Source organism: Pseudoliparis swirei, chromosome 11, assembly GCF_029220125.1.
Source record: "Pseudoliparis swirei isolate HS2019 ecotype Mariana Trench chromosome 11, NWPU_hadal_v1, whole genome shotgun sequence".
In the NCBI taxonomy this organism is placed as follows: domain Eukaryota; kingdom Metazoa; phylum Chordata; class Actinopteri; order Perciformes; family Liparidae; genus Pseudoliparis; species Pseudoliparis swirei.
In genome coordinates, this window is record NC_079398.1 from 7,468,215 (window position 1) to 7,756,572 (window position 288,358).

Genomic DNA, 288,358 nt, shown 5'->3' on the forward strand with positions numbered 1-288,358 from the left:
TTGGACTGAGCTCTGGTCCAGATCCCTGCATGTCAGACTGACACAGCAACAACCCTGCCACCGGCCTAATCCCCCAAATCACCCCTCCACGGCGGGAGCGAAAGACTAGCAGGGATTGGAGGGGAGGATTGTACGGGGAAATCAAATGATGGGTCAGGCGGAGGAAGAGGGGAGGGAAGGAAACAAGTGATAGGGTGGGAAACGTGGGGAGGACGAGTGGATGGATAAGGACGACTGGAAAGAAATGAAGGTAGGATAAAAGATGGACGCGCGAGAGCCGAGCTGCTTGTGTAGAGAATGGAGGAAACCGGGGTGATGAAGGGGGAGCCGGGGGAGGCAAACACGAACGGAATAAAGAAAGGGAAGGGAAAACAAACGAGGGCCAAATTGGCTGAGATGAACGGAGGGAAGACAACGGCAGAAAGAGCGCAGAGATGGACAAGAGGGGGAGTCTGAGCGAGATATAGGGGGGAGGGCCACCGGGAGAGAATGGAAGAAAGAGAGAGAGAGAGAGAGAACGAGGGGAGCTTTGGGCCGGAGGTTCAGCTCCATCCACCAGCGGGTCTCGCTGCTACTAATGAGTGTGGCTGCTCTAGTGTGTGTATTGATGCAGTGAGGGTGGGGTGGGGGGTCGGGGGGATTAGTATGATTGAATACCCCCCTCCCTCTTTCATCTGCTATCTGCCAGGGTCAGTGAACATACAGAGCATTTCCAAACCCACCACAACATCCCCCACCCCCACCCCCCTCTCCATCTCTCCCTATCTTCCCCGCAAAACATGCACCGCCTCTGGGCACTTCTCACAGCGAGGCTGGCCTGGCTGCCAACATCCAAATAACTGGATGTTATGGCCTTAAGTCACCCCCCCACCCCCCATCTCTCTCTCTCTCTCTCTGTCCTTTTACCATCTCCTGTGGACAAGAAAACCCAACCAAGGACTCAGTGTTGTTGTTTTTTCTCACCAAACATGCTCCTCACTCCTGCTCACTGCCTCCGATAGACCTTCCCTCCGCCCTCCTGGAGACACTCCTCCTGCAACCAGGTCTGCCATTGATTGTTAAAGGGTAGGAAAGGGCGATCAATAAGGCTTTCCCGGTGTGCATGAAAACGATAGAGCCTATAGAGCGAAGTAGGAGGGTCAGAATTGGTCACGGGGCTCGAGAAGGTGCACGGTGGGCATTTATGTACATTGGCACAATGAAAATAGAGGGCAGAAGGAGAAGTGCTGTGGTGTAGAATAGTATCCAGACTGACTTTACACACACACACACACACACACACACACACACACATAGTCACACACAGACTCACTGCCCCTCCCACCCTCAACAAGGGCCCTCTTTAAAAATTCATTCAGTCAATAATGACCCTTCGCCCTCTCAGTCTCTCCTAGGAGCTAGCATAGCTGCCTCCTCCCACACCGCCTCTCTTTCCCCTTCCCTCCCTCTTTCTGAGCCACACACACACACACTCCTACACTCTCTCACAATCCCAGGCGCATACACACTCCTCCTCGCCCTCCTGGAATTAGAGCCAGGGAATCCACACTTGTTGGCGGCGCATTAGTTACGCTAGCGCGTGAGGCCACAGCGCTACACGTTGTTCACGCTTCCTGCCGCCGTCACATATATCTTGATTAACCCGGAGTGTTATTTTTCGAGTCAGACGGCTTTTGAAGTATTTTTTTCTTCGGGGCGACGGAAGCGAAGAGTCACCTTGTGACATTCACCAGTGGCTCAACAAATTAACAGAGCAATCTGGCGGCGAGTCTCGCGGAGATTAGCGTCACGCCATGTTGCCGGCTCTCCTCGAAGATGGTTCCCGTTGTTCTGATTACTTATAGGCCTACCGCTGGATCGTAAGACCAGATAGGAAAACATCCAATCGTACATTTGAGCAATATTGGAGAGGCACCAAAAAACTCGTACAACAATGTGAACATTAGCATATAAGATTAAAGCTATTAAAGCATAAATGGTTTCAATTCATGTGAACCTCAATAATGCAAATCAACTTTTTGCAAATGTTGACTTTGGAATGTGTTCTGTTTTGATTATATTCAATCGTATTTGTACCTATAAATAATGATCTCAGATACTGTGGAATAACACAAAGATTCTATACAACGATAACACATTTTTTTAGTAAATTTCTAAACTATTTGAGGAAATCTTAAAATGCTCTTTCATTTTCCCCGACACAAGGTTTCTAATACAGCCAGACAAAATGCGTATGGGAATGCTGACCTTACACACACTGCGTTTACTTTTGACTCCACCTGATCCTGTTCCCATTACAAACCATTACCACCCATTACCAAGGTTCGCCGCTCCAGAAGGAGGTCTCTGGTGGCGCCCTGTTCCCCACGCGCTCAGCAGGGCACCGCTCCTCCCCTCCATCCTTCCCTCCCTCCCTCCATCCATCATGAGTAGGCTGCTAAATGGAGGAGAGCACATGGCCTCTGACCCCTTTCAATGAGCCATGGGGTCTTCCTGCGCCGCGCCGCTCCTCTGATCCCAAGGGGAGCGATTTGGAGTGACCCGCTCGCATCAGTAATGTCCCACAGCATTCTGGGTGCATTAAGCCTCTGGACATTCCCTCCATGTAAACCTCTGCTTCTCTCTCTGCATCCATTCTAACTCTCAAATGACATGACCAGGTTGTAGAAAAAGCAAACTAGGTACCAGAGAAAAAGAAGAAAAAACATGCTAGGTGGAGAAAAAGTAAAAAAAGCATACTAGGTAACAATGAATCTAAACTTTTGGGTACCATTCAAATACCATTTATCCTTGTCCAGCAGCAAGGAGAAAATGTCGATCAAAATGCTTGGCATCAAAAAACTGAAAGCAGAAATGTATCAGGATTTTTTATTTTATTTAAAATCTATAACAATTAATTAACATGATATTCACTTTACGTTTAAACATACAAAGATTGTAATGATTTAAATCTATCATCTAGGATGTACGAACATCTATGTGATTTTTAATCAACATTGTTCTTACAAACAAACCTAATCACATCATCAGCGTTGTATCGTAGAGTCATTGGGACTTTTAGGTGACAGCCTTGTCCAGGTAGACCTGAGGCCTTTTCAAAGGGGAATCATTCTTCTGGCCTTACTGGTCACACCAGCTAGAGCCAGCTAGAGGATTTCTCTGCCGCCTCCACTTTGATGCTGATAGCTCTTGATATCCTTGCTGAGAGAATGATCTTGAACACCGCCTACAGCCCACATGCACTGACTGGCCTGCATCTGGTTCTGCACTCATGAGCGGGTGAAATGTGGAGTAATTTGTCAGCGGTCCCTCCAACAGAGCAGTTCTTGGGTCTTTTTTTCTTGGGCCACTCTGTCTCTCCTTGACAAGAAAGATGGTCTTTATTTTTCACTTTGTACGTAACCTGAAGGCCATCGTTGGTTCATCAACACAGTTGGAGGAATGAGCGGAGGGATATTCAGTTGGTTGCATTCTGCATCCTCACGTCTAGAGTCACTAAATCCGACACATGTGCTTGGCGGGTGCAATAGTTGCCACGTTCGCCATCGTAGTTTAACATGCTAGCATGCTACCTTTTGCTTATTAGCACTAAATATAAAGTGCAGCTGAGGCTGATGCAATTATTTTGCAGGTATTTGACCAAAGTATTGTAAAAAAATTAATCTTAACGCACTAGTACTAATCAATGCCGGTCATTCCACCCAGAAGTTCTTGAGATAGCAACGTCTGGATCGGAGCGGTGCACCGACCGACCAACAGGGCCAACCATTGAGCCATCGTGCTAGTAGGGCAAAAAAGAAAACCCAGCCTCTGAGCCTGAATGAAATTAGTCAAACCTTTATCCTGTCCACATAGTCATGTGATCTCACAAAAAAGATATGAAGATACGTCTTCTGGACATTCAAACCACTGGAATTCAAATAGAGGGTTCTCAAAAGAAAGTATTTGAATATTATAATATATTCTGAGGGTTCAGCAATAGTTACATTCATAATTGTGTATTTGGTTGCTAGTAACGTTATGTTTTCTTCAATATTGCAACGCATTTTAAAAAGAGCACAACTTTGAACACCTCTGTTTTGTCTTTCTGTTGGCCGATGTTGACGGTTACATATGTGTCTAACTCCACTGTCAGCAGACTGTACGATTCTCGTCCTTTAGCTCATCGGTCCATTACCCCTGAACCATCCATGCATCTGTCTACCCTCCCTTAAATACTTCACTCTACCCATCTACCACCTGTCCATCCCATCAACACGTCCTCCTCCTTCACCATTTGTCCTGCTACCCATCCATTCGCTTGTCTTCCTCCATCCATCATTGCATTTATTCCTCCCTCCATGCCTTCAGCACTTCCGCACTCCCCTTTCAATTATTACTTCCCTAGCTTCCTTTTTACATTCCTTCCCTTCCCACATCCTTTTCCCATCCCTCATATGATTCATTCATTCTGTTGGTACGTTACATTCTATGTTTAACTCATTCATCCAGAGTACTCAGATCTTGTACTGAAGTGAAAATACAAAAGTAAAAGTAGCACAATATACTAACCAAAATATATAGGTGATGCAATAATGTGTACATCACTTTAATAGTGAAGCTGGTAAATGTATGCTACTTATTTAAATGACATATATACTGCTAGATGTCATATCTCAAGTGATAGCTAATCATTATCCAACACATGTAGTGGAGTTACAATTACTTTTTATTTCCCTCTGAATTATTGTGGGGTAGAATTATCAAGAAATGTAAAAACCCAAGTAGAATCCAAGTACTTCAGAGACTAAATAAGTCTAAAATACGCTAAATAAGCAAAATACCAGGAATGTGGCTCCCAGGAACTATTACATAGTTGGCAAACTGTGGAATTACAATTTGATATCATTGGGTCCAAATCGACCTATTCCAAAAACATTATCTGCTGTTAACCTCGCGTTATCCTTTTGGTCGTCATTATAAGACCTGAATCATGCGTGTCCAAGCCATGTGCATCGCCTTTTAGTGTCCCCTGGAAACAGTTTCCATTATGTTGAGACATGTCACGTCAAAGTGATGTTTCCGCGTGTCGTCAGACTGGTGAAGATGCTCCTTTATTTTCTTGTGGTGCGTCTATTTGCATCAGTTTTCCTAATTTACAGCTCGTTGAGCCACCGCAGATTATTGAATTAGTGGGAGTAATTGGAAAATATGGCAAATATTAACACATCACTCCTACAAATCCACCTACAGATAAAACGGGCTTCTGTATTTCCCTGATGAACAACCGGACCCAACCAAACACAATTATTTACACACCATCAAGCTGCTCTAGCTTCAGCACCTGGACTCTCCTCTGATTCCCTTGATGTATAGAACAAGGAGAGAGACAAACAAAGAGCCTGTGTCCTCAGCCTGCAATCCAAACCACCATTGTAGTTTTCAAGACATATAATTACCGCCCATAATATAGCATGAGCACTCATACTCAAAATTATGATTGCACGGAGAAATTGTGATTATGTCCCGCTCCTGCAGCTAACCCTTTCTCTGCCGGGTTCATTACAACTACTTATAGCTCTCAGCGACGGCGTGACATCAGCCCTCGACTCGGGCCATTTGTACCTCGTTCCACAGGTGTCCATGTCAGTTCTTAATAAAGGCACCTCGGCAGCACCTCGCCGAGTGAGAATAGTGTCAGATGAATGTGGCAATCAGTGCTCGGTGGGTACGAAAGAGTCATAGAGGCTGATTGCGCGGTGGGAGCCGCAGAGCAGCGCTCCTCAGACTCTCTCCATGCGAGGAATAACAAGCTCCATCGCCCACAGTGTGAAACAACAGACTGCTAATTGGAATCAGCACGCCTCTGCCTGAGCTTATTCTAATATCTGCCGGATGCCGGGTTCAGGGCTATATGTAAGGGATGGGGGGTGCTGTTGCAGCTGTTGTCCACGTATGAAGCGAATCTCTTCAGCGGGCGCGTTTACTAATGAAGCTGAAACGCCCTGCATGAAAATTTCCAAGGAGGACCTATCTCACCAATTGTACGGCATTATGCATTGGACCTCACTTTGCTTCTACATCGCTACGTTACATAACTCACTGCAACGGTTTACACTGTAGGTCTATGGAAGCCTTTTCAACCCAACCCTGTCACCACGTCCAGCCTCGCCCCACCCCTGTTCCAGCAGACCTCTAGCTTGCTCACATAAATTTTTTTGGACATTGATTATGTTCCACAGCAATGTAATATCACCTGAAAAAACTAACAGTAGCATAACATGTAATATTGGGACATAGGCAGGGGTGCACATAACTTTTTCAGTGAGTTACTCAGGTGAGCACCGGGAGATGGTGTTTGGTGCTCACTCCATATGTAGCGTCAGTTTTTGTCCACCTATGGGGGAGGGGGGGGGGGGGGGGGGCGCGCAAGTGCCTTTTATTTTTCTCTCTCCCGATGTGCGCGCACACGCCGTCATTGGAGCTCTGCGGCGAGCGAGACGGAGAGCCGAGAAGTGTTAACGCGACACGTAGAGACAGAAATGACATGCTGCTGTGTAAAGACGATCAATATCAGATCGGTCAGTACACAAAGGCGCGAAGTAACACAAGTGGCATTACGCATTGTTGATTATCTTCGCACATGCGTACCTGCGTACCAGTTATGTGCACCCCTGGACATAGGGCATCGCTATAAAAAACAACAGAATAGTAATGACATCATTATGGCCCTCGTATAGATCCACATGCACACGTTTCCAAATTGATTTAGGATTTATTTATTTAAAATGGCAGCCGTATCTGTAAGCACCGGGACAAGATTTTGGTATTGTCATTCTTTGGGTTTCCCATTTGTAGTCCGAGTAGTATTGATCAAAGCTTCGGTTGAATGCAAGTCTCCATGACATCATCTATTGTTCTGTCCATCCTGGAGAAGGATCCTCCTCTGTTGCTCTCCTGAAGGTGTCTTCCCTTTTTTCCCCGTGAAAGGTTTTTTTCTATTTCTTGGTAGTTTCTCCTGATCCGGAGTGAGGTCAAAGGTCAAGGATGTCTATGTGTACAGACTGTAAAGCCCTCTGAGGCTAATTCATAATTTGTGATATCGGGCTATACAAAATAGACTGAATTGAATATATGGAAAACAAAAGAAAAACAGATTAGCACTTCAGTGGCACTTACTTTACTTACGTATTTTTGTAGTTTGGCTTTCTTGAAATTTCACTTTCTTGATTCTTGTTGTTCAGAGTTAGTACTCATGGTTGAATTAATTTATTGTAAGTCGCTGTGGATAAAATCATCAGCGAAATGACGTTATTGGTTTAAAGAATAGCTTCTAAACTGGCTACTTGAGAAACAATCTGGTTGCAACGCCGTCTCTCAAATCCAACTCCAATGTCACATCTCAAGTTGCTAACCGGACCGTAAACAATGTCTTTGCCTGGATCCAGAACTCCAGAAATACCGCTCCTTGCCTCCAGAGTGTTTGAGATGGGATGTGAATGTTGTGCTTCAACACATGATATTCCACAATTCCCTTCTGTCACACTACACTGCATTGCTGCTACGTTTGCACTGCACGTTAGCTAAGAACTTTCCTCGTTTCACATGCACAGCCAACGCCACTCAGCCACAGGATTCTTTTCACATCACAGAAGCAACACTCTCTCCTGTAGGTGTGTGTGTGTGGGGGGGGGGGATAAATAATGTAGAGCTGCATTAAGAAACAAAGGGATTGGGTGCCAGTTTGTAATACAGTACATCATATAACCAAATAAATCTGATGGCCAGCCAGCGGAGAGGGATACGTGAGAAGGTGCATGTCTAGCGTCTCGCTGCTACATGCAGAAGAGGGTGATGAAGTACCCGATTTGACAATGGTGGGCGTTTTCACTATCATCCATATCTCAATAGCTTAACAAGGGTTATCATGTGCTGCTGTGGTGAGAATTATTGAAGGGGTGGGGGTGGTGCTGTACAGTGTGTGTGTGTGATTTGTAATTTCATATCTGCATTTATGAGCGTGCTTGTGCTGTTTGTTTTTGCACATGCTCAAGTATTTGTGAAATGTTGTGTATTTGCATATGTGCATGTGTGTGTTAAGAATTGCGTTCCAGCTGCCAATGCAGAGGATAAAAGCAGTGTTTGCGTGTGTGTGTGTGTGTGTGTGTGTGTGTGTGTGTGTGTGTGTGTGTGTGTGTGTGTGTGTGTGTGTGTGTGTGTGTGTGTGTGTGTGTGTGTGTGTGTGTGTGTGTGTGTGTGTGTGTGGCGGCTGTACCTCAGTGGGGTAAGGGGGTCGTCCTGCAACCCCAAGGTCGTCGGTTCGATCCCGGCTCTCCCCATTAGTTGTTGCAAGTCGAAGTGTCCTTGAGCAAGGCACTGAACCCCCAGTTGCTTCCCGGGCGCATCACTGCAACCCACTGCTCCTTAATAACTAAGGATGGGTTAAATGCAGAGAACTAATTTCCCCTTGGGGATTAATAAAAGTATATATCTTATCTTATCTCATCTTCTCTATCTTTGTGAGGACCAATTTGAGTTTTAGGCCTTCAGAGTGAGGACGTTTTTGTGCGGCCCTCACTTTGGGACAGACCTTCAGTTTGGGGTCAGATCAGTCTTAATAAATGCAAATGCAGGCAGAAAGATTCACAAATACATTTCAATGCACACACAAATAAATTCCGATCTGTTTGTTTGATGATCGCTACACATTTTTTTGTGGCTTTTTGAGACTCCCCTGCCGTGGCTCAATTCGCGAATGCATTTTTTTTTAACATAGACCTATCTGTAGCCAATCAGATGTCGCCCTCATTTTCAAGCGTCATTCGCTCAATGCCCACCTTAGAGGGGGCGTGGCTTATGTCCTTGGCTTTACTCCGTGGAAACAGTTATTATTTCCGCCATGCACCACGAACGAAGGAACCACTATTTATGCTTTACACTTGTTGTGGACATTTCACAAACGTCGTAATATCTAAAGCCCTCGTGTTTGGGTTCATAACATTAATATCATATATATTTGTACATAACATCACTTGTAGGCTCACACAGCACCGACTGCCGCTTTCAGGGCTATGAGAGTATTAATTCAATTCAGTTTATTTTGTATAGCCCATTATCACAAATTACAAATTTGCCTCAGAGGGCTTTACAATCTGTACACATACGACAGTGGTTAGATTCACCAACGGCACAACGTCAGTGATGACGGGCGAAGCGTCTCAACGCCGATTGGCTTTCGCAACTCAGCGTCGGCCCAATTCCAACTTATGTGCATTTGCGGCAATACTTTTTTTACAAGATTAAACCGAAGTTTCATTGACACACCAGACGCAACTTTTAAAAGCGCAGCCGCTTCAAAAACGTGCGGGCAGAAACAGCGCAGTGCACCTGTGGAGCGCCTGCATTAGCAACCAGAGATTTTGGGTTCACGATATTTTTAAAAAAGAAAGGAAAGCGTAGGGCAAATACCACCATCTATTCCACGAAATGTGTCTAGATGACAAGCGCTTTCAGTTGCACTTCCGACTGAGCAGGAGTCAGTTGGAGTCGTGTTTAGATTTAGAAATATAAAGCTCTTCCTAATTAAATAGTCGAGAAAAGAGGAAGGAAAGCCTTCTGCCTTCAAGCCTTCTGCTTGATTCGATTGGCTGCCTTGGCCGAGTGTGACATTGATGAAGTTAAGAATATTTAAACTTTTATGCGCACCTTAAAAACACTCGAAAAAAATGTAAAAGGCGCGCCTGAAAGGCCATAGGAAATCAATGGTTTTGCTAGCGACGCTTTTTTGAGAGTCATGTCTGGTGTGATCGAGCCCTTACAACAACTTCCTGGTTGTTATGACTTACAACGGGGGGAGGGGGGAGTGGTGTACATTAATTGTGTATCCCTCAGCAAATTGCGCAACTGTAACTCTGGCAGCCTCGTGAGGAGGGGAGGGGGGAGATGCACTCATGTGATTGGTTAAAAAGGAGGGCTACAGAGAGGTCTATGTTGAAAAAAACACCTTTGCGAATTGAGCCACGGCAGGGGAGTCTCAAAAACCCACAAAAAAATGGAGGAAGGAAGACTCTCTTTACACGGCGGGTTATGCATAAGTGTCTCTATTACTCCCAGTGATTACGCTATCAGCTGATCTGGAGGGGCGTCCACTCTTAACCGACCAATTGAATGTGGCACGATGTCTCTAAGCCAATCAGATCATTGCTGTCAAACTTTAAAGGAGTGTTCGACTCTGCTGTCAGTTGTCGTTGCAGCGCGAACATGAAGGCGAGCCTCCTCCAACCTAGTCTCCTCCAGGCAGCAACTCCTTTCTTCACCACCACCACCACCACCACCAGGGTCTGGACCAGCATTACATTGTGTTACCGTTGTAATAAAGATTATTGTTGAATTCAGAATAAGTCTCTCATGATTAAAATGTGTAGCGATCCACAAAGAAATACATACAAATCCACATAGAAATGCAGAAATATATGTGATTTTTCTTTTACATATATATAAATCGTAATTTATTTAAGTGTGCATTGGAATGTATTTGTGAATCATTCTGTGTGCATTTGCAATTATTGAGACTGATATGACCCCGTACTTCAGAGGCCCGTCTGAGGGTTCAGACCTGGGTTTGAGGTTCAGAGTTCAGTTAGGGTTAAGGTTGGTAGTTGCTCGGGAATGCAATACGTTCGTGTGTGTCCTCATGAAGATAGAAGTACAAAGGTTTGTGAGTGTGCGTGTGTGTGTGTGTGGGGGGGTGCGTGTGTGTATGTGAGTGACTGTAGCCCCATAACAAGGTATTACAATCCTATTGATTCCTCATGAAAGCCCACCGGCTAAAAATACAGCCTGTTGCCACTGAGGAAGAAGAGACAGTACGCGTGTCATCCACCTGAGAAGTGAAGAGGTGAACTCTGCACGTGTTGGGCTGCACGCCTACACAGCTAAAGAGATTTCTTCTTCTCTTTTTTTTAAACACACACACACAACTGGCTCTGAGCACACATGTAGGCACAAGCCACACAGATGAAGCCTGGTCACAACACACACACACACACACGCACACACACTCACGCACACAGTCCACCCCTTTGTATGATGTGTGACGGAGCGCATGTATCCCCTTCGTGTTTTTTTTCTCTCCCCCCCCCCCTCCCTCCCCACCCCCACACCTTTTTAATTAAAGCATGCAGTAAGTGTGAAATTAACTCTCTCCTACACCAGGCCTGACAGCTCTGAGTGGGAGGAGGCAGAATCAGATGCCTTTGTCTCTGAACGTAATTAGGGAGATGGAGAGAAAGAGAGGGGAAGGAGGGAGAAGGAAAGAAAGACCAGCCGGTCCGCCACAATGAGAAAGCAGCAGCGAGACGGAGGAGATAAAAGAAAGACAGGGGGTAGAGAGGGATAAGGGCGGGGAGGATGATAGAGTGGAAAGAAAGTAAAATGGAAAGGGGGATGAAGGGAGTATGAGATTTTAGGCAGAGAAGATGTTGAGGAAAGAAAGAAAGAGAGAAAGAAGGAAGCATGTGGGCGAGTGCTGTAGTCTATACCACCTATGAAGAAAAAAACTGCTCATCCTCTCATCCTGGGGATAATTTGACGATCCGTTGCCGCACTGCCATGTTCTGCAGCGGAAGCATGAGAGAGAAAACCAGCACAGAGCAAGAGGAGGACAGGGAGGAAGAAGGCAGAGGAGCAGCGGGCTTGATAGATAGTACAATTTGGAAAAGGAGAGAGGCGGGGAGTCTTATGAGTTTAAGAATTGATGAAGACAAAACGGGCCCGGGTAGCACGGGTAATAACTCGCGGGGCCTCGCGCCCGCTCTTCATGGGCCGTGTCCCAGCTCGGCCCCGCCGCTGATGGACGGTTTCCACCACATGTCCTCCATCCGACGTGCAAGTCCCCTCTGCAGAAAATGAGATGAGAAAAAGGGAGGAGCCTATGGGTGCCGGGCTTAAAAGGGAGCGATGGCTGGCACACAGCGGAGAGGTAATCAGCTGATGCATTGTCAGCGCCGCTCCGTCTTCATGATTTGAGCTTTAACTCAGATGCTGTGGCTCCTGAACTTCCTCTCAATTGGTGTAATCTACTCCAAACACAGAGGGGTGGAGTGAGTGCGGCGGAGCAAGGAAGTATAATGGAAGTCAAGAATAGTGACGTTGTTTTAGTCAAATAATACATGGCAGAGATCCAGCGCAGCCATCAACAAGTCAAACCCGATGTCTCTGACCGAACTGTCCGTCTACTTGCATTGCTGCTGATATCCCAGTGGTGTAAATATAGGCGCTGAACAAAGAACGGGCAATTTATTCAGATTGACACCTTGGAAACACGTCTGTGTTCAACGAAGTATCAAAAGAAACTACTGTTAGTGCTATTTGATAGATGAACCCTCAAAAAGGCAAACACGTCTCCGTTTGTTGTAAAGTCAGGAGAAAATGATTACATAAACTATTCAACTGAATTACTAATTTCTTTGGGTAATATGTTTGTTGCTGATGTAAAATGTCATATTGTCTCTATTTGATCATGTGACGATACGAAGTGTGTCAGCTCGTCCTGAGAGCTCTCTCAATGACCGCTCGACTTTCCCAATACAAGTAAAGGTCCATTCACACCAAAAGCAAAGCGTGTGGCTGCGATAGACGCGCCATTTTTCCGGGCAGCGCGTTTGGGGCGTTTCAGGCGACGCCATGTGGGTGACACAAGAGGGCGGAGCTAAGTACAACTGAACACTGAATAAGACATTTCTAGACTACCAAGTCTGTTACTCTTAACTTTCAGGAACTGAAGAAAACACGGTGAAAGGGTAAAGAGTGAAGACAGAAAAACAACTCCCAGACCGGACAAGAGGACAGAACCAGAGATCGCCTCATTGGTTCTGCAGCATCAAGTTTGTAAAGGAGGTCACAACAACGACCTCCTTTAGCCGGTAAACGGGCTTCAAGAGTTCCAACCCCTCGAACATACATGTTCCCACAGACCGGCTACCGAACATGACATCCATGAAGACATGAGGAGGCACAGCTTGCTCCTTATTCAGTAATAAGGCCACGTCGCTCAGATACACCTAAAGCCTTCAACATCTCATTCAGAGTTCTTAGGGCACAGACGTGTTGACCTTGACGAGATCAACTCACAGACACAATCCTGAGAGCCACCATAGTACCATTCGGCACCGGGAGTTGGATGAGGTCAACCGTGGCCATTGTTGGCCTGGCAACGGCAGTGCTTGATATTCATGACATTAGTGCTTGCAGTTCCCTCACCCACACACCCACACACACAGTATTTTGATATTTGTTTGGGATTATGGAGGGCATTGTCCAGTAACCATTGTTTACTGAGCCCACTGGACTCCCAGTGCAGGATTTGGTTCAGGTGCTGTGAAAGACTACCTTCAGAAGATAAGGGTGCAGTAACATGATTATAATAATCTGGACAGCCGAGGGTCCCCCCTGGTATTTTGCTGTATTTTGCCAATCACGCCAAAGGTAGATTGTAGAAGTGGGAGGAATGGTTGTGACAAAGTGGCAGAGCGAGACACGGAGAGCGAGAGGGTGTCAACAGTAATTCCAAGTGGATATCTGGCCCCGGAGGGCATCCTGCCCTGCGGCTATGGAGGCTGAGACATAGAGAGATGCTCACACTGCTGTGTGAAAAGAGAGACTCTACCAACAAGCTCTCTTCAACACAGTAGTGTCCCATTATGCTGTCCATTTCATCGTAACACAGACATCGGTGTGTCTGATTGCCTTCTAAATAGCGGTCAACCTTGATGCATTCCTACCCCCGAATTCTACGACCCAAGTTTTATGAAAATCAGCCAGTAGTGTTTCTGTAATCCTGCTGAGAAACAGACAAACAAACCAACGATTCCCTGGAAAGCACACGGAACAATCAAAGCGTCGATCAGGGTCCTTACAATTATCTGTGGATGTGAAGCTCGTCATGGTTACACATCGTGTAGGAGTGGAACTTGTGACCTGGAGATGTCCACGCTTCAAAACCGTCACGTTTCAATGTAACAGTAACGCAAACATCCTTCAGTTTCAATTTATTTTGTCACAAATTACAAATGTGCCTCAGAGGGCTTTATAATCTGTACACATAGACATCCCTGTCCCAGAACCTCACATCGGATCAGGAAAAACTCCCAAACAACCCTTCAGGGGGGAAAAAGGGAAGAAACCTTCAGGAGAGCAACAGAGGAGGATCCCTCTCCAGGATGGACAGAAGCCATAGATGCCATGTGACCAGAAGGAAGCATTAAAGATCTTGTTGTGCATCCCTGCCAAAACATGTAGATAGCAGTTGATAAGACTTTACCCGTGACATTCACAGTGCTTAATAATGTTAGTTTACCTGTTTAGAATTGTCAGCATGTTTTCTTGGTTTGTTTTTTCCCGCCTCGTGTCTTACATCAGATAAATCACTGGAGAGGGTAACCTCGTAGAATCATTAAACACACTCTATTCAATTCAATTCAATTCAGTTTATTTGTATAGCCCAATTTCACAAATTACGAATTTGTCTCAAAGTGCTTTACAATCTGTACACATCAACATCCCTGTCCCAAAACCTCACATCGGATCAGGAAAAACTCCCAAATAACCCTTCAGGGGGAAAAAAGGAAGAAACCTTCAGGAGAGCAACGAGGAGGATCTTAGGATTGTATACCCCAAGTTTCACCACCTGCTGGCCCGGACTGGAACACACTATCAAACTTGGCAGCCCAAATGATATTTAGAATTGGCACAAATATTCTAACACGCTTATGTCTGCATGCAAGTGCTACTTTCGATGTAGCTCTCACTAAAGGTGAAACTACAAATACAGCGGCCCGTCGTACATGAATTGCTTCAGTGTATTTGGATGGGAATCATCTTGAATGTATGTAATTACAAGCACTTTAGCCACAACAAGTTTTTGGGTAAGAGTTAGTGTTAAAAAGACTTGGTCCCATTATTCCTGCTTCTGTCAATATTTTACACTAATGGGACCGCTGATAAACAAGAGTCATAATGTGTGTTATGATGGAATGGAGGAACAAAAGCATCTAAAGGAAAGAAAATGAAATATTAAGTAATTCACAATAACATTTTCGACCACCTTGTGGATCCGCTCTGGATGAGACCACTTAAAGTGTCCAGAGTGTGAAAACAGGACTGTCAAAGTATTGAGGGGGAAATTCAACTGGTGACTTGGCTGCACTCTCTGTCATTGATCCCGGTGTCTGTCTGTCCAACCCTCCAACTCTCTCTGTCATGTTTTCCACATCCCGGCTCTCGGCGTCAACACCCTGCAAACACTGCAGAGAGAGCGTCCAGTCCAGGCCGTCCATCAAAAAACGCCCGGGCGGCCCCGCCCCCTTTCCCCTCCATTAGCTGCACGCAAACCCCTTGGCGGCTCGGCGGGACCAGACAGCCCGCCTTGGCCCCTGGCTCCGGCTATCGATTGGTTCTTACGGTAATGGCCGTCTGTCTCCCTATTGTCTAATTGGCTAAGTGATGGGATTGATCCTGGGATTGTTCGCTAAGTTCATTTTGCTGCGGCCACGGTCGAGACCAGTGAGTGGACTGCATTGCATGTTCGGAGCTGCGCAAGACATTGCCCATAATGGCTCTGTAATTGATCAGCTGCAAGCGATGGTGGGTGGGGCTGGATGCATTAGTGCTGGAGGATGTTAAGAGAATGTTGATTAAGGCTCATTATGGCCATCATTACGTGATAATCGATCGAGGTGCACGTGTTTGTGTGTGGCCCGGAACAAACCTTTTATCGGACGTCTCGTCTGCAGAATCGCTGATCTCCAGTCAGTCTTTTCCCCCCATCAGTCAGCTTGTAATGAAAGATGCAGTCAAGAGAGCACCGGGTAATGATCCCAGATCAGCTCTCTTTTGCTGAGAGGATTGGAAAAAAAGAAAAAAAAGCAATATCCATTGCGGGGGAAAAACATCAAACCTCCTAAATGACTATCAATGTAAGTCATTCAATATCTTGCACACAGAGTGAATTTCATTCAACCACATGTTTCAATTCCATGGAGGAAAAATCTATTCATAGTCAAGTAAACGTGTGTATTCTCTTTTCAGTTACAAGCAGAACTTCAGAGCTCCTCCTTAACTTCCCCATAATCTATTTACACATATATTTAAGCAATACGGCAGTGTACATATGATATTTCATCAGCAGCCAAAACAACGAGCGCGGGCTGCCGGTGGCCCGCAGCCTCCGATGGCTGTCCCAGTAGTAATTACACGTACTTAATTCCATATCTGAGTCTCACCTTGCTACTCCCACACTCCTCTTATTGTTCCTCTCTGCGCTACACAGAGTGGGCAGGGAGGGAGAGCGAGCGAGGTAGACGGATGTAGAAGAGAGAGAGAGAGGCAGAGGGGTGGAAACAGACAGGCGTGCACGTGAATCTGCGGCGCTGCCAGCGTCAACGGCTAAACACGCGCAGTCATTGATTAACACAGGATTAACACCTCCGAGTGCAAACTGAGTGTACGCGCGTCGAGAATCAACACCCATCATCGCACATGTACACTTGCCGGGAGCTTGCTGCCACCACTATTTGTTATCTCCCTCCCATATGTGTACCTCAGGGCCCTCCCCAGTCTCTGTAATAGACTGTCTCGTTCAGTACCATCGAGTCTGTGTGCTTGAGGGATCGTGCATCTATGTGTGTGTGTGTGTGTGTGTGTGTGTGAGGAGGGTTGAGGGCCACCTTTTAAACCATTCCTGTCACTCTCCCGTAAAACAATTACATCTGAAATCCTAGCCCACGCCCAACCTACCGCAGTGGCCCGCAGTGACTGCGACAGACAGTGCCTCATACGTGTGTGTGTGTGTGTGTGTGTGTGTGTGTGTGTGTGTGTGTGAATATGTATGACGCCACGTAATACACCAGCTACTGTGTGTGTTTGTGCGCACACGGCCAGCACTCTCCGCCATTAGCTGTCTCCTCCATCGGCCTCGTTATGAGTCATGACTCGTCAACATGGTGTGAGACACCCTCTGAGCTTTATTCATATTCAGGTGAACGCCGCGTGTCTGCAGCGTGATCCCTCTCTGTCGGGAGTGCACAGATGTCAGCGACATCGGAAAAGAGTTTGACGCCCCCTGAACACAGCAACCCTGCTGGTCTCCAGAGCAGATGACATCCAACGAGCGTGCGTGCCCCCTTTTCCCATCAATCCCATTTAAAATGCCTGGAGGGTGAAGATTTCCACTAAAAAAGAGGGAGCGTAGTCTTCAGGGAACAATTTTGGCATTGTGCGTTTCTGCAAACGAAGGATACATTGACCATCAACCTTGTTGTAGTTCTGCATTTGGTCAGAGCAAGTGACTTAGTACAGAGCAAACAGCTTATAGTGATCAACAACTTCTACGGATCAATAAGCTTTAGTTAGATGCATTCATATTCAACTGCTGTTTAAATAATGAACTTAAATAATTCAATTCAATTCAGTTTATTTGTATAGCTCAATTTCACAAATTACTAATTTGTCTCTGAGTGCTTTACAATCTGTACACATAGACATCCCTGCCCCAAAACCTCACATCGGATCAGGAAAAACTCCCAAATAACCCTTCAGGGGAAAAAAAGGGAAGAACCCTTCAGGAGAGCAACAGAGGAGGATCCCTCTCCAGGATGGACAGATGCAATAGATGTAATGTGTACAGAAGGACAGATTTAGAGTTAAAATACATTCAATGAATATGACAGAGTGTATGAATAGTTCGTAGTAGGCATATTCCACGATGGAGACCTTCACGGTCCATCGGGCAGATGGCGGTAGAGAGGAGTGGGCGGAGTCTCAACAGGGCAGTGGCGTAGTTGGTAGCAGGAATTCCACGACCCAGACCTCGATGATCCATCAGCAGATAGGATCTATGCCGTCTCATAGGGTCCGATCACCCTATGAGACGTGAAGTCAAAAGGACTCCGGGGAGAAAGCAGAGTTAGTAACGTGTGATTGAGAGATGACAATTCATCCATAAGGAGAGAGAAAAGAGGAGATAGGTGCTCAGTGCATCCTAAAACGTCCCCCAGCAGCTATAAGCCTATAGCAGCATATCAAGGGGCTGGACCAGGTGAACCTGATTCAGCCCTAACTATAAGCTCTGTCAAAGAGGAAAGTCTTAAGTCTACTCTTAAACGAGGTGACTGTGTCTGCCTCCCGGACTGAAATTGGAAGCTGGTTCCATAAAAGAGGAGCTTGATAACTAAAGGCTCTGGCTCCCATTCTACTTTTTAAGACTCTAGGAACTACAAGTAGTCCCGCATTTAGTGAGCGTAGCTCTCTAGTGGGACAATATGGTACTACAAGCTCCTTAAGATATGATGGTGCATCACCAATCAAGGCTTTGTAGGTTAAGAGAAGAGTTTTAAAAGTGATTCTTGATTTTACGGGGAGCCAGTGCAGAGCAGCTGGTGCAGGAGTGATGTGATCTCCTTTCTTAGTTTTAGTGAGAACACGAGCTGCAGCATTCTGGATCAACTGGAGGGACCTAAGAGACTTATTAGAGCAGCCTGATAATAAGGAGTTGCAGTAATCCAGTCTCGAAGTAACGAACGCGTGAACCAATTTTTCTGCATCTTTTTGAGACAAGATGTGCCTGATTTTTTAAATATTACGTAGATGAAAGAATGAAGTCCTTGAGATTTGCTTTACGTGGGAGTTAAAGGTCAAGTCCCGATCAAAGATAACGCCGAGATTCTTTACAGTGGTGTTGGATGCTAGGGCAATGCCGTCTACAGAAACCACATCACCAGATAATTGATCTCTAAGGTGCTCAGGGCCGAGTAAAATTACTTCGGTTTTGTCTGAGTTTAACATCAAGAAGTTGCAGGTCATCCATGTTTTTATGTCTTTAAGACTGTCATGATCTGGAGTTTGTGTCTCGTTTTGTGTCTTGTTTTGAAGTCCTTGTGTCGTCTGTCTCCCTGTGATTGTCTGCCCTGGCCCTGATTGTTTCCTTCTGTGTGATTGCTGGCCCCGCCCTCATTGTGTTCACCTGTGTCTCGTTCCCCGTTGTCTAATCACCGCCGCCTGCCTGTGTATGTAAACCCTGTTCGTCTCATTCCCAGTGTGGCTTCGTACTGTTTGGTCCGCGTGTTTGTCGTCCTGTTAGTAGTTTGAAATTAAATATTGTTTTTTGCAGAATATGTCGGCATTTGGGTCCTCTCTCTCTGCGACATCCGTGACTTATCATAACAAAGACATGCTTGAATTTTACTGAGTTGGTTGCTCTCCTCTGGTTTTATCGATAGATATAGTTGAGTATCATCTGCATAACAATGAAAGTTTATGGAGTGTTTCCTGATAATATTGCCCAAAGGAAGCATGTATAAGGTAAATAAAATTGGTCCAAGCACAGAACCTTGTGGAACTCCGTGACTAACGTTGGTGGTTATCGAGGCTTCATCGTTTACAATGAACCAATATAATGGAAAAAACATGCTAAAATAAAAGTAGGGTCATACTAATTACAGTTTTTTGTTTTCTCAACCTGTTGTTGAAGCTGAACTACGTCAAGTGGACCGATAAAGCTTGGGCACTGTAAAGTTTTCTGAAACTGGGCACTTCGCAGATGGTGGAAAACAGGCTTCCGGACGCGCGTAGATTAAGTTATCAACATTTAATGGCAGGAAATGTACAACAAACATTCAAAGCGCTCTTCCTCGTGTTCCGGCTGCCGGCTCCTCCTGGGAGCACAGCCTCCTGCGTCCGTGCGTCGCAGCTTACCTGAGAAAGAGAAAGAATCTCTCCAACACACGCAGTCTCATACTCTTCCTGTTTCCGGTCAAACCGTCACTTCCGGTTCCAGTCGCTTTCACAATAAGAGTCCCGTCTTGTTATTGTCAGCATTAGTCACCTTCACAATAAAAGTCTCTTGTTATTGTAAGTCACTTCACGGAATTCAACCGGCTTCGTCAATCTATAATACTAACATACAGTCACTCTCATGCAATATACATTAATTCTTGCCATTTACATTTGCATAGAGTAAACATTACCCCTATGCTTCATAATACATTAATAACAATATCAATATTGTCCTTAATATTGTCTATTATAATATCTTTCTATATGTATTAATTTAAAACATAAGACCTCTGCAGATGTTATCAAAATAAACTATTACAACTTAACAATCCCTCCTTTTATACTTATCCAATAGTATAAACAACCAAGTAATAGCCCTTTTATTTTGACACTATGTAAACAAACATTGTACAACATTTTAATTATCACTCATTATCATTCAGCACCCCTGTGGAAGAAGATCACTCCCTCCTTTCATCTTCTCAAGGAAACTAAATAACACTAAGTGTCAGTGTGAATGTATTCATCACACAGGTAAAAATCTTGCTGTCCTGATGGTTCCGGTTGATATCTAAGTGTCTATCTGTGCAGGTGTCTGTGCGTCCCTGTGAATACATGCTCTGCAACTCCAGTTCCCCAGTTCCTCCAAGCAGATTGTCAATGATGGTTGCGATCGTCCCACTCAGCTGAGGGAGCATGAATCACTGCGTCCACAGACTGCAAGCAGTTAACTGTCTACCAGCAATTCACACTCACTAAATCTCAGCTGAGGACTTCTCAAGGATCTCGGCCTACATGCAGCTACCTGCATGCAGTGGTTCTCTGCAGTCATCCAAAAGGTCGATGTCTCTCTGGAACCTGTCTCATACCTCCCAGGCGTCCCAGCCCCTGGGGAGATATTATTCCTCATGGTTCTCACTGGCTGAGCCGTTGGTCCGTCGGTGGATTCGTATATCCACATGATGTCATCTGTCCCTCTTCCTCTGCGTCGTTCTGTCCTCTGCTCCGAATGGCATCGCAGGGGTCCTCAGGATGGCTCTCCGTCTGCTCCTCAGTCTCTCCGAGCCAGGTGATGATGGTGTCCGATGCTCCTGTGGGCAGCTCCTCATGGCAGGTCCTCACAGCAGGCAGTCAGCACACGATGGAGGTCGATGCTGGAGCGTCAGGTGTAGCTGTTGAAGAGAATGAGAAAACACAACACAACACAGCGGCCACTAGGCCGGATCTATACAGAATGTGACACTTGACTATGGAAAATTGTCTATATTTTAATTTCTATATTTAATAAGTATCTAATACTTTCTAGGCTTGAATTCGCAATCTTTAACTGAGTCGGAGGAACAGCTTCTCACCCCGTGTGGGAGGAATCATCTATTAAATGGCCATCCGTCGTCCAACAGTCTCAATTACTTATCCATTCCAATCTAACTTTATTTATCTTTTACTGGTTATGATAAATGTAATTGATCCTATCTATGGCCCTTGACTTGGGCATAGAAATATTCAAATCCTACTAGGATCTGATAGCAGTCAGGTATTCGTCCAGCACCCTCCTCTCTCGTGCTTGAACCCTAAAACAGCTTATGGGGAAAAACAAAACATTTGCACATCGAGGTGCCATTAATGACAGGAGACAGTGAGCAGTGAGAGTCGATGTTATCTGCACACATCTTCCTGTGTTGCAGTCCTAACTCTAGCTCTAATGTCTCAGTATAATACAAATATGAACATATTTACAAAAATGTGAAATGGTGTCACTGTGTGAGACCACTTACATCGAGGGCGCTCTGAGGTCCTTGCAATGACCCCAGAGCACCCCATTCGCCTGGACTTAGTCCACTGGCTCCTGGTGGGCTCCGGTAACCTGCTCAAAGAAAAACTTAACTGTGGTTAGTTCATTATTCAAACATTCTCCAAAGCCACGCCATGAACTCTGCTATCCCCTCCCTGGGCGATAGTCTGCTCCTGTGTGAATGTGAATGTGTTAAGTGTTTGGTTGCAAAGCTGTGCGCCAGTCAGACCTGATCACTCCTCGAACGCCACATCTCGGTACCAGTCACAACTGTCTCTGCATCTTCTGCTTTCAATCTCTGACTTGAGATCATCTTTTGCTGCCGTCATGGAGAATGTACTTGAGGTCAAAAATGTGTGAACGCCTTGTTCTGTGTTGACTTCGAGCTCGTGACACATTACAGGGATCCCAGTTGCCTTGTGCAACCTGCTCGCCCCTTGAGCTGTAGTACATCAGCTATCTCCTCTATCCCTCCTTTTTCTGAAACAACCTTTGATTCAGAAAACTCAAGGTGGATGCATGTTGCAGTCAACTTCTTGCTTGTTAAGGGGATCAGGTACTGATAGGCTTAATATATGTAAGGAAATGTAAATGTAGAGCACAGGAAAAATCCTACAAAATTTCAGATCAAAATCATTAAAAAAATCGTAACTCGATTTTTCGAAAGAAATTGAAAGAAAATTTATTCTACACTATGTGTCTAATGGTGGGTGCGGTGCAGTTGGGGAAAATGCAAATTAGGGTGAATACAGTGAAATTGAACAGCATACAAAATACAAAGACATTTTTTAAATGGGGGAAAATGTTAAATGGGAGAAGCTGTTAATTTAACCAATACTGTCAATTATGAATAAGCCGACCGCAGAAATCCAAAGACGCCAATCTGCGGAAAAGCAAATGATAAATCAATAACACAAGGCAAACGTCAATAATTGAAACTCAAAAATCGGCAATCTATCAGCAACTGATAAACCACGAACCACCCCACAAACAAGCAATAATGGAAAAATCAAACAATCCACTGTAATCCAAAAATGGCAATATTAATCAAAAACCAGAAACTCTCTATTCAACAGTTAATCCTTAGCACGCCTCGTCCACAAGCACTAGTAGGCGCCACCTCGAATGTGTAATGGCGTCCTAACTTATGTAAATGTCTTCCACCCCCCCCCCCCCCCCCCCCATGTGGTCGAACAAAGGACCAAATGTCACTTCCTCTCAGCTAACTCAAAATGGTGGATTTATAACAGGTCAAACATAAAACAACAAACAAAAACACGCTGTACCTCTTGCATCCAAGTGTATTCAATGAGTCCCCTTTTGTTAATCGGCTATAACCACCGATACTGGCAAACCTCACTGATTTATGTGGTCTAATGATCTTGTAACTGCGACGTTCAACATGACGTCCGCCAAGCTTACGTTATGTAATTTTAATCTTGTAAATAGCAACGTTCACGCACTAACTTAGGATATTATATTAGATATCTAGCGTGGTCTTAGTGAGACCCCGCGTCGTCTTCGTCCGATTATACTATGTGCGTCAAACTACCAAACTAATGTACAGTCACACCTATAGGCCACAATGGGGTGTAATGATCCTTGTCCACGAACTGCCACGCAACTTGTACACTTCCTGCTTGCAGTACTAACAACTCCTGCACATTAACTAGCCGCAAGTCTTGTCTACAAAAACGTGTTACTCACAAAACAAACGAACAACGAGGAGCGCATAATATGACAAAAACATGCACTAAATAACACGATAAATATACAACGCTGTTGAAACAGCGACACACCTGGTGTGGAGTACACACAGGCCACTCACCCATGCACGTGGCAACACAGCCTCACCAACAAGGCCTCACACACACAAGATAACATGTAGAAAGACGTGAAAAGAGTGGAAAAATCTCTACAATAACACAAGGAACAACAGGAAAGAGACTAGACGTGGAGAGAGTCTCTACAAGACAACATGAGGAACGGTAAAAGAAAACAGGAAAAAGAAATCACGTGAAAAGCGTGAGACAGACATACGAGGAACGCACAACAGAAAGACACAAACAAACACAATCGCGCTCACACTACTACACATCAGCGACACGAAGCGTGCGACCAACCACGCGGGCCAAACGTGGGAGACTGCACGCGTAAATGCCACAAAACGTGCAGAACATGCAAACGCGACTGGAACAAAACACAAACGCACACAGCGTCAAACGTTTGTTAAACTCCTCCCGCGGGCTTGTGCCCCGTCGTGTTCTGACGGCATAAATAGTTCGATTCCTTAGCGCGAGCTACTCACCGCAGGAACGCGTGGAGGTCCCGTAACTCTGGCGGGCCATCTCAGTTTCGCCTTCCGTGGTCGCCAATTGTAGAGTATTCTGAAACTGGGCACTGCGCAGATGGTGGAAAACAGGCTTCCGGACGCGCGTGGATTAAGTTATCAACATTTAATGGCAGGAAATGTACAACAAACATTCAAAGCGCTCTTCCTCGTGTTCCGGCTGCCGGCTGCCGGCTCCTCCTGGGAGCACAGCTTCCTGCGTCACAGCTTACCTGAGAAAGAGAAATAATCTCTCCAACACACGCAGTCTCATACTCTTCCTGTTTCCGGTCAAACCGTCACTTCCGGTTCCAGTCGCTTTCACAATAAGAGTCCCGTCTTGTTATTGTCAGCATTAGTCACCTTCACAATAAAAGTATCTTGTTATTGTAAGTCACTTCACGGAATTCAACCGGCTTCGTCAATCTATAATACTAACATACAGTCACTCTCATGCAATATACATTAATTCTTGCCATTTACATTTGCATAGAGTAAACATTACCCCTATGCTTCATAATACATTAATAACAATATCAATATTCTCCTTGATATTGTCTATTATAATATCTTTCTATCAAAATAAACTATTACAACTTAACAGCACGTAGCGCCGCCACAGAAAACTCAGCCGATCCTCAACCGGCACACGAACGGCGCTCGCCTCTCTCCATTTCACTCTCTGGATGAGCTACGAGCCCTGGCAAAAAGGGGCTCCTGCATGTGACACAGAACTGATCGAAAACCAGTAAGGACTCACCCCAGGCCGGGTCTTGATGAGGGAAAAGGCAAACAAATTGTTGAGAACCAGAAACTCTTGAAGCTGTCCTTTGCAATACTTTGTATATTTGTAATAAATAAAATTCTAATTAGACTGTAATTTGCATGAAAAATAAATGGAAACGGTTTTAGTCATAATAATTATCGGCTTATAGTAATCAACTTGATCTGGATAGACGTGATCACTCTAAAATGAGGTCTACGCTGTCGGTATATTGAGCAAACATTATTGAACATTACCTTTTTGTCGATACTAGTGAGTAGAACAAGCACACCCCTCTAGGCTGTGTGAGCGGGAAGGGGAGGGTAGTTTACCCAGAAGAATGTATGTTGCGTGTAAAATTAGACTAGACGTTGATTACATATTGTAGTCACGTAACTTGAGGAAGGACAGTCTTAGAAGTGCTGTAGTTACATTGTTCGACCATGTTGTGAAGCTACTTTATTACGCTAGGTGGCTACACTATTGTTCGGCTACGTTGTTATGCTGCATTCATACATTATTACATTCTTCTGTTACGTTACAGTGCTTTGTTCGTTACGCTACGTCGTTGCGCTACGTCGTTACCCTACGTCGTTACGCTACGTCGTTACCCTACGTCACTACGCTACATCGTTACCCTACGTCGTTACGCTAAATTGTTACCCTCACTGTTAAATTACCTGTACATTCTGGCAGGGGGACAGACAATGGAAATCAGCCTTGTGGCTGTAATTGGGTCATCACATTTAAATTTAAAGTGTTCATCAATGTACACTGTCCCTCTCAAACTAATAAAATAAAAACTAAAAGTAAACACCGCATTGTTACTTAAATTGCTACTCTCACTGTTACATTACACCGCATTGTTACTTACGTTGTTGCGCTCCAAGTTTACTTACATTGTTACGCTTACTGTTACGTTACACCGCCTTTGTACTTACATTGTTAAAGTAACATTATGCAACATTTGTACCTTAAAATAACAGCTTGAAAAAAATTGTGCCGCTACAATGACTTTTAATATGGCGATTTGCGCCTCCGCTATTGCCATCGGGGGTCTGTGGGGAAAGAACTCCACTATGTAGGATTCTGGGGCCGCCCGATCCGGGGCGGATGTACTTCGACCTGCTTTCTGGCAGTGATTACACAATGTCATATAGTGCCAGTCCACACTCGCAGCTACAGTATAAGGGCGAAGCAAGCGAAGTCTCTTGTAATGAATTACACGTTCCAATGTAAATGATGAATATGTAGCTTTTTGGTGTCGTCAACAATATTGTATTCGATCACACATACTCCACATTCAAACATTTAGAAAACAACGTATTGTAGCGACCCTGTGAAGTGGCTGTCAATCACAGTATGGCACCGTTGTTGTTGACGTTCGAGCTGCTAAACTGAGAGGAGCACGCTGTCTGTGTTGGTGGATGCCCAATAAAGTGAGGATTAATAACATCGTCCCGTCTCCGTGTCATCAGTGCCATAACGTCCGAAACGTTACAGTCTATTGGCTGAAAACGCGTTCGGTATTTCATCTAAACTAAATGTTGTCATTCTTTTGGTTATGTTAGCATTCATCTCCGATATCACAATGAATAAAACTATGCAGTCATATTTATGTAAATTTTTTGAATATTCTTAGCTTATCGGTTGACATCATTTCTTGGTTTCTGACTTTGTCTGGTCATCAATACAAGTGTATGCGAGGCTGCATCTATCGTAACTGGGTATTTACGACACTGAAGTAAACGTTAAATACCTCCAAAACTGAAGGGGGCGCTAAAAGGGAAAAACTCCATAATGGGGCTTTAAGCTATGTTTTATTTCCAAAACCTAAACATTGGTTTTACAATATTAATCACTTGGCTTTGTGCATTTCTGCAAGCATCATATGAGGCTGATACAAATTCTATGAAATCATTTTGTATTCAGAAATCCACATTTACAATATCCTGCGGTTTGCAGAAAGAATTCGAAACAACATTTTGGGGGTTGACGAAGTATGAGACGGTAAAGGAAAAAGATAAGAAATGAGTCATAGAGAGATAAGGAGGTGTTGATAGGATGGTGGGGGAAAGAGAGAAAAGCTCTAAAAAAGGAGACACTGATACACAGTGTTATGTCATCACAGAGGAAAAAAGGTTAATTCCTTTTAACGTGCTGCGTATGATCCCATAAGCTGCATGACGACGATGCTATCGCCAAAATACTGCGTACACCCTTAAGGCAACGTTGTTTATAGCCACACAATTACCCTCTCCAATGTACTCTCAAAGTAGCGGGGGCCTCCAACTGTCTCTGCTTGTAATGAGTCGCATATTGACAACATTCAATTCAATTCAGTTTATTTGTATAGCCCAATTTCACAAATTACAAATTTGTCTCGGAGTGCTTTACAATCTGTACACAGACATCCCTGCCCCAAAACCTCACATCGGACCAGGAAAAACTCCCAAATAACCCTTCAGGGGGAAAAAAAAGGGAAGAAACCTGGAGGAGAGCAACAGAGGAGGATCCCTCTCCAGGATGGACAGATGCAATAGATGTAATGTGTACAGAAGGACAGATTTAGAGTTAAAATACATTCAATGAATATGACAGAGTGTATGAATAGTTCATAGTAGGCATATTCCACGATGGAGACCTCCACGATCCATCAGGCAGATGGCGGTGGGGAGGAGGAGTGGGCGGAGTCTCAACAGTGGGCGGAGTCTCAACAGGACAGTGGCGTAGTCATGAGCAGGAATTCCACGACCCAGACGATCCATCAGGCAGATAGGATCTATGCCGTCTCATAGGGTCCGATGACCCCATGAGACGTGAAGTCAAAAGAACTCCGGGGAGAAAGCAGAGTTAGTAACATGTGATTGAGAGATGAACATTCATCCTTAAGGAGAGAAAAAAGAGGAGATAGGTACTCAGTGCATCCTAAAACGTCCCCCAGCAGCTATAAGCCTATAGCAGCATATCAAGGGGCTGGACCAGGGCAAACCTGATTCAGCCCTAACTATAAGCTCTGTCAAAGAGGAAGGTCTTAAGTCTACTCTTAAACGAGGTGACTGTGTCTGCCTCCCGGACTGAAATTGGAAGCTGGTTCCATAAAAGAGGAGCTTGATAACTAAAGGCTCTGGCTCCCATTCTACTTTTTAAGACTCTAGGAACTACAAGTAGTCCCGCATTTAGTGAGCGTAGCTCTCTAGTGGGGCAATATGGTACTACAAGCTCCTTAAGATATGATGGAGCATCACCAATCAAGGCTTTGTAGGTTAAGAGAAGAATTTTAAAAGTGATTCTTGATTTTACTGGGAGCCAGTGCAGAGCAGCTAGTGCAGGAGTGATGTGATCTCTTTTCTTAGTTTTAGTGAGAACACGAGCTGCAGCATTCTGGATCAACTGGAGGGACCTAAGAGATTTATTAGAGCAGCCTGATAATAAGGAGTTGCAGTAATCCAGTCTCGAAGTAATGAACGCGTGAACCAATTTTTCTGCATCTTTTTGAGACAAGATGTGCCTGATTTTTGAAATATTACGTAGATGAAAGAATGCAGTCCTTGAGATTTGCTTTACGTGGAAGTTAAAGGACAAGTCCCGATCAAAGATAACGCCAAGATTCTTTACAGTGGTGTTGGATGCCAGGGCAATGCCGTCTACAGAATCCACATCACCAGATAATTGATCTCTGAGGTGCTCAGGGCCGATTAAAATTACTTGGTTTTGTCTGAGTTTAACATCAAGAAGTTGCAGGTCATCCATGTTTTTATGTCTTTAAGACATGCTTGAATTTTACAGAGTTGGTTGCTCTCCTCTGGTTTTATCGATAGATATAGTTGAGTATCATCTGCATAACAATGAAAGTTTATGGAGTGTTTCCTGATAATATTGCCCAAAGGAAGCATGTATAAGGTAAATAAAATTGGTCCAAGCACGGAACCTTGTGGAACTCCGTGATTAACGTTGGTGGTTATCGAGGCATCATCGTTTACAAATACAAACTGAGATCGATCTGATGAATAGGATTTAAACCAAATTAGTGCCGTGCCTGAAATGCCAATCGACTGCTCCAGTCTCTGTAACAGGATGTCATGGTCAATGGTGTCGAATGCAGCACTAAGGTCTAACAAGACCAGGACAGAGAGGAGTCCTTTATCTGCTGCCATTAAGAGGTCATTTGTAATTTTCACCAGTGCCGTCTCGGTGCTGTGGTGTTTTCTAAATCCTGATTGAAATTTCTCAAATAAACTATTATGATGTAGAAAGTCGCACAACTGATTTGCGACCACTTTCTCAAGGATCTTGGAGAGGAAGGGGAGGTTAGAGATCGGTCTGTAGTTAGCCAACACCTCTGGATCCAGAGTGGGCTTCTTCAGGAGAGGTTTAATAACAGCCACCTTGAAGGAGTGTGGTACGTGGCCTGTTAGCAGAGACACATTGATAATATCTAATAGAGAGCCGCCAATTAAAGGCAACACGTCTTTAAGCAGCCTCGTCGGGATGGGGTCCAAGAGACAGGTAGACGTGTTCGAAGTAGAAACCGTTGAAGATAATTGGTCACGGTTGATGGGAGAAAAGCCATCCAAATATACACCAGGGCATACAGCGGTTTCCAAGGCCATTCCACTTGAGGACAGATTGGCACTGGTTATGGGCAAGAGAATATTAATCTTGTCCCTAATAGTTAAAATCTTTTCATTAAAGAAGTTCATAAAGTCATTACCACTAAGGTTTATAGGAATGCTCGAGACCACAGAGCTGTGACTCTCTGTCAGCCTGGCTACAGTGCTGAAGAGAAACCTGGGGTTGTTTTTATTTTTTTCTATTACTGATGAGTAATAGGCTGCTCTGGCATTACGGAGGGCCTTCTTATATGTTTTAAGACTATCTCGCCAAACTAAGCGGGATTCTTCGAGATTAGTTGAACGCCATATGCGTTCAAGCTTTCGTGACGTTTGCTTTAGTTTGCGGGTCTGAGGGTTATACCAGGGAGCAAACCTCCTCTTCCTCACTGTCTTCTTCTTCTTCAGAGGGGCTATCGAGTCCAGTGTCATTCTCAGAGAGCCTGTGGCACTGTCAACAAGATGATCAATCTGGGACGGACTAAAGTTAGACCAGGAGTCCTCTGTTATATTGAGACGTGGTATCGAATCAAATACAGAAGGAATCGCTTCTTTAAATTTAGCTACAGCACTGTCAGTTAGACATCTGGTGTAGAAACTTTTGACTAACGGAGTACACTCTGGTAGTATAAATTCAAAAGTTATGAGGTTGTGGTCTGACAGAAGAGGATTCTGTGGGAAGACGTTCAAATGCTCAATGTCAACGCCATAAGTAAGAACAAGATCAAGCGTGTGACCAAAGCTGTGAGTGGGTTTCTGTACTCTCTGACAGAAGCCAATCGAGTCCAACAAGGAGATGAATGCAGCACTAAGGCAATCATTATCAACATCCACATGGATATTAAAATCTCCAACAATAATAACTTTATCGGTTTTAAGAACCAAACTTGATATAAATTCTGAGAATTCAGATATAAACTCTGAATATGGACCTGGTGGCGGTACAGAATCACAAATCGAATTGGCTGTAGTGTTTTCCAGGTTGGATGTGAAAGACTAAGAACAAGGCTTTCAAATGAGGTGTAGTGTAATTTTGGTTGAGGATTAATTAATAGGCTCGATTCAAAGATGGCTGCTACTCCACCTCCTCGACCGGTGCCTCGAGGAATGTGAGTATTAATATGACTTGGAGGAGTCGATTCATTTAGGCAGACATATTCTTCATGGCTCAGCCAGGTTTCAGTTAGGCAACATAAATCAATGTGATTATCTGATATTAAATCATTTAGTAACACAGCTTTAGATGACAGAGATCGAATATTTAGGAGACCACATTTAATAGACCTATTTTGTTGCACTGCTGAAATAATGGTGTTAACTTGTATAAGGTTATTGTGTACGACTCCTCTTCTGCTTACTTTTAATTTATTTAATTGAAGTGGCCGTGGGACAGACACAGTCTCTACTCTAAAGTCATGGGTGGGTAACTGCTCGAATGGAAGAGCAGAGAAGGGTGTTAAACTACAACTCTGCTCCCAGTTCCTGATCTGAACCCTGGGTTGTCATAGATTAAGTCCGGTGATCAACTTGGTCATATTCGCAGAAATGAGACGCTCCGTCCAACGTGGGATGAATGCCGCCTCCTCATCAGATCAGGTTTTCCCCAGAAAGTCTTCCAGTTGTCTACGTAGCCCACATTATTCGCTGGGCACCACCTCGACAGCCAGCGGTTGAAAGACGACATTCGGCTATACAATTCGTCTGTCTGCAAATTTGGGAGAGGGCCAGAGAAAATTACGGTGTCCGACAACGTCTTGGCATAAGCACATTAATTTTAGTGATTTCCGACCGACGGGCTCGGGCGTCATTACCACCGGCGTGTATTACAATCTGACTGTATCTCCGCTTATCCTTAGCCAGCAGCTTCAAACAAGACTCCACGTCGCCCGCTCTGGCCCCCGGGAGGCACACGACTCTAATCCGTGGCTTCGCTATTTTCACGTTCCTGACTATAGAGCTCCCGATAACCAGGGTGTGTTCCTCAGCGGGTGTGTCGCTGAGCAGGGAAAACTGGTTGGAAACGTGAAGTGGTTGGTGCACAGCGGGCTTCTGTGTAGACTTACTACTCCTGCGAACAGTTACCCAACCATCCGGCTGCACGGTTACCGCCGGGGAACAGCTATCAGCTGACTGTAGCTCCGCGCCGACTACGGGAGAGGGCGGGCTAACTAGCATAGCTGTCTGAGCTTCGATAGCGCGGAGCCGTGCATCTAACCCACTTAGACCTGCCTCCAACCTAGCAAATAAACTACACTTGTTGCATGTATCGTTATCATTAAGGGAGGCAGGGGGATAACTATACATGAGACACACTGAGCAAGAGGGAGCGGGAGGGAGAGAAGAAGAAGTCATGCTCGCTGTTGAGCTGGCAACCAGAGCTTACCGGAAGAGTGAGATGATGCGTTCAGGAGCACTGCTGTGTGGGTCACTGCTGAGTTCAGCACATATGAGAGATCATGAGATCAGGACAATTAGGCCATTAAATTAAAAGCCCCACAGTGGCCATTGTTTAGGGTGCTATGAGTCTCGCGGTACCGCTTCCCCAGCATGGATTAAAAGGAAATCATAGCCAGAACATACATGATTTACTCAAATGATGAAGGTTAATGATGACCTGCAGTATCTCCTTGTGTGTGTGTGTGTGTGTGTGTGTGTGTGTGTGTGTGTGTGTGTGTGTGCGTGTGCGTGTGTGTGTGTGTGTATGTGTGTGGGGGCTTGGTAAGAATGGCCATGAATGTGTGTTAGCAATAGCCAGGACGCCAATTACAGACAGTAACAGGAGTAGCAGCAGTATCGGTCGGTCATTACTTTGATACGGACCATGGGCTGGTTCCTATGTATTTAATGGACACCAGGGTGTTTGGACCATTAGGCTACTTCTCCACAGCCATCTGGTCATCTGAAGAAACTCCTGTAACATGGGAACATAGCACATCATTATGGCCTTGAGCGTGTGTGTGTGTGTGTGTGTGTGTGTGTGTGTGTGTGTGTGTGTAGGTGTGTGTGTGTGCGTGTGTGTGAGTCTGTGTGCTTTGGGAAACGGAGGTTAGCGCCCGGTCGATGATAGAATCGGCAAATGGACGCCACCTTTTGCAAGACGAGGACAAGTCATTTTAGCAGCCTAATGGAATTTTAGAGAGTTGGAATACAGTGTATAGAGGAAGATATCATCTGCAATAAAAAGAACCCACGCACCGTGATGAATTCTGATATTTCTATTTATTCCCTCGGAGTGGAGGACGGAATTTATTTCCAGTTGGTGTTAACACAGAAGAGATTGCCAATACAAACCTCCGGCAAAGCCACTGGAAGACGGGATGTCTTTGCTTGCTATAAAAGCACGGAGCTGCCCAGGTTGCCAGGTATATAACACACTCGTTGACACATTTCAATGCTGTACAGTTTGCACTCCAGTGTGAAGGCCTGCCTCTCAGACAACTAATTTATGACCGCTTTTCACTACCAAGTCTGGCTTTTAATAAGCGAAGCTCAGCCATAAATAACCAGGAGATTCACTAAATCATTAGCCATTAGCCGCTTTGCGTGTGTCGCTCACAAAAGGCTTGCCAGGTGAGGTTTATGTGTGTTTATTGGCCCTGTGAATTTTTAAGGAGGGCTTCGGTGAGTGCAGTAGATCAATAGCTTTTCTTTATACAAAGTCCCGCACTAAATCATTTCACATTTGGAGTCTGGTTACAACTTACTGACAGCGTTGACGACGGAGGTTACGAGCAACAATATGGCTGCCAGAATAAAAGCCTTCCCTCGCGGCCCAAGTGCTATTATCAGGAGGGCATTAAACATCACTTTGATGCAATGAAAACATTTTTCACTGGTTTGGAGCTGCACAGGTGGAGAATTTGGCATTCCAAAGGGGAAGTAATCACATATGGGAGGAGCTGGTTATTGAACCTAGATACTTTTATACCAGACGGTGAAAATGGTCTGAACTTTCACCAAAAGCTTGCGGGCTTCATTTGCTGCTTGTGTTTCGACAACCAAAATAACATATGGTAAGTTTGGCTTCTTTAAATATATTCCTTAAAGTAAAGTATAAACAAAAGTGTGCTAACTTGCCACTATACCAAATCTAATACTCTCTGAATACCTTCCACAACGTTCCCACGCACTAAGAAATGTCAAACTATTTTGTTCCACTGCCTGAAATCTTTACTCCGTATCCGCAGCGTTGGCATTGTGTCAGAAAACACACCTGATTAAATAAGGAGATGAGTCGAGTTACAAACAGCAGCAGTAAACATGGGGCAAGTTATGCTAGTGTTAGCATTCGATGCTACGTCCACACTCAAGTAATTAAGTATTAACCTCCCCCCAAAGAAATGTTGCTAATTTATATTTATGGCCATGCACCTATACCAGCCCGGTCTACTAAAAAGGATGTTCCCAGACAACTAAGCTGCATTATCGATTGTCTTTTCAGGGAAATGTATTTTCTCCCAGGTTATGTCTGTTTTGGACATTTCCCAAATACGAGGTCGGGTTGGATGGATAGTTCAGATCAAGCTGTTCGTGTCTCATGTGAAACCAGAAGTCAATGTCCACTTACTTTGATTTAAATCTGTAAATCAAAGGTTGTAACAACTATGTATTTATTTTAAGCCAAAGAAAGAAAGAAAACTTTACAAAACAGTTGTTTGATAAAAAGCATAGCAAAGGAAGAAATCCAGCCCAAACGGGATGTTTCTAACGGGACGTTGCTAACGGGACATTGCTAACGGGAAGTTGCTAACAGGACCCCGCCACGTTGTCCTCTCAACAGACCTTTCATTAGAGAAAGAAAAGGAGTTTCCTTCCACTATATTTAATTCAGTGTGTTAAACCTGCAACCGTATTTCGGGAGAGAAAATGCGTTTTCCTTGCAATGTAATTGAGAACGCAGCGGGAATGCAATTCTGGAGGAGACACGGTTAACCATACGGTGCTACTGAAAATGGATTGATGACACACTTTGATGGATGACGCTAACCCAGGAACTAAAATAAACCCAACCAAGTCAGCGGTATTTTTTCAGTATCCCGTGTATCACTGTATGTGTGTACTTTTTTTTGCATGAACATGTTCGTGGGTTCTTTCTGATTCGGCAGATGAAATACAATTTCATGAAATTATTTATTTATGTATTCACACTGAATTGAGTCAGATATATCTTTGCTGTTGAATGCTTGATGAAAAAAAAGGCCCTTCCAGACACAGGGCATCCCATCAGCTGCATGGTGGCCAGAAACACATCTCCTTAGCCATACGGCACAAAGCCCTGCACAGCGCAGTGTAACTGCGCCACCACTTCAGGTGGCCGATCACAGGCTCGATTTCTGAAGAGGGCCATGGAAGCACACGTCCTTATCTCCCTCCTTAGCGGCAAGCTGCTTTAGACAGGCCTCTGAAGAGGGGAAACAGCCGGTTGAGAAGCTGCGCGTGCTAAATATTCAGCCCCAGATAACGAGGGGAGGAGAGGAGATCTCCCTTCCTGCCTCCCCTCCCTGTCGCCTCTTACCAACACGACGGTGGGCGATGCAGGGTTGGAGCAGAAGGGGTGCGCAATAAGCCAGAGAAACAAGACCATCGCCATCCGTTGCCTTATTGCTGCGGTTGCGGCACGACAACATGATTAGCATAGGAGACATGGAAAAATGGTTGAATGAGATTGTATTAGAATCGGTCTCCTTTGTGGCGGCATCTATCGCACAAACGTAAAAGATATTTATACACTGAACTCCTTAATGCAGCTCCACACAAGTACGTCTGACCTCCATTTGGGGTCAAAGTCCATGTTTGGTTTTTAAAACAATGCGTTTTATTTTAACTAACACAGAAAACCTCAGAAAACCTCAAATTGTCAGTATCAACCAGTTTTAAATAAGCCTTTGAATATGCAGTCAGGTCCCCAAATCCCCACGCTAGTTGGGCTGGTTGAAATATTCCCAGACCTGTAACCTTACTACCCAACTATATTTAAATTTAGTCCAATCATAAGGCATGAATGAAGACCTGGGTCTGTGAGTTTGAAGCTCACAAGCATGAATTCAGTTATTTATGTCATACATGGGATCTAGGAAAAAGTAGGCTCCCCTGAATCCTAGCTGAGTCTTTTTATTCATCTTTTTAATTGATATTTATTATCAATAAAACAACAGATTGAGAAACAAGCCTCAGACGCATTGAGCCACTTTAAGCCAGCACAATCCATGTGCATGTGGAGAAAAAGCTAAATAAGATCCATCCATCCATCCATTATCAATACCGCTTCATCCTCATTAGGGTCGCGGGTGCGCTGGAGCCGATCCCAGTTGACATAGGGCGAAGGCAGGGGACACCCTGGACAGGCCGCCAGTGATGAAATAAACAAATGATAATAATGTATCAACAATGGGAGGAAAGTCTTGGCCACATGTTCTGGGATTGTCCTGTACTTGTGCCGTTCTGGAAGGGTGTCTTTGACACTCTTTCAGCCGTAACTTCTACCAAAATCTGTCCCTCACCATTAGTTGCCCTGTCTGGTGTCCTACCTTCTGGGAACTCACTACCGTCTTACTTCTGTGAACTTGTGGCCTTTCTGTCACTCTTAGCGAGGCGTCTTATCCTGCTACATTGGAAGAACTCCCACCCCCCCTCCCACTCTCAATGGCTTAGAGATGCCCTTCGTTTCATGTCACTAGAAAAAATTAAGTACTCTTTACGAGGCACTTCCACTAAGTTCTGTAAGGTCTGGGAACCATTCTTAGAGCACGTCAGGTCTACCCAACTAGATATCGCCGCCATTGATTAATTCGCCCCAACAACGCACCAGTGCCCTGTTTTAACTAGCTTGATTAGTAGCACGCACGCAGCATGCAGCATTTTTCTTTTTTGTTTAAGTTGTTTTCAATACCTTTTTTGTTGTTTGTTTTTATTTATTGTTTATTTTTATGTGTATGTCTTTTGTTTCTGTTTATTTTAGTTATTGTTTATTTATTTTTTCTCATTTACAGTCTTTACACTGCTCAATTAATGCAAGTGGATATGTGTGTGTGAGTGGATGTATCTATAGATGTGAGAGAGTTGAAGGTCAGAGAAGATGGCCAAAATATTATCTGTCACTACAAGCATTTCACAGCCAGTTGTTGATGTTGGGTATTGGTTGCGTTTATAACTTTATTTTCTGTTTGTCTATCAAATTGCCGTGTTGTCTATTTGTTTTGGGAAAGGGAGGGGAGGGGGGGCTGTAATGTGTATCCTCACCATTTGACTGTGTGATATGTTATCCTTTCACTCCTTATTTGTGAGGTATATTGTACTTTAAGTCTTGTTTTGTAATTTCTACAAATAAATCATATAATAATAACAATGGGAGGAAATGAAAGTAATAAAGAAAATATATACATTTACAATTATTATTTCGAAATGCAGTAGGTATACTGTAAGTATAGTTAATACTGTCAAATGAAATAGATAAATAGGTAATTCTTGAGAAAAGAATTGAAAACATTGAAAGAAATTATACAGCAACTTCAATTTCTTTACATTTGTGGTATTACAAATTTGTAAATGGCATCTTATCAAACATAGACATGGGTTAGATGGATGTATATTCTCCACATCATATATAGGTACGCAGAAGTCAAAATCAGATGTGCTTTTTCTCCCCAGAAGTTATTCTTATCATTGAAAACATCTCACAACTGCATTTATTTAGGTTTCTCCTCAAAAACCTACATTTTACAAGATTACATTTGAACACGTAACGATAACTTCATAATTCACTTTTACCCGTCAATCAATTTTACTGAATAGAGCTGAAACGCATCATGATGGGATGAAGTCGCCCTTCGATAAGGTTGGCTTTGTTGTCTTGCCGAGCAGAACCCAGCGCCCGCTAACGCTAACTAGCTCCTCACCATGCTTTCACACTGGTACCAGCATCAGAACAACTGTAAGTACAATACAATGCAAAAGAATATGCATTTATTCAAACAGGAGGCTTGACCCAGCTGCAGGCAACTTTGACATGTTCTCCACGTAAAAAAACTAATCAGGAAAAAGAGATATTCACATCCTCCGATGATTGATGGAACCGTGTATCAATCTGGTTTGGTTGAAACAGCTGTTTATTGTTGCTCTGTGTAGGAACCTTGTTGTGAAACTCGCGGTTCCAGAAGTTGTGTGGGCTGGCAACTGTGTCAAAACTTGTCCGAGTCATCCATCATAGCTGGGGAGAGTACCCACCTCTGGGGGCCACAGCTGTTCGGGCAGTGACACCGGCGTGCCCGCCGCGGCCCCTACATCTGCTGCCGGGTCGCTGTCGACGGGGTCGTCTGTGGCTCTGTGGAGCACCACCGTGGCTCTGTCCGCGCGGCGGACGCACCGCGAGACACCGGGTCACAGGCCGAGACGTGATATTTTGGGTGGACATGAGTATAAGATTGAAGTTGATTTCACATCAGCCGGCTGCTCGACTTATGAGGAGGAAAAGGGAAAACAAATATGTAAACTGGTATTTATTAGATAGATTTTTCTTCTCGAGAGGAAGGTTTACTTTGTGGATGCTCATGTGGAGGAGGCTGAGGCAAACAGGATTATTCAGTTATAAAAGAATAAATTAAAAATGTCAAAAAGTTTATTTGCATATCAGAATAATTCAGCGAACATGAGTTCATAATGTGAGTACGCTCACCTTCCAGTTGAAGAAGGGCAGCTTGACACAAGGCAAAGGATCTGTTGCTGCATGCGACTCTTTACGCAGCATGAATCAAAGGGAACAAAAGCCTATAGATGAGGATTTAAAGTTAAAACAAAATGGGCCTCAAGCGAGAACCAACCTTATATTGGTTCTTAAGTGGTGAGTTCAAATGACTTATGAGAATTAGTGGCAACAATAATTTATTCTCCTATTTCAAGACCTGAGGTGATTCACAAGTGGTTCAGGCCTGTGGTGTGAGTCATGTATAGCATGTCATAGGCAGACCTTCTAAGGACTTCTATTACAGTGTAACTCTAACTCTAACAGCAGCCTCGAGGTCTGAATAGTCTCTGTTCAGAAGACTATTGTACAACTTGTCCTGTTTGGTCAGAGCCCCACGACGTCTGATACCGATACACCGAGGCCTCCTTTCACAAACCCATACGCTTTATTATTAGACGGTCAGAGCGTCTGACGTCCTATAAATAGCCGAAGAAGAAGGCGTTTTGGGCGATGGAAGGGTCAAACAAACACGGGACTCTCACCCAGGAGACCTTGTTCATGTCCCGTGTGTAAATCAACATTAGTGACTTATTTAACTGTTATTTGATGGAACAAACTTCTTAACCCGAAGTCCAAATAGTTTGTTACCGAAACACAATCAAGTAAACCTAAAAAACTATGTTTATTTATTTTTTAAACATCAGCAACACGTCAAAAACCAATATGTTAATATAATAATATAATGTGTATAATCCAGCCAATATGATGATATGATCATATCATATTATCATGATATTATCATATAATGTGATATTATTATATTATCATGATATAATAACATGTGAATAATCCAGCTACTATTAAATCATATTTACTTTTATTTCCCTTTTTGCATCATCTCTCTCAACCAATGCCTCACATACACACGAGTGTCATGAATTAGCCCCCCCCCCCCCTAACCATTAAAGACACCATTCTTACTTCTCTCATTGTACAGATCTGCATTGGAACAACGTTGACGAGCTTAATAATAGAACACTGTGACTACATTAGTGTCTACAGCAGGACGTCAGCCTGTTTCTGACTCTTGGGGGCCGTTTGTGAACCAATCCTGCCCACAAAAGCAGCACGGCAGGTGGTCTTCTGGAGCAATTTGGGGCCGTCGGTTATGTTAATGATCAGGTGGCATTCATGGGGTGGAAACAAGCAATTTACCACAAGTTCGTACGATTAACAGAGTTTGGCAAATTCTAACTCGGATCACTCAGAACTACTTAATGGCTTATTTTCTTTCAACCGCGTCTCACGGTCTTCAGGAGCAGGGAGAGCTCGCCCCGCTGTCGGGGAACACACTGTACATGTGCAGGGTGGAGGCAGGATGTCACCTTACAGAGGGTAACCTGTAGGTTAGGAAGGAAACTAAATGTTCGACCCAATGGGAGCAAAGGCAATGCCAACGCATCTGAGGCTGTGCAGCGAGGTGAAAACAGAAAGGCCTTAAAGAACAGCAGACGTCGTCCTCTCAAGTTAAATTAAAGTGATCTTTCGAAAGAGCACGTATGAGAGCTGGTTTTTTTTAACTCTTTCTATGACTCGGATTGAATTGCAGAGACTTGAACCTGAACGACAAACCCAAACTGGTTAAATAAAAGAGCGACATCGCACATTATCAGTCTTGTTTGTGTTGTCTCACAGAAATCTTCCGTTAATCGTGCGTCTATTCACAACCGTCAATACAAACCACTCGAAGAAGACTCGGGTGAATTCCAAAAAACTATAAAGACAAATAAAGAATGGAAGATGGTGAAGGCGGGGAAACCGAAACAAAGACGTGCCGAGACCGCGGCGGGAAGGAGGGAGTGACTTTATGGGGAGTTCAAGGCCCCCGCAAAGGACCCCGAAAGGCCGGTGGGAGGTTGCTCTTCTCCTCAGCCTCCCAACAAGTGTCTCCTCTCGCCCTCCCCTGCCGAGAAGTCGGCTTTCATGTTCTTTTTAAAGTCTCAGGTAATATTACCCTGGGCAACCTTGACAGAGCCCGGGGCAAAGGCAGCAGCACTTGGCTCTGCATTCTGCACGAGAGAGAGAGAGAGAGAGAGAGAGAGAGAGAGAGAGAGCGAGCACGCGGGAGAGTGCACGGGGCAGGTGTGCTTGCTGCGACGCATGCACGTCATTAACCGAGCACACGCCATCGAGCGCCGATGCTCCCTCTTCCTACCACCGACTGCGTGCACACACGCACGCACACACACACACACACACACGCACCCTTTGATTGTCTCCACGTCGTCGCTGTCATTAAGACTCATTAAGGGGGATGGTTTCATTGAAGGCGGTCGTGTTGAGGCATCCGCTGAATTATTCATATACGCCTGCCTCTCTCTCTATCTCTCTCTCTATCTCTCTCTCTCACACACACACATATACCGCACATCGTTGAAATTCAGGAAGCTGGAGCAGACTAGAGAGAGAGAGAGAGAGATGCAGCCTATATAGGTCACTTCCTCCTCTACCCGCATCACTCAGAAAGTGGAACTGGAAGGGCGGGAGGGAGGGAGACGGAGAACAGGGGCTTATTATAGCAGGCAGACACATACACGCATACACACACACACACACACACACACACACACACACCTACACACACACAGGGGTCCCGGCAGATAAAGGAACACACACCTCAGAGAGTAGATTGCCAAAGCTATGAATGAAGCTCAGAATTGGCTTTGCGAGAAGGTATTACTAATTTTCATTGTTGAGCGAGACCCAGAGAGGGAGTCACTGTTCTGGGGGGGGGGGCATCATGGTGTGTGTCTGCGCTTGCGAAGCTGTCTTTGTGAGGACCAGTTTGAGGGAGGAGTTTTTTTGGCGGGAATTTGAGAGTCCTCACTTGTTGGGGTCAGTTGTTTCGTTGTGATGGGTGCAGTCTGGTGAGGGGCTGACAATGAGTGGATATCCAGTATCGACAGATCACAAGGAATTGATCTGATGCCCACCATTTCCCCCCCCCCCCCTCCCCCACATGCTGAACATATGGCATATAGTGCAGGGAAATGGATACAGATTTACATTTAGTTTGATCATATATTCTATTAAAAATTCATGATATACAATCAGACTTTAATATGCTCCGTCACGTGGCTGCAACAGAGGAGAAAGCTAAGTGCTGTGGGTAAATGCACACTGGAGGCTAAAATTGTTAGACTATGTTAATTGAGGTTCATTACAAATTGGATCTTATGATAACATTTGTTATAAATGGGTTTGCTAAAATAAATTCAAAAACGGGACAAAGGCTGGTTCCTTCCGACATTCACCAACAACAAGCTTTAAACATCAGGATGACAATTTTAAAAAATAAATAATAATCTGCACTGCTAACAAGCACATTCTATTCAGTTCATTTTGTAGAGCCCAACATTACAAATTTGCCACAGAGGGCTTTGCAATCTGTACACATACGACATCCCTCACCTTTGACCTCACATCGGATCATGTGGTACATAAACACATTCAATGAGTATGACATAATGTATGAATAGTTCGTAGTAGATATGGTCCACGATCCAGACAATCCATGAGAAAGAGGGAGGTAGAGAGAGAGGGGGGGGGGCATCAGCAGGGCCATGGCAGGGGGCATCATCAGATGCAGACAGGACACAGCCAGAACCCTATGAGACGTGAAGTCATTCAGACTCCGGGGAGGAAGTAGAGTTCGTAATGTGTGATGGAGAGATGAACATTCATCCATAAGTAGAGAGAGAAGAGGAGATAGGTGCTCAGTGTATCCTAAACGTCCCCCAGCAGCCTATAAGCCTAGCAGCATATCAAGGGGCTGGACCAGGTGAACCCGATTCAGCCCTATAAGCTTCCTCTCCGGAGTCCTTGTGACTTCACGTCTCATAGGGTCCATTGGACCTGGTTGCGTCTGATGCCATGGCCCTGCTGATGCCCCGCCCACTCCTCCTCTCTACCTTCATCTGCCTGATGGATCATGGAGGTTTGGAAGTGGTCCATGCCGACTACCAACTATTCATACACTCTGTCATACTCATTGAATCTGTTGTTACTCTGTAATGATTCCTTCTGGTCACATGACATCCATTCTTCTGTCCATCCTGGAGAGGGGTCCTCCTCTGTTGCTCTCCTGAAGGGTTCTTCCCTTTTTTCCCCGTGAAGGTTTTTTTTCTATTCTTGTGTTTTTCCTGATCCGATGTGAGGTCCTGGGACAGGGATGTCGTATGTGTACAGATTGTAAAGCCCTCGGAGGCTAATTTGTGATATTGGCCTATACAAAATAAACTGAATTGAATTGATCAAAGATAATGCTGAGATTCTTTACAGTGGTGTTGGATGCCAGGGCAATACCATCTACAGAAACCACATCACCAGATAATTGATCTCTGAGGTGTTCAGGGCCGAGTAAAATATCTTCAGTTTTGTCTGAGTTTAACATCAAGAAGTTGCAGGTCATCCATGTTTTTATGTCTTTAAGCGGGCTTGAAGTTTAGCGAGCTAAAAACAATTTTAGTGGTCAAACAAGGGTCACAAACCATATTGGTCACCAACCAACCGATGGACCTTTCCTCATGTGGGGTACTGAGGCTTTACTTTAAACATCACCAAATAGGTTTGCGTCCCTGACGAGCTCCCATCGAACGCAAACTGGCTCAGGAAGGAGTCGCCCCTCAAGGCCCAGGTCAAAGGTCGTTCAGCACAGCCTCCGAGGTTCTGCTGGTAACCGCATACCAGCGTGCAGCACCGTGTGCTCCATACTCAGTTCGTACTGAATTCTGGCTACTATATTAAGAGCTGACTGGTTTCATTATTCGGCTCTTTAATTACTATATTTTTTTGTTTCCGTTTTTTGTGGAAGGAAACGGTGTGCAGGACGAGGCTCGTCTTTATTTGTGAGGCTGTTTCTCCGGCGCCTTAGTTGGGGATACAATGGCTACATTAGCGTTGTTTAGCTCTCTGCTCCATCAACGCCCTTATAGCCTTAAACGTTCCCCTTTTCTCGTGGCTTGTTGCAGCTCACTCGGTCACTTTGTATCTGGACCATGTTCCTTTTAGGTGGACACCCCCCCCCCCCAGACCCCTCTCGCTAGGGAACCCTTCTTAGTGCCCCTCGCGTTGCAAAGCTCCGCGAGGGGTGGGGCTTATCTCTGTAGCTTGTCTCTGTGAAAATCTTTATTATTTCCTTCATTCACCACAGAAGAACTAACCACTAGTTCCACTTTATACTTGTTGTGGAAATCCCACAAGCGTCTGAACATCTAAGGCCCTCGTGTATGGGTTCATATCATCTATATATATATATATATATATATACTGTATATACATAACATCACCCGTAGGCGCACACAGCTCGGTCAGTTTCACCGATGAAGTTAACTGTTACGTCTGAAGGACTTCCGCTTCCAGCGCTACGAGAGCGGAACATCTAATGCCATCATGTTTGGGTTCATAACCTTATATATATATATATATATATATATATATATATATATATATATATATATATCTACATACCATCACCGGTGCCTCTTCAAGGACCTGTCCTGTTTACGCGACAACTCTTACTGTCAATCAGGCTCTCCCATTGGCTACATGGGATTTCTCTGCGGGTTTAATAAGTGCTGCAGGTATCGCGCAGGGAAAATAACACGGCTTTAAGTCCAGCGCCCTGCCACGCCGCCGTGAATAGCGAGGCCTCTGCTGGCTAGTCCTGCTCAGTTGACAGGCAAATACAACACAGAGACAAGTGTGTGTGTGTGTGTGTGTGTGTGTGTGTGTAGCTCTGGGGGTGTGTGTTCTCTGACTCAGAGGGGCAATATCACATAGTGGTTCACTGCTTCTCCTTGTCACCTGGGTTCCTCTGTCCTCACCTGATGTCTTGTCAGTGACCAAATGTCAAGTGTGTGTGTGTGTGTGTGTGTGTGTGTGTGTGTGTGTGTGTGAGAGTGTGTGTGTGTGTGTGTGAGTGTGTGTGAGTGTGTGTGTGTGTGTGTGTGTGTGTGGCCAACTGGACAGAGGAGGAGACAGATCTGGGTCAGGCAGTTCCCACGAGGGTGTCCGAGCGCTCGGCGGCGGATGACATGTCTGATATGAACGAGTGAGCAAGGAGGCGAGGGAGGAAGAGTGAGAGAGTGAGTGTGCATCCAGACAGTGAAACAGCCAGGGGTCAGGGGACAGGGGAGGACAGAGGACACAGACACACACACACACACACACACACACACACATTGCCTTTCAGCTAATCCACTGTGACACACATGCAAGTGGCTGTGCGGCGGAGATGTCAAAGCAGACAGGGAACAGAACGCACTTTACTCGCGTGAGTTTACCATTTGTGATTTATTTGGCGCACATTTTGAGGGACTTAAGAGACTTATTAGAGCAGCCTGATAATAAGGAAATTTGGCGCGGTTCCATCAGCTGGTTTGTAGCCTCTGGTTCTAAAAAGTGAAGCCAATGTGATAGTCATCAGGTGGAGACTAATGGTGGCGAGGAGATGTCAGATTGTATAGAAGTCTATGAGAAAATGACTGCTTTTCTCTTGATTTATTATTCTCGCCACGTTTGGAGGCTCCAGCTGCTCTTATTTCCACAGGAAGAATTGAATTACATGAGAATGATTGTCCATTTGTACGCTCACGGCACAGTAGCTGCTGCCGAGCAGAACAACGCAGCGTACAAAAGACAACAGACAGTGTTAAGCCTTCTGCTGATGCGTTAGTCACTTTGTTTCTCACCTCAGTCACTAAGACCAAATATAGTTTTTCTATTTTAGGACCTGTGATTAAATTAGTATGTGTCAGTATGTTCCACAAGTTGTGATATATGGATGGTTTGTCAGCAAAAACTGAATAATTTAGTCTGAATTAGCTGTAAAGAAAAATTCCAAATGAGGTTTCACAAAGAACCTTTCAAACCAGGGTTCTTTAAAGAACCATTTCCTTAAATAGTTCTTCAAATAAACTATAAAGGTGTCTCAAAGAACCTTAACAAAATATTTTTTTAAGGCACCATTTTTGGTTTCACAAAGAACCTTTCGACCCAGGGTTCTAGAACCATTTCCTTAAATAGTTCTTCAAATAACCTGTAAATGTGTCTCAAAGAACCTTCAACAAATGGTTCTTTAAGGCATCATTACTGGTTCCACAACGAACCTTTCAAACCAGGGTTCTTTAAAGATTGATTTCCTTAAATAGTTCTTCAAATAACCTTTAAAGGTATTTCCACAGGAAGAATTGAATTACATGGGAATTATTGTGCATTTGTACGCTCACGGCACAGTAGCTGCTGCCGAGCAGAACACAGCGTACATAAGACAACAGACAGTGTTAAGCCTTCGGATGCGTTCACTAACGTCACTTTGTTTCTCACCTCAGTCACTAAGACCATATATAGTTTTTCTATTTTATGACCTGTGATTCAATTGGTATGTGTCCGTGTATGTTCCACAAGTTGTGATATATGGATGGTTTATGAAGCTGTAAGGTCGCTTATCAATCTGCAGCAAAAACAGAACAATTTAGTCTGAATTAGCTATAAAGAAAAATGCAAAAGGGATACAAGTTTTTGATATCGTCAGATCAGGCAAGTATGCTTAATGGTCCCTCACTGAGAGCTCTTTTCACCACATAATAAAGAATGTCACACCAGGTCAGAGGAATAATACCCAGTAATCAACTCGAACCACCACAAGTTTTGAAAATCCATCATTAATTCACGACGGGTGGAGCGTTCACGGAGCTCCGAGCTGAACGGCTCTGGCTAAATTGGTTTTAATGGATTTCATGGGGTGCAGTTCGTGGGCCTTTTGATTGACAAAGAGGTCTGAGAGTCCCCCCCCCCCGGTCCCGCTCTGTCCCCCGAGCTTTGCACCATTGATCAAACACATACAAACTGTCACTCTGCATTGCCCAGACGCTGGTGACGAACTCACCAGGCTCTTCAATCGCCAGTCAATCAAACTCACATCCAGGAGCCGGACTCACAAACTGGAGCGGGGGGGGATAACGTCGGATGCATCTTCATTTGGCTCAAGGCTTTTTTTGTGACACAAAAGACAGTACTGTAATTACTTTTAAAGAACATTCGCCTTTAATTACTTTTTCCTAATTTGATAGAATCTTAAAAAATAAGAGACCTTCAAAATACTTTGCTAAGTGACACGCACAAGCTGCTCCATCTGAATTCTACCGGCCAATGTCCATAATCAAAACACTCGCCTCCATCCAAAGTGCGAACTACGACCTGCGATGTCCTTCATCGGCAATTGGCTCTCAATCTCCATGGCGACGCGGCAAGGTCACGGGAGTGGATGTCCGCACCGGACGTGAGAAATGAGCACAATTACAGCTTTTGAGAGGTAATTATATGTGTGTTGCGGTGGCCATAAATAACCGCTGGATCCACCTTGTGTGCTTGTTTGGTAATTGGAGAACAATGAAGTGGGAGAAGCGCTCCCACCAAGTCCATTGTGGCGTCTTTCATCGCAGGAGAAAGGTGGACCGGTCGGCCTGACAGCCGAACGATGCCGATCGCCACCGGTACAGCTCAAGCCAACGAGTGTCTCCAATGACGTGGTGGAGACGTTGAGTGAGGGGGTTTAGATAAGGTGTAGGAATCCGTTAGGGCTAATTCATATACTACTACTACTAAAGATGGAAAGGTTTGGGCTTGGAAGGAAAGGATGGAAGCCAGGCAAGGAAAGGAGTTAAGGAAGGATGGAAAGGAGGCAAGGAAGGAAGGGAAGGAAGCCAGGCATGGAAAGAAAGGAAAGGAGGCATGGAAGGAAAGGAAGGAAGCCAGGCAAGGACGGACGTTAAGGAAGCATGGAAGGAAGGAAGCCAGGCAAGAAAGGAAGAAAGGAAAGGAAGGACCCCCCTTCCCCCACGTGCTCTTTCTGTGTGTCTCCAAATAATGATAACATCACATCTATATTAATATTTGTCCACTGATCTTTATGTATGACTAATTTCGAAAAAATTTATAGTCAAAATGGCTGAATTTGTCTATTTCCTGTTCAAACACATGAAACGAGAGTTGAGGCGACGAATCGAGCCGAGCCTCTGATTGCGCAATCCATCACAAACTGGGTTGATGCAATTGGCCCGTGCGGGTTGCCGTATCTCTGCATGTCGCCAATATAATGTTTGCAGATATGTTTATTTGCCCTGATAATCCATAGTCTGGCTAAGGTCTTTAACCATTACAGTTTGATGTTTGTAAGTGACATATTTAGTTTTGCTGATGGGAAATAAAACCGCAGTGAAAAGGCGCAGGGTGAGGCAGATAATCCTCTGCCGCCCTACAGGGGGCGCTCCTGAGCCAACGGGTACCTGTTGCTGCTTTTAAAACTAAAGGAAAAAAGGGAGGACTTTTACAACAAAGTAACAGAGGTTTTTGTGGCGAAGGACAGGCGCTATCTACAAATAAAGGTAAGACCACAAACAGTTTTCATTTCAATCTTATAAAAAAGAGATTGGACTCAGAAAAATACTATAGAATATTTAAAAACTAAATGTTGGCCTTGAATAACATATTCTTTGTTTTTCTGTTCATGCTTTTTGTTGAGCAATCTGTATTAAATTGATTAAAGTATCAGAATTAAAAGTTTTGAAAACAACTGAATCTTTCACTAAAGGTCAAAATTGAAATCTGTGTTTTTGTACACCTCTATACTCTCATTTATGCTGTATGAAATATAGAATTGTGACGACCAACACATGAAGGGTGCAGAGCAAATGCACGTTTGTTCTTAGCTTTACGTATCTGTAATATGTACCGTGTGCGTGTGTGCACGTGTGTGTTGTGTGAAGAATGCTGATGAGATATGAAATAACCAGGAGCCAATTGAATAAGCCACCCTTTGGGGTTTATATATTTGTAAATCTGACACTAAAGGAGTCAGTGCCTCACCAACCATGAACCTCATCGCACGTCACTGAAATATATATATATATAATATGCATGTATATAAACACCTCTCGGTAGTAACCACACAATCTAAATTTCACGCGGAATTTTCTAGTTTATATACTACAACTACTAAAGATTTAACGGGTTGGGCTACCCCGAGAGAACATATGCAAATCAATAAAGAGGTTTGATTTTTGTTTTTGAAGAAAAGAAAAATGACATATTGCAACGGGAGGGTTCCTTGAAAAGCACAGCCTAAATAAAGACCCCTCCTGTAATTCCCCCGATGGCTTAATAGTCTCCGCTCGCCCCCTTCCCAAAGCAGTTCATCTTCCGCACTCGCGATAGGATAGCGAATAAGTAGCTTACGGCACACAAGAGCTTTCCCCCGACTACAGGGTGGTTGGCGGCGCTAAGTAGCTATCCTCCTCCTCGCGCTCTCCGCGAGAACATCAAAAGTGACGGCGCCGTGTTTCGCGGGGGGCTTCCACCGCCATGGCGATCAGCGCCAGAGAGAGAGAGAGCGAGAGAGAGAGAGAGAGAGCACGCCGCGGATGCAAGGAGGTTAACGTTTAACACATTTCTTGGTGTGTTTTTTTGGCGCCTCGTGCAGTTAAATCCCTGCACATTTCAAATGGTTTGTTTCTTCTCCGTCCACCACCGGCTGCACAGCAGAGCTCATCCCTCCCTTGATACCTGTTTCCACTGCGGCGGGTGGAACGCCTTGGTCTTCCCGCCAAACACCTGACCACGTGTTCCTGAGCTGATCCTGAATCCCTTGCAGCTCAGGAGTCATATAGTTTGTGGTATTTTGGAAAACGTGTGCGGTATAAGAACAGATCAGCGTAAATTCGCTCATTTCAGGACCTTCCTCCAAACACACAAGACCTTGAACGCCTCCAGCCCCTTACCCGGACTTTAACCAGCCCGAGCCCAACCCATGAGGTTATATCCGAGTGGATATAAGTGTCTCATTCTTTCCCCAATGGGGCGTAATGTTAAACTAATTATTAATACAAAATATTGAATATTTCGCATCAAATTTGCAACTGTTTTTTGTAGATAAATAGCTAACCTGCTTTGTGCAGGGAGAGGACCGACGACCAGAATCCGTTGAACTGGAGCAGCATCTGTCATTCTGGCTGATGTAACTTTTTTAAATAGTCCAAGTTATTGAGTTTCCTTTTGGAAAAATGAATCAGCGAATTATCGCCCCTCTCGTAAACAGTTACGCAGTGTATCTGTCTGGGGCTTTTATTGTGAAAGGTAAGAGGAGAAGCCGTCAGTGAAGGTTGATTCCATGTTGTTGTCCACTATAGTGGGAGTTTGTCCACTCCACACAACGTGATTGGTTGATGCACTTATTTGAGGTGCGAAAGTTTAGAAAAATTTAAACTCACTACGAAGAAAATGTGTAGACGCAAACAACGTTTAAAAAATATAAATTGTGACGTAATTCAGAATTGGCAGCCTGGAAGAGCTTCTACAATAATACAATCCACAGCCTGCTATCGTTCTCTCCTTTAGGGAGACGTTTATTCACTGAACAAAAGCAAAGTACAAACACTCACCAGCGATTGAAATCACACGGGGAGCTCTCTCTCAACATGCAAGTTGAGCGCAAAAACACCCTCCCCCAACTTAAGGTTCAATCTTTATTCACAGATCTCGTCACAGGTACATATCTCACCCCCTGACCTCGTCTTGGCTCTAGTCTGTTATGAGAATTCACTCCTACCCCCGGGTGGGGGCTATCTGTTGGCCGTGCGCCCCCTCTTGGTATGTGTAAATACTGATAGCATGTGTGAATGTTGAATACTGTTCGGCGTGTAGCTAACCTTGAGCTCAGACACAATATCTCTCTCTCTGGCCCATTTCTAGCTGCAACGTGCCATCTCTTCTGATGTTTTGCCAGAACCTAGACATTACGGTCCCTTCAATAAATCAGATTAATATTTACAATATTGACTTGAGAATTAATCTAAAACCTAATTATAACTTCTTAACTCTCAAACAGGACTTTGGGAAGGTCCGTCAAAAACATGTCCCCTAGAAACACACCTACACACACACCTCCACACACACACACCTACACACCATCTTGGTCATGCCGTTCTCTTCCCTACCACGGGCACCTTGAGGGACCTCTGACGTCCCCCTCCGCCTGCTATCAGCCACTCTTTCCTTTCTTTGTCTTTCTCTCTTCTTCCTGTGGAGAGAAACGCGTGTTTGTGCATAATTTCATATTTCAAGGGGTCATATAAATTCCCCTCCATAAAAATGAGTCAACGTCTCCGTGGTAATAATCACCTGAAACCCACGCTCACACTCAAACACGCTCACCCCAGGTGGCTCCATATTGCATTGCCGACATGAATAAATAATTAAATGAAATCAAATTTTTGTTAAATATATATATTATTTTATTTCATTTTCTCAGCAGCTGAATTGAATTCCGCCTCCACCCGTTGAAGACGACACCCCGGGGTGACCCTCGGGTACGATTACCGCCGTTTCAGACGTTATGCAAACACTTTGGGGCTTTTTGGAGGCGTATACCTCCTGTGTCAGGAGATGGAGGACAGATACGATACAATACTGAAGAACCATTTAGGAAATGGTACCTTAAAGAACCATTTTGAAGATTCTTTGAAACACCTTTATAGTTTATTTGAAGAAGTATTTAAGGAAATGGTTCTTTAAAGAACCCTGGTTTGAAAGGTTCTTTGTGGTACCTCTAATGGTGCATTAAAGAACCATTTTGAAGGTTCTTTGAGAAACCTTTGGAGGTTATTTGAAGAAGTATTTAAGGAATTGGTTCTTTAAAGAAGCCTGGTTTGAAAGATTCTTTGTGGAACCAGAAATGGTTCTTCTATGGCATCACTCTGAAGAACCTTTTTCCGGTTCACCTTCAATCTTCTGTGTGTAGCATCAGACAACGGCGAGAACCAATCAATATAAACACTCCTACCCCCTGATCTGAGGTAATTCTGTTATTTTCCTTATACATTTAAATTGAGCCTAGAACTGAGAGGCAGATGCCTCCTTAGCTCATCCACATGGTAAAACACATATTCCAGTCATGCATAATAAATCCTCTTATTCCCCAGCCGCATAAATACTGCAGTCGGTTTCTCTCCGTATCACCGGGCGAGTCACGTGAGGCAGCCGGTAGCCACAACACCACCGTCACCTCTTGTTCCAGGTCAAGGGCTTTGTGACCTGAGGACACCTGGTCACATGACCTGCCGGGTGACAACGCGACGACGGTTACAGAGACGGCTCGGCTTCTTTCTGAAGTCCTTTCTGAATACAGAGGAATTATAGAAAAACCAAAGTGCCCAGATGAATAGTGTTCTTCAGACTCTAAATCAGCGGTCCCCGACCCTTTTTTGAGCCACGCACCGGTTTCATGTCAGACAATATTTTCACGGACCGGCCTTCACAGTCTGGCCGATAAACATGATGTAATAAATATGACGTAATAAAATTATACGACCGGCATAAAGTGCATGAAAATACAACTCACCATTACGCTGAATTAGTGAGCCCTGAGCTTCTTCTTTTTCAGTCACTTTTTCTGTGCGGCCGTGGACCGGTACCGAGCCGCGGACCGCGGACCGCTGCTCTAAATGGGATTGAAGTGATGATTGGTGAGAAACTTGTGTGTTGCCAACTCTTCTCCAATGAAAGCAGGAGCTCCAAAAGTCGTCGAGTAGGCGTCACTGTCTGCCCGTCCCTCCAAAGCCACGCCCCCAGAAGTATCGTCATGACGAACGTGGTTATTGCTCGTCCACGCAAGATGTGTGTAATGTCATGGTGACTCGCAACAATGAATTGTATTGATTGCTGTATTCAAAGAGAATTTCAAACAAATTGAACAAAAGAAGTTTTTGACCAACCCTAAAAAATAAACTGAAATAACTTTAAGCATGTCTCTGCTTTTGAAAGATTCGGTATCACTTGAGATGCAATGGAAGGCCAGTATTATTTACTCTTGGTTTATTACAGGTGCATTGACTTTAGACAAATCATGTCCAAATAAAGAAAGTAGAGATGTTCAAATATATGTCGTGCTACAAATGGGCCAACATTGGTAAAAAACTAAACTTAAGAACTTATTGTTTGCATTACAAATATTATGAATATGAGAAATGTTAAATAGAATATGCACATGTAGTGAGTTTATTGCTGTGAATAATGTTATTCATTCATCCTTCACTGTCCTTTCTATTATGTTTTGTGAAAGATTAAGTATTTGTATTCTTAAGTACTTATTATTAATTATAGACGACATTCAGTGCGTTTACATGATGGTATAATTCGAATCTTGCTTTAGTCGGACTATGTTATCTTTTGGGGGATCTGCTGTTATCCCAATATACATGGCAGTGAGTAATTCGAATCATTGGCCGAAAGCATGTCATATCCGATACGATAGGTGGCGCTGTTTTCATTACAACTAGTGGTGATACAGGCATTTCCGCTTGACCTCTTCACCACTACCAACAACAACAACAACACCAACATTTCGAGAAAGATGGCAAACAGAGAGCAAGGCGAAGCTACATCCCTCTACTATTCTTGCATGATGTTAATAGTGACATTATCGTCTCTTTCGACTTCCGGGTCACAACATAGGAGGGAGGGGGGAGGAGGGCGGCGGGATCTCAAGCATGCGCAAAGACGCGAAGTCCAGTTCCTAATCCAATTCACCGTTACATGCCGCGATAGTCGAATTATCAACCGGATCGGATCGAGTTATCCAGGGGTGTTAATCGGATCGTAGTCGGACCGCACATAGTCGAACAAAGGTGTTTACATGAAACGGATCATTCGATTTCAGTCCGACTAAGCCAGTTATTCGAATGCATGTAAACACGGTCATTGGTTCACACTTAAAGGTGCACTGTGTAGGATGTAGCGCCATCTAGTGGTCAGTTTGCAGATTGCAATCAACTGAATACCCCTCCACTCCAAGACGTTCAGTTCCCCTCTGTGGATAAGTGTCTCATTCTAAACTACAGAAAACACAAGGATTCTTTATTATAGATGATTATACACTAATGAAAACTAGGTTATTAATATTACATTCAATTATTAATACATGCCAACACATCCTTCAAATCCTATACACTGGCTCTTTAAGTGTGTATCTATTTCTGGGAGATCTATCACGTACAGAATGTGTATGTGGGTTACAATGTTCACAAGGCCGATGTGTTCTAGTTAGTCCAGCTGTAAAATGTTGGATTATGTAAATGACAGAAACAAAACATTCATTCCATATTTGCGGACACCAGAAAGTCCTAGATTCTGCTTTCTGAATAACCATCGTGTTGGCCGGGTACGCTGGGGCAATAACACGCCTCAAAATGTCCACATCGACAATCAATGCATGATACCGAGTGTAATTTGTCCCGGGTCGGCCTCTTCAGGAATACTAAAGAGGCGCCTTCATCGATTCACATGCAAATCCTCAGCTGGCATCAGCAGATGGGCGCACTGATTGGTCCCAGTCAGTCCAATCAGCTGCTGGATGCATCGGATGGTCAACAAATCCATCTGCTTGTATTGTCTTGTAATATCGTCTTTCTATTCAGAAACACGCAGATCGTGTTGGACCTCGCACGCAGGCTCGTCACCCTCCCACCTCTTCCTACACTTTGACGGCCAGAAGACGCCATGCCACGCCACGCCGCGTCTGTGCACGCCCGCGGCGAGCAGCGCCAGATTCAAGATGGCCGATATTGAGCGATTACCTTTTTCACCAGCCCTCTGTCTCCACCCTGATCCCTCCTCTCAATAATGGACTGCAGGGTAACGAGGGCGCTCTGTGTGTGTGTGTGTGTGTGTGTGTGTGTGTGCAGCTTCTGCGATTAGACAGCCGAATATACTCTGTATTCAGCCAAGGCGCCGCCTGCTCCAACTGGCATAGCTAATGAAGAGCCCGTGCCCCTCCCTTGGCACTAGTGTGTGTGTGTGTGTGTGTGTGTGTGTGTGTGCGTGCACAGTCAAGCTGCAATTAAAAGGCCTGTCAATGGTGTCTGCCATAACAGAGGCTCGGACTGTCACTATCGACCAGCCTCAGCACTCGCTGTACGGAGGGAGGGAGGGTGGGGGGGGGCAAGTGACACAAAGGAGGAGGAGAACAAGGAAGAAGAGAATGAGATGGCGGCGGTAGAGACAGTTCATCTGGTCACCGAGCTGCTCCACGCGATCTCTCAGGAGTTGGTCGGGACCGTAAACGGGTCATAAAGGAACGCTGGACTCATAATCGGGTCAGAATGGGTCATTCTGCTGCCCCCAGGGGGACCGGGGGTCTAATGATGTATACACTGATTACAATAATTTTAAAAAAATCCTCAGATTAAACAGTTCAATGCAGCCCTGTAATAAGCAGACAGGAAAAAACACTACAGATTTGAAATATTTCTCTAAATAATAATAATAATAATAATAACCGTAACCAGATACCTCCAGTCTTGTCACGCAGGTGAAAACAACATCAATAAATAGGATTCAGACAAAATATCGTCAGAGGACATTTATGCACAAGATGACATGATGAGGAAAATTATTTCTGAAGCGAGTATTCCACAACAGCACACCACGACAAATGTTTTCTTTTCTTTTCCTCCAGGAGTCATTTAAGGGGCAAAAGACGTTTATTGTTTCCAGTGGAACATACGAGCTACAGGTATATTTACATCTCTCACACACACTCTCTCTCACACACACACACGGCACACTTACTGTACCACGGTGTCATGGAATGTCTTTCTTTGTGTTGCAGCTGGGTTACTTCGGCTTCTCCCACTTGCTCACACAAAGACACACACACGTACACACACACACGCACACTCTCAGAGCAGGATGCGGTACTTGAGGGTACGGGGCACCCGGTTGATGACGAGGCGTCCGTCGTAGCTGACCGAGGCGAAGAGCCAGGGGTCGGCCGACGACCACTCGGCCGCGTACACGCTGTCCTCGTGCTCCTCGAAGGTCGACACCACGCTGTCCTGCAGCGGCTCCTGACCCCTGAAGCACACACACACACAGAGACATTGTTGATATGGAATATCTTTCTGCTTTCTTAGTGGCTCTTCAAACGTCTGATCCCAATTGACTGGTTGAATAAGCTTTTGTTATTACATTTTAAATAAATCATTTAAATGTGACCACACCATAGTGTGACACGCTATAATCTTGCGCGATCAAAACAAACGCACACAGACTATCTTATTTTACTGAGTGACGTTTTTTAGTCCTCTTGTGCATTTTTATCTTGTACATTGTCTATTTTTGTTGTTTGCTGCTATCAAACAATAAAAACCTATTCATTTGTTTATCTTGGTACAACTGTTACAATTTGAAAGTTGGTCGGAACTTAAAAATCGAAAGTCAAATCAAATTGTGTTTTTTGGGATATCATGCCAATTTGGCAGATTTAAAAACTGGGAGAACAACTTTTTTCATTGAATGAACATTTGATATTTAGCATTTTGTATTTATGAAAGAATATGTCAACAAAGTGACGTTCAGATTCACTTTTATTCCTAAAAAGAACCATCCTGATGATCCGCGAGGCATCCATTTAATTGAAGAATGACCTCACCCTAACCACCATTGTTTCCATTCGAGTTGACTAACACGCGCTTTTTCCTTCCTTCCTTCCTGCTGCCTTCGAGGACGCACTGCTGCCTTCCTCTGTGCATCCCCGCTGTCAGCTGTCACTCAGCAGAGAGGAGCACACACACCGGGGGGGTTTCATCACGCCTGTGCACATGTCTGGTTGAAATAATGCAGCCTTCCTTTAAAAAAAACATGGCTCAATAGCACTCCTGGTGGTCACATATTATATATGATGTCACACAGACACACACGCACATGCAACCTGTTTATACGGGATTCATCTATACACACACACACCGTCTGAGATTCTACCACGACTCCGACAATGTGACAATAAATAAGAATCTTTAGAATTATCATAGAGCATTATTGCCATCGCAAATTCCTCCCGAACACCAGTGCTGCAAGTAGTCCCGAGGGACGGCTGTGACATACATATTTGGATTTATTTTACACATTAACTGTTTCCCACAGACAGTAGCTGCTCCCCCCGGGCCGCAGCCTGAAATAAAAACAGTCCTAAGTGCTCCGCTCGTATAGATTCATCGGGGGAAGAACGGGAACAAGAGGGCACGTGTGGGAGCAGTTGACTGACGCTCTAATGCCGGGGTGACTTTTTAAGGATTATGTCATTGGACAGTTCACCTGCTAATGGAAAATATGGTGCGCTACAAATATGGCGACATTTGTGGGCGGCCTCCAGTGATAAATAGTGAGGGTTGTTTATCGGGTACATCTAGCTTCAATGAAGTCCGTCTCATACACAGTGATAAATCCCACCTTCATGAAGGTGATAATGATCCCTGGTTGTATTTTTTTGTCCAAACGTGTAAGATCTGCTGAATCCTCTAATCTCTTGAAATGAGCCCGGTTCCCCCTGGGCTTGGTGGACCCTGAACTCAAAGTGTGTCTACCGAAGCTGAAAAGTATTCTCCTGGTGTGCGGGAGGGTGAGAGAAAAAAAACACTAATATGAATCGTGTTCTTGTTTCTGCCACTTGAGATTGAATTAAATAATAAAATATCAAAGCGTGCACAAGTGAAGATTATGAAATAGTAATGTTTTTGTTTTACAGCCGTTTGGTGGAATGTTGCGTATTCTTGCCCTGTGTTCGTTTTTTGGTTTATTTTATATCCAGTGATAGTCTGGACCCAGAGTTAGAGATGACATGGTGACTATTTGTTAGGAGCATTAGGCTGATACTAAACATTGCACCTTAAAGAGAGGTGTTGTATTGAATTATACTGAGACGTGTGGCTCATATTGTGTCAAGATTGGTATAATTATATTTATGTCATTCATTCAACAGCGCCGCAAGATAAAACCTCCAAAATGTTGAAATTAAAGAACTTTGTGTAGGATTCAGAGGCATCTAGTGGCGAGAATGCACATTCAGAACAGCTGAACAACCACCTCCCTTTTCAGGTGTAGAAGAACCTCCCGGTGGATTTGAAAAATGAAAAAGAAATGAACGTGCAAAAAAAAAAAAACATTGATCAAACCGCAGTGAAGCGTTTATCTGTATCAAACAAGGAACTTTGGGAGCAGTTACACTCACGCTGTTCACATTTACATGCAATCTCCCTCCAATCCACCTCTGAGGTGGGATCAGGGTAATCCTGATTTTTAGGATCAAACTGATCCAGATTTCCCTCTGAAGTTTAGAAATAGTCAACAGCAGTTTATAATCGGGATTAAAGGCAGGATTGGATTCCCAAATCTGAATCTTCAGGATCAGATTTGCTTTGAAATACCATTTTTGGGGATCTGATCAGGATTTAATCCAATCCAGGAGGATTAATCCTGTGGGATCATTTTGAAGTACAGGCCCCTGAACACCAAACGAGGGAATATCTTTTGGAAGAATCCCGACCCATTATAACATACGTAATTTATCATTTTTTATTTTTTTTCACCCATCTGTGTGTTTACGTCCGCCTGGTGACGATTTATTGTATTGTCAAAGCAAAGAACAAAATCATACTGCTTTTGCTTGGCTATCTTTAAAATATTGAACCGCAAAGAGCAACCGTGTACATTCAGACAATAGAGTCCTATTATCTGTACTGTACATACGAGAGGGTCAATACATGTAGTGGAAGGGTTCAAACCGAAGCCGAGTGCTGGTGATTAGGAAGAAGGGGTGATAATTGTGGATGAGAGTTCGTCAGCGAGTGTAAGAGCTGCTAGTCACGGATAAGAGGGGGGAATTGGACCATAATGGATGGAGCACAGTGGCAGATTTCAAAACACACTGAATGGAAACCATTACGGATGATATCCCTGCAGAGTCTAAATGCCAGGGAGAAACACTCCAGAAGTGTTTTGACAGTAACATATTTGGACTGTTTTGACTCTCCACTTTCTATCTGTCAACGTATCTGAAAGGGTTCATCCAGTTTAATCTGCGGGATGACTAATATCAGAAGAGCTTTAGCATCATCATGTGTTTCCTCAGGCTCCTTGTGGCCGTCCAGGGACGTATAACTTAGAAATAAAAGCTAACAGATTTGATGTGGTGAAAGCCGACTGTCTGCGCCGGTTGTTGGAGGTACTTTACGCATGTAAAGAAGAGGCGTACGCTATATTTAGAATCCTTTCACCGCGGTACCTTGACTGTCGGACGGCCCTTTCTGGTGGTAGACTGAAGCCGTTATCTATAATTCAGAACCACGAGACTGCATTGACAAAACCGTCATTTTACCTCACAGGATTAGAGTTGAAGAGAACATCGGTATCGGCTTCGGTTCCCCGTCAGAACGAGCCGCCCGACGGCAACGTGAAGAGGTGGAAACACTCCACATGTTTTACATCCACAGCAGTACATGGCTGCTGTCTATTTCTCCAGATCTACTGTTGGTACTACAGTAGATTTGGAGAAGTACCTCATACACCAGAACCATCCCTTCAACACAGTGCTCGGACTCCACACGTTCATTATGGTACAGATTTAAACTAAAGAAGAAGAAAAATGCACAATCCACAAATCCATGGTAATGTGTGTGTGTGGGGGGAAATATTTGATTGATTTTTGTGCTTTGCAAAGTGAATGTACATTTCTATCCAGTGACGTGTGGTGAGGTTCATGGTTGGTGAGGCACTGACTCCTTTAGTGTCAGATTTATGAATATATAAACACAAAAGGGGCTTATTCAAATGGCTACTGGTTATTTCATGTCTCATCAGCATTCTCCACACAACACACACGGTACATATTACAGACACGTAAAGGTAAAAAAAAGTTTGAAGCAAACCTTTTAGCTCCGGCGTTGGTCTACCTGTGTTAATCACGTCCACTTTTGACTGAAAGTCCAGTTTTGAGACATTTTTAAGTTTAGATATATAATCCTCTTCCATTTTGGCGGTTTCTAGTCTGACGTAGCAAAATACAAAAACAAACGGACTCGACTCGCCTGGCGCCTCTGCGTAAAAGAAGCAGCAACAGGTACCCGTTGGCTCAGGAGCGCCCCCTGCAGGGCGGCAGAGGATTATCTGCCTCACCCTGCGCCTTTTCACTGCGGTTTTATTTCCTATCAGCAAACTAAATATGTCACTTACAAACATTAAACTGTAATGGTTAAAGACCTTAGCCAGACTGTGGAAAATCAGGGCAAATAAACATATCTGCAAACATTATATTGGCGACATGCAGAGATACGGCAACCCGCATGGGCCAATTGCATGTCTCAACCCAGTTTGTGATGGATTGCGCAATCAGAGGTGAGGATCGACTCGTCGCCTCAACTCTCGTTTTATCCTGTGTTTGAACAGGAAATAGGCAAATTCAGCGATTTTGACTATAAAATGTTCAAAATTAGTCATACATAAAGATCAGTGGACAAATATTAATATAAATTTGATGTTATCATTATTTATTTATTTTCTACTTTTTTTACTCATGATGACAGGTGAGGCTTTGCCTCACCTGCCTCCCCTGACTGCACGTCCCTGTTTCTACCATATTTATGAGGTTACATACATCATAATATGTGAAATTAAGTAAGAAATAATTGTAATTTAAAAAAATATATTTTTTTTCAAAGACTCCGGTCCATTATCTTGTCGGATGGTTTATACATGCTTATAAACATCAATAATCGTCAGAGGAGCTGATAATGTAGCGTTTAATTTCGATTAATTTCCCTCTCGTGTATTCAGTATCGCTGATGAGACACTTACCTGTGACCTCCTCAAGGGTCACTCTCATAACAGGCAAATGAGATACTAAAAACTTGAAACACTAATTATCACTCCTGGAAAACCATAACTGGTAGAAAAAATACATTTAAAAAAAGAGAGCTATTAATGTCAGCTTTTAGATAGTTGGAAGCATTTCTTTCTCCAACCCGCCCGAGCTACTCCCCTTACTTGTCCTCCTGGTTGTTGTCCTCCCCGTCGCTGAGCTCCTCGTCGTCGTCCACCAAGTGCCCGAATGGCTCCGAGGAGATGGACACCATATTGGAGAGGATGAGGCGGCAGTCGCTGCTGGCCGTCAACACCAGCTGGTCGTGGCTGTGGTTGTAGCGGACGCTCCACACCCTGGGATGGAGAGGAGAAAACACACACCAAAAGAGTCTATATTACCACAGTGCAGTGGTGTGTGTGTGTGTGTGTGTGTGTGTGTGTGTGTGTGTGTTGCAGTACATTCAATGCATTTAAGAGCCGTGTGTGGATCTTTTGTTCGGAAACAAAAGATCCACACACGGCTCTTAAATGCACGTGGAAACTGATATCACTATATGGTGAGTAAAACCACACAAACAGGAAGACCACACACACACACACACACAGAGGAACTGTCTGTCTCTCTATCTCTCTTTCACACAGTCGTGCCCACGCAAATCATGCAGAAAATGCAGCGTTCTCAGTGGGATTCACAGCAAATGATGCCTCTCTGGGTGTGGACTCAGACGCCAACAATTGAGGATTTCAGTCTATATTGGGGCTCAGTTCACGAGCTGATGAGCAGCATCATAAACTCCCTCATCCTGGTTTTATTTGTCGCTCTGATTCACTTTTTCAGTGCTCCACAACCTTCCTCTCTCCATGTGTGTGCCCCTCTTTCTATATCTCAACAGTGTCTGCCACTCTCTCTTTGTCATCCTCTCTCTCTCTGAGCCCCGGGCACAGCTAAGAGTGCAGTACCAGTTCCCTCACAGGGAAGGATTGAGGGATAACGGAGGCTGTTGACAGGAAATCAGCCTCGGCCACGCCGTTCCCCGTGCTCCCATAATCCGCTTCCCTGCTAAAAAATAGTCCCTAATACCCCCAGCAGCCCTGAGGCCATATCCTGGCTGCGCTCTGGGAAGAAGAAAAAAAGAGCGCCTGCAACACACGCACACACAGAGACATACACACACACACACAACCATACACACAGAGGGACACACACACACACAAACACTAAGGAGAAGTGTACACACAGGACGAATACACTCAGACGTATGCATTATAGAAATGCCTGAACACACTCAAATGCATGTAGCCACAGTCTCTCACACCGACACACACACACACACACAGACACACACACTTATCTCGTATCTGAAGAGATCCCATCTGCAGCTATCTACAGTTATGGATATGTTCGCTAAGTCTATCTTTCTTTTGGAGATAACACCCGCACTAGTGTGTGTGTGTGTGTGTGTGTGTGTGTGTGTGTGTGTGTACGTGCACACAGGCATACGCCTGTGCATACGCTTGTGTGTGTGTCTGTGTGTGTGCCTTTATCTATTGGTGTGCTGCAGCAGTAGCCCAGTTTGGCTTGCAGACACACTGATCATCTATTCAGCTCACAGGAGAGAGAGAGAGAGTGAGACAGAGAGAGAGAGAGAGAGAGAGAGAGAGAGACTCCCATGCAGCACACTGTGTTCAGCTCTTAGGATTAGGCTTCCTTCGACCCACACTGACTAAATGAGTAGCGGCCTATTTAATTAGTAATTAGTGTATTACTACCTTTTATTGCACCAGCAGTAGTTAGGGCATTTCATTAGTTAGGAGATAAAGCCATTAATAAAACCAGAAACCAATCAACAGTGAAGCAAAGCAGTTATCACCATGTTTATCATTATTGTTATTGGATTGTACTGAATGTGCCTGAATTACACTCCATGCTGTGTAAAAAGGCTCTTTTTAACCCATTACACAGATACAGTATAATTATTTTTAGACACAAGAAATACTCCCCCTCCCCCCTCAAGTCAAGTGTTATGTCATGATAATTTATTTTTTCCCCCGCCTATTTCTTATGAATTCTGATCATGTGATAAACAAATAGTTTGTTTCCAACACAGGTTTAGTTTAGTGAGCTGTGGGGAAATGTGGGAATGTGACGCACTATCGGGAAATATTTAAAGAGAGCGTGTCTCTTTAAATGAACAACTCTTTTTTTCTTTTCTTTTTCACTTCCATCATCAAATTAGACTTTTACTAACTCCTGGCCAACTCGGTATCCCACATTACATTTTCATTTTTTACCCCTCGGGGTATCTATCCATGCACATAGTTTAACTTTCATTTGCACAGATTTTGAGATCTGAATTAAGTGTATGCATGTTCAAGTCAATAAAAACCCTCAGTGTTGCTTGTGGCTGATTTAATTTAGAATATCATGATTTTCAAAAACATATTTTTTGTTATAATTGTTGAAATTCTTTTAACATCCCAACAGCATTCAATAAATCAAATACTGAGAAAAAAGAAGAAAAAGATCCGTAATCCGCAACTTTTACAAGAGTTGGTAACAGTGGGTTTCCCAATTGAATATATATATATATATTTTTGTTATCTAGTCTACTCTTGCTGTTTTTTTAAGGCTACCAACCCTAAATTTAACTAATCAGTCTAAATTTAAAGTACAGCGGCCACAATCTGCTGTTGTCAAAGAAGAGGTATGTTTAACAGAGCAAGTTAATGAGTATCAAGAGTTTATTGCATTATATTTCAGATTGATTTAAACTACCTGTGTTGAATCCCACTTGTTTTACATGGTCTTTAAACATGTGTTATTGTCCTTGAAGGGTCAATGTGAAAATAAAGTACATTTTCAATGACCAGAAAGAGTAAATGACCATTAGTGAACTAGTCGGAATTAAACCCAAAAGCTAAGTAAGAACATATGTTCATTATTTGGTGATGATTAAAAGATACCCTTATGTGGGACTTTTTAAATGTATAGTTAACTTCAAACTGAATATTGTTCTATTAAATAGGTCTACTAACTGCTTCTAGTTTAACAATGTCAAACTCGATTCACTCCACCCAAACATGGGAGGATGAGAGCAGGTTAGTGGGACACTTGAGAGCTGACAGTGGAGCTTGAACTCGGGTGCTCTGGTTCAAGGACAGTCCCCCCCCCGATCCACCCACCAGTGCGAGTGCTCCTCCAGGGTCTTGACGGGCTCATGGACGTTGCGGACGTCCCAGAACTTGACTTTGCAGTCGTCTCCGCAGCTGGCCAGGTAGTACTGGCGGTTGGGGTTGAAGTCCAGGTCACGCACCAGCTGGCCATGGGCATTCTCTATACAGTAGATCTGACTGGAGAGTGAGGGAGGAGAAGAGAGAGGCGATTAGAAAGAAAGGAGATGACAGGAGCCATGGAGGGGAAGATGGATGAAAGAATTAGGATGGAGGTATAGGAAGGAGAGGAAGCAGCCGGGGAAAGAAGTGATAAAAGAGAGGTATGGAAGAAAGGGAGGCAGTCAAAGAGAGAGAGACACAGTGGAGAGAGGAGGAGATATGACAGAACAACAAAAGGAGATCAGAGAGAGAAGATGATTCACAGGGTCCACACACGCCAGAACATTCCCAGGCTAAATCAAAACCTCCTCTGTGTCGGTCAGTAAAGGCCAGGCTCAATAAAAAAGCCGACACCAGCGGTGGTAAATTATAAAGGCAAGCCTCATAACCGCGCAGCCTTGACTTCCTGCTGGAGTGAAGTTAACAGAATGACATGACAGAGGAAGAGAGACGCTCACTTTCCATCCATCTGGCCGCCTCCTACACCTCGGCCACCTTTCATGTTCCATACATTTTCCTCGGCTCTTGTTATCTCCTCTCCTTAAATATAGACTGCTTCCTTTAAAATATTGTTTTTAGCTGCTTATTGCTCCGACAATTTTTATTTATGTCATTGCCATGATTTCCAAAGCCAAATTAGCTTAGTTTAGTTTATTAACTGGATCCCCATTAGCTGACACCTTAGTGGCCGCTAAGTCTTCCTGGGGTCCACAGAAAGGACAACAGGTTATACCTGCAAACATGCAAAACATGACGTGAAACAAACAGTTAAAATTAGTACAAACAGAAAAAAGAACAACAACTAAAGTGCAGTCAAAGACTATGATGTATATTGTGCAGTACATCAGTAATGTATACAAAGAAAGATCAGATGGCTACAAAAGGGAAGTAAAATGTCAAGCAGTTAATATCAAGAGGTTGATACCCCGAGGTGTGCCTTTAATTGTTTTCTCAATGACAATTCAGCTACAGTACTGGTCAAAACTTCTTGAGTAAAGGGTACAGACCAAAACCGAGCTAAAAAGTAAATAAGCAGCTGTTTGTACAGAGACCAATATCCCAGATTATTGGTGCTTTAGCGCCACTGTCAATTTTAGAAGTTGAACAAAACAGATGTTCACTGATAGCTGTTCTGCACTTAGTTCACACAGCGATGACCAATGATAGCTGCTAGAACCGCTAGCTCCTAGAACCGCTAGCTGCTAGAATCACTGGCTACTAGAAATACTAGCTTCTAGAAGACTGCTCAGACTTCACCGCTAGCTGCTAGCACCGCTAGCTGCTAGAGCCGCTAGCTTCGAGACGACTGCTCAGACTTCTCTGTGTTTGGAGCCGTGTGCAGACCACACCGGCTGTATGGGGTGCAGCTGCTGCAGTTACACATTAAATGGCAGAACGTTTGTGATCGATTGGCTGAATGGACACAAACAGTCTAAAGGTAGGTGATGTGTGTGTGTGAATGTAAAAGTTATCCATTCTCCGTTCTCTGAATCAACAACAATACATGTTTGTCCAACCTGCACGGTGTGGATGGGAAACTGCTGTAACCTGCCAGCTCAAGGTTATGAATCAACACACTTCCAATGCACCATGATGTCTTGCTCTGATCAGATTTCAAACACAATTTAATGAAACAAAAATTCAAATGATTCCACTTCATGGGCCTTGTCATTTTTTTTCATAGCTGAAGTTTATTGTTGTTAAGAGCATCATATGGTGAGTTCAGTTTCTTAAAAGCTGTTTATAAGTAATATTCATCGCAGTAATGGTGGCTTGTTTACTTACTTTACTGCCTTACAACCTGGATATGACAAAATAGGATTTTGGCTACTTTAGGATCGTAAAACACCAGAGAAAAAGTCAGATTTTGGCATAAGCTGGGCATCTATATGCGTAATAATACGGTACAGGTATATATATGAACGGTTCTGTAGCGCCTATAAATATGCAGACTGTGTAGCCTCCTGTTACTGTTTTCTAAATAAAAGAAGGATTCAGCAACTCAACTGGGTGTCAGAGAATTGAAACTAATTTGAATAAACTGGCAATTAATTAGATCTAGAGCTTTGCTTCCGCCATAAATGCAACACGAGACTGCAGAAAATCAGCACTTGTTTTTTCCGCCACCGCCGTTACCTCTCCAGGCTAGCCTAGCAAAGCTCGGCCTGGCATCGTGCTGCGCAGCAGAGTGGAAAGCCTCAGTGTTATGGCCCAGCTGGATGCCAACAGCAGCTAGCCAGCTAGCTAGTCACCCCCGCTGATCACGTTAGGCAATTAACATGCTAATTAAAAATCTCATTAAAATAAAGGAGGTATAAGAGAATGACCTCGGGCAGACCGCTGGGCTTCAATTAGGTCAAGACAATGCAGGGACTGTGTGTGTGTGTGTGTGCGTTTGTGTGTGTGTGTGTGTGTGTGTGTGTGTGTGTCGTCACTGCCACTGGACCGTGTCGTTTGATGTTGGCATATGGAGCTTGACAGTGTCAAATAACTTCCACTAAAAACTACTGAAAACACACATTTTCTTGCATGGAGCATAGCTTGAGCCTCCATGTTCTAAAATGACTTCTCCAACACTAATGAGTGCGCATAAATCTGTATCAGGTTTGCACTTATTAACATGTTTAAGCACTTTGGTTCCTGGCTCTAAGGCTTTTGTTCAACATGTCATCTGGATATGAGCAGGTTTCCAATCATGAACTGTGTCAATACTATTTATGCATTTAGTGCATGAAGAAATACAAAACATGTTGTGGTGCTGTCTTTGCAGAGTGATTCTAGAACCAACCAGGCAGGGTTTCCAGTTGTTCATCCTAACCATATTAAAACTAAGGTTGTAAATGTTAAAAAACCTCCAAAATGCCATCGACAGGACGACACATCCTAGCATTTACTACACTGTTAGCTAGACTCATACTAAACACGCTCTCCTGCCCAACAGTTGGTTAAAAGAGATCCTAAATCATATAAAACTCGAAAAGGTCAGATTTGCACTCAGAGATTCCTGTGAATCCTTTGAAGAGACCTTGAAGCCTTTTATTAACTATTTGAACACCGCTGCAATCCAACAGGAGAACTAGTGAACTAGGAGACGCCCCCCCTCATGGTTGTTTGTTCATTGTATTTGCAATCTTTGTATATAGTGACAGCGTATCACAGCTACACAACCTCCAAGCAACTGAAGATAATATTCTGTACACCCCAACTTCTTTGAGGTGGTATTACTTTTCATTCCTCTATGTGTTTGCAAAAACAATCAAAAAGATTTAAACGGAACAAAAAGAAAAGAAAAAAAGAAAAGAAAAAAAGGTAAAATAGATTGAACACAATGGATGAAGGTGTTCTATGTCATCCTTCCTGACCAGAGGCGGTGCTTAGCACTGGATATCTTCTGTCTCGTGCATACGCAGGTCGAGTATTAATAACAACAAAGTCACCTGTGACATCGGATGACTTCCCACCGGGTATAAGTTCCGGTATCATCAGTCCTTTTTCATCTTCTCGCAGCGCAGGCTAACGACGATACTACGTTAGCATCAGCTAAGGCTGAAATTGTACAGAAGTTTAACTGAAGCTCATCGCGGGGAGCCTTGTGACCAGTGGCGGTGCGTCCATAGAGGGCGCTAGGGCGCCGCCCCTCTTAAAATTTTGAGATGAAAAAAAAAAAGAAGAAGAACAAAATATAATATATCCTGTGAAAATACATTATATACCAAATCATTTAAATAGTAAATATACCGTGTTGACGCGCTAAATGTGTGTGGGAGACCGTAAGCCCCTGTCAACAACCACTTAAGTTAAATGTGACCAAAAATAACATATCGCCACTCATCTTCACGGAGAGAAGCCCCTCCCCATTTTCGGGGCGCCAGCCCAACGTGTGTGTGCGGCAGCGAGCAAACATTTCACGGTCGTTTCGGCAAGGACGGCTTCTCATTGGCGGATGAAACGTGAATCTTGGGGCGCAAAAATTTGCGCCCTGGCCAATGACATTGTTTCTTATGTCACGTGATTGGACTATTCGGCCAATCAGAGACCGGTATCGTTCCCTCAGCCCAGAGAGCTCCACGGAGCTACGGGAGCAGGTTGCTAACGGAGCTGGTCAGCTGGAGGCTCAGTGAGTAATGCGCTGTTTAGTTTCCCCTGTCTGTTGTTCCAAAGTCCTGGGACTGAAACTCTCTGGACTACAACGGGGTGAGGGATCTAAAGAGCTTCAGACAAAGTGTAAAGCACGAATCTTGCCGCAGTTATCTAGCTAACAGCATGAAGCTAACTAGCTAACAGCATGAAGCTAACCCTGTTTGAAGAGCAGAGCAGCAGAAGGAAACCGAATTGGCATCGAAAACACAACGAAGAAGTTCGGAAAAACAGACACATTCCCTCAAGAATAATATAAGCAGGCTCGTCACAGATATGATTGACTTTAACCAGAGAGTTATTGAGAAGTTTGCCAACTTTAAAGAGAGGAGGGCTACTTTGCGGCAGAGCAAGTAGGCAAGCTACACGCCCTGTCGGTCAATGAGTCATGTCTGAGGGGAACTCAGAGGGCTCGGGTGTCACACTGCGGCCTAAGGCAGTGGCTTCCCCCAAAGATGCTGGCACGCTCGGGTCTCAACCAGCCTGTCCAGCCTGCACAGTTTGACCACCATAACTAGTCAGTTAGGGTGGATCTAAGAAGGGCTATGCCATTGCAAAACAGTGCCTGTTCCACTAGATAGTGGAGGCCATTGCCTGTGCATAGGGAGTGAACGTCCGTGCTCTGCCATCCAGAGCAGGGGGTTGTTCTACCAACAGCGTTCCCACGTCACGGGCGACTCTGAGAGGTGTGCCCGTAGGAAATATAGGCGCATATATGTGCTGCAGCCTCAGGGGCATCGTCGACCATATTCACCAGAGGCTCCAGAGTGAACGTGGCCACCCTCCATCCATTGCAGGTGGTTCCTCGTCCAAATCCTCTGCTTGATTCATACGAGTTAGTTTCCTTGGGATTCCTTGTGACTGTTGATATAAGTCATCCAGTGCTAAGCACTGCCTCTGGCGGTCAGGAAGGATGAAATAGAACGCAAGTTACGTATTAAACTATGGTTCTATGAATCCTGGATGACCGCCAGAGTTCTTGGTCACTCGGAATCTCGTGAGTTTGCGAGAAGATTCCGTAGGACTGATCTCAGGATGACACCGGAACTTATACCCGGTGGCGGGTCATCCGTGGTCACAGATGACTTTGTTGTAATTCATAGAACCATAGTTACATACGTAACTTGCGTTTTTGTAGCACAATACACAATAGAAGGTATTGTCAAGCTTCATCTGAAATCATGTATCCACCATTTTAATATGAATTGGTAAACCAGCCACCAGTAAACCATCACTGGAGGGAGAGCTTAGAGGGGTGGTGGGCATCACTAACCTTTTTTTCCCCCTGAAGGGTTATTTGGGAGTTTTTCCTGATCCGATGCGAGGTTCTGGGGCAGGGATGTCTATGTGTACAGATTGTAAAGCACTCCGAGACAAATTTGTAATTTGTGAAATTGGGCTATACAAATAAACTGAATTGAATTGAATTAATCTAAAAAAACTAATTTTTGCATTTTTTATTCTTTAATTTCAAGGTTTGCATAAGGTCACTAATTCGGCATTATGGGAGTCACAGCATCACTTTTCTGGAGTACTTATTTATTCATTACATTGGTGGAACATGATTTTTGTGAAGACAGGACCCCTCGACTAGAATGACTCAGAGTTGACTTGGAACTTTTGGTGAACTCACCGAAAACAGAAATTCCATGTGGGATTTTGAGCCGGATCTTGCATGATTTATTTACCGCTCTCCCCCACCCCGCTCCCCCTTCTCTTGTGTGTGACTCCGAGGTAAAAGGCTTGACCCCGGGCTGCCGGGTGGCTGGTGTTCAGCGCGGCCCGCCGTGGAATGGGACGCGCCCGCCGCGTGAAAAAGGAAATGGAGCAGGAAATTGGGTTAGTTTTGCTCGATCCTTCTCTGGTGTCTCTGAGCAATCCCCCTCCAAGCATGCACGCACCCACACACATGCATGCACCCACACACACACACACAAGCCCCCCCTGACCCGGCTAATAGCGGAGAGAGACCTGGGACTTTTTCGAATGTATGCGAGTGTGTGTTTGTGTTTGTACGAGTACAGAGGATTAGAGTTGTGGCCGGCCTAAGCCACCAAACCCACTCAATCTCAAGCCATCCAGCCGGCTCGGCAGAGTGTGTGTGTGTGTGTGTTTGTGTGTGATGGAGGGGTTGATGAGGGGACAGGGGACGTATTACACACACTGTTAAGCGCACAAAGATACAAACATTAAACTGGGAAACATACAGCCTAAAATACTTTTATATGTGTAAATACGGAGTAAGATTTAGGTGTGTAAGAGGGACGCTGCAAAGATAAGACAGACAAGGACACATTTGGCCATCACACACACACACACACACACAGACACAAACACAGACACACACACATTCACACGCACCCTTCTGGCTTGGCCCGGGTGATAAATCTCTGCTGAGGGGATCGACTGGAACACAGACGTTCACAGTCGCACACGTGCACGCACACACAGACATACACACGCACACTGTTTCTGTTTCTATGACAACTGCTGTGGGGAGGGAGGGGGAGAAAAGAAAAATCGAAAGAGGAGAGCAATCATTTCATCGCTGATCAAAATTAAAGCCTGGCTTTGAGATGAAGCTGGCAGAGAAAGAAAGATGGGGGGAAAAGAGGCAGGTAAGGGGGAGGGAGGGAAGGGCTTAGGGAGGAGGAGAGAAGGGGGGGGTCTCTCCCTATGCACAAAAGTAAGGGATCATTATAATAAGCAGGCTCAACGATTGGGTAAGATCTTGATGCTTAGCATCAAGTGCTCACAAAAGCCGATGAAAAACAAATATAACAACTACGTATGAATGCTCTAATAAATATCGTTTCATCCCCTTCACATCGTTTTGTTGTGACTAAAGAATAAATTCAGTGCTGCACGGGTGGCGGATTTTCGCAGGCATACATTGGATTGCACTGGTTCCCACACAACAAAAAGCCAATCGGATATCTCCATTAAATTATAGATAATTGCAGAAAATAAGCTCTTTAGGAAACAAGCGTGTATGATTCTTAATGGTAATCTTTGCAAATAAACAACAGTTCTATGTTTTTGGATGACATGACTTTACATACTGACGTCTGGAGAGCCTTGGCGGACATTTAACTATAATAACACAACAGGTTGGAGTCCAGCCACGTGACCTTTTATGGCTGTTTATTGTTGTGTGTTGTGAGTGAGCTGGGCAGGTTTAGAATATCAGGGTAAGCCAATCAGAGGCAGAGGAGGGCGGGTTAGTCCTTCACCATCAAATGAAAAACATATTAAGTCCTACATGGATGAAGGTGTTTTTAGAGCACAATAGAAGGTATTGTCAACCTTCATCTAAAATCAACTATCCACCATTTTAATATGAATTGGTAAACCAGCCACCAGTAAACCATCACTGTAACCTGCATTTGAGGCGGGTGAAAACGGAGCGCTTAAAGGAGTGGTGGGCATAACTAATAATAATTTTGGCAAATTTTCATTCTTTAATTTCAAGGTTTGCATAAGGTCACGAATGCGGCATTATGGGAGTCGCAGCTTCACGTCTGGCTCGTGTCTGCTGGGGAGGAGGGCAAGCACGGGAAAAGGTCACGCTTGATCGAATTGACAGTCTCCAGGTTCAAAAGGTCACCCTTAAATCAACAGCGGCATATGGAACCGGCTATTCCAATTCTTAAAGAAGAACAGCTGACACCTTTTGGATATGGCTCTGCATTGGAATGTGATATACGATACTCCTAATGGGACAGACTTTTTTGTATAATGGCGGCGTATTTGAATATGTGAATAAAATATGATGGAAAGGGCTTTTTGAAACCTATCATTATGGCACGCCACCGCACCGCCACATCTGTCGAGCAGGTGGAGTGAAAAGGCTACTTTTTTTGTAGGGGGGGGGGGGGGGGCAGCGTGATCAGAAGTCTCACTCGCCTGCCCTGGTGACGGGTTTTGATGCTTCTAACCTGGACTGTGACAGAGGCAACAGCACCACGATCAATCATTCAACCTTCTTTTACATGCTCTCTCTCTCCTTCTTTTTTTTTACCCATATGGGCTCATTGTGCTCCCCCCCCCCCCACCCTCTCTCCCTCATACACACCACAGGGGGACGTGTAGAGCGTCCACGCTTCACTGCAGCACTGCACTGCTTTTCAGTATGCACCCTGCAGTGCATGGTATGGCCACAAGCGTGACAGCTATGACACAGCTGTCTGTGTGTGTGTGTGTGTGTGTGTGTGTGTGTGTGTGTGTGTGTGTGTGGCCCCTTCACTGTGGAACTGTCGATCCAGGAGGGAATTCAGGGTGAGACGCGGTAGAAAGACATGTCCAGTGACAGGCATGGCGCTCTCTCTCTTTCTCTCCCTCACTCACTCCAACACACACACATACATATACACACATGCACACGCACAGCTGTATGCCCAGTGGCTAGAACTCCAGGCCTGTTAGCTAGTCTAATATTATTCAAAGGCTCAAAGCAACCGAGTATGCCGAGTCAGACACACAGTTGGTTTCCCTAAAACTAACACAAGTTTATTTTTCATAATTTCTCTACAATTCTGACAGGCTTGTTACTGTTGCACTGTGTGCATTGGCGTTCCCATGCTTGGATTTACAGTGTACACTGTGACTGACACTCAGTGCATCTGACCGCCATGGTTCCTCAACAATTTCCCGATCTCAAACTCTTTCTTGTTGGCAGCAAAACCTTTTTGCGATGGGTTTTTGGTATCAGATGCTAGATATAAGATCTGGGAAGAGAATTTATTGTTTTATTGTTTTCTTCTACAACATAAAATAAGTCTATCAATACCACACTTAAAAAAGGGCTGTTTCTAAAAAAAAGTGGCTTAATGAGAGTACAAAATGTCATCACGGCGACCCTTCCGCCTTTACGACGTGGTACGTTTACAGCCTAACGTTAGCTTTTTACATCTAGAGATGGCATTCACGATTGAAAAACACTAATACAATCATAAAAGTTCTGTTCATTTGTGAAGTTTATCTCACTGAAGAGAATGTAGAAAAAGTATAAATGTTTGTTTATACTTTTTTATTTAAGGAGAATGTTTTCTTCCAATAATCTAAAAAGTTTGTTTATTCACCTATTGTTCATGACAAAAATGTTGTATTATCTCCACCAAGACATTATGTAATTGTGTGTGTGTGTGTGTGTATCTCTCTCTTCTGTCAATCCACTGCTTCTCTTCTATACTACAGGGCCCATGAGCCTAATATTTGTTGTGCTCATTTATGACTGTATGCTCAAAGGACCTCTTGTGGTTGAAATAATTCACACTTTGAAAACATTCTATTGACCGTTTCAGAGCGTCATTTACTGCTGACTCCACACTACTCTGAAGTAGCCGCAAGCAGTGTGCAAAATACGGGGGTTAGAGACCTCTTGATTGACAATCGAGAGGGATCTGTAAGATTAGACATTATTCATCACTTACTGTACAATTGTTACTAAAATTTATTTTTCAAGCTAACAAATGAAGTAGCATTTCAACAACTGCTTTGGTTTGGGCTCTTGTTTACGCTAAAGATTACAAATTGTTCCTCTCTTGATTTGCATTTAAAAGTAAGACATACTTATGTATGTATGTAATGTATGTGTGTAATGTATGTAATGTATGCATGAAAAACTATCGATTAGAAAATGTCACACTAAACCGAGCGTTGACTACAATGGAGCACGTCTTCTCATGTCGGTAGGAGGAGAATTCGTTAGCTGTCTACCGCAGTGTGTTTGGCTAACAGAGCTAACAGCTAATAGAGCCAAGAGAGCTAACATCTGACGGGTCTAATAAGTCTAACAGAGCTAATATCTGAAGGGGCTAATATGGCTAACAGAGCTAACATCTGAAGGGGCTAATATCGCTAACTGAGCTAACATCTGAAGGGGCTAATATCGCTAACAGAGCTAACAGCTGAAGGGGCTAATATCGCTAACAGAGCTAACAGCTAAAGATGCTAATATCGCTAACAGAGCTAACAGCTGAAGGGGCTAATATCGCTAACAGAGCTAACATCTGAAGGGGATAATATCGCTAACAGAGCTAACATCTGAAGGGGCTAATATCGCTAACAGAGCTAACAGCTAAAGATGCTAATATCGCTAACAGAGCTAACAGCTGAAGGGGCTAATACGGCTAACAGAGCTAACATCTGAAGGGGCTAATATGGCTAACAGCGCTAACATCTGACTGAACCAAAAACAGCAGGACTGACAGTTTCTGTTCAGAGGAAGCTTTCAATGTTCAAAATGAAGCGTGACACAGTGAACTCCAGTCTAGCTGCACGCACACAAACCTGAGTGCACCTTTCTAATTTGTATTTTGTCTCGATGCAAACCTAATTATTTGTCTTAACTGGAAGCTCTGATTTGTCATCACATCGATCTGCTGTGAAAGGAATCTGATTCATATTGAATCAATATCGTGGGATATCTTCCCATTTGTCACAGCCACCATATTCCTTCTACAATTGTCAACTTATTCCATTTATTTCTCATCAATGAAGCTCTCCCGAAATGCTGCCAAGCAGCTTCTGACGCCTTGTGGCATAAGTGAAATATGACCTTTTATAACAGAAAAAAAAAATCACAACGGCGGCCCCTGTACGACAGGGATTAGGTTTCTGAATAATGTACAAGCCAAAGTACAGTGACAAAGACAGACTGAGAGGAAGTGAAAATGTGTCGGGTTTTTTTCCATTAAACACCGCTTTCTGTCCCCAATATCGGAGCGGAGTATTGAATAATTTACATAATGCTGCATATTACATCAGTACAAACTAAAACAGGATCCATATATATATTTCATAAGCAGTGTTATCTTTGTAATATTATTTTATTTTTTAAGCACCGTCTCTGGGAGACGCGGGTGGGAGAGTGGGGCAGAAGACACCGTGCTACTCTCCAGGGTGTTTGATGACTAACTAAAGGCGGCTGCTACTGCTGGGCTGTTCTCCCTGTCCTTATTTCAGAGCAGGGCGGCCGTGATTGGGCTGGCAGACCGGGTGACGAGCCTCGGGAATGAAAGGGGGAGGAAGGGAGGAGAGGAGGAGAGAAGAGTGTGTTTTTTCTGTATGTGTGAGTGTGTGTGTGTGTGTGTGTGTGCGCGCAAGAGGGGACACCTCAGAGGTCGTCTGAGGAGGCAGTGGAGCGTGCAGAGAAGCTGCCATCACACAGCTGCCACACCAACTGGACACACGCACACACGTGTGTGCACACACGCACACACACACACAAACGCACAAGCAGGCCACATTTATGTGGAGGCATGAGCAGACAACACACAGACACACACACATTCGCGCAAAAGCAGAAAGGTACACACAGCAGAGAGCAAACAGGGGCGAGCACTCGTGGTCACTTGTCACATGGGAGTCACTCGCTCAACCGGGGGCGCGCAAGTTCACCTCTCATTCACACTTGCAAGCTTTCCACTCACAACCACTTCACACTTGCACATGTACATGAACACACACACACAAACACACACACAAACACACACGTGCCCTTGGTTGCTGCCGGTCTCTGTGTAAAACCTTGGGCTGAAGGAGTCAGGAAGGCCCAGGGATTCATTGGGGTACTGGCTTTAATGGATAAATGACAAGAACAAACAACAGACCTATATATTTATAGTCACAAGAAGCTATTACATTATTTTACATTTAGTTTTTTGGTCATCAAAGATACGCGTAAGCATGCTGGCTGCCGACGTGGCGTTTAGCCCCAGCCATCCAGACGAGTTAGCAAACTTTTACACAGTGAATTTTTAAAAATGTCGGCTTGTGGCGTGTTCGGTGGTCAGAATCGATCCTCCAACATTGGACACGAGTTCTACAGGATTCAGACGGGATCTGGAATGCTTCCGAGCGACATGTGTTTTTCGTTTAACGAGTGGCCGTGTTGAATGGGGACATTTCAGCTAAACTGCAGCTAACACTGGACTGGATCCCACAGTTTGTTGGTCAGAAATCGTCAGACTACGAGGGATTATTTAACCTCCTTGGATGGAATTTAAATTAACATTGGTGCCATTAGATATAGACTGTGTATGTGTATATATACATACTGTATACATATATATATATATACAGGACTGTCTCAGAAAATTAGAATATTGTGATGAAGTTCTTTATTTTCTGTAATGCAATTAAAAAAACAAAAATGTCATGCATTCTGGATTCATTACAAATCAACTGAAATATTGCAAGCCTTTTATTCTGATTTATTGCTGATTATGGCTTACAGCTTAAGAAAACTCAAATATCCTATCTCTAAATATTAGAATATCATGAAAAAGTATACTAGTAGGGTATTAAACAAATCACTTGAATTGTCTAATTAACTCGAAACACCTGCAAGGGTTTCCTGAGCCTTGACAAACACTCAGCTGTTATAAATCTTTTTTTTTACTTGGTCTGAGGAAATATTAACATTTTATGAGATAGGATTTGAGAGTTTTCTTAAGCTGTAAGCCATAATCAGCAATATTAAAAGAATAAAAGGCTTGCAATATTTCAGTTGATTTGTAATGAATCCAGAATGCATGACATAATTGCATTACAGAAAATAAAGAACTTTATCACAATATTCTAATTTTCTGAGACAGTCCTGTATGTGTGACATGGAAAATATATCCGTCTGTTATAATTTAGTTTTCTCTGTGATGGTGGGGGAGTCAGTAGTCAGTAGCAATGATAAAACCCTGCATATTCAACAAACACTATAAAAACAAAATACACATTTGATTTTTTTTTAAACCTCAAATTCATTAAATAATTAACATTTTCCTTTGAATTTTCAAATACAGACGTGGAACGACGATTGCTGGAAAACATGTAGCTCGATATGTCCAATGTCTAATCTCTTTTTGATCATTTGATAAGACAAAGTGTGTGTCTGTGTGTGTGTGTGTGTGTGCTTCATAACTAGGGTGCACCAGAGCCCGTCATAATAGGGTTCACTAGGTTAGCTCACCTGGGAGAGTGGGCTCTCGTGTACTAAGGCTGAGTCCGATATGCAAATAAAAAATAAATAAAAAAGGACTTCATTTTCAACACAAAGTTGACAAAGACACCAGCTGAATTTGAGGGAGGAATCTGAGTCCACTGTGGCATCAGCGATGGTAAGACTGCCCCCCTCCCCCTCTTTCCATTTTGTGCCCCCCGGCTAAATCAGCACTGTTGCATCTTTTCAAAATAGCACAGCGGGAGGAGGACGGACAAAATGGAGCGTGCGGGACCTCTCCAGTTTGTTGTGTGGCTGATGGGGCGCGATATCAATGATTCAAACCGTCCTGTGATCTTGTAACGGTATTCTTCCTCCTTCTCAATCCCCCGGCCCCACCCCTCTCTCCATCTTTCCGACGCGTTAGCGTGATCATTGCTGTGGATAACGAGGCGATTCCCATTCCTCCGAACGCACACACTCACTCATCACACACACACAAACACACACACACGTTGGAAGGTGGGCAGCCGATAACCTGCAGTTACAAGGTTAATGTGTGGTGGTACACATGCTCTGTGTCAAGCAGGAACATTAGTGTTTCGCCACGTCGCACTTTATCATGTGAGGAGGGGAAGCGCACACTCCATTAGAGTCACGGGCAAACACAACACATCACAGAAGAGACGAGAGGGAATGTGCACAGGTTCAAAATCGTGGCAATGTGCAGCATGGATTTATTTTTCTTTTCTCTTTGTCTACTTACATTCAGTGTTGACAGTGTTATTTGTGAATTAAAGTCAATGTGCTGCATATAGGTTGTTATCACGGAGCTCATGATGGGATTTAATTGCTTCACTGTGGGTCACGTGGAGCAATTACAGCGACAAGATACCTTCATTCTACGTTTTCTATTTTAGGGTTGGATACAGACACAAAAAAAACATATATATATATTAGTGCTGTGAAAAATAACGCGTTAACTCAGTTAATCCAATTACAGGTTTAACTAGTTTTTTTTTTTTTACGCATTTAACGCATGCGCAGAATGAGCTTCCAATCCGTCTGTTGTTGGTCGTCGGGACGAAAAAAAAGTCACTTGCAAAATGAGCTTCCAATACACCACTTCAATCTGAACTCTGTCCGCTCTCATGCAGACGGTCTGTTCATCGGTAATGATCCTTCCGCAGGTTCACCTACGGAAACCTTGTTACGACTTTTACTTCCTGTAGATCAGGGGTCTTAACACGTTGATCGCGACCTGCCAGTCGATCGCGGCGTAGTGTCGGTAGATCGCATGACATTAAAAAGATTGGCCCGCCCCCTGACATGTTCTCTATAGCACGTCTTTGTTCTTTTATTAAACTAAACGTCTGTTGTTGATCGTATCTCCACAGCAGCATGTCATCTCTGTCTCAACGCGTTGCGTTAACACTTATCGATCTCCGTCTGGCGCGCCACAGAGCTCCGTGCGCGCGCATCGGGACCGAGCAAAAAAAGTCACTTGTCAATCTGTCCACCTTTAGATTGTATCATGGTGGAGTTAATGGTTGACAAACAAGAGAAAAATGCTCTGTTTAACCCTCCTGTTACCTTTACATTTACTAACATATTTTACCCTCGGGTCAATTTGACCCCAGCAATTAAAACCTCCAGAAAATTATTAGAATTAATATTGTTTCCCAAGTTTAAGTGTGAGGTACTTTATGTTTGTTTGTTGACTACCTAAATAGCCCTTTAAATAAATAAAAAAGTTGATATTTCTGATATGTTTGACACAGTGAAAAACAGCCTGGGGTCAAATTGACCCCAAAGAACACCGACATTAAACATTGAATGGGGTCAAATTTACCCGAAAGGTAACAGGAGGGTTAAACATTCTGTTTAGGATGAAGATGTATTAATGTTCCATATGGAAGAAAACTGCTAAATAACTGCTGAGTTGCAGCACCATTGTATAGAAGAATGTATAAATGTATATATCCGTCTTTTGTCATAAATCTCTATGTTCTCACAAAATATACCGAGAATATCAGTAATATGTGATTAATCATGATTAATCCACAAAAACCTGTGATTAACCCGATTAAAAATTGTAATCGTTTCACAGCCCTAATATATATACACATACAGTGCATCCGGAAAGTATTCACAGCGCTTCACTTTTTCCACATTTTGTTATGTTACAGCCTTATTCCAAAATGGATTAAATTCATTATTTTCCTCAACATTCTACACACAAAAACCCATAATGACAAAGTGAAAACTATTTTTTGCACATTTCTGCAAATCTGTTAAAAATAAAAAACGAAAACATAACACGTACATAAGTATTCACAGCCTTTGCCATGACACTAAAAATTTAGCTCAGGTGCATCCTGTTTCCACTGATCATCCTTGAGATGTTTGATTGGAGTCCACCTGTGCTAAATTCAGTTGATTGGACATGATTGAGAAAGGCACACACCTGTCTATATAAGGTATCATAGTTGACAGTACATATCAGAGCATAAACCAAGCCGTGAAGTTCAAGGAATTATCTATAGACCTCCGAGACAGAATTGTATCGAGGCACAGATCTGGCGAAGGGTACAGAAAGATTTCTGCAGCATTGAAAGTCCCAATGAACACAGTGGCCTCCATCATCCGGAAATGGAAGAAGTTTGGAACCACCAGGACTCTTCCTAGAGTTGGCCGCCCAGCCAGACTGAGCGATCGGGGGAGAAGGGCCTTAGTTAGGGAGCTGACCAGGAACCCGATGGTCACTCTGACAGAGCTCCAGCGTTGTTCTATGAAGAGAGGAGAACCTTCCAGAAGGACAACCATCTCTGCAGCACTCCACAAATCAGGCCTGTTTGGTCGAGTGGCCAGACGGAAGCCACTCCTCAGTAAAAAGCACATGACAGCCCGCCTAGAGTTTGCAAAAAAGCACCTGAAGGACTCTCAGACCATGAGAAACTAAATTCTCTGGTCTGATGAAATAGAGATTGAACTCTTTGGCCTGAATGCCAAGCGTCATGTCTGGAGGAAACCAGGCACTGCTCCTCACCTGGCCAATACCATCCCTACAGTGAAGCATGGTGGTGGCAGCATCATGCTGTGGGGATGTTTTTCAGCGGGAGGAACAGGGAGACTAGTCAGGATTGAGGGAAAGATGAATGCAGCAATGTACAGAGACATCCTCGATGAAAAGATGCTCCAAAGCGCTCTGCACCTCAGACTGGGGCGACGGTTCATCTTCCAACAGGACAACGACCCGAAGCACACAGCCAAGATAACAAAGGAGTGGCTTCGGGACGACTCTGTGAATGTCCTTGAGTGGCCCAGCCAGAGCCCTGACTTGAACCCGATTGAACATCTCTGGAGATATCTGAAAATGGCTGTGCACCGACGCTCCCCATCCAACCTGATGGAACTTGAGAGGTTCTGCAAAGAAGAATGGGAGAAACTGCCCAGAAATAGGTGTGCCACGCTTGTGGAATCATACCCAAGAAGACTTGAGGCTGTAATTGCTGCCAAAGGTGCTTCAACAAAGTATTGAGCAAAGGCTGTGAATACTTATGTACATGTTATGTTTTCGTTCTTTCGTCACCCAGACAATTTCGTGTCTTCCATGAAAACTCACTTTTATTTATCAAATGAATTGAACATTTCATAGAACATATAGTCAAGACATTGACAAGGTTAGAAATAATGATTAATATTTGAAGTATTAATTTTGTTCTACAAACTTCAAGCTCAAAGGAAGGCCAGTTATAGCTTATATCACCAGCATAACTGTTTTCAGCTGTGCTAGCATAATTGCACGGGTTTTCTAATCAGACATGTTAGGACCTGTGTGTTTCCTGTTTTATGTTGAAGTCCCTGTCTCGTTTCCTGTTTCCCTGCTCTTCCCTCCCTGTGCGTGTCTGTTTCTTTCCTGATTGTTTCCAGCCACGCCCTGATTGTTTCCACCTGTGTCTCCACCTGTGTATTTAATCTGTGTCCTTCTGTTTGTCTGGTGTCGGATCGTCTTTTTTTGTTCCCGTGTGGTGTTCGTCCGTGTTCCTGCCCTGGAAATAAAGCTCTGTTTTCCAAGAAACTCCTGCTGCGTTTGGGTCCTCCACACCGCACCATAACACATTAGTCTTCTAAGGTGATTAGCAAACACAATGTACCATTAGAAAACTGGAGTGATCGTTGCTGTAAATGGGCCTCGATACACCTATGGAGATATTTCATGAGAAACCAGACACTTCCACCTTGAATATTAATTTACCACATTAACAATGTATAGAGTGTATTTTTGATTAATTTAATGTTATCTTTATTGAAAAAACAGTACTTTTCTTTGAAAAATACAGACATTTCTAAGTGACCCCAAACTTTTGAACGGTAGTGTATATATATATATATATATATATATATATACAGATATTCATATACATCCAAAAAACACTACAGACATACATCTAAAACTTGTATATCTTTAGCATTTCAGTGGGGCTTTAAACATGATGTGGACTCATCTGCAGTACGTTCATTCAGTCAAATGAAATGCATACTTCTGTGTCCCGCACTGAAATATCGTGTAATTCCGTGGAAACACCAGATGCAATGATTAAGCTCTGAGAGTTTAACTCGCACGACTTCCAACATGAGTCACTTCTATCAGATTTCAATGCTGGTGGTTGGAAAACATCCGGCTGTGTTTTTAACTTATACATGTATATACAAATAAAATTAAAAAGATATTAATATGTAGTGGCAAGGCTCACAGGAAACATACCTCGTGTTGCTATTTTTTTAAATGTCAATCCTCAATGTGACCAAAGCATTGCTTTGAAATTCTTCTTCCTGGCACTGGCTTATTAGCCATAGTTATTATTGAGTATTAACAACTCAAGTATCACTACTTCTTCACATTTCAAGAAAAGTGATCCATACGTTTAAATAGTACACTCCCCTTACATAACGGCCATTTAAAGTATCAACTTCAGGATTTGTATGAATGTCTCAGATTAGAAATATGAAAAGGTCAAACTAGACTTTGATTACTGTCATGAAACAAAGCGGAGGTGCACTCACCTCATGGTGCGAAGGTCCCAGCCTCGTATGGCCGTGTCATTCGCCGTGGCGAGCTGGTTGCAGTTGTGGTGGGGGCTCCACTTGCCCGAGGTGAACTTCAGTTGACCTTTGCCCTCCAGGGTGGCGCTGCTGGAGACCTGTGGAGGGCCGGGCAACACTTTCATTACCGTCTCGGAGTTTCATCCAGATGTGTCAGCACAATGGGGCTTTATTAGCAGTCATCTTGTCTGCAGGCCACAACTCAGGACTCCAGTCATCAAGACTCGGTGTCAATGTTGTTGGCACAGCGACTGCCGGCAAATTAACTTCTTAACTTCTTTGCAGTCATTGCGCAAGATGCATCTCCGGTCTCAGTTCTTTTTAGACGCGATACAAAATCAAAGCTGCATTAATCAATAGTTTTCTTGTTCACCAAGGTTTTCCCATGATGCAGTGCGCCTGTTGTGTGCTCCCCTCTTGGGCCGCGCATCACGTACTAATTTAGACGGCCATAAAAAGTTAAACATTCGCGACCTTTCAACCCGCAGTGGAACTTCTCCACGAGTTGACACTCGGCAGCCAATCAATGGAGGAAGAGCCCCCCCCCCCTCTTCAGTTCACCCTTGGCAGACCCCTGAGGGACTCCGTGTAACGGTGACTCTTCAGTTCACCCTTGGCAGACCCCTGAGGGACTCCGTGTAACGGTGACTCTTCAGTTCACCCTTGGCAGACCCCTGAGGGACTCCGTGTAACGGTGAGTCTTCTTGCAAAAATAATTTTTTTCACAGACGAGTTCTGGTTCTCCGATATTCGCCATTTCAGTTTAAAAAGACACATTTTGCGGTCACATCGCGCCAGCCGCGTTTTATTGTCTCAAAATCTGCTCGCCACCTGTAGTTTACATACAATCTCCATATTCTACCAATCCCTCTTCTCCTGCCCACGGCTCCAACATATGGGTTTGTACAATCTGTTCTCAATGCAGTGCCCAACAGCAGGACCGGACCTATACAACCAGAACCCCCCCCCCACCCACCCACACACACACACACACCCACACACACCCCCACGCAGCATGCACCTGCTGCTCAGTCAGCAGACCTCCTGACCCCTGGCTCTCCTTGGGCCCTGGCAGGGATCCATACGCCAGATCGCTCAGAGTTACTTATGGATCAACTGTCCAGTCCAAGATGAGCCCGCTGAGGATTCAAGACCTGCAGGGTGTCGAAAACCCAATCAATCTCGCTTAGTGTAGGCCGCTTCGTAAAGCGCTTACATTTATGGTAATTAATTTTAGACGGGGGGGGGGGGGGGACACCACACAACAGTTCACCGGCAACGATGTCCCCGGATCCAGAGTCTAGAGTGGTTTGGCCGAGAGGCAGCCGGGTTGGATCGACTGCTTCTCTTTTCGAGGCTTTTCAAAACAAAACAGCATGGTTCTCATTGGATATGTATAAAACCTGCTGTACATACAGGACTGTCTCAGAAAATTAGAATATTGTGATAAAGTTCTTATCTATATCTGAATTCTCAGAATTTATATCAAGTTTGGTTCTTAAAACCGATAAAGTTATTATTGTTGGAGATTTTAATATCCATGTGGATGTTGATAATGATTGCCTTAGTGCTGCATTCATCTCCTTGTTGGACTCGATTGGCTTCTGTCAGAGAGTACAGAAACCCACTCACAGCTTTGGCCACACGCTTGATCTTGTTCTTACTTATGGCGTTGACATTGAGCATTTGAACGTCTTCCCACAGAATCCTCTTCTGTCAGACCACAACCTCATAACTTTTGAATTTATACTACCGGAGTGTACTCCGTTAGTCAAAAGTTTCTACACCAGATGTCTAACTGACAGTGCTGTAGCTAAATTTAAAGAAGCGATTCCTTCTGTTTTTGATTCGATACCACGTCTCAATATAACAGAGGACTCCTGGTCTAACTTTAGTCCGTCCCAGATTGATCATCTTGTTGACAGTGCCACAGGCTCTCTGAGAATGACACTGGACTCGATAGCCCTCTGAAGAAGAAGACAGTGAGGAAGAGGAGGTTTGCTCCTGGTATAACCCTCAGACCCGCAAACTGAAGCAAGCGTCACAAAGCTTGAACGCATATGGCGTTCAACTAATCTCAAGAATCCCGCTTAGTTTGGCGAGATAGTCTTAAAACATATAAGAAGGCCCTCCGTAATGCCAGAGCAGCCTATTACTCATCAGTAATAGAAAAATAAAACAACCCCAGGTTTCTCTTCAGCACTGTAGCCAGGCTGACAGAGAGTCACAGCTCTGTGGAGCCGAGCATTCCTATAAACCTCAGTGGTAATGACTTTATGAACTTCTTTAATGAAAAGATTTTAACTATTAGGGACAAGATTAATATTCTCTTGCCCATAACCAGTGCCAATCTGTCCTCAAGTGGAATGGCCTTGGAAACCGCTGTATGCCCTGGTGTATATTTGGAGGCTTTTCTCCCATCAACCGTGACCAATTATCTTCAACGGTTTCTACTTGAACACGCCTCCCTGTCTCTTGGACCCCATCCCGACGAGGCTGCTTAAAGACGTTTTGCCTTTAATTGGCGGCTCTCTATTAGATATTATCAATGTGTCTCTGCTAACAGGCCACGTACCACACTCCTTCAAAGTGGCTGTTATTAAACCTCTCCTGAAGAAGCCCACTCTGGATCCAGAGGTGTTGGCTAACTACAGACCGATCTCTAACCTCCCTTCCTCTCCAAGATCCTTGAGAAAGTGGTCGCAAATCAGTTGTGCGACTTTCTACATCATAATAGTTTATTTGAGAAATTTCAATCAGGATTTAGAAAACACCACAGCACCGAGACAGCACTGGTGAAAATTACAAATGACCTCTTAATGGCAGCAGATAAAGGACTCCTCTCTGTCCTGGTCTTGTTAGACCTTAGTGCTGCATTCGACACCATTGACCATGACATCCTGTTACAGAGACTGGAGCAGTCGATTGGCATTTCAGGCACGGCACTAATTTGGTTTAAATCCTATTTATCAGATCGATCTCAGTTTGTATTTGTAAACGATGACGCCTCGATAACCACTAACGTTAATCACGGAGTTCCACAAGGTTCTGTGCTTGGACCAATTTTATTTACCTTATACATGCTTCCTTTGGGCAATATTATCAGGAAACACTCCATAAACTTTCATTGTTATGCAGATGATACTCAACTATATTTATCGATAAAACCAGAGGAGAGCAACCAACTCGGTAAAATTCAAGCATGTCTTAAAGACATAAAAACATGGATGACCTGCAATTTCTTGATGTTAAACTCAGACAAAACCGAAGTAATTTTAATCGGCCCTGAGCACCTCAGAGATCAATTATCTGGTGATGTGGATTCTGTAGACGGCATTGCCCTGGCATCCAACACCACTGTAAAGAATCTTGGCGTTATCTTTGATCGGGACTTGTCCTTTAACTCCCACGTAAAGCAAATCTCAAGGAAAAGGAAAAGGAGTGAAAAGAAATAAGCTTAAAAAAGGTGGCAGATGAAAATCGGACGAGGGGACAAGCACAGGGCTTCCTCTGTGGCCTTGATGTAAGCATTCAATGACGTTCCCATAGATCTTCACGGTTAAATCGGAGGCTTTTCTTTTTCCTCCTCATGTTTTTATGTCGGTTTAGGGATGCTGAGCATACCGATCATCACCACGTCGGACATGTTGCCACTCATTTGATTAAAAGGCAACGACGCAGCTAAATATATACATCTGCTTCATGAACGCACAAGAGGTCAGCCACCGAGTTACACTATCAGTGGTTAGCGTCTCCATCTTCAATCAGCGGGTGGACGATGTGTCCTTGAGCAAGACACTTAACCCTGACTAGCTCCCTGTAGCTGTGTCTACGGTGTATGAATGCAACATGTAAAGTGTCTTTGAGCACCTTAAAAAGCGCTATATAAATGCCGTTAGCTGTTTGCCATGTAACGACACGAGTAAATCTACTCAGCGATTGGACAACACGTTGCCGAGGATGTAGCAGCGTGGAGACAAGCCGGGTCTCAGCTTCTTTCTCAAGCTCCATTTCCCCTCCTCCACACATTCCACCGATTGGATGAAGAACGAAGCCAACCAGGAAGAACACTCTCCAAATCTCGTACTGATCGTCCCCGAAGTTCTTCAGAGAATTGTTCAGGTTGCCCGACTTCTCCACGACAGTACGACACCTCTGTAAACTCCGCGACCAGTCGGGAAGCCTGGAGTAGCGCCGCGGCGGTGCACCGGCAGAGCCGGAGCTCCGTGCATGCCGGGTTCCCAGCTTTATTAAAGCCCTAACCAAATCAGGGCCCCTAACAAGGCGGTGCACACAGCACTGGGGGACGTGTTGATTCAGGACGCAGGCGCCACTAATGCAGAGCCATCTGTCAAATCGCCACGCGCTTGTGCCTTCTCCAGACTCCGGAAGAGAGAGCATGTGTGTGTGTGGTGTCTGTGTGTGTCTGTGTGTGTGTGTGTGTGTCCAGGACACGGTGTGTGGCGGAGATGTTCCCGGCTCAATTCCGCCAGCGATTCTAATTGATGAGCCGCGTACACACACAAATCTCCCTTTAAACAATGCACACTGGTGAGTTTATGCACATGATCCTCTCTTATATATGCGTACACACTCACAACCACACTGATTTAGGCCTGGCCCTTTTGAGAGAGAGAGAGAGAGAGGTCCACACTGCAGCTGGACACGTCTTGAGATGAACACATCACCCTCTGACAGATAGAAGGAACGAAAGAGAAGAGAGTGGGATTAAAGGAGGGGAGGGAGGGAGCAAGGCAAGGGAGGGAGGGAAGGAGATTAGCATTCTCATCAGCACCAGAGGAATTTGTCTTGGCTGCCAAGCTCTTCCTCCTCTTTTTCATTCCCTTTCTCCTCATCAAGCCCGCTCTCTCCTTATCCATACGCCCCCCCTCCCCCTTCTCTCTCCCTTCTCCCTCCTAATCTCCATCTTTCAGTTGGGAGATTAGGAGAGAGACCTCTATCGCTCCCTCTTTCTCCGTCCTCTCCCTTTTCTCATTATGCTGCTCTCCCACCATTACGTTCCACCCTCTCTCCTTCTCCCACGGTGCAGGATTTAATTCGCTGTGCTGTCCGGTGCCGTTGTCGGAGGACAGAATCAGCAACCCCCCTCCCCACCAACAGCACCACCAGCACCACCCACCATGCCTCCACGGTCCTTCTCGACCTCACACACCGGGGTCACAGCGCAAGGGACAAACACAAGTATTGGCTTAATTTAGCATCGTTCCCCAAAGTGTCCACTAGGTAGCGCTGTTTGTCCTCCTGGGGGTTTTCTTAGTGTGTAGCAGCACCGCCCATATGTAGCCATGTTTTTTATCAAGGATTGGACGGCAGCCAGATGAGCAAAGACCCCCCACACACACACACACCCCACCCACCCTCATAAAATGCACTGAATTAGAACGATTGATGATTTGTTAAAAAAAATTATATCAATCAATCCTGACATAATTAAAACAATCAAATAATCAGCTAGAAGGTAAATTAGAGTATGGAGCAACACTAATTATACAAGAGGCACACACACACGCACACACACACAACATCATGAAATGAGTTCAGTTATAAAAACTGCTTATGTCAGGCATTTTCACGTTTCCTGTCAAACCTTTCTACTTCACAACATATTTAAGAGTTACTCGTTACTTTTCAGGAGAAGATTTTTAAAAATGTTTTTAAAATGTCAAAGTTGAGGCATGAATAAGCTATTCATTTACCCAGAAGTAGATATTGTATATAAAGTACCTAAAATTGCCTCCACGATGACGGTCTTACTCTTTTTTTAGTACACGGGATAGTGGTGCACTTCTGCCTCTCATGGTCCAAATTAGTATGTTAACAAACATCAACAAACAAAATAAAAAATCTCTCTTTGTTCATTGATGGAAGTAAAAAGTGACTTATCCTGGGAAAACTGTTTTTCCTTCGTTATATCGATTGAATCTTTTTTCAAGGAACCTACAAAGATTATTCTGGAAAAACCTTTATGGACATGTCCGTATGTCATAAACACCAGAGAGAGAAAAAAACAACTTAAATCACACTTCAGAAAAATTATTCACCAGAATGTATTGTTCCCCAAACTTTCCTCTCGGAGCTTCCGCCGACTCTCTGTGAATCTACATTTTATTTAAACATTGTTTTCAACCTAAAAGAACGGTCCTTCCTCCACATGATATTAATATTCTCTCATATTCTGAATGAAGCTGAACAGAAGGTGTCTGTGTTTGACCAATCAAACCACTCAGCCCCCCACCCCATCCCATCCCCCCCTTTTTTATGCATGAGCAAATATTGCACGGAAACTAAATTGAGTTATTCTGGTTAAAACGAAGTCGCTGAGCTCCTTTAAACGCTTCTTGGAACAGCACTAATAGCAGCATAATAATGACGTTCCATCATACGTGAATATATTACAGGCCATATATACATGTGGCCATGCAGGGCGGCTCTCCTGCTTATATGTAAAACACAATGTATGACACCGGTCAACTGTGAACAAAATGTATCCAGAAGACTATTATTACCATCAGTGTTGGAGAGACTTGACCAAACTAATATGGAAGTGGCCACATCTTATAAACCCAGATATGGTGTGTGTGTGTGTGTGTGTGTGTGTGTGTGTGTGTGTGTGTGTGTGTGTGTGTAACAGAATGAATAGTGGACACTCTGTTGTCGCAGAGAGGATGTGCGCGCCTGATAACACCAAGACGATATGGTGGTTATCAAATAATGAGTTAGCTATTGTGTGATAATGGTGTGCTTGCCTGTATATGTACTGTGGCTAACAGTGTGTGCGTGTGTGTGTGCTTGTGTCTTACCGTGGCCTGTGTGGAGCTCTCCTGCAGGTCCCAGAGTAGTGCATGGTTATCAGCCAATGAAATCACACGTTTGCCATCCCCCATGGGCTCCCACAGCACACTGTAAATACACACACACACACACACACACACACACACACACACACACACACACACACACACACACACACACACACACACACACACACACACACACACACACACACACACACACACACACACACACACACACACACAGATGTTGGTCAAACAAGCATTCAGGCTCATCCACACACGCTGCAGACTGAAGCGAATGAAACTAGTTTGTCTGATTTCACATGTTCATACGGCCCCTTGTGCAATGCCAGTTAAAAAGATTTGTATAAACTAGTGCTGTGAAAAATAACGCGTTAACTCAGTTAATAAAATTACAGGTTTAACTAGTTATTTATTTTTAACGCATTTAACGCATGCGCAGAATGAGCTTCCAATCCGTCTGTTGTTGGTCGTCTCTCCAGCAGCGTGTCATTCTGTCTCTAGTGTCGCGTTAACACGACTCCGATCTCCGTCTCGCGCGCTGCAGAGCTCGGATGCCGGCGTGCCCATCGGGCACGTCGGGACGAAAAAAAGTCACTTGCACGCATTGAGCGTGAGACTCACGCATTTCGGTCTTAACTCACGCACTCCCGCCACACATCGTATTTCTCACGCTGAAAAAAACTCTCGGCTCTTTAATGTTTTAATGCAGGGGTGTTCCATATGTCGATCGCGGTCGCCGCAGAGGGGGGGGGGGGGGTAGACGAAAATTACAGGGTGACAGGTGGAGATTTCCCCCTGTTATAATAGGAGGGGAAACACTGGAGTTGATAAGCGTGTCTTCTTATCTGATCAATACGCAACTGTGAGGTGCGCGAATGGACCGAGCGGCCAGCTGCTGATCACTCATTTAACGAACAGAAAATTTTTTGGGAGCACCGAAGACCCATTTTGACCCAGGAAAAACCCTGAATGTATATATGGGATTAATCATGATTAATCCACAGAAACCTGTGATTAACCTGATTAAAATTGTTATCGTTTCACAGCCCTAGTATAAACATGCAGGTATGAATGCATGAATCCTTCATTTCAGTGTTAACAAGGACAACATATTGCACATTATACAGGTTTGTATCAACAAATCTTAAGGTTGCTATTTCTTTCTTTTTGGAAATCAAATTCCATAAAGAAAGAACCAAACCATGAAATTGTTGGTCCGTCCCTAATAATACCTTCTGACTTCCAACGGCAGCCTAAAGTGTCTCATAACCTAACACATGGAGATGCATTTGCTTCCCCGAATCCACAGGTTGTGTCCCAGTGAGTGCTTCTGTCAGACGGTGGATGTGGGATTGAGTCAGAATAACCTCCAGCGTGTGTTTGTTGGTTAGTTAGTTAGAGCTGAATTCTCCAGGGCGCAACTCCTCTGGTTGTATAGAAGTCTATGCTTCATGTGTTAAAGCTGCATTCTCTGTAGCACAGACTTCTATACAACCAGAGGAGTCGCCCCCTGGTGGTCAGTACAGAGAATGCTCGTTTGGTCTTCTCGTTTGGCTCCCTCCGAAGGCGGTCGCATTTCCGCTCCCTCTCCTCCCCCTGACCTTCCCTGCTTGGCTCCTATCGTCATGTCTCGTCTTGTCCTATACTTGAGAGACTCTCTCCGCATCGCTCTTCGAACTAAAAACCATGCATTTGATCAACTGGTCTCTCAACGCAATTGACACCATCTTCTCGATGAGAAGCTCGGGTTCGGGGGAACCTGCCTGTCCTGCCGGGACGTTCGCAGATGGTTGCACGACGGACGCATGGGAGCAGTGGCGTGTCGTGTGCCTAGCGGCCCTTTCCGTGGAGGACGTTGAAGACATCTACCCATTCAGAACTATGATTACAGGATTTCTGCTGTTAGGATTTGGCGCTGCCCTGGTTTATCGGAAAATTGATGAAACGGTGACCGCTGTTAAAAGCCCCTTAAGGCTGCCCGAAATGATTGATGCGCTAGGCAGAGTTGTTGGCACTCAGACTGTGGCTTTAAACCGCCAGATTGATAACATCATGGAGAAGCTCATGGCTCTGCAAATGAAATTGGATCGATATGGAGACCTATTATAAAATGGGAGGAAATTGGCGAAATTGTCGTTGCGCAAATTGAATGCAGCTACTTGCAAGACCAAACAATCCCAATCTTATCTGCTTTCGGCTCCCTCAACCAGCACGGCCTTAGCCAAGGCCGTTACTGGAACAACAGGGGAGTCCCTGAAGATCGCTGAAGTAAGACTCTCTCTCATTCCCTTACCCCTCTCCACAGACACCTGTGGATTGTTGTTTTTGTCCGGGACCTTTTCAAGGCCGTCTCCATGGCAAAGACCATCTTGCGAACTGAGAACTGTCTGATTGTGGCTTTGGGGAAGACGACAACCCAGGCCACTCATACACGAACTTTCAACACACAGATATGCATTCACTACCCTCACCCCCCATCCCACGCCTTCGCCTGCTTCGTACCCCCAGTGTGACAGGACGGGGTCTGTGACTGGCGCCGTAATGGCTGCTGGACCGGCTGGCTGCTTGTCTGTGCTGGTTACCTTCTGCCCCCCAATGGCTGGGCTTAGATCACCCAGTCTTTGGCTTTTCGTTGCCTCTGTACCTGAACTCTAGCAATGACAATAAATTGAATCCAATCCAATCCAAATCACAAAGAGCATGATTCCAGCATGTTGAGGAATATTTTTTTCTTTTAGTTTCTAAAAATAGAAGTTTCATGTTATTATTTTTGCATGTACAAAGGAGATCACGACATGTCTCCATGATGGATACCTGGGTACAAAATGTAACAAATGCATTCATAGATAAACATGGACAGACTTTTAATGTGTGAAAATAATGGAATCCAATACCGGATCGAACTTGAGTCTGATCAAGTCAGTCCCAGACCAATATACAATATATAGTATGACAGTTATCAACAAGACCAACAGTCTACAGCCACCATAGCAGCTTGGGTGGTGAGCAAGTGGTCTTAAAGAGACAGGTGCTAAAACCAAGCATTTGAGACGGAGGCTGAATACAGATATATTTAGATGGACAGTTACATTAAAGTATGTAAACATGTTCTAGTAGAAACCCAAAATACAAGTACAAACCTGGAAAATGAGCATGTTGTTCCCCCTTTGAGACCGCTTATGTAAAAAAAACTCAATATTTCTCCATTGCCACATTTCCCCCAGTCCTTTTAATTTCTAATTTTGTGCGATTCTAAATACATTCTCATAGTTAGAAAACAATCCTTTTTACATTTAGGAAGCTTCTGTAACCCAGATTTACAGCGGGCGTCGGGGTACAGGAACTCCCATCAGGTTGTTGTTGTGCCCCGCCCACTCCTCCTCTCTACCTCCATCTGCCTAATGGATCATGGAGGTCTGGAAGTGGTCCATGCCTACTACCAACTATTCATACACTCTGTAATGATTCCTTCTGGTCAAATGCCATCTATGGCTTCTGTCCATCCTGGAGAGGGATCGTCCTCTGTTGCTCTCCTGAAGGGTTCTTCCCTTTTTTCCTGTGAAAGTTTTTTTTCTATTTCTTTGGGAGTTTTTCCTGATCCGATGTGAGGTTTTGGGACAGGGATGTCGTATGTGTACAGATTGTAAAGCCATCTGAGGCAAATTTGTAATTGGTGATATTGGGCTATATAAAATAAACTGAAGTAAAATTGTTTCCTCTTTTATGGAACCAGCTTCCACCTTCAGTCCTGGAGGCAGACACAGTCATCTTGTTTAAGAGTAGACTTTAGACTTTCCTCTCTTGATAGTCTAATGGTTACGGCTGAGTCAGGTTCACCTGGTCCAGCCCCTAAAGATGCTGCTACGTTTTAGGATACACTGAGCACCTATGTCCTCTTCTCTCTCTCTCTCCTTATGGATGAATTTACATCTTTCCATCACACATTACTAACTCTACTTCCTTCCCAGAGTCTTTATGACTTCACGTCTCATAGGGTCCATCGGACCTGGCTGGGTCTGATGCCTCCTGCCCTTCTGACATGGCCCTGCTGATATTGTGATAGTGGGCTATATATTGGGCTGTACAAAATAAACTGAATTCAATTGAATTTAATAGTTTTGTGTGTGCAGTTTGTCATGTAACGTGTTACACGTTTCTCAAAAAGAGTGTGATGGCGGCGCCTGGAGCATGTTTAACCTTTCGCTAACCATTATTTACTCGAGAATAACATACAACCGACTCCTGCACGTTTAGCACAGAGCACTTATTGGAGGATCCAGCCACCCAATTCTGTCCAGTGTTCAAACACAGCAGTGGGTACAGCCTCGCCTCAGTGCTGTGAAAGAAGTGGTAGCTCTTACTGCACACTTAGCTTTGCTCCCTGCATTCTACTTTCTGCAGAGTATTGATTCCTCGCCGCATGCCTCTTGGAGTTGTGATTCACCACTGCGCTCTGCTTAAAATATGTATTTTGCGCCCGAGCCACAGGGGACCGAACCAGACCCGACACACTGGAGCCTAAACTGTTGCTTTATACTTCCCTTGGCGTTGATTTGATCACTCACATTTTGTTCTCCCCAGTTTGGGTAGTCCTAACAGCGCTGCGATGTCGGCAGAAACACAACCCGAGTGAGAAAGCTGTGCTTTTAAGTCAGAGTCCTGTCGGCTTTAAAAGCAATATGTCAGTGCAGTCAGAGACCTGGCAATAAGCTAAACATAACCTCGGCCTGGGAAAGCTGCTATATGCTTGTTAAGGGGTTTGACTTGGAGAAGGGAAAAAAAGGGTCTAATCTGGGTTAAAGGATGTAAAATGTCACAGAGGTGCAGACGTGGTTTTGCTGAAGGTTTGGATGTCTGAGCCCCATCACTGTTGTAAAGCTGGTTTAAGAAACAACGGCATTTTTTTTAGGGGTTCGGTCCATTAGACGACTCTATTTGCTCAGACTCATTTGTCAACTCGAAGCAGCGGCAGCAGCAAAGGCCACAATGCGTCGGTGTTTGACTGAGAGCCTGTGTTCTAGGAGTGGAGAGTGTTCGCGGGAGATAAAAGAAAAAAAGACGGAGAAAGGGAGGGGAGTTTAAAGTCTGCTTTTGGATTCAATCCAAATTTCAAATACGCACAGTCCCATTAGAAAAAAGGTGGAACAGAGAGGGAGAGAGAGGGGTGGATATGGGCTGTAAATTCATTACTGCCCTCCTGTGGAGCAGGAAGTCATGGGCAACACACACACACACATCAGTCTTGCTGTGATCATTCCTCCTCTCCATACCAGCATATTTAGCAAACATGTTTTTAAGCTGCATTATCTCTACTGACCACCAGGGGGTGACTCCTCTGGTTGTATAGAAGTCAATGCTTCATGTGTTAAATCTGCATTATCTCTACTAACCACCAGGGGGTGACTCCTCTGGTTGTATAGAAGTCAATGCTTCATGTGTTAAATCTGCATTATCTCTACTAACCACCAGGGGGTGACTCCTCTGGTTGTATATAAGTCAATGCTTCATGTGTTAAATCTGCATTATCTCTACTGACCACCAGGGGGTGACTCCTCTGGTTGTATAGAAGTCAATGCTTCATGTGTTAAATCTGCATTATCTCTACTAACCACCAGCGGGCGACTCCTCTGGTTGGATAGAAGTCAATACTTCATGTCTTAAAACTTGCATTCTCTCTACTGACCACCAGGGAGTGACTCCTCAGGTTGGATAGAAGTCTGTATAAATGGCTCTACTATCTGGATTTATTCTCTCAGTAAACATTGTAAACATGAGTTTGTCTCAATCTCTAGTTTTAATTCTTCTTCAATACAGCATGATGTTTGTTGATTAAATGATGGTCAATTTAAAGTCAAACAGACCATAAAGCAGAGTATGCTTTAGACAAAATTGATTAACGCTTTAAAACGGCCATCCACTAACCAATGGGTGACGTCACGATGACGACGGCCACTTCTTATATAGAGTACATGGTTTTAGCTGACTCGGATATTAAGCCAGAGAAAGGCCACTTGAGGCTGAAGCAGCACCGGGGAGGGTGTGGCCGGAGGGGAACCTCCAGAACCCAAAACCCACTGAATCCGTCTGCTGTAATTAAAGTCAGAGTGGGCGGTTGTTGCTTGACGCCTTCAACCACTTTATTACTAATTTCTATGAACAGATTCCGAATCTGTACAGAACGGGACAAGATGTGGGTATGTGGAGCGTTCTGGTTTTCGTTAGTTTTGACCCGTTCTCGTTTGAGTTAGTTTTGTTTGCATGAGTGCAAAGTGTCCAATAGAGAGGAAAAGATGTGGAAAGCTTCGGCTGAAATGTCGGAAACCCACCGGCAAACGCCTGACATTAATTTACCTTTTTATTCGCTTGCAATCGGGCTACTTGTGAAAGAACTCCATTTCCCCATCTAGAGTTACTAATCGGACAATTGACCAGCTCACAGAAGAGGAAGTCCACTAGCTACACCAGATTCCGAGATTTCTAAATGCGTAACTCCCCCCCAAAAAGTTGACTATATTTATGTTGTTGCGTACAATCATACATTCACAAGGTCGCAAAATTCGACCTCTGCGTTTAACGCAGCCTCAGAATTTGGAGATGCGAGCTAATGTAAAGTCTCTCTGAAACAACGTTGGTGTCTCGCTCAAGGACACGCCCACACGCGGAGAGGAGGAGCCGGGAATCGACATCCAACCCTGCCTTTAAAAGTTGACTCGCTCTACGCCCCTCACCCGACCTACCTTTACAAAAAACAACCAACCCTTAAATCCAGTTGTTTTAACTTGTGAGCACCAGCCTTTGGTCCCCATCAGATTACTGTCCCTACAATGTGATTAATACAAGTACACACACACACACTTATAAGACATGCGCACAAACGTTCCCAACACATAAATCATCACACCTTAGGACCAATTAAAATGCACTCACCACTTTGAGATTCACACCCTGCATACTTCCCTGTAGTATCAATTAATTCACACAAGGGAGAGGGGAAGAGGGAGAGGCAGTGCAGGTATACAAGTATCTCATATTGCTTTCCTCTCCTATTAAAGAATACAAGTTATGTGCATTTGACCTTGAGCTCTGCAACGAGCTGGCACACTGCAATGGTATGTAAATAGTGTCGGGGAGAGCTGTGGAGGTTTTACAGCCTCATATATCTATGTCTGGGAGGAAGTGGCGCTCCTCAGTCTCTCGCTCCTCAGATTGGTCCCCCTCTTTGCGGTGCTTTGCCTCCATATGAGTTTAATCCCAGCGCCTTACCACGCAAAGCCAACAGCCAACACAAACAGAGTGGCCCTGTCCTCCTTCTGAGTGAGATTTTAGCACAAATACCGGGACACTAGGGGCGGAGTGACGGAGTGTGTGTTTGCGTGCGTGTGTGTGTGTGTGTCAGTGAGATTTTAGTTTATTTGTTCAGAAGGTATTTTTGTCCTGCATTGCGTCACTAGAGTGTCATAACACAGCTATAATAATAATAAGATAAATATTACACTACGTCATATTCATTCAATTCAGTTTATTTGTATAGCCCAATTTCACAAATGCATTCATTGAATGTGCTTTAACTCAAATGCTTCCTTCTGGTCACATGACATCTATTGCATCTGTCCATTCTGGAGAGGGGTCCTCCTCTGTTGCTCTCCTGAAGGGTTCTTCAGTTTTTTCCCTGTGAAAGGTTTTTTTCTATTTCTTGGGAGTTTTTCCTGATCCGAAGTGAGGTCAAAAGTCACGGATGTTGTATGTGTACAGATTGTAAAGCCCTCTGAGGCAAATTTTTAATTTGTGATATTGGGCAATATCAAATCAATTGAATTGAATTGAAATGTGGAAAAATAGTAGGTATAAAAGTAAAGTAAAAATTTAAATGTGAAAAGAGAAAAGAAAAAAAAAGAATAAATAAACATGGAAATATACAGAAAATTCTAAGCATTGTTATATAGTTACTGCGCATCCGAGGTCCCTCACATTCCTTATAAGGAAAATCAATAAAATATCTTCCAGTAGCTTCAGGCTATACACCAGTTTACCTCAGACAGACGCTGCTCTCGACCAATAGGAACCGGCCTGTAAGGATCTACTGGAGCCTCTTTCTGTAGAAAAGAGCTGCCTGTAAGAACATATCTGAAATATTTTTAGGACTTCTGTGTTGCTTATTCCTCACAAAACTGTGTTTCAAGCAGGCGTTTAGGGTCCCTTATGGCATATTACACTACGACATATACAAGGTGGCAATGAATTGGAATTATCATTTTAACTCACACACCCAAATTATTTTTGGACCAGTATCTGCTGGCCTTGATGGAAAAACACCATCATTGTGTTTAATCTAGGATGTGGTTGAAATAGCTGGATTGCAAAAGGCCCCTGTAATCCACTGATAGCCAGCCACCCCCGACACACACACACAGCCTACCCCCTCCTGTCACACTCCACTTTAGAAAATCAACCTTGTTGCCTCCTAGAGCCCTGATTGGCTCAAATGGAATCGATTTGTCCACACAATCGAAACAAAGTGAGAGAAGAAGAAGAAAAAAAGAAGAAGAAGAAGAAACAAAACATTGTGCACACACAAGCAAACCAAAAAAAACAGATTTCCACCTAGCTTTGTTTATTTTTTTCTGGTTGCATTTTGCAGATATTTCCATTTAGAGCATGCCTCACAACAGCACCGGGGCTCAAATGTCTACCCACCCAAACAATGAGGGGATTTGGAGGAAGGGGAAAGTGTCTTGTTGGCGGGAGTGGAGGGACGCCATGGCTACTGGGTAACACACACACACACACACACACACACACACACACAACGCAGGTAACGAGCGGGCAAACACGCTACGGCAGACGCAAACACACGGGTTGTTGAACAAACGCACATGAAACAGACAACAACCTCACCACAGTACAGACTTCAATCTCTTTACTCTTTGTCTGCTTACACACACACACACACACACACGTGCATGCTGCCAGTATTATCAGAATGAGTGGGGATAAGTGTATGCTTGTGTGTGTGTGTCATAGAAATGTAGGAGGTGGGCAGCCGACCAAAGCCATCCATCTAGGGGAGCCAATAGTGAACAGCATCTACAGCACCAAATGCACCCTCCCTCCACACACACACACACACACACACACACACACAGTGTGCTGCCCTTGTGAGGGTTACAGCTCTCAGGGTGTTAATATGGTGTAGCCCACAGCCATCAATCTTTACCAGCAGCCTTGCTTGACACACACACACAACACACACACACACACACACACACACACACACACACACACACACACACACACACACACACACACACACACACACACACACACACACACACACACACACACACACACACACACACACAACACACACACACACACACCTTTGCGAGCTCTTCTACATCTTTCTCTCTCCTCCCTCTCCATCTGTATCTCAGACCCCCCCATAGACACCTGCTACAGCATGCATCACACTAACTTATTGGCGCCTCTAAAAATGATAGCAATCACTAAAGCAGCCCGATGAGCAGCGGGGAAAAAAGAGAGCTCTGACCATTGATTTATTTTTTTTCTCCCGCTCGCGTCGGCGTGAGTTGTGGCGAGGCGTGGCGCGCGGCAGCTCCTCTCCGCCTGCCAGACAAAAGGAATCGGGGGCAGAGACTACGACTCTGAGATGTGGGCCACTCGATAGTCGGCGCCAACCAAATGTAAAACTCTCACTATGGCGATGCAGGGACAGAGGGCGAGATAAAAGAGCGAGGAGAGGGGCGTAGTGGTACGGCGAGCGTGGGCTACGCCGCGTCCATCTGTCCTCCAGTGTGCTTACAATGCTCGCTGCGGGTTTGCTAAACGACTCCTATTTGGTTTTCGGGACTCCTAATCTCGTGACATGAGAGATTTCCTGCCTACAAACTGCCTGGAGGTTGTTTGTTTCTTTGGTTGAGGCAAACAGCAACGTCTCTGCCAAGGCTGTTCACAACTCTGCTGAGCAGAATGAGGTCGGGCGCACTGCACTAGGCCAACCGGCTCCATGGGATGTAGGAACGGGGGCATCACACCCAGCAAACCTCCAAAGCCCGGCATGGAGACCACAGGATGGATTTGCATGCTGGACAGTGAAGTCGCTGTAGTTGATCCTCCTATTTATACCATCAATACACCCCGATCCCGAATGGATCTCCACTGTATACAGCCCAATATCACAACTTACAAACTCCCACCAGAGGGCTTTACATTCTGTACACATGCAACATCACTGACCTTTGACCTCAACTCAGAGGAGGATCCTTCTCCAGGATGGACAGAACCATTGTAAGAATGAGAGTTCGACAAATTAACTCATCTCACTATGGTTGTATTTTCATTCTATATTTTGTCTTTGTGCTGTCGGCTTCGTAAGGAAAAGCTGTCTTTGATGGATACTCTGTCGGATTTTCAAGAATCTCTTGATTCCATTTCCATTTTTGGTGGTCACAATTAGACTGAATGTTTTCAGGCTCTTACTCTGACTGTGCACTGTGTGGATAACACATGTACCCGTGTCCTCACGCCCCTGAAACTCAATACAGAACATAGCAGCAGTTAAGCTGACAGGCTCTCGACGAAGGCCATTGCCTGAGTGTGGACACGTCACACGTTCAATAGGGATGAACTTTGAATCAAAGTGTAATCGGGCGTCCTGTCGGAAGACAATTGTGGATGAATAGGAATAATTGCACTTGCATCACTTGTAGTGCGAGGATGTCTGATCCCCCAGTAACACCTACCAGGCAGCGTTGCTGTGGGCGCTGTCATCGAGGTGACAGAGCAGCTCCAGGGTTTGGGGGTTGTGGGCGGAGTCATCAGGCGACTCGCGGCTTCCCGTCTCCCAATCGGAGGGCATCCGCCACACTGCCGCACAGTACACCACTCTGCCGTCACTGGCTGGGGGCCGGGCACAACACAGGCATTTACACTTTGTTAGAATACAGTGTGCGTATATATGTGTGTTTGTGAATATGTGTGTGTGTGTGTGTGGTGGAAAGGCTCCAACCCAGTGATTTGGATACACTTTGCCCCAAAAATCCACATCACAAATGAGTTATTTTGTCACATCTACACCACAGCCAGAGCTGCTAATTGGAACCAGTGGAGTAGATGTAGAATTGATACAGTAATTGGACTAAAGGTTTGAGGCTGGAGGGCATAACCAATCAGAGAGAGAGAGAGAGCAAAGAGAGAGAGTGAGATTGATTGTCTAGGGTCTTTATTTTTCAACCAGGTTACAGTTATACTGTTCATCACAAACTTACAAAACTAAATCATGCAAATACAAACAAGAAGAGCGAGAGAGAGAGAGCGAGAGAGAAGGAAGAGAGAGAGAGAGAGAGCAAAAAGCCTAATTTCTTTCTGCTGTAGATATTGACAGTGTGTGGGCTGGCGTTGGGCTATGAAACACTGGCGTTAGGCCTATTTGTCAAATTAAAAAGCAGCGGGCTCTTGAGTGGTTTCAGACAACCCGCGCACTTGGAGTAAGTGGGCAAGCAATCATCTTGAACAAAAGCCTTTGCTTGCTAACATATCGGAGTGTCGGTGGGAGGCAGTATGGAATAAGAACTGGTGTATGTGTGTTTCTACGTATATATGTTTTTTTGTTTTTGTGTGCGAGTGGTGTGCGCAGCAGTGCATGGTGGGCCTTCTGAGCTTCAGCCCGGTCCAGAGTGGCTGTCACCCTGTGAACTCGAGCATGTAGAGCTTGGCTGACAGAGAGACGGCGTGTGTGAGGAGGGGGGGGGAGTGCGGTGCTCCTATATGCAATCTCAGACACTGGAGAAAAATGTAGTCAATGTCAAGGTCTAAATCTCTAATTGGAGCGGACACTTGGTTGTTAAAAATAGAACTTTTGGCCCTAATTGACCCTTTTCTAAGCCCCGCCCTCCCCTATTCTACTTCGCCATGCTGTCAGAGCCACTAACTGCACGTCCTGAACATATATCTTAGTAAAAAAGGTGAAAAGGGGATTTCATATAGAAACACACTGACGGGTTGACACAGTATGCGTTTGAAGGATTCATCCAGGAAGTCAAACTGACATGTTAAAAAGATAAAAGATAGAAGCTAAAGTCTACAGATCAGTGTAAAAGTGAGACCAGCACATCACCTGGAGATCCAGAGAGAAGACAATTAAATGAAGGAACAACTCTCTTCTTCTTTATTCACTGTCACAATCATTAAGAAGCAAAAGCAGCAGGTTTAGACCCCTTCAGTAGCTAGCGTAGCATAATGCTAACGCTCAAAATCCACTCAACCTGAGAACATCTGAAAGCAGCGCACGAGCCGGGATAAGACTGTTGATCCAGCCGTTGGTGCTTGAAGATGCTTCTTCTTGTTCGAACCGCGATGTGAAATGTCAAAGTGACGAGGTCATGTTTCAAAATGTGACAACAACCTAAATGTTCTCACGCCTCACTCTGCAGATTCAGTTTAAATCTGGCGCAGTCCTGGTGAAGTTATGCAATGAGAAGACCGCCTCCCATAAAAGCACGGATGGCGTGTAAGCCGCCTTCAAAGATGAACAGGCCCCCTGACATTGCCTGCCCTTGTCCCTCATGCGGGTCATCACGTCCACACGTTAGTATCCATCACATCAGCGTCCGAACACGACTCCGAACACCGTCGGCCTCCGTCAGCTATCGACCCGTGAAAGGCAGATTGCACGTTATGATTCTCAGCTTAACCGCACGAGGTCACTCTTATTATCGGAGGAGACAAAAATGGGAAAAGGAAGAGCAAGAAAAACAAAAGAGAGAGAAGAGAGGGAGAGACGATGCACAAAGCCAGAGAAAGGAAACAGTGGGACTCACTTTTGGCGTAGCAGGTGCTGAGCACAGCCTTATCTGCGGGACTGGCGCCAATGTGCCATATCTCCCCAGCTTGGTGCAGGAGGACGTTCTTATTAATGTTGTTATTCTCGTCATCAAAGTCAATGATGTGGATCTGCAAGAAGAGCAGGGAGAGAGGGGAGAGATGTGTTGAGGATGAAGTTAAAACACACACGCACACACACAGAGTTCAAAGCTGCGCTCGCTCCTCTGATTCCTTCCCTTTATAGAAAAAAAGAAAAAAGGTTCCTCTTTTTAATATGACAGTAAACCTAATTTCAAGGCACGCATCTCTTTGGTTCTTTTTCTTACCCCCCGTCAGCGCCATGCGGCTGAAGCCTTTTCATCTTGATTTGGCCTTTTAAAGCGATTATTAAGACACTTTTCAGAAGGAGTCGTGGCATTTTCTGCATGTGACACGTTGGAGGAGTCAGAGGGAAAAAAAGGTACAAGAAAAAAAAGTAAATCAATAACACTCATTCCATTGATTTATATTTTGTGTTACTTTATTCTTTTAAGAAAAGGCCCTGCTAAAAGGGAAAAGTGCTTAATTGGTGACTTCATTGATTTTTAAATGTTCTTGTAAATATCCAGATGGCAGCAGATCATCATTTAGCTATAGCCAAGCGTACTCTAAGGTCTCTCGAATGTTTTGATTTGCTTATGAGTCGGACGGCAACAATACAGAAAGCATGTCTTTGTTCACAGTAGGGGGGACCCCGAATAGTTGACTTCATTAGCCTGCTTCAAAAAATAAAGCTTCCTTCCATTCTGGCTATCAGATGGTGCTAAATGTCTGATTTTAGGTTTAATTCGGCCCGCTGCCGTTGAGATTGCAGTGAGACGCGGAGAAAATGTGAAGTGGTGCTCTTCGCAATAAAACATCATTGATGGGACGTGTCACGTCTCGGCCAATCAGCGTTCAGATGTCCACAGCGTTTGGTGGTACAGGTTAGCTTGAAAGTCAGCCCGCTACATCTGCTGCTGTCACGCTGCACGGTGTATCGATACTAACAAAGTACCCATACGTTAAAAACGATATGATTTTGCATATTTGTAGTATCGATACTTCATGAAGGGAGCGCGTGATCAGAGCGCACACGCTGCTCCGCTCCGTTAAATGCTGTCTGCACGCACTGCGCTGCGCTCACAGCGAGTGGCGTCAAGTGGCGGAGCTTTAGAGACCGTCTTCGGTTTAAAAAAATAAAAAGAAGTGAAATGTGTAAGTACTTTTTCTACAGTCTGTAAAGTTATGTCACTCTACAATTGATCGTATAGAAGTTATAATGTTAGTATCGTGACAACAGAGACAGAACAGACTTAAGGAAAAGTCCTTGAGGACTGTTCAGGCCCAAAAAAAAGGAATTTGGTTCATGAATGAATATTTGTTATTACTATTATTATAGGGCTTAGTCAGAGCGGAGGACCTTTTGTTCTTAAACTGTTGATTATCATTATTTATTATGTGGCCCTCACAGGAAAAGGTTTGGGGACCCCCAATCATTTTGTATTTTATAATGGAACAATTTTCTATAAATTCATGAAAAAGAGCAAACACACACCGATGCTTTCACATTTCATTTCCCCGACGCTTTTATCGAACGTGACTTACAATCATGTTGCATTCAGGGAGCAGTTCAGGGTTAAGTGTCTTGCTCAAGGACACATCAACTAGGGTGGGGATTGAGCCGCCAACCCCGATTGAAAGACGGAACTGCTAACCACTGACACACAGTCGCCCTGATGCTACAATTAGTTGACCAACCAGATCAGATTATGTCGGGGTCACCTATATTTTGGAGTCCTAATGGATTATTCAAGGGAAGAAAGGATAGAACAATTTACTGAAAATCCCAAAACGCTGTAGTAACTGTGTGGCAGGTGCCGTGGGTGTACAAACCAACAATGAGAGAGTGTGACACCTTGCACAAACATTTGGCAAGAAGGGCCCTTGAAGTTACTCTGAGAGGAGAACATGGTGTCCCTGATTGTCCATGATTTACTTCTTTGTGTTTCAAGCTGGGAAATGTAATAATGCTGTCTAATTCCACCGGGCTCACGTCAAAAAACGTATTAAACATTTGCTGTTGATGATTTAAAGCTGAAACCCTTTCTTTCAGCACTGTTGCCATGTGTCCAGTTATTTATGTGTCGAATGAAAGCTCAAACAACGGGAACGCGAGGAATCCTCAAACTTCATCAGAGCGGACTGGGAAGGTCTTCAGACTTCAAAGCTGAAGCATAAACATACTATATTATAGAAGGAAAATTCAAACGTATGTATGAATCTGAAGATGAGCGGGATACGTCTCCTTTAACTTCTAAGATGCATTCAAGAACGTGTGAACAGTTTCACCGGAACGACTGTAAGGCCCCAGAAACGATTGCCACGGTTCCCTTGACCTGTGCAGATGGCAGAGGTCTGGGCAAACATCAGCTGTCTCGACATCACAGCACATAAAGTTCAACAAACAGGCTGAACTTTTATCCATAACAAGTTAATAGAAACTCCTCCTTACTGAGTTATTTTTATGAGATGGAAATCTATTCTACGAGGGCCCTCAACTGAATGCAGTTCAGGGCCTCCAATGCCGTAAAACAGTGAGGGTCTCAAGGTTTGATCAGACAATTAATGGCAGTTTCTCCCATAAGAGAGACACTTACAGCACCTTGGGGGACCGTTAATGGGGTTGCACTGGACAATAACTCCTGCCAGGCACGTCCACTCCCCTCCCCTGGACTACTTTTACAGGCTGAGAAAGAGGATGAAAGGAGGGGGCGGCGAGAGGAGGAGGAGAGCAGCGCAGCGGCGGCATCCTTCAGCCTCCTCAAAGTCAGCTCGGCGGCTATTAACCTTGGGTTGGGACTGCGTCGAGCAAAGAAATTATTACGCAAAGTTATAATTTTATGGTGTTGGGGGGGAGCAGGCACAAATAAATTCAGGCTGGCGGGACAGGGTAATTGGAGGGCCTCGTAATAGGGTCCCCCCGAATGAACCCAGGTGTGAGGGGAGAGAGAAGTTCCGGCCCTCCTCCCCCCAGGTGATTTATCCCTCATCCTTCCAGGCTTCGGGGAGTGACTCATCGCCTTCAGCCAATCGGGCACTCCGCCCGGCGCTTTTAATTATGTGCCGATGGTGGGAGGAATCGAGGCAGGGAGATTGGGAAAGAGGAGGGGTGACGGAGGGATAAAGCGGAGCGGGCACGTGGGCCCCCACACTTCAGGGGCCTCTCTCCGCTAAAGCTCTTTAGACGCCACGGATGACAGTAAGCGGGGCGGAGGAGTAGCGAGCAAGGTGAGAGGTGCCAAGCTCGGGCGCTTCATCTCGTTAGCGGCCTTAAATGCCACGCCGACTACGTGCCCTCCGATTTGTCATTCCGGCTATTGGTCCCGGAGGGATTTGAGAGGTGCTCGGCGAGTTAAGAGACACATTTCCACCCCGCATTACGCTTAATGGGAGGTGGAGAGAGGCCAGCAGGCTTATGGATACAGCAGAGAGCCATCAGGGCTGCGATGCCTACACCCAAAAACATTTATCACGCTTGCGAGTTAAAACTTGGACGAACCGAGTGTTGGCCGGCAAACTTCTGCAGGAGTGGAAAAGACAAGCGAGCTGCAACCGATTCAAATGCGGGGTCGTCTCACAGAGTGTAACCTTCACGGTGAATAATAGTCCCGCTAGATTGTACAGCTTTGAATGCTCTTTGACACGATCGAGCACAAGTCAGTTAGGTATACGTATATATTTCACCATTTGTTTTATTGGTGTTTTCAAAGCACATAACGCGAGTAAAACAGCGTGTCATGAGCTTCGGGGGTAATGGACAAACGGCAATCCATTCCCCCCGACGCTTTACACACTCTGGCCTGGCAGCCACCCTGCAGGTCTACGTACCGCGTGTTCATCGTTGAGGAACGTTAAGAGCAGCGTCAGAAATACACCAGGGCAAAGGGCAAAACTGCCCTAAGAAATAGAATTTGGACCCTGATATCACTCGGAGAGGGGCAAAAAATGCCACAATAATTTCCTTTAATAATTATGATAATTTAATAGAGAATGAAATATCACATGGTCATAAGTATTCTACATATACATATATATATATATATATTACAGGCATGAAAACGGGCCAGGGGTGAAAAAGGTGAGAAGGATAGGCGGGGGGGAGGGGGGGGGGGTTGCTGGTGACTTCCACGAACATCAACGTTGTATGATAATCTATAGGTCCTCCATTCTGCCACCAAGTCAGTGATCGGGCCCTATAATAATAGTAATAAATATAAATTGCCATTGTGTATAATATGGTCATACATGAACCAACTTCCTTTTTTTTTGGCGTGAACAAGTCTTCAAGTCTTGTGCTCTGCTGAGCCTTGAGTCTGTCCCTTGAGTCTGTTCTGCCTCTAGCTGGTTGTCACGAGCTCCTAATCTATACCATACCTGCCATAAATATCATGATACAATACCATAAAAACAATATGATACCATAAATACGATACTGGTATATTTATCTATAATAGTAATAAATAAAATATCTGTATGGTTCACTTTTTACTTTTTCAACACTTAACAAATGGCAGTAATATTAGTATTAATACAGCAAGATATTAATGAAACTACATGGTTCCATCATAGCATTGATGATACACTATGAGGCCGTTAGTCTGTCTCTGACCGGATGATACAGAGTTCCTTCCGGATGAGCAGCTGTAGAGTTACATAACTTTACAGACTGTCTGCATTGGAGACAAAGTACTTAAACATTTCACTTCTGGCATCTTTTTTTATTTTTATTTTTAAAGCCGAAGACTCAAAAATGCCACCACTTGACGCCACTCGCTGTGAGCGCTGCGCAGTGTGCGCAGACAGCTCGACACGGAGCAGCGCGTGCGCTCTGATCCCGCGCTCTTTTAATGAAGTATTGATACTAAAAATATGCTAAATCACATCGCTTTTAACGTACAGCCAAGACGCGACACGTCCCATCAAAGATGTTTTATTGCGAAGAGAACCACACCACATTTTCTCCGTGTCCCACTCCAATCTCATAAACGCCGGTCGGCCAATTGACCCCCCCCCCTACCCGAAAACAAAAACTCTTCAGATCTACACGATTCACGCAAGTCACCTATTTTGGTTTCAAAACGGCGACTTTCCACGAAAGGTGAGGGATTCTCATGCCTGATATTAGTTTTCAAACCAAGGGGCTCACTGTTGCTGCCACTACCAGAGACATATACTCCTCTGCGTTACTCCTCTGCGTTACTCCTCTGCATTCCCACTATGGTCACTTCCGCTCATTGGTTGCAACAAAAAACAACAACATGGTGACGGCTGTAATCCAAGATGGCGACAGCACAATTTTGGTAAAACAATCGGTTGAATTCACAAAGTGACTTTTAACGTTAAGATACATTTTTAAAATAGAGTTTGAGAGAGATTTGACTACTTTGGGGGGACCGGAGGGGAGAAGAAATACACTCCGCATGCACCAACGGGATGAAAACAAGAACGCGACGTCAGATCCGAGAGACGGAAGACCCTACAGTGTGTGGTTGAGGGATTTATCCAGGATGTCAAACGGATTCAGCAGCAATAAATCTGGTTAAAAAGTTAAACATAGAAGCTTAACATTTAGAATTTGGGAACTCATCTTGAACCCTACTTCTGTTAAATGTGGAGTTGCAGAATCAATGTTGAGCTGACGATCGAGGATCCCAAACGATGGCCGTCAAAACTCTGAAAGTAAAACAAGGCCAGCGGCAAAACAATTACACTTTCATTCTATATTTTTTTTTTTTTAAGGGAAAAGCAAAGCAGCAGTGGAAGTGGAAGTCGTCGTAGCAGCATGAACACAGATGGCAATATTCCCCCAGTAATAAGATTTCTGCTTCATTCATTTGCCGGTCGAGGGGAAGTTACATAAAAATTAGGGTATTTAAAAGAAATTGGGGGCTTTAGAGGAAAATGTGATGCTGAAGCTCCAGCAGCCTCCGTTTCAGCTCTGTGCCAGAATGGAGGGGAAGTGTGAGGAGTCTGTTCAGCTGCCGACGGAGTGGAGTAAGTAAGAAATCCCACTCAGATCGACTGGGATGCAATTGTCACCGTTCCCAACCAGCGCTGCATTAGACACAAGACTTGGAGTGAGCCGAGTCGGCGCTCGCTGCCAGACACACCGAGGTCTGCCAGGAAAATAGGCTTCTTTATTTATTATTAAAGGCCAAAATATAAATGTGTGTTTATGTGTATGAGTGTGTGTGTGTGTGAGAAAATGAGTGCATGCATGCGTGTGTGTGTGTGTGTTTGCATGTGTGTCTCTCTCTCGATTTCTGAGAGCTAATTATTTCTCCTCCGTTTATAGCCAACTGTTTCTGTCATCTGTCTCCGTAATGACCTCTGCAAGATGTACACACACACACACACACACACACACACGAGCACGAGCACACAACATAAATGGTCTGCTATTTAGTTGCAGTGTGTGTGTGTGTGTGTGTGTGTGTGTGACAACATAATGAGCTACACCTGCAGTTCCCAAAGTCGTGCTGAAATTAGTTTTTAATTTATCAGTTGACAGAAAATTAATTCACAGGGATTTTGATAATTGTTGAACCGTAGTTGGAGCTGGAAGACAGAACATTCATCCATAACTACAGTATTTCAATATATCGTTTTTAGATTTTTAAAAAAAAAAAAAAAAACTGTAAACATAACCTTCAACTCCTCAAGTGCAACATTTGCCGCTGTTCCCAGATGTTTTTTTTTTATTCAGACCATAAGAGCAGTTTTGTCCTTTTCTCTGGTTCCTACCGTCACACGTCACATATCTTTGTTTGTGTTGTTTGGACCAAATAAACAAAATGATAATGTCAACTTGGGCCATTGGACATTCTGACAGGCATTAATTTAAAGCCGCAACGAACAATTACTGTGATTATTGATTATTCGGTTGATTCACTTATTCTTAAATGAGTTGTTTGCTCTGTCGCTGCTGACAACAACAAATCCCAAGTAAGATATTCGATTACGGCGTACACACAGCATTAATGACAGCATCATCACACATTTAGTATAACAAAACTAACATGTTGGGGAAGCCTTGTACTGTGTGACAGAGGATTGTGTTTCCCTTAACATGAATACAAACTTTCACCATAAATTTGTGCACAAGAATTCAACAGAATGCAGGAAACTAAGTACTTGACCCTCAACATCTCCATTGTGAACTCTTGCGCAATCTATCTAATCTATTATTGCTGTGTTGTTTATTCTATAAAACCCCACACTATCTTTCTGGATAATACGTTCTTTAAGCAGCAGGAAAGTAGAGCGACTGTATTTGATGAGAACAGGCTGCAGACCCTGTCGCTGTGATTGGGTGGTGGGGGGGGTTTACACATCAATGTGGGGTCCAAAGGCTCTCTGCAGTCACACAGAAATGTCCCGATCGCAGCAAAATAAAAACAATAACACCGGCAAAGGGCAAAGGTCTCTACATATACAGACATCGCCACAAATTCCGTGTGGGATCCTAAGTGATGACTGAGAGGGGATTATCTTTGCATCAGTCTATGCATTATGTCTTAAGCAATTAGGCATATTATACATTTAACCTGAATGTATATATTTTGTAATTTCCATATTGTATAGTGTTGTCAGTTGTTTTAGCTACTTAACAGAGCAAATGTAGCATTGTGTATCCCCAAAGAAGAAAGTGTCCATATCATTATCATCAAAAGACAAAAGTAGTTGGATCACTGTGAATTCATAAGTAGTAGTAGTGCCTGTTGCCCGCCTCCTGTTACAGACAACCTCCTTCCCATCCGGCTTCACAATGCAGGGTGATTATGATTTTGATCGGTGCAGTGAGCGGGTTCTTCTTACCTGGTTGTCAAACTTCAGGGACTGTGTGCCCACAAGGAAACGAATGGCATCAGTCTCAGCTGTCTGGGCAGTGAGTGCTCGTGCCTGCAAAGTAGATGCACAACGACGCGACTGTCAGTTCACGTAAACACGTTTAAATGACGAGCAGCAGAATTAGAATTAGAACGTTTAGAATGAGCTGGAATGGAGAATACGTGAAATGGAAGAGCTAGCTTCCACACTCGGGTGAATAGTAATGACAGTTAGGACAGTGACGTTACCTGGAATTCGAGACCATAAATGACAGGAGCGTCGTCCTCCATTTTTCAGTCTGCCAGAGGTAGAGCTTTCTAATATTGTGTGTTGGTCTTTTAAACGTCGTCTCGTAACAAGGAGGCTACACCAATACGGTAACTGTACTACGTATTGCTCAAAACCAACACAACACACAGGATCTGCACTTCCGCGAATGAAAAAGCTGGGCGAAAAGGAAGCGTATGACTAAAATGCGTAGCGAACGTCGTGTAAGGTTGTCTACGCTTAGACGCTTACGTAGATGAAGTCAAGAATACGGAAATAATACGATGGCATGACATTTGTCCGCTCTGGACTACCGTAGGTGTAGGTTTCCTTTGGAGCGACGCATGCGCACTAGGGTGTTATCTGTCAGTCCAGTAAGGTAAGAAACATTGTCGTGTTTGTGTCTCGGTTTGCAATTTGTCGTCTGTCTCTGCATGGTGACATTTATACAACGGTGGTAAGGTTCGTGTTTTATACAGTGTGGACCGCTATTAGTCAAGCATGTATGTTACCTGTTCAACCAGCTGCTCGGCTAAGTGACCGTGCAATAGCCGACCGGCTAATGTAGCCTTAACGTTAGCAAGCCATGTATGTCATGTATTCGTGTGTTGACTTGTCAGGAGCAGCACGATGGACGGTGGGGATGCTCAGCGGCCAGTCACGTTGGACATCACAGTGGAAGATGTCGCCACAGAAGCCCCAGACCCCACGGAGCCCACAAGCAGCCAGGCGCCCTGCAGAGAGCGTGTCCCCCAGGTAGACAGCATCGACTTGGGTGGGGAGTTTGTAACCCCCCAGGAGGACAGCAGTGCTACACCGTCAGAGAGCCTGATGGTCAAGCTCAACGACCAGATGATGGAGAGCGTTATGATTTCTGACTCGCCTAATAACAGCGAGGAAGATGACGTGGCTCCCATGGACTCCTTTCTGGATGCAGTCGAGGAGGAAGAGGCTGCGCCGGAGGCATCGGACGACAAAGACGAAGAAAAAAGTGAAATCGGACAGAATACTACCGAGATCAAACAGGAGCCGGGTGGTTCTATGGAGAAAGCTGATGAGGCCACAAAGGAGCAGGCAAACACACATGAGCAAGTCATCACTGTTGTTTCACCTCAATCTGACGAAGACAGCCCATTTGATTTTAACTGTGAGGAACCAACAGCACAAGACGCCAAAGGGACAAGCCCACAAGACGGGCCCGTGCCGGTGTGCACCATATTCAGCCACGGCAACCAGCCAAAGTCTCTTGTGCCAGATGGCTTCCAGCCCACCCTCATCAAGTCCCCCAGCTTCAACATGGGGAGTGGTGGTGGTGGAGGAGGCAGTGAGGCAGTGACCCCCAGCAAGCTGACGGCCCCCCTCGTGTGTCAGCCCAGCCCCAGCCTCAGTAAGTTCTTCACTGACAATGGACAGGTCAACCCAGCCTCCGACTTCTTCGATTCCTTTACGGTGCCCTCCTCCTTCATCTCCGTCTCAAACCCCAATGCTGAGATCCCTCTCGGTGCCAGCCCAGCAACCATAGCCCACACCCCTGAGCGGCAGCTCTCTTCCACCTCCTCATCCATCTCCACCCCTGGAGGACCTCTGGACTCTGGTGCCCCCACCCCGAGTTCAGTGTTTGGCCCTGCCCTGACGGAATCTACCGCCAAGGCCCAACTTTCTCCGCCCGAAGCAGCGGCCCCAGCAGCTCCAACTCGAGCCGCCGCCCCCCCAGCCTCTCAGCCGCAGCCCTTCAACCAGCTGCAGGCCGTGTTCCTGGGCAGCGATGACCCGTTTGCGAAGGCGCTGAGCCTGAGCGAGGTGGACAGGCGCCATGACGCCTGGCTGCCATCTGAGGAGACGAGGAAGGTGTTGATCTCTGTGGCCACCCAGCAGTACAGCCCATCCTTTGTAGAGACCAACCCAGTCACCATGCCCGGACTCAAGTTTGACAACCTTCAGGTAGGACAAACACTCTAAAATGCTTATCATAAAACATATGTCTTGAGAACGCCATTGGAGCAATTTATTTTTGTGAAAGGTCACTCCACCATACCGATTCTGTGAGGATTGCCTCATCAATTAATCCATCAATTAATCCATAAATAGTTTCAGCTCTAGTGATATATTAGAGACGGTCAGCCCGGACACGTTCCCTCTGACAAGCAGTTAGGACTCAATAACAACCTTCATACCAATGATGGAAAAGCTTACAAAGTCATTTCTGTGTGTTATTGTCTGCATATTAAAGACAGTGATGCACCAAATAAAAATAAAAAACTAGAATCTATTGTGTCAAGACATTTATTAGGTAGACGGTAGGGATGCAGCGATCTGATCGGCGCCGATCCATATCGGCCGATATTCCCATTATCGGTTTTGATCGGCGTTCTCAAAACGGCCCATCAGATGACATAACATCTGCGAGAAAAACTATCAGACGTTTCAATCGCGGCGCATCGCAACAGAGACGATGCGCCCGGCGAGGGCCTCAGAGGTCCACGAGGGGATCCTCACGCATCGAGCGGCGTCTCTGTCCCCCGAGTTGAATCACTGGGTCAACTCAGCTGACTCTCACATGTCTGCCCCTAGAGACTGATGCTCACGGTAAACGCATTCGATCGGGAGCGCTCGAGGGTTTTGATAAAGTTAGCGGAAGGATTTAAGTGACAACATCCGGTTTTGCAAAGTTAGCGGAAAGAACCACGTGAAACAACATCCGTTTATCAAAATAAGATGTCGACAAATCATACACTAACATATACAAGTAAACAATGAACTGATTTTGTATCTTTATAGATCGTTTCTGAGATTTAGCTTAAATTATGCTAACATTAAAACATTTTTACTGTACCAAGGAAGAGTTTATAAAAATAAGTCAGACTTTTGTATGTTAAAAAAAGTCCTGTATATAGATTTCCCCAAGAGTTCCAGGAAATGAATAATGCAGATGTGTTCCATACATATCTGAAAACCCTACAATAGCAATCAAACAATTTTAATGTATCAATTAGGAAATTTTTCAAAGTAAAAGTCCTAAATGTTTAAAGAAATCTGTAATTTCTTTAATGTTTGAGGTGCTTTATATATGTATTTCCTCATAGTCCTAGGCAATAATGCTACACAATAAATAGAATGCTTCAATCGACACCGTGATCGGTGATCGGTATTATCGGATCGGCAGGTACTGATTTCAGTGATCGGTGATCGGCACCAAAAACCTGATCGGTGCATCTCTAGTAGATGGGCAACCCCTTCCTTGGCTCATGTGTCTCATGAACACCCTCGGAGCTCCTTCAACAGCAACATTTATCCGTCATAACAACGCTGATGAGACATCAATTCACTTATCTATTCAATTGCATCTTGTGTTTTACGTCCACCTCCCAGCTTAGATTGTGCTCATTATGCCCCTCAGTGTGTTTGAATGGCTGCTTGAATAAATGAATACAAAGCAGGATGTTTTTTGCATTTTTGCTGCATTAAAGGTAGCGCTTTCTGAAGTCTGTTATTTGTTCAGTTCCTGTTTGGGCTGAATTTTGTTTAACTGGTTGTTAACTCATTGTGAAACTGTAAACGTAAATGGTGGCCATTTCCATGCTTGCTTATGTTTTATGTAAGTTATTGCAATAGTTTTGTATCAATTAATCCAATTAGTTTCACCGATTTTCTGCTAAACTTACACATTTTTGAGCTCATTTACAATTGGATATAGATGATCACATTGAGACACCAAGAAGACCTTGTTGAATAACATAGGAGAAAAGTGGTTGTCTTAGGTTAGGGTCAATGTTTTCTAAAACATTTAAGATTTGGAGATTATTGCGTGGATTGCATTATTCAGCGTCTGGATGGCGAGTACTTCTGGAAACCTCATTATTGTCAATACACCAGGGGAAGCAGTCATCCTCTGTATGTCCTCGGCCTCGAGCTTGTGGTTTTAAAGTTTCATGAGGCTGGGAGGTCACAACAGGTCATATTATACAGTGACCTCAAGTTAAAGAAATGGTCTCATATTTCCAGTCAAATTTAATGCAATTTCAAGACTTTTTGGGGACCCCAGTATGCAGGAATATTAAAATAAAACCGTTTTTGACTAGTTAGAAAAAGCGCCTTTAACTGGATGCAACACATGTGTTTTTGTTGTAGTTTTTTTGCATGTTATTAAATATGTGTGTGTGTGTTTTGGCTTCAGGGCGACGCCGTAAAAGACCTGATGCTTCGTTTCCTGGGAGAACCGGCGGCGATGAAGCGCCAGGTCCTCACAGCCAACTCTGTGGAGCAGTCCTTCACAGGCCTCAAACGTCTCATCGTAAGTTTGTCCTGCCGGTAATTCATTCACGTTCCCTTCTGAGGCCCAGAGCGTCCTTCACCGGAGGGGTTGGTTGCTAACACTCCCAGACTGCCGGAGTGCACACCGTTATCAGCTTTACCTGGCGTATGATGAGTTTTGCTCAGTTGTCACGTGCAGTATGCTCAACCTCTACGGCTCCATGACAACGGAACTTTCTTCATCTCCTGATGAGTGAAGTGTAACGTGGTCGAAGTCGGTGCTTCGACCTTGAGAGGACATTGTTTCGTCAACAGCTTCTTGGCGTGTTCAAGGCAAATCGTATGCATGAGACATTTAATACGACAAAAAACTTGATCTAAATTTCTTCCCACCTTGCAGCTAATGCGATGCTGTTCCAACAGCAGGATCGAGCGACGCTCTGTTGTTGTTTGCAGTTACTTTCGACGTATTTAGCCCCGAGCTACTGTACGACCAGCACGCCCACTTTTACTTTGTTTACTTTCACTTTGACGGCATACAAATATATGTTTATTGTCGATGTGTGGACATCACAGAGGACGATTAAGGGCACTAAACTGTCCCGCTGAAAGCTGAGTCATCACATGGAGGCCGTAATAGGAGTCCGGTGTGGGGCGGCTGCTGTGCAGGTGACTCAAAGAAGCGCTCTACTAATGCAGAGTGTTGTTTAATTGCAGCCGCTGCTTTCAGAGAACTTTTCAAACCACAAAATCCAGCGTTGGGTTTCGGCAGTTTAGCGTCCTGTGGTTTCGGGCAGCATGCGTGACCTTTCCGTCAGTTGGCCGGTGCGGTCACTCAAACCGCCGGGTGGTCAGGGAGTCATTGGTCTCCTTTTCTCCTCGCGTTACGTTCCTCTGCTATTCTTCTGTCCAGCTTCATGTCTCGTTCTCCGCGACGACCACACTGTCCCGCCTCGTTCCCTTTTTTCTGTCTCCCGTCCATCATAACTTCTGACTCACAGATGCCCCTGAGAGACAGAGGTTATTTAATACATATGCACAGGAGACGGTGTGATGGAGGGAGGAGGGAGAGGAGAGGAGTGGATGAGCGATGGAAAGGTGGGGATCCTGCTGTGTCGATGTATTATTCATGGGACTGCTGTGCATATTTCAAGGGCCTTCTGGACTTGGTGTATACATACACACAAGCTGGTACTTTTTAGCTATATGTGTGTGTGTGTCAGTGGATCATACACTGTCTGCCAATTGTTGTGGGTGGCTCCCTGGAGCAAGAGGCAGCAAGAAAGAGGAGTGAGCCAGAGAGCTAGCGCAGGCCTACAGGAGGGATGTCAAGGAATGACGAGTGGAGACGGAAAGAGAAAGCGGCGTTGTGGAGGAAGAGGAGGTCCTCACCCGGCCCCCGGGCGCACACACACTCTCACATTTGACTTTCGCAATGCGGAGAGAGGCTACCGCGGTTTTCGGATCCCTACACACGTCCGATTTCATTTCTCGATCACCTTTCGATTGTCCGTATTGTTATTGTGCATTTAAGTGAGGGGTCATTACTCCAACCTTAATGATAGAGAAGCGATCCTTTGTCAGTGGGCAGCCATACTTTTCATCTGAATGCGGCCCTTTAGTGACTTTTTTTGGGATGCATGTAGGGTGCAGATCTTTGTTTAGTGATGTGATGAGCTTGTCCATGTCGGGCTCAAGGGGAATCTGGTTGTCAGCAATAACAACAACAAGCCGTTGTTCCTCCTCCAACCCCAGCTGAAAATGTGCATTTATATACGATGCCTACCTGAATCACGGGGTGGACACGTGCATTATTGTTGCCCCGTGCTCTTCGTGACCCCTCCTATCTCGATTACCAAATGCTTCTGAACCTGATGACATTCCCGCCAGCCCACTCCGTCTTCCGCTGATTAGCTAACGTGTGAGCATTCTCATTGTTAGCATGCTGCCCGTGGTATTCATCTCAAAGCACAGGTCTATAGGTCTATAGGTCTACAGGTCTACAGGTCTATATGTGTATAGGTCTACATGACTATAGGTCTACAGGTCTACAGGTCTATATGTGTATAGGTCTACATGATTATAGATCTATAAGTCTATAGGTGTATAGGTCTACAGGTGAATAAGTCTACAGGTCTATAGGTGTATAGGTCTACAGGTGTATAAGTCCTGGAGAGGGATCCTCCTCTGTTGCTCTCCTGAAGGTTTCTTCCCTTTTTTCCCCCTGAAGGGTTATTTGGGAGTTTTTCCTGGTCCGATGTGAGGTTTTGGGGCAGAGATGTCTATGTGTACAGATTGTAAAGCACTCCGAGACAAATTTGTAATTTGTGAAATTGGGCTATACAAATAAACTGGATTGAATTGAATTGAATAAGTCTATAGGTTTACAGGTGTATAAGTCTACAAGTCTACAGGTCTACATGTGTATACGTCTACAGGTCTATAGGTGTATAAGTCTACAGGTCTACATGTGTATAGGTCTACAGCTCTACAGCTCTATAGGTCAACAGGTCTATAGGTCTACAGGTCTACAGCTTGGCTGTTTGTGTTTCTCGCTTGTATCCCAGTACAAAGTAGCTGTTGGCTGCTAAACGTACAACATTTCATGTAGAAACACAGGACTGAAGTTTTAGTTTCATGTTTCCTTCTTAATAGCGTAACACATGTGTGTAAAAGGCTCAGAAATGTGCCGTGATGAATAATTAGCCACCGTGATGAATTCCCCGTCATGCCTCTTATTACAAATTAGCACATGAGGCCATCAGGCGTCACCAAAGACTCCTTTTCTTTCAAGGCGAGGAAACCCTGTAATGTCATATTCGTGATCAGAGGGTCAGTCGGGTCCAGATTTAGGGTCTTGTTCAGCAGCACTTCAATGAGGCTCGTGATCGGGACTTGAACTCGGGACCTCCAGCTGAAGGACCACATCTCCACTCACCGTTAAAATATCCATCATGATGCTGTTGCTGACATTTTAAAAGTGTTTTCCTGATATAATCGGAGCGTTGTTTGTCTTTGGCATGTTAATCATTTATCGTGTATCCGGATTCATACGATCACTTCTGACACAGATGAAAAAAAAATTGCAAATTAAAAGAACCTAAGAGTGGAGGAGAACAGCCCACCGCCTGTGGCTCTGGTAGAGCGGGTCGTCCTTCCATTGGAAGATCTAGTACTTGTGCGCTAGTAGGTGTCGACGTGTCCTTGGGCAAGACACTGAACCAATGTTTACACGTCGGGAGGCCGTGCCCGCGGTGTTTGAATCATTAGAAGGACGGGCGGGCGGCACCTTGCATGGTAGCATCAGCGTATGAATGATGACATGTCACGGGAAATCATCTTAAGTTGTCGGATGACTAGAAAAAAACGGCACACAAGTCCGTTTCCCATCTATAGCGATTGTATAGCAGTACATGAGCACAGAATCGGTGCCCCGGTGCATCCCGAGACTTGACTGGATCAAGAGCCGCCCCAATGTGACCACTTCGCTTACATAATAATAATCATTGGCTGAGTCACTGCCGCTGAGGAAGTGAATCGTACACCATCTGCCCTCTCATTCTGCAACCACATCCACTTGGATTCATCCGATTCACTCATGACGCATCCCAACTTCTACCATCAAATGAGCTTGCGCTAAAAGCTAAATGTGAGGCGGGATGCGTTTCGGTGGGCTGGGGAGGAAGTGAGGAAGTGAGGCTGTGCACAAGCAGAACGTACACATGTAGAGAAGTGGGCGTGTCATTAAGCACGTGGCCACCAAAAGTGTCACCTGTTGCAGCTGGATGCTGTCGAGATGGTAGATCGAGCCTTTGATCGATAAGCGTGAGCATGAGTGTGTCGTCCTTTATATAGTCCGTTCATAGAGCTTTATTCTGCTGTGTGGCATCATCAGTGTGTGTGTGTGTGCATGTGTGTTGTAGAACTCTGCTATGAGCTGGCAGAATGAGTCATGCTGCAGAGCCGGAGTGTGACTGCGCCCACTGCCACCACACACTCCCTCTGTCCATGCATGCATACATAACAGACATACACAGATTACACCCCCAACACACAAGAGACTTGTAATTTAAATCAAGAGTAACTTCATTTATTTTTAGTAGTAGTGTTGATGGATTCAGGTCCAAGTCTAAATTGGGCGTTAGAAACATGCATTGCGTCTGCCATCTACTGGTTGAAACGGCTGTATGGCAATTCAATTTAGCTATTGGCTGAGCTGGAGCCCTCCCCTCCCCCCCCCCCCTCATATTTAACCAACATACCATGGCTGTGTAGACTGTGGCGAGGAGTATTAGTGAGGAGTAGCTTTTAAACTCTCAATTAGCCTGTGAATCGCTTTTGCTAATCACGGGCGCTAGTGCTAATCACGAGCTCACACAAATCCCAGCATTCCTGAGCAGAAGTTGTGGCTAACTTCAGGGGCTGTACCTCATGAATCGGCCGGTGGGCAGCATGTGACTGGAGGTCGGCCGGGGTCGTGAGACTGAACAATGGCGAATAGCCCTAAAAACGGTCTCTCGTCCACGCACTCGCTAAAAAGAAACCTCTTAGAAACATATGTAGCTTTCTCCAGAGTGTGAAGGAATTAGTTTTCATCCACTGGCCAGATTGGCAGTTAGTCTCCACAATTATTTCTTATTTAGCAACGTGTGTGTGTGCTCGGTGGCTTTGCTCTGCAGCGACTAGGTTTGGGGCCTTTCCTCACGCAGCATCAGGAGGTTTATGCGGGCATGTCTCCAGAAATATTCACACTACAAGAATCTCATCGACCTCCCATCCTTGTTTGGCCTCATCCCGTCTTCATCCTGTGTCACGCATATCCTACACAGTGAGATTTAGCACTGGGGGTTTTTTTGTTTGTTTTTTTGGGCCATTGGATAATGCATTTGCAAAATGTGACCGTATTTTACTCCTGGCCCACTTTTTACAACGCCTGGTTGGACTAGTTGAAACTGATTTTTAGATCTTTCAATCTGTTTAATGTACTAAATAAAGCAACGGTTCTCAGAACTCTTCTATCGTGTGTCTATTTTCGAAGCCGTTGGTTTTTCGAGGTCGGATGCTTAAAGGATGCAGTCCGCTCGGCTGTGCTGGCCTCCCCGCTACTTCTCCCCCTTTGCCTTGACCTCTGTGCGGTCAGCAGAGTGGTCCGGTATCTGGCTCAGCACCACCCCTGGGCTGGCCTCATCTGTCTCTCTCATTAGCAGTCCCCACTCATCTCTCCATCCAGATCCCCACCCCTGTTTCCTCCCTCTCCTTCATCTCTTCCTCCCTTCCCCCTCCCCTCGGCACTATCCACCGGAGACACAAACCTCTCTTCCCTCCCACAGTGTGACGCCGTCTGGGCCGTCAGCCAGCGTGCGTGTGTGCGTGTGTGCGTGTGTGTGTGCGTGTGTGTGCGTGTGTGCGTGTGTGTGTGTGTGTGTGTGTGTGTGTGTGTGTGTGTGTGTGTGTGTGTGTGTGTGTGTGTGTGTGTGTGTGTGTGTGTGTGTGTGTGTGTGTGTGTGTGTGTGTGTGTGTGAGAGAGAGAGACCTACCTCGGCTCGGTCGGACAGACACACCCCCATAATCACTGCAACGACCCAGCGGCTGCCGCATCGCACTTTGATATCATTGCCGTAACCTTTGCGTGTCATTATCGTAACCTTTCTACACGGCTGTCATTTCCCTCCGAGCGGCTCCAGTCTGCGAGCCGGGCTGCGGGTACTGCAGCGTCAGCTTCCGTGGCGCCGAAGGGCGCGTTTTAAAACCCGAGCGCGGTTGTTTTCACCTTGCTCCGTCGATGTTGGCAGCAGCCATATGCTCACAGGGTTGAACTTGAACGTCGGTGCACTTGTGATCACGACTCTGAACTTTCCCTATTCTGACAGTGACACCGAGATCTAAAAGTGACTGATGAGGTCACTTCTTTTGTTTTTCGTTGTTCATGCTGATCCCCTCTGATGTGCTCCTGCACTTCTCCTGACTTGTGGCGCACCACCGTTGTTGCCTGAAAGCGCTTTCAAGATGATAAAAAGAGTTCAGATTTATCTGACTGCTTGTGTTGATGCGTGAAAAATAAACCGTGTATGGAAAGTTGAGGATGCAGATCCAGAGAGATGCAGCCAAGCACGGCCGCTTAACCCAGTGACGGCTTTTAACATGCAAACCAATGCATTTTTTAAACGGCGTCATGTACACGGCGTCGCGTAAACGCCGTATTCTCTTGAGTTTTCCTTATCCCTCTTCACAAAGCGTTCCTTTAGTTCATCCTCACTTGGAGACGGAAGACTTCTTCCCTTTAGTTCTCAGTATTGTGCATGTCGTCATCACCCACTAAACATTTCTGCCCAATTGATTGTCCGACAGCTGATGCGTCTTTCCCCCCGTTGGACGTGGTTGTAGAGATGTCCCGGGGTTCCCAGATCTCAGCAATTACTCTTGTCGGTGCACAGAGAACCGAACTGATGGATCCGATGTGGCCGTACTAAATCAGTCGGCGTCGTCTCCGGGTCTTTCAGCACTGGGGGGAAAAGTTTGTGTGCACTATACTTTGGGAGACGTCGGATTGGAATCGGGCCCGAGACAGACGTCCTCTTGAACGGAGTCGTCTTCAGCAGCACCCTCGGAGGAGAAGGCGACGCTCTGTTGTTGTTGTTGACAACTAGGGATGCACCGATCTGATCGGCGCCGATCCATATCGGCCGATATTCCCATTATCGGTTTTGATCGGTGTTCTCAAAACGGCCGATCAAAACGGCCGATCAGATGACGTAACATCTGCGAGAACTATCAGACGTTTCAATCGCCGCGCATCGCAACGGAGACGATGCGCCCGGCGAGGGCCGCAGAGGTCAGAGGTCCACGAGGGGATCCTCACCACCGAGCGGCGTCCCCGTCCCCCGAGTTGAATCACTGGGTCAACTCAGCCGACTCTCACATGTCTGCCCCTATAGACTGATGTTGACGGTAAACGCATTCGATCGGGAGCGCGAGGGTTTTGATAACGTTAGCGGAAGGATTTATGTGACAACATCCGGTTTTGCAAAGTTAGCGGAAAGAACCACGTGAAACAACATCCGTTTATCAAAATAAGATGTCGACAAATCATACACGAACATATACAAGTAAACAATGAACTGATTTTGTATCTTTATAGATCGTTTCTGAGATTTAGCTTAAATTATGCTAACATTCAAACATTTTTACTGTACCAAGGAAGAGTTTATAAAAAATAAGTCAGACTTTTGTATGTTAAAAAAAGTCCTGTAAATAGATTTCCCCAAGAGTTCCAGGAAATGAATAATGCAGATGTGTTCCATACATATCTGAAATCCCCTACAATAGCAATCAAACAATTTTAATGTATCAATTAGGACATTTTTCAAAGTAAAAGTCCTAAATGTTTAAAGAAACCTGTAATTTCTTTAATGTTTGAGTTGCTTTATATATGTATTTCCTCATAGTCCTAGGCAATAATGCTACACAATAAATAGAATGCTTCAATCGACACCGTGATCGGTGATCGGTATTATCGGATCGGCAGATACTGATTTCAGTGATCGGTGATCGGCACCAAAAACCTGATTGGTGCATCTCTATTGACAACCCAAACATCAACAGTTATCTGGTAGCACACCAGTCGATCAGCGGTTAATGTTACCCGGAGGAGCGTCGCGTAGAACTCTGAAGTCCTGTCGAGCCGTCTCGTGGAGCGTGATGTGGAGTTCTCTTCCGAGCCACGAGCTCACATGAGCCGGTTCTGCGCGTTGACGTCTCAAGAATCCAGCGGTTGCTCGAGGATGACACTCCCGTTTTGTTCAAGTGTCTGTAGACCAACTACAGAGGCATCAAAGCAAAATTAGCCACCGTTACAAATACAACCCCACACACACACACACACACAGACACACACAAATAATGTAATCCAAAATGCCGGGGCTTGATTGAAGTAGCACTGTCTCCCAAAGCTGGTGTGAGGAAATCTTTTTTAAAGCCTGATTCACCCCGAGGCTTCAGGTCTTGCGAGAGGACGTCAAGTTTCAAGTTTCAAGTTTTTATTGTCACATCCCCTTTTATACAAGTATAATCGGTTCGTGAAATTCTTATGTGCAAAAGCAGGCAGGTAGCAGACTAAAAAAAGAGAAAAATGAGAATATAAATACACACACATCCACACAAAAAGAAGAAAAGTATTAACAATATATAACAGTGTAATAGAGTGTCTTTGTTAAATGGAGCTTTGTTGTGTTTAATCCCCGAAGGAAAAGGCACGCTGAACCTCAGATAGGCAACGCGTTCTAGAAGCCACACCCCTTTTAAACTCACGACTACACTAAGTGTGTGTGTGTGTGTGTGTGTGTGAGAGAGAGATTGTGTGTGTGTGTGTGTGAGAGAGATGGAAGATGTAAAGCGTGCACATTTTGTGTGTGCGTGCTTGCGTGTGTGCGTGCGTGCAAATTCAATCAATAAAGTTATTTCCGATAATGTTACTCACTTCACATCTAAGATATCTCTAGGTGGTCATCAAGATGGTCTTGGACACTATCGGGATGATTTGACAGAATTATTCATTTGGAAACATGCAATTAGAAAAGAACATTTTCCAGCTAAATGCATCAATAAGTAGGTAAGGAGTAAGATGGCGCCGTGCCAACGGCTGCCTGTCGCAGTAGCTGCCCATATGCTTTTTATTTTACTGTCTTTTTTTCCACTTTTCCTCTTGCTTTTCCTTTTCTTTCACGTTGGTCTAAGTTACGGTCGGACAATGGACAGTAACTACTTTTTTTTCGCAACTTTTCCCGTGGCTTTTGTTCACTTTGTCGTTTGTATCGGAGAGCCACAACAAACAATGACTGGGACCGTGGTTTACTCGCGCGCTCAGCTGATCGCGCTGTGCAGGCCGCAGCTTCTGTCTGGAGACAGACCTGTGATCCCGGTGGAGCTACGGAGAAGGGCTCGCGGCTGCAGGTCGGGTGCCAAGAGGAGGGCTAAAACGAGGAGATACAAACCCTCGGTACCGGCGATCATAACGGGGAACGTGAGGTCTTTGGCGAATAAGACGGATGAGCTCGGCGCGCTGGTAATGACTGAGAGGATCTTCCATGAGAGCAGCCTCTTGTGTTTTACTGAGACGTGGCTGCACGCGGACTATCCTGATCACAGCGCGTCTGTGCCCGGCTTCAGGACTGTTCGGGCTGACAGAGACGCTACACAGAGTGGTAAGAAGAGAGGGGGCGGGATCGCTGTTTATGTGAATGAACGGTGGTGTAATCCCGACCGTGTGTGTGAAGGAGCGCTTCTGTAGCCCGAACATTGAACTGCTGGCCGTGGGGATGCGCCCTTATTATTTGCCGAGGGAGTTCACGTCCGCCATTGTGGTTGTCGTTTACGTGCCACCATCAGCTGACGCTGAGGAAGCTGTGGACACCATCCACTCCACTGTGTCTGCTCTGCTGAATCAACAGCCTGGAGCATTCATGGCTATCACTGGTGACTTTAACCACACCACATTGGATAAAGCTCTGCCAACCTTCCATCAATACATAGACTGCCCAACAAGGAACAATAAAACTCTGGACTTGCTGTATGCTAATACTAAGGACGCATACAGTGCCACTGCCCTTCCCCCCCTCGGCAGGTCTGATCATGACCTGGTCCGGCTGACACCAGGTCTGTTCCTCTGGTGAAGAGGCTGCCGGTGACCACCAGGACTGTGAGGAGGTGGTCTCTGGAGGCTGACGACGCTGGACTGGGATGTGCTGTGTGGACCGCATGGGGAGGACATCAACAGTATGACCGACTGCATCACGGAATACATCAAGTTCTGTGAACACACCACCATCCCATCACGGACTGTGCGCTGCTTCCCCAACAACAAGCCCTGGATCACCAGGGACCTGAAGGCGCTTCTTAACATGAAGAAAGCTGCTTTTAGGTCTGGGGACAGGGATGAGCTGAGGAGAGTCCAGCACAACCTGAAGGTGAAGCTCAGGGAGGGCAAGGACTCCTACAGGAGGAAGCTGGAGGCCAAACTCCAGCTGAACAACACAAGGGAGTTGTGGACTGGGTTGAAGCAGATAACTGGCTTCAAGGTGGGAGGTAGACAGCCAGGGGGCTGTGGAAGACGTCGTGCCTGGTCCCTGTCCCAAAGAAGTCAACACCATCTGGCCTCAACGACTACCGACCGGTCGCCCTCACCTCCCATGTGATGAAGGTGCTGGAGAGGCTGGTCTTGGCCCACCTCTGGCCGCAGGTGAAATCGTCGCTGGACCCTCTGCAATTTGCTTACCAGCCTCATGTGGGAGTGGACGACGCCATCATCTACCTGCTGCAACGAGCTCAGTCGCACCTGGATGGAACCGGTGTCTCTGTGAGAGTCACTTTCTTTGACTTCTCCAGTGCATTTAACACAATCCAACCACTGCTACTGAGTGAGAAGCTGCGGGTGGTCGGTGTGGATGCGTCCACCATCTCCTGGATCACTGACTACCTCACAGGCAGACCACAGTTTGTCAGAATGGGCCGTGTGCTGTCTGGAACGGTGGTCAGTGATGTTGGTGCCCCACAGGGAACTGTTCTGTCTCCCTTCCTCTTCACCCTGTACACCAGTGACTTCCAGTACAACACGGAGTCATGCCATCTGCAGAAGTACTCTGATGACTCTGCAGTGGTCGGGTGTATTAGGGATGGACGGGAGGAGGAGTACAGGGCAGTGGTGAGTGACTTTGTAAAGTGGGCCGATGAGAATCACCTTCGGCTGAACGTGGCCAAGACCAGAGAGATGGTGGTGGACTTCAGGAGGAAGGCGACAGCTCCTCCACCTCTGAGTGTCCTGGGAGTGGACGTGGACATGGTGGAGGAGTACAAGTACCTGGGCGTCTCCATCGACAGCCGACTGAACTGGAAGGCCAACATCAACGCTGTGTACAAGAAGGGCATGAGTCGACTCTTTTTTCTGAGAAAGCTTCGATCCTTCAACGTGTGCAGCAAGATGCTGGAGTTATTCTACCAGTCGGTTGTCGCCAGTGTGCTGCACTTCTCCATTGTCTGCTGGGGGTGCAGAATCGGAGCCGGAGACACCAGCCGTCTTAACAAACTGGTTAGGAAGGCTGGCTCCATCATCGGCTGCCAGCTGGAGCACCTGGAACAGGTGGTGGAGAGGAGGACGTTGAAGAAACTTGTGTCCATATTGGACAACCCGGACCACCCTCTCCACCACCTCCTACAGGGACAGAGGAGGACTTTCTCCAGTCGTTTCCTCACGCTCCGCTGCCACAAGGACAGATACAGGAGAACATTCCTGCCGACGGCTATGAGGCTCTATAACAGATCACCTCTTGCCAGATCCTAGTGCAATAACTGCAATAATAACTCCATATACACTATGTTGATCTGCACTTCACACATTTCATTTATTTACACTACACACATACACGCACTTTGCATTTTGCACTGTCTATATTTAATATTTGATATTTTTATATTTTATTTAATTTTAGTCATTAGTATTGTATTGTGTATGCATATATGTTGTATATATACATATATATTTTATATTTTACTTTGTATACTTCTTGTATACATCTATATCTTTCATCCCTGTTTTTTATATTTTATTTTTTATTCTCGTGTTTAGTTTATTGGTGCTGCTACTGCTACGACAAATTTCCCCTTGGGGATTAATAAAGTATTTATCTATCTATCTATCTAATATGGTGCACTTTGATATCAAAGTTCAAGGGTTGGATGTGTGAAGAGCTCGGAGACGCTCTTCACTCATTAACACATCGGTTGCATCGATGCGAGGTGATGGCGCGGCTAAAAAGTCACACCCACGAATAAGGGTCGAAAACCGACTCTGCAGTATTTCGCGTTACTCCCTCTTGTAATATGTTGTCGGTGCATATGGATATTTTTATAAAAACATGTAGGCACTCTAAACGGCTGAAAAGAGGCTCGTCGGCTATACAGGAGCGTCCTTAGGGCACAATCACACTGGACGTGACTCTAAAAAGCACAGCCGCACCAAAAACGCCTAGGCAAAAACGTGCCGGGCAAAACATGCGGTGCGCCTGTGGAGCGGACCTGCGTGCGCAACCAACCGTTGATTTTGGGTTTAAGATTTTTTTTTTAAAGAAAGGAAGGAATACGGCGAATACCACCATCTATTCCATGAGTTGTGTCTCGATGGCGAAGCTTTCAGTTTCACTTCCGACCGAGCAGGAGTCAGTTTGAGTCGTGTTTAGATTTAGAATTATAAAGCTCTTCGTAATTAAATACCGCTAATATGAGGTTCTCCTCGGGAAAACAGGAAGGAAAGCCTCCTGCTTGATTTGATTGGCTGCATTGGCCGAGTGTGACATTGATGAGCTGTGCGCCTCCGCGCCTCGCGTCTAAAGTTGAGAATATTTAAACTTTTAACCGCGCATGAAAAACGCAAGAAAACCTCGCCGCGTGGCATTTAAAAGGCATTTTTTTAGGGTCGCGTCTGGTGTGATCGAGCCCTTTTTCCTTCTCCCCTTCTTCCTTCTCCCCCTCTCCCTTATATTCCTTCTCCTCTTCTTCCTTCTTCTTTCTCTCTTCCTTCTCCCCTTCTTCCTTCTCCCCTTCCCCCTTTCTCCCCTATCTTCCTTCTCTCCTTCTCCTCTTATTCCTTTTCCCATATATTCCTTCTCCCCTATCTTCCTTCTGCCCTTCTTCATTATTCCTTCTCCCCTATATTCCCTCTCCCATATATTCCTTCTCCCTTTCTTCCTTCTCCCCTATCTTCCGTTTCCTCTTCTTCCTTTTCCCCTTCTTCCGTCTTCCGTTTCCCTTCTTCCTTCTCCCCTATCTTCTTTCTATTGTCCGGTTGTCTTTGTGGACCCCAGGTGGGTGTGATATCCTCCGACCTCAAAGACGAGCAGCAGCAAACCAAAGGAAGTGTCCCCTCCCCACAGGAGACACACTTCTTTAACCAGGCCTCTGCAGTCGATTCCTCATTTAATATCACTGGCAATAAATCGTCATGGTAATGCCTCCTCATTTGATTTGAGGGGATCTGATTATGCCCGATTGCGGCGTCATTTGAGCTGAGCTAAATAATTTATCACCATCAGTCCATTGTTTTTCTATTTTTATGTCCTCCCAACACCCTTTCTGTTAATTGAAATCATTCAAACCTGGGGAGTGACAGCGTGGTGCATAATGGCATTCGTGACAACCTATCATAAAGCGCATTGCAGTGGTGGCTGGTGTAATTATTTTTTTCTAGAGCCATCCAATCAATTTTAGCAAACATCCCAGCATTATTAAATGCTAAAAAAAGTATCAGACACGCATTTCTATTTTGTAGTTAAATATTTAACATTTATTCAAACACTGACATAATAAGGACATCTTATTCATACAATTCAGTCTTTTAATATATATATATTAGGGCTGTCAGCATTAACGCGTTAATCTATGCGATTAATTTGGCCGCGATTAACGCACTAAAATATTTTAGCGCAATTAACGCAACTTTGTTTACTTCCGGTGTCGTTGAAGTTGTTGCACTCCTCTGAGTGTCAAGCCACGGCAGTCCGCCTCCTTCCTCCCGTCTGCTCCTCGATATTCACAGAGAAGCAGAGGGCGACGTGTCGGTGCCGCGGGGCGGAAGGTGCAGGTGACTTTTTTTTTGCTCCGCCCCGATGCGCGCGCAGACACGCCGGCATGGAGCTCTACGGCGTGCGGGACGGAGAGCCGAGAAGAGTGAACGACACGTGGAGACAGAATGACATGCTGCTGTAGAGACGACAACAGACGTTTAGTTTAATAAAAGAACAAAGACGTCTTTAAGGAAAGAACCGTACATTACTTCTGCTGTAATCTGGCGCTATAGAGAACATTACAGGGGGGCGGGGCCTCACCCTGATAGAATGGTGGGGGAAACACTGGGATGTGTCACATGCTAAAGCCTTTAAAAGGTGAATTTACTTCTTTTTTTTTAATCGAGAAAATGCCCCCAGCCTCCAGAGGGTTAACGTGACACATTTGAATGTCAGTCAGTTTACCAAGGCCACTGGTTCTGCTGTTGTTCAGTGTTATAGATGACAGGACCAATGGGGTCTCTAATACACCTTTTCTTACTAATCTGGATGTTTCACTGAAGAAACAATTCATCATCCACGATATTAAATACCTTGCTGGCACTTTATAGGTAGAAGCCTCTTTGAAAACACAGCTCTGTTAAAAAATAATACAATTAAACAAGTGTCTAAAATACAAGCTGTCTGAAGGGATTACTCGTTCATTTAGAAGATTTAGTCTTTAGAAGAAAAAAAAACTTTTAATCGCAATTAATGAATTTCAAAATGTGCGATTAATTAGTTAATTTTTTTAAATCGATTGACAGCCCTAATATATATATATATATATATATATTTTAGGGATGCACCGATCTGTTCGGCGCCGATCCATATCGGCCGATATTCCCATTATCGGTTTTGATCGGCGTTCTCAAAACGGCCGATCAAATGACGTAACATCTGCGAGAACAACTATCAGAGACGTTTCAATCGCGGCGCAACGGAGACAATGCGCCCGGCGAGGGCCGCAGAGGTCAGAGGTCCACGAGGGGATCCTCACGCACCGAGCGGCGTCTCTGTCCCCCGAGTTGAATCTCTGGGTCAACTCAGCCGACTCTTACATGTCTGAGCCCCTATAGACTGATGCTCACGGTAAACACATTCGATCAGGAGCGCTCGAGGGTTTTGATAAAGTTAGCGGAAGGATTTACGTGACACAACATCCGGTTTTGCAAAGTTAGCGGAAAGAACCACGTGAAAAAACATCCGTTTTTCAAAATAAGATGACGACAAATCATACACTAATATATAAAAGTAAACAATGAACTGATTTTGTATCTTTATAGATCCTTTCTGAGATTCAGCTTAAATTATGCTAACATTAAAACATTTTTACGGTACCAAGGAAGAGTTTATAAGAATAAGTCAGACTTTTGTATGTTAAAAAAAGTCCTGTATATAGATTTCCCCAAGAGTTCCAGGAAATGAATAATGCAGATGTGTTCCATACATATCTGAAATCCCCATCACTGGCAATCAATCAATTTTAATGTATCAATTAGGACATTTTTCAAAGTAAAAGTCCTAAATGTTTAAAGAAATCTGTAATTTATTTCATGTTTGAGTTGCTTTATATATGTATTTCCTCATAGTCCTAGGCAATAATGCTACACAATAAATAGAATGCTTCAATCGACACCGTGATCGGTGATCGGTATTATCGGATCGGCAGATACTGATTTCAGTGATCGGTGATCGGCACCAAAAAACCTGATCGGTGCATCTCTAATATATTTGCATACAGTACACATCATATAATAATCTGTATAATGTGATGTATAAATACCATCTAATGTAAATATACAATAGAAATATAATAAATACATTATTATAAAATATAAATATTGTATAATATAAATCACATATATATATATACATATATAGTCCACCAGTATATTATAAAAGGAGACGCAGGTTCACCTGAGGGAAGCTCGGTCCACCACTTTGGTCCCAGGCCGAACTGGACGGCTGATTGATGGATCGGCAGGACATTTAATACGGAGGTCTATGGTGCCCAGAGGATGCATCCTAATATCTTTGGTGATCCCCTTTTGCTTCTTTCAACACTAGCTCTTCAACGTTTTCTCCTAGATGGACTTGCACTAACTGTCTCGTGGTGGTTTGCCCGCCTGCAACCATTCAAGCTCTGCTTGCTGCCTGGTCTTTTTGCAGGAGGCCCCGGTTCACACAAACCACGCCCAGCGGCTCCTGCAGCTCTTCATCCAGCCGGCTGGCGGTTTCTTTTTCTTCCCATTCTTCCCTGCACTATTTTAAACAGACCTGCTGGCACTAATATGCTTATAAATATGGTAAATGGACTTGCAGTCGTGCAGCGCCTCTCTCGTCTTCTGACTGCTCAAAGCGCTTTAACGCTACGTCTGTAACGCGGCGAACGCCGTGCTCGCTTTGCAAACACGACCGTTTTTCACAATACTGAACCTCCGTCTCCTGATAATGCATGGGCCTTGTGTAAAGGTAATAAAGTGGGCCATGAATATGAGATATGAGTTTACAGATAATCACAATTTCTCCTCGGCATCGTGGTGGTTTGTTTTGTGCCATTTTGCAGTTAACTTTCACCGAGTCAAATGACTAGTACGCGCAACGTACTCGGCAAATAAACGATGCTGATTCTGACCGGCGGGTCGATCTAAAACGGCGTGTGCGCGCGCAGAGCTTACACACCATCTGATCGGCGCGGCGGCGTGTGGATGAAGTGGGCTGCGCCGGGTCTGTGGGGGAAAGAAGTTGACCCGGTGAAACTGAGAAGATATTCGCATTCGAATATGTATTTGAGCCAGCCGGCGACAGGACTTGTAAACGTTGGATTAGCATGTTGGGGACACGGTGCAGTCTGACATCAGAGGGTCAGAGCTCAGCTTCAACTGTTTGAGGAGTCAGCGCAGCAGAGACGTCCTTAATGAAGACCGACCCCGTGACCTTCTGGTCTCTTGGGAGATCGCCATCTCAGAACAAGAATCCTGCCCGCCGTGTCCTCCAAATGCAGCTCTGCGTTCCATAGGGCCCGCGATGTTTGCTTTGGGTTGGTTACAGGAGATAACCAACAGGTTATTACAGGAGTGTGCATTTTCTACCTGTGAGGCGAGACTACTGACTACTTGGATCCTGCTAAGTATCTTCTTTAAACTAGTTTTATCTGCTAAAGTTACTGTTGTATTTGTTGTCTAAAGCTGCTAGATTGTTAGTCTGTCCTGTTTTAAGGAGTTGTTTTGGTAGAGAGGTGTGTCCTGTGTTCCGACACCTGAATCTTCACTGATTGGACGAGCGATCGTCACCTGGTTTCTATTGAGTGACATTTGAATACCAAAAGCCAAGGGGCGGTGACAACGCGGCTGGAGGTAATTGGCACTAACTTGGGCTCATAACCGGTGGGGTTTTTCGCGTCAGCTGTAGCCAGCGTGACTCATCGGACGAAGACTCGGAGGACAAAGACATAGGAGTCTTCCGTTGGAGTCTTCGGGTGGCTGAGTATTTCATTTTTTTTAAATATGTGTGTCTTTTCCATACCTGTGCGTATCTCTACTGTAGTTACTATAGGACTCGCCATTCATGTACCGGAACCCTCCTCTGTTATCCTTCCTACCGTTCTACTCACACCCAGCACCTGGTCACAGGAGGCCTCTGCAACTGTCAGTCAGCCAACCGCAAGGCCGACTTCATCTCTGGCTTTGCTGTGGAGCAGTCGCTTGACTTCCTGGCTCTCACTGAGACCTGGATCACAGCAGACAACACGCTACCCGGCTGCTCTCTCCTCTGCCTTCTCCTTTAGCCACACACCCAGACCCTCTGGTCGGGTGGAGGTACAGGTTTACTCATCTCACCCACATGGTGTTTCTGTCCCTACCCGCTTCCACTCTTTATCCCACTGACTTTTGAGTTTCATGCGGTGACCGTTACTCATCCGTTCAACTTCACATTGTTGTTCTCACCGTCCCCTGGTTCTTTGGGAGATTTCTTGACGAGCTAGACGCCCTCCTATCGAACTTCATGGAACACGGCCCCCCGCTCATCCTTCTGGGTGACTTTAACATCCAGACAGAGAAGTCATGTGATCTCTTACTCTTACTGTCTTCCTTTAACCTCTCACCAGTCCCTCCTCCTACTCACAAAGCCGGCAACCACCTTGACTACATTTTCACAAGAAACTGCTCTACCTCTAACCTCACTGTGACTCCTCTCCATGTCTCTGACCACTTCTTCATCTCTTACTCTCTCGCCTCTGGTACTGACAACCCACCCATATCTACAGACTCTGCACCTGTACGCCGCAACATTCGCACCTCTGCCCCTCCTCTCTGGCCTCCTCTGTCCTATCTGCTCTCCCTCAACTGACTGCTTCTCACTCATGCATCCTAACTCTGCCGCAGACACTCTCCTCTCTTCCCTGTCTTCATCTCTTGATTCTCTTTGTCCTTTAAGACACGATCGGTTCGGAAATCCTCTCCGGCTCACAGGTTGTCGGACTCGTGCGCGCCGAGAGAGCCACCCTATGAAGCGGAAAGAAAATGGCCAAATCGAATCAAGCGGAAGACTTGCTCTTCTATCAATCTCCTCTCCTCCTTCTCTTCCTCTATCTCTGCAGCCAAAAGCTCGTTCTACCTGACCAAAATTCAGTCTTCCTTCTAACTCCAAAAACTCTTCTATCTTTTTCCAACCTCCTTGATCCCCCTGTCCCCTCCTCCTTCCACCCTTTTGTCGAGCCACTTTGTCGACTACTTTACAAACAAGATAGACTTACACGCCTCCTCCTTTACAAATCCATCTTCTATCACCTCACCAACACTAACTTCATCCCCTCTCTTCCTCTTTCACCCCTTGTCTCCCAATCAAGTTCTTAGTCAGGACCTCCGGCCTGACCGACCACCTGCGCCTTGATGTGTTCCTTACATATCTGAAATCCCCATCACTGGCAATCAATCAATTTTAATGTATCAATTAGGACATTTTTTCAAAGTAAAGTCCTAAATGTTTAAAGAAATCTGTAATTTTCTTTCATGTTTGAGTTGCTTTATATATGTATTTCCTCATAGTCCTAGGCAATAATGCTACACAATAAATAGAATGCTTCAATCGACACCGTGATCGGTGATCGGTATTATCGGATCGGCAGATACTGATTTCAGTGATCGGTGATCGGCACCAAAAACCTGATCGGTGCATCTCTAATATATTTGCATACAGTACACATCATATAATAATCTGTATAATGTGATGTATAAATACCATCTAATGTAAATATACAATAGAAATATAATAAATACATTATTATAAAATATAAATATTGTATAATATAAATCACATATATATATATACATATATAGTCCACCAGTATATTATAAAAGGAGGCATGAGTTCACCTGAGGGAAGCTCGGTCCACCACTTTGGTCCCAGGCCGAACTGGACGGCTGATTGATGGATCGGCAGGACATTTAATACGGAGGTCTATGGTGCCCAGAGGATGCATCCTAATATCTTTGGTGATCCCTTTGCTTCTTTCAACACTAGCTCTTCAGCATTTTCTCCTAGATGGACTTGCTAACTGTCTCGTGGTGGTTTGCCCGCCTGCAACCATTCAAGCTCTGCTTGCTGCCTGGTCTTTTTGCAGGAGGCCCCGGTTCACACAAACCACGCCCAGCGGCTCCTGCAGCTCTTCATCCAGCCGGCTGGCGGTTTCTTTTTCTTCCCATTCTTCCCTGCACTATTTTAAACAGACCTGCTGGCACTAATATGCTTATAAATATGGTAAATGGACTTGCAGTCGTGCAGCGCCTCTCTCGTCTTCTGACTGCTCAAAGCGCTTGAACGCTACGTCTGTAGCAGCGAACGCCGTGCTAAACTGCAAACACAACCGTTTTTCACAATACTGAACCTCCGTCTCCCGATAATGCATGGGCCTTGTGTAAAGGTAATAAAGTGGGCCATGAATATGAGATATGAGTTTACAGATAATCACAATTTCTCCTCGGCATCGTGGTGGTTTGTTTTGTGCCATTTTGCAGTTAACTTTCACCGAGTCAAATGACTAGTACGCGCAACGTACTCGGCAAATAAACGATGCTGATTCTGACCGGCGGGTCGATCTTAAACGGCGTGTGCGCGAAACTTACACACCATCTGATCGGCGGCGGCGGTAATGGATGAAGTGGGCTGCGCCGGGTCTGTGGGTGAAAGAAGTTGACCCGGTGAAACTGAGAAGATATTCGCATTCGAATATGTATTTGAGCCAGCCGGCGACAGGACTTGTAAACGTTGGATTAGCATGTTGAGGACACGGTGCAGTCTGACATCAGAGGGTCAGAGCTCAGCTTCAACTGTTTGAGGAGTCAGCGCAGCAGAGACGTCCTGAATGAAGACCGACCCCGTGACCTTCTGGTCTCTCGGGAGATCGCCATCTCAGAACAAGAATCCTGCCCGCCGTGTCCTCCAATCGCAGCTCTGCGTTCCATAGGGCCCGCGATGTTTGCTTTGGGTTGGTTACAGGAGATAACATCAGCCCGTAGAGCTCGATGCTGCATCGTTACATAAGCATGAGCTGAAGTTCACTTTTATAGCCATGTGGGGTTTTCTTTTTTCTTACCGTTGGCTCCTCGCCTCTCTGCAGCTCTCCTCTCCTCAGCTCTCCTCTCCTAGTCCTCACCTCTCCTCTCCTCTCCTCAGCTCTCCTCTCCTAGTCCTCTCCTCTCCTCTCCTCAGCTCTCCTCTCCTCAGCTCTCCTCTGCTCTCCTCTCCTCTCCTCACCTCTCCTCTCCTCACCTCTGCTCTCCTCTCATCACCTCTCCTCACCTCTCCTCTGCTCTCCTCTCCTCACCTCTCCTCTGCTCTCCTCTCCTCACCTCTCCTCTGCTCTCCTCTCCTCAGCTCTCTTCACCTCTCCTCTCCTCTCCTCTCCTCACCTCTCCTCTGCTCTCCTCTCCTCTCCTCAGCTCTCTTCACCTCTCCTCTGCTCTCCTCTCCTCAGCTCTCTTCACCTCTGCTCTCCTCACCTCTCCTCTCCTCACCTCTCCTCTCCTCAGCTCTCTTCACCTCTCCTCTGCTCTACTCTCCTCACCTCTCCTCTGCTCTCCTCACCTCTCTTCACCTCCCCTCTCCTCCCCTCTCCTCTCCTCAGCTCTCCTCACCTCTCCTGATTGATTGATTGATTGATTGATATATTTATTTGTCGTTTGCCAGAGTACAGGTACAAAAGCATCGAAATTACAAGAAAGGGTGGATGAAAGATTACAGCATAACATGAGGGAAGAAGGCGAGAAAAAAACAACGCCCGACTATGCCCGGGGGTACAGTGTGGAGCAGGAAAAACACCTTAGCACATAAGCACATACATTTTAGACATGACTTGCTTGAGTAGGAAGGGGAGGGTAATCCAACAACTGGGTGATCTAAGCCCATCCATTGGGGCAGAAGGTAACCAACCGACAAGCAGCCAGCGGTCCGGCGCCAACACAGCAGCGCCAGCCACAGCCCGTCCGGTCCCACTGGGGGTAAAAAGCAGGCGGCGTGGGATGGGAGGGGTAGTGAATGCAATCAGTATTGAAAGTTCGTGTGCGTGTTCTGGTATCGTCCTCCCAGGCCACAACAGACAGAGTTCTCAGTCCATAGATGGTGTTGCCATGGAGATAGCCTTGAAAGGTCCTGGGAGAAAACAACCACAGGTGTCTGTGGATAGGAAGGAATGAGAGGTTCTCACTCAGCGATCTTCAGGGGAGTTGTTGTTCCAGTAACGGCCTTGGCCAAGGCACCGTTCTGGTTGAGGGAGCCTCTCCTCTGCTCTCCCCTGCTTTCCACTTGGCTACCCAACGCTCCTTTGTACTTCTAACTATTTTGGCCCAGAGTTTCAGCAATGTGTGTGTGTGTGTGTGTGTGTGTGTGTGTGTGTGTGTGTGTGTGTGTGTGTGTGTGTGTGTGTGTGTGTGTGTGTGTGTGTGTGTGTGTGTGTGTGTGTGTGTGTGTGTGTGTGTGTGTGTGTGTGTGTGTGTGTGTGTGTGTGTGTGTGTGTGTGTGTGTGTGTGTGTGTGTGTGTGTGTGTGTGTGTGTGTGTGTGTATTCCTCCCGACTCACGTTGCATCCCAATCTGACGGGAACACACGCTTGCACACCTGTCTTCTCTTGCCCTTTGGCTGGGCAGCAATGTACTGTAGCATACTGTAGGTGTGTGTGTGAGTGACTGCAGCTGCTTTTGGCCATCGAGGCTGCCTCCTCGTTTTCAGCTTCATTTCCCTCCTAATGAAGATTCAGAGGCAGCGCAGATACTGGCTGAGGAGAGGGAGGGAGCGGGGAGGGAGAGGATGAGCAATGAGCGATAGGGGAGGGAGCACCGACAGCAGGGAAGAGAAGGGAGGCAGCAATGAGAGTCAGGAGGAAGGGGAGGAGATGGAGGGAAAGAGAAGAGGAAGCGTGAAGATGGATGGAGAGGGAAGTATGGGAGAATCCTGAGAAGGGGAGGGAGGCAGCAAATGCAGGCAGGAGAAGAAAGGAGGACGAAGAAGGGAAGGAAAGAAGATGAATGGGGAAGGAGAGAGAGAGGGAAGAGGCTGGAGAGCTCTATGATAAAGATGAGAGAGCGCGGCCCTCTCTGGTCCTCTCTCTCCTCATTAGCTCCCCGGCTGTGATGAATGGCACAGCACTTAGGACCCAATCGGCGAGCCGACCTTGTCATGTGTGTTGATGGGGTGGAGTAACTCTGCCCCCCCGCCCACACACACACACACACACCAACACCTCTGTACCCCTCTTACCACCTCCTGTGGAAGCAGATGCTAATATCGAGGTGTGTGTGTTTGTGTGTGCACACTCACTCTCTTTGTGTGTGTGCGCTCACGCTCTTTGTATGTGTGCCCTGTGCAGTCACGCTCTTTGTGTGTGTGTGTGTGTGTGTGTGTGCACGAACACTCTGTGTGTGTGTGTGTGCGCGCGCTCACGCTCTTTTTGTGTGTGTGTGTGCACTCATGCACTTTGTGTGTGTGTGTGTGTGTGCCCTGTGCACTCACGCTGTGTGTGTGTGCATGTGTAAGCGCTCAAGCTCTTTGATTGTGTGTGTGTGTGTGTGTGGCTCTGTTTTGTCCTGCAGCTCCTCTCAGTGGTGGAAGCCCACTCAGTTGTGCGCTCACACCTGCCTCTCGTTTCATGCGCCTGACTTTTGTTTTGGTGGCATCAGATGTCACGTTATCAGTTTGGAGCTGACGGCGTCATAAATGATGATTAATAGGACGACGGGACATCCCTTCGTTTTGCACCTCAGCTGTTCTAAATGTAAATCCAAGGCCTTCAGGAGGTTGCTTGCCTTTTTATTTTTTATCTTTTACGTTGCCTTTTAGAAGTGCTGCTTTTATATAATAATGCATAATATATATGACTGAAAAAAATGTTGTTTGAAATTTGACATAAAAAAAGATAAAATTAGAAAGTATTAATAAAAATAATGATACTGTACATTTCAAGAGAAGCTCATTACAATGTGCTTCTTATTTTATAGATCTGGCCGTTAATCCTATCTGTAAAATACGAGAGTATTGTAATAATTCATCAAAGAATGATGGGATAGAGACAAAGCTGAAACAAGTAGTCGATTGATGTATAATCAATGAACTCATTCATCAAACTAACATAGTTTAGTTACAGATTCTAAACTGTGAGAATCTTTATTTCATACTGTTTCATCAAAGACAAATGTATTTGGGGTTGGACAAAATAATAACTAAAACAGGCTTTACCTTTTTTTCTGACATTCTATAGATTAAACATTTATCAATTCCAATTATTGGATAGATTATAATGAAAATAGTTGCAGCTCAACAGGAGAAGTCAACAGGTTGGAAAGAAACCTCGAGGTCAGTCAAATACAACGGCCGTGTGTCGCGTGTCCCGGAGACAAAGGTCGCTACATCAGAGCGAATGGAAGCGGCGTTTCCATCCTCCATTCAGAGAGCTTTTCTGATAAGGACAAGAAGCTCTTCAAGCGTTTGTCAAATATCATCCTCGCTATGGAAGACCGGTTATATCAGATTTCTCCATTTCTAATCCGTATCAGAATTACAGGGGAAAACGTAAACACGGCCACTTAGGGTGTCTCACAACTATGATTTTTTTATATTTTAGAATGTGGGACTGTAAGCAGAGAGTCGTGCGCCATGGTCACTACGTTTTATGCTCCATGGTGGGAATATTTGAGCGGCACGACATGGAGTTCAGATTTCACCCAAGTGAAAAACCATGGTGGATAGTACATTTGATGACCACAATATTTAACCAAAGTAAGCGATGTCCTTTGCATACCTTGACTTCACACTTGGTGGCTGTTCTGCTGGGGACTCCATCGAGTGAACTGTGGCATTTGAAACAATAATATGACATTTTTAATGAGTTATTGAAGATTGTTTTGTGTGGGGGCGGAGCTTCGTGGGCTCTGTGGACTTCACAGCCCTCCACAGCGAAGCTTAACATTGACCGCTGTCCACTGTTGCTCCTGGATGAACTTTGCGTTACCAACAAACTCCTCTTCGCCCCCCGGCAGCATGCGTCAGCCACCGGCCCACATTACATAAGCACGCTTCAACGACTGGGTACGCCCCCAGACGACGCTGTGAGCGGCAGCAGACCCGGGCACGCTGCCAACAGGGCGCTGCGCTAGTTATCATAACTGGCAGATAATAAGCAAGACGCCAAGTCGTAATAAACAGGAATTATCCTTGAAGTTTGCCGAAGTGCTCGTCCTTGTGCGAGGACACTGGAGACGGGCGTCTTGGAGGAAACGTGTCAAATGTGTGTGGTTCAATAGATGCATCTAAACACTTGCTCCTTGAGCGACGCCCTGCTCGTGATGTGTCCACCTGACGGTGGTTTGTGACGACGGTTTTCTTCTTCTATGGTTCCCATCAGTGTGCCGTGTCTCTCTCCTCTCGCCCCTGCAGAGCAGTAAAAACTGGCGTGCCGCGGTGGATCTGACGGGTCGGCTGCTGACGGCTCACGGTCAGGGATATGGGAAGGCCGGCCAGCCGACCACCCACACCACCGACTCACTGCAGGTAGGACGCCCGCCGCCGCCGTCTCTCTGCTTGTCGGTGGGTGTCGGGGAGCGAGCCAAGGCATGTCTTGTTCTACAGATTAATGTACTAATTCCCAAAAAGCACTTGAAAATGAAATAGATTTTGCACTTAGTTGAAAATAAACCCAACCGTGTGCTTGCGCTTGAACAACGTTGTGATGAAATGTCCCAACTGACTTTGTATAACCATTTCACGGATTATTTAATACCTTATTTGTTTTTCGAGAGTCGATTGAATGTTTCTATTATTCATTTCTTTTGTTTCAAAACTTAGGATAGGAGGACACATTTTATTTTATTTTTTTAAATAATTTCTTTCTTTTTTAACGTACATCTGCACAGTGCGTCAGAGCCAACCACTCACCCAGAGAGCACGCTCGCACATATGTGCTGTTAGTTGTGTTGTACTTTCCTCTCGTATGTGTTGTCGGTGCTGCTGCTGCCGGGTTAGTGGAGCTCTCCCCAGAAGATGGATGGCTGCGTAAGCTCATTAAGAAGGCCACCCCTGTGGAAGGCTCTGTGCACGAGGCTTTAAGTTAATCGACCATGTTGTTGCCTGGCGCTGCATATTGCTGTTGGTTTTAGGTTCTTCAACAGCCAGGCACAATTTATTTTTATCCATGTTTTAAGATGTGTTTTAGCATTGAGTTGTGTTTTCTTTATTTTTTCACAATGTGATATCCATCATTAAAAAATGATGACGGTTGAGCATCTCTGTTAACCTGTTACCGCCCACTGTTCCCCCCACAGGACACGAGCACTGGGCTATAGAGCGTGTCATGAATATGTATATATGTATGTAACATGTATGTAAAGACCGATGAGACTCTCCGCATTGGCAGAGCATCGCTAGACATATTGTTTCCCCTTTCCATAAAATCAGTCTGGCGATTCGATAAAGTCATGAATCCTTCATATTACATGTCCAAGGGTCTACCGGTCAATGTGTTCATGTATGTCTCTCCTCTGAACGCACATGTAAGATTCTGTATAACAAAACAAAAAAAGGATTTCAGGATTGGTTCTGGTTTCTGTTGGTAGTCCGAGTCGTAGTATTGGCCAAGCAGGCTTCGGTAAACAGTTTGGTCCAAAGCTCACGGTGGACCAGCCGGAGCCCGCCAGGTGTGTAGAAGAGCCAAATATAGACACATATATGTGTTTACGGTCTCGAATGGATTGATGTATTTGACAGGTTTACATTTCATTCAAATGTGAAATATTCAGCTCAGTACATATTCACTAATAATCAAATGAAGTGTTTCCTTAACATTGTTTATCTTAGAAAATGAACACAGGACATGATATCATCAGATTTAACCTTTAAAACATCCAGACACCAATTAATTTGCTCAGGATCCCTTATGCTATTTTTAATATTGTATGAACTACAGATAATGAAGCCCAGTGATGTACTGATGGACTCCGTTATACATCAAAATGAATGAAATTCAAGACATGGTATTTTAATTATTGAACATGGTACTGCGTCCTTGGTTTCTGACCAAATTAGGTGGGAAATATTTCCCAGATGTGACTAAATGAGGACGTTGTAGTCAAAATGCCTCATTTCCACTGGGCGGAGCAGCTAAACTCGGCTCTGCTCGTTTTGGATACCGGGTACGTTTCTGGGACTTTGTTCTCAACTGCCGATAGCAGACGAACGTCTTCCCACCAGATCCTCTTGTCGGCAACCAAAGAGAGAAATGCTATTTCAATAACTTTGTGCAGAACAGATGACTCTAACTAATTAGAGTGTAAGTGTTTTAGAACCTCTGCCGTGGAGATACCAAACAAAAGTACCAGTTAAGATCAAAGAAGAGAGGTTCCAAACCATCCAGCCGTATACCGTGCAGGAGAAATGCGGCCGTGGACACAGTCTCACTGCTAGCTGACGGTTGAGATCAAAGAATTGTCATAATGTCTCTCTTTCATGTACTTTTACGCCTCGTCTGTCACCTGAACTAACAGAGGTGTGTGTGTGTGTGTGTGTGTGTGTGTGTGTGTGTCTGTCAGCTCTGGTTTGTGCGGCTGGCCCTCCTCACCAAGCTGAACCTCTTCCAAAACGCTGAGCTGGAGTGTGAGCCCTTTGGCAACCTGGACCATCCAGACCTCTACTATGAGTACTACCCCAGTGTTTACCCTGGGAGGAGAGGTATGTACACACACACAAACACACTGTCCGTTGGGGTCATTGTTATCTATTGATCACATCTATCTAGAAACTGAACCGTTGTAAAACCATGCATCGTTTCGTATCTCTTTTGCCCAAAAGCTGCCCAATGAATTCTCTCTGCACGCTGCCTGGAGGTTGAATATGATGTATATGTATTCACGATGGAGCTGAAAAGCTGCTCTCAAACTTTTTATCTCTGAATGCTTTATTAGCTCTTTACCCCAAAAAAGAAGGAGAAAAAAAAGGATTTAGCATTTTACCAACCTTTTTTGGGGGGGGGGGGGGGTACACAAACACACCACCACCGTCCTCTTAAATATGCAAAGGAAAGTTAGTGCCAGGAGCTTGATTTGATACTCGACTGTATCGTCGTGAAGCTCCAACAACTCTCCTCGTCTCCAGCAGTTCTTTGGTTTTGTTTCTCCTCTCTTCTAAACCGCATGAATTGCTCTCTAATGTATTCCCATTACTTCGGATCTGCTTCCTCGGGCTACCGCAGTGAAGGCGGTAGCGCAGACACACACACACACACACACACACACACACACACACACACACACACAGTCATAGAAGAAAAAGGAAAACGCAGCACACTTGAAGCTACGCGCCGATTGACTTTTCCGTAAGCGCTCGGTGACCCGTTAGGTGCTCGCAGACAAACTGGCACGAGTTGCGGAGCCTCACGCATCACCGGTCCAACGTTTCTCCGGCCCAGACGCCGCCATCGACTATCTATTACCCCCCCCCCCCCCCGATCAAACTCTCCGGGCGCCTTTAAGACACGGCTGCCCAAATTATCATTTTCTTTCCGTAACAGACTCGGCGACTCGAGAAGGATTCGATGTCCAATCAGTTATTTATTTGATTGAAAAGTTTAGTTTAATTTTGTGTCCATACATTAGAAGGTTGTGGCGGCTGGCACATAGAGGACCACAGGGCCTGTCCCCACCCACCTGGAGCCCAAAAAAAGTACAACAAATTATTATAATATTAATTAGATTTATACATTTTACAAATTGTCAATATTTGTGTTTTGGAGATATGGAATATACCCATTTATTATTTGTAAAATAAGATTTCTGTGCAAAATACATGCTTTTCCTGCACTTCTTCTCCGCCTCTCTCTGTCTGTCTGGTTGTGTCAGCTGAGATGGAGCCGGAGTGTTTTGGCCCAGAAGAGGCGGGTCTAAGAAGCAGTTTAGCCTCTTACTGATTACAGATATAAACTAGAACGGGCACTCGGTAGAGCGCATACCTTCGCATATCACAAGATTGGGCATTGAATTATGAACATTTTGGCATTAGTTGCATGCCAATTGGACAAAAATGTATCGTGCTATGGTAAAAAAATGATTTTGACCTTTCCATGACCTTGACCTTTGACCCGATTGATCCCAAAATCTAATCAAATGGTCCCCGGATAATAACCAATCATCCCACCAAATTCCATGTGATTCAAGAAGATTTGACCTGTTCATGACCTTTGACCTTGACCTTTGACCCGATCAATCCCAAAATCTAATCAACTGGTCCCCGGATAATAAACAATCATCCCACCAAATTTCATGCGATTCGGTTCAATACTTTTTGAGTTTTGCGAATAACACGCATACAAATAAATAAATAAATACACGGCGATCAAAACATAACCTTCCGGCATTTTCAATGCGAAGGTAATGAGTGATATACAATGTAGCCAATCAGCGTCGGGCCCATTCATTTCACTTTAATTTAAATGACGCCGCGGTTCTCTTCACTGACGTGAAGCGGAACAAGTAGAACCAAGAGGCGTCTCCAGTGAAACTCTCACGCCTTGGCACTCGTTATAGCGAGAAGCTGGAACAACGCCGACAACCCGGTGGTCAGAGTGGGCGGAATATCCACCGGCGTTTCTGACCGCGACCTGGGTGGTAGAGGTAGTGATTGTACCTGGAGGCGAGTGCTGCTTTACCAACTGGGCATGTTGGAGACCACAGGAGAGGCTTCATCAGGCGCAATGTGCTTACATTTAGTTTATATTCTAATCGGGTGCTGGATAGTTATGTGAATAGTAATGCATCATTTGTTTTTAATTGTAATGTTTTCTTGAAACTAAGCAGTCAAAGTTCTCTGTCAGGTCATTGTAGTCCTATAATGTTTTCATCTGAAGTAGAAGTACACAGCAAGAAGTGTTTCTGGGGCCTTTTTGTAAGTGATTTCAAGTTAGAATAAAAGTATAATTCAATATGTTTTACATGTTACAATCATCTGCAGCTGTTTGGGGCCCTTATAGTTGCGGGCGGGCAGGTCAAGGTCCAGGTTGCCTACCCTGCTAAATGGTCATGTTGGCCTAGTTTTTTGGATGGGTGGACTGCTTGTTCGGGCTTAGCGGCGCTTGGCGCTCTGGACTGGCTGAAATATTTCTCCGTGCCAAAGCGAAGCAGGTGATCCAAGATCGATTGCGAGATGCGTCACAAGCAGATCCGAGTTTCTATTGGTCGAAAGCCGATGTGGGAGGGACATTAGCGTAAACGGTCCCCCTTTTTGTAGATGTGGACTCCTTTAGTGATACGGCACAGTATCCGCCGCTGTTTTCCAGTGTGTGTCTCAGAAATTAATCAGAAATACTACCCAGCCGGGTCCGATGGACCCTCTGAGACGTGAAGTCACAAGGACTCCGGGGAGGAAGCAGAGTTAGTGATATGTGATGGAGAGATCTAAATTCATCCATAAGGAGAGAGAGAAGAGGACATAGGTGCTCAGTGTATCCTAAACATCCCCCAGCAGCTATAAGCCTAAAGCAGCATATCAAGGGGCTGGACCAGGTGAACCTGATTCAGCCCTAACTATAAGCTCTGTCAAAGAGGAAAGTCTTCAGTCTACTCTACATGAGGTGACTGTGTCTGCCTCCAGGACTGAAGGTGGAAGCTGGTTCCATAAAAGAGGAGCTTGATATCACTGCATGCTTGTCGAGGACGGCTCCACATGTAGAAATCGGAGCGGGCCAGTCGACCTATTCTTCATCCACATCACACACGTCTGCGATGCATCTGCGAGCTGGAGCCCCCCCACCTATAAATCTTCTGCAGAAATGTCCCGACGTCCAGCATTCATTGTGTCCAAGAGGGACGCCTGATCATGTGGCTGGTGGTCATACACCTTCCTCCCCGAAGGGGGCGACGATGATAGTGTCAGGTGGGAGGAGGAGATGATGACGCATGCCTCGTTTCCAGACATTTATTTCTTTCTTTTTTTCATGAGAAATGTGCATAATCGTTAAAGGGGTCACATAGAGCCCATTCGGAGCGTAGAATAGCTCTGCCTCTGCAGGCTGGCCAGGCTCTCACTGCAGGGTGACGCTGAGCTGTGAGGACAGAACACCGTGCCGACGGGCCCTCACTGGCATGATTGACACCCGCCATAAGAAAATTTGCTGACGGGCATCTTTTTACAGTCAATATTATATAATAGAATTTTGAAAGTTATCTTTAATATTCATGGATGTTTTTTTTTTTATAAATACAAAGGCTTTCTGGGTGTTGCAAAAGAAACGAGAAGAAACCATTTGTTTTACTGGTACATTGTTAATATGAGAATAATTTGATGATACTAGATTGATTATTATTAACTCATTTCTTTTAGACACACTGACTCTTCCTCAAAGTCAGAACTGTCATGGCGGCGTTCTGTTGGTCAGTAACACAACTGTAATTGAACTCGTAGAACTCCCCCGATCAAAGCGATCGATTACTGCGAGATGTATCCTGAGTCCGAATTTCTAAGGTAAGAGAGCGAGAGAGAGAGAGAGACAGACCGAATATAGGCTCGAACCAAGAGGGTCCGGGAGACACCGGGCGGATCTGTCCTGAGCTCTGGATCCGGTGGAGATGGACCGCACAAGCCGAGAGAGGCCGCAGATACAAAGGACCTTTTGAGACTGAGCGACAGCCAGAGACGGACCCGCCTGCCGAGCGTCACGTCTGGTGGCGATATCAAAAAGACCCTGATCAAAGCACGGGGACTCACCTGAAATATAGGCGGCTCTTCCTCAAGGGGGTTGGGGGGCTCTCAGACAGTGTGAATGATGTCGAGGCAGAGAGAGACAGAGGGATGAGGCAGGGAGATGAGTGATGGAGCTGTGCAGCACACACACACCAGAGAGAGAGAGATGAGAGGGTTTAATAAGCAGCCATACGTAGCTCAATGCCATCTGTAGGTTCCTGCCTCCAGGGCTGTGTGCTGCTGTCTGTGTGGGTGGATGGGTTTATATTCTCATCTCGCGCTCCGTCTCTCTCCGCCTTCCTCTCCCCTGCTATGTCCTCATTCCACCCTGTTTCTTACTCCCCCCTCCACCTCCTTTTCCCTTCACACATTTTTTCCACCTACAATCTCCTGTTCTCTTCTTGTCCTCCCTCCCTCCCTCCTGTCCAGGCTCCGTGGTGCCGTTCTCCATGCGGCTGCTGCATGCCGAGCTTCCCCAGTACCTGGCCAAGCCCCAGGAGGCTCTGGACCGCCTGTACCATCTGAAAACCATCTGCTTGACTGTTAGTCGACACACACACACACACACAGCCTCTGGATGAACATAAAGATATGCATACTCTGTGGTATTCACGTAATAAAAAAGCTACACAGACCTACAGAAAGAAATTGCATCCAAACCTTAATGCTGTGTAAACATACATTTGTGGGTTGGAATTTGTATTGAATTATTGTCTATGATATGTATATTATTGAATATGCAGATTCTAATACAAGACGCATCAAATAAAAAAAGCCTTCGGTGCTGGAAGTGGAGCGACTCTTCTGGCCCCCTCTGAGGTTTGAATCTTCCCCCCTCAACAGATTCTGGAGAACTTGGAGAAAGGTTTGGCTGAGAATGGCAGCATGATCACCCTAACACAGGACAACAGGCAAGGTAAGGACACACACACACACACACACACACACATTTGGCTACAGACCTGGCCTCGGTGCCAGACTACATCTCACTGTGGGAGGAGTGAGGTCATGGGCTCCAGTGGATAGAAAACACTCACAGACCCCGAGTCAGGGGCACACCTGGTGCAGGACTGCAGCATAGCTCGGACACACACACACACACGCACTCTCACACAAAATGCACCGATGCGACGCCCTCAAAGTGTTTCGCGCCTCGCCGCTTCTGCACTCGGGCTGAATATCAAGCGGCCTCCTCGCGGCGAGCCAATCGATGCGGATCGATCCGAACCAATCGGCTCACATCTCACTCTCGTCTGCAGGTAGACACGCCTCCACACAGCGGGATGTGAATTGGCTCGCCCTTTCTCTCTCCGGCTTCCTCCGACATCTTAATGCAGCGCTCTTTGAGTCGTGTGGTCCTTCCAACACTTAACTTTTACACTGGTGTCAGGTTTTTAAAATATGTTTTACTTTAATCTACGAGCCATTTAATCAGCTAATTCAAAGCTATACAACAAAAACAACAAGCCACTTGGTGATATTTAGCTGAATGTACCAAGACTCTAGCTTATAATTGGCAAAGTGTGTGTGTGTGTGTGTTGCTCCCCCTTTCTAAAAGCAGTGTAATAGCTGTGCCCTCTGTCTCTCTCTCTCTCGCTCTACCCACGCAGACAGTCGACAGTCAAGTCAATAACGTGGGGCCTTGCCTTCACACATCAGACTCCCATTGAGTGATTAGCGCTTCTCCCCAACGCACACACACACACACACACACACACACACACACACGTGTGCAGCGATGAATACTAATTGGCCTGCACTCTAACTCTTCCACAGGGTGCACTGTCTGAGGGAAAAAAAGGGATGCGGAGTGTGCCGCAGTGTCTTCCTCACCACCTCGCCTTAAAATAAACTCTGGTGTGTAGGAGGGGGAGGTTTAATGATGGGGATGTAGGTAAAGGGCAATGGATTGAGGAGGGGGGGGGGGAGAAGTGACGTTAAAGAGACAAACAGTCAGGCAGGTGAAAATAGGAAGTCACCCTTTCAAGAAATAAATCCTCTTGTCCGTCTGTTCTTCTCTCCCTGTTTTAGTGTCTCTAAACCTCTGGAGGTCTCGCCTCAGCCGGGTCACGTACTCCATGGCCAACTGTCTGCTGCTGATGAAGGTGTGTGTGTGTGTGTGTGACTCCCCCCCCCCCGTGTTTATCTGTGCGTCTCCCTGGATGTGTGTGGACCTGCGTTTGAGCCGGAGAGATCTCTGAAGTCACGCTGGTGGAGGATTCACATGGAAATCCCCCCAGACTGACCACTAATTGGATTCTTGGTCAGAGGTGGAGAGGGGTTGGGCTGTGGATGTGATCAGACTCAGAGCCACAGTGCCCTCTGCTGGTGACACACAGGATTACAGTATTTCTTTCATTCTGATGCTCAGGCAGAGCTTCTCTCCTTAGTCCTTACACTACATCGTTACATAGACCCACGTTGTTTGCTGCTAGATTAACGCTCTGAATGTCTAATTGACCGTTCATTTTTTATTTTTTATTGTCGACCAATCCCAGTAAAAGATAGAAACCAACAGTGCATTGAGAGAGTCCATCTTCCCCTTCCTGTCTGTGGGAATCCTGGTTCCTACTGAAGTGTAGAAAAAACACAAATGTAGTGTTATTTGTTAAAAAAGCAGATGTTCCTTTAATGAAATGTGCATTCCTTGGGGACTATTTTTAGCTGCGGATGTATCCACATGTGGTGTTGAAGGGCGTATCTGTGGCACCAGGACGGTGCATGTTGGAGTTCTGGTCATCGTTGATATTTGAGAGACATTTTTTGTATACTGTATGAGATTTGAACGTCTGGTTCAACAGTTTTACACTGAAAACTGAGCGGGACTAGAAATAAAAAGCTGCGTCGTAAGAAACATGTGCAATGCACACTGTCTGTAACCCCTCCCTCCCCCCCACACACACACACACACACACACCTCACTGACCTCTCTGTCGTCCCGCTCAGCAGTCCAGTCACCATGTGAGCGATGTGCAGTGAGGAGGTGGGAGGAGGGTCACATCGCCCAGTTAATACACCATATGTTTGATTAATGCCCTCTCTCCTTCTCTCTCTCCCTCTCTCTCTCCACGCCTGAACTCTCCTGCTCTTATTTACCTCACTCGTCCTCCACCTGTCTCTACCTCCTACTGTTCACCTCACCCGCCTCTATCTTCTCTCGTTACTTCATTCTCTCTCTGTCTCTCTCTCTCTCTCTCTCTCACAGGACTATGTTCTGGCTGTGGAGACCTATCACTCCATCATCCAGTATGAACCCCAGCAGAGAGTGCAGCTGCTCAGCGGCATAGGACGCATCTTTTTACAGGTACACACACACACACACACACACACACACACACACAGTGCTGTTAGAAAGTGAACAAAATGATATAATGATTTATTTATTGAGATAAATAAACTGAAGCTCAACAAAAAGACAAATCCTGCAGCACGATAACAGGAAGCAGTCAACGTCCTGACTGTAACCCAATAGAAGTGTTCTGCAGAACCCTGTTACGCACATTTAAAGATATTAATGCTCAGATTTTTTCTAATTAACGGTTCGCATATATAAGAATAAGGTCATTGATTTTGCTCAATAAAAAAACATGTTGCTTTGTCTGTTTTGTTTATATTTCGGATTTAGAAGAAGATCTCATCAAATTTGAGATTACGTTTATGATCATTCAAAGAACTACACACCATGGACAGAGTCTGAGACACGATTCCCTTTGGACCGGTTGAGATGGTTTCTGTTTTGGGTTAATCCAGTATATGAAATACTTGAGATATAAAAATCCAATATTGCCATAAAACAGTGTTGCTCATTGCCTACAAAGGTACGACGAGATATTTTAAAGGGATAGATAAGAGTCCAAAAAGTCTCTGACAGTTAAGAAATCTATATCGTCTGCTGGGATAAATACTGTATACATACAGTAGATATAACATATATATGTGTGTGTCTGTGTATGTATTGTCAACATGTAAGATCAGATTCAATATGGAGAGATTATGAGTATTATATCATAAATAGATTTTTCTGAGAGAAATTAGTGTTTTTCAATATTGCTCCATGTGTGTGTTAATTAGTCCGTTAGCCTAGCTTAGCATGAAGCATCTAGCTTAGCATGAATTTGTACATGAACAGAAACGTAAACGTATATTTCCTGTTATATATATATAGTATATTGTGTCTGTTCATCGGCTCCGCCCCCTCAATGGCACAGGTCTCCTAACAACCTCGCAGTAACAAGGCTGCGTCTAGCTGCCGGTTACATCCCATAACGGCTCGCCCAGTCCCCCCAGTCTCCGAGCTAAGCTAGGCTAACCGTGTGACACGCGACTGATGTTGATATATAAATATAAATTTGAAGAACTGTGATTGGGATCGCAATGTTTCTGTTTGTGTTCTTTAACGATGCAATAACTCTTCCCCTCGGGGGGGTGTTATGAAATCTAATCCTAATACACTTGTGCTGGCCCAGTTTCACAAAACACACACACACACACACATCAGTGGTTAATGTGCCGCTGTTTGCTTTGTTCTCGGGTCAGATTGGAGACGTAAAAACGGCCGAGCGGTACTTCCAGGATGTGGAGACGGCCTGCCAGGAGACCGGGAGCCAGCCGGCTCACACCACATGCGTGCTGATGAACAGGTGTGTGTGTGTGTGTGTGTGTGTGTGTGTGTGTGTGTGTGTGTGTGTGTGTGTGTGTGTGTGTGTGTGTGTGTGTGTGTGTGTGTGTGTGTGTGTGTGTGTGTGTGTGTGTGTGTGTGTGTGTGTGTGTGTGTGTGTGTGTGTGTGTGTGTGATATGAGGTGCTCGGTGGCTTTGCTCTGCAGCGACTAGGTTTGGGGCCTTTCCTCACGCAGCATCAGGAGGTTTATGCGGGCATGTCTCCAGAAATATTCACACTACAAGAATCTCATCGACCTCCCATCCTTGTTTGGCCTCATCCCGTCTTCATCCTGTGTCACGCATATCCTACACAGTGAGATTTAGCACTGGGGTTTTTGTGAATGTATTTTTTGGGCATTTGATAATGCATTTGCAACATGTGTGTTTTCCAGGGCCTTCGTCTCCCTCAGTCAGAACAACTACACCGAGGCGCACGCGTCCTTCACCGAGGTTTTGAAAGTTGACCCGAAGAACCCCGTCGTAAGTGCAACAAACAGGTCTTTGAATGCACCACGTAGAGTCAATGTGAGAAACACGACATATGGTGTGTTTAGTGGATGACCCGTTGGAGGATGAATGGGGGACGGGGGTTGATACACATTTGGGAGAATGCTTTGTTTCTTTAAGACCCAGAAGAGGAGGATGACGCATGACGTATGTCTCTCCCCACACACTGACTGTTATTTATAAGAGGGACTTCACTGTTTTTTGCAAATCTTCCCGTCGTTGTGTGGACTGTCATTGAAAAGCACTTCTATAACATGTATTTGATTTGGGAATTATTGTTAAAGGACATGATTAATGGTCACTTCCGTGTCGCTGATCTTTAAAGTTGATCCTAAATTACGACCCATTTCTGTTAAGTATCTTTCAACATGAAGCTCTGTAAATCCTTCATCGATCATCCTCCTGGCGTTTAACGATGATGAGCGCGATATCGCGGCGGCGACGGATCTGCAGACCCGTGTGATGCATTAGTGGGACGGGCGCTATAAATAGCCACAGCCGTGTTCATCACAGCTGCTCCGGAGAACCTCGGAGATGAGACGCGTGCCATCCGTGAAATTGCGCCTCTTTCCTCTGACGAGGGGTGGGAGGGGCCACAGAGGCCCGAGAGGCGAGCGGGTTGCTAAGGGCGTCTCCAGAAGTAATGAGGCTCGTGCACTTGGCACAATAAATCTTCAATCTTTATTTTCATAAAACAGAACCGGGCAATGTTTCTGTTGTTGTGCTTACTCGTTTTGTTTTTTATTTGACCCCCTGGAGTCGTGACATGCTTAGCTTAGCATAAAGACTGAAAGCAGAGACACAGCTAGCCTCGCCGTCTCCATAGAGACAATAAATCTGCCTCTAAAGCTCCGGACGTAACACGCTGTGTCTCACCAGAGGACTTCAGCGTCTTTGGGCACTCAGAAAAGCGCTATAGAAATCGGAATTATTATTCTTATTATTCTCTTACTTTTTAAGGCATCCTAAAATGTATCCTTGACAGTTGATCCCTCGCCCACCTCTTCTGTGCAATTACAAGGTAAAAGGGTGCATTTATTCCATCCCCAGTATCTCCCCCCTCCCCCTTGTACACAATTTATATGGTCATGGAAACCTGGAAAAGTCATGGAATTTAAAAATGGTTATTTCCATGCCTGGAAATGTCCTTGAACAAAAATAAAATCCCTAAAGTTTTGGAAAAGTCATGTAAATGTTTTATATTCATATGTTCATTTACGCAGTTTGATTAAAAGAATACATATTTATATTAGTATGTATTCTTTTAATTAAACTATTGTCTCATTAATTTGTATCATGTATACACCGAGATTTCACAACATTTTTGATCATGGAAATTTGGTTTAAAGTCCTGTAAATCCATTGGTCAACATGTGTGTGAACCCGCCCCCTCTGCGCTCCTAGGCCAACAACAACGCGGCGGTCTGCCTGCTCTATCTGGGCCGCCTGAAGGAGTCCCTGGGCCAGCTGGAGGGCCTGGTGCAGCAGGACCCGGCGCTCTACCTCCACGAGAGCGTCCTCTTCAACCTGACCACCATGTACGAGCTGGAGTCGTCCCGCAGCACGCAGAAGAAGCAGGCGCTGCTGGAGGCCGTGGCGTGCCACGAGGGGGACAGCTTCAACACGCAGTGCCTCAAACTGGTCTAACAGGGCGAGGACACACACACACACACACACAGTTACACACACACGACCGCAGAATCTGTAAAGGAGCACAAAGCCCACACAAGACTCTATGAAGGAAATGGTCCTACACACACTCATAATAATATCCTCTGTGTGCGTTGAAGTCCATTTTACAGATTAAATAATTTGACATTTTGGGAGATTTGCTTACTTGCAGCGAGTCGGATGAGAAGATCGATACGGCTCTCGTGTGTGTACGGTGAAGATGAAGCTCGGGCGAGTTTGGGATACGGAAAAGGCCACAGAGCTGGAACGTCCATCTGCACGAGTATTTAAAAAAGATGAATGTCTTAGTGGGGAAGCCGGCTCGAGGAGGTTCTTCTCGTCTTCCCGGGCAATGACATGCGCTTCTTGGCCTTTTAACGTCTCGCAGTACAAACAGACCGATGGCTTCATTTGTAGCATCGTTCCTCTCACTCGTTGGAATCGCTGCAATGAGGCAGAGAAATTTATTTTTTCCCTTTTTTTCCCCCAAAACAATTCCAATCCCACCACCAGGGGGAGCCGTCGCATTAAGAAGCCCATTGCACTACAGACTGGCAGTGGGTCTAAGGGAAGTCAGGCTCGTGATGTGAGTCTGAACAGGGCATTACCCTGAGCCGTGAGCTCCAGGACTAACAACCACCTCCAGGAGACGTCTCACCTGACTCCAGCTACCAGCTTTATGAACTCATGGAAAAAAACTTCAGATTGCATCGTATCCTGGTCACTTAACAATAACTGTAACATTTAGGAATCCAAAACTACACGTCAAAGCCGTTTTTCTGTTTTGTCTTTTCTGTTTATGTGATTATATCGAATTATTATCTTGCTAAATCTTTCATTGATTTGTCCTAGTAGATCTTTAATTATCACATATTGTGTTGATCATATTTATGTATATTAAATGTTGTTTTTATCCTAAATAAAACTTATTTTAAAACATCTTTGGTGAATAGATCTTTTTTTTTTAAGCACGACACAGAATCAAATCAGCAGCTTTATGTTTCATACAACACATGTGAATCTGATAACTCCACCACAAATGAGTAGAAACCTCTCAAGACACTAGAACAAGGAACTATAATTATTCATTTTATATGTATATATATATGTATATATAACTATATATATATAGTTTGTATATATAACTATATATATATTCACAATATATAGAAATATACTCCACATATAATATATGAACTAAATATAGTGTATATATAATATATATATATTTTGTGTGTATATAATATATATTATATATACACTAAATATTTATTTATATATAATGTATGTTATGTGTATATATATATACACATGTATATATTAGATATAATGTATATATTATATAAATATTTATATATATTACATTAAGTACATTGTATGTTTATGATAGAAGCTTGTATTATCTGATTGTGTGTTTTGTCTGTAGGATATTGATTCAACTGATAGTGCAAAATATATATGTATGGAACACATCTGCATCAGTCATTTCCTGGAACTCTTGGGGAAATCTATATACAGGACTTCAAATAATCAGAAATGTGCTTTTTTAACATACAAAAGTCTGACCTTTATTTTTATAAACTTCCTTGGTACAGTAAAAATGTTTTAATTTTAGCATAATTTAAGCTAAATCTCAGAAACGATCTATAAAGATACAAAATCAGTTCATTGTTCACTTGTATTTGTTAGTGTATGATTTGTCGACATCTTATTTTGAAAAACGGATGTTTTTTCACGTGGTTCTTTCCGCTAACTTTGCAAAACCGGATGTTGTGTCACGTGAATCCTTCCGCTAACTTTATCAAAACCCTCGCTCTCCGGATCGGGGCACAGAAATTATTTGTCGGCTGAGTTGACCACGGAGATCCGAGTGTCGGCTGAGCTGACCGCATTTCGGCGGGACAGGGACGCCGCTCGGTGCGTGAGGATCCCCTCTGCCGGCCCTCGCCGGGCGCATTTTCTCCGTTGCGGTGAAACGTCTCTGATAGTTCTCGCAGATTTTATGTCATCTGATCGGCCAAGTTTGATCGGCCGTTTTGAGAACGCCGATCAAAACCGATAAGGGGAATATCGGCCGATCAGATCGGAACATCCCTAAAATTGACCTTTTAATGTGACCGCTCTGCAAGTGTCTTTAACTTATATTCAGCTTGTAAGAGCCACAAGTGTGTTTTTAGTAAATTGAAATTTCAGAAATGTTTATAATTTAATATTCAGAATTATGCTCGCGGTGTAGTAACTATAGGTGAAATATATTGAAAGATGTTCATGTTAATGACTGACGCTGGAGTCAGGTGATTTATGACATCATGACGGCAGCAGGTGTAAGGAAAGAGCCGCATTAGACAAGAGAGCAGATAGTTTCTTTACCGTATGACCGTGTTTAGTCTTTTGTGTACTTTGTCAGCGTTCTTTGCTGCTCAAAATAGAATCCGAAGAAAAGGAAATGGATGGTCTCCTGTCATGCGCGTGTAAGGGAACTCACCGTGGCTTAATGAAAACAACACCGATGGAATGCCGCTACACAGCTATTCAAAATTACCAGAATGATTAATTTCATCAGAACTGTTATTTCTATTTATTTTAGTCAGAAAACGGTAAAGAACCATGGGCTTATTTGTAAATAATTATAATCCAAAATGTAAAACCTGGTGTTAACAAATGAAGGGATTCAGTTAGCCAGTTAGATACTATAGGGCCTTTATTTGAATTTTTTATTTAGTTAAAAATAGTTCCGTTTTGGCAAAAGGTTTCAACAGGTAAACCGTTTGAAGCACCGTCAGCGATTCACAGCCAACGGGGACATGAAATATTATCTTTACAGATTATTGACATCATACCAGTGTAGGAGCGAGGAATGAACACAGCGGACACGCTTAATCTCTTTGGCTGCACACCTGTGCGGCCGTTTATTCCACTCTCACAAACAAATCACCCATGACACTGACACGTGTCATCTTTAACCCCTCAACACCACTGTGTTGCCATGGTTACAATACCAGCTCATAAAGGGACCCCCATCACCTATATCCTAAGCCGCCCCACTAGTCCTGCGAACTAGTCCCCTACACCAGCAACACTACCAAGTTTGAAAGTTGGACATTAAAAAAGGGATTGCTTTTTAACTCAACACTGTCAAGTTTCAAAATAAAAGCCCCAAGCCCCTGTATGTAGACAGGAGGCCATGGATTGTCCGCTCCTCCGCAGACCCCAAGCTACTCTGTTAACAAATCGATTCATGTTAACTTTATTTGAGAAGAACATTTCCTAACAGGTTGCAGACCCCCCCTGCTCTACAGAATCACCTTTAGAGCCCACCCGGTGGTGGGTGAGAGCGTCACGCGGTTTTCTCTCCGGGTTCCTGCAGAGAAGCCAAGTACTTCTGCCGGGCGTCGAAGTCGTCGGCGGGCCGGTTGTAAGCTTTCCACACCGGCTCCCCCACGAACAGCCTCATGGCTTTGGTGTAGTTCTGCAGAGACGAGCGGAGCGTCATGCACGGGTGTGTATTCTCTGTATTCAATATGCATCATGAACACGTCTGCTCCTTGTCTGTATTCTGCTGTATGGAGCTGGGTGGCGTTCTCCATATTCCTTCTAGTGCAGGTTCACAATAGTGATTGGCTATTGTGTAGCCCATTTCTTCTTTTTGATTGGCTAATAAGTGGCACCTCACAGCAGAACTCCAGGGGAGCGCTTGATTCCTCCACGGTGAGGGCAGCGCGGCCAGCTCATGTTTGCGTGCTGCGGCACATTAAAACATGAAAGAGACGAGTTTTTTTTCAGCCTGATAAATACGATGTGTGGCGGGAGTGAGTGACTTAAGACCGAAATGCGTGACACTTGAGAGCCCTGGTGTCTTCTTATCTGATCAATACGCAACTGTGAGGTGCGCGAATGGACAGAGCGACACCATTTTTTGGGAGCACCGAAGACCCATTTTGACCCAGGAAAAACCCTGTAGTGTCAGTCAAATGTTATTCTTTTATTCTTTTCACGACTCCGTGTGTGTGTGTGTGTGTGTGTGTGTGTGTGTCCTACAGTCTCGTCCAGGGTGAAGCGGTGGTAGATGCCGGCTGGCAGAGTGATCAGGTCCCCCTTCTTCATGGCGATCCGGATCCAGCGCTCGTCTCCGCACCGGACATCAAAGTAGGCCTGGCCGTCCAGGATGTAGCGGATCTCATCATCCAGGTGCAGGTGCTCCTCAAAGAACATCTTCAGCTGGAGAGGACAGACACACACAATATCAATCATTAATTTATCATATCGTATTCTTCTCCTCACCTACAAAGCCTTGATTGGTGATGCTCCATCATATCTTAAGGAGCTTGTATTACCATATTGCCCCACTAGAGAGCTGCGCTCACTAAATACAAGGCTACTTGTGGTCCCTAGAGGCTTAAAAAGTAGAATGGGAGCCAGAGCCTTTCGTTATCAAGCTCCTCTTTTATGGAACCAGCTTCCACCTTCAGTCCTGGAGGCAGACACAGTCACCTCATGTCTAGTCGACGGAAGATTTTCCTCTTTGACAGAGCTTATAGTTAGAGCTGAATCAGGGTCACCTGGTCCAGCCCCTTGATATGCTGCTATAGGCTTATAGGCTGCTGGGGGACATTTTAGGATACACTGAGCACCTATCTCCTCTTCTCTCTCTACTTATGGATTCATTTTCATCTATCCATTACACATTATTAACTCTACTTCCTCCCAGGAGTCCTTGTGACTTCTCTCTTTGTGGGGTCCATTGAACCTGGCTGGGTCTGATTCCTCCTGCTGATTAAAGTAAAAGAGAACTATTGGAAGACGTTGCCGTGGTTACCTTCTCCTCGTAGTTGGGCAGAGTGTCCTTGTGAATGGAGATGATGTCCATGTAGGAGTAGCCTTGGTCTTTGCGAATCTGCTCCAGCTCCGGGTCGGTTTCATAGCAGTCGGCCTGCAGCTACAAACACAGCTGGCGTTAGGTAGGAGAAGAACTACAATATCGGCCCGTGTGTTGCCATGTTGAAGTTGTTGAAGCGAGAAGGGGGGGGGGGGGGGTACATTTATCGACCCCAAAAGGGTGTTTACGGACATTCTGTAAAAGTGTAACGTGGATATAAAACCCAAAGTCGGGCTTGTGTGAGCTACTCGGCGACAAGAAGGACGGGCCGCCGGTGTTACACCCCGACTGGTTTTCAAACCTACTGGTTGCGTCGGTATTGTGTGGTTGTTGCGTTGCGAACAAGCATCGCTAAACATGTTTCAAAGTGTACATATCCGCTCAATGTAACCAGTTGTTTCAGATCCCTTCGACCAAACTGTTCCCATGAAAACATAAGAAATGTGACTCAATGGATCAATATATAAATTACTTGAGTTGAAACTAATATCTGGTGGCGCAGCGCACAGACTGCGCGTCTTTGAGCGCAGTCTCCTTTTGCCTGAAAGAGATCGAAACCAGGTCGGGCGATCTTTTTATTTTTATTTTTCCGAAAATGTATTTCTTCATACGTGGCTGTGATGCACTACTCGCTTATACAATCGTAATCGCCGACATGGATATGAACGGTGGCTTGAAGATCTCCAGCAATATGTTTGTGAATGTGTGACGAATCTGGTGAGCGAGACAGAGCCCCGCTGCAGATGTTAAGAGAACACAACGCACGCACGCGTAGGGAAACCAGTAGGTTTGAAAACCAGTAGGGGTGTAACACCGGGTCGGCCTCTCACCTTCCAGTAGAACACCCCGAGCTTCTTCAGCTGGTCCAGTGAGACGGGCTCGTTGGGGTTCAGCCTGTGCGGCTTCCTCTGGTCCTCCTCGGAGCTGTCCATGTACCAGGCCTCCATCGCTATGCTGAAGATCCCCGCCGGAGGGGTGGTGGGGTCAGTTTCTTCTTCGTTAGTGTTTATTTGCGGTTGGCCAACAACTGTCAAGTGCATTGCCGCCACCAATTGGAATGGAGTGTGGATCAGGATGACTTTACCGTCTTGCCCGATCACCAAATATAATACTAAAAAAAAAATAACAAAAACTAACAACAACAACAAAAAACAAAAAACGGACGATATAAATATATATATATATATATATATATAAATACACATATACATATATATATATACATTTACACACACATATATCCCTTTATAAATATACATACATACACACCCATATACAACACACACACACACATATAACTTCCCCAAATTAAACCAAACTAAACAACAAAAATAAATAAACTATTACACCTAAGGCTCATATTCTGTCCATGATCTTAGTTATCCTAAAATGATGCAATAATGCTTTATAGCTCCCACTCGACCCACCCTGCAAGCACACCCACCATACCCAACCGTACCCCCTCCTCGCCGAGGCTTCCAGCTAGTTGACTCCTTTCACTCTCATACTTTTTACATTTTATAATGACATATTCTATAGTTTCCCCCTCCCCACAATTGTCACACCTGCCCGTGTCGTGTTTCCCTATGTTCCACATCATCCCCTTCAACCCAGTGAGTCCAAACCGCAGCTTTGAAATAACAGTTCCTTCTCCTGTTCCCTCCTGCCCGTCTCATGTCCCCCACTTTCCTCTGGACTCTAAACAACCATCGCCCTTTCTTGTCCTCCTCACATTGCTTCTGCCACCTTTCCTTTAACCTCTTTTGAATAATACTTTTGGTCTCTGATGTACTGAATTTAACTTCTACTTTTGCCACGCTACCAATTGCTGCTTCTTTTGACGCTCTATCCGGCATTTCATTTCCCCTGACACCAACATGTGCAGGAACCCAAAAAACACCGCATTCACACCCACCATGTGAGTTCTGTGTACTTCAATGAGGAGGTCCGGTCTACTGTCTGAATGACTGTTCTGTGTGCTGTTTCATGATGAACTGGAGTCCCAACAGATGATGGTCCTCAGTGGTCTTGTGTCATCGACCCAATCCAGTGCAAACATTATTGCCAGCATTTCCCCCGTGTACTCTGACACTCCCTCTGGAATCAATCATGTCCCCTATTTTTATGGTAAATTCTGGCACTATGACTGCTATTCCTACCTCTCCTTTTCCCAGCAGGGCAATAAGGTTTCCTGTGCTGGATGCTCTTCACTGTGGGCCTGTAGATGAGCCCAATAACTTAATGCCACCTGTGTTCTCCGTAACTCTAGAGACATTTCACCCATTTCCACCTGTAGTGCCGCCGTTGGAGTCGTTTTAAAAGCCCCGGTGCATATTCTCATTCCCTGATATTGGATTTTTATCTAATTCTATTAAAGATGATTTTGCTGCTGACCCGTACACCACACACCCATAATCTAATATAGATCGAATGAATCCACAGTTCATGGCTTTCAAAGCCTCTCTATCTGCCCCCCAAACACCTCATTATATTTAGCACTTTCTCACATTTATCCTCTACTTTTTTCATACAGTATGTACAGCCCATGTGACCCTTTCGTCAAACCACAAACCCAGAAATTTAAAGTGTTTTACTCTTTCCAATTCGTGATGATATAGTTTTAGTTTTACATCACTACCAATTAGTCTCCTTGTAAAAAACATTGTTTTTCCTCTAAAAGTCTTTCTTTGTATTTTTTATTCTCCACCTAACCTTTTCTTGTGACTTTTTATATGCAATAAGATTTTGAAAAGAATGATTCTTTCTTAATACTTTAAAGTTTAAACGCTTTATTTCCAGATGTAATTGCTTCATCACATTCATTCGTCCAGCAGGGTACTCTTCTTTTTGTGCTTCCCTCCCTTCTTCTGCATGGACTGCTTTGTAGCCTCTAGAATTGTTGACGCCTCATTTAACTCCTCCACATCTTCACTGATATAGACTTTCTCCTTTTCTTGATCACTGACCCTTCTAAACTTCTCCCAATCAGCGCTGCTAAAAGCCCATTTCTGTAATACTTTGTTCTTGTTTCCTTCTGCTCTATTTCAATACTGATTGGGTAGTGGTCCCTTCAGTTGTTCCTCTTATTACCTCCCAGGGGCTAACACTTGCCAGTGAAGCCGATACTACAGTCAGGTCGATGGCAGACTCTGTGCCTCTTCTGATGTTCACTCCGGTCCGACTTCCACTATTTAAGCATCATAGATTCTTTATCTCCTTAACTCTTTTATTACCATTCCATTTCCATCACTTCCACTACCCCATAATGTCCTAGGAGCATTACAATCTCCACAACATATCACAAATCCTTCTAAATACTGCTAATTCCTCTGCAGTGACTCAATTGACATTTTACATGGGTTATAAAAGTTTGCAATTCTGATGGTTCCCCCTCTTGTCCAAACTTCGATCATCACATATTCCAGCTGTGTTCCTTTCCCCAACACTTTATATTGTATTCCTTGTTTAATAAATATGATGCAGCCTCTTCCTCCATTATCCCCCACTCTATCCCTGCCAATACTATCATATCCTTTAATAACAAGCTCTAGTTTCCTGAACACATATCATTTATGGTTTCTTTTTTAGGATTTTAATGAATCCTTTAAACTCTTGGCAATTCAATAACGAGCTTGTTGCAATCCACTGTAGTGTAGTGTACTCAACTGTCTCATCCCGTGTCTCCTGGCTTCTCGTCCTCTCCGAGTCTTTTATTAATGTAGTCCCAGGATGCCCCTTTTAACCCCAAAAATGTCTCTGCTCCCTTCACTATTATTTTATTTTTAGTTTTGTGTTTGACTTGGTCGGTACAATTAAGCACATAAGCCATAAATAAAATGGAGCATTTTGACGTGAATGAAGGAGCGCTCTACAACACAGTACAGTGTATGTTTACCTCATGACAACATCACAAACATTTTCCTCATTAATGTGCAGCACTTTAAAGACGTTTTGAATTAAAACAGCCAACTTCATGTTTGAGAAACCGTCCATAATGTAGAGTGCTCTTTCGTTCACGTCAACATGCTCCATGGTAGTCGGCAGTGTGGTCACAAGTTGATCTGTATGACCTCTGCCTTTCGTGGCGACCGCTGACTGCATCGCACGTTATTTAATTGGTCAGACCAAGTAAATTGAGTCTATTGGCGTAGTGGTAAAATCCCTGACAATTATCTGTTTTTCCACCCAAAGATATGAGTTTGAATCCCTTTTTTATTGTTGTTGTTGTTGTTGTACTACATAGTTCTTCTATATGACTCATGTTTGCACAAAACAGGCTCCCAATGTTATGTTGATTATGTATTTAGTTATTTGACCTACTTCCTTTCAAAGGAAGGGCAGTTTGCTAACTTCCTGTTTCAACCCATAAACACCACGCGACGTTTCAACTCGCCATACGCGTTCTCCTCTAAACGTCTACTCCGGTATGTTAAGACCAGACACTGTACGAGAAGGTTTCACATCGAACTGTAGAATTAAACAATACGGCATTCAGAGGACAGCTACGTGTTCTCTTGCTATTCTCAACAGCTGCCGTAACTACGACAACAACAGGAGCATTGTACCGGAAATCGCCAGTTAACAGGGTCGCCAGTTAAACCGTAACACCGGCCCGACGATGTTGCATTACATTACATTAAGTGGGGAGCTCGTTCCTCATGCCATGTTCTCGTTTCACAGAACACGGTACATTGACTCGAACACCTGAAGGCTACTACTCCTCTGGATCTGTATTCACACTTGTGGTTTCCATCTTCTTTACTCATCAAATCTCTTCCGTCAATTAAACTTTGTTTTATACGTTATTAAATGTCAATCACTCCAGCCACTGGCGGCACGCGCTGGCAGACGAAGCCGTTGTTTGAGCGCGAGCCAGCAGCACGGCACCGGCACCAACACGAAAATCCTTGAAAACGGTGGAGCTGAAAAGCTCAGGGGGGAAAAGAGGAGATGTCTGGAGGGAACACACATCAAAATATTATGAAATCTCTGACTTATTTGGGAAACCACCATGTGGGGACAGTGATGTGACGGTACGTTGAGGCGTTGCCTCGGCCAAAGTTGGCTTGCTTCTCGAAGATGAGCTAGACGTTTGTTATATTTCAGATCTTTCTTTGACAATAGATCGATTACATTTCACTTTTCAGACTCCAGAGATATACAATTACATGACTCCACTTCCCCTGAGTGGTTTACAGATATGCCGTGTGGAAGATTAACACGAGAACGGCCATACGGTTGCGTCAACGCTTCTCTAAAACAGATTTAAAAAGAATGTAAACCACCATGAGGGTATAGGATTTGTTTTATAATAATTAGTTTAAGCTAGGTGTAACTGTGTATGTGGGAATACTTTTATTATATATGGACACACTTTACTAATTGCTCCTTTAAAAAAAAAAATATCACAGATTTTTTTTAATCAGATCATTTTATTTTCCAAGCCAGTAGAAAAAAAAGCCAAACATACAAAAACATCTTTACACACACATTTCTAGACGGTGCTATACGTCTTCTCTCTATTTTCTGATCTGCACCACTGTCTTTCCACGAGCATGACCTTTCTCCATCCTCTCAAAGGCCTGAGGAACCTCGGAGAAGCCGAAGGTGTCCTCCACCACAGCCCGAATCTGATAGGGAGCAAATAGAGGTCAGCCAGAGGTCAAATGAGCCCTGTTTCTCAACTATAGTGTAGTACAGTATCAGTGAGGGAAGATGATGCTTTCATTTATAAAAATTAACCTTGGGCATGTTTGTGCAGAAGCTAAAGTGAGTAACTTCATGAGATAGAAGGGTGTCATCTGCATAGAGAGTGATAATCCCTGTTTACCGGCACTATAACACAATGTAACCACAACACAGTGTCAACAATCATTTGTTGAAGTCAGCAGAAAGTAGCTCCAATGAACACTGGTAAACTTTGTGTTCCCTAATGTTTCTAGAAAGGGATGTTTCACTAGAAACTTTTGAGAGGAGTTAAATTCCTCTCGTTGGCATTGGTGAAAGACATCGGTCCAACCATCTAATCTAAATGGCCAGATACCACTCGGGAGAGGCGAGAACATTTTTATTCCACTTGTTTATTGGTTATTTGGGTGGATTACATGCTTGAATCGTGCTAATCAATAGATATCTTTAGCCGCTTTGCTCCTAATATTTTCACTGGAAAAATGTGAGCGTCAGGCCGCAGCTGTGCGATGGCCACAGATATTTAATAAAGCCCAAAACAAGACAGTGAAGCTTCAAGTCAAAAGAGCCCACTTCATCCCCTGATGTGCACGTGGCGATACGCTGACTGCTGTCAGTTCATTGCCTGTCCCTTAAGACGGTTTAGAGAACACATCTGGTACTGTACCTGTCCTGCATCCACCATTTCCATTATTTCATCCAAGGCGGGACCACTCGGTGCAAAGAACCCCCAGCGGTAGTGAACGCCTTTGGCGAGGTGCTACAAGGAAACAGGAGAGAAAAGGCATGGTGGGAAATTAACACCCGTCTCATTGTGCGCAGAGCGGACACTTTACTGTTGACCGTTTACAGGACGGAAGACGAGTTGAACTGATCGCGTTACTGCGAGATATCTGGAATCTACTTCTCTGAAACTCATCTTTTTAACACTCATTGAACCCACGGCCCCCTGCTGTGAGGCGACAGTGCTAGCCCCTACACGGTACGCCTGTGTCTATGTACACCATGTACACCACTGAAATGATATGGTCACGAATTTCAATGAGCTTTGTGAGCTGAAAGAGGCGTACTTTTTTTTTTTGCAGTAGCAACTCGTTAGTTCTTATTGTAAAGGATACACTAATAAGAGTCATAACCATGCGTCTGCAGTCTGAGCTAGTGGACTGATAGATAAGTCTCAGAGTCGTCTTCATTACCTTCGCATTGAAAATGCGGAAGGTTATGTTTTGATCGCCGTGTATTTATTTATTTATTTGTATGCGTGTTACTCGCATAACTCAAAAAGTATTAAACCGAATCGCATAAAATTTGGTGGGATGATTGGTTATTATCCGGGGACCATTTGATTAGATTTTGGGATCGATCGGGTCAAAGGTCAAGGTCATGAAAAGGTCAATATCTTCTTGAATCACATGAAATTTGGTGGGATGATTGGTTATTATCCGGGGACCATTTGATTAGATTTTGGGATTGATCGGGTCAAAGGTCAAGGTCAAGAAAAGGTCAACATCTTCTTTTTACCATAGCGCGGTCAATTTCTATCCAATTGGCATCAACTAATGCCAACATGTTCATAATTCAATGCCCAATCTTGTGATATGCGAAGGTATGCGCTCTGCCGTTCTACTTCTATGGTATAATGAAACAAAAACATGCAGCTGCTACCCAGGTTTTAATCCTACAGCTAAATGGTGTTGTGTGGAAAGTCACTCCTCCTGGGTGCAGCATAGCAGCATAGTCAATGAAAGGGAAAGTTTCTGTGGGGCTGTCCCGGCCCGTCACAATCCACGCTCCTTTTCTTCAGCTTCCTGTTCATGAGTAATTCATGAGAAGCTCAGCGGCTCTGTGAGGTGGCACTTCGGTATAGAGGCCAAACACAACCCATATTATCACCTTGTGAGGTTGTTATGGGGCAAATGTCTTTGTGCCTCCTGCCACTGTGGCCCCGCCCTCCCCCCCTCCTGCTGTCTCATGGATTGTGGAGGTCTGGATCGTTGTCCATGCCTAATACTTAATTATTCACACACTCGGTCATATTCATTGAATGTGTTGTAACTCTGTAACGCTGTTCTTCTGGTCACATGACATCTATTCTTCTGTCCATCCTGGAGGGGTCCTCCTCTGTTGTTCTCCTGAAGGGTTCTTCACTTCCTTTCCCCGTGAAAGTTTTTTTTCTCCATTTACTTGGGAGTTTTTCCTGATCCGATGTGAGGTCGAAGGTCAGGGATGTCGTATGTGTACAGATTGTAAAGCCCTCTGAGGCAAATTTTTAATTTGGGGCTATTTAAAATAAACTGAATATAATGTTGGATAATATTAGTTAACTCCAATATTCTCACTCGGCTGATGATGATTTAGCCTCATGGGGCAACAAAGAATATTTTTAGCGTTCCGGTGTTGCCATCGGATATCCGAGCCTTCCTCCTCTGTGCGCCGGTCATTGAGTTGAGGACAACCAGGCGTTTTAAAAGCTATTAAACCGATTAGAAAGCAGGCCATAGCCGGCAGGTTGCATTCCGGCTAACGCGTTCCACCTCCTTTGCTCTCCATGAGGACCGTTTACCTGCAAGCACCCAAAGCCCACTCAAACATGATTGGTCCACACGACTCAGACTAGGAATACCAGAACGCTTTCCGTTTTGGTCTCCACCAGCTCCTGAGAAAGTTAATATGACATGATAAACAGTCGGGAAGTTCCCCACACGTTACTTCCTCCTCACGTCCCGTTTCAGGTGGAATAGAATACTTAATGGTATGGAAATCAGTTGCATTACACTGTAATATCCTGTTTGTTTCCACAAACTGAAAATGTGTGACCCATTAACAGAACTTTCCTTTAGAACTTCTGGATACTTGTACATCTAGAGTACATCCTCTTGTTCTCCAGGTTAACCATGTAAAACATGGATGACCTCAACTAATAAACAAAAGGACTCGAGTTCGGCCTTCAGCTGTAACCAATCATTGAACCGAGAAGGAAGAAGAGGTGTTTACACTCTACGAACAACGACTGTGGATTGTGTGGTTAGGACTGAAGAGGAAAGACGGGGTGATGGTACTGCACGGATGTGACACACACACACACACACACACACACACACACACACACACACACACACACACACACACACACACACACACACACACACACACACACACACACACACACACACACACACACACACACACACACACACACACACACAATGATGACAGGATACTGAGCTCTGAGAGGGGGATTCTAAATATGTGCAGACCATAAAACACCATTAATGTTCTGCAAAAGCATGAATGAAGTTAGGAGGTAATCACACTGGTAACGGAAACTAAGAAACACTGTTGCCATGGTGACTGGAAAGATATCGCAAACGCCTGTAAGGTATTGATGAGCAGATCCTTCTGAAGGCAAACGGCTCAAAAGTCAACCGTTTTGTCTTTTTTGGATCCGACTCTCTAATCCGTGTCACTCTAATCACGACCGATCTTTGCATTTTGTTGCTTGTTTTGATAATATTGCAACACAAATATGTAAAAGGGCTTATTTACCCTGCTTTATGGTCTGTTTGACTCTAAATCCACCATAATAATAATAAATCGTGTGGAAAGCCTTCCCAGAGGAACATGTAGGCAGATTAATGCTGATGGTTGTCAAATGAGATGTTCAGCAATTACATACGAGTGTCATCTGCTCTCATCCACACACATTTGGCCATGTAGTGTACGTAAAGGCCACCGAGCAGAACCGAACCATCCGATGACGTTGTGATGTTTTTGCAGGGTCATCTTTAAGACCGAGACTGGCAATAGAAGCGTCCCATATTTCGACCTAAAAGGTCTTTTCCTAGAAGACATCAAAGTAAGACATCTCTGCGCCTCCAACGCCGACTAGCAGCGCGCTGCAGCCCAGTGTTATTCCATCGCGGCTACCTTGAGGACTTTGGAGGCCACCGTGGCGGCGTTCTGCACCATGCCGTCAGCGATGCCTAGCATGTCGGTGTTCTGGAGGAACGGCGTGACCAGGGTGACGAACTTGGCGCCGCACCAAGGTTTGAGCAGAGTCAGCGCCCAGCGCTCCGTGTCCCCCCCGACATTATCCAGGATCAGGTCGAATCTTGAGGAGGGTGGGGGGGGGGGCGGGGTTGTGAAAACGAGAGACACGAGCAAAAGATGAGAAACGAGTGACTCGGCGTTGAAGATTAAAGTCAAATAAAAGGGAGAAGTTGTAGGCGAGGTAATAATAATAAAAAGGGAGATTGAGTCTGAGTGCGATTATGTTATTAAGAGCTCCCACACTAATAAGCCGACCGCAACTCGAGGGACTGGGTTGCCTGGCAACAAGGGCTTGTCCTTGGCTCACACACACATTCATTGTAGAGTTTATGTACATGTAGATGGTTCTGATTTATTTAAATAGAAAAAATAAGTTATACATATATATATATATACAGGTTATCGAATATTAGAGAATATTATTTATTTTTTTTTTTCTTTAAAATATGTTTAAAAATTAAAAAAAAATAATTAGAGATTTTTCTTTATTTTTGAATGACTGTTTACAAAAACCTTTTATTCTTTTAATATCCTATCTCATGACTATAAGCTTAAGAAAAAGAAAAATCTAATCTCTAAAAAAGATTTATTTTGCAAAACAGGTGTAAAAAAATTTAAAGATTTAAAACAAAATAAAACATTGGTCCTGTATATTTAATTTATTAGAAATGTATTAGAAAAATAACAAATATATATATTTAAAAATATATTAATATATATATATTCACATATATACAAATGTATGAGACAAAATTAATTATATTTTTGCATTTGTGCGTGTATATTTTTGCATTTATACACACACGCACACACACATGCACACGCGGTCCTCTCACTTCGCCAGCGAGCCGAGCCGCTCCTCCACGGGCCCGGCGGTGTAGTCCACCACGTGGTCCGCCCCCAGGCCCCGCACAAACAGCTCTGCATTCTGGGAGCAGGTGACGGTCACGTGGGCGCCCCAAGCCTTCAGCATCTGGGCGCAAACAAAAGCATCAGCTGTTTTGTTGTTTCATCGTTAGACGTCCGACGACAAAACAAGGACACGTTTAAGGTTGTCTGTGTGCGAGCAGAGCGTTACCTCATTGTTTGAGAAGCACACAGAATGTACAAATAATGAGACCAAGGGTCACGTCTGTGTAATGGGGGATACAGTGTGTGTGTTGCACCATCTGACACTCAACGGGGGAAAGACACTCTTCATCACACCGTTGTTTATTTCACGATCTGTGTATGATTATATGTTTGATTATCGGCTCTCCATTCATCTCTTACCTGTATAGCAAACGTTCCCACGCCCCCGGACCCTCCGATGATCAAAATCCTGCAGGAAAGAGACAGGAGGGGGGCCGGGGGGGAGCAGACATGCATGATTATTAATGTCGACTACGTTTTCTTCACCACCGTTGTACGGACTCTCCCCTCAATGACATTTGTGTCTTTAAATGCACCGCGAGCCTCAGTGTGTCAATAACGGGGGCTAAGTGGAATAATGGGGGAGATCAAAGACAGGGAGCTTCTATTGGGGTGGAGGGGATTAACAGCCAGTGGAGGTGTGTGTGTGTGTGTGTGTGTGTGTGTGTGTGTGTGTGTGTGTGTGTGTGTGTGTGTGTGTGTGTGTGTGTGTGTGTGTGTGTGTGTGTGTGTGTGTGTGTGTGTGTGTGTGTCTCTTCATCCTCCTCACCGCTTCTTGGCACAGTTGTCCTTGCTGAGCCCACCAGTGTTGACCAGTGCTGACCAGGCGGTTGATGCCACGTAGGGAACGGCTGCTGCCTCTGTGTGGCTCATGGACTTTGGTTTGTGGGATACCTGAACACAACACACGGCGTCGGGACATTTACTTTTGAAACGTAAGAGGTTACAAATGACAAGTCGCCCTTTTCAAAATGTCATCTCAAGTATTATTAACTTTAAAGTACTTTTATAACAAATGTTTCAGACTTAAACATCATGTTCTATCTCCACAGGTGCATAAATCAACATTAAGGAAACCAAACACACAGAAGTGATGTAATAACAAATGTCCACACAGAAAGAGGCGACAACAACAACATCAACATACCTCGTTGGCACTCACCACCACGAACTCAGACAAGCTGCCCTGCTTCCACGGAGGGATGGCCGCCCACACCTGGAGGAGACACTCATCAGACACAGAGCCAAACAGCTGACGTCCACATCGCTGTACAGCAAGTTCACAATCGTTTAGTCCGTGGGAAGCGATGGATCAAATCAAAAGTAGCAGTAATGTCCAACAATGAGTCAGTCTATCGTGGTGGTGACCAAAGAGCAGAGTATGACCTCATGAAGCCAGTTCGCCCTCACGCAAACACACGGGTCATTAAGACTAAACCCAATCGTTAAACACAAGCTTCAATTCAATTCAGTTTCAATTCAGTATATTTTTATAGCCCAATTTCACAAATTACAAATTTGTCTCGGAGTGCTTTACAATCTGTACACATCTCTGTCCCAAAACCTCACATCGGATCAGGAAAAACTCCCAAATAACCCTTCAGGGGGAAAAAAGGGAAGAAACCTTCAGGAGAGCAACAGAGGAGGATCCCTCTCCAGGATGGACAGAAGAATAGATGTCATGTGTACAGAAGGACAGATTATGAAGTGAAATCTAAATATGACTAAACGTGACAAAAAAAATCATGGATATGAGGTGTTTGAGGGGAAGTTGAGGATGAACTGAACAACCGAAAAGAGCTAAAATCATTTACCTCGTCCCACTCCTTGAAGTACTTCACGTCCAGGCCGCACTCCATGATGACCCCGGACAAATCCCTGCCCAGGATGAGGGGGAACTCGTTGCCGGAATTGACGTTCAGAGGGTCTCTCTTCATCGACAGGCTCCTGGCCCCGTAGCCATCTAGTGAGGAGAGTCTCAGATTGCACATCATATCGAAGTCAAATACTTAAGGTGTTTTAGAACGTGAAATTGTACTTACTAAAACTTGTTTTTATATATATATATATATATATATATATATAGCCTCTGACACTGGTCCTGCCAATGTCAACATGCGCACTTGTCACTCACCTCTCATGCGGACGTCCAGCGGGTTCAGGCCCGCTGAATGCACTCGGACGATGACCTCATTGGGGTAGTTGATGACGGGGAAATTGGCGTTTCTGGTGAACCTCAACGGACCATGGCTTCCGTATTTGTCAATGACCCAGGCGGGCATGACCGTCATGCTGCGGTCGGTAGTACTGAACGGTCTATTCTGACTAACATGGCAGCAAACGGCGGTGTTCACGCGTGGTACTTTACTGAGGCGAAACAAGCGCCCGCTGGACACCAAGTGTCTCAAATGACTCATCTTTCAGCACTTTTAAGATTAAATACTGTCCGGTAAACTGGTGGAACTGTACATTAGCAATCCTGTACGGCCACTATACTACGCAGCAGTCAATTGAAGTTATCTATAAGCCACGAACTCCATTCTGTACTACATATGTGTTCTTACATAAACATGCCGTTTCGATAAAAGCTGTAAAATAAATCCAAAGTATAAGGTCAATATAAAACAACGTCCTTTCCCTGAATGTCCGGTTTCCGCAACCGGTGTATTTTAACGGCCCCTCCCACTCCGTCTTCCCACCAATCAGAGCGCTGGTTCTTCAGCGGCCGTCCAATCACAAAACGCGCTGTTCAACGTTGATTGTCGAAACAAACATGGCAGCCCGCTGGTGCCGCAAACCCTGCAAAGGTTGTTGTTAATTTGAGAGGTTGTCACACACTTACTTTAAATATGCTCGGCCTGACGATAAGGGAGGTTAGTACGACTGTTCGCGTGTTCTTAGAGCTCCGTTCTCCGTGTTTGCTGAGAGCAGTCAACAGTCGACTCAGACCTGTTTGTGCTGTCAATTCATAACTAACCTAACGTTAGGAGAAACATGTATGTTCTGATACTTTTACTCCCTAACTGGCATTCGCTAGAACATATTATCTAGCAACAAAACCAAACGTTGTATCTGGTTGTTGTTCTCTCTGCATAACGTGGGACATTGTATTACAGAGTTGTATAGTAGCCATATAACTACGTTGCTCTCTAAAGCTTCTATCGATTAAAAAAAAAAGTACACACTTAAGTTATTGAGTAGTTCATTTATAAAGAGATATATTTTTTACTGAGACGTAGGAGTAGGTTTATTTAGGCTTAGTACAAAGTACTATCACATAGATGTCAGTATTGGAAGAATTACCCCATCCAGATATAAGACTTTTTGAAAGGAATGCTTTTCCTCCTACTTTTCCTACTATAACAAGTCAAATGGTCTCTTGAGTAACAGGATAACTCATCTCCAGGTGTCTGCGGCGCTCCGAGAGGGGAGAATCTCTCCAACGGAGCTTTGCAGGAATTGCCTGAACCGCATCAAGAAAACACAGCATCTTAATGCTTACATCGCCGTCACGGAGGAGCTGGCCCTGAAGCAGGCTGCAGAAGCAGAAGCTAGACTGCGGCGAGGTGTGTGTGCTCTGCGTGAGCCTGTATTCCCACACAGCCTATGCTCCAGAGTCGTGGGTGTTACTGATCTTCCTTTTTGGTCTTCAGGTGCACCCAAAGGTCCTCTGGATGGAATCCCCTTTGCAGTCAAGGACAACTTCTGCACAGAACAAATCAAGACCACATGTGCTTCCAGGATGCTTCAAGGTCCGCTGGAACCTCAGGGATAGGTAGCGTGTCTCGTATGTTCTGATGATAACACATCGTTACTTGTGCTACAGACTACACCCCACCCTTCAATGCTACAGTGGTGCAGAAGCTTTTAGACCAAGGGGCTGTCCTCATGGGGAAGACCAACATGGATGAGTTTGCTATGGGGTAAGGCCGTTGTTCTCATTGAAAGAGACTTAGTTTGTTTGTTTTTTAAATATATAAGATTACCGGTTGTCATCGTCTTATTTATACGTTTGTCTCTCAGTGCGGGCAGTACCGACGGGGCTTTTGGCCCAGTGAGAAACCCCTGGAGCTATGCTGCTCCCTACAGAGAGAGGACAGGGGCAGCGCCCGACTCCGACTGGGTCGTCACTGGAGGAAGTTCCGGAGGAAGTGCTGCCGCCGTGGCCTCGCTCACCAGCTACCTGTGAGGGGAACACATTCACTGGAGCTGGAAGAAGAAAAGAAAAACGACTTCAAAATGGTGTTCACAAATCCTAATGTACTGTTCTGTTAATTACTTGGCAGGGCTCTGGGTTCAGACACAGGTGGTTCGACCCGTAACCCCGGAGCACTGTGTGGTGTTGTGGCCCTGAAGCCCACTTACGGTCTGCTGTCCAGACATGGTCTCATCCCCCTGGTCAACTCCATGGACGTCCCCGGCATTATGACCCGCAGTGTCAGCGATGCAGCCATCGTGTTGGGTAGGAAACTCTCCATGACCCGTCATTGGATGAATGTTGAGCGTCATCTTGGTTCGATTAGATGAGATATTCCTTTATTAGTCTCACAGTGGGGACATTGCAGGATCACAGCAACGGGTGCACATTAGAGTATTGATAAAAGATACAAATAAAATATAAAATACAATAACAATATTAAATATACAGTGGAATAAAAAATATATATACAAGGTAATGAGTAAAGTGAATTTTCAGCAGGCTAAAGTGTCCAGGATAAAGTGTTGAGTGTGTTACGGTTTTTTGTGGTCTACTGCAGTTTGTTGTGCAGCCTGACAGCAGCAGGAAGGAAGGACTTGTGGTACTTGTTATTCTACATACCTCTTTGAATTCAGTGGGACTTAAATAGAGCACGAGATAGTCCACATGCACAATTCTCAACCTGCCATGTAAACAATGCACAATTTAACATGTTTTAAAGAACTATCCACGTAAGGGAAAGAAGATGGGACATCAGTGTTGCAGTTCCATATTGTTCTTCATTTGTCATCTTGGGATCAAACGATGGACCTGACCGGTCTGAGGCGCGTCACACAGGTATCCTCCAAGGCCAGGATACGCGGGACTCGACAACAACTGCTGCTCCCTCATCGCTGACGGAGCTACCCGAACACTTTGATGTCAAGAACATCTGTGTCGGCATTCCTCAGGTGAGTTTAGCTTTTCTTTTATGTTTGGTTCTGAAATATACAAATCTTTTTTTTATTCTTTTCCTAAATGGGAGCTGTTAGTAACTTTAAGTTTTGTTGTAAATATAAAAGGCTCGAAGAATACTGCAATCTTCAAGCTGTCGGACACAAAACGTATGATGCCGAACAGACCTGCATTGTGTTATGTATAAAAAGTAGTGCTGTGAAAAATAACGCGTTAACTCAGTTAATTCAATTACAGGTTTAACTAGTTTTTTTTTTTTTTACGCATTTAACGCATGCGCAGAATGAGCTTCCAATCCGTCTGTTGTTGGTCGTCGGGACGAAAAAAAAGTCACTTGCAAAATGAGCTTCCAATACACCACTTCAATCTGAACTCTGTCCGCTCTCATGCAGACGGTCTGTTCATCGGTAATGATCCTTCCGCAGGTTCACCTCCGGAAACCTTGTTACGACTTTTACTTCCTGTAGATCAGGGTCTCAACACGTCGATCGCGACCTGCCAGTCGATCGCGGCGTAGTGTTGGTAGATCGCATGACATTAAAAGATTGGCCCGCCCCTGACATGTTCTCTAGAGCACGCCTTTGTTCTTTTATTAAACTAAACGTCTGTTGTTGATCGATCTCCACAGCAGCATGTCATTTCTGTCTCTTCGCGTTGCGTTAACACTTATCGATCTCCGTCTCGCGCCACAGAGCTCCGTGCGCGCATCGACCGAGCAAAAAAGTCACTTGTCAATCTGTCCACCTGTCCGGGCCGGTGAGGTTTCAGCTTTGCAGCGGTGTCCCGCCGTCCCTTTCATCACGGCCCAGTTCATGAAGAAAACCCACACAGTCAGTTTGCCTCAGCAGCTGCTAGAGGAAGACTAGAGGCCTTTAGATTGTATCATGGTGGAGTTAATGGTTGACAAACAAGAGAAAAATGTTCTGTTTAACCCTCCTGTTACCTTTACATTTACTAACATATTTTACCCTCGGGGTCAATTTGACCCCAGCAATTAAAACCTCCAGAAAATTATTAGAATTAATATTGCTTCCCAAGTTTAAGTGTGAGGTACTTTATGTTTGTTTGTTGACTACCCAAATAGCCCTTTAAATAAATAAAAAAGTTGATATTTCTTCTATGTTTGACACAGTGAAAAACAGCCTGGGGTCAAATTGATCCCAAAGAACACCGACATTAAACATTGAATGGGGTCAAATTGACCCGAAAGGTAACAGGAGCGTTAAACATTCTGTTTAGGATGAAGATGTATTAATGTTCCATATGGAAGAAAACTGCTAAATAACTGCTGAGTTGCAGCACCATTGTATAGAAGAATGTATAAATGTATATATCCGTCTTTTGTCATAAATCTCTATGTTCTCACAAAATATACCGAGAATATCGGTAATATGTGATTAATCATGATTAATCCACAAAAACCTGTGATTAACCCGATTAAAAATTTTAATAGTTTCAAGTCAACAATTTGAAAAACGGAACGAAACAAACCATTATTTTTGTTTAACGAAACCCTAAAAATCACCAATTTGACTGGAGAAGATACTGTTGGTATAAATATTTAAAAAATGTATTCGACAAAATTAATTATATTTTTGCATTTGTGTGTGTGTCTATATATTTGTGCATTTATATATACACACACACACACACACACATGCATTGATTCCCTTGTCTTCCCTGTGGTGAATGCATGTCAGGAGTACCATGCCCCGGGCCTGTCTGAGGAGACTCTAGCACAGTGGAGTCGTGTTGCTGACATGTTTGAGAGGGCGGGGGCGCGGGTGAAGCGGGTCTCCCTCCCCCACACCCAGCACTCCATTGTGTGCTACCACGTCCTGTGCCACGCGGAGGTGGCATCAAACATGGCCCGCTTTGACGGCCTAGAATACGGTACGCGACCAGTGCATGGCGCGTGAAGGCTGCACCGGGGAGCATTCCACGCGCAGGGCGCTCCATCGTTAGATCGATCGCCACTGAAACCGTCTCTCTTCTGTCAGGCCATCGTAGCGACGAGGACAGCTCGACGGACGCCATGTACGCCTCGAGCCGGCACGAGGGCTTCAACGATGTCGTGCGAGGGAGGATACTGTCCGGGAACTACTTCCTGCTCAAGCAGTAAGGCGACATCAAAGCTGCTTCCTTCTGATGGGGAACTAAACACCAGTTTAGTGTCCCACTTTGTTGTTTTCACCTTTTTTCCTTCACCTTTTTGGGCACTTTGCCAAGTTAACACACAAAGCATGACCTGTCTTCATCCCCGGCCTCGTTCTTTCCCCAAGGAACTACGAGCACTACTTTGTGAAGGCCCAGCGAGTGCGCCGGCTGATCGCAGACGATTTCAAGCGTGCGTTTGCCTCCGGCGTCGACGTGCTGCTGACGCCCACCACCCTGGCCGACGCGGCCCGGTACTCCGACTTCACGCAGGAAGACAACCGGACCCGCAGCGCGCAGGAAGACGTCTTCACGCAGCCGGTCAACATGGCAGGTACAGAGAGCACAAAGGAAGGGTGGGAGGATTCAGGAACTTGGATATTCAACACACAATGAACCAAAAACCTTTCACACACAACTTCTTCCGTGTAGTCGCTGGTTCTTACTTTGCATCCTATAAAGAAAGGCTCTTTGGATCACTAATGCTCGAGTGAAACTCAAAATGGGGAAATTAGTATTTAACTTCTCTTTTTTTGCTTCTGACGGCAAAGGTAACCCTAACCTGGACAACACACTATCCTCATTTCAGCTCAGACAGAAGTGTCCTTTCAAGGAATGTGTATGGTGTTTACATTCATCATTCTCCAAACTAACATCTAACTGACCTTGAGATCCTAATCATTACCTTTTTCCCCTCGAACTTTCCTTCAACTCCTGTTTTTCGTCTTTGTTTTACTTCGCCCCAGGTCTGCCCGCCGTTTCTGTGCCAACTGCGTTATCAAGCCGGGGCCTTCCCATTGGGCTACAGCTCATAGGCCCTGCCCTGCAGGACAAGAAGTTGCTCTGCGTCGCCCAATGGATGGAGCAGAGGGTCGGGTTCCCCTCCATTAGTGACGGTGGAGAAGAGAGCGGACTTGTGGACACAAGGGAACCCACTGTTGACAGAGTCACACATGATAGACTTAATTACAACACGGGATAGCGTCACCGCTCAACAACACGCATCATCATTTAAGTGCAGGGACATTATGTTGAATCTGTGACCTGCTGCGCCTGTGTGTTATCTATCTGTAGCCGGCGCCATTAAACTCATGCAAGACCGGGCATTTATTGATACTGAGTTTTATTATTCGTCATTATCCATGCGTAGATACATTTACGATTTCTTGTGAAATTGAAATGTGTCCAGTAGTTTGTTTTAAGACCTGCTAAACTCAAAACATTCCCATTGGCTTCAGCTCTTCTGTTTAGTGCGAGTTACACCTGCTGAACATCAGTATGCTGCTGACATGGGTGTGGACTGTAGCATTCAATTCTAAAATTAACAATTCTTGGAAAAAAAAGTATTTTAAGTACATTTGTACATCAGGTCAAAGCAAATAAAGATATCGCTGTGTACACTTTATGCTTTTGAAGAAATTCTTATACTTCTTCTGTTTCATGACGCTCTAGAATTTCTCTCCAAATCTCCACATAACTGCCAATTACTGCAGATATTTTGTCGTATTTATCAAAAATAAATTAGCAAATGCATCTTTTTCTGCAAGTGTGTGTCTGTGTGCGTTAAAAAATAAGAAGTTTAAATTGCAGAGGAGTTGGGTAACGACCCAGCATGACCAAGCACCAGCAGACTCTTTTGGCTCCAGCTGATACTTTCTCTGAAATACTTAAACTGTCCCCCATTAAACTGATCTAAAGTAAACAGACCTAAACTAAGATGCTGAGGACTCCAACAGATTCACACATAGGATCAATATTTTTCTAGACTTTTACAGTTTTATTTAATGTGAATCAACCAGGTCTCTTGCCAAAATAAATAACACGTTCATAGTTGCTGGACCTTTGAATGACCTTTGAATGACCTTTGTTGGTGCTTTGAAGCACCGGTGTGCTGTGTTTTTCAGTTAAGAAGTTAAAATGCTCGGCTCATGTAACCTTTACTGGAAAACTCAACAAATGGTTATCTGATCATTATATTTCCCTTTTCACTTCTGTGACCCAATAACAGCTTCCTCTTTTCTTTTTCCTTCTCCATTCATATTCATTCAAATTTCATTTAAATGTGTGTGCTGCAGGTGAATTCCCCATAACCGCTGCGTCACCCGGCTTCATCTCGCATAAGGTGCTGGGCCGACGCTCAAAACAGGTAAAGTCGATACCCACACTTTAAATCTGTGCAGAGAACACTTTCTTTGTAGCTTTCGGTCTCGAGGACCTTCATCAGAGTGCACGGCCATGACAATGAGGATTAGGCTTAACCCTTGTGTTGCCTTCGGGTCATTTTGATCCGATTCAATATTTAACCCTCCTGTCGCCTTCGGGTCAATTTGACCCGATTCAATGTTTAATGTCGGTGTTCTTTCGGGAGTCAACAAACAAACATAAAGTACCTCACACTTAAACTTGGAAAACAATATTAATTCTAATAATTTTCTGGAGATTTTAATAGCTGGGGTCATATTGACCTCAAGGGTAAAATATGTTAGTAAATATAAAGGTAACAGGAGGGTGAAACATTGAATCGGGTCAAATTGACCCAAAGGCAACACAAGGGTTAAGAGGCTGGAGCCATGTTTCTACAGGGGCATCTGCAAATAGGGGGACTACAGATGCAAATTAGCTGTAGCTACAATCTGGTACAATACATCACATGGTGACAACAGACAATGTTTGAACTACATGGTCCCGAATAAAGATAATAAAAACATTTCTTTAAATAGTCCAGTTAGACATTTTTAGGGACTAATCTTTAACTTTTTTGAATTTGTAGCAGAGTTTGGCTACCCTTTGATTCTCAAGCTTTATGCTAAGCTAGGCTAATCACCTAGCTGGTGGACAAAAACGTTATTTTTTAAATTGTGTTTACAAATTTGAGGATCCTTTCTGCTCCTCCATTGCAAAAGAAGCCATGCAGAGCTTTTAAGTCCCATACAATGCGCCCCCCTTGGCAGCATGCTGGCTTCCTGTTTCCCTTTGACATTCTCCTCTCCGGATGTGAGCATTTCATCAATTCTTTCATCCTAGCCCCCTCCCTCCCTCCCTCTCTCTCCTTGCCTCTCTCCCTCCCACCTGCCCAGTTCTGTCCAGCGCCTCTGATTTGCTCCCGGCCTCCCTGTCTATTACTCAAATGTCGCTGTCGCTTGCTAATGAAATCTCGTTAAATCGTCCAATCCAAATATGTTTCCACGATAGCGCAGGCCGTCTCTCCTTCTGGTATTCCTACAACAGTAGATGCCTGTAATCCCTGCCTGACGGTCACCGGGAAAAACCTCGAAGTGTGACTATAAAGTACTTCTGAGTCAGCAATGCCCTCACAGCGCTCTCTTAAATTGAGATATTAGACAGCCCACGCATGCACAGAGGCTGTCGCCACAGAGGACGACGACGACGACGCATGTTCTCGTTGCTAAGAACAAGACTCAAGTCTTTCTTGAAAAACCAAGCAGGCGCTGGATGTTGAGAACCAGCGCCTGGGCGTAGCGACACGGCCGGGCGGCGTTGCCAGGTGAAGAGATCTCCCCCCAAACACAGAGGTTGTTTCACTTCCGCTCGCTGCACCTTCCACTGATTCACTTCTGGTTGCATAAGTTTAGAGACTCTTTGGATGCCGCTTAAGGTTGAGCATCACCACGGCTTTCTACATGTGCACGCCCTCCGAGGGCCGTGAGACTCATCCATGTCCGTGCACACCTGGATATAGCAATCAGTTCTCTGTGATGTAACGTATATGGGTGTCCTGCTCCGGGAAGAGGGGAAGGGGGGGAGGGGGGAGCAGGGCCCACACACAACACAGTGGTCTCTCCTTGGGGAATACGAGTTCTAGGACACCAGCAACAAAGCCTGCAGTGATTCACTTCAGAGCTCACTTTGACAATTGGTCAAATGAACAATGAAATCAGGAGCACATCATTGCTGGTATATCAGCAGCATATCACAAGCCCTTTCTAAGACACGCCTCAAAATTCACCGGAAGGGTATTTTAGTTTTAAAAAAACCTTCATTTATCAAACAAACAAACTGACTGTGAGATGAGATGCCAAAATGCTGATTCATTTCTGGGTATCAGGACCGAGTCCAGAATCACTCCTTCCTATCGATCCTTTCCTGTCTGCAAGCTACCCCACCGACATGGTGCCACATCCAGACATGGAACTTGATTATTGGTATTTGTGCGGCACTTTTCTAGTCTTCTGACCACTCAAAGCGCTTTAACACTCCATATCATTCACCCACTCACACACTGATGGCAGGTGCCACAAGCCCATCAGGACTGACTAACCGAATTGAAGGACGACCCACTCGCCCACTGAGCCAGTGGCCCACTTGTGTGTTTCTTAATGTACTGTTTTCTTTTTGGCATTCAGCGACATTAGCGAACAACTCTAACTGTTTGTTCCCATCGGCTGAAGAAAGCGTCACATTTTAATCAATTCAATTGGCAGGAGGCGTCAGACCCAGCCAGGTCCAATGGACCCTATGAGACGTGAAGTCAAAAGGACTCCGGGGAGGAAGCAGAGTTAATAATGTGTGATGGAGAGATGAAAATGCATCCATAAGTAGAGAGAGAAGAAGAGAGAGGTGCTCAGTGTATCCTAAAACATCCCCCAGCAGCCTATAAGCCTCTAGCAGCATCTCTAGGGGCTGGACCAGGTGAACCTGATTCAGCCCGAACTATAAGACTATCAAGAGGAAAGTCTTCAGTCTACTTTACATGAGGTGACTGTGTCTGCCTCCCGGACTGAAGGTGGAAGCTGGTTCCATAAAAGAGGAGCTTGATAACTGAAGGCTCTGGCTCTCATCCTACTTTTTAAGACTCCAGGGACCACAAGTAGCCCCGCATTTAGTGAGCGCAGCTCTCTAGTGGGGCAATATATATTATATGGCACTAACATTTACATGGCCTGTAAATCAGCTTCCCTATTTCATGTGTGTGCGCCTTGTGTGAAGGTCTGAGGCAAATGTGATGAAACCAAAAGGGTTTGCATTGAAAGAGCAGCGAGAGGAAACAGAGACAAAGGCTCCCTGTTGTTCAACCTGCACTTCTACACTTTGAACTGGAGAGATATATTTTATGCGTGCGACAGACACATACTGTACATGAGGGGGAAAAAACAAACAAGATGCTTAACAGATGGTTGCCATGTGAACCAGATAACTGGCCCGCCACGAACTGACGGTAGGCTATTTGTTCCCTATTCATGTTTGATTGATTATTGACTTTCTCATGGAGTGCGTTGCCATTTCGAAGCATTACAACCGAGCTGTCAAAAACAGGAACAGGGAAAGAGGATGTGTCCACTTTGACTACAGCCCAGCCCCTGCACAAATCTGTGTGCACGGGAATCATCCCAACGCTTAGTTCCGTATTCGTGAAAGGTGTGTCGATGGAGCACAACTCAACTACCCCGAGGTGACGATACGCGCCGCGACGGCTAGTATCCGTCCAGTCTGCGTAATAAGTGGAAACATATTTAGCATTTGTGGGACATTAAAACGGTGATACAACCGCTGCATGAAAGTATGATTCACGGTTTTGGTCCAAGTCTCCGCATCGACGTGTTACTTAGCGCCAAACAAGTCGACACGGTTTTCCCCTTTGATGCTGAGTTGTGCAACAAGGAAACCATGCAGTTTCTTTAAAAGACATGAAAGACAATAGAGAGCTGCTTCCTGTCCCTCTCCATGCAGCCGCTGAGCTCACAGCAGGCTTTGAAATGAGATCTCACACACACACACACACACACACACACACACACACACACACACACACACACACACACACACACACACACACACACACACACACACACAGGATGAGTGTGTAATCACATTTGCCTAATGGTATGGTGTGTACCGCATGACAGGTTTATCTGGGTCCCATCACTCATTGGGCAGGATGTGGTCAGCGTGTATTTAGTTTCTTTTGTTGGTCAAAAAGTTCAGATAATGTGCCTCTTGGTGTTGTTCGTTAGCATTAATGTTTCCACTGGGGGAAACTGTTACTCGTCTCTCCATCTCCAACAGGTGGTTGCTTCCCTGTTCACTACCACCAACCGATACGGCACAATCGTCTTAGGTTTAGCAGGTATAATGTTTACTATTTTTCCCATTTTGTTGTTTGTCAGCATGCTATTCTTTGCTAATTAGCACTAGACACAAAGCGCAGCTGAGGCTGATGGGAAAGGCATTTGTTTAGCAGATGGTGGTGCCGAGTGAAACGGGAGAGGGCCAATGTGCAGGATTCAGGGAGACCATAAACAGTTCATCAAATGAAACTATGAATTGTTGTGCCGAGAGACGGGAGTCGGAGGCGGAGTATCCAGCACAAAGCTTTAATGAACACAATACCAAAAGACGTTAATTCGTCAAGTCAAAACCGGACTAAACTGGACGGTCGTTCCGTCCGCTAAACGGGTCCGTGCTAAACACTCCCCCCACCCATAGTTCCGTGGGTGAATTATGTTATCCACCACACAAGCCCCCCCAGAATTCACCCATAGTCAAAGTCCTCGTGACGGAAAGGGGCGACGACCCGACCCCGTCTCGAGCGGGTGACAGGGGCCGAGGGAGAGGAAGCAGCAGGCACGTCGGCGCCGTCCGCTACCCCGGAGGTCCCGGGGGTCAACAAGGTCGCTGGAGTCTCAACGGGCAGCGCGGGCGCGGCGCAGGCGGACGCCCCGGCGTGGGGGTTGCGCCACCTCCACCGGTCTGGAAATGTCCACGTTAGCCGGCTTAACCCTATCCCAGGAAACGGTCTCAGGCCTACCCCCGACGTCCACCACCAGGCACTTGTCTCCATGGCTCAAAACCCTGAACGGGCCATCGTAAGGAGGGCGAGGGGACCACGGTGGGCGTCGTGGCGAATGAAAACATAGTCCACCGTGCTCAGATCGGGGGGCATGCGGAAAGTGGGAGTGCCGTGTTGCGATGTGGGAACAGGCGCGAAAACCCTAGCGGTTTCAGTAGGGAGGAACGTTGTTTGGCCGCCGACCAGGGACCGAGGCGTCGGAATAAAATCGCCTGTCACTCGTAGGGTCTGCCCGTAGACCAGCTCCGCCGAAGAGGACCGCAGGTCCTCCTTAGCGCACCTGAGGCCGAGCATCACCCATGGCAGCCTATCCACCCAGTCGCCGTCCCTCAAGCTGGCCCGTAGGGCTGCCTTCATGGAACGGTGGAAACGTTCGCACAAGCCGTTCGCCTGGGGATGATAGGCGGTAGTGCGGTGCAGCTTGACCCCCAACCCCTCAGCCACCGCGTTCCAGAGTTCCGAGGTGAACTGCGAGCCCCGGTCCGAGGAGAGGTCTGAAGGCGTCCCAAAGCGCGCGACCCAAGTGCCGATGAACGCGCGTGCCACGTCAGAAGCCGACGTCGAGGAGAGGGGAACAGCTTCAGGCCAGCGGGTCGTCCTGTCGACCATGGTGAAGAGGTAGGTGAACCCGTGAGAGGAGGGAAGCGGTCCCACCAGGTCGACGTTGACGTGGTCGAACCTCCTTTCGGGAACGGTAAACTCTCCAAGGGGGGCCTTAATATGGCGGTGCACTTTGGATCGTTGACAGTCAACGCAAGAGCTGACCCACGCACCAACGTCCTTTCTCAGTCCCTGCCATACAAACTTCTGGGAAACCAATTTCACAGACGGCTTCCTGCCGGGGTGGGAAAGGCCATGCAACGCCTCAAAAACGGGCCGGCGCCAGGACAACGGGACCAGCGGTCGAGGCTGGCCTGTGGAGACGTCGCACCATAGCCTCACGTCCGAGCCGTCAACCGCGACCTCCTCCAGGCGCAATCCTGTGTCCGAATCCCTCAGGGCCTGGACCCCATGGTCGGAGGCCTGGTCCACGCTCATGCGGACGTAATCCAGGCCCAGTTGGACGGCCCCGATGACCGTTCTCGAGAGGCAGTCTGCGACCACGTTAGACTTGCCAGCAATGTGTCGGATGTCCGTGGTGTACTCGGAGATGTACGCCAGCTGACGCTGCTGGCGGGCCGACCACGGCTCCGCCACCTTGGACATGCAGAACGTCAGAGGCTTGTGGTCCACGAAAGCCGCAAACTCCCGCCCTTCCAGGAGGAATCGGAAATGGCGGATCGCCAGCCAGAGTCCAAGGAGTTCCCTGTCGAAAGCGCTGTATTTGCGCTCCCTGGGGGTCAACTGGCGACTGAAAAAGGCGAGCGGCTGCCAGGCACCATCGACCCATTGCTCGTGCACCGCGCCGACGGCGTAGTCAGACGCGTCGGTGGTGATGGCGATGGGGGCATCATGCGACGGATGGGCCAACATGGCGGCCTCGCCCAAGGCGGCCTTCGTGGCCTCGAACGCCTTCTCCCTCTCCGCCGTCCAGTCGACAGCCTGGTTAGGGGACTTGTCCTTGAGAGCCCCGTACAGTGGGCGCATGACGTGAGCCGCCTGGCGGATGAACCGGTGGTAAAAAGTCACCATCCCCAGGAATTCCCGGAGCGCCCGAGCGGTGTGTGGGCGGGGGAAAGCCAAAATCGCCTCCTCCTTCGACGGAAGAGGCGGCCCCCTCCTTGTTGATGAGGTGCCCCAGGAAGTGGATGGAGGACAACCCGAACAGGCACTTCGCCGGGTTGACGATCAGCCCGTGCTGGTCGAGCCTCCTGAAGAGGTCGCGTAGGTGACCCTGGTGCTCCTTTTCGGAGGAGCTGGCGACCAGGATGTCGTCCAAATACACGAAAACGAAGGGCATCTCCCTGAGCGCCGAGTCTATTAACCGCTGAAAGGTCTGAGCCGCGTTCCTGAGCCCGAACGGCATACGCAGGAACTCGAACAACCCGAACGGCGTCACCACCGCTGTCTTTGCGATGTCCGAGGGATGCACCGGCACCTGGTAATAACCGCGCACCAGGTCCACCTTCGAGAAGACCCGCTTGCCCGCCAGGTGTGCTGAGAAGTCCTGGATGTGCGGGATTGGGTAGCGGTCGGGCGTGGTGGCGTCGTTCAGGCGGCGGTAATCCCCACAAGGTCGCCACCCGCCGTCTGGCTTGGGAACGATGTGGAGTGGTGAGGCCCAGGGGCTGTCCGAGCGGCGGATGATGCCCAGGCGCTCCATGTTGGCGAACTCCGACTTAGCGACTTTCAGCCTGTCGGGTTGAGTCGTCGGGCCCAGCGTGAGACGGGCGGGCCCTTGGTGTCTATATGATGCTCTACACCATGTTTCGCCGTGACCGCGAAAAGGTAGGTCGGGTTATACCGGGAACTCCCTGAGCAGGCGTTGATATTCGTCCCCCTCTGAGAGGAAGCTGGAGAGTCCGCCGTAAGCCGCCCGACTGCGTGCACATTCAAACGATGAGAACGTCCGTGCGTCCACCAGGCGGGTGTTTTTCACGTCTACCAGCAGATTGTGCGCACAAAGGAAATCCGCGCCGAGGAGGGGAAAGGAGATGTCGGCCGTGACAAAATCCCACCTGAATCGCTGGCCTCCAAAGCACAGGTCTGCGGTCTTTGTGCCATACGTGCGGATGGGTGTGTCGTTAGCGGACCTCAACTGTGGACCATGGACGCCCGGGGCGGTGTCCTCCACCGTAGCCGGCAGGACGCTCCTCTGAGCCCCGGTGTCGCAAAGAAACTCGCGGCCGGAGAGGGTGTCCCTGATGAACAATAGCCGGGTTGACGTGCCTGCACTCACGGCCACTAAAGAGCGCAAGCCTTGGCGTTTCCCGTCGGCTTGAAGTTGCACGGGGACCGGCACCTCTTTGCCTTAGCGCCGAAACGTGCGTGGAAATAGCACATACCATTGCTGGCACTGCCATCGGCGGCTACTGGGGCTCTGTTGGTCAGCCTGTCCCTGTCCGGTGGGTAGGCACTGCGTGTTGGGGCTAGCACTTCGGGTGCAAAACTCTGAGCCGCCAGGAAAAAACGGTCGGCTTCCTCCGCCAACGCGCGTGGCTCAGTAATCTTCGTGCCCGCGAGCGCCGTCCGGACCTGCGGTGGCATGTGTTGGAGGAACAGCTCCATGAAGAGGAAGTTAGGTTCTTCAGCACCCAGCAGGTTAAGCATCATCTCCATATGTTCAGAGGGTTTGCTGTCCCCGAGGCCCCGAATAGTCAACAAGCGTTGGGCCCGCTCTGACTGTGACAGCCCAAAAGTCTTCAATAGGAAGGCTTTGAGGTCCCTGTACTTGCCGTGGTCCGGGGGATTCGCTATGAAATTCGCCGCCCGGGTCGCAGTGGATCTTCCCAGCGCCGACACGACGTGGTAGTAGCGTGTGGTGTCGTCCGTGACGTCACGGATGGCGAACTGCGCCTCTGTCTGCGCGAACCACGCCGTCGGTGAAAACTCCCAGAACTCCGGCAACTTAATAAAAGCATTATTCGCCATGTTCGTTTTGGTCTCTGAAGCTTCAGCGAGACCTTCGTCGGGGTCACCAGTGTAGTGCCGAGAGACGGGAGTCGGAGGCGGAGTATCCAGCACAAAGCTTTAATGAACACAATACCAAAAGACGTTTGTGGCAGCGGGGGGTGTTAAGGCTCGGCTGCAGAGCGGGCAGAGCAGAGACACAGTCTGCGGTCGGAATAAAAACTATTACCGAATATCCCTCTGGCTGCTGGTGACTTATTGGTGCTTTAGGGGGGGAACCTACTAGTGACAGCGACACACTTGTCACACTGGAGCCAAACGTGGAGCCCTTCTTTTTTTTTGTGTGGAAAAACAAAGCACATGGAGAGCAGCCAGCAGCACCCAGATCAGCCAACCCAGCCATGGATTCAGCTGGGGCAGATGCTGGAGCGGATGGCAGCAATGCTGCAGGACCAGGCGGAGGCAGGCCGGCAGACACTGGGGAAGCTCCTGGCCCAGGCAGAGGAGCAGACTCGCGCCCTGGAACTGCTCGCCGCCCAGACGGCGGCGGCCACACCTTTCCCCTTGGCGGGGGGGGCGCTCCAAAAAATGACGGCGGGGGACGACGCGCAGTCGTTCCTCGAGACTTTTGAGTTGGTGGCGGAGGCGTGCGGCTGGCCAGCGGGGGAGTGGGCGATTCGCCTCCTGCCCCTACTCACCGGGGAGGCGCAGACTGCGGCCCTGGGCTTCCCCCAGCAGCACGCCACAGTTATGAGGACGTGCGAAAGGCGGTGATGGATCGGCTGGGTCTGACTCCGGGGGATCACCAGCGCAGGTTTCGCGAGGCCAGGATGGGGCCCGACGACCGGCCGTTTGCCTACGCGCAACGGCTGAGGGACGCCGCGACGAGGTGGCTGCAGCCCGGGAGCACAGGAGAGGCGCAGGCAGTGACAGAACGGGTGATACTGGAGCAGTTTGTTGGGGGCCTGCCGGCCGAAACGTCGACGTGGGTCTGCTGCCACCGCCCGACATCGCTGGAGGCTGCCGTCACTCTAGCAGAGGACCACCTGGCGGTTTATCCCAGCAGTCAGGTGGACAGCGACGGCACACGGGCTCCAGCTAGGCCGACGCAGCTCCGGACGCCACCCACACCGGCCCCAGCAAACACCGGCACCCTTCCCAACCCACAGGTAGTCCCTCAAACGCCAGGGCAGGAGTGTTGGAGGTGCGGGCGGCCCGGACACGTCCGGCGGGATTGTCCGCTGATGGAGGTGGGCCAGGTGATCCGGGTTGCCGGCTCTCCAACACCCTCCCCAGGTCCGGGAGCGACGTACCGCGTACCGGTAAGAATCCAGGGGGGTATACATCAGGCAATGGTGGATTCCGGCTGTACACAGTCTATGATCCACCAGAGCCTGGTTCGACCAGGGGCATTGGTGGAAGCATTGTGGGTGAAGATAAGGTGTGTGCATGGGGACATTCACGAGTATCCCATAGTGTCAGCGGAAATTAGACATGGGGGTAAAAAGCATAACGTGAAGGTCGCGGTTAGCTCCCGCCTTACGCACCCCTTAATCTTGGGAACCGATTGGCCGGGCTTTGATAAGTTAATGGGGAAGGCTGCGGGGGTGCGTCCACGGCAGACAGGGTCATGCGGTGTGTGCGCCGTGCTCAGCGGTGACGCGAGGTCGTCCGACACTGCAGACGGGGAGGGGGAACCGGTGGAGCCTCCTATGGCGACTCCTCCGGCTCCCGAGTTTCACTCCATGGAAGATTTTCCACTCGAGCAGTCTCGGGACGATACTCTATGCTCAGCCTTTGACCAAGTGATACGAATTGATGGTCAACTGGTGCACCCTGACACAGCGCAGACATATCCGCACTTCACATTGATCAGGGACAGACTGTACAGAGTGAGCCGTGACACTCACACAGGGCAGGAAAGCACCCAGTTGCTGGTGCCGAAGAGCCGCCGGGAAATGGTTTTCCAGGCGGCTCACTATAACCCGATGGCTGGTCACATGGGATATGATAAAACTCTGGACCGAATAATGACCCGATTTTATTGGCCGGGCATCCGGGCGGATGTGCGCCGTTGGTGTGCGTCCTGCCCGGAGTGTCAATTGGTAAACCCTCCGGCCATTCCGAGGGCACCTTTGCGCCCTCTGCCATTAATGGAGGTTCCATTTGAGCGAATCGCTATGGACCTCATCGGGCCATTTCACCGGAGTGCACGCGGATATCGCTTTGTGTTAGTCTTCGTGGATTACGCAACACGATACCCGGAGGCGGTGCCCTTGCGCAACATTTCTGCAAAGAGTGTCGCGCAGGCGCTGTTTCAGGTCATCTCCGAGTCGGAATCCCGAAAGAGATTCTGACTGACCAGGGCACCCAGTTCATGTCAAGAACACTGAGAGAACTTTACGGGTTACTGGGCATCAAGTCTATTCGGACCAGTGTGTACCACCCACAGACCGACGGTCTGGTGGAGCGTCTGAATAAGACTTTGAAGTCCATGATCCGTAAATTTATTAATGACGATGAACGAATTGGGATAAATGGCGTGACGAACTGTTGTTTGCAGTACGGGAGGTTCCCCAGGCCTCCACGGGATTTTCTCCCTTTGAACTTTTGTTCGGCAGGACTCCACGGGGGGTGCTCGACCTCATTAAAGAAAACTGGGAGGAGGGGCCGAGCACCAGTAAAAACGAAATCCAACACGTCCTGGACCTGCGAGCAAAGCTCCACACACTGGGTCAGCTGTCACGTGAGAATTTGCTCCAGGCCCAGGAGCGTCAGCAGCGGCTGTACAACAGAGGTGCCAGGCTGAGACAATTCACACCGGGAGAGAAGGTACTTGTATTGCTTCCTTCTTCCAGCTCTAAACTCCTCGCCAAGTGGCAAGGGCCCTTTGTGGTCACACGGCGAGTGGGGGATGTCGACTATGAGGTGGTGCGTTCTGATAGGGGCGGAGCTACACAGATTTACCACCTCAACCTCCTAAAAGCATGGAGGGAGGCGGAGTCTGTTTCTCTGGTGTCCTCGGTATCTGAGAGAGAGGAGCTGGGGCCTGAGGTCCCAAAATCCACCAATCCGGCCTCGCTCCTTTGTGAAGACCGTCTCTCCGGGACCCAGAAAACAGACATTGCCCGGTTGCAAAAGCAGTTTGCTGATGTGTTCTCTCCTTCCAGGACGCACAAACCTCATAGAGCACGAGATTGAGACTCCTCCGGGCGTGACGGTGCGGTTACGACCCTACAGGTTACCTGAACACAAGAGAAAGGTGGTTCAGCGGGAATTGGCTGCAATGCTGGAGATGGGGGTAATAGAAGAGTCCCACAGTGCCTGGTGTAGCCCCATTGTTCTGGTGGTTAAGAAGGATGGGTCTATACGGTTCTGCGTGGACTATCGCAGGGTGAACGAGGTGTCACGGTTCGATGCTTACCCAATGCCCCGGGTCGACGAACTCCTGGACCGACTGGGCACTGCGTGTTTCTTTACGACACTGGATTTAACCAAGGGCTACTGGCAGATTCCTCTGTCGCCAGAGTCTAAGGAAAAAACGGCCTTCTCCACTCCGTTTGGGTTATACCAATTCACCACGCCTTGGATTGTTCGGGGGCCCGGCCACCTTTCAACGCCTCATGGACCGGGTGCTGCGTCCGCACGCTGCATATGCTGCCGCCTACCTGGATGATGTGATCATACACAGCACCACCTGGGCGGAGCATGTGCAGCAGGTTGGCGCAGTGCTGGAGTCCCTGAGGCAGGCGGGGCTTACGGCCAACCCGGGGAAGTGTGCAGTTGGACGGAGGGAGGTACGGTATCTGGGGTACCACTTGGGCGCCGGGCAGGTGCGCCCTCAGGTGGACAAGACCGCCGCCATCGCAGCCTGCCCACGGCCCAAGACTAAAAAAGAGGTGAGGCAGTTTTTGGGGCTGGCGGGCTATTACAGGCGGTTCATCCCGAACTTTGCAGAGCTGACCAGCCCCATGACTGACCTGACCCGGAAAGGTGCCTCAGATCCGGTCCAGTGGACGGAGCGGTGCCAGTTGGTGTTTGAGGAGGTAAAGCAAGCTCTCTGTGGGGAACCACTCCTTCACACACCTAACTTCTCTCTCCCTTTTACTCTGCAGACTGATGCGTCGAACAGAGGGCTGGGGGCCGCTTTGTCCCAGCAGGTAGGGGGGTTTGACCGCCCCGTGCTGTACATCAGCCGCAAGCTGTCGGAGAGGGAGGGCAGGTACAGCACGGTGGAGAAGGAGTGCCTCGCCATCCGGTGGGCGGTCGACTCCCTGCGCTACTACCTCCTGGGACGCTCATTCACCCTCTGGTCGGACCACGCCCCGCTCCAATGGCTCCACCGCATGAAAGATACCAACGCCCGAATCACTCGGTGGTATCTGGCTTTGCAGCCTTTTAATTTCAAGGTGATCCATAGGCCGGGGACACAGATGGTCGTGGCCGACTTCCTCTCCCGCTCTCACGGGGGGGAGGGGGAGTAGGTTAGGCCGGATGTTGGCCCGGCCTAAGTCGGGCGGTGGAGGTATGTGGCAGCGGGGGGTGTTAAGGCTCGGCTGCAGAGCGGGCAGAGCAGAGACACAGTCTGCGGTCGGAATAAAAACTATTACCGAATATCCCTCTGGCTGCTGGTGACTTATTGGTGCTTTAGGGGGGGAACCTACTAGTGACAGCGACACACTTGTCACAACGTTCATTCGTCAAGTCAAAACCGGACTAAACTGGACGGTCGTTCCGTCCGCTAAACGGGTCCGTGCTAAACACTCCCCCCACCCATAGTTCCGTGGGTGAATTATGTTATCCACCACAGAATGGTGTTTCTGTTAGCTTAGAATGAGCTGGTCCTCTTCACGGAGTCCGCCATGTTGCTACAGTAGCGCACAGCGTTTTTATGTTCCCGTAAGATCCCTGTATATGTTCCACTAGATGCCGCTAAATCCGACACTGCTCCTTGAAGGGAATCACCAAATTAATCAGTCCATTTCTCTCTGGGCACTATTAGTATACTGGCTATCATAAGGACGCTGCATAGCTTTACTTAATTTTTTTAATCAATTTTTTAAATCAATCTACTTCACTTCCCCAAACTGTGACTGACTTATTGTGAATTTTACCATGGCCCTCATTTAATAAATATAGACAGCCAGAAGCGGTCAGGTGTGGCATGCTGGGAAGCCACGGCGAAAGGCTTCTACGATATCGTTTTCCAGCACATGATAGTCTTTGACTTATTGATAAATGATAAATGAGAAACCCACGGGGCCAGTTTGTGTTCGAGAAGCTTGAACCATTCAGGAAAGACGGTTGCAATAAGAAATGTTAAAAAGGCAAAAGGAAGCGTAAGCAGTTGTCCGACCCTGATCACCTTCTCCCTCATGTCTCTTATTTATTTGCTCTCACCCTCCAAACAGCCATGCCTGAACCCAGAGTCCTCCTAAACTTTCAGGTGGACGAGGAGGGCCTCGAGCGGTCACACTCCGGCGGTCAACTAAAGGAGAGCTCTTCTCCTCAATCACCTGACTGCTCTCCAGTGGCATTACGGTTTCACGGCCGCACTGCAGGAATGTGGCCAGTGCTCTGTCAGACCTCTTTAGCTCTGGGTTATGAGCTAGTCTCTACCAGAGAGGCAATATGGAGATCCCCATCTTCAAAAACAAAACACATGAGCCAAGTTTCCAATAGAGGCAGGGTCACGGCATAAAGGTCCCGGTCCAAGTCTACCCATGGCAAAGATAAGATGAGTTGGACAAAGTCGCCATTGTTGCGTGATCAGGGTGGGACACAGTTCTCAAAGAGGGAACGTGGGGGAGGGGAAGCAACAGGTGAATTCCAGCAGTTGCTTACAGATTTCACCCAGCCGCCCCCCCCCCCCTTTAAATAGCAAAGCCCTGGCACCAGTTGTAGATGGCCTTCAAAAGATCAATTATTAAAGCATTTTGCCATACAGTGACCACCATGAGGAAACTAAACTGTTGGGACTTGTGACCAGCCAACAGTATGAAGTTTGAGTGACCTTGTAGTTTCACATCGGGGTTGAATGATAGTGACCCAGTACATTGGCATTTGATAAGCACCAATTAAAACAATGACGTGTCAAGTATATGTGCACATGCAATGGAGACTATATAGTGCAGTAAAAGCCACATTAGTTGTGGCAAATGTCTTCGAAAACAGATTGTGGTCACAGAACCCCCTCTGCAGATCGACGTGACATCATGTTACATATTTTAGTGCCGAACAGCCACAGATAAGTACTGGGTGGGATTAGCAGTTAATCGGAGGACCAAGAATACAGGCTCTAGATATTCATGACAAACATTTGGCTAGCTGTAGAAAGCACGAAGAAATTCAGTGTGAATAGGTGAGACGCTATAGTGCAGGAAACAGTTAGACTAAGAGCGCAAGTGACACATTTAGGTTTCCAAATGGCCACAGTAGCGTGTCAGCTTAGAGAAAGTGACTCAGCGCATACCAGTGTGAGCGTGTGAAGCATAGAAATAAACTCAGGCGGTAGGATGACCACCATACCGCTGAAGAGCAACAGTTTAACCCAAGTCACCAGACAGAATTAATGAGTCCATAGTCACTTATAATTGAATGTTTTTATTAGAGTTACAAAAATGCTAAGATCTAAAAATCACCAGTGACTAAACTGTAACTTTTCTAAACATGCTTATAATAATAATAGTTAGGCTTTAGAGCCTGGAATCAAGCATCAGAACACGTTTCATTATATTTAAAGAGCGCAGTGCCACCATCATCATCCTCTTCATCTCCCACCCCCAGTCACAACAGACTAAACCAAGAGGCTGGCGGTTTCCCGGACAAGGGCGATTGTCACAGTCCCAGCAAAGCGCAGCAGGGCGCGTCCCCGCGGTGCGTAAAGGTGAAACGAAGACAGAGCTGTGGAAGTGCGCGCCGCTTCGAAACCAATTCCAAAAGTTAGAGAAAGGAGGGGAAACAAAAATTCGTGTGTTGCTCTTGTGTAACGTCGCATGCCCAGTCCCGCAGTCTTGGCCGTGCGCGTGGCGCAAACATCAGCCCGGTCCTTAGGACCAAATGTGGAGCAAAGAGGCCGCAGCCGCCAGCGGCAGCATCAGCGTGAAGGCGGCGATCGTCCCGCAGCCTTTCGCTGGGAGCGTGGTGGTCACCATCACATCGCCGGGCGTGGTCGTGTTCGTGGGAGAGGCAGTCACGTTCTGGGCTTGGACCACCTGCAACGCACAATAACACCCCAATCATCATCGGTTCTTTGTAAGTGCACGTGTCAACAGAAGAGTGCGATGACCACAAATGAGATGTCCAAGATGACAGACGGTGTAGAAAAGTTTGAAAATGAAATGTCCAACTCTTTAAAATTATCATAGTCAAATAGACCCATTAATTAAACCAGTCTAACCGGAAAGCAAAGTATTGTCCTGAGGGATCAACTTTAAGTTACTTATTCCCTAAACACATGCATACAAAATTGGGGGGGGGGGGCGGGAGGAACCAATTCCCCCTTCGGTTTAGAATCAGCCTATAACCGAGAGTGCCACTCACTAAAAAGATAAACAAGCCTAGAAATTAAGTGAACGGTAACATATCCAACCGCCTGGTCCAGCAGCGCCCCTAAACTCGGGGTAGAAAGATCAACATGACGCTCGAGTGAGAGGAAATCGAACCTGCGACGAGATAAGATGGAGAGCCAGCAGGAGGGCTCCGAGGTAAGAGAGACACGTCCTAGTCATGTTGGCGGGAGAGAGAGGTCGAAGTCTGGGCTCGTTGTTGCTGCTGCTGCTGCGCTCGGCTCTGGTTCTCTCGGGGAGTCGGATGAATGACAGGAGCGATGCAGCCGCGAGCTTTATACCCCCCACTGACATCATCAGCCACTCAATACCACCTGCTGCATAGCCGATCGTGATGCATTCAGGTGCCATCGGAAATATATCGATATCAGGTCAAGCGCACGGGAACGACTTTAATTCGGCCGCAGATTATTTCACGAAAATGTTTATTGTCATACATGTTAATGTATATACGTTAATGTATACACGTGTAACGTTTTTTCGTGAAATAATCTGCGGCCTGTAAGTATAAGTTTTATTTAGTGTGTGGAGTTGTAAGTTAGTCATTGTGTTAACTCGATGCTAAAACTGAAAATATTACTCTAAATTACTTTGGGTATGAACGCACCATAAACGGGAGACAGAAGTTCGCTGCACCTTCGTCAAGGCAGACGCACGAGGAACGTTCCGGGGAAAACCTTCAAAATAAAACAACTAAGCCAGACCGCTGCTCATGGTCTGTCCATCGACGTGAGAGTGGTCTGTTGTATAAGGAGATGCTATCAACACAGCATGCCTGTAAATGGAAACACTGATATGAAAGTAATTCTGATTTCCATAGAAAGCAGAATGACTCCCATTGAGGAATATGGAGTTATCCACTGTAACCACCAGGGGGCCAAGAACACACATTATTCTGAACTCGCGAGGCGTTCTGATGAGAATATATTAATGCACACACACTTTACAAAATAAAACAGCTCCTTCGATGATAATATTCTGTGTAACTAATATTCTGTCCACCCCCCACATGTATGTTCTGAGATATGATACAAGCAATTCGAACTAACATGACCAATAATAGCTCTATTAATTAACGTCATGTACAATTCCAAACTTGAACTGTATATTATACATGAAAATGATTATTATTTGTATCATATTTATTTATAACACTTTAAATCGTGAAAATCCGTCCTTATGTGTGTATTTTCCAATTAAAGACTGTGGAGTTGTAGTTATTAACTTTGACCACGAGAGGAAGATGAACGATCTGATTCTCAAGCACACATGCTGTGCTCCCCACAGGTAACATTAAATCAGTTTGACTCAGGGTTATTCTTTATAACTTATTATTAAACATTAACGTTGAACTATAGCGGTGTCTTTTTACTTTTGACCGAATTGTTTGCAATTACATGTGTAATATAACTATAAATATATATATATATATGTATATATTTATATAAAAATAAATATCTATTTTATATATATACATACATATTTATGAACATATATATATACACATGCTAATATATATATATATATATATGTGTGTAAATATGTATGTTTATATAGATACAATATTTATTTATTTGTATATAAATATTTATATATAAACTATATATTTCTAAACACAATATATATATATATATATGTATATATATATGTTTTTATTTTATTTTTTAAACAATATATATAAAATGATATGTGTATGACGGGGATATATATACACAAAATTAAAAAAGGAAATAATTATATTTTAAAGGAAAAAAAAAAAACAGGGTCTTCATATTTTATTTGACCTTAAAAATACTTTACAGTGAATAATTGGAGTAATTTATGAGCAAGAACAGCAGATATATATTTTTAAGATTAAACCACCAGAACATACTTTTGATGTGTATAATATTACAGAAGAACGCAGTTCAATCAAAATAAATATTATTCATTATTGTGTCCCTCGACGGTGGATCAATATCGTCCTCCAGCTTGTGCCACATTTTTAAACGCGTCGTTCTTTAGTTTTTAGTTTGACCCAACGTAGTTGCCATACTTGTCCTCGCTTCAATTTCTTCCGGAAGAAACAAAGCATTGCGCAAAGGGCGGCATGTAACACCGCGATAACTCCACAGTGTCACAACTCAGAAACAAACAGTCTTCACTTTTTTTTGTAGTTTTCCTTTTCCACGGAGCTCCTCCATGCTGCTGTGCCGGGTGTCGGCAGTCAGCCAGACGCTCACGAGATGGGGACGGAGGTCACACCGGGGAGGCGGCCTCCTCCACCGGGCTCTCTCCTTGAGCTCCAGTCGCTGTCATGTTGAAAGTCCCGGTGAAGTCAGCGCTCAGCCCGCAAAGGCCGGCGCTGCTCCGGGGCTGTACCGAGACACGGTGCTCCTCCCGCGGTCCGAGTTCCCCATGAGGCTGACCGGACAGAAGCTGCTGGACCGAGAGCTCCAGATCCAGCAGGTAGGACTCACCTGCTGCACACGTCAAGTTCATTCATGCGCTGAACTGGACACATTGAAAGCACGTGACTAACATTAGTTTAGATGCTTTATTCTTATCTGAATGATGCAGACTGAAAATAAAGTCTGATGGATCACGGCTGCAGTATATTGACTTGTACTCGGTGTCGCACAATAAGTGACGTGTCGCCCTCTTGGTGCGCGTGCATACCTGGATAACTGTCTCAGTCTCGCTGGTTAAACACAGCTACAGAGAGCTTTATAGCAATGACGTATTGTTTTGTCACATGCACAATATTAATTATTGCCTCCTTTCTGCAGGAGTGCGGCTTTGCAGATTTGTACTCCTGGCAAAGAGCGAGGAAGGCCAAGAAGGAGTTCTGCCTCCACGATGGACCCCCGTACGCCAACGGAGACCCCCATGTGGGACACGCACTCAACAAGGTGATCCGCTAACAGCCTGCATGCCATGTTTCAGATATTTCCTTCTGTTATGGTCTATGACAACTTTTTGACAGCTGTCAACAGAATGAAGTCACAGTGCCACTGCCAGAATAAACTAAACATGTCTCACCTGGTCCAGATCCTGAAAGATATCCGAAACCGCTTTGAGATGCTGCGCGGGCGGCAGGTCCACTACGTCCCCGGTTGGGACTGCCACGGCCTGCCCATCGAGCTGAAGGCTCTGGGGGAGTCGGGCACCAGCGGCCTGAGCCCCATGCAGATCAGACAGAAAGGTAGGGAACGACACACGGCTGAAGAACTGGCTTTTTACCAGTCAGATGTGTGAGCATGAACTGTGACTCCCTCCTCAGTGATTGTGTAAATTATTATTGTTTTTATGTCTGTTTAAAAAAAAAAATCTATTTGATGTTTTAATGATTTTATGAAGAGGCCAGTATTTTATCGTAACCTGTATGTTTACTGCTTTTCTATTATGTTACCGTGTTAACCTCTTACTCCTTTAGTGAAGGCTGTAACATCTGGCCACAGGGACCAAAGCTGAAATTTAGCCTTAGCTAACGTTAACACATTTACCCATGGGTTGATAAATGTGTACGGTCCCTGTACAAATAAATAAATAAATGAAATTAAGTAAATGAAAGTAAAAAAAAATAATAATAATTCTGCCGCTGCTGTAATGTTTTGCTCCCGTGCAGCGCGGCAGTTTGCCGAGGGGGCCATAGCTCGCCAGAAGGCTGCCTTCCAGCGCTGGGGGGTGATGGCGGACTGGGACCAGTGCTACTACACGTACGACGGGGCCTACGAGGCCGCTCAGCTGAAAGTCTTCCAAAAGATGCACGCCAAGGTGGGCAGCGATGTTCTATTGGGCAAACACTCATATGGGTGACTGGGGGTCAGTGGTCAGCTGGTCCCGTCTTCCAATCAGAGTAGTAACAGTGTAGTATCATACTAGTTATTGTAATCGGGGATTACTGCACAGGATTGGGATTCAAACTGAATTCAGCCTTTTAGAGCCGAATATAGATTTTTTCTTCTTTGTGGTTTTCAGGGGTTCATCTACCAGGACTACAAGCCGGTCTTCTGGTCCCCCTCATCAAGGTACCCGAGTCTGTTAGCTGACGCAGAGGTCGCTGCATAGAGGTGTCCAGACTCTATTCTAGATCAGCGTATGGTCCCTGAGAGTAGTTCACATGTCTCCTGTAGGACGGCGCTGGCCGAGGCCGAGCTGGAGTACAACCCTGAGCACGTGAGCAGAGCCGTCTACGCCACATTCCCCCTGAGCACACTGCCACCCGAGATGGCCTCAGAGGGTAAGACACACACACACACACACACACACACACACAGTTAATTTAGCCTTTGAAAAAGATTACACTTCTGACTGTGTGTGTGTGTGTGTGTGCCCCTCAGCAGGTTTGGAGGGTGTTGTCTCCGTGTTGGTGTGGACCACCCAGCCCTGGACCATTCCTGCCAACCAGGCCGTCTGCTACATGCCCAACGCCCAGTGAGTAGCCGCAGTACACCGTGAAGGTCACACAGCGGCCATCTTCTCTGCACACGACTCCACGCGTTGTCGTTTTTTAATTGTTGATCTTCTAATTATTTTCCAGATTTCATTAGATTTGAACAGTTCAATAAACATTAGAAAATAATGAAACATGTTGCAGTTTGTCTTCAGGTGTTTTCTGACCAACCAGAGGTCTAAAACCCAAATATAGGGGAAAAAAACACGAATATTCGCACACAAAAAAAAAAGCTGAAACAAAAAAGAAAAATTCTTAAAATCAATTCTCTAAATTTGCACATCAATTTCACGACGTACTGTATGTCTAATGGATATTTTGTCATCTTGAGTTTTTTACAATTGCTGGTATGCAATGTTCAAAGTCAGTGGTGCCCTGAAACCACATTTCCCATCAACCCCATGTTTTCTGATTCAACGCACATCAGTACTGAGGATGACTGGGAGCTGGGAAATAGTGGAGGGACAGGACAGTGTTGCTGTTTTGTGCCGTGTGATTGCTCGACAGAGTTGGACCAATGGCGGATGTCTGAGCCCGATACGTTTAGGAGTTAGAACTCTTACCTCCTCAAACCTTAAAGGACTCGTGTCTCGTGGTTTGCAGGTACTCTGTGGTGAAGAGGGCGGACACCTCTCAGCTGCTGTTGGTGGCCACTGAGCGTACAGCCGGCGTGGCAGCACTGCTGGCCACGGAGCTGGAGACCGTAGGCACCTTTACAGGTAACACACACACACACACACACATATACACACACGCACACACACAAATATACACACATGCACACACACATATACACACACGCACGTATACACACACACACACACACACACACACACATATACACACACGTATACACACACGCGTCTTGTCTAGTCAGTACCAGCCATAACCACCCTGATGTTCCATTGTTGCAAGGCTCCCAACTTGAGGGTGGGATCTGCAAACATCCCACAATCCCTGACAAGGAAGTGCCGCTATTGCCGGCCAATCACGTGACTATGGCCAAAGGAACGGGATTGGTCCACACGGCGCCAGCTCACGGCATGGAGGACTACAGTGTGGCGTCGCAGTTTAAACTCTCCGTGGTACGTCCCTTTTTATTTTTTGTCGTGAATCGAGAAAAGCTTCCCCCATTCCAGACGAGAGGCGGCGCTTCTGGGTCGTAACTGCGTGAGCTTTTCTTCTGCCAAAGGAGTGCATGGTGGACGAGGACGGCAAGTTCACCGACCTGGCCGGCCCGGATCTCCAGAACCTGTCTGTGATGACGGAAGGGACCGACAAAGGTACAGAACGACGAGGGAGAGAGGGGGAGGTGTGTGTGGGGTGGGGTGGGGTGGGGGGGGGCGTGGCTTTGTTTTGATGTCTCTGCCTGTGGATTGGCGTGTGCTAGTGATCTCCATGCTGGCGGAGTGCGGCGCCCTCGTGAAGGAGGAGCGGTGCGTCCACAGCTACCCGTACGACTGGAGGACCAAGCAACCCGTCGTCATCAGGCCCAGTAAACAGTGGTTCATCAACACAGCGGCGCTGAAGGACAAGGCCAAGGTGAAGCTGAGGACACGGTCTGAGTGTTGAGCTCCTTCTTTAATGAGCTGGAAAAAGAAATGCAGCCGGTTCCTCGTGCAGATAAAGAGATGATGCGTTGTGGTCTTCCAGGAAAGGACTCGCTTCCTATCTTTGGTTTGTTCCAGAGGAAGTAATACCTCTCTCTCTTTCTGTGTGTGTGTGTGTCTAGGAGGCACTGCAGAAGGTGCGTGTTTTGCCGGAGTCGGCGAGGGGCAGCCTGCTGACCATGCTGGACAGACGGACCTACTGGTGCATCTCCAGACAGCGGAGCTGGGGCGTCCCCATCCCAGTCTTCTACCACAGAGAGACTGGAGAGGCTCTCATCAACAAGTAGGCTGACGCACACACACACACACACACACACACACACACACACACAGGCATGCAGACAGACGGCTTTGATACTCGCTGATATTCCGAGTCTCTGTCCTCCTCGATTACTTTTGGGTTTTGTATTTTTCTGATTTTATTTTAATGTTTTGGTTCCTGGCTCCACCACGTGAAGCCCTCTTGTAAATGTGTTGTTATTATTATTATTATTATTATTATTATCATTATCTTTATTGACTGAACCTTCTTCCTGTCTCTGCAGACACACTGTGTCCCATCTAGCAGAGCTCTTCAAAGAGAAGGGCAGTGACTGCTGGTGGGAGCTTCCTGTTGAGACGTTGCTGCCAGAACAAGTGCTCAAGAATGTGAGTGTGTGTGTGTGAGATACTGAGATAAAGGGTGAGGGTCAAGTCGTGAAGCGCATCAGTGACGCATCACATGATATTGGCAGTGGTAAGGGATCATTATTATTGCCTCTTTTTGGCAAGAGAGCTGTTGGGCATTGATGAGTTATTTTGAGTTCCCTCTCCTGTCAGCATCTTAAAGAAAGGGCCAAACAAGTCACTCATAGGAGTGAAGATTCCCACTGGGCACGATGTCATGTGGCAGAGCTCAGAAGGACGCCTCACAAATGTTTTTAAAGACTTTATAAAACCTCTGAAAGGCCGTTAAAAGCAGTAGTTTTATCTTTGGTTTCCATGATCGAGCTTCAGTAATCAGCATATTTCATATTAGAGTAACAAAGTCAAACTGGCTTTTTTCTTGACATAGTATGAATAGGATTATATTATCCCCAGCTTCCTGTTTGCCAAGTGACTAATCTCCATGTTCTCTACCCGTCCTTCTCAGAGTAAAGCCGGCCCGGTGACGGACTACGTTCGTGGAGAAGACGTCCTGGACATCTGGTTTGACAGCGGAGTGTCTTGGGCCGCTGTTCTAGAAGGTACGTCTGTCCTGCTGAGCCGGTCACACCAGAACACATGGAGTCCAGTTCATTTCCTGGGAGTCATCTAAGGATTCAAGCTCTCCTTTCTTTTATTTGATTATATATAGCTGCTAAACATTCTTTCTCTCTCCCAGTTTTCACAATCCACAAGGAAGTTGATATTGTCCACGGACGTGATGAGGTTGCTCGTCCACTTTTCCGTCTCGTCGTGTTCTCAGAGAAATGACATCACTGGCTGCCAGCTCTCCAAACGCCTGTTAATCAACTCCGCAGTCATCAGTTTTATTTGAGGGAAAGCTGCTTACACACACTTGCAAAGTGTGTGTAAGTAAAAGCTGCACACAAACAACACGGATTATAAAGGAAGTGCAGCCTCAGCTTACCGGGGTCACTGGCTTTAGTGGGACAGTGGACGGTAAACATGTATTTATCCAAATATCCACAAACCATTCGAAAGGACCAAAGCTTTTTACAGCAGAAACAGAGTTTACCTGGTGGCCTTGATCACCTGAGTTACTTTCTTTTCTCAACTGTGGAAAAAGTGTTTTCAGGTGAATACATGTTTGTTGTTGTAGTGGCTCCTTTCGGCCACAGGAGGGCGATGTGCGCCTCTGTGTTCCATGTTGGACTAAAAGCATTCCCGTTACAGAAGGTAAACTAGAACGGGTACTCGCTAGAGCGCATACCTTCGCATATCACAAGATTGGGCATTGAATTATGAACATGTTGGCATTAGTTGCATGCCAATTGGATACAAATTGACCGCGCTATGGTAAAAAGAAGAGGTTGACCTTTTCATGACATTGACCTTGACCTTTGACCTGATCGATCACAAAATCTAATCAAATGGTCCCCCGATAATAACCAATCATCCCACCAAATTTCATGCGATTCGGTTTAATACTTTTTGAGTTATGCGAGTAACACGCATACAAATAAATAAATACACGGCGATCAAAACATAACTTTCCGCATTTTCAATGCGAAGGTAACAAGCTACCTACAGTATATGTTGTATGTTTGCACGTTATGGAAAGAAAAACTCACCTGGAAGAAACAGGAATGCTTTTCGTCCTATTTGGAATAGCCTCGTGTGGCGGGGATGAGTACTACAACAACAAACTCTTCTCTTTTTTCCCATCTGTTACAACAGTTGTTATAACAAGTGAAACATTAAAATAACTCCTGAGATTATCCTGCCAAAACCTTCTGAAGTCATAAAGTATAGATACAAATACAACCACATGACCCATAATTCTCCTCAGGTGGTCCCACCACCGCCCCCCCGTTGTCCTCAGCTGTGTCTTTGTCCCTCTCCGTCTGGGTTTCTTCCTCCTGTTGTCCGTCTGCTTGCACATGTCCTCCAGGTCGCCCAGATGCCGGAGGTCCTTCAGTCTAACCCAGCATATTGGTTGAAGCTCATCACGGGGCGTGTGGATGTGCTTTTCTTTCTCTTCTCTTTGTGTTTGGCCGTTTGTTTCTTTTTCCAGGAATGTCCTCTAACTCTTTTCCCTTTCTGTCCGGTCTGTCTGATGGACTCAGGGTGGAGGCGGACGAGGCTCTGTGCCTGTGATGTGATGCCTTGGCTATTTTGGGCTGTTTGGACAAGGCATGCTTATTGGTCCCCTCATGCTAACTCGCTGGACGTCCCACTCTAACACTGGCTGCTCTCTCTCATCTCTTCCAGATGTTTTCTCTCATCTGGGCACTAATCGTTTCATCATGGAACCCGTGTGACTGGAGAAATAACCGACTCTCTTTTCTCTGCCACCCCAAACCCTCCAGAGTCCGACCCCAGGGCGGACGCCTACGTGGAAGGGAAGGACCAGATCGGAGGCTGGTTCCAGTCCTCGCTGCTCACCAGCGTCGCCGTCAGGAACAAGGCCCCTTACAAGTGAGTGGATGGGTCTGGCAGACATTGTTTCCACAAACCTACAAGAACCGTTGGGATTGGTCGTTGGCGTAACCGATGGTGACTCGTACGCAGTGGTGTATAAAGTACCCAAAAGTCATACTTGAGTAAAAGTAAAGATACTTGACTGGAAAATTACTGAAGTAAAAGTAAAAGTCACCTATGAGAATACTACTTGAGTAAAAGTATTAAAGTATCTGATTTTTTTTGTACTTGAGTATCAAAAGTAATTTTCTGATATTAAATGTACTTAAGTATTGAAAGTAAAAGTAAATGCTGTTAATAAAAAAAACAAAGGGTCAGAATTTTGAGAATTATGAAGTCTATTTATTTGGGTGCTGTGGCCGCCATGAACAAGGAGTATGAGCTAGGACAGGGGTGGGCAAAAACTTTTTATGGGCTACAATCGGTTCTTGATAATCTAAATGTAGGCGAGGGCAGACCAGGAAACATTGATGTAAATTATTAAACCTAAACCTGGATGCTTTTGTTTTTTATACATTTTGATTGAGGTGTAAAAGTTAAAAATCGACATTGGAAAAAAAAGATCAAATCACTTTCATTCATCAACAACATATTTATACCGAATAATGAGGCACAATTGTCCTTCTCTATAATATAATGAGGAACAATTGTCCTAGGTAAAAAAAAAAAGAGAAAATATTTTTTAAAAAGTGAAAATTCTGTTACATTTTTTTAATTTCTTATTATTCTTCTTTTGGTGTTTTTATACTTTTTCTTTAGGTGGTTTTTGGTTCACAAAAGCTGAAAAATCAGTGAACAATCTAGATACAATAATGAACACAACAAACAAATGTTGTATACATGTAAATAAATTAAATTACTAAATTTCAAACATATGCTTTGAGTCAAAAAAGTGTGGTCCGTCATGACCAAAATGATAAAGATGGAATGGTGCAATGAAAAATGTGCATTACATTTTTTTTTCAAATGTGTAAAATTAAAATAAATAAATATTTTTTTTTTTTCAAATAAATATCAAAAACGCACAGACTATTTACAATATGGGCTCACCTATAAACAATCATGTCATCGTCATGCTGGTGGTCCTCCGGGCACGACGAGACCTCTCTGCTGGGCAGGCAGGTGAGCAGCAGGGTTGAGCTGCGCAGTGGTGAATCCTCTCTGTAATACAATAGCCTACTAGTCAGCACCCATGCCACACGGTGGACGTGGCACGCACACGAAACGCTTATAAAGACTCACCGGCCCCCAAGGTCCTCTTCTGGCTGCGGTGTTCCCTCTCTTCGCTCAGCTCTCCAGCGCTCCCCTTCGCTGCTCGCTGCAAATCAAAATCACTGTATTCAATTCTCACCTGTGTGTGTGGGTGTGGGGTGGGTCCTGGATTGTTGTGTTGTTGTTTTTTTTTTCATAAAAATGTTGACACACAAACGACAAAGACAAACACAAGGTTTGTTTTATGGTGACGATAGTACTACTTTCCGCGCACACGGAAGTAAACAAAGTCGAATTTGACAAGTTCGGGCGGAAGTTAAAAGCCTAGCGGGGGGAATGTGCGGGGGCGGGTGTGTTGCCCATGTCTGAGCTAGGATGAACTTAGCAATATATGAATACTATGAAATTACTAAAATATAAAAACACGATGAACACAGAAAAAAGCAGAACCAAAAGTAACAACCAGAATCATCACTTTAAACTGAACAAATTCTTGTTCATCTTCAAAAGAAGTTGATTTTCAAAATGGCCAGATGTCAGTGTCGCTCTTCTGGGGCTGAAGACGAGTCCTGCGATGCTGAAGAGCCGTTCACATGCCCTGGTGCAGGTAGAGTGTGTCTAGCTTCACAGGCCCTGATGCAGGTAGAGTGTGTCTAGCTTCACATGCCCTGGTGCAGGTAGAGTGTGTCTAGCTTCACAGGCCCTGATGCAGGTAGAGTGTGTCTAGCTTCACAGGCCCTGATGCAGGTAGAGTGTGTCTAGCTTCACAGGCCCTGATGCAGGTAGAGTGTCTAGCTTCACATGCCCTGGTGCAGGTAGAGTGTCTAGCTTCACAGGCCCTGATGCAGGTAGAGTGTGTCTAGCTTCACAGGCCCTGATGGTGCAGGTAGAGTGTGTCTAGCTTCACAGGCCCTGATGCAGGTAGAGTGTGTCTAGCTTCACATGCCCTGGTGCAGGTAGAGTGTGTCTAGCTTCACAGGCCCTGGTGCAGGTAGAGTGTGTCTAGCTTCACAGGCCCTGATGGTGCAGGTAGAGTGTGTCTAGCTTCACAGGCCCTGATGCAGGTAGAGTGTGTCTAGCTTCACAGACAGCAGCACACAGTTGGGAAGCATTTCAGCAAGTCAACGTGATCCACGTCTCCATCCAGCTGTTTGCTGCTTCATGCGCTTGAGATGACGAAGAAGAAGTCCTCTTCATCAGATGAACTGGACCTGGTGGCATCACATAGCTGCAGGGAGGGTTCTTCCATGTGCTGCTTGATGTAGTCCATTCCTGAAATAAAGTGAGGGTATTATATACATGATAGAATTAATAACACTTCCTAACATGTCATGACCCCAACTTAAAGTTTAGTACAAAATAGTTTTTTTTTATTTGAAGTTTATACATTTAGTTTCATGCACTGTCCGTGCATCCAGAGTTGATTTGTGAATATGTACTTGTATCTCTGTAGTTAAACACAACAACAGTCCCAAATCAATATCGTCGCCATTACTGGACCGTCACTCTTATAATATTAATACAAATAATTATAATAATGCTGTAATGATTAGCATTATATTATAGCCAAGACGACTCAAATCAACAAATTCTCACAACTGTCAACACTTCTTCAGCTCATTAACTCGCTAGCGATCTGTCTGCTGCACTCACGATAATTGTCTCATTTAATTGACGATAGCTAGCGAACTTTAGCCTAACATACAACATGCGTCGGACAATCAGACACCTGCCTCCCCTCTCCTGCCAAAGATATAACTTACTCCAATCCTGAGGACAACACTGCTAGATATCTTAACAGGTTTATGATGATTATCAAAACTAAACATTAACGTTGCGGCTCGTGGGATTAATCTTAATTTACCTCAATGTGTTTCCTGAGGTTAGATGGTGTGTTTTTGAAGGCCAGTATCTCCGTAGCTTTCGGTCGGCATAAGAGGCACTTCATCCGGTAGGAAGAAACTTTCACTCCGACAAAAGAAAAGAGTTCGCCCAAACATGGCCACGGACGTTGATCTTGGTCCCCGTGGTTGTTCAAGTAGCCGGCGCTTCCATTGCTGCTCCACATGAAACGAGTCGTATCTGTAGCCGCTCGCTCGCTCGCATCCTGGGCATCACTGGGAAGAGAAAACACGCGGCAAGGACCACTGATCCCCAACCTGGTGTTCGTGCTGCGTTCAGGTGCGCTGCGGTGTGTTCCACAACAGTCCCCGATGTTTGTCTCATGATTATTTTTTTCCGTAGTAACGAGTAACGATACTGTTTCAGGGGAAATGTATCGGAGTAAAAGTACAAGTTTTCATTGCAAAATGTAGTGAAGTAAAAGTAAACAGAAATATAAGTAATAAAATAAAGTACAGATACCCAAAAAAACGACTAAAGTAAAGTAACGAAGTATTTCTACTTCGTTACTATACACCTCTGCTCGTACGACACACCACCTCGACCCCGCCTTCCCTGAGCAGTGTCGGCCTCCTGGTGACTATTTAAAGTGTCAAGTCTGTGCTCCGATAATTCCGATGACATCATCAACCTTTTAGAAATCTCCATCAGAGCAACGACTTTCACAGGGACATGAACCCGGACTTAAAATAATGACACGAATAATACACACAAATACCGTTTTGTGTTTTCAAAAGTATTCTAAACCGCTAAAATAGGTGAGAAGGAAATTTCTTCGAAGGAAATTTCTTTGCCAAAACGTTTATACATTTAACATTTCAATTCAAGTAACAGATATATAATGTGTGTGTGTGTGTGTGCAGGTCTCTGGTGGTCCATGGCTTCGCTGTCAGTGAGAAAGGAGAGAAGATGTCCAAGTCTCTGGGCAACGTCGTGGACCCCGATGTCATTATTAATGGAGGGAAGGTAGGTCAACGCTCTGACCACTGCTATCATACCTGCAAACTTGTCACCTTTTGGTGAAATTCACCGTTTTGAAATCAAAATAGGTCATCCACGTGAATCGTGTAGATCCGAAGAGTTTTTGTTTTGGGGTAGGGGGTCAACTGGCCGGCCGGCGTTTATGAGATTGGAGTGAGACACGGAGAAAATGCGATGTGGTGCTCTTCGCAATAAAACATCTTTGATGGGACGTGTCGCGTCTCGGCCAATCAGCGTTCAGATGTCGACAGCGTTTAGGGGGTTTAGGTTAGCTTGAATGTCACCCCGCTACATCTACTGCTGTCACGCTGCACGGTGTATCGATACTAACAAAGTACCCGTACGTTAAACACGATATGATTTAGCATATTTTTTGTAACAATACTTCATTAAAAGAGCGCGCGATCAGAGCGCATGCGCTGCTCCGTGTCGAGCTGTCTGCACGCAATGCGCTGCGCAGCGCTCACAGCGAGTGGCGTCAAGTGGCGGAGCTTTAGAGACTTAAAGTTTTCAGCTTTAAGAAGAAAAAGATGAACTCTGTATCATCTGGTCAGATACTGACTAAAGGCCTCATAGTGTATAATCAATGCTATGACGGAACCATGTAGTTTCATTAATATCTGGCTGTATTAATACTAATAATACTGCCATTTGTTAAGTGTTGAAAAAGTTGGTAAAAAGTGAACCATACAGATGTTTTATTTATTACTATTATAGATAAATATACCAGTATCGTATTTATGGTATCATATTGTTTTTATGGTATTTTATCGAATTCTGGTATCATGATATTTATGGCAGGTATCGTATAGAAGTTATAATGTTAGTGACAGCCAGGTAGAGGCAGAACAGACTCAGGAACAGAGTCATGGCTCAGCAGAGCTCACGAGTCCTTGTTGTTCAGGCCAAAGAAAGGGAAGTTGGTTTATGAATGACTTAAACCATATGATATATAATGACAACGCATATTTTTTATTACTATCATTAAATCATTAATAATATTTCTACTTTATACATTTTGTTGTAAAACTACCAAAGTTCAGCTACAAATATTATTAGATTAATCAATTAGTTGCAAAAAATTGTTGATCATAATTTCACTTTAAATTAAAAAAAAAACATTGTATGGTTCCAGCTTCTTAAATTTGAAGATGTGCTCCTTTTCCATTTTTCCTAATTTGAATGATTTTTAAATATTGTTATACTTGTGTTCGCCAGTAGGGGCAGTAGCGGGTTTTGCCATGACTGGTGCCGTAATTCTTGTCTTAAACAAACAAGTTAGACCAGCGTAACACAGACAGTGACGCAGCTGTTGATGCGAGTCTCTTGGTGTTTACTGGTGAGAAACGTACATAAGCATCATATATATATTAATGTTATGTTCGCTCGCTTTTACATTTTGACAGTTATTAACTGTGTAGACGTTAAAGTGAAGACAGTAAATTCAGCCACTTCCCGGGGTGGGGGCCTCTGATGGGAAATCACAGACAGGGTGGGTGGGAAGGTTTATTATATATTATAGGTTATAGGTTATTGGATAAAAGAGGAACAAAAGGAATTAATTTCTAAAATAATTTAGAAATTAAACTTATAAAAAAAGTGGTCAAATGCAAAAAATTCAGAAAGTTACTTGATTTGTAGAATAGTGTAACGTGGGACTTGTTAACCTGTGTGATTGTCGCTCAAGTCGGCCGTAGAGATTTCTCTGAATGGGCCTCGCTCCTATTCACACCTGAGCCCATGCAAAATAAATATTACTGAATATTTCTAGGTGTGGCGGCCATCTTACTGGGTTCACCATCATCTTTCAAGGTGTTGTAACGATTCTATTAATATTTATATATATATATACATATATTATATTCTTATTAGAAGGGTTTGTGGGCACTGACTTAGTCAGAGCAGAGGACCCCCACCCCCCAGCCCGTTGTCACCTTTTTCACCCCTCATGAGTTTGCAGGTATGTTATTTAAAATGGGTTTGGACTTGTCCGTCTGAAGAACAGCGTGACTGTCCCCTCCCCCCTCTTCAGGACCCCAGTGTGCCGGCTTACGGCGCTGACGTGCTGCGCTGGTGGGTGGCGGAGTCCAACGTGTTCTCCGAGGTTCAGATCGGACCCGCGGCGCTCACCTCGGCCAGAGACAGCATCGGCAAGGTACCAGTGGGGCGAGGACGCACAGTGGGCCCGTTGGCTTGTTGCCAGGCTCTCACGCGCGCTGTGCCCGTGTTTCATCTTCTCAGCTGAGGAACACCCTGAAGTTCCTGCTCGGCAACCTGCAGGGCTTCGACCCGCGCGTGCACGCCGTGGACCCCAAAGAGATGCACTACATCGACCAGTACATGCTGCACCAGCTCCGCGAGTACAGCATCAAGGTGTGTGTGTGTGTGTGTGTGTGTGTGTGTGTGTGTGTGTGTGTGTGTGTGTGTGTGTGTGTGTGTGTGTGTGTGTGTGTGTGTGTGTGTGTGTGTGTGTGTGTGTGTGTGTGTGTGTGTGTGTGTGTGTGTGTGTGTGTGTGCCGCTAACATGTGTGTCTGCAGGTGACAGACGCCTACAGCGAGTTTAATGCGGGCCGGGCCATCCGTGTCCTCCAAGCCTTCATCACCAGAGATCTGTCCAGCTTCTATTTCAGCATCATCAAAGACCGGTAAAGGCCCCCCCCCCCCATATGTGGGTCTCATCAGAGACATGTTGGGCTTTCTTAATTTTTCTATCATTTTGGCTGGGGTCAATGCAGATGGTACACCTTTTGGAAAAGGTGTGAGTTTAAAAAATAGTTTTTGGAAGTTCAACCTATAGTAAATCCATAATAATCTGCACTTGGACACAAATGAAAACCACCATGTTTGATCCCATGACTATTCCAGTTTAAACATCAGACCTTTAATCCAGAGCCTGGGCTTCTAAATTGTTGTTTTGACTATTTTCCAGCAGACCTCTGGTGTTTGTCCTGCGGCGCTAATGCATGCTGTTCCCCTGGTGTCCACTAGGGCTTTAATGTATGAAGCATCATATTTATAATCATTGACGCATCCCAGACTGTAAAAAAACAAACATCCCGTTGCATTTATTTGTGGCACGATGAAAACAAACATTTAAAGGGTCATCATTCTGAAAATGATTGCTTATTTGATTGATGTTTAAAAGAAGTCCGTGAAAATGGAAAATAATATGAATATATATTTTCACAGACATTTTAAGTGGAGCACCTGTAAGCATCTTCCTAACCTCTGGTGTCTCTTCATCCTCTGGTCCTCTGACTCCTCCTCTTCCTCAGGCTGTACTGTGACCCCGAGGACTCGCTGGGCAGAAGATCCTGCCAGACCGTTCTGGAGGAAATGCTGGACGGGGTGACCCGATCCGTGGCGCCCATCCTGCCGCACCTCGCTGAAGAGGTGTACCTGCACGCTCCGGGACACGACGGTACGCGCCCGCCGCTCTGTGTCTGCGGGGGCTCCAACGTGCGTGTGTTCAACCGCCTCCTGAGTGCGCCTTGCGTTCTCTCGCAGGAGGCGAGACGCTGTTTAAGAGCGGCTGGATCAACAGCAGCTCGGTGTGGCGCCGCCCCGGCTTGGAGGAGGCGGTGGAGGGCGCCATCGCCATCAGGGACTCCTTCCTGTCTTCCATCCCGGGCAAGAATGCAGCGCAGTACGACCTCACCGTCGCCATCGAACCCGGTCTGCTGTTTGAGCTCATGGAGGTAAATACAATCGATAGATGACCTGCACTGACTTTATAAAAAGGTTTACATGAAGTGATGAGGCAACACAAGTTAACAATACTATGGATCCATCATGATTAGATATATAAAGAATGCTGATATTTCTCTATAGTCGGTCTCATAACCTCCTCCTGTCCACTCCCAGTCCCTCCAAGAGGACGCCACCTCCACCTCCTCCCAGCTGGCCGAGCTGATGACGGCGGCGCGGGTCAACCTGACCAGCGGGCTGCCCCGAGACCTACCCCCCGACGCCCCGCTGAGCCACGGCAGCTTCCTCATCAACCTGGAGGGTGAGGAGCAGCGCCGAGCCCGACCAGAGTGGTCTGAAGAGAGCTTTCTCATAGCAGCGTTGTTATTACACGTGATATTAGTAATAACACATGTAATAACTTATGGTAAACACTGGTGTAATAACACGTGTTCGGAGTGTCCTCAGGAGTGTCCTGGACTCAAGGATTGAACTGATTTAGAATTCCAGGTCAAAGGTCGCCGTGAAATCACGTTTTGAAAGGGACAGAATAATCGATACGCTCATGATAATCTCACACAAATGTCTGAATAGGATAACGAAACAAACGTGGATGTAAACTGACCCAAGTCCGCCGTAGAGATTTCTCTGAATGGGCCTCGCTCCTATTCACACCTGAGCCCATGCAAAATAAATATTACTGAATATTTCTAGGTGTGGCGGCCATCTTACTGGGTTCACCATCATCTTTCAAGGTGTTGTAACGATTCTATTAATATTTATATATATATATACATATATTATATTCTTATTAGAAGGGTTTGTGGGCACTGACTTAGTCAGAGCAGAGGACCCCCACCCCCCAGCCCGTTGTCACCTTTTCACCCTCATGAGTTTGCAGGTATGTTATTTAAAATGGGTTTGGACTTGTCCGTCTGAAGAACAGCGTGACTGTCCCCTCCCCCCTCTTCAGGACCCCAGTGTGCCGGCTTACGGCGCTGACGTGCTGCGCTGGTGGGTGGCGGAGTCCAACGTGTTCTCCGAGGTTCAGATCGGACCCGCGGCGCTCACCTCGGCCAGAGACAGCATCGGCAAGGTACCAGTGGGGCGAGGACGCACAGTGGGCCCGTTGGCTTGTTGCCAGGCTCACGCGCAGTGCCCGTGTTTCATCTTCTCAGCTGAGGAACACCCTGAAGTTCCTGCTCGGCAACCTGCAGGGCTTCGACCCGCGCGTGCACGCCGTGGACCCCAAAGAGATGCACTACATCGACCAGTACATGCTGCACCAGCTCCGCGAGTACAGCATCAAGGTGTGTGTGTGTGTGTGTGTGTGTGTGTGTGTGTGTGTGTGTGTGTGTGTGTGTGTGTGTGTGTGTGTGTGTGTGTGTGTGTGTGTGTGTGTGTGTGTGTGTGTGTGTGTGTGTGTGTGTGTGTGTGTGTGTGTGTGTGTGTGTGTGATGAGCCGCGCCGCTGACATGTGTGTCTGCAGGTGACAGACGCCTACAGCGAGTTTAATGCGGGCCGGGCCATCCGTGTCCTCCAAGCCTTCATCACCAGAGATCTGTCCAGCTTCTATTTCAGCATCATCAAAGACCGGTAAAGGCCCCCCCCCCCCCCCCCCCATATGTGGCCTCATCAGAGACATGTTGGGCTTTCTTAATTTTTCTATCATTTTGGCTGGGGTCAATGCAGATGGTACACCTGTTGGAAAAGGTGTGAGTTAAAAAAATAGTTTTTGGAAGTTCAACCTATAGTAAATCCATAATAATCTGCACTTGGACACAAATGAAAACCACCATGTTTGATCCCATGACTATTCCAGTTTAAACATCAGACCTTTAATCCAGAGCCTGGGCTTCTAAATTGTTGTTTTGACTATTTTCCAGCAGACCTCTGGTGTTTGTCCTGCGGCGCTAATGCATGCTGTTCCCCTGGTGTCCACTAGGGGCTTTAATGTATGAAGCATCATATTTATAATCATTGACGCATCCCAGACTGTAAAAAAACAAACATCCCGTTGCATTTATTTGTGGCACGATGAAAACAAACATTTAAAGGGTCATCATTCTGAAAATGATTGCTTATTTGATTGATGTTTAAAAGAAGTCCGTGAAAATGGAAAATAATATGAATATATATTTTCACAGACATTTTAAGTGGAGCACCTGTAAGCATCTTCCTAACCTCTGGTGTCTCTTCATCCTCTGGTCCTCTGACTCCTCCTCTTCCTCAGGCTGTACTGTGACCCCGAGGACTCGCTGGGCAGAAGATCCTGCCAGACCGTTCTGGAGGAAATGCTGGACGGGGTGACCCGATCCGTGGCGCCCATCCTGCCGCACCTCGCTGAAGAGGTGTACCTGCACGCTCCGGGACACGACGGTACGCGCCCGCCGCTCTGTGTCTGCGGGGGCTCCAACGTGCGTGTGTTCCACCGCCTCCTGAGTGCGCCTTGCGTTCTCTCGCAGGAGGCGAGACGCTGTTTAAGAGCGGCTGGATCAACAGCAGCTCGGTGTGGCGCCGCCCCGGCTTGGAGGAGGCGGTGGAGGGCGCCATCGCCATCAGGGACTCCTTCCTGTCTTCCATCCCGGGCAAGAATGCAGCGCAGTACGACCTCACCGTCGCCATCGAACCCGGTCTGCTGTTTGAGCTCATGGAGGTAAATACAATCGATAGATGACCTGCACTGACTTTATAAAAAGGTTTACATGAAGTGATGAGGCAACACAAGTTAACAATACTATGGATCCATCATGATTAGATATATAAAGAATGCTGATATTTCTCTATAGTCGGTCTCATAACCTCCTCCTGTCCACTCCCAGTCCCTCCAAGAGGACGCCACCTCCACCTCCTCCCAGCTGGCCGAGCTGATGACGGCGCGGGTCAACCTGACCAGCGGGCTGCCCCGAGACCTACCCCCCGACGCCCCGCTGAGCCACGGCAGCTTCCTCATCAACCTGGAGGGTGAGGAGCAGCGCCGAGCCCGACCAGAGTGGTCTGAAGAGAGCTTTCTCATAGCAGCGTTGTTATTACACGTGATATTAGTAATAACACATGTAATAACTTATGGTAAACACTGGTGTAATAACACGTGTTCGGAGTGTCCTCAGGAGTGTCCTGGACTCAAGGATTGAACTGATTTAGAATTCCAGGTCAAAGGTCGCCGTGAAATCACGTTTTGAAAGGGACAGAATAATCGATACGCTCATGATAATCTCACACAAATGTCTGGATAGGATAACGAAACAAACGTGGATGTAAACTGACTGCTTGAGGTTCACAAGCACACGGTCCTAATTGTAGTTCCCATCAAACGGCTACTTATTATATTTAAGTTGTGTGCTCATCTCTCTCTCTCTCTCTCGTGTCAGGTGTCATACGAGAGGACAGCGCCTACAGCATCGCGGCGGTGCCCACCTCCACCGCCAGGTGCCCGCGGTGCCGCCGCTACACCGCCGACTCGGCGGACTGCCTGTGCCCGCGCTGCCAGACCGTCCTGTCGCAGGCTCACTGACTAGAGCCACGCCTCCCGTCGCCGTGACGACCGGTGAACATCGCCTCGGGCCTGTTTTTGTTCCCCTGGGCTGAACAGAGACCGGGTCTCTCAGAACCCGCAGCTTTGCTCGCTTTGGGCCGAATGTCCTGAAGAGCAGACTCAAAGCGTCGTTCCGCCTCGATGGTCTTCAGGACTAAATCTGTTACGCACTCCCAAAACCACGAGGCTGAATGTTCACGCTGCGTCCTCGTGTTTGTTTTCTCGCCCTGAGCTCCCGTGACCTAGTTTCTAATTGACCCAATGAGGCGACGGCCATTTTTCCTCCGAGCGCTCCGACGTCTGTGAGCTCCTCGATGAAGAGGTCTGCTCACTGGATGAAGAGCTTTCCTGAGCATGATGGCTTCCTGTATGTTTAATTGGAAATACTCTTATTTTCTGAGGGGATGCCACACGTGGCTTATTGGTTTCTTTTTTAAATGTGTAAATACGTGGGAAAGGAATGCATCACGAGTCACTGTGTGACACCGGAGAGAATCCATATTTGGGTTTGCCTAAGTTCTTGTAAACGTTTACTTGGAAACGTTCCCATGAATGTATGGAAAGAAGTGTCTAAAAGAAATGTCTAAATTATAAATAAATGGAGTACTATGACCTTTTTGGACCATTTATGATGTACTCCACTGATCTTTTTATTTTAACATGCTACATCATAACCGTTCTGCATTCTATGATATTTTGACCACATACAATAAGATTACTTCATTTCAACCTATACTATGACGTATTGACCTATAATATAGTACATACTTTTTATGCCGATGGCATCTTAACACACGACTCTTGGCGTCCAGTAAATTAATGTTGTTTTTTGGACATAGGTCCGTATGACTTGTGTAATGACTTTTTTGAACTTTTACTTCTTTTGACATATTTCATGAAAACTTTTTGACATACCTCGACTTTTTCAGCTAACAACTCTTTAGTCGAACAATGACGACCTTTTTGTGACTTCTTTTCATAAAATATTTTAAATAAATGAACATACTATACTATATTTTGACATTCTTACAGCAATCTCATTTTTATGACATACCGTTTGACTATCTTTATGATGTATTTATGACATTTGACTTAATACAATACCCTGACTTTATAACTACATCTATAACAGTTATTGTATGGCTATATTAACTTTTTCTAAACTTAATGACTTTTTACACGTATTACTTTTCTTTATAACAAACTATACCATGACTTGTTCATTAGTTTGTTATGCCATACTATATTATTTTCTGACCTAATGTCATAAAGTAACTTCATCAGAAACAACGCAGCTTTAGAGAAACCTCTTTATTCGGCAACGGGTCCAGAGGGAACAGCTGGACAGAGGTTTACAGGCACAGATAGTACTGTCTGCGTATATATATATAAATAAAAAATAAGGTCCATATTTCTTTGATACATCTCTGAGGGAAAGATAAACAGAAATCGATATGGCACAGTTACGCCAACACACTCCGAGTGACGGAGAAGTGACAAAGAAAAGACATGCCCGTTCCTTAAGAACCATCTCATAAACATATTCCGACAACACTTCAATAACACAAGTATTCATTACCATTTATGACATGCGTCAAAAATATGGATTTAAAAAAGTTAAAAGCCCATCACACCCACGGCCGAGTGCTGGAAACACGACGTCTCCTCCAGCTCAACGTCAGGCGAAGAGGAGGCGGGTTCTCCTGGAGGACCGTCTGTCACACTGATGACACCACAGCCCTGAAGTGTTTTAATTAGATAGGGGAGTGTGGGGTGTGTGTGGGGGGGGGGGGGTCCCATCTGCAGGCACCATACACACAACTCCTCCCTGCCTCCATCACAACTGCAGCATACTTGTTCATTTCTTTGTAGTTTCCTTCCCGTCGCTCCACCACGATGACCACATCCACATGCCCCTCCCTCTCAGGGTCAGTCCTCCGTGGTGAGGGCATCCACAGCCTCCAGGAGGTGCAGGGCCAGGCTATACTGGGCGTGGTTCTCCGGCAGGATTTCGATGAGCCGGCCGACGAGCCTGCTGGTCTGGGGGAGGGGCAGCAGGGGGCAGCGCAGCTCACTGGGGTCCTGCAACACACACACGTCCATCGTTAAACTCCATGAGGATCATCGCTGCCTTCGTTCTGCTGATACTATACAACGAATCAGCTATGAGGACAAAACAAGAGTCAACCGCTGGCGGGCGCCGAGCAGGAGGAGAATAGATGCATTTCAAAGCCTTCATTATTATTTACACAGTTGGCCAGTGGATTTCCATGACCTTTCAATAACTTCAAACCAAATTTCCATGACCAAACCTTTTGTGAAATCTCTGTGTATTTCTTAAATGACACTATAGTTTGATTAAAAGAATACATATTTATATAAATCTTTTTTCTTTTAATCAAAACTGCGTAAATGAACATATGAATATTACACATTTCGATGACTTTTCCAAAACTTTTGGGATTGAATATATTTTCAAGGAGTTTTAAAGGCCTGGAAATAAATTATCCAGGTTTTCCATGACCGTACGAACCCTGTTACATATTATTTATGTAATATGTTTCCAAGAATATTATTTTTGATGACAGTTAGAGGGCTTTGCGTTGCTGGACTGTTTGGGTCCACAATATGCTGAACCGGGTCTAATCATCTCGGGGGTCTGACTGGATCTGGTCCCCTTCTAAAACTCGTTGAGTTTGGGTACTTTTATCCACGTGTCATTATTTGCTGCAGCCAGTAATGTTGTTGACTTCAGGACGTGAGGCTCAGGGCGCCTCTTTAACATTCTGGATATCAAATGTCTCTCGAACGTGTCACGTGACATCGTTGGGGTGCCTCACCATGGCCTTGAGCCACGTGCACAGGGTGGGGGGCAGGCGGGCCAGCAGCTCCATGGCCGCCTGCGTCTGGCTCTGGCTGTGGAGCAACGAGTAGCTCAGCCTCTGGCCCGTCAGCACCAGCAGCTGGGAGCCCAGCACGTCCTTATCCTCCACCTCCAGCATCACCTGGGGGAGGAGATGAGACACACACTTCAAACGGAGCCCGGTCAGAGCATCGGGATGAAGGATCAAACACTGTGCTCAGCATCAAGGTTTTCATGTGTATTATGTCTGAAACAAAGAAAGCCCGGTTGCCTCCTCGGCCCGCAGGTCCAGGCCCTGGTTGTAGAGCTCGCAGACGATGTGCCGCCTCAGGATGTCGGGGTTGACCTGCAGCAGGGAGCCGAGCTCCAGGCACAGCGAGGGCCACCAGTCGGCTTTGGGGCCACCGGAAGAAGGCAGAGGGGGGGACGTGGAGCCCGGGGCCGAGCCGGGAGGATCGGCTAAAGCCTGAACCCAGCCGGTCAGCACCCGCAGGAGGAACTGAGCCGGAGCAGCAAGGTGGGAGAGATGGAATGAGACGACAACAAACCGTTTGCTCAGGAGAAAGACAACTTCATTTCCTCTTTAGCCGCGAGATGTGACTCCTCCTCCTCTCACCTCCTGCCGCATGGAGACCAGCCCGGGGTCCATGTCTCCACTGGGCATCAACTGGATGGTCGTCAGATCTCTGAAGAAAGCGTTCTTACCCTGTGACACAACACACAACATGACGCCACGAGTCCATCTGTCATCGCTACGCTGGAAACAATGTTTTCATATGCAGACACAAAGTTGGTTTCGTGTTGTCATGATACTGGAATATTAACCACAAGAATATCTCATAACATTTGTAATACCATAGGGACACATACAAAAGAAGAAGAGGGCATATCATATAAAATAAATATCAGTGTGTCAACTTGCTGAGAGAAGAGAAAGCAGAATGTGAGCCGGTCTCAGAACTGCAGAAGATGAATAATTAATAATTCAGTATCTATGTATGATGCGTCACTATTTTTTAAGATAAAAAACAAAACATGACTGCTTCAGTGGTGCACTACAGCCTCTTGTGGCCGGAATGAGCATTACAACAAATGAACACCGTCACTCCGGCCCATCCGCTCACCTTGCTGTCGAACAGGCTGAGTGGTTTGACCTTCAGACTGAAGGTCATGGCGGCGTGCAGCAGGGAGGCCAACAGGCAGTGGTGCTGCACCAGCGGGAAGTGGACGCCCCGCTGCTCCAGGGCCAGTTCGGCCAGGGAGGCGGGGCCCTCGGCGCCGGACCACGACTCCTCCACGGGCAACTCCGGGGGGGCCACGTCTTCCACCGCAGAGTCCGCCTGCGCGTGAAGGAAAGCGCCCGAAGAGACAGTGAGGGAGGGGGGGGGGGGGGTGGAAATTGTGGGCTCGTTCACAGGCAAAGCAGTCGAGTGCAGATGAAACACATGCGAGGAGTCGCCTCCACTCTCATCGTTCCGTCTCAGTGATGTTTGAGCTTCACCGTGCAGCATCATGCATGTGCAGGGAGGTGGACACGAGAAGGCCATTCTCTCTTTATTCTGCTGGGGGGGGGGGGGGTTTCTTTGCAACCCTCAGTACACGGATGTGATTTGGGAAACCTGAAGCCTCCAGTGCACATGCACAGAGAATAGACTTTTAGGGATCCATTATATCCAACTGTTAAACATAATGTATCCCTAAAAGTCCGTTCTTTTGAATGTTCATTTATTCTAGAGTGAATTGTAAGAATTCTTGAACTATTTTGAGGAGAAACCCCATCAGACACACATCCTGCCTGCAAGCAGCTGGCTCCTCGTCAGTGTGCGTGTGGTTAGTAGTGGTAGGTTCCTCCATGCTTCCCCCGGAGCCTCTTTACTTACATTGTAATCAATAAAAGACAAATGGCTCGGATTTTTAACCAACACTGCAGTCACCTCCATGAGAATCTGCAGCAGCTCCACGCAGCAGCCCAGGAACGACGTCACGGCTTTGTCTCCCATCCCGACGTCCTGCACACACACAGCTGTAAAACGTGGAGCTCACAGCTGGAACTGAAACTCACCGAAGACCATCGGGTCAAATCTTTAGAACTTACCCGTCGACAAAGTCGGTCTTTGGGAGCTTTCCCCACCTGGAGACATGAAGCGGGACATTTTATATGATGCAGACTCAACGAGGCCTTCAGACACACCGTGTCCTCCATGCATACTCCATGTGTACTTAAAGCGACTCCATGCATACTCCATGCATACTCCATGCGTACTCCATGTGTACTCCATGCATACTCCATGCATACTCCATGCGTACTCCATGTGTACTCCATGCGTACTCCATGTGTACTCCATGTGTACTTAAAGCGACTCCATGCATATTCCATGCGTACTCCATGCGTACTCCATGTGTACTTAAAGCGACTCCATGTGTACTCCATGCGTACTCCATGCGTACTCCATGTGTACTCCATGCGTACTCCATGTGTACTCCATGCGTACTCCATGCGTACTCCATGCGTACTCCATGTGTACTCCATGCGTACTCCATGTGTACTTAAAGCGACTCCATGCATACTCCATGCATACTCCATGCGTACTCCATGCGTACTCCATGTGTACTTCATGTGTACTTCATGTGTACTCCATGTGTACTCCATGCATACTCCATGCGTACTCCATGCGTACTTCCTGTGTACTCCATGTGTACTCCATGTGTACTCCATGTGTACTCCATGTGTACTCCATGTGTACTCCGTGTGTACTCCATGTGTACTCCATGTGTACTCCATGTGTACTCCATGTGTACTTCCTACCTTCTCCGCTAGGAAGGCTGTAGCTGAGAAACGCTTGACGATGAACGTGCTCCACATCATCGCAGAAATGCCTGAGAGGAAGATGCAAAAGAGTCCAGAGACACACGAGTGACGGTCATTCAGAAGGTCGGCGACCGATTAACGTCACTTCTGGTAATAACAGTGCTCACATATTTATATTTAATCATTAGATGCATTAGACGTTATTGTATTTAAATATCTGCGCGTAGTAATCATGAAGAACAGGAGACATTGAGCTCCTCACCTAGTTGGATGTACGGACTGGAGACGAGCTTCAAATGTTCAACAGCCAACCAGAAGTACCGGCCCTCCTAGGAAGAGGAGCAGGTCCAGATGTAAGAACAAAAAGGTGATTGGATGTTTGTCATCCATGTTTCATGGATTTAGGAAAACCTGCCCTCTCCTCACTTTGGTGAGAGAGGCTTGTTGCAGCAACCTGAATATAAACACTGGTTATGAAAACATTGAATGGCTATCTCTTACTTTTGAACCATCATAAACAAAAACACATATAAGTGTGTGTGTGTGTGTGTGCTTGTTTGTGTGTGCACCTCAGGGTCCTTGTTCCACTGCACGACATATTCCCAGCAGCAGTGGGCGAAGAGCAGGTCTGGTGAGAGCGAGTGGGGGAACCGCTGGCACACGGCCACCAGCAGCTCTGGAAAACAGAGGGCCGGTTAGCCTGGGCTTTGAGGGAAGACACATGTCCTCACAGTCCTCGGGTCATGCTGTAGGAATCTACAAAGGCCGTTGACGACATTAGCCATCACAATGTCGAAGTTCTTATCCACAGTCCTGACCTGCTGTCCTGTCTGAGACTTCTGGGCTCTCCTTCTCCTCCTCCTCCTTCTCCTTTTCTCCTCCTCCTCCTCCCGCCCTCTGCTCCGGTTGGTCATCTGCCTCTTTGTCTTCTCTCTTTTGGAGAATCTCCTTCAGTCGCTCGGGGGCCAGGTTGTGTCTGAACACCCACTTGGAGACACTGTCGGCGATGCCACCTTAACCGACGGCAACGACACAAAGAGAAGAACTGTTTTATGAAGCCGGAATATTACACAAGCACCGAGAGCGGTGGGAACAAAACATTCTGGGGATCCATTTCATAAGTCCGATCTAAATTGTTTTATCCTTTTCCCCCCCGTTTTAGATAACAATAAAACATTTTGTTTGTTTTTTACAGCTGATAAAAAAAGATATCTTTACTTTTTTTTCTTTTTCCCCCCTAATTTTTAAGATCAGTTATTTGTTGTTATAATACTCATAATAATAATAATTTATTTTATATAGCGCTTCTCTAGACACTCGAAGTCGCTTACAGAGTCCAGTAGTCATACACACACACACAGTCATCCCGGTGGTGGTAAGCTACATCAGTAGCCACAGCTGCCCTGGGGCGGACTGACGGAAGCGTGGCAGCCAATCAGCGCCTACGGCCCCTCCGACCACCACCAACATTCATTCACATCCATACGAACCGGGGTGAGGCTGCGGTGCATGTCTTTATGATGGTGGGGGAAACCGGAGTACCCGGAGTAAACCCACGCAGACACGAGGAGAACATGCAAACTCCACACAGAAAGGACCTGGAACGACCGGGACGTGTAATACACTGTGTTCTAACAGGATGAAAAGCATCCATGTTTTGCTCATACATTCTTTTCGGACTTGCCACAGGGATTCCGATTTTGGATAGGTAGAAAGAAAAGAATAAAACTATAAGAGAGAAGTGAAAAGAATAAATAGATAATAATTCACATTGAGGCAAAGCTAACAAGAAAGAACCGCCTGCACCGATCCCCGAGGATCCTCTTTACAGCTTACCTGTGCCTCCCTCCAGCAGAGTTTTGATGGAGCACTGTGCTGCGGCGCCCCCTGCTGCCCCCGGAGGAGGAGGCACCAGCAGCAGGGTCTGCAGCACCAGCACGTCCTCCAGCTGGCGGACGCACACCACCCACTGCTCCAGCTCCAGCGACACCGCCTCCCACTCCGACTGCAACTAGAACACAGAACGCGGGGGCGGAGTCTGTGAGTGGTTTCTGTAGCTGATATTATGCCGAGTAGAAGCAGTTACAGTGTTTGCGAAGAAGGTGGGGCAGTACCAACGGGTAAATAAAAAGTACACTCCTGTGTGTGTACTGATATACATCTGCATGTGTGTGTTTGCGTGAGACTTCCCCTACCTTGCTGTCGGCCCGGCTCATGGTGCTCGCCTTGGCAGCGCGGTGAGCGACGAAGGCGGCCAGCAGAGCGGCGGCGGCGTTGTGAGACTGGATGCACGTGCAGCGGACTTGCTGCCACCAGGGGGAGACAGACTGGGGGTCCCACGACTCCTCGACAGCCCCTGAAACCAGGAAGAGGAGGCGTTGACGGTCTTCTCCATCGTATTTTAAATGGATCAACACTTTTGCAAACAGGTCGACACACACACACACACACACACACACCTTCCATGTTGCTGAGGGCGATGAGCAGCGTGTGCAGATTTCTAACGGCCTCTTCTGGCTTCTGGAGCACCTCCTTCTCTCTTTGCAGCCACACACTCATCAACAGAGACTGAAGGGAAGAGAAGGGTGAGACAGAGATAGGAGAGGAATGAGCAATCAAAGGGGTGAGACGCCTCCACTAAAATACTTAATGAAGGATGGAGAGCTGTCACACCCCTTCTTTAAAAAAAGGATACATCATAATAATTATCGGCCATTTATTTGTCACAATTCACCAGCCGTTTAATTTGCCTTTTACTTTTACCTCCATCAGCAAAACTCAGCTTAATTTCAGCCAATCCTTTCCTCCATCTTACCAGGAGCTGCTGTGGACTGATGCCGGCCTGCTGCAGGGTGTCACAGACTTGATGGGGAGAGCTCGTTCCACACAGACACCCCCAGAACATAAAGCTCCCTGGAAAGGACACACAAGAGCAAAGTTAGTCAGATTTCTGTCTATTAAAAAGCTTTTAAACTTTGCCCATCCTATTTGTACACATGGAGGAACACAGCAATAGAATTCCACTTGTGTGAGACAGACGCTTCATCCTCGTCCTCGATCCTTGTGCGCCACACACAACGCGATTGCGTCGTGCTATGTGCTCGGATAACTGTCGTACACTGTGTACACATGTGTTGCCGTACCCAGATGATTCCATTCGGTGTCAGAGCCGCGGGTGACCCTCAAGCCGCCGTCGTCGGTGCACTCCATCTGGGAGAGAAAGGCTTGTGCCGGCAGGGGCGAGTCGGGCGAGTCCTGGGCGAAGGAGACGCTCGGCCTGGCGGTGAGCTGGGCGTAGCGCTGCAGGGTGGGGCCGACGCGGGACAACTCATCCTCTATGCCCTCGAGGGAGTCCTGCTGGGTGGGAGACAGCGTCGGAAATACACGAGGGCAAAGGGCAAAACGGCCCCGAAGGAATATAATGTTGTCCCCATAACTTCCTCTAATAATTATGATAGTTAAATAGTGTTTTGTTTCTGTTCTTTGTTGTGTGTGTCCTATTAGTCCAGGCAATTTAGCCAATTTTACCATTAAAAATGGAAATAAATGCAACAGAATTTATTTTTGCACAGAGGTCTTCTATGAAGTGTCCTGAATAACATACTAAAAGTCCTAAGAAATTACTGTTGCGGAAAAAGGTTAAATATGCAAAAATTCAAGATGGCCGCCATAAATACATAATGGCGGTGTCTACTACTTGAGCACTTCGAGCACTGACTTTCAGTGTTCGAAGTGCGCCACTGAAAAAACCAGCAGAATTCAGTGCACTGAAAGTACCCGGATGGTGCACTGCAAACGGGCAAAAAATGTAGTGTAAAACGATGGACACTACTCGCCCTAAACGGCCGCCATCTTGGCGACGTAGCGGAAGAGGAGGAGCCCTTTCGCCAGCTTTTCATTTTATTTCTAAAAGAATGGCGGACGAGATGGCTACGGTAGCACAAGCGGTAGACCACGGAGGCTCCTGCAGCGATTGTGGAGGTATCGCAGTTTCCACATGGGGTGGAGAAAGGGGTAAACAAGGGACACAAAGAGGGCAAGCAGTGCATTCATTTTGTCAGTTTAAGTTTCGCGGGTATCGTAAGCAGATTTGCATATGTCACTCCCGGCTTAATTTCGCAGGTGCCGTGAACAGATTTGCGTCCGTCACTTCCGCCAAGTGGTTCACGTAAGTGTTCCATTTGAGACAGCACTCATCAGCGACGCAGTGCACTGCAATACAGTGCACTGAATTGTAGTGCACTGTATTGCAGTGTACTTCGTAAAGTGTGCGGTAGTAGACACAGCCAATGTCTCATATCTCCATATAAGAGACATTTGAATGATTTAAAATACGATTACACATTTTTTGGAAATGAGAAATCATTTAGAGTATGTTTTGACTTGATCGGATGTAATGGTCATGGAAAAAAAATCCAATATGGCCACCAAAAATCAATTTCTTAGCATATATATGTGCACTGATATGACATTTCATTTAATTAAATTGTATAATATAATCAAGGCAGGTAAGTATTTTGTAGTTTATTAACTACATTGAACTTTAGTAACATACTCATCAACATAAATTCTACACATCACATGAAGATTATAGCAGAAAGGTGACACAACATGCTACTATTGTCAATACAGTGATTGATCATTGTAGATGTTACACTGTTGGAATGGGTCCAACTCAACCGTCGTCATCATATGCATTTGACAAATCTGGTAACTGAGTTGGTACAGCTTACACCACGGCATTCTCTGCACACATTTGTGCAAGGCAGGCCATATTTTCAGCATGTGCACCTTTCGGATGGTTGTCATTTTTACAGCTATGACAGTTGACATCCAGCAGTTCTGATGAAGCGGCTGGTTGGTCGATCTGTATTGGCAGATATCGCCCGTCAACAACGTTCCATCCATAGTCCTCTGGGCTCATATTGATGCAGGCATCTTCCTATTCCATAACCTAATAGCAGTGGTGTATAGTAACGAAGTAGAAGTACTTCGTTACTTTACTTAAGTAGTTTTTTTGGGTATCTGTACTTTATTCTACTACTTATATTTCTGTTTACTTTTACTTTTACTTCACTACATTTTGCAATGAAAACTTGACATTTCCTGAAACAGTATCGTTACGTTACTACGGGAAAAAATAATCATGAGAAACATCATGACTGTTGTGGAACACGCCGCAGCGCACCTGAACGCAGCACATCCGGGACTGTTGTGGAACACCCCGCAGCGCACCTGAACGCAGCACGAACACCAGGTTGGGGATCAGGGTCCTTGCGCGTGCCGTTTCTCTTCCCAGTGATGCCCAGGATGCTAGCGGCGGCTACAGATACGACTCATTTCATGTGGAGCAGCAATGGAAGCTACTCGTTCAACCACGGGACCAAGATCAACGTCCGTGGCCATATTTGGGCGAACTCTTTCTTTGTCGGAGTGAAAGTTTCTTCCGATGAAGTGCCTCTTATGCCGACCGAAAGCTACGGAGATATGGCCTTCAACAACTCACCAACCTCAGGAAACACATTGAGGTAAATTAAGATTAACCCCATGAGCCGCAACGTTAATGTTTAGTCATCATAAACCTGTTAAGATATCTAGCAGTGTTGTCCTCAGGATTGGAGTAAGTTATATCTTTGGCAGGAGGGGGGGAGACAGGTGTCTGATTGTCCCACGATGTTGTATGTTAGGCTAACGTTCGCTAGCTATCGTCAATTAAATGAGACAATTAGCGTGAGTGGAGCAGACGGATCTCTAGCGAGTTAATGAGCTGAAGAAGTCTTGACAGTTGTGAGAATTTGTTGATTTGAGTCGTCTTAGCTATAATATAATGCTAATCATTACAGCATTATTATTGTTATCATTATTTGTATTAATATTATAAGAGGACGGTCCAGTAATGGCGACGATATTGATTTGGGACTGTTGCTGTGTTTAACTACAGAGATACAAGTACATATTCACAAATCAACTCTGGATGCACGGACAGTGCATGAAACTAAATGTATAAACCTCAAATTAAAACAAACTATTTTGGACAAAACTTTAGGTTGGGGTCATGACATGTTAGGAAGTGTTATTAATTCTATCATGTCTGTAATACTCTCACTTTATTTCAGGAATGGACGACATCAAGCAGCACATGGAAGAACCCTCCCTGCAGCTAAGTGACGCCACCAGGTCCAGTTCATCTGATGAAGAGGACCTCATCTCAAGCACATGACAGCAGCAAACAGCTGGATGGAGACGTGGATCACGTTGACTTGCTGAAATGCTTCCCAACTGTGCTGCTGTCTGTGAAGCTAGACACACTCTACCTGCACCATCAGGGCCTGTGAAGCTAGACACACTCTACCTGCATCAGGGCCTGTGAAGCTAGACACACTCTACCTGCATCAGGGCCTGTGAAGCTAGACACACTCTACCTGCATCAGGGCCTGTGAAGCTAGACACACTCTACCTGCATCAGGGCCTGTGAAGCTAGACACACTCTACCTGCACCATCAGGGCCTGTGAAGCTAGACACACTCTACCTGCACCAGGGCCTGTGAAGCTAGACACACTCTACCTGCACCATCAGGGCCTGTGAAGCTAGACACACTCTACCCAGGGCCTGTGAAGCTAGACACACTTACCTGCACCATCAGGGCCTGTGAGGGCCGCCAGCAGGACACACACCCTGCATCAGGGCCTGTGAAGCTAGACACACTCTACCTGCACCAGGGCCTGTGAAGCTAGACACACTCTACCTGCACCATCAGGGCCTGTGAAGCTAGACACACTCTACCTGCATCACTGTCTGTGAAGCTAGACACACTCTACCTGCACCAGGGCCTGTGAAGCTAGACACACTCTACCTGCACCATCAGGGCCAGTGAAGCTAGACACACTCTACCTGCATCACTGTCTGTGAAGCTAGACACACTCTACCTGCACCATGTGAACGGCTCTTCAGCATCGCAGGACTCGTCTTCAGCCCCAGAAGAGCGACACTGAAATCTGTCCATTTTGAAAATCAACTTCTTTTGAAGATGAATAATACATTTTTCACTTTAAAGTGATGATTTTGGTTCTGCTTTTTTCTGTGTTAATCGTGTTTTTATATTTTAGTAATTTCATAGTATTCATATATTGCTAAGTTCATCCAAGCTCATACTCCTTGTTCATGGCGGCCACAGCACCAAAACAAATAAACTTCATAATTCTCAAAATTCTGACCCTTTGTTTTTTTTATTAACAGCATTTACTTTTACTTTCAATACTTAAGTACAAAAAAAATCAGATACTTTCATACTTTTACTCAAGTAGTATTCTCAGAGGTGACTTTTACTTTTACTTGAGTAATTTTCCAGTCAAGTATCTTTACTTTTACTCAAGTATGACTTTTGGGTACTTTATACACCACTGCCTAATAGTATACACAAAGGCTGTGATACTAAGAGGAGCCAGAGGTTGGTGGTAGACTTTGGGATTCCATGGCGGCAGTGACTTTTAAAACCTTGTCACAGAACCACCGGTATAGGAAGCTGACTATTCCTTTGACTTCGGCACCACCATACATTGACACCAATGCCTTCTCTCCTGCTGCAATGATTGCCTCCATTGCTGAATGAGATTGACTGAACATTTGGCCTGATTGTAGAACACGGGGTCATTCTCGATTATCTTGAGTGCCACGCCCTTCCCGAGACCAAACAGACGACAGGTAGTATTACAGCCTGAAATTGCGTGGACAAAGAGCGGGTGATCACAAAGTTTAGGACCGAGCAATTCCCTGGATTGTTTTATGCAACAGACTCTCTTCTACTTGGTGGATTGTTTCGGCTCCGGTGCCATGAACAACATGTGTGCGTCCATTTTGACATGGTGCAGTAGGAGAATCAGCAAGTCTGTGTCCTCCCTGATCAGTACAGTGTCTTTTGTTTGGGCAGAAGCAACTGCTGTTTGAACAATTAACGCAACGCCGTCGTGCGTTGCCTGATCTATGCTTCAGCCAGTTCCATCCAGCTTGTCGCTTAGATAATGGATGCATCGCTGCTTGTTTGCTTTGGTGTTCAGGAAATCTTCTTTCTTTGATTGAATCATTATGTCACCACGAAGTGTCTTGTCACACCAGCACAAGCCCCTGTTCATCTCAGTTGTCTAGCATCTTTAGTTGCGGACTCATCTTTGTACCCATAAAAGACAACGACAGCAGCTCCATACGTATGTGTGACGTACGCAACGTACATTTGACACACACTGTCAGATGTAGATCAGCTTGGTCATGGCATGCAATGAAGTAGAACACCACCATCTAGTACATACTAGACATTTGCACTGGGTTCTCGTTGCTCTCCCTTCATAAACTCCAGAGCACATCGGCCAGTGTTGCCTTATTTGCCTGCAGGGGGAGTGCAGCTAATTCAAACAGTGCAGGTGGATGAGTGCAGAGCTCATACTTGAATAAGGATAAAACATCTTCTGAACGCTGTCCTATAGTTATTAACCTCTGAATTATCAACTGTGGATCCACCGTTACAGGTTGTCATTTGACCTCCACTGTTGATCTTGATCCAGGTGTCGTGGCCTGGTCAGCTTTCCTGAAGACATGGGATGTGTCTACTACCGGACACTTGAGCACTTGGATGCCTTTCAGTGCTTCGGGCGCCACACTGACACAACCATCAGAATTCAGTGCACTGAAAGTACCCGGATGGTGCCCTGTAAACGGGCAAAACATGCAGTGTAAACGATGGACACTACTCGCCCTAAACGGGCGCCATCTTGGCTACGTAGCGGAAGAGGAGGAGCCCTTTGCCAGCTTTTCATTTTATTTCTAAAACAATGGCGGACGAGATGGCTACGTTAGCACAAGCGGTAGACCACGAAGCTACAGACCGTAAATGGGGTGGACCGTAAATTCCACATGGGGTGGAGAAAGGGGTAAACAAGGGACACAAAGAGGGCAAGAAGTGCATTCATTTGGTCACTTTAAGTTTCGCGGGTATCGCAAGCAGATCTGCGTCCGTCACTCCCGCCAAGTGGTTAACGTAAGTGTTCCATTTGATACAGACTCATCAGCCACGCAGTGCACTACAGATGTCACTGTATTGCAGTGTCCTTCGTAAAGTGTCCGGTAGTAGACACAGCCATACTCTTCTACAGATACCCCGACCAAGGAGTCTGGAATATCTTCCCCAATTTCTCTTGATCGGTCAACATTGACTCCTTTTTGGGCCGTCATGCCATTGGCGATGTTGACTGCTGGTATGGACATGACCCACAGTAGGCGTTGAGTTTCGGTCATGCTTTTTCCTCATGTCAGGCCTCCGTGCGTCTTTACGCTCCTCAGGAATGTCTATTGTAAAGTCCTCTGAGGCAAATTTGTGATGTTGGGCTATTTAAAATATACTGAATTGAAATCATTGGCAAGAACACCGTTGAGGCCTTTCCTGGGTGTTGACAATGATGCAACATCTGCATCATACCAGCCCATGCTGGTCTTGGAGAATGAAGGAGTCGTGAGCTCTTCCATAAGACATCTAGCTGTGCTGTTGGATCTTCTGCCTCCAACAATACAAGGGGTAGATATGTAAGAGATGGTAGTGCTGGAGTGATCTTGAAGTATCGAATGTTGATGCGACCAACAGCAGCAATGTCTGCAGCGGTCACTTTTGCTTTAGGAATATGCTTCTGTTCTTCTTTGGTGTTGCGTTGCAGCACGCCACTGACCAATTGGTGGTCATATCAGATTTTTTTCCATGACGATTGCATCTAATCAACTCGTAACCTATTCTAAATGATTCCTTATGTCCAAAAACTGTATAATAGTATTTTAAATAATTAAAATATCTCTTGTGATAGCGAAGATATGAGACATTATAGATTTATGGCGGCCATCTTGGATTTTTGCATATTTAACCTATTTCCGCAACATTAATTTCTTAGGACTTTTAGTATGTTATTCAGGACACTTCATAGAAGACCTCTGTGCAAAAATAAATTCTGTTGCAATTTTTCCCATTTCAAAAGTTAGTTTGCCTGGACTATATCTGTACTTCCTGTATAGGTAGGTGCACCAAAAAAAAAAAAGATAAATATAATTAAAGAAACTTATTACTTTAATTAAAAAGAAAAGTTTTAATTGTTAATAGTTGCTAAAAACAATAAATAACCAGAAAAAAATAAGAATAAAATTTAATATGATTGTCTGATTTATGTTTTCTGTTTGTTTTTCATTTTAGAAAATCTAATAAAACACTTTGAATCCGTAGCCTAATAATCTTATTATTGCCATTTTTATGATAATTGCTCATATACTGGAAGCATATAAATAAATATATATATTATAATAAATAAATAAATATTTTTGAACAACGGTTAAAAGTTATTTCAAAAGTTTCAAAAAGTGCCCCCAATTTCTTTTTAAACGCTCCTGGATTTCAGTCAGTGGGGGAAAAAACTGCCCCCAAGAAATATGTAAACGTCTTCCACGTTTAAGTGTTCATCGTAGTTACGAGTAGTGATGATGACCACGTAGCAACAACCCTGTACTGATTGGCCGCTGCATCGTAGACCTTATGTCAGCCTATCATATGTTATCATGTCATTAGCTGTTCCGCGAGCATGGCGTGCCCTCACGTTGTCGGACGAGGCCTCTCGCTCGGCCCCGGCGTGCAGCTCCTGGATGTCGGTGTAGAGCTGAATCAATTTCAGCTGCGAGGAGCAGAACTGCAGTAATGCTTCATCCACCTCCTCCGGGTCTGCGATGGAAACCATTGGCCGATACGCCCGTGAACGTTTTACACTGACGGTGCTCATACGTCTTCTTAATAACAAACCGCTGCAGTACCTTGCTGCTTCAGAGTCTCATGTAGGGCGGCCGTGACGCCGGTAAGACAGGAGACGGGAGCGTTCCTGTTTGACAGCAGAGACTCCAAAGCCTAGAAGGAAGGGAAGGCCGTTAGGAGTGTGACTACCACAAAGGTTGGTGTGAGTCAGTGTGTGTGTCTGTGTGTGTACCTGCTTCTTGATGGCGGGATGTTTGATATCCAGCAGCACACTTTTGGCTTCGCGCTCCAAAATGTCTGAAAAGGAGGGGGGAAAAAAGACGAGTAGGCGCAGAGATTCAACCCCATCTCACATCTCCCTTCAGCTGCACCTCCTCTTACCGGGCTCCACCCCTCTGCTCCTCAGGAGAGTCGTTAGCCTCTTTATCAGGTGCATGTCCTTGGCGCGCTCGCTTTTCTTGTCACTGAAACGGGAAAAGGTGGTTTTAGTGAGTAGAAGAAGACCTTTGAGAACCTTGCTTAGTACTTATAGTCACTGCTGTTGAGTCCAGTGAGTCCAGCAGGGTCCACACACATGTTGACTCACGGAGTTCCAGGACTTTTCATGAATTGAAACCAAATTTACATGAAATTTCAGTGGATACAATTCAATTCAATTCAGTTTATTTGTATGCATACCTGCAAACTCATATGGGGTGAAAAAGGTGACAAAGGGGTGGGGGTCCTCTGCTCTGACTAAGTCATTGCCCACAAACCCTTCTAATAAGAATATAATAGATGTGTATATACACTACCGTTCAAAAGTTTGGGATCACTTAGAAATGACTTTATTTTTCAAAGAAAAGCACTGTTTTTTCAATAAAGATAACATTAAATTAATCAGAAATACCCTCTCTACATTGTTAATGTGGTAAATGACTATTCTAGGTGGAAGTGTCTGGTTTCTAATGAAATATCTCCAGAGGTGTATAGAGGCCCATTTACAGCAACGATCACTCCAGTGTTCTAATGGTACATTGTGTTTGCTAATCGCCTTAGAAGACTAATGGATGATTAGAAAACCCTTGCAATTATGTTAGCACAGCTGAAAACAGTTATGCTGGTGATATAAGCTATACAACTGGCCTTCCTTTGAGCTTGAAGTTTGTAGAACAAAATTAATATTTCAAATATTAATCATTATTTCTAACCTTGTCAATGTCTTGACTATATTTTATATTCATTTGATAAATAAAAGTGTGATTTTTCATGGAAGACAAGAAATTGTCTGGGTGATCCCAAACTTTTGAACGGTAGTGTATATATATATATATATGGCCGCCACACCTTGAAATATTCAGTAATATTTATTTTGCATGGGCTCAGGTGTGAATAGGAGCGAGGCCCATTCAGAGAAATCTCTACGGCCGACTTGAGCGACAATCACACAGGTTAACAAGTCCCACGTTACACTATTCTACAAATCAAGTAACTTCCTGAATTTTGTGCACTTGAACACTTTTTTAATTTCTTTAATTTCTAAATTATTTTAGAAATTAATTCCTTTTGTTCCTCTTTTATCCAATAAGCAATAATATATAATATACCTTCCCACCCACCCTGTCTGTGATTTCCCATCAGAGGCCCCCACCCCAGGAAGTGGCTGAATGGAGAAGGGGTGGAGGGGTTTCTGTGAGATTCACACACTGAATTCCTGCTGCAAATCACTTCTATATACAGACTCTGGTTCGGTGCTCCGTGACGTCACTAGCGACACTAGCGACGTCACAGCACAGAACCAGAGTACATACATGTCATGTGACAATGTTTCCATGGTGACGGTCACGGAGATCGAAGGCACTGACAAGAAGTGACTTCCACCAGGAAACCTGTTTAAACTTTATATGCATGTACGTGTTGTATATGTATATATGTACTTATGTGTGCATACTACTGTTCATATCTGTCACGGGACACAACATGTAACTATCTAATCTTTCATGGAACAATGTAATTCTCAGGCCAGCAGACATTGTACAATGGTGCTAAAACGCTAGCGCGCGATTAACATCCGCTAGCTAAACGGCGCTAGTCTTAATTAACTGTCTTCACTTTAACTTCTACACAGTTAATAACTGTCAAAATATAAAAGCGAGCGAACATAACATTAATATATATATGGTGCTTATCAGGCACGTGCACAGATAGAGCCCTAGTGGTGCTCAAGCACCAGCCCCTTTGCCCTGGATGAGTAAAGTGCCCTTTTTGCTGGAGACACATGTTTTTTTATTCATCCGTATTTAAGAATAAAAGTTACTCTCTCGGTCATCAAGTCCCCCAGGGCTCCAGACTAACTTTTTTTACTAGGAGCACAGTGGCCCCTAACATAAAATTTTAGGGGCGCAAGCAGAAAATTTAGGGGCGCAGACAGGGTTTTTCCTGGGTCAAAATGGGTCTTCGGTGCTCCCCCAAAAAAATGTTTGCTGCAAGCCACCGTCTATTCGTGCAGGTCGAGCTATTGAGTGAGTGATCAGCAGCTGGCCGCTCTGTCCATTCACGCACCTCACTGTTGTGTATTGATCAGACAAGAAGACACGCTTATCAACTCCAGTGTTTCCCCTACCATTATAACAGGGTGAAATCTCCACCCGCCACTCTGTAATTTTCGTCTACCCCCCGTCAACAATTCTCGGCTCGCGTGACAGAGCGATGCGCGCACCGACATCGAAGTTCTGCCGTGATGCGCGCACACGGGTGAGCACACTCTCACCACCCCCCCCCACCCATTGATTGAATGCATTCATAGAAAGCAGTTTCTTTTAGGAAACGGAATCAAAAATAAATATTACTATGCAGCACGTTCTCTTTTCAATACCATCTAGGGTTTGATGATGTTATGATTAGAGATGCACCGATCAGGTTTTGGTGCCGATCACCGATCACTGAAATCAGTATCTGCCGATCACCGATAATACCGATCACCGAGTCGATTGAAGCATTCTATTTATTGTGTAGCATTATTGCCTAGGACTATGAGGAAATACATATATAAAGCAACTCAAACATTAAAGAAATTACAGATTTCTTTAAACATTTAGGACTTTACTTTGAAAATGTCCTAATTGATACATTAAAATTGTTTGATTGCTATTGTAGGGATTTCAGATATGTATGGAACACATCTGCATTATTCATTTCCTGGAACTCTTGGGAAATCTATATACAGGACTTTTCTTAACATACAAAAGTCTGACTAATTTTATAAACTCTTCCTTGGTCCAGTAAAAATGTTTTAATGTTAGCATAATTTAAGCTAAATCTCAGAAATGATCTATAAAGATACATCAGTTCATTGTTTACTTTTATATGTTAGTGTATGATTTGTCGACATCTTATTTTGATAAACGGATGTTGTTTCACGTGGTTCTTTCCGCTAACTTTGCAAAACCGGATGTTGTCACTTAGATCCTTCCGCTAACTTTATCAAAATCCTCGCGCGCTCCCGATCGAATGCGTTTACCGTGAGCGACAGTGTATAGGGGCTCAGACATGCGAGAGTCGGCTGAGTTGACCCAAAGATTCAACTCGGGGGACGGGGACGCCGCTCGGTGGTGAGGATCCCCTCTGATCTCTCACTCTACGGCCCTCGCCCTCGTTGCGTCTCCGCTACGGTGCGCCTCTTTTCACACATTAGCCCCCCCCCCCCCCCCACACAGGCCAGCCTTCTGCTTCGGTTTTCGTCTCCTTTCTTCTTCTTCTGGAGTTAATGTCGGTTAGCAAACCAGTCATTCAGGCATTACCGCTAACTATAGTGGGCTGAAGAGTAGAACAAGTTTGTCAGCAACAAAAATATTTCATAACAAAAAAAAGAAATCTGCTAATTTACTGGTCGCGCATGCGCGAGTTGATGAAAAATTTACTCGCACTGTGTCTAATTTTAGGCGCAAAATGCGACCATTTGGTCGCAGTCTGGAGCCCTGTCCCCCCAAATGTGTTTTAATATCCGACGGGGCATTTATTTGAGTTCTTGTGAGAATTTCGCCTAGACCCGCTCCGCGGCTCTCACGAGACCCCCCCTCCTCTCCCTCCCCCCGCCGCGCTCCTCCCTCCTCCTCCTCCACTTCCTCCTCCGCGCAAGTCTCCTCGCGCCACCGAACGGCTGCACCTCCTTCTCCTCTGACCCGCAGCACCAGACACACAGGCCCTGATGGTGTTTGTTCCCTGACGTTGTTTTGTGATAAATCAACTACAACATTAGCTCTGCTGAAAACATGACGTCACAACTGGTCCGACGTTTCCTAAAAAAATAAACAAACAAAAACTCTGATTTCAAAGCCTCGTCCAGCTGTTTACTGACGTTAGTTATGTTTAGAGAATAGAAAGAGGGAGAGAGAAGAGAGAGAAAAGAGAGAGAGAATTCTTATTCCGTTCTATTCAACAGGGGCTCGTCTAGGATTTGCGTGGCCAGACTGAAAAAAAAAATCATAAGGCCTCTTGTTCAGAGGGCCGGGCCAAATGTGGAGGCGGGCCGTATCCGGCCCGCGGGCCTTAGTTTGAGGACCACTGCTCTTGGCTGTTGATGTCTATCAATATCGCTCATTTTGAAAATGACGTAAGAGGGCAACACGGATCTGTATCAGACCAGCGAGGAGGGCAATACGTGGCTGGCATGATGACCCATTAGCCAATCAGAATGCTTGTACTGTTGTTGCGATATAATAATTCATCTTTATTCATAAAGAAAATGTAAGCTAGCTGTCTGATGCTGCCCAGAAGAAATGCAGGTTGAGGACAGCATCATCAGTGTATTGCTGCTTATGCTTCAACTGTGTCAGAATTTTCTTTTGGCATTGGGTGCCCTTTTTTTTAGTTTGAGCACCTGCCACCCAAAATGTCTGTGCACGTGCCTGGTGCTTATGTACGTTTCTCACCAGTAAACACCAAGAGACTCGCATCAACAGCTGCGTCACTGTCTGTGTTACGCTGGTCTAACTTGTTTGTTTAAGACAAGAATTACAGCACCAGTCATGGCAAAACCCGCTACTGCCCCCTACTGGCGAACACAAGTATAACACTATTTAAAAATCATTCAAATTAGGAAAAATGGAAAAGCAGCACATCTTCAAATTTAAGAAGCTGGAACCATACAATGTTTTTTAATTATTTAAAGTGAAATTATTATCAACAATTTTTTGCAACTAATTGATTAATCTAATAATATTTGTAGCTGAACTTTGGTAGTTTTACAACAAATTGTAGAAAGTAGAAATATTATTAATGATTTAATGATAGTAATAAAAAATATGCGTTGTCATTATATATCATATGGTTAAAGTCATTCATAAACCAACTTCCCTTTCTTTGGCAACAACAAGGACTCGTGAGCTCTGCTGAGCCATGACTCTGTTCCTGAGTCTGTTCTGCCTCTACCTGGCTGTCACTAACATTATAACTTCTATACGATACCTGCCATAAATATCATAATACCAGAATTCGATACATTACCATAAAACAATATGATACCATAAATACGATACTGGTATATTTATCTATAATAGTAATAAATAAAACATCTGTATGGTTCACTTTTTACCAACTTTTTCAACACTTAACAAATGGCAGTATTATTAGTATTAATACAGCCAGATATTAATGAAACTACATGGTTCCATCATAGCATTGATTATACACTATGAGGCCGTTAGTCTCTGATCAGATGATACACAGTTCATCAGGATGAGCAGCTGTAGTTACATAACTTTACAGACTGTCTGCCTTGGAGACAAAGAACTGAAACATTTCACTTCTGGAATCATCTTTTAATTCTTTTTTTTTTTTTTTAAGCTGAAGACTTTAAGTCTCTAAAGCTCCGCCACTTGACGCCACTCGCTGTGAGCGCTGCGCAGCGCATTGCGTGCAGACAGCTTGACACGGAGCAGCGCGTGCGCTCTGATCGCGCGCTCTTTTAATGAAGTATTGTTACAAAAAATATGCTAAATCATATCGTGTTTAACGTACGGGTACTTTGTTAGTATCGATACACCGTGCAGCGTGACAGCAGTAGATGTAGCGGGCTGACATTCAAGCTAACCTAAACCCCCTAAAAGCTGAAGACATCTGAACGCTGATTGGCCGAGACGCGACACGTCCCATCAAAGATGTTTTATGCGAAGAGCACCACATTGCATTTTCTCCGTGTCTCACTCCAATCTCATAAACGCCGGCCAGTTCATCCATAAGGAGAGAGAAAAGAGGAGATAGGTGCTCAGTGCATCCTAAACGTCCCCCGGCAGCTATAAGCCTATAGCAGCATATCAAGGGGCTGGACCAGGGCAAACCTGATTCAGCCCTAACTATAAGCTCTGTCAAAGAGGAAAGTCTTAAGTCTACTCTTAAACGAGGTGACTGTGTCTGCCTCCCGGACTGAAATTGGAAGCTGGTTCCATAAAAGAGGAGCTTGATAACTAAAGGCTCTGGCTCCCATTCTACTTTTTAAGACTCTAGGAACTACAAGTAGTCCCGCATTTAGTGAGCGTAGCTCTCTAGTGGGTCAATATGGTACTACAAGCTCCTTAAGATATGATGGTGCATCACCAATCAAGGCTTTGTACGTTAAGAGAAGAATTTTAAAAGTGATTCTTGATTTTACGGGGAGCCAGTGCAGAGCAGCTAGTGCAGGAGTGATGTGATCTCTTTTCTTAGTTTTAGTGAGAACACGAGCTGCAGCATTCTGGATCAACTGGAGGGACCTAAGAGATTTATTAGAGCAGCCTGATAATAAGGAGTTGCAGTAATCCAGTCTCGAAGTAACGAACGCGTGAACCAATTTTTCTGCATCTTTTTGAGACAAGATGTGCCTGATGTTTTAAATATATAGACACAAATGAATGAGAGACAATAGTTTGATTAAAAGAATAAATATTAATATAAATGTTCATTCTTTTAATCAAACTGCGTAAAGGAGCATATGAATATAAGACTTCATGACTTCATGACTTTTCTAAAACCTTTGGGATTTTATTTTCCAGGCCTGGAAATAACCATTTCTAAATGCCAGGCCTTTTCCAGGTTTTCCATCACAGTACGAACCCTGGTACATGTCGAGCAAAAATAAGCACAACGTGTCCATCGCTGAGGTAGATAATACAAATATGACTAGAACATAGAGGGCGAAAGATGAACCATGTCAGAAAATTATTTCATTTAAACCCGAGTCTGAGATACAAAACTAACATTTTGGAGGCGAACCGGTCAAAAAACATTAATCATAAACCAATAAAATAAGAAATAGTTCCACATGAGAATACCACGTGAATGAAGGTATATCAAAGTAGTGCTTTACGGGATTGATTTGCTGCGTGGTTAGATGTAGAGAAGACAGACTTTAGAGATATGTGTTGGAGGGAATGATACGCGTCCCTCCTAAAGAATAGTCTGGGACAACCAGGGAGATACAGTATAAAGTATTCCCCTCTATTAAGTGTCTCTGAGGTCCATGTGTGTGTGAACCAACCTGAGGGCCAGGTGGAAGGGGATGTTCACGGTCCTCAGGGCTCCTGTGGTGGGGTCCAGCAGACACACCTGCTGGGTGTGCAGCTGCCAGCCCTTACTGGTCACGCTGTTCACCCCCATCAGGCGGTAGCCGGCGTACAGCAGCCTGGAGGAGCACACGCACAAAACAACCACGTTTCACACCCGTTAGAGAGTGCGCTCGTCCTCAGTGTGTGCGTCCGAGTGTACGGCACTACATGTGGAAATACACACGAGCTGCTGAGCTTGTGATGCCTTTGAGGCTCGGAACGTCCTTCGGTCCCAGCGTCGTTCGTACCTGCAGTGTTTGCCGACAGTGAAGGCTCCGACTCGAGGGCCCTGCTGCATCCCCCATACCTCCAGGATCCCCCTGCGGGGGGCGTAGATGACCAGGAACAGAGCGTGGCGTCTGGGAAGGGAGGCAGAGGGCGAGAACTCCCGATCGCCGCGCTCCTCCGGAACCTGCAGCCAACCCAGCTGAGCATCGCGGTAACCTGCGGTCAACATCGACGGGCGTGTTGTTTTTAAAGATGGAGGCGGCGGGTGTTTGACGGGAAGCGGCTCTTCTGCACCACACGGATACTATTTCAAACACACTAAGTTATTCGCCCTCACCTTTCCACATGCGGATGGCAATGCCCCGGGCCAAGTCCAGCAGCGTGACTCGCCCAAAGTCGTCCGTCACTCCCGCCAGCGTGTTGCAGGGGGACAGGCAGATGGACTCGCCGTGACGACGGGAGTCTGGGAGACCAAATCTGGATGGGAGAGGTCAGATTTTAAAGAAAATCCACAAGCTTCGTATTTCCAACATCAATAAAAAGGGCACAGAGGTCTTTACTGCATTGCATGATGGGTACCTGATCCCCAAAGGCGTGACGGGCTCCACCTTGGGCCTCTGCTTCTGAACCGCCTCCTCTTCATTCTTGTGCTTGTTCCAACCGAGCCACCCGCTGGAGAGAGAGAGAGAGAGAGAGAGGTGACCTTATGACACGTCCACAAAGAGAAATATGATGATGATGGATTGAGGGAGACTAGAGTATAGTAGTATCTGTAGTTTAGTTATTATGTGTATTATATGTTAGTATTATGTTCAGAGTTCTTGTACAGTGTGTATGTCATGTTATATTATGTTCGGCTATGATAGTTGTTGTGTGGTGCCTTGTCCTAAGAATTTCAGTGCCCAGTCTGACCCTGTGTCATTCTGTGTATCTGACAATAAAAGACTTGACTTGACTTGACTATATGAAGTAGTAAGTGAGGGGAAGGAATGGATTACGCTGCCATGAGCAGAGAGCTGCCTGGAACTCACAGGATTGATCGGGCTGCTTTGAGCTGTTACAGAGTTGTCAATACTTCTGCATTCAGCCTTCAGTTGTGTATGTGACACACACACACAGAAGCTTGGTTTTACACACACACACACACACAGAAGCTTGGTTCTATTTTATCCTTCCTGACCGCCAGAGGCGGTGCTTAGCACTGGAAGATATCCAGTGCTAAGCACCGCCTCTGGCGGTCAGGAAAGATTCATAGAACCAGTTACATACATAACTTGCGTTTTACACACACACGGAAGCTTGGTTTCACACACACGCACACGCTTGGTTTTACACACACGCGCACACATACACGCACATGCACACAGAAAAACGTGAGCGAGCACACACACACACACACCTGGCAGCGCTGAACAGGGCCGAGGTGAGTTTACTGGCCACGGCGAGGGCCACGTGGGAGAGGAGCGGCTGGGAGCTTCCCTGGAGACGGACAGAGAGAGAGAGAGAGAGAGAGAGAGAGAGACAGAGAGAGGAGTGATTCATCCTGACGGTCATTCTTTGTGGGACACAACCTCACATCCCACTCACCTCCACAGCGTAGAAGAAGCCGGTGTACGGCCCCCCACCCACAGTGACATACCGGCTCATGGCGGGGGGGCTGCCTTTGACCGACGCATTAAACCCCCCCAGGATAGACGCATTCTTCATCTGGTCGAATACGCACAGCGTCATGACGCCTAACAGCGGGAGAGGTGGAGAGAACGGGGAGGAAGAGGAAACCGCGACGCAGTGAGGACAGCTTCTTGTTCATCCAGCCCATTTAAATTTGTTATGGAATAATACAACTGGATGAATAATTCAGAATGACCTTGAATCACTTTAACCCTGTGATGTAACACAAATCAAAAAACGGGGAAGCTCCCATCTAGTCAAACATTGGGCAATCAACCTCTAGTAGGAACAAAAAAAGTCTCCTACCAACACTACTGTGGTCCACGATGGTGTCCATGTCCTGCAGACCCCACTTCTTATAGGCCAGGGGGGGAGGTTGGATCACATCACTACCAGCTGCTGTCGCTGAATGACAAGAACACAGCTGGTCATTTGGTTTCAAAATGTCTTGGCGAAGAATTTCATCTTTTATAGCTAGCCGGTATTTAAGGCATATACGCATTAAGATGAACCACACACACTTTTTGCACACATGCTCACACAAGCAGCAGTACCTCTCGCCACCTGGTTCCGGCAGGCACGCAGAGATTGAAAGAGGCTGAAGCCGTCGATGGTGACCAGAGCGGCGGGGTAGAGGATACTGAGCTCTTCGTGCTGTGGACGGATGAAACAAATCCATAAACATACAGCTGATGAATTACAGGAAACAATCATTCTCACAGACATGTTCTGCATCAGTTTTCATTCAGTGCTGATAGGCGTGTTCAACGCGTCACCTGCTCAGGGACTCCGGGGTGACGGGGGATCTCGTACGTGCGACACTTGAGCCTCAGCACAGGGTCCTCGTGCAGCAGCTGGGCCAGCAGCAGAACCCCGTTCTGAGGACAACAACCAGCGACGGTCAGAGCCGACTCTTTCATTTGCTCTTCCTGATGCGGAATATCTGACAATGTAGTTGAAAAAAGAAGGTAAAATCGGCAAGGTACCTCTGTGTAGAATCGGACGTAGCCGGAAGTGAAACCCACAACTACACACGTCCAATCGGGGCGCCCCGTGGAGCTCCTACACACACACACACACACACACACACACACACACAGAGTCATGTACACATATAGACAGCATTCTGCATCTCCTCTATTTCTTACACAAGCATGTCTTACCTCTTCTGGCTTGCTAATGGTATACAGATGGAGCTGCTCACACACTCTCTGCAGGTAGAAAACACACACAAAGTAGTTTGTGGTCCACTGCACAGGTCTCTTTCTCTTAAGAGCCTCAGAAGAGGCCTTTATGCAGGAGCTCACGTTTCATTTGTTTTCCACAGTCAAAACAATGTCCACTTTCAATGTGACCCGACTGTAGTTTTCCTTTTCACTCTATTTCAGTGTCATCTTCCTTTATCTCTGAGATACGATGCCTACCCATCAACAGTTGTGTTGTGATCCTCCTCAAGCTCATCTAGTTTGACTCTTACCCTTCATCAGTGCTAAGGGTTCCAGTCCAAGACACAGCCAAGGTCATCTCTTCTCGGCCGCTGTCATCTGTACGCCACTTAGCTGGAAGCATCAAGAGCAAAGTATATAACTCCTGTGTGTACTGGGAGATGAGTGTTTGTGTGTGTGTGTGTGTGTGTGTGGGGGGGGGGTAATATCATATATATATATACACACACACACACATACATACAAACATATACATACACTACCGTTCAAAAGTTTGGGGTCGCTTAGAAAAAGAAAAAAAACCTTAGAAATGTCCTTATTTTTCAAAGTAAAGCACAGTTTTTTTTCTCCCAATGAAGATAACTTTAGATTAATCAGAAATACACTCTATGCATTAATGTGGTAAATGACTATTCTCTGGTTTTTAATGAAATCTTCAGTGTTCTAACGGTACATTGTGTTATTGCCTTAGAAGACTAGCAGAGGGTTAGAAACCCCTATAAAACCCTTTTTATGTTAGCGCAGCTGAAAACAGTTATGCTGGTGAGAGAAGCTAGAAAACTGGCCTTCCTTTGAGCTGTTTGAAGAACAAAATTAATATTTCAAATAAAATCATTATTTCTAACCTTATCAATGTCTTGACGACTCTGCGACATCTGATCCAGCATTTTAGGCTTCATTGGAGGCCTTCACCTCTAGCTGTCATATAGCTTAATACTAGTACAACACAAGCTAGATTTACCAGAATGCTTCATAATCACAAAGACAAAAACAGTTCAACCATTTTGCATCAAATCAAACCGGTTGAATCTCAGACCGTCAATCGACACGGCTCAGGTGTGTGTGTGTGTGTGTGTGTGTGTATATGCGTGTGTGCGTATCTGACCTGAGAGAAAGACGGCCTTCTGTTCGCGGGCCACTACAAGCAGGTCGGCGCAGGGCGACAGGGACACGACACAGTCCTGCAGCCAAGGGGCATTCTGCCCTGTGGTCTCCTCCTCCACCTGTGGGGCAAAGAGGGAGGTCAGTGGTGGTGGTGGGGGGGGGGGCCTTCTCCTGTCCATATGAGGGATAACCATATTGTCAGTGTTTATTGTACTGTCTTTAGTTCTGGGGACAGACCGTTGTGGCAGGAGAGGCTCCCTCCTCTTTGTTTTCCCCACCATCCCATGTCGCCTCCCAGTCCGAAGAGTCCCAGGACAACTCATTTTCTGTTAGGGAAAAAGGGGAATAGAGAATTTGTGACATCATGCTGACCTTGTTCTGGTATCCAACACGTCGCCAACATGAACCGTGATCCTTTGTTCCAAGAGAAGTGACTAACTAAACTGCTATTAACAGACATGCCAATAATGAAAATCATATACAACTAAATGAAGTGGGAAGGCCTGATGCCGGTTGTGCTGCAGCAGAATAACCTACAAGGATTCAATAGTGACTTAAAAACAAAGTGACATAACAAGTGGTCGAAAATCCAGGATGAAACCCTGTTGCCATGGACAGACATAAAACATGATTACGCCTTGGTGCAGCGTGTGGGGGGTCAGTGCTCCAGCGCTGCAGCATGGTGGTGACTGTAGGTCTGAACTGAAATGAAATGAAGACTTGAGGGACAACCAGTGCCATGCTGTACTCGTGTCCTCCTCCTGCTGCATAACTCTAGGTGACTCATAGCCCCACAGGGCAGACCCGTGTCTCCTCCGGGCCTCCCATTGGCTGCTGCTGGTGTCCATCACTGTCATGGCCATCAAGTGATGTTCCCAAGTTACCAGTTGTCTTTAGGAACAGTTGTTCTTAAAAGGAATTTGTGTCGTTTTTTCTCTCCATCTTTCTTACATGTCAGATCCGGGTTGTATTTATAATAATATTTATTATCATAGTTTACGTTTTACCGCATTTAGAAGGAACATAATTGCACGAGGTAAAAAACAACAGCCCTGCTGTGCATAAAGAGGGCGGGTCCTTGAAGCGGTTTCATTTGGCCAACTGTGACCTGGAACCAACACCTTAATGAAAGGTCTCGACCCTTTAGTCGCTTGTTCGACGACATTTATCCACAAGTCCTTTGTTGCGCTCAGTGCTCGTTCCACAGGGAGCGATATGGGCCACCGCATCGTGACGTACCTGTTGGACTCTTCTCCTCCGCTGGCTCTGGTTTCTGGCTCAGGAACAGGTAGTCCCGGACCGTCTTGAGCTCCTGGAGCCGACAGAACTCCAGCAGGCTGCAGGACATCTCTCTCTCCCCCCCCGTCCCGTCAAGTGGAGCGACGGGGAATCCGCCAGTTAGCCCGCGTGCTAACGGTCCAGCTGTGGAGATTAGCGGCGTAGCTCGGCAGTGTGAGTCCCGTTTGCGAGTCCCGCTGTCGCGTTAACTTCGTGACAGCCTGCTCACAAACCGCAGTGTTACCTGCTCGTCTTAAACTGGCCCCTAACAAAAGTGCCCACAGGAGCCTAGTTCTCTTATTTCCCCCCAAACGTTGGCCGTTTCCACCCTAATTGTGTTGTGTTGATGACACATCGTGAGCATAATAACACGAGAGTGTTTCCGGGTCCTCGGTGAAAGCACGGTGGATATTTTCAAAATAAAAGCAATACGCTGCAATTTGATCACAAAGAAGAAACACAATCTCATGGACGATATATATATATATATATATATATATATTATACATTAAACATGTATTTGAAACTGACAATCGGATTTCTTGGTATTTATAAAGTGTAATGGTCTATCTTGTACACTAGAGGGCGGCAGGGACACATGCTTGCGGGTCACAGCTTCTACGTATTGTTTTCAACCAGTGCTGAACTTTAGTGTACGGTAATCTAACTAGAACACAATGGCTTGTTTTCCATTGTAGTACGGACGACTTGGAGTAACTCCACACTCATTGATCAAACCAAGTTCCGTTCATATAACTATTCTGGTTGCTGCTTGGTGAACATTTGGGAAATAATACAAAAGAATGTAATTTTTTTAACGTGTCCCTATTCGGCAACTATATAATTATTTAGGTTACATGGTTGCAGTTATGTTAAGGAAGTAAGATGAAATCACAAAAACAACTGAGCAATTGATTTCATGCTCTTATTATGCTTGTTATCTGTTTGTTGTTTACCATATTTATCTATTATTGCACTATGTTTATTGTTTTTATTATATTGTAATTGTTTTATTCTAGGTCTATGTTTATTGTTTTTATTTAATTTTTAGTGTTTTATTCTATGTCTATTTTTAATGTTTTTATTATATTTGTATTTAATTTGTATTATTATTGTTTTGTCTATGTTCGTAGTATTGCACCTTTCACCGAGTCAAATTCCTTGTATGTGCAATGTACTTGGCCAATAAATGATTCTGATTATACACCCGATTGACAAGCGCTGGTTGGATAATAAACCTACAAATCAAAATCTAAAAAGTAAGGTCATTTACTGTACATCAAATGTTGCCATATTGTTGTATTTTAGGTCCAACAAATAAAATAAAAATCAGTTCTTTCAAGTAGCTTGTGAGTGTTGGTCTCTCTTGAACCCATCAGAGTATCACGTTGGTGTTGTCTTGTGGGGTCAACATGACCAGCTGTTAGCGGCATTGTTCGACCCCGCTCAGTGTCCTTTTTTCCCCATCCTCTCCAGTGCTCTTTAAAAAGAAACGGACATTTTGCCAATGTACTTCCTGCAATCTTACAAAAAAAATCCCACCTAGCTCTCACATCCCAACCCCCCCCCCCTCCCCCCGCACACACACACACACACACACTTACAGTAAACACACTTATACAAACTCACCTCTGGGGGGGTGCCCAAAAGTTTCCGGTCCGGAAGGCCGGACACAGAAACTCAGGAAACAATTGGGTGTCAGAGAGCTCCTGTGCCATTGCTTATTACGCTGTTGTTGCGTCGGCTGTGTCACAGTCAAAAGAAAACAAATCTCCATCTGGTTCCCCGTCTTCCTCTGTTGGCAAGGAAGTGAGCTGGCATGGCCGTGTCCCAGGACGGCTGTGTTGTTGATGCACAAAGAGAGATGGCATTGATTCATTCAGACACCCGTAAGCGTCCCTCCAGTAAGACCTCGGGCTCTAAAGAATTGTCTTTCTTATTTCTCGGAAGTTATTCACAGAAATGACTAAGTCATGCACATGTAATATGATGCCATTTAGATTCATATGGTGAATTAGTGTAAATTCAATTAAGAAGAGAATCCTTTTTTTGTTAATTGTCATGTGACACAATAACGGCCTTACATTGACGCCAACGTGGCGTCCGGGTGCTTTGACTTTTGAGTGTGCTCGCCAACCGCTCCCGCTGTAATCTCTTCACAAGTACACTCCACATCTGGGAAACACAAACTATGAAGGAAGCGGCGCAGTGTGAAAATCGGAGGCCGGGCCCCCGCTGGCTGCTTTTTTGCAGGGACCCCTTGGTGTAATCGGACTCCTGAACGCACGCCCACGCGGTCTGGAGACACACGGGTCACCCAGAGTGCAAATTAGGCCTCTTGTCTTTAAGTTTGTGGAAGAAATGAGAGCTTCTGAGTATAATATGGCAAAGTCACGCGCTGGCTTTGGCACGTGGTGGCTGTGTCGTGCCATTGAACAGATCTGTGCAAACAATTTCAGCGGCTCATCGCACCGACGGTTCATTTTTCCGCTCTGCTTTTTTTTGCCTTTGGTTGAAATCCTAGTCCTTTTTGCATTCTTACATGTAAACATTGTCGAATTATCTTACTATTTTATATAAACAGTAGTTAACAGGGCTCATGGGAAGGGTGTATTATATATCCATAACTGCGTACCATATAATGAAATCAAAGTCTTAAGGCAACTTCCCCAAACTCCATATTAGTATTCTTTGAAGCTGAAAAGCTTGCATGGAAATTGTACAACTTTTTCCACTTTTTTAAATATGTGTTTATTGTATTGATATCTATTGCAATCAGCATATCCAGATGTGTTAAATGTAGTATGTGTGCTGGGGGAAGTTAAGACAGTAATGTCGATCCAAAGATCAAACAGTCATGTGGTAATAACTCTTTTATGGCAAATAAAGTTCTGTGAACTCGTCTGCAGTGGCAGCGTCGAGGTCTCCAACAACAATGTGTTGCCGCTTTATTTCCCCAGTTTTATTGTACGCTTCTCAACGTTTAGTGTGGCTTAGTTTCCAGATCCTATCAGTGAGGCAGTCTCGGATGAGCAACCGCCGCCTGATCTCTTGTCCTCGTCTAATCTCGCTCTGAAATCCCCTGACCAGACAAAACCATCGCTGCTGACGTAATGAAATGTATGAAGCTTAAGTTCTGTAAAATCCAAGACACGAGACTCTCTGATCCCCCCCGCCCCCCCCCCCCCCACCTGAGGTTATTGCAAAAATGAGCATGACGTCCATGAGATGAGTAGTTTGTGTACTGGAGGTCCTTTTATTTGTGTTTGTTTGGGAGCGAATCGGCTCCTTTGAGCGACGTCCAACAACCAACACGCCAACTCCCCCCGGCCCAGAGGCGTCTGCCCAAACTGCATTTGGTGATGTGTTCTTGATGATTCGACGAGCCTGCCGCGTTCTGTAGTGCTTTTGTAGCACCTACCGTGTGGCTTGCTTTAAAGTTCACAGCGTCATGATCTTTTTTCTTCTTCAATTGACCGACTTTCACGGAGGCACAGTGAGTCCTTCAGACGCACTCTGTGGTTCATTAGAAAACAGTCAAAGGAGTATCGTGTTATTCAAATTTCATTTGTACGAATCATGAAGTCGTTACATTACATTTAGCTGACGCTTTAATCCAAAGAGACGATCATACACCGTAGCCACAGATACAGGGAGCAATTCAGGGTCAAGTGTCTTGCTCAAGGACACATGGACACATTGAACCACCAACCCCCTGATTAAAAGTCATACCCGCTAACCACTGACCTACAGTCGGCTCGGATCGGTGTCTTCTCGAAGCAGACGTTAAGATTAGAGGCCCTGAAAACCTGTTTCACTGGTCAGAAGGTGGTGGGGTGGGAGGGCCTTGGTGGCCTTGGTGCTGCATAAGCAACGTGACCTCAACGTCGCCGGTTTGATTCCGTTGGATCGTGTCATACCGATTCTAACTCGCCACCAGACTCTTCCTCTGTCTCATGTAGATGCAAAATTACCAATTGAAAAATCGAATTTTTGAATTTCGATATAATCTGAAACCACGTAGTCGGGATGAAGCAGAGTTTTCCAGTGTCAAAGGTTAAAACAAAGATTTCAATTCAGTTTATTTTGATAGAGCCCACAAATTACTAATTGCCTCAGAGGGCTTTACAATCTGGACACATACGTGTCCCAGGACCTCACATTTCAATTTGATTGCCGAATAATTATCTTTGAATATTTAAACTCTGCAACTGTTTTTCTGTGAATGTTCAGCAACACGCGTCTCGTCGTCAACTTGCATACAACCTTTTTCTAAATCCACCTCCGTCTGCACAGGAATCCGCCCTGTTAGATCGAGGCAACAAACTGACGTCATCAGGTGAAGGGAAAGATCGTAGTTTGGGTTACAAGAAATGCGGAAGTCTCTGTTTTTTGGGCGGGTTTTTCCACTGTGTTCACAAAGCTTACCGTGTCTGCCCTCAGCCAATCACATCGGTTCACACAATTATTTTAATATTTCAGTTATTGCAATTGTAGCTCAGAGGTGAAGGCATTGACCATGACCTTTTTTTTCTTCTTTCATCGCTCTCGCCACCTCGTTACTGTATTAAACACACAGACGCCCTCACACACCCGTTCACTTTGGGGTAATTAAACAACAACGGCCTCAGTATTCGTCGTAATTTGTGAGGGAACGTGACGACATGAAAAGGGGGTTGATCTATGTGGTGCCTGGAATCCCACAGTAACAGGAGACATTTTGGTTTCCACCCGGCTCAGCACATTTTCCACAGCGAGCCGTCTCCTCGGTTGGGTTCAGTAACCATCATCAGCTAAGTTAACATTTATAAGGGCAAAGGTTCTCTCGCACCACCCATTCTAGTGAAACATTGACGGTGGAAATTCAATGAAACATTGTTCCACTGTGGATTTCTAAACTGCGCCATCAGACTGGGAGGCAATAAATATGAATGTCAGACAGTTATAAAAAAAAAAGAAATATCAATGCGCTTTCTGTTTAATTTCAAATTTGTTCTAAATGTCAGTGTTTTATAGATTTAATTGCATCACTTTTGGTGGAACCAGGGAGGGGTATTCTGCCCAATCCTTTCTGGCATTGACGTTTGGTTTTAGTTGATGCCAACAACAACAACTTGTGATGCACAAGGTCATCTTGTGTCTTTTAAGGCAAACCATGTCACCAGCGTGGCTTCATTAGCTCCACGCGTGTTGAAATCCAGCTGCACACCAATACTCGAACGTCAACACTCACAGATAAATGTGCAGAAATCCCCCCCGAATGTTATCACTCACTTATTTTGTGTCATTATTATGCATCTGCATATCAACTTTCTGCTCCCTTTGCACTGGTTCACTGGTACCACAGTGTGACCTTGATGGCCTTGTGCATAATCAGGACTGCCAGGTGTCCCTTGGAAAAAGTGAAAAAATAATAAAGAAATACAAAATAAAAAGTGAACTCTCGATGCACATATTGCAAGGCGAGTGAAGTGTATTTGTAGAGCACTTTTCAACAACAAGGCAATTTAAATTGCTTCACATGAAACCATTAAAATCATCAAAACATTAATGCAAAAGAAAACCGGATTTATAAACAGCTAAAAACATGAACATAAAAAAACTGTTTACAAAATAAATAATAATAAAATAAAAGTTGCAGTTAAAGAAATAAAATCCAGCCGTGAGATGCAGAAATTGATAGATATTCTTGAATCTGGTTCAATTCAAGACAACAGCAACCAGAACAGTCTTCAATAAAGAAGCCGAGGGTCTCTGAGAGTCTCTGAGGGTCTCAGCAGAGTTTTCAGGGACCTTGTTCCAGAAATATGGAGCAGAAGAACTGAACGCTGCCTCACCGTGTTTGGTTCTGACCCTCGGAACAGGAAGTCCCAGATGACCTGAGGGGTCGGCATGGTTCTTAAGGTTCCTAAGATGTTTGCAGAAGAACTTCACAGCCGGAGTACGTGTGTTTGTACCGGAGATCTTTTTGCATTCATAATTCAATTTTGAATTTACTCTAAGGCTGTTATTGTAAGCAAAAATTCAGTAATACAAATTTGATTATGCGACAAGGATGCATATTTAATACTGAAGGAGGAAGCAGGAAGGAAAGACAGAATCTGCAGTGTGTGTGTGAACACAAGATATCTCAAAATAGACAGGAGTGCATATTCCATACTGTGTCCAAAACATTTCCCAGTTTCTACGCGTGTCAGTGAACGTTACCTTACATAATATAAAGCGGCATCTATGATCACAGGGTTTATTCCTTTGCATGATGAAACAACAATAAGGTTCCTCTGAATGTCCTCGACAGCCACACTGTCATGTTGGTTTGAATCTGTATATATTTAATATGTCATGCTAGGTCATTTGGCACGCTGACAACATACTGCAGGGAACTTTTAACTGGTTATGAAACCAACCCTGTTAGATATGGATGCCTCCATGTGGCCTTCAAGACCATCAGATAGATGATTGGCTCAGTCTTTATAGATATTCCGTATGCCTGCTCAAAATCACCACCACACAGACCGCCAAAATCAACTCAAAATAAAAGTTCCTTATTGAAGAGTCAAGGTATTTATGGTCAGAAATGATGTCACGTTAATGAACCAAATGTTCTTGTTTTTTGTTCCCTGTGTGATTGATGTCTCAATCCAGAATTTTATTTGGATGCAATCTACAGTGTCTCCATGTTCCTTGTTCCGCTTGCATCAACCTTTTATCAGCTTTGTATGAAAATAACTGCAAAGTGAGAAAATAATGTCCCACAAAAGGCTTATTCTGTGTGTAAATAAGTACATTTCTTTCTGAAATGATCTGTTTTATGGTTCAGACAGGCAGCGCTACAGACACTGATTGAGACCTTTCCTCCCATACCGACCTCCTGTATCTATACAGCACCACCTGTTTCCCTCTCTTACCCATTCTTAAAGTGGATGACAGAGGCCTCTCTCCAGGAAGTAGCCCAGCCCCACAGACAACTCCTGAAGAAACAGACATACAGGGATAAAGAAACAAATAGAAAGAGACATTTTTGCCCCTCACTTAAATTAAGAGATCAACTTGCGCCAGCTAAAAGCGATTTCATATTTGAACGTCCAGGTGGACCCCTCTGGAGAGGAGGTTGCCCGCATGTTCAGGTGGCCTGGAACACGGGTCTGAGAGACAGGAAATTAACACTTACCCACATCAGAGAGAGAGACAGCTCCAGCAGGGTAAGCAGAAGTCTTCCCTCCCTGCTTGTTGATGGAGGAAACCGATGTTGTGTCGTCCGTCCTGATCGGAAGAGGCCTGAACTGGCCAAACATGATTCAGAGCTAAAGTAAAGCCGCCAGTAGCTCCAGGTGGTGAGTGGGGGTGCGGCTTTGCACTGTGCCGACGTTCAGACCCCCTTCACCGCCGCCTCGTCGCACAGGGCCACCCCACCCTCTCGGGGAAGCGTCTGCGGACACCACTTTGCGTAAAGGCCCCCTCCCTACAGGGGAGCCTCGGATCAGGAGAGGGGACCGAACGCCTCAACATCTTTGAATACAAACCTGCCTCTGATCTGCACTGTTGCTCCTCTGTGAGATCAATAGTTGTGAACCGAGACCTTTTCTATTGAATAACGAAATAACTGAGGTACCAACTGTTGTTCCCCTCCAAAAGCTCAACCCTGAGACAAAATCTGGGAACATGGGCAAACCCCAGCGACTTCTGAGCCGGTGGAGAAGAGGGCCACTCTATCTCTAGCTGCTCAGTCACACAGAGGTGAAGAAAGGCTCTCTACCATGGCCGTCCTCACCGTGGTCCACCCAGTTACTAATGAGGGCTTCAACCATAAAAGCTGTATTTTGGAGTGCAATGGTCCTTTCCCAGCGCAACTTGGCTATCAACTCACAACTTCCTCCCCCGTTCATGTCCGGCGCTCACCTCAAGACACAAGGCTGTGGTGCTGTTCATTCTGGTCACATAACATTTATTGCTTCTAATGCAGAGGGATCCTCCTGAGACCAACCAACTCAGTAAAATTCAAGCATGTCTTAAAGACATAAAAACATGGATGACCTGCAATTTCTTGATGTTAAACTCAGACAAAACCGAAGTAATTTTACTCGGCCCTGAGCACCTCAGAGATCAATTATCTGGTGATGTGGTTTCTGTAGATGGCATTGCTCGAGCATCCAACACCACTGTAAAGAATCTCGGCGTTATCTTTGATCGGGACTTGTCCTTTAACTCCCACGTAAAGCAAATCTCAAGGACTGCATTCTTTCATCTACGTAATATTTCATAAATCAGGCACATCTTGTCTCAAAAAGATGCAGAAAAATTTGTTCACGCGTTCGTTTCTTCGAGACTGGATAACTGCAACTCCTTATTACCAGACTGCTCTAATAAGTCTCTTAGGTCCCTCCAGTTGATCCAGAATGCTGCAGCTCGTGTTCTCACTAAAACTAAGAAAAGAGATCACATTACTTCTGCACTAGCTGCTCTGCACTGGTTCCCCGTAAAATCAAGAATCACTTTTAAAATTCTTCTCTTAACGTACAAAGCCTTGATTGGTGATGCACCATCATATCTTAAGGAGCTTGTAGTACCATATTGCCCCAATAGAGAGCTGCGCTCACTAAATGCGGGACTACTTGTAGAGTCTTAATAAGTAGAATGGGAGCCAGAGTCTTTAGTTATCAAGCTCCTCTTTTATGGAACCAGCTTCCAATTTCAGTCCGGGAGGCAGACACAGTCACCTCGTTTAAGAGTCGACTTAACCCTCCTGTCGCCTTCGGGTCAATTTGACCCGATTCAATGTTTAATGTCGGTGTTCTTTCGGGAGTCAACAAACAAACATAAAGTACCTCACACTTAAACTTGGAAAACAATATTAATTCTAATAATTTTCTGGAGATTTTAATAGCTGGGGTCATATTGACCTCAAGGGTAAAATGTTAGTAAATATAAAGGTAACAGGAGGGTTAAACATTGAATCGGGTCAAATTGACCCGAAGGCAACACAAGGGTTAAGACTTTCCTCTTTGACAAAGCTTATAGTTAGGGCTGAATCAGGTTCACCTGGTCCAGCCCCTTGATATGCTGCTATAGGCTTATAGCTGCTGGGGGACGTTTTAGGATGCACTGAGCACCTCTCTCCTCTTTTCTCTCTCCTTATGGATGAATTGTCATCTCTCCATCACACATTACTAACTCTGCTTTCTCCCCGGAGTCCTTTTGACTTCACGTCTCATGGGGTCATCGGACCCTATGAGACGGCATAGATCCTATCTGCCTGATGGATCATCGAGGTCTGGATCATGGAATATGCCTCCTGCCAGCTATGCCATTGCCCTGTTGAGACTCCGCCCACTGTTGAGACTCCGCCCACTCCTCCTCTCTACCTCCATCTGCCTGATGGATCGTGGAGGTCTCCATCGTGGAATATGCCTTCTATGAACTATTCATACACTCTGTCATATTCATTGAATGTATTTTAACTCTAAATCTGTCCTTCTGTACACATTACATCTATTGTTCTGTCCATCCTGGAGAGGGATCCTCCTCTGTTGCTCTCCTGAAGGTTTCTTCCCTTTTTTTCCCCCTGAAGGGTTATTTGGGAGTTTTTCCTGATCCGATGTGAGGTTTTGGGACAGGGATGTCTATGTGTACAGATTGTAAAGCACTCCGAGACAAATTAGTAATTTGTGAAATTGGGCAATACAAATAAACTGAATTGAATTGAATACAGGCAGGCCATTCTGTCTTGAAAGGTGTGTACTGAGGGGTTTTCAGGTAGGTTGCACATACACGTATGAACCTGAGAATGAACACATGTCCCCTTTAATTCAGTTTCATCATCTCCTTCAACTACTTGAATGTAAAAACACACGTCGAAATGTAGCTGTGTTCAAGAGCTACTCCAACACTTTCATAAAACAAGTGGAGAAACACCAGAATAAAAGAAAAATTAATGCCAAATTAGATGCAGATATTCTGACTTAGAGTCCCTGAAAACAGAATCCTCCACTTTCCATACTCAGTAGTGTCTTTGATTTGACCCTTTCTTCCTTCTTCATAGCTGAGAGAAGGTCGGCATCACCTTTTTCCATTGTGCATGTGTGGAACGTGCCCCTGTAGGCAGACCCCCCCCCCCCTATACAAGCACGTCTGCTTGTGTACATAAAGCATGTGCAAGTCTGCAGCTGTCTAATTTTTTAACGGAACTTCCCGGACATGCCACTTTAAACATTATGTAAGGACCTCAAACAACTCAATGTTTTATTAAATGTTTATTTACATGAAATATACAGTTTTGTTTGGAATTCACATGCAAACTTTTTTTTCAAACATGAATAATTTAATCATTTAAAAAAGAAAAGAAACCAAAACCAACACAAAGAAGCACAACTATACTGGAGTTATATACACACTGGAGCAACATGAAGAGAACAGCTTGGGGCAATAGGTTAAACCAACCAAACCTGTTAATCATCTGCAGACAGGCTTCACATTCAGTCAAGAAAAGTACCATATAACAAAGGTTTGTACTGTATCACAACACTGAACCAGAGAATCCAGTGAAACCAGTGAAAATGAGAGAAAGACAGAGGAAGCCTCACATAGATTTAAGTGACGGCCCTTTGAAAAATGAGGGGGGGACAAAAACACCCAGTGTGAAAGATAGTAGAGATGCACCGGTCAGGTTTTTGGTGCCGATGACCGATCACTGAAATCAGTATCTGCCGATCCGATAATACCGATCACGGTGTCGATTGAAGCATTCTATTTATTGGTTAGCATTATTGCCTAGGACTATGAGGAAATACATATATAAAGCAACTCAAACATAAAAGAAATTACAGATTTCTTTAAACATTTAGGACTTTTACTTTGAAAAATGTCCTAATTGATACATTAAAATTGTTTGATTGCTATTGTAGGGGATTTCAGTTATGTATGGAACACATCTGCATCATTCATTTCCTGGAACTCTTGGGGAAATCTATTTACAGGACTTTTTTTAACATACAAAAGTCAGACTTATTCTTATAAACTCTTCCTTGGTACAGTAAAAATGTTTTAATGTTAGCATAATTTAAGCTAAATCTCAGAAACGATCTATAAAGATACAAAATCAGTTCATTGTTTACTTTTATATCTTAGTGTATGATTTGTCGACAACTTATTTTGATAAACGGATGTTTTTTCACGTGGTTCTTTCCGCTAACTTTGCAAAACCGGATGTTGTCACTTAAATCCTTCCGCTAACTTTATCAAAACCCTCGCGCGCTTCCGATCGAATGCGTTTACCATCAACATCAGTTTATAGGGGCAGACATGTGAGAGTCGGCTGAGTTGACCCAGAGATTCAACTCGGGGGACGGGGACGCCGCTCGGTGCGTGAGGATCCCCTCGTGGACCTCTGACCTCTGCGGCCCTCGCCGGACGAATTTCTTCCGTTGCGGTGCGCGGCGATTGAAACGTCTCTGATAGTTTTTCTCGCAGATGTTACGTCATCTGATCGGCCGTTGTGATCGGCCGTTTTGAGAACGCCGATCAAAACCGATAATGGGAATATCGGCCGATATGGATCGGCGCCGATCAGATCGGTGCATCAATAAAAGATAGAATGACTCACTGAGATTACAAGTACATCAACAGATGTTACATTGTACTGCGTATCCAGGGTTTTTCCTGCATTGAGAAAATGTGGGCGCGCCTAAGCCGTTTTCCCGAACGCCTATGACAAATCCCGAGCGCCTAAGGCAAAAAAAAGTCTGCGATGAAAACCCCCCAAAAAACTGTGTTCATCACGTGCATGTCAGCGAATATGTTCTCAATAGTATGTTTCAAGTAGGCTACAGCCGAACCCTCGTTCTGTTTGGATCAATAGTAATCGAGTTAAGTGTTTTCCCTAAGTTTAGAGCTTCAGGGGGGCGGGACTAGTGCCGCTAGCCATGTTGGTGCCCTAAGCTTAATTTAACACTGAGGTGTGCTCACCTGTGTGCGCGCATCACGGCTGAGCGAGGCGCGCGCCGGCATCGGAGCTCTGGCGCGCGCGCGCGCATCGCTCTGTCGCGCGAGCCGAGAAGTGTTGACGGGGGGTAGACGAAAATTACAGGGTGACGGGTCGTCAGATTTCACCCTGTTATAATGGTAGGGGAAACACTGGAGTTGATAAGCGTGTCTTCTTGTCTGATCAATACGCAACTGTGAGGTGCGCGACTTGACAGAGCGGCCAGCTGCTGATCACTCACTCAACAGCTCGACGTGAATAGATGGCAAAAAAAAATTTGGGGAGCACCGAAGACCCATTTTGACCCAGGAAAAACCCTGGTATCCCCTTGCAGTGGATTTAAAAGGCATTTCCCCCCCGAACCGCATTCAGCTGTTCGGCCGAGTTAGGAGTTAAGAAACGAACCCGACGAATGATGTGAATATGTTAACAGTATACTATCCACGAGGAGTTGCAAATTCAAAAGTAGTGTACTGTATCACTGTTTCAAGTGAACGTGTGCACAAAAAAAAGAAAGGTGATCAGGGCGACTACAGGCCCTTCCAAGAGTCAAGACCGTGAAAAGCAATGGACATTATATATCAGTCCCTGTGTGTTCACGCTGCTGTGCACACACACGGGCCGAGGGGCAAACAAAACGCGGCCATCGAGAGCGACGACACTGCCGAGTTTGCGTCTCATGGCCGAATCGTATGTCAAGAGAGCATCGATGGGTTGCCAGTTGACCTCGGCTCAACCTCGTCATAAATGCGAGCCCCCAAAGACAAACATCAGCAGAGCTGTGTTTGTGGCTACCGAAAGGGTTTTTCGGCCAGTATTTACATGACAAATAAAACCAAGGGAATTATGCAACGCCTAGCAGATAGCACAAGACACAGAACAACACTCAACAAGCAAAGCAACATAACAGCGTTTGTGTTCACTGAAACAACGTGAGGGTAATCAGGATCATTCACAAAGCTGATTTTTTTTTTTACAGCAGTCAAAAAGGTTTAGAGCAACAACAAAAAGGCAAATAAATCATAGTTTGGGTTTTCTTCTCTGGCAGAATATTCAGATTTGCCATAAATGCTTCTCTGCTCATACAATGAATGATTTTCCTTTCCAAGTTTGATTCAGTTGGTTTTCGACTCCCAGACGTCGCTACGCATCACTGTCAACCTCTAGTGCACAATTATATTGCTCAGTCAAAATAAACAGAAATATTAAGACACAACTAGTCAGCAAGGAATTCACAACAGAAACAAATGACATACTTAAAGAAAGAAGAAAAAAAAGGAGAAATGGCCTTCGACCCCTTTATGTTATGTAAGGACAAATGTTTGGCTCAGGTTGGAAAAATAAATCATGCACTGAAACAGACTTTGAACTGTCCTCATTTGGTGGAATTGCGCAATGGGAGACATATAAACCCATGCAGCTATTGAATAAACGCTACTATGTCCTTCATTTTAATAAATATTATAAACACACCAATATGGTGAATATACATAGAAGAAACTACAAATTTCCCCTTGGGGATTAATAAAGTATATATCTATCTATCTATCTATCCATCTATCCATCTATGGGGAATCTAATACATTTCCATATACAAATTATCATCAGCCTGCAAGAAAAGAAGAAAAAAAGCACTCGTGGTAAAGTTCTTGTTTGGACATTATAATAAATATGTCCTTTGGTTTTCTCCAACGAGATAAAAAGGCATCAATAGAGTAGATGTTTAATACTCATGGGTTGTATGTCACGCTCTGTCGTCCATCTTCATCGAGACGATTGTTCAAGAGTTTATATGGACAACGTGATGGGGATTTCCATTTCTCAGCTATAGAACATTTCATAGAAATTTGATCTTGGCTTTGCTGTGGTCGTTATCAGATGCCCAAACGTGCAACGGGACTTCTGAAATCCGTTCAAACACTTCACATTAGAATACTTCAATGCCAGCCAACTCAAACACCCGGGACCGGGAAGACGCGTTGACTCTAGACAGCGTTTGTGATACCTCAAGATTCGGTATTGTCCTCCTTTGCATATTCCTCCACAAGCTTCTCGTAGGAGTGGCTGTGTTCTGAACCGTCACTCGTGAACACAGACCCTTCGGATTCAGAACTGTGTTCCTCCTTGGAGTTTGTTTCAATGTTTTCATCACATGTAGTGATGGATAGTTTTGCTTTAGAATCATCATCATCCCCCTCCCCCTCCCCCTCCTCTTCCCCCTCCAGGTTATTGCTGAGAAAGTTCTCCTCGTCAATAAAAGTAATGTTTGCATTCTGGAATGTGAGGGGATGGTACTCTTTTGAGTCCCACGTCCTCCGACCACCCGCTCCACATTCTCCCACCCCTCCGTCCTCCGGGTCTATGTCCTTGTCCAGCTGGTTCTCGTACATTTGGCCCCGGTCGAGTTGCGAGTCTCCTTCCACGTGGTCCTCCGTTAGCAGCAAACCGTTGTCCGAGCCCAGGAGGTAGTTCTTGGACTTTGAGAAAGCAACAGTGACTCGGTCGCTGAAACTATAGCGTCTCTTCTGGCGCGGCGATCGGTCCAGGCTCAGTATGGTGTGTCCGTTGAACATGGGCGAATCATTGCAGCTCTTGGAGCGAGCGATATCTTTGGACTTCATCGCGGCGTTGTCTTTGCCACCGTTGTTCCCGCCAACTTTTTTGGTGCCAATCTGTTTAATCAAGTCGTTGTAGCCTTCCTGCTTCTTGGACAGGAAGCTGAAGATGTTGACATCGTTGGGGGAGGGTGGCAGACGGAGGGCGGCCTTGTCTCTCGACTCTTTGTAGTGCCGCAGCTCGTCGAGAGACAGCTTGCGCAGCTTGCGGCGCTTCTTCAGTGCCTTGTGGGCCTCGATCACCATCCGCACTTTCCAGTTGAAGAACAAAGAAAGCCAGGCCAAGCCCAGATAAATCCACACCTCCACAAAGTAGCGGTACAGACTCGGGTATTCTTTATTTGGTTCCACACCTGCAAGGACAAAACAAAACAGTCTAATGTCATTTTAATCCAAAATCACGGCCTGGTTTAATCGGTTTAATCCACATATTATATTTCTCAGCTTACCTGCAACCAAGTCCCCAAAACCAATCGTGGTCAAGGTGACAAATGAGAAGTACAAGCCTTCGATATACGTCCAACCCTCTTGGGACATAAATAGAAAAGGTGGAAGGACTAAATGCACCAGCACACCCCAGAGGATAAATATAGCTGTGCAGGTAAATTGAGCCTTTCTCTGAAAAAAAGAAGAAAAAGAAAATCATTACTTCCGGCGCAGGTGTTGTGATACCCGAGACATGGAGTGGGAAGAAAAGCTTCTTTCAACTTACCAGTGAGAACCCTTTATTGGTTAGATACTGGCCCAGGTGCTTGGCTCTGCCACCGAAGAACTTTCCCAGCTCACTGATCCAGGAAAGACACAAGGGCACACCGAACAGGCCGTAGAAGATGCAGAACACACGCCCCTTTGGCGTTTTGGGTGCGATGTTCCCATATCCTTCAGAAAGCGAAAGCGAAGGCAAAGCGATTAGGGGTTGGGATGTTTCAACCGACTACTTCAGTTACTTTAGAGTGGCTTTATAGTAGGAGATGGAAATGGCCAAAAACATGCCACCAAAACCGGTGCCAATATGGCATGAAAACGTGGAGACCGAGTTAACTCAGATTAGTACCGTAACGTTGATTGCAAGTCTTGCATTCATAAAAGTAGGCCAACAAATAATAAATTAGCCATTATAACCATGTTTAAACTAGCTCGTAGATATCAGACTGTCGCGCTCGTCAGTGCTCCATGTGGGAATATGGCCGAAGAGGTTTATAATTACGTCATTGTCAATCGTCGTTTTGGGCTTCTTTTTTTAAAGTATCGGTTCAGGCACTGTTTAGGCACCGGTATCGTTTTAAAAAGTATCGGTTTAGCACCGGTATCGTTTTAAAAAGTACCGGTTTAGCACCGATATCGGAAAAAAACTAAACGATACCCATCCCTATCCAATACAGGTTGTCAATCAGTTTTCTGCAGAAGATACTTCGTTCCATTGGAACAATGCAAGAGATTACTTCGTCTCATCAATCCCTTGAGTAAATAAAAAGAACTGCCTCTTTTACCTCCCATCAGAACTAGATCCCTCACTGTTGAACATACAGAAAGTACTTACCGATAGTGGTGATAACGGTGGCGGCAAAGATAACGGCATTTGGCCAGTTCCAGTTGTTGAAGGTCTTGCTGCCGGTTATCGTGACCCCCTGGCCTGCAGCATCAGACACCACCTGAGGACAAAGAGGACACACATCATGAGTACCAGATTGAGTCCAATTTACAAGAGAATTTAACGGAGGCCAAATACATTGGGTGCCATCAACTGGCATTATAATTTCAATTCAGTTTATTTTATATAGCCCAATATCACAAATAAAAAATGTGCTTCAGAGGGCATTACAATCTGTAAACATACAACATCCCTGACCTCACATCGGATCAGGAAAAACTCCCAAGAAATAGAAAAAACCCTTTCACTTTAAAAATCCTAATTTGACTAAATATATAACAGGATATTCAACCTTTGTTTCCTAATAATGCTTGTAATACTTAACATGCTTTTTTACAGGGGAATAAAGGCATTTTTGAATAAGAGAAATATGTCTATTAAATCCAATTCTTCCCGGACATTGTGAAGCTTGGTTTATGTCTTTAGCGGTTGCACCTGCAGTCTACGGGCCCATCTATGAGCTACACTCGTCTTCTTCACAGTCATATTTGTCTCTGGCTGTTCAGAGAATAATGCAGCGCCTGCAGCTCAGAGTAGAAACGCCCGTGGAGGCTCGCGCTACAGCGCCGAGTGCGAATATAAACAAAGCTTAGACTAAAGGAAGACGGGAAGTTTCTTGTGTGCAAGCTCCATTTATCTCCACCACATCCTTCCTGCGATATGTAGATGGTATCGCCGGTGGCACTGATGAGGTGCAACGACATCAGGCACCCTTGAGGCTCCCCATCGCCAAGAGGGCTTTACGGTGCGAGGAACACAGGAAGGCCTCCGCAGCTACTTCATAATCCCAAGATGACGCTTTGTTTAAACACGTACTAAATGATTCCTCACTGGTTGCTCTTTAAAGTTTGTTTTTCCTTTCTCAAGACGCAAAATTGCACTGAATATATACAAAGAAATTCTTCAGGAACATAAGGTTCTGTGCCTAGTTTGTCTCTTACCCCCCTAGAGCATGGGACACATCAGAGCACTCCTTACAACGACGTTTTATTTAGTGTTAACGTCCCGAGGAGACAGAAAACGCTTTATCAATCATTCCCAACCATGTGTGTCCCTGAACAGCCGCAACAGAAACTGAATTCCTCCCCCTGTTGTTTTTTTGCAAACACCCGGCCATGTTGTCTATATGTTTACATGTTTCTTACTATTTTTGCACTTTATGTTGTCTATGCACTTTATGTTGTCTATATGTTCACATGTTTTTTACTATTTTTGCACTCTATGTTGCACAATTCACTTTATGTTGGACAGAAGAGAAACGCAATTTCGATCTTCTGTATGTTTGCACATATGGAAAATTGACAAATAAAACTGACTTTGACTTTGACTTTGATGTGTGGGGGGACAATGCATCCTGCCCCCCCCCCCACACACACACACACCTTAGTTCTTCTTGTCTCCAACTGTGCTTGATGGGGGGTAAATATGCGGGGTTTAGCACAATTCGTATGAGCCCTTAATCACTGGAGGATGCTTGGTTCTTTAATAATAACAGGTCTGTGACAGCTCTGCTCTGTAATTACCAGCACGAGGGAAGGCCATTCTTCTTTCTGCCGGCTTTAGAATGATAGCAGCGGTGGTGTGATGACCGAGTGTGTGCTATAACCAGGCCCAGAAATTAAAAGAGTGAAAACAACACACGGCCCTTCCAACATTTGACAGCCCTCCTGTAATTACTGGTTACCTAATTATGCATGGGCAACCTCATTGTTGAACTAATCTCACTCGCCTTAAGCTGATTACAGCAACCTTTGAAACCATGCACCGATCCAATACGGATACCGACTCAAATAGCCAGGGTTCATACACATGTTGGATTTCCAGGACTTTAAACCAAATTTGCATGACCCAACATTTAGTGAAATCTCTGGTGTATAGATGAAAAAGTGAGAAAATGTTGCATTTAAACTAACAACGAGAATTACAAAGCATACAGTATATACCGTGTACATTAAAATGTGAATATAAAACAATTTCCATTACTTTTCCAAAATTTGGGGGATTTTTTCTTCTTCTTCCAATCACTTTTCTAGGCCTGGAAATAACCATTTAAAAATTCAATGGCGTTTCCAGCTTTTCCATGACCGTACGAACCCTGTAAATGGTTTCTACTCCTATTCAATCGGGTTATCGCTTAATGAGTCATCGTCAGCATGCCAGGAGACGGCGTAGCGATTCCGGATGTATTTCAAAGAAGAACGCGGCGGCCATTAAGCCTAAAATTAAATCTCTCAGGATATTTCTTTGACAGAGTTAGGAAAGCAGTCTTTAAGTCAAGCCTTGCACACATAGGAAGGATCCCAGCCTATTCCCCAAAGTGAGGCACACCACGGCATGTTAATCAAACAATGTGATCAGATCAGGACTCTTTGTCTGCGCATCCCGACCAAATAGTAGAGTGAGTCAAACCAAAAAGCCGGTTACCGAAACATGCAAGTTTACTCATCACATCTGCACACTGAAGAGATAAATGGTGTACTTTATGTTTCCAGCACTGTGGCTTGTACTAATGGAAAGTGATGAGGCGGGTCTCGCCACAAGAAAGTCAATTTAGATTTCAAATGACACGACTTTTGGTAAATCCCCTTAATACAAGCAACCATTCATTCATTCACTCCTCTGGTGCAGCCAATATGACGTTGTATCAGCATTTACTAAGATTTAACATTTTTGAGGTACTTTTCCTTTTTTTGCTGGGTGGAAATAAAGTGACAAATGTTATGTCGTGAGTCATGTCTGTGTCTGTGTGCTCGGCTCTGCACCGTCCTCAAACTGGTGTAATGACGGTGTTATGCACATGTTCAGTCTGGCTGACAAATGCTGATTAAACGTTACATACAATGAGGGCAGAGCTACATCAACTTTTTTAAAGACTTTAGAGATGAACGATCTAGATAGAGATAGATAGATATATACTTTATTAATCCCCAAGGGGAAATTTGTCGTGACAGTAGCAGCAACACACAAGAATAAAAACAAAACACAAAATATAAGAAACAGGGATGAAAGATATAGAAGTATACAAGTAAAATAAAAGTAAAATACAAAACTAAATATATATGTAAATATACAACACACATGCATACACAACACACAACAACACTGACAGATCAAATACAAAAAATATTAAATATAGACAGAGTGCAAAAAGCAAAGTGTGTGTATGAGTGCAGAGCAAATGAAATGAAATGTGTGTGTATGTGTGTAGTGCAAACAAATGAGATGTGTGAAGTGCAGATCAACACTATGATCTGGCAAGAGGTGAACTGTTATAGAGCCTCATAGCCGCCGGCAGGAATGTTCTCCTGTATCTGTCCTTGTGGCAGCGGAGCGTGAGGAGACGTCTGGAGAAAGTACTCCTGTCCCTGTAGGAGGTGGTGGAGAGGGTGGTCCGGGTTGTCCAATATGGACACAAGTTTCTTCAACGTCCTCCTCTCCACCACCTGTTCCAGGTGCTCCAGCTGGCAGCCGATGATGGAGCCAGCCTTCCTAACCAGTTTGTTAAGACGGCTGGTGTCACCGGCTCCGATGCTGCTCCTCCAGCAGACAATGGCAAAGTGCAGCACACTGGCCACAACCGACTGGTAGAATAACTCCAACATCTTGCTGCACACGTTGAAGGATCAAAGCTTTCTCAGGAAAAAGAGTCGACTCATCCCCTTCTTGTACACAGCGTTGATGTTGGCCTTCCAGTTCAGTCGGCTGTCGATGGAGACGCCCAGGTACTTGTACTCCTCCACCATGTCCACGTCCACTCCCAGGACACTCAGAGGTGGAGGAGCTGTCGCCTTCCTCCTGAAGTCCACCACCATCTCTCTGGTCTTGGCCACGTTCAGCCGCAGGTGATTCTCATCGGCCCACTTTACAAAGTCACTCACCACTGCCCTGTACTCCTCCTCCCGTCCATCCCTAATACACCCGACCACTGCAGAATCATCAGAGTACTTCTGCAGATGGCATGACTCCGTGTTGTACTGGAAGTCACTGGTGTACAGGGTGAAGAGGAAGGGAGACAGAACAGTTCCCTGTGGGGCTCCAACATCACTGACCACCGTTCCAGACAGCACACGCCCCATTCTGACAAACTGTGGTCTGCCTGTGAGGTAGTCAGTGATCCAGGAGATGGTGGACGCATCCACACCGACCACCCGCAGCTTCTCACTCAGCAGCAGTGGCTGGATGGTGTTAAATGCACTGGAGAAGTCAAAGAAAGTGAGTCACAGAGACACCGGTTCCATCTGACGTAATAGGCTTGGCGACTCACAAGGTCCTCGAAAGAATGAATAGGAAATCTACTGGTCAACCCCGTGGTCACAAATAACCCCTGAGAACGAGACAAAAGGCACGAGCTCCATGGGGAGAAAGATACAACAAGTCACTATGCGTCAGACTGAGCCAGAAGCAGCTCAGGAAGAGGTTGTTAAACTGGCTTCTCTACATCCCGGGCCGACCCACAGCTACCGGGCTGCATGGACATGGATACCCTGACGGGTTCACGTATGGGAAGTGGCAGAGCTCAGTGGAACCGTGGAAGGCGCTTTTCTACAACCAGTGCGTGGCACAAAAAACAAGAAATGGGAAAGAACGACATTCAAATAATTTAGGAATTTTGCTGCTGAATCTATCCAACTGGTGTTAAATCTAAACAGCAAAGTTGAAGGCAGGATGTCTGAAAATGTCGTTTTAAAATACAACAAAAAACAACACCTCCCATTAATGATTAACGTCAAGGCTCACTCACTCACGGCCTTGTTGAGGTAGAAGAACGTGGAAGAGCTCATGCTTTTACAAAAGTTAACACCTTACTAGTATTGAACACTGATTATCGGCAAGTCGAAAAAGCGAAACATTTCCTATTTCTTCCAAAACACACAACCTGCACTAAAAGTTGAAGGGCTTATTACAGCCAATTGATTGATTTAAAAGAACCCAATCACCGCAGCAATAATACTTTCCTCATTGAGCATAGAATACAAAACGCTGACTTGAAAACTCACAACTTGGAGCCTGATGCAGACACACTCTGAAGGCATTCCTTTGCTTCTGTGGATCTGAACACATTGCCAAGCATGCGGACATCTGTCACCGGCCCACTATGATAAACAGAGCACAGTGAACGCCACAATGACCAACGCCAACTGTTATCAGGACAGCTGGCGGCCCAGCACACCCACCGCAGCTGCTTTGTGGGCGGCTTCGGCCCGACTTGCAAAAACGTCCGCAGACACTTTTGGGGTCCTTCAGGTCGTTAGGCATCGATTTCTGATAGACGGATGGACGGCTGGCAAACAACACGTTTGAGAAACAATGCTCAGATTTCATTGCGTACAAAAAAAAACATAAAAAGAGAGATTGAAGGACCAAAAAAGGTGTGGGATGCTTTCTTATCTCTACAAAAGAACGTTACGAAGCTGATTAAGAAAGAGCACAGACAACTTGTGTCCATTTTTAAAGCTTTCTTTTTTTGGTAGACCTAAGAGCTGTACAAAAAAAATTCCCTGTCAGTGAAAGGATTCTTCCATCTGTTGAGCAGAGCGTTTTGCACCATTAACGGATTTGTTAGTGGCTGCTTTAACTTGCCTCGTTAACGCAACATGTGGTGTTTTTATTCATCTTTGGGTTTCTCTGTCGGCCCAATAAACATTAAAAGTTCATTCCAACACTTCAGAACAGTGTTGGTACGCTGACATAAATGATGACATTCTCACAGTGTACCAACAATATCCATAATCAAATCAGGCATACAAGGCATCACTGTCCTTCCAATTAATTGCTTCCACCTAAACCCATGACATGCATTGCTACCTTCCGAGCCTTCAGTGCAACTCTTTTTTAATTGACTTTTCAAAAGGGGGATAAAAGACGACTTCAGGCCCCTGGGCACATGACTATCCCCGTGAACAGAGCGTTACTTCATTGGACCTTTTTTAGTTGGACGAGGGGGCCAAGTTTATTTATTTTTACGCATGTGACAGCCGAGCGAGTGCTGAGCAGTGTTTCGGAAACTCCTTGTTCTTCTTCTAGGCCACACGTGGTCTTCAAGTCATGCGCAACTTGAAGCAAAACCAAAAAGGCCGTCAAATTCCATACAATGCCTCACTATGTATGCATATGCAGAGTGGGGGACTGTATTCAGGGTCTTTATTTAATTGTTTTTACTTCAAATATCAAATTTGTTTCTTTTTATGTCAGAGCTCCACAACGATTGGGCGATTGAAAGAAGTTGTATCTGAAAACATTTAGATAAGCGATTGACTTTTATTCAGTCAAAGAACACAGCCCCCTCCCCCCATGTCCATTTACCACGGTTGAGTCCTCCGAGTCTCACCCGGGGCCCTTAGCTGCATCCACTCTCTCCCCCGTTCCTTTCTCCAGCTGCACTGTCAAATAAAAGGCCACAAAAGACAAAAGAATAGGCAAAAAAAACACATCTACATTCACAGTATGGTGCTTTTCCATGTGAGGATTTGCATTTACTCCGTCATCCATAACATGCACGTGTACGTAGCGGTCGTAGACCCCGTTTTCGTGCTTTTCCCATGTGAGGATTTGTATAATGTATGATGAAGTAAATGAAAATCCTCACAACTGTGAATGTAGATGTTTCTTTTTTTGCCTATTCTTTGGTCTTTTTGGGCCTGTTATGTATGACGCAGTAATATGAAATTTGCATTTACCCCGTCATACATTCAATTCAATTCAATTCAGTTTATTTGTATAGCCCAATTTCACAAATTACAAATTTGTCTCGGAGTGCTTTACAATCTGTACACATAGACATCCCTGCCCCAAAACCTCACATCGGATCAGGAAAAACTCCCAAATAACCCTTCAGGGGGGGAAAAAGGGAAGAAACCTTCAGGAGAGCAACAGAGGAGGATCCCTCTCCAGGATGGACAGGTGCAATAGATGTAATGTGTACAGAAGGACAGATTTAGAGTTAAAATACATTCAATGAATGTGACAGAGTTAATAATATCTTTGGGTTTTTGGACAGACGGTTTGACGAATCACCCTCACCAATCAATAATTGGCGGCACAACCTTTTAGGCATGAAAAAAACATTTCCATGCCAAATGTTACACATCCATTGTTATTGCAACTATCCTGCCAAGAGATAGCCTATTTATTGTATTTTAAAATAAATATAATAAAGTTGGTCCTGTCAGTTTGGAAGAACTAAAACATAAAAAGGCAAAACAGGAAAAGATACAGTTATAAATGTATTTATTTGTGCAGAATTAGCTCAAGACATGAAAATGGGTCCTACGTCTACGACCGATGCGTACACACACAGTTCAGGCACACGAGGCCTGTCAACTTGACTGAAGCACGCGTTCCCATCCCCGTCCCGAGTCCACGTCTGCTTCTGGGCGGCGCCACAAGGCAAAACGCTGCTCACGCTTCCCGCCGTGCTTCTCGTCTGCAGCCTCGCTGAACTTTTACAACAGCTCCTCAACAGCCACCATTCATGAGCCGTAAAATCCAATCTGTAAACTGTGACCACTTCAAGGGCCCCGTAGTTAATAGCAAACTCCTTGTTAATAAAACAGCAGAAGACTAACTTTTACAAGAGTGTCGCCATCTCTCGTTAAGCCAGTTTATATATTTTAATCGTTGACGCTCCGGGCTAAGTTTCCACAATGGAAACCTTGGAGGATCTCTGCTGCTCACGCAAAGAACAGTTCATAAAGGGAACTGAAGTGCAATGTATGGGATGTTTACCCGTTTTAAGATACCGACTCCAAAGCCTTTGCAGCAGGTGTCTCTGCAGACTGGGGGGTGGGGATGTGATTTAATCTGATCTTTTGAGGGTGCTATGGAACCCCTTTGTCCTTTGCAGGAGCTAACCCTAACCCTAAGTTTCAGTTTCACAAAGAATTTTCTCTTTCTTTCCCCCCCAACAACTACCAAAACAAAACAAAAAGTCCAAAATCTAACTCTAGATATTCCCCAGACTACTTTAAGAGGAAGATTTGGTCATTGCACCGGATTTTTTCTGGAAACAGAGATGCCGTGAATGGGGGTGGGGGTGTCACGGCATATCCCTTTCCACAGAAAGGAACAGCAGAAGGAAGCCGAATGGGGGGATGGTGAGAGGGGATAATAAATCTCCCCAATACTGACATGGGCCCGTGAAGGGGGGAACAGGTTGAGACAGGTTTCTGGTCATACTTGAAAGAGCAAAAAGCTCACCCCCCCCAAAAAAACGAGAGACGAAAACAGAAAAGGAACCACCGTCTGGTGTTACTCATGCAGGAAACAGGATCCCTCTGAGGTGGCTCAGTGGAGACTGCAAACACAAAGGATCAAGCCTCCTCCTCCTCCTCTTCTTCTTCTACGCTCAGGTACTTTGAAGATCACATCTTCTCGTCGCACTCAAACCGAACTGAACCGAGGGCCGTAAAAAGCCTCTCGATAACGGATGAAAGTGGACAACCAACAAGTCACGGAGCCAAACACCTGCAATCGTAATTGTAGGCGGTGTTGACTTGCCATGCGTTTACCCACGGTGCAGCCACGCGGGCCCTGGCACCGGCGGTTAAGGAACTGCCAGTTTAACGAGAAAAATTAAGCAATGGAACACTAAGTACTGAGGGTTGCAGATCGACCCTCAACGCACAGTTGTATCACAGGCACCGCTGCAGACTGACTGTCTGTCAAGGTTTACGACGGCAAACTCAACCGGACAATAACATAATCACCATCACGAGGAACCCGGCCAAAGTTAACGTTTACGAAGGAATCTGAGGCAACTCTTAGTGCTAATCGGCTGCATGACCTGTTGCTGCCATGGCGTTTTAACTATTTTAGTGTGTGTGTGTGTGTGTGTGTGTGTGTGTGGGGGGGGGGGGGGGGTGTTGAGCCAACCGTGGACTTAGAACAAGTCATAGAAAGCTTAAGCAGCAGTTCACGAGTCAGCCGGTCAAAGAAGAAGATGCAGCGACACCATCATTTCATTCAACGCCTCAAGATTAGGCAATTGCCTTGGCACTGAAAATACACCTGCGGCGGTTCACACAACGGTTACAGTAGGAAGCGTTTCACAGTCAATAGAAAACAAGAGAGTTCCGTGGAAGAACCATACCTCTAATATTTTGTCCAAATCATCTTGCGTCAGACAGGGATACTTCTTAAGTATTGTATCCTTCCTGGCAGTGTAATTCTTTGCAGCCTCCTTCCAATTGGGCTCCTCCAAGACTTGAAAAATCGCTGCCCCAATGGACAGGTAAAAAATAATGGCAGAGGTCAACAAGGGGCCTTTATCTACCATACTTATGTACCACGAACTCAACTCTGAGAGCGCGGGGACAGGAGGGGAGAAGAGAGAGAGAGAGAGAGAGGGAGGGAGAGAGAGAGAAGGAGGGAGGGGGGAGATAACAACAATACCCGGAGTTATGCGGGACTCATTCTCTGCACGGCTCACGAATGGTTTCTCCTTCCGCGCGCGGGGGCTCTGAAAAGTGCACAGGACGACGCGCCGCGGCACACTGCATCTGGGCCCGAGGCGCAACGGGGTTGAAAGTAGTCATGAAAAAAGCGTGGAGGAGGAAGAGGGGGAGAGGTGGCTGAGCTGAGCGCGAGCGGGACCGCAGTAGTATTCTCTCTCTCTCTCTCTCTCTCTCTCTCTCTCTCTCTCTCTCTCTCTCTCCCCGTCTCTCTGTCCACGTGCGCAGCCGAAGGAGTACTGCGGACTGAAGTAGTGAGCGGGAGGGTAGAGGAGCGGGGAAGATCCGCCCAGAAGCGAGCAGAGGGGGGTCGGGCCTACTTCCCTTTATTTGGTGAGGCTGCAGGTGTTCAGCTGCTGCTCCTAACTTCCATTAAGCGGTTTAATTTTTTCTTTCAATGGACTTTTAGAAATTCGTAAACAAACTAAAGTGCAACAGAAACTCTACGAAAGTAAGTACGTGATATTATAATTAAGTCGTAACGTGTTATCACAATACTAAATAAGTGATTATGTCTATTACTAAGTATTATTATAATTTGTTTCACATTTGCATCTGGGTTTTTAAGCAACTTCAGAATTAAGTTTAATTTATATAGCCCAATATCGCAAATTATGAATTTGTCTCAGAGAGCTTTACAATCTGTACACATTCAATTCAGTTCACTTTATGTTGTATAGTCCAATATCACAAATTACAAATTTGCCTCAGAGGGCTTTACAGTCTGTACACAGACATCCCTGACCTTTGACCTCACATCAGATCAGGAAAAACTCCCAAGAAATAGAAAAAAACAGTTTCATAGGGAGAAAAAAAAGGTGAAGAAACCTTCAGGAGAGCAACAGAGGAGGACCCCTGTGACCATAACAAATCATTACAGAGTAACAACACATTCAATGAATATGACAGAATGTATGTATTATTCGTAGTAAGTATGTCATTAGAGATGATATGATAATTCATACAAGTTCCATGTTTATTGGAGCGTAGATATCATTTTCTTTTGTGGCTTGAACTTTCCATTGATTGCATTGATTTCCCACCCTTGAAAACCCGGACAGACTGACTTTGTTTTCATGTAGTTTCTTGTGATCCCCCCTGCTAAACTAAATGGACTCCAGCAGGGCCAGTGGATATAATATGATATGATATGGTATTCATTTATTTGTCCCACAGTGGGGAAATTTCAAAAATCACAGCAGCGGTGCACATCAGAGCATCAATGAAAATAAATATAAAACACAAAACACTGATCTGCCTCTCCCTGCAAAAATTGATTGGTGTTCATGCAGAGCCACAGGTCCTCAGACAGGGATTACGGTTTATTCCTGTCGACCGCGATCAAGTCAGACATTGCATGTTACAAGAAAAATGTTGATTTCTACTTCAAAAATCCATGTTTCCACAGGACGTCAATGTCCTCCTGGTCTAATACAACAGTGCAGGTTTGCGAGTGTGTAAGAATTCTCGGCATGCAAGACAACAAGACATCGCATCAGGATCACTTCCATAACTTGATACTTGCCCAAGGCTGTTTTTTTCTTTTTCTTTCAATGTGTTTGAGTTGTTTTATGGTCTTGCAAGTACAAGTATAAACTCAAGCAGCTTATTTTTAGACTAATGCACGTTCACATATTTCTATCAGCTTTACTTAACACATCATAACATTTTATGCTCTTCTCTATATACAATGGCATTACATGAAAGCCAAATTCTGTCATGCCTAATGTTCACAATGCGGAACTGTATAAAAGCTAGTTATAATCACAGGAGTACTGTGGTAGAACGTATACAGGACGCGGTACATTTACAGATCTCTGCAGGTTGTAGAGCGAGTGCTAACCTGCTCTTGTATCCAATAGCTGGGATCGCTAAGACATGTTGGGTCCTACAGCAAGACAAACAAAACAAAATGCCAAACGGCATGTCATAGAACACAATTTGCCTTTTTAAAAACATTTTTCTTGACGGAATAGGAAGTCGTATACATTTAAGGAGCCCGATACAGAATTTGTACCATACCCATTGCCTCCACACTGCTCTCAACATGGCGATGGAAGACTTGGATTGAAACCTGTATCACACTTGTATCTTTAGTAAGTATTTGATAGAGGGATAAGATCTGCCTTGTGGATTTCATACTCTGTGTTTTATAACAGTGAACTGATTTCCTATTAGATTTGCTGTAGCTTTACTGCATGGAACATATTTACAGACAGATTTTATACCTAGAATAAAATAATCCTGAATGAGTTGAAAGCTACGGTGTTTTAATGTTACTTAATTACGTGCTTTAATTGTTGCCTCAATGTGGCTGTTACTCAAGTCTTCCTTGTAAAAGCGCCGTTAGATCTCAATGGGATGAACCTAGTTAAATAAAGGCTAATTAAAGTTATGTAATAAACAAGTTATATTGTGTTTATTTATTCTAAAGAAGAAAAAAAAGTGTAACAAATTAATTGTATATGCTTTTACATGCCTTCATTGAGTTGTGCAAAAGCATGCACTTTTAAATTAGCTGACTTGGCCATTTGCTGGTTTCAGATCTGCTGGTGTCCCGGAGGTCATGTTAAACAATATCCTGCCATACGCAGCTTGTTACATAACGCCTATTCTCCATAGTATCAACACCCAAAGGAAAACTTTAACTTCTTACCAAGCGTAAAATCATGACACATTAGTCACAACAACAATAAAAGGGTTAGAAAAAGAGTTTCAATCGTTACCATCTTCTATTATTTCACTTGATATCATATTCGGAATATATATTTAGTCATATTATATATTATGCTTTCAACACATTCCCTTGTGGTATAGATTTTTAGTCATGTGAATAATCTCGAAGCGTGTTACTAAAAAGTACTAAAGAATTCAGCCCACTGATTGAGACGTCACAATTGTTTTTCTGAATATCTTAAGAGATGTATCTTTCCTAAATGTTGTCCCATTGATCCAATAATATAATAATATATGAGTCAAATCATACATATTACTAAATTTAAGTCTTAAGGTGAAACATGTGCCTATGTTTAGAGGTACCACATAATGAGCTGTAGAGCTGGTGAAGGCCGTCATGGTGGTCTGGTGAAAAGTCCCTTGGGATGCATGGGGATTTCCGGAGTTTCAGGCAGGCCAGATAAGACAACCAGAAGAGCCAATCAGATAAAACAGTATCTACTGTAGATACATTAATACAAGATTCAGTTGGTGATCAAAAGTCTCAAGAGGACAGAATCTGTTTTAGAGATCTTAGAAAGCACAGAGCTTCTGCTGCGTAGGCTACTCAGATTATAACTTTAGACGAGCATGATAAAACATCTTGGAGAACTGTGTAATTCACTTTGAAAACAGATCTGCTACTTTTCTGTCAGTAAAATGTCAAGTTTGTTTAACACACTATTTCTCAATCAGGTTACTCTTGATCAACAAGTTTGCCTTAGATAAACACAGCCCATGACTCATTTCCACTTAACAGTTAGGCACAGCTCTACTCGACTTGCTCATTTTACTTTTTTTCCATTAGCAAAAGTTGTGGACAGTACCTGCCAATGTGTTTAGGTTCCAAGTGAGCTGAGTTGATACAATAAGGTGGATTTAAAACATTGTAGACCACTGATTTGTCAGAGGAAAGTGTCACTAGCTCGACAGTCGACAAAGGACATCCCGTCATTTATAACTGGCTAAGCTACTGTCAGTGACTGCCTTTCTTTGTTTACCCAACTCAGATGGTAGCACGCACACTCTATGTACAATATGCTATACACTACACTGTACACTACAGCGCACAATACACCTTACACTACGGCAGATATGACGCAATACAATTCAATTCAATTCAGTTTATTTGTATAGCCCAATTTCACAAATTACAAATTTGTCTCGGAGTGCTTTACAATCTGTACACATAGACATCCCTGCCCCAAAACCTCGCATCGGACCAGGAAAAACTCCCAAATAACCCTTCAGGGGGAAAAAAAGGGAAGAAACCTTCAGGAGAGCAACAGAGGAGGATCCCTCTCCAGGATGGACAGATGCAAGAGATGTAATGTGTACAGAAGGACAGATTTAGAGTTAAAATACATTCAATGAATGTGACAGAGTGTATGAATAGTTCATAGTAGGCATATTCCACGATGGAGACCTCCACGATCCATCAGGCAGATGGCGGTAGAGAGGAGGAGTGGGCGGAGTCTCAACAGTGGGCGGAGTCTCAACAGGACAGTGGCGTAGTCGATAGCAGGAATTCCACGACCCAGACCTCGATGATCCATCAGCAGATAGGATCTATGCCGTCTCATAGGGTCCGATGACCCCATGAGACGTGAAGTCAAAAGGACTCCTGGGAGAAAGCAGAGTTAGTAACGTGTGATTGAGAGATGAAAATTCATCCATAAGGAGAGAGAAAAGAGGAGATAGGTACTCAGTGCATCCTAAAACGTCCCCCGGCAGCTATAAGCCTATAGCAGCATATCAAGGGGCTGGACCAGGGCAAACCTGATTCAGCCCTAACTATAAGCTCTGTCAAAGAGGAAAGTCTTAAGTCTACTCTTAAACGAGGTGACTGTGTCTGCCTCTCGGACTGAAGGTGGAAGCTACACAATGCTATACACGGTTTACTACGCCGTACGCTACATGCTACACTACACTGTATACTATGCTACACTGTAAACTACGCTAGATGTTACACTACACTGCACACTATGCTTTATCAGGGCTCTCAAGTCTCACGCATTGAGCGTGAGACTCACGCATTTCGGTCTTAACTCCCGCACTCCCGCCACACATCGTATTTCTCACGCTGAAAAAAACTCTCGGCTATTTAATGTGTGAATGCAGGTGTGCTCAATACGCCGATCGATAGGTCGATCGCTGCAGAGCTCCGACGCCGGTCTGCGCGCATCGGGACGGAGCAAAGAAAGGGTCACTAGCACCCCCCCCCCCCCCCCCCCGTCAACAACTCTTCTCGGAGTAAAATAAAGAGTCACTAGCACCCCATCCCCCCCGCCCCCCGTCAACAACTCTTCTCGGCTCGATGCCGGCGCGCGCAACGCTCAGCTGCGATGCGCGCACAGGTGAGCATCGGGTGCTGATGGAAATGTCACGCTTGCCTGTCTTCAAAACTTGAGAGCCCTGCTTTATGCTAGTGTACACTACGCTATTCTTACACTGTACGCTATGCTATATGCTACACTGTAAACTATGCTATATGCTACACTGTAAACTATACTATATGCTAAAATGTACACTATGGTATAAGCTACACTGTACACTACGATATATGCTACACTACACTATACACTACGCTATATGCTAACATTTGCACTATGCTATATGCTACACTGTAAACTATGCTATAAGCTACACTGTGCACTGTGCTATACGCTACACTGTACACTATGCTATATGCTACACTGTGCTATACGCTACAATGTACACTATGCTATATGCTACACTGTGCTACATGCTACACTGTACACCAGGGGTGCTCACACTTTTTCAGCATGCGAGCTACTTATAAAATGACCAAGTCAAATGATCTACCTACTGGGGGGGGGGGGGGGGGGGGTGCAAGTGACTTTTATTTGTTGCTCCGTCCCGATGCGCGCAGACACGCCGGCATCGGAGCTCTGCGGCGCGCGAGACCCCTACTTCTGCTGTAATTTGGCGCTTTTGAGAAAATTTCAGGGGGACCGGCCAATTTTTTTTTATGTCATGCAATCGACCAATACTACGCCGCGATCGACTGGTAGATTGCGATCGACGTATTGCGCACCCCTGCTGTACACTATGCTATATGCTACACTGTGCTATACGCTACACAGTACACTATGCTATATGCTACACTGTGCTATACACTACACAGTACACTATGCTATATGCTACACTGTGCTATACACTACACAGTACACTATGCTATATGCTACACTACACTACGCGGCAAAACACACTATTTACTGAACCATACACTCTGTCATACACTACTTTTTTCCTACCGTGGCAAACTATGATCCGCCTCACCCTGCCTCTGATTGGTTTCTTACCTTAACTTGAACCAATTTCCCTCGTGACTAAACCTAACCAAGTAAGGCAACAAGTACTAACCAATCAGAGACAGAGGAGGCCCGGTTGTGCCAATTCCCGCAGAATTCTTCATTTAAAGTGCTGTTCAGTAGTTCTGACCTCATTTAGCAATACAAATTCATGATCTCATTATTATTATGGCAATAAATAATTGTAACTGAAGTACATTCCACTTCAAATGAAAGCCCGATTCCATTGATAACACCCAGTATTTGATTAGCGATTTGGTTTTCTCTCAATCCGTGAAAGGTGTTTATAGTATGTGCTTCCTGTTTGGTAAGTAATATTGTATGCAATGCCTTTGAAGAGGATTATATTTAGCGTGTGTAGGTGTGTACAGTGAATTGACCATGTGGAATGACTGAAGAACTGTTTCCTACTTCCATTGTTTTATGTTTATGTTGTGATTTTCTTCCCCGAGCTTCTCGGTGGGAAGGAAACCTGCACAATCAGCCAGCTAATTTGCTTCTTGTCGGTGTGTTTCTTCTTAGCATGTATCTTTACAATATGTGTGCCCCAACTGTATAAATCAGAGCACCAAAAGACTTTTCGAGTCCATGCTCTCTGTCAAAAATTACATTTCCATAGGTTGGTTTATTTGAACAAACTCATGTCCTTTTTATGCTCCAACGAGACATTTGAATCATATTGCATAGCAGTCTCTTTTGTGCTCAATCTGTCTCTCTTCATCGTGTACATTGTACCTACATTGTGCACCAAGAAAAGTAGAACAGAAACGTAATTGTTTGAATAGTTCATTGGCTCATATTCATCCTAAGGTTATTCAAACATCTACTAACTTACGACGTTTATCTTTTAAAAGTTAATTGATTAATTGTATTTTGTAAAAACTAACATTAACGTTTTACTGTTAGTATGTGAATCTTTGAAAAAGGCTTTAGGGCAGGTTACCATGCAGTCAGACATAAATTACAGATAGCCTCAAAGCAAGTACGCAAGGTAATTTATAGCATTAGGAAACCTGTTTGTTCAACGAGCAAATTCTGAATCCTAAATCCCTTCTAAATCTGAGACACCATCAGGTCACAGTGTTAATGCAAATAGCGCGTTAAGCTCCTGGACATTTGCTTTTGGGGACTGTGATTTGTCGCAAGGAATCCATTTTTTGCTCCAGCAAGAGTAAAACCAATGATTCTTTGCTGTTAGAAATGGCTATCTTCGGTCCTGCAGAACAAGTGAGCTCTTTGACAGACTTTTTTTTGGGTCTCTTAGCTCTGCTTTTGTTCAACCATGAAACACAATCCTCTGCCATGTATTGAGGGTTTCTTAATGTGACAATGGGGACATATCAGGTTTGGTTTCAACTAAACACCAAACAGAACGTCTTTGAGGTAGCGCTAACCATTTCGCTGTCTCCAACAACTATAATACTGAATTCATGTTCAGTTATAGTCAAACGTGGTGAGGCAATCTCTGATTTTAATGAGATGAACTAGTGCTCCTCACCAAAGTTTAACAAGTTTTCTGGTACCACCCTGAAAACAACAGCATAATCAGCATAAACATTGCCAGGTTTGGAGGTTTTCATGACCTCCTCTTTTACCATAAATACATCCCGTTTGGCAGATCGGAAAGCCTTAACTCAATTGATTGTAAACCTCAAGATCCATTTGTCACTAAGCATGTGAGAAAAAGCTCTTGAGAGGTGTGTTGGAGTCATTAGGACTGAATGAAACAATTCAACGTGCTTATTATAGTCTTATTACAGTCTTATTACAGTCTTAATACAATCTTTATTTTACCCTTTGGTTCCAACCCAGGTAAAAACAAATGCCGTGTGAGCACTGTTGCGGCTGTTTGTACCGCTAGATTCTAGCAACCGACTCAGGTGTCACCATGTTCCGAGTCGGGTGGGGGCACTAGCTATGATCAGAATTTTATGTGAGGCACCTTTTACTTCTTGTCTGCTGGAGGACAAGTGGTGTTACATAACAGGACACGAAAGATCACGGTGGTTGAAGCGCCGCTAGATTTACCAGAATACACGGCTGCGCCATTTCCATCATTTCCCAAAAGTGCTCGCAAGTAAAATTGAATAAGGATAAGGCTTTGCTCTTGAGTATACTTTACAAACATCAATATTGACCCACTTTAAAAACAAAACAAAAGATGACTATCACAAGGTGACAAGTCTTGTCAGGTTCCTTTTTTCATCGTAATTATTCGATTTGGGTCACGAATAATGTATTCCATGCTCCAGTTATGAGCGCTCCATCAAAAAGGTTGAGACAGGCAAGTAAGCGCCACAGGTTGTTTACGTTGCCGCTCTCCTCTTTCGTGTGCCGGCTTGTCTGAGCTGCAGAGAGGGTTTAAGCCGGAGAGGAAATGCTGTGAGATGAGTGAGAGCATGCTATTGGCTGCTGGTTCAATCTCCGACTTCCCGGTGCATCGAGCAGCGCTTCTCGAAAACAAAGATTTGTGTCCCGGAACGTGCTCGCAAAACCAAATCACACTTCACGTCATGTCAGCGCTCAAAGTTCACCAACGCTATCAGGATCTCGGGTCATCATTTGATAGAAAGATTACCACACTCATTATTTTAATGATCATAATATTTGCTATAAAGCAAGCAAAGTGCCTGACCTCTTGCACTCATTGGACAGTGATTAATACAATTCCATGCACTAAGTGCTTTTACAGTAAATCACGAAAAGCTGTTTCAAAACTTCCATTCACTAGTTAACGTAACATTAATGTAGCAACAGTTTTATTACAGCCTCATATGACACCAATAACACATTTACTATCGCAGCAGGTAGACATATATTTGCCCTTTGCTCTATAACTTCACATGTAAGTGGCGGCCTTCGATACCGTGACTTGTATTATATCTTACAAGTATTTTAGGCCTTAATTTATTGATTGGCAAAAAGAAAAACTCCTTCATGTAAGGAGATATCTAATGCATATGAGAGTTGACATGAGTTCAGGGAGAAAAGAGAAAGGAGCAGCAGTGTGAGCTTTGTATTGTAACCCCACAGGAACAACACACTGGGTCTTCTGTAACCCATTAGCTGCTCTTGTTAATTTAGTTGCTTTAACTTTTACTAGCAGCCCCAATAAAACAGTTTGTAAGTGTCAAAACAATAAACTCTCACTAATAAAACCCCTTTTAATCAATCACATGGTGTTTTTGATTATTTCTGGTTGTCAGGGTTTTCCTTGAGTTTACAACATTGTTTGACAGTTGCATAGGTTGTTTGTCAGCTGGTGTGAAGTTGCTTTATGGTGCACACAACAAGACGCCTGCACACGGAGTTCACACCATCACACCGTCGTGTTTTCCTTGTGTTGTTTTCCCATTTAAATGTATTTCCATTGGAGAATCCTGCACTGTGTGTTTTGCACCCTGGTGACTTGTAGTTATAGCAGTGTTAGTGTAACGCAGTGTGACTACATTACATTTCGGCTGAATCAGGGTCACCTGGTCCAGCCCCTAGATATGCTGCTAGGCTTATAGGCTGCTGGGGGACGTTTAGGATGCACTGAGCACCTCTCTCCTCTTCTCTCTCTTCTGATTCATGAATGTTTATCTCTCCATTGTACATTACTAACTCTGCTTCCTTTCCGGAGTCTTTGTGACTCCACGTGTCATAGGGTCCATTGGACCTGGCTGGGTCTGAGGCCATGGCCCTGCTGATGCCCCGCCCACTCCTCCTCTCTACCTCCATCTGCCTGATGGATCATGTCGGTCTGGATCGTGGTCCATGCGTACTATCAACTATTCATACACTCTGTCATACTCATTGAATCTATTTCTTGGGAGTTTTTCCTGATCCGACGTGAGGTCAAAGGTCAGATATGTCGTATGTGTACAGATTGTAAAGCCCTCTGAGGCAAATTTGTAATTTGTGATGTTGGGCTATATAAAATAAACTGAATTGAAATTTCATTTAGCTGACGCATTTATCCAAAGCAACTTACAATTCTACACCGCTACAGGGGAGCAATTAATTGAAAAAACAATGTTCTCATAAAAAGACGAGTGGCAATGTTGGCCCGATGGTCCATCGATCCACTTCTTCTGGTGATAATAGTGTCAATAGTCATGTTAATCCTCACTGATCAAGGGCTAGGCACCCTTAAGCTAGTCTCCCTAAAGCAGACATCTTTAAGTATCTTGAAAAAGTTCAACTTCCTCAAGTAGGTCCCAATTTGAAGTGAGTCACTGTTGTTACTACTTTGGTTATCGTTTGTATGACCGTTTAATATTAAAACTGTTCGATGGACATTCATGGTGTCCATGTATTGGCCCTTTTGACTTTAGTGATCCCTCGACTTTACATCATCAAAACATTCATTGTGAATTCCACGTTTTTATTTGGGTTACGTTAGCATTTTTCACAAATACGTTTCAAATGAGTCTGTCATGATCTGGAGTTTGTGTTAGTTTTGTGTCTTGTTTGGAAGTCCTTGTGTCGTCTGTCTCCCTGTGATTGTCTGCCCTGGCCCTGATTGTTTCCTTCTGTGATTGCTGGCCCCGCCCTCATTGTGTCCACCTGTGTCTCGTTCCCCGTTGTCCAATCCTCTCACCTTGCCTGTGTATGTAAACCCTGTTCGTCTCATTCCCAGTGTGGCTTCGTACTGTTTGGTCCGTGTGTTTTGTCGTCCTGTTCTGGTTTCTTGGAGTAAAGATTGTTTTTTTGCAATAATGTCGGCGTTTGGGTCCTCTCTCGTTGCGACAACCTGGACTGCGCATGACAGAGTCAGCATGATTCCACATCTGGAAGGGCGCTCTATTACATAATAGCACCCAACGTTCTTTCAGTTTCACTTTTTTATTATCAAAGATTAATCTCCTAACATGTTCAACAGGAAAAAGGGGCGTGAAGAGTTCAGAGTGACCGACACCTCAGCTGTGTCCACTCAACAAGAACACACACACACTTACGTGCGCTCGGGCTTTGGTAAAGTTAATGTGCGCCAATGTAACAGTTACATTAAAGCAAGTTAAGTATGTTTAATTTGAAGAGTTTGATACTCCAAATTATTCAAACTTTTTAAAATTTCAATCACTTAAATTACATTAACTGTATTATATGCTGATGTTGCAGGTCTAACCAGATAGTAGTGCTATGTTTGTGTGTGTTATGTCATGGATTGCACTTCACGTTATCACTAATGTGTGATCTATTGAGCTGTACCGTCATATGCAATCATGCTCACATGTTTACCTCAAAAAAAACTCAGACAGATAAACAAAAGTCATCTTTCTGTGTCCATGCCACAAAGCCTCTTAAGTGGTAATAAATATCTGAAGCTGTCAGGGTTATCAGGCAGTGGATAAACAGACCAGTTTCAGCTCAATTATCACAAGATATGTTGAATTTTACGGTGGTTGCCCAATAGGTTCGTCAAGGTCAACCTTTATGTCCTCAGTACATTATGGTCTGTTGTGTGTCTCAAACACGTCTCTGGACTGTTCTGTTAGGGGGGATTAATAGCAGTAGAACAGATGTGTTCTCAGGGTTTACTTTCCACTTTCAATCACTACACTAAAAATAAATGGGATTTTAACAAAGTTAAACCGTGAGTATTTTGTGTACACAGAAAATAACTACAGCGCCCATAAAAACATAAAGAAATGAATGTAACTGAAGGGTCGAAGTCAATGAATATTATTTTTATTAATAATTAATTCATCTGTTGTGTTAATCTGCAAATAATTTCTTGATTGATGATTTTTTAAAATTTGTCTGAAAAGAGAGTAAAAGACAATCTACCACAATATAGGCTAACCGTTCGAAACCGTTAGATATTTAGTTTAAAACGACAACAACAACTGACAAGGGTTAAAGTTTGATAACTGATCAATTGTTTTGGCTTTAGTCCAATACTTTATGACCAAATATCTGCAAAACTACTTACATTCTTATCAGCCCTGTCTGTTGCATGCTAACTAACACGCAAAGGCAGATTATGAGAGAACGGGGCCCTGGGCCTCATCACCTCTCATACATCGTAGCGGGACACACAGACTTAACAGTATTGTAGACTTTTTTGTGTGTGTCTCTGTAGTCGTTTTGTGTAACTTTATAGTAATTGTGTGTCTGTTTGTTGTCGTTTGTGTCTTTGTAGTAGTTTTGTATCTCGATGTGATCATTTTTGTGTCTTTTTGGAGATGTTTTTTGTCTCTTTGTATTCATTGTGTCTCTGTTTGTGGTCGTTTTGTGTCTCTTTGTAGTCATTCTATCTCAATGTGGCCATTTTTATGTTTTTGTAGATGTCGTGTGTCTCTTTGTAGTTTATGTTTCTTTATGGTCATTTTAATGGTCTCCCTGCTTGCTACGTGACTCTTTGAGGGACATTTTGTGGATCATTGGCCCCTCACACCTTTAGCCCCGTATCTTGTTCTCGGTTGGCCCGTGTAGTTATTCATCCACCTCACACACTAAACTAAGACGGTGAACCTGGTAAACATTAGCGGTAGCATTGTTATTGTGTAAACCAGCATGCTGATGTTAGCATTTAGCTTGAAGCACCACTGGGCCTAACTTTAGCCTCACTGAGCTGCTAGCATGGCTGTAGACTCTTCTCGCTAACATTCCAAGAACATCGATTCATGCTCAGCTATTTAAGGCCTTCAGAGGTATCCTTGTGCTAACAGTATACCACACGTTTACTACACAGAATACTTGTTAACATCCAGACATGCCATGAGGGTGCCGTTAATGAGTATTTAGGGAGAGGTGAACTCTCCCAGTGTGTTGGACAGGTCACAGTGGCCTGAGGTTCTTATGTTTGCTCTACCCTGTTGTTAGTGAGAATATTTGTAGACGGCTTTGTCTGACGTAAGTGTCAGAACAAAAACACAGATGAGCGGAGGGTGTTTGGGGGGGATGTTTGCATGCCGCAGACCGCCGCCAGACAAACACATGCAGGTAGATACATGTCCATCTTTTTTTCCGTGACTCAGCAGACAGACGGTGTTTAAGTCGGCCTCTTCTCAACCTCTACAGTCAAGCGTCATAGTGGAGTGCATCTCAGCTGCAGGTGACTTACAGGCAGTGGTGTATAAAGTACCCAAAAGTCATACTTGAGTAAAAGTAAAGATACTTGACTGGAAAATTACTCAAGTAAAAGTAAAAGTCACCTATGAGAATACTACTTGAGTAAAAGTATTAAAGTATCTGATTTTTTTTTTACTTAAGTATTGAAAGTAAAAGTAAATGCTGTTAATAAAAAAAACAAAGGGTCAGAATTTTGAGAATTATGAAGTTTATTTGTTTTGGTGCTGTGGCCGCCATGAACAAGGAGTATGAGCTTGGATGAACTTCGCAATATATGAATACTATGAAATTACTAAAATATAAAAACACGATTAACACAGAAAAAAGCAGAACCAAAATCATCACTTTAAAGTGAAAAATGTATTATTCATCTTCAAAAGAAGTTGATTTTCAAAATGGACAGATTTCAGTGTCGCTCTTCTGGGGCTGAAGACGAGTCCTGCGATGCTGAAGAGCCGTTCACAGGCCCTGATGCAGGTAGAGTGTGTCTAGCTTCACAGGCCCTGATGCAGGTAGAGTGTGTCTAGCTTCACAGGCCCTGATGCAGGTAGAGTGTGTCTAGCTTCACAGGCCCTGATGGTGCAGGTAGAGTGTGTCTAGCTTCACAGACCCTGGTGCAGGTAGAGTGTGTCTAGCTTCACAGGCCCTGATGCAGGTAGAGTGTGTCTAGCTTCACAGGCCCTGATGCAGGTAGAGTGTGTCTAGCTTCACAGGCCCTGATGCAGGTAGAGTGTGTCTAGCTTCACAGGCCCTGATGGTGCAGGTAGAGTGTGTCTAGCTTCACAGGCCCTGATGCAGGTAGAGTGTGTCTAGCTTCACAGGCCCTGATGCAGGTAGAGTGTGTCTAGCTTCACAGACCCTGATGGTGCAGGTAGAGTGTGTCTAGCTTCACAGGCCCTGATGGTGCAGGTAGAGTGTGTCTAGCTTCACAGGCCCTGATGCAGGTAGAGTGTGTCTAGCTTCACAGGCCCTGGTGCAGGTAGAGTGTGTCTAGCTTCACAGACAGCCTGCACACAGTTGGGAAGCATTTCAGTAAGTCAACGTGATCCACGTCTCCATCCAGCTGTTTGCTGCTGTCATGCGCTTGAGATGAAGAAGAAGTCCTCTTCATCAGATGAACTGGACCTGGTGGCATCACATAGCTGCAGGGAGGGTTCTTCCATGTGCTGCTTGATGTAGTCCATTCCTGAAATAAAGTGAGAGTATTATAGACATGATAGAATTAATAACACTTCCTAACATGTCATGACCCCAACCTAAAGTTTTGTCCAAAATAGTTTGTTTTAATTTGAGGTTTATACATTTAGTTTCATGCACTGTCCGTGCATCCAGAGTTGATTTGTGAATATGTACTTGTATCTCTGTAGTTAAACAAAACAACAGTCCCAAATCAATATCGTCGCCATTACTGGACCGTCACTCTTATAATATTAATACAAATAATGATAATAATGCTGTAATGATTAGCATTATATTATAGCTAAGACGACTCAAATCAACACATTTTCACAACTGTCAAAACACTTCTTCAGCTCATTAACTCGCTAGCGATCTGTCTGCTGCACTCACGCTAATTGTCTCATTTAATTGACGATAGCTAGCGAACGTTAGCCTAACGTACAACATGCGTAGGACAATCAGACACCTGTCTTCCCCCCTCCTGCCAAAGATATAACTTACTCCAATCCTGAGGACAACACTGCTAGATATCTTAACAGGTTTATGATGACTAAACATTAACGTTGCGGCTCATGGGATTAATCTTAATTTACCTCAATGTGTTTCCTGAGGTTAGATGGTGTGTTTTTGAAGGCCATATCTCCGTAGCTTTCGGTCGGCATAAGAGGCACTTCATCCGGTAGGAAGAAACTTTCACTCTGACAAAAGAAAAGAGTTCGCCCAAATATGGCCACGGACGTTGATCTTGGTCCCCGTGGTTGCTCGAGTAGCTTCCATTGCTGCTCCACATGAAATGAGTCGTATCTGTAGCCGCTCGCTAGCATCCTGGGCATCACTGGGAATAGAAAACACGCGGCAAGGACCACTGACCCCCAACCTGGTGCTCGTGCTGCGTTCAGGTGCGCTGCGGTGTGTTCCACAACAGGCCCCGATGTTTTGTCTCATGAATATTTTTTTCCCGTAGTAACGAGTAACGATACTGTTTCAGGGGAAATGTATCGGAGTAAAAGTACAAGTTTTCATTGCAAAATGTAGTGAAGTAAAAGTAAAAGTAAACAGAAATATAAGTAGTAAAATAAAGTACAGATACCCAAAAAAACGACTTAAGTAAAGTAACGAAGTACTTCTACTTCGTTACTATACACCACTGCTTACAGGAGACGGCTGGAAAATAGTGTGGCGGAATAGTTTGGGATGATGAAGGTGGAAGAAATGTTCATTAGCTTTTACTTGTTCAGCTCATGAAAAGCCATCTGGTGGGTCTGGCCGTCAGCTTATCGGCCCACGTGCTTTCCAGATGTTCGTGGCAGCACTTGCCTACTGTTATCAACTCAGCACAAGTCTCTTTGTCCGATTACAGTGATAGCTGGGATTTGTGTGAAGAAAACAAAGTGAACAAGGGCGGTCAATATGTCAGGTTAAAACATTTCAAAAGAAAGGTGAAGCAGAGTCAGAGATGGAGGGAGTTCACGGAGGATTAATAACTGTCACTAAGTCAGGCTATGGAGGAGAAGAAAAAAAATGCAAACAAGACTGTGGAGGCAAGATGTGTCTGTTGTCCTCCCATTGGCTCAGAACAGGGAGATCAGGTCCAATGAGTTGGATGGAGAGGGACACGCATAAGGCAAACACATCAGTTGAATATTACTGGAACCAAATGTGAAAGACAAAAATGTTAATAACCTGCAGTAAAAAGAGAGCAAGAAGTAGTGCAGTATACACCTCCCTAGTTCTTCTGTTGTATAATAATGTGATTATTGATTTGTGCTCTTAAAATGTTTGTCCCACACTGTATGTGGTTATGCTTTTAATTATTAGCCGAGAGACTTTTCTCTGGGCCATGCCAATGATGTTTTTTTTTTATCACTCAGGACTTATTGCCAAAGCTTTTACAGCAGTAATATTTTGAATTGCCCTCCCATTTCAGCTTTATCGTCCACAGCTATCTCTGTGTAGCTGCTTCTCTTTCACCAGCACGATGAGAGCTGATGCTTTGCTGGTCAATGATTAATAACCACATAAATGTGTTTATGAAACTGTTTGCTGCTGATAAGGCACATATGGGTCCAACTGAATATTTGCAATCTGACTGCAGTTAACCACAAAACTTAATCACAAACCTGTAGCCAGTAGTTAAAATACTTGATTTAAACATGACCTGCCAATATTTATAATAATATTTATTGACCTGAAAAGCACACTTTAACCACGAACCTACTCATATCACGAACACAACAATTCTCGATCATGTTATCCCGTATGGTTGTAGTTCGTAGGGGCCTTAATGTCGCCAGTAGCGGTTATGCCTTATTTGCATTCTGTGGGGAACAATTGTGAGCAAATGAAGTGACTTATAAGTAAAGAAAGACTTGAGTCACTAATGCTTAAGCACACAGTACGGTATTTGCACAACATTAAAATGCCAATCAAATGTGAAGTCTGCGTAACGTTTTCGCCGTGTGGCGCGTTGCCTGTGTAAACAAAGAAGTCATGCTGGAAGACTTGGTGGAAAGTTCTCCCATCTCAAAAGACAACCCCGGTTGATCGCGCTGCAATGTAGTCGTTTCGAGGCACCTCCTCGTCATCTTTGGACATCCACGATAAGAGCCTCTCTCAAAACGAAACCAATGTCAACAACTGGTATCTCCATTCGTCACTTGGACACACAAACATGGGACATCTAAATGTCCAACCAACCGAAACCAAAACTACTTGGTTAGGTTTAGGCAACACAACCATTTGATATATGATTGGAAAAAAAACAATATTCCCAATGCGATGTTCTGAAGGTCAGACAATGCACTGCTGGTCACTTTGAAAATACGTTGAAAGCAGTGGCGGGCCGTGCATTTTCTATCTAGGCCTTCAATGCCGTCTTACTACAGCTGAACAACCTAATGTAAGATATTAGTTCACCAGTGTTCCAAAAGGGCTTTTATTGTGAAGGAGCAGACGGAAAAAGATAAAGTTGTCGTGTTTCTTGTGTTATTAAGTAACGTAAAACCCTCAGTTACACTGAGAATTCAGATAATCGTATCGTACACGTATATTTATCGATGTATGTGTGTATTAAATACACACACATACATCGATATAAATATGATGAAGATGAAAGTTCCTGTTTACCCAAACACATGACACAATTAATGAGTCTTTTCAATATGTCCCTGATGTTCTTCACCTGTTCATTGTGCAGCTCCGTTGCCGCTTGTTCGTTGATCTGTAGATCCGCTCCGTGTCCCCAAATGTTTTCAAAGCACCGTTGCTTGTAGGTGCCGAGTCGTACTCTGGTGTCTCGTTGCTGCCTCGGGTAGACAACTCAAGTTTGCAAAGCCAGTGTGGCTCCCAACACCAAATCGATCACTTGCAATTGCAACAGGCATCCCCAGCAGTCCAGTGTGCAGAGCTTCTCGGAGCCTGTGAGCCGTCGGTAGCGCTCGTAGTTGGAACTTTGAAAGTGGCGAACGAGCCCCTGTCCCGCCTGTGACGGGATTTGTAGCGTCGGCGTCGGTCTTAAAGTTCGTTGAGAATGGCGTTATAATTATATCCTCGACCAAATCGATATATTCTCCTCCTTCCGCCATTGTGGGTTGAACAAACAGTTTAGTAGTACGCGAATTATTTAGTTTATCAAATTCAGTTTCCTAGTTCTGAGGTTCTGCATATACCTGCCCATAGGACCCGCCTCTCAATATTGGTAATCCAATCAAAAGACGTGCAGCACTACGCCTGCTAGCTGGCTCCTGTGCCGGTTCCGGGGCCTTCTCGAAGGCCTAGAGGAGCCAACTCTAAAGCTGATTGTTTGACACAACATCGTCATTCCCATTCACTTGAAGCTACCAGCGCCCGCAATGTTGATTCTGAAGGCCTAAGGGCAGATGTTAGCCCCCTGGCAACACACGATGGCTGAATATGATTGGATAAAAGATCTAACATAAAGACCAGCCCTCCAAATCTCAACCTGGCGCTGGCAGCAGCGCAACCAAGAGGAACGCTATGAAATTAAGAGAATAACTCTTACTCTGGGAAATAATTGAATACATATTTGTGGGCAAATATATTTAGAAAAAAATATATATTCTGATGATGTTTAGGCCAGCAGAGAAGGCCTTGCTGGCCCTGACGGCCCGCCACTGGTTGAAAGCTCATCCGCATGTTGAAAAGGTTGTGATGCATTTCACATGACCTGTCTGCTGCTCCAATGTGTGCAGAGGAGATCAACAGCAGGCAGACCTTTGTGTATACATGCATTTAGGGATTTGTGTTGTTTCCTGTGTGCCTGCAGAACACGTGTTTGACGTTTATATCAACAATCGTGTATTAGTGTGATAAATCGAGTTGAGCATCTTTTTGCTAAAAATGTGACCAGGTGAGTCTATTAATGTGCATCGACATGTCTTAGTTAGCACCAGTGGCGGCTGGTGAATTTTTTTTTGGGGGGGGGCGCAGTTGGGCGACGCGGTTTAATTAGCACTCAACAATGAGAAGAAAAGAGGTTTTGAGTAGAATATTGTAAAAAACAAAGCTTTATTTCAAGAAAACACCGTGCTCAACATTGTCCAATAACAACTATCAACACACTGTAACTTTGGGCATGAGAGGTTCAGAAGTTTGCAAAATAAAAGAGTTCATGCTGTTAGCTAGATAACTGCGGCAAGATTCATGCTTCTTACACTTGTCTGAAGCTCTTTAGATCCCTCACCCCGTTGTAGTCTAGAGAGTTTCAGTCCCAGGACTTTGGAACAACAGACAGGGGAAACTAAACAGCGCATTCCTCACTGAGCCTCCAGCTAACAGCTCCGTTAGCTACCTGCTCGCGTAGCTCCGTGGAGCTCTCTGGCTGAGGGAACGATACCGGTCTCTGATTTGCCGAATAGTCCAGTCACGTGAAATAAGAAACGATGTCATTGGCCAGGGCGCACATTTTTGTGCCCCAAGATTCACGTTTCATCCGCCAATGAGAAGCCGTCCTTGCCGAAACGACCGTGAAATGTTTGCTCGCTGCCGCACACACACGTTGGGCCGGAGCCCCGAAAATGGGGAGGGGCTTCTCTCCGTGACGATGAGTGGCGATATATCATTTATGTCACATTTAACTTAAGTGGTTGTTGACAGGGGCTTACGGTCTCCCACACACATTTAGCGCGTCAACACGGTATATTTACGATTTAAATGATTTGGTATATAATGTCTTTTGACAGGATATATAATATTTTTTTCTTCTTCTTTTTTTTTCATCTAAAATTTTTAAGAGGGGCGGCGCCCTCTATGGACGCATCGCCACTGGTTAGCACTCGAGGGGTGTTCTTACGTCTTTCTGGGTGAACCCAAGAGGAAACAATATATTTATAGAAATATGTATATTTATATATTAGGGCTGTCAGCGTTAACGCGTTAATCTATGCGATTAATTTGGCCGCGTTAACGCACTAAAATATTTTAACGCAACTTTGTTTACTTCCGGTGTTCGTTGAAGTTTTTTCACTCCCCTGAATTTCAAAACGCGGCAGTACGGTTTGACACCGTTTCCGTTTTTAAAACAATTATTTCTCCGCGAAAATAAGGAGCATAAATCAGTTTAAACTCGTGGATGAATCAGTCAGGTTTCCTCCTCCGCTCCTTCCTCCCGTCTCCCCCTCCGATCCACAGAGACACAGAGGGGCGACGTATCGGGTGATGCGGCGCGGAAAGAACTCGTCACACGAAACCTTCACCGTGATTTGTCAATCCGTTTGTCTGTCAACATTTTGCGAAAAAAACAACCAATGAACACTCAGTAAATCACAAGGACCTCCCCACCACACAGGTGAGGCTCATTAGCAACCTGTCAGTCAGAAGCCAGAGAACACGGCGCGAGGTCAATTGTGCCTCATTGTATAGAGATGAGATTGTTCTGTAATGTTTGATGGATAACACATGGTATGTGTCATATGCAAATGTGAGTTATTTGAATGTCAGTCAGTTACCAAGGCCACTGGTTCTGCTGCTGTTCGGTGTTAAAGATGACAGGACCAATGGGGTCTCAATATATATTTTTTTTTTACTAATCTGGGTGTTTCACTGAAGAAACAATTTATCATCTACAATATTAAATACCTCACTGGCACTTTATAGGTAGGAGCCTCTTTGAAAACACAGCTCTGTGTGAAGTTTTGTCTTAAAAAAGAAGAATATTTTTTTTAAATCGCGATTAATGAATTTCAAAATGTGCGATTAATTAGTAAAAAAATGTGAATCGATTGACAGGCCTAATATATATATATATATATACCCACCGCCTGTGCCCAATGTCAGCTGGGGTCGGCTCCAGCGGCCTGTGATCCTAAAAAGGATGAACGGTTCGGTATGAGACTGCAACTAAGCCCAGTTAGCTGCTCATGGACCCAACTACCATGACAACCGTGAGCTGGACATATACTTGCTTTCAACTAATTAAAAGCAAGTACATCCCTGTGAGCATGTTGATGCCTCTTGTATCCTGCGTCTGTTTGGACTGTTGGTGGTTTACTGATCTGGGAGCCTATCGGCTATTGGTCTGGTGACGGATACACTTTTGGCAGCAAGGGGGCTCTGATGTGGGGGGATACCCAGAGCCAAGACTTATTTTCCGTGCTCTGACCTTCGTTTACAGTTCGATGAGCGACTTGAGATTCAAGACATGCCA

At 45.1% G+C, this 288,358-nt stretch overlaps 8 protein-coding genes and 1 long non-coding RNA gene across 19 annotated transcripts; 3 read left to right on the forward strand and 6 right to left on the reverse strand.

The window, feature by feature from the left end:
* Window positions 1-49,422: 49,422 nt before the first annotated feature.
* On the reverse strand, window positions 49,423-109,239 carry eipr1 (EARP complex and GARP complex interacting protein 1). Of its 2 annotated transcripts, none has more exons than XM_056426399.1 (9): window positions 109,086-109,239; window positions 108,826-108,909; window positions 100,923-101,055; window positions 98,847-99,003; window positions 88,069-88,168; window positions 81,209-81,345; window positions 62,917-63,084; window positions 59,917-60,087; window positions 49,423-54,954 (listed from the first exon to the last, which is right to left on the reverse strand). In XM_056426399.1, exons 1-9 carry the CDS (start codon window positions 109,125-109,127, stop codon window positions 54,780-54,782), a joined length of 1,167 nt encoding a protein of 388 aa, XP_056282374.1. In that variant the 5' UTR covers window positions 109,128-109,239; the 3' UTR covers window positions 49,423-54,779. The 2 variants fall into 2 exon arrangements, with proteins under 2 accessions (XP_056282374.1, XP_056282375.1); XM_056426400.1 differs by lacking the exon at window positions 109,086-109,239 and adding an exon at window positions 106,607-106,680 and having other exon boundaries at window positions 108,826-108,915.
* A 196-nt stretch (window positions 109,240-109,435) lies between these two features.
* trappc12 (trafficking protein particle complex subunit 12) lies at window positions 109,436-151,939 on the forward strand. 2 transcript variants are annotated; one of them, XM_056426392.1, is made up of 12 exons: window positions 109,436-109,483; window positions 109,725-111,045; window positions 113,279-113,395; window positions 137,873-137,986; window positions 140,020-140,158; window positions 144,590-144,702; window positions 145,004-145,076; window positions 146,192-146,265; window positions 147,366-147,464; window positions 148,697-148,800; window positions 149,213-149,300; window positions 150,732-151,939. In XM_056426392.1, exons 1-12 carry the CDS (start codon window positions 109,449-109,451, stop codon window positions 150,972-150,974), a joined length of 2,520 nt encoding a protein of 839 aa, XP_056282367.1. In that variant the 5' UTR covers window positions 109,436-109,448; the 3' UTR covers window positions 150,975-151,939. The 2 variants fall into 2 exon arrangements, with proteins under 2 accessions (XP_056282367.1, XP_056282368.1); XM_056426393.1 differs by lacking the exon at window positions 109,436-109,483 and adding an exon at window positions 109,533-109,561.
* Window positions 151,940-153,878: 1,939 nt separating this feature from the next.
* Window positions 153,879-156,929, reverse strand: adi1 (acireductone dioxygenase 1). The gene is made up of 4 exons (XM_056426401.1): window positions 156,705-156,929; window positions 155,815-155,934; window positions 155,037-155,216; window positions 153,879-154,467 (listed from the first exon to the last, which is right to left on the reverse strand). The coding sequence occupies exons 1-4, from the start codon at window positions 156,912-156,914 to the stop codon at window positions 154,336-154,338; spliced, it is 642 nt and encodes a 213-aa protein (XP_056282376.1). The 5' UTR covers window positions 156,915-156,929; the 3' UTR covers window positions 153,879-154,335.
* Window positions 156,930-161,286: 4,357 nt separating this feature from the next.
* On the reverse strand, window positions 161,287-169,868 carry rtn4ip1 (reticulon 4 interacting protein 1). Of its 3 annotated transcripts, none has more exons than XM_056426396.1 (9): window positions 168,659-169,868; window positions 168,339-168,487; window positions 167,672-167,740; window positions 167,294-167,418; window positions 166,885-166,933; window positions 166,449-166,585; window positions 165,490-165,673; window positions 162,230-162,322; window positions 161,287-161,504 (listed from the first exon to the last, which is right to left on the reverse strand). In XM_056426396.1, the coding sequence occupies exons 1-9, from the start codon at window positions 168,939-168,941 to the stop codon at window positions 161,394-161,396; spliced, it is 1,200 nt and encodes a 399-aa protein (XP_056282371.1). In that variant the 5' UTR covers window positions 168,942-169,868; the 3' UTR covers window positions 161,287-161,393. The 3 variants fall into 3 exon arrangements, with proteins under 3 accessions (XP_056282371.1, XP_056282372.1, XP_056282373.1); XM_056426397.1 differs by having other exon boundaries at window positions 167,687-167,740; window positions 168,659-169,348; XM_056426398.1 differs by having other exon boundaries at window positions 168,339-168,501; window positions 168,659-168,732.
* On the forward strand, window positions 169,318-175,363 carry qrsl1 (glutaminyl-tRNA amidotransferase subunit QRSL1). Its single transcript, XM_056426395.1, has 11 exons — window positions 169,318-169,397; window positions 169,931-170,090; window positions 170,178-170,276; window positions 170,351-170,447; window positions 170,548-170,709; window positions 170,811-170,986; window positions 171,560-171,672; window positions 173,377-173,569; window positions 173,677-173,794; window positions 173,959-174,164; window positions 174,577-175,363. The coding sequence occupies exons 1-11, from the start codon at window positions 169,374-169,376 to the stop codon at window positions 174,810-174,812; spliced, it is 1,584 nt and encodes a 527-aa protein (XP_056282370.1). The 5' UTR covers window positions 169,318-169,373; the 3' UTR covers window positions 174,813-175,363.
* Window positions 175,364-190,731: 15,368 nt separating this feature from the next.
* On the reverse strand, window positions 190,732-192,002 carry LOC130201763 (uncharacterized). The gene is made up of 2 exons (XR_008833252.1): window positions 191,813-192,002; window positions 190,732-191,362 (listed from the first exon to the last, which is right to left on the reverse strand). It is a non-coding gene; the product is annotated as an uncharacterized LOC130201763 (long non-coding RNA).
* A 1,723-nt stretch (window positions 192,003-193,725) lies between these two features.
* On the forward strand, window positions 193,726-212,821 carry iars2 (isoleucyl-tRNA synthetase 2, mitochondrial). Of its 3 annotated transcripts, XM_056426836.1 has the most exons (24): window positions 193,736-194,164; window positions 194,485-194,607; window positions 194,747-194,900; window positions 195,324-195,472; window positions 195,677-195,726; window positions 195,832-195,938; window positions 196,039-196,132; window positions 196,755-196,870; window positions 197,067-197,236; window positions 197,344-197,434; window positions 197,542-197,693; window positions 197,884-198,044; window positions 198,307-198,409; window positions 198,894-198,987; window positions 200,776-200,884; window positions 204,865-204,967; window positions 207,015-207,137; window positions 207,224-207,355; window positions 207,521-207,627; window positions 208,258-208,403; window positions 208,490-208,680; window positions 208,847-208,991; window positions 211,206-211,208; window positions 212,041-212,821. In XM_056426836.1, the coding sequence occupies exons 1-24, from the start codon at window positions 193,898-193,900 to the stop codon at window positions 212,181-212,183; spliced, it is 3,033 nt and encodes a 1,010-aa protein (XP_056282811.1). In that variant the 5' UTR covers window positions 193,736-193,897; the 3' UTR covers window positions 212,184-212,821. The 3 variants fall into 3 exon arrangements, with proteins under 3 accessions (XP_056282809.1, XP_056282810.1, XP_056282811.1); XM_056426834.1 differs by lacking the exons at window positions 211,206-211,208; window positions 212,041-212,821 and having other exon boundaries at window positions 193,726-194,164; window positions 208,847-209,222; XM_056426835.1 differs by lacking the exons at window positions 211,206-211,208; window positions 212,041-212,821 and having other exon boundaries at window positions 193,727-194,164; window positions 196,042-196,132; window positions 208,847-209,222.
* A 675-nt stretch (window positions 212,822-213,496) lies between these two features.
* On the reverse strand, window positions 213,497-242,068 carry rab3gap2 (RAB3 GTPase activating protein subunit 2 (non-catalytic)). Of its 5 annotated transcripts, none has more exons than XM_056426072.1 (35): window positions 241,673-242,068; window positions 240,671-240,759; window positions 240,435-240,552; window positions 239,581-239,662; window positions 239,267-239,314; window positions 239,090-239,165; window positions 238,880-238,981; window positions 238,658-238,757; window positions 238,410-238,508; window positions 238,020-238,168; window positions 237,832-237,911; window positions 237,012-237,104; window positions 236,770-236,909; window positions 236,453-236,648; window positions 236,138-236,281; window positions 229,027-229,109; window positions 228,878-228,942; window positions 228,708-228,798; window positions 228,497-228,618; window positions 221,020-221,230; window positions 220,692-220,789; window positions 220,336-220,444; window positions 220,072-220,232; window positions 219,713-219,887; window positions 218,695-218,889; window positions 218,446-218,552; window positions 218,139-218,205; window positions 217,874-217,944; window positions 217,163-217,198; window positions 216,948-217,076; window positions 216,192-216,407; window positions 215,684-215,773; window positions 215,339-215,566; window positions 215,045-215,209; window positions 213,497-214,286 (listed from the first exon to the last, which is right to left on the reverse strand). In XM_056426072.1, exons 1-35 carry the CDS (start codon window positions 241,779-241,781, stop codon window positions 214,134-214,136), a joined length of 4,197 nt encoding a protein of 1,398 aa, XP_056282047.1. In that variant the 5' UTR covers window positions 241,782-242,068; the 3' UTR covers window positions 213,497-214,133. The 5 variants fall into 5 exon arrangements, with proteins under 5 accessions (XP_056282047.1, XP_056282048.1, XP_056282046.1 ...); XM_056426073.1 differs by having other exon boundaries at window positions 217,002-217,076; window positions 221,020-221,233; XM_056426071.1 differs by having other exon boundaries at window positions 221,020-221,233.
* Window positions 242,069-251,942: 9,874 nt separating this feature from the next.
* Window positions 251,943-267,543, reverse strand: kcnk5a (potassium channel, subfamily K, member 5a). The gene is made up of 5 exons (XM_056425791.1): window positions 267,043-267,543; window positions 257,844-257,955; window positions 257,016-257,182; window positions 256,753-256,921; window positions 251,943-256,656 (listed from the first exon to the last, which is right to left on the reverse strand). The coding sequence occupies exons 1-5, from the start codon at window positions 267,226-267,228 to the stop codon at window positions 255,695-255,697; spliced, it is 1,596 nt and encodes a 531-aa protein (XP_056281766.1). The 5' UTR covers window positions 267,229-267,543; the 3' UTR covers window positions 251,943-255,694.
* Between the last annotated feature and the right edge of the window lie 20,815 nt (window positions 267,544-288,358).

Bases quoted from the DNA above. Each gene is read 5' to 3' on its own strand.
- iars2 (XM_056426834.1), top strand. From the start codon at position 193,898: ATGCTGCTGTGCCGGGTGTCGGCAGTCAGCCAGACGCTCACGAGATGG. The intron at 198,045-198,306 runs GTAGGCTGACGC...CTGTCTCTGCAG, and splicing joins GGAGAGGCTCTCATCAACAA to ACACACTGTGTCCCATCTAG. The intron at 207,138-207,223 runs GTACCAGTGGGG...TCATCTTCTCAG, and splicing joins CCAGAGACAGCATCGGCAAG to CTGAGGAACACCCTGAAGTT.
- rtn4ip1 (XM_056426396.1), bottom strand. From the start codon at position 168,941: ATGAGTCATTTGAGACACTTGGTGTCCAGCGGGCGCTTGTTTCGCCTC. The intron at 167,419-167,671 runs GTATGTTGATGT...TGTTGTGTTCAG, and splicing joins TGGTGGTGAGTGCCAACGAG to GTATCCCACAAACCAAAGTC. The intron at 165,674-166,448 runs GTGAGAGGACCG...ACCCTCCTCAAG, and splicing joins CGGCTCGGCTCGCTGGCGAA to ATTCGACCTGATCCTGGATA.
- qrsl1 (XM_056426395.1), top strand. From the start codon at position 169,374: ATGCTCGGCCTGACGATAAGGGAG. The intron at 169,398-169,930 runs GTTAGTACGACT...ACTCATCTCCAG, and splicing joins TCGGCCTGACGATAAGGGAG to GTGTCTGCGGCGCTCCGAGA. The intron at 173,570-173,676 runs GTACGCGACCAG...CTCTTCTGTCAG, and splicing joins CTTTGACGGCCTAGAATACG to GCCATCGTAGCGACGAGGAC.
- adi1 (XM_056426401.1), bottom strand. From the start codon at position 156,914: ATGCACTTGACAGTTGTTGGCCAACCGCAAATAAACACTAACGAAGAA. The intron at 155,935-156,704 runs GTGAGAGGCCGA...CTGTGTTTGTAG, and splicing joins TCGGGGTGTTCTACTGGAAG to CTGCAGGCCGACTGCTATGA. The intron at 155,217-155,814 runs GTAACCACGGCA...TGTCCTCTCCAG, and splicing joins TGCCCAACTACGAGGAGAAG to CTGAAGATGTTCTTTGAGGA.
- rab3gap2 (XM_056426071.1), bottom strand. From the start codon at position 241,781: ATGTCCTGCAGCCTGCTGGAGTTCTGTCGGCTCCAGGAGCTCAAGACG. The intron at 220,233-220,335 runs GTGTGTGTGTGT...TCCTGGTTTCAG, and splicing joins CGCCCTCAGCAACATGGAAG to GGGCTGTCGAGGAGTCGTGG. The intron at 217,945-218,138 runs GTGAGGAGCTCA...TCTTCCTCTCAG, and splicing joins CAGTCCGTACATCCAACTAG to GCATTTCTGCGATGATGTGG.
- kcnk5a (XM_056425791.1), bottom strand. From the start codon at position 267,228: ATGGTAGATAAAGGCCCCTTGTTGACCTCTGCCATTATTTTTTACCTG. The intron at 257,956-267,042 runs GTATGGTTCTTC...CTTTGTCCTCAG, and splicing joins ATTTGGACAAAATATTAGAG to GTGGTGTCTGATGCTGCAGG. The intron at 256,922-257,015 runs GTAAGTTGAAAG...TCTTTTTTTCAG, and splicing joins CCAATAAAGGGTTCTCACTG to AGAAAGGCTCAATTTACCTG.
- trappc12 (XM_056426392.1), top strand. From the start codon at position 109,449: ATGCGCACTAGGGTGTTATCTGTCAGTCCAGTAAG. The intron at 109,484-109,724 runs GTAAGAAACATT...TTGACTTGTCAG, and splicing joins TTATCTGTCAGTCCAGTAAG to GAGCAGCACGATGGACGGTG. The intron at 137,987-140,019 runs GTAGGACGCCCG...TGTGTCTGTCAG, and splicing joins ACACCACCGACTCACTGCAG to CTCTGGTTTGTGCGGCTGGC.
- eipr1 (XM_056426399.1), bottom strand. From the start codon at position 109,127: ATGGAGGACGACGCTCCTGTCATTTATGGTCTCGAATTCCAG. The intron at 63,085-81,208 runs GTGAGTGCACCT...CTCACTCTCCAG, and splicing joins TGGGACCTTCGCACCATGAG to TCAGATCTACTGTATAGAGA. The intron at 60,088-62,916 runs GTGGGTGGATCG...TCTCCATCCCAG, and splicing joins CTGGAGGAGCACTCGCACTG to GGTGTGGAGCGTCCGCTACA.